The sequence below is a fragment of the Heloderma suspectum genome, chromosome 5, assembly GCF_057233095.1.
Source record: "Heloderma suspectum isolate Gila_16-S chromosome 5, 16-S_ref, whole genome shotgun sequence".
Lineage (NCBI taxonomy): Eukaryota > Metazoa > Chordata > Lepidosauria > Squamata > Helodermatidae > Heloderma > Heloderma suspectum.
This window is the reverse complement of record NC_139462.1, coordinates 187397657-187686014: the sequence shown is the minus strand read 5'-3', so window position 1 is coordinate 187686014 and position 288358 is coordinate 187397657. Positions and strand designations below refer to the sequence as shown.

At 43.1% G+C, this 288358-nt stretch overlaps 4 protein-coding genes and 2 long non-coding RNA genes across 23 annotated transcripts; 3 read left to right on the top strand and 3 right to left on the bottom strand.

The window, feature by feature from the left end:
- Positions 1 to 12493: 12493 nt before the first annotated feature.
- LOC146344961 (uncharacterized) lies at positions 12494 to 19143 on the bottom strand. Its single transcript, XR_014792368.1, has 3 exons — positions 18717 to 19143; positions 17004 to 17170; positions 12494 to 14128 (listed from the first exon to the last, which is right to left on the bottom strand). It is a non-coding gene; the product is annotated as an uncharacterized LOC146344961 (long non-coding RNA).
- An 18497-nt stretch (positions 19144 to 37640) lies between these two features.
- On the top strand, positions 37641 to 67974 carry TMEM106B (transmembrane protein 106B). 14 transcript variants are annotated; one of them, XM_084858680.1, is made up of 11 exons: positions 37641 to 37759; positions 42360 to 42452; positions 44696 to 44763; positions 47911 to 48018; positions 48797 to 49006; positions 55682 to 55745; positions 56593 to 56752; positions 56867 to 57007; positions 57102 to 57151; positions 58416 to 58469; positions 62374 to 67190. In XM_084858680.1, the coding sequence occupies exons 5-11, from the start codon at positions 48799 to 48801 to the stop codon at positions 62510 to 62512; spliced, it is 816 nt and encodes a 271-aa protein (XP_084714806.1). In that variant the 5' UTR covers positions 37641 to 37759; positions 42360 to 42452; positions 44696 to 44763; positions 47911 to 48018; positions 48797 to 48798; the 3' UTR covers positions 62513 to 67190. The 14 variants fall into 14 exon arrangements, 13 of the variants coding, with proteins under 13 accessions (XP_084714806.1, XP_084714799.1, XP_084714800.1 ...); XR_014792367.1 differs by lacking the exons at positions 42360 to 42452; positions 47911 to 48018 and having other exon boundaries at positions 48794 to 49006; positions 62374 to 66040; positions 66251 to 67193; XM_084858673.1 differs by lacking the exon at positions 42360 to 42452 and having other exon boundaries at positions 48794 to 49006; positions 62374 to 67196.
- A 30641-nt stretch (positions 67975 to 98615) lies between these two features.
- On the top strand, positions 98616 to 135934 carry LOC146344959 (uncharacterized). The gene is made up of 6 exons (XM_084859828.1): positions 98616 to 98981; positions 115215 to 115485; positions 127573 to 127668; positions 130176 to 130280; positions 132545 to 132640; positions 135543 to 135934. Exons 1-6 carry the CDS (start codon positions 98616 to 98618, stop codon positions 135650 to 135652), a joined length of 1044 nt encoding a protein of 347 aa, XP_084715954.1. The 3' UTR covers positions 135653 to 135934.
- An 11156-nt stretch (positions 135935 to 147090) lies between these two features.
- On the bottom strand, positions 147091 to 212631 carry VWDE (von Willebrand factor D and EGF domains). Of its 5 annotated transcripts, none has more exons than XM_084858665.1 (31): positions 212215 to 212631; positions 205009 to 205187; positions 201696 to 201927; positions 195016 to 195081; positions 194191 to 194450; positions 191493 to 191582; positions 190528 to 190672; positions 188037 to 188251; positions 187500 to 187573; positions 184651 to 184924; positions 181570 to 181778; positions 178965 to 179956; positions 174810 to 174946; positions 170557 to 170712; positions 169256 to 169360; positions 167005 to 167119; positions 164882 to 165132; positions 164654 to 164762; positions 163883 to 164020; positions 162109 to 162228; positions 159856 to 160515; positions 159204 to 159299; positions 159025 to 159120; positions 157600 to 157695; positions 156357 to 156452; positions 154767 to 154862; positions 152966 to 153061; positions 152772 to 152867; positions 150808 to 150903; positions 148391 to 148494; positions 147091 to 148290 (listed from the first exon to the last, which is right to left on the bottom strand). In XM_084858665.1, the coding sequence occupies exons 1-31, from the start codon at positions 212285 to 212287 to the stop codon at positions 148285 to 148287; spliced, it is 5478 nt and encodes a 1825-aa protein (XP_084714791.1). In that variant the 5' UTR covers positions 212288 to 212631; the 3' UTR covers positions 147091 to 148284. The 5 variants fall into 5 exon arrangements, with proteins under 5 accessions (XP_084714791.1, XP_084714792.1, XP_084714793.1 ...); XM_084858666.1 differs by having other exon boundaries at positions 164543 to 164762; positions 212215 to 212591; XM_084858667.1 differs by having other exon boundaries at positions 194017 to 194450; positions 212215 to 212533.
- Positions 212632 to 255030: 42399 nt separating this feature from the next.
- Positions 255031 to 280148, top strand: C5H7orf78 (chromosome 5 C7orf78 homolog). Its single transcript, XM_084858663.1, has 8 exons — positions 255031 to 255372; positions 255943 to 256021; positions 264493 to 264553; positions 266408 to 266869; positions 273075 to 273159; positions 277715 to 277860; positions 278910 to 278990; positions 279669 to 280148. Exons 4-8 carry the CDS (start codon positions 266429 to 266431, stop codon positions 279945 to 279947), a joined length of 1032 nt encoding a protein of 343 aa, XP_084714789.1. The 5' UTR covers positions 255031 to 255372; positions 255943 to 256021; positions 264493 to 264553; positions 266408 to 266428; the 3' UTR covers positions 279948 to 280148.
- Positions 266470 to 273444, bottom strand: LOC146344957 (uncharacterized). Its single transcript, XR_014792365.1, has 3 exons — positions 273285 to 273444; positions 272243 to 272361; positions 266470 to 268333 (listed from the first exon to the last, which is right to left on the bottom strand). It is a non-coding gene; the product is annotated as an uncharacterized LOC146344957 (long non-coding RNA).
- Positions 280149 to 288358: the final 8210 nt, after the last annotated feature.

Genomic DNA, 288358 nt, shown 5'->3' with positions numbered 1-288358 from the left:
CTCACCATGAACAGAGGGGTGACCAAACGACAAGAAGAACAAAATGTTGGAACAGCAATGACAGGAGATCACACTAACAGAAAATTTCACCAAAGGGTTAATTCCCCCTTAGAGTGGCCCGGTTCACACATAACGAGAAGCCACTATGGATGAATTTCCCCATGGTGCTTTTTGTTTTGCGGCAGCCGCCATTTTGAATATTCAAGCTGTGGCCGGTATGCATTGTAGCTTGTCATTACGTGCGAACTCGGTGAGGGTGGGTTGTTGGGATGGTTGATAAGCCACCCAGAACCCATGGGATGTTTTAGGGCTGCAGGTGGCTTGTTAACCACCCCAACAATCCACCTTCACCAGGTTCACACGTAATGACAAGCTACAGCGCACCTCTGCCACAGCTCAAATATTCAAAATGGTGGCCACCATGATGGGAATTCACCCACGGTGGTTTCTCATTATGTTTGAACCAGGTCAAAGTTAGAGAAATAGCAGGTGTCACACAGGGTGCAGAGCTAATCAGCTCCCCTGGATACATGCAGAGAATACTCCATACTAGCAAGGCGGAGCCAAAGAAGTTTTTGCTACTTTAACCAGGGCTTCCTGTACAGAAAAAGTTCAGTTCTTGTATCAGTGTTTGTGTGTGCCAAGTAAAAGTTTGCTTTTGCCAAGCTGTCATGTTGTGGACAGTTTATTCAGCTACTCTTGCTACCACAAAGAAGGAACAAGAATAGTGGACCCAGGATCAGTGTCAGAGATAGGCATTCTGAGGCCCACCTCTCTGTAGGGGGGTCATGGTCAACCCCCAGACCCTCCTGGCCCTGCTGATCCTCCTCCTTGCTTGTTTACCTGCCCTTTCCAAGCATGCAAGCAATGACCAGAGTGAGGAGATAGCGCAGCACATGAATGGGCAGTGGGAACAGCAGTGAGAAGTAATTGTACCTACTCAAGTAGGGGTCCACTGAGGGCACATTGCCCAAGCCCCACACCCCCCAGTGCCCAGAGCCGGCACTGAGTGGACTTATCTGGATATGAACGTTTCAGTCTCTATGTTTGGTAAACAACAACTGGTAATATAGTTTTAGAACTATATGTTGATTAAATGCAATAAACTTTTTGTTCCTCCACTACTTAGCATTTCTACAATTGTAAAGCTTGAATACCTTGGAAATCTTTCTTAAGGCAGTCTCAAGGCATCTGGCTCTGTTCAATTAGTCCTTCACAAAGCACAGTGTTGCTTCAACTCGAATTAAAACTTTTCAGTAACTAGATCCCTTATCTCATTATTATGGATTTACATTCCAGCTAAGAACGTAAGCACGAAGCATCTGCTATGTTGACATTTTTAAAAAATGTATACGCTATACAAATCTGCTGATAGAAATGTAAGTTCCTTCAAAGTACCATTACAATGAAACAGGTAAGAAGTATACAGATGCTCCATTAATTAGTGAGAGGCAGACCGAGTGCTTCCCACAACTTCAGGCACTAATGATGTCTCTCTCTGGTTTTATGAATATAATGCACTCTCATTTGAGATCGATGCTAATCTTATTTTTTTCCCAAGCAGATGGTGAAATAAGTCTATTTTCTACAGTACTACTGAATTGCTTTAGTGAATGTATCTTTCTCATATTACTAGATCTGCATTGCAATAGAATCACAGAACAGTAGGGTTGGAAGGGGCCTACAAGGCCATCAAGTCCAACCCCCTGCTCAATGCAGGAATCCAAGTCAGAGCATCCCTGACAGATGGCTGTCCAGCCTCGTCTTGAATGCCTCCAGTGTGGGAGAGCCCACCACCTCCCTAGGGAATTGGTTCCATTGTCATATTGCTCTAACAGGCAGGATGTTTTCCCTGACGTTCAGCCAGAATCTGGCTTCCTGTAACTTGAGCCCATTATTCCGTGTTCGGCACTCTGGGATGATCGAGAAGAGATCCTGGCCTTCCTCTGTGACAACCTTTCAAGTACTTGAAGAGCGCTATCATATCTCCCCTCAGTCTTCTCTTCTCAAGGCTAAACATTCCCAGTTCTTTCAGTCTCTCTTTATAGGGCTTTGTTTCCAGTCCCCTGATCATCTTTGTTGCCCTCCTCTGAACCCTCTCCAGCTTGTCTGCATCCTTCCTAAAGTGCGGTGCCCAGAACTGGACACAGTACCCAGATGAGGCCTAACCAGTGCTGAGTAGAGGGGAACTAGTACTTCCCGGGATTTGGAAGCTATGCTTGTATTAACGCAGCCCAAAAGAGCATTTGCCTTTTTTGCAGCCACATCACATTGTTGGCTCATATTCAGCTTGTGATCGACAACAATTCCAAGATGCTTGTAGTGTTGTTGACCCAAGTATCCCCCATCTTGTAACTGCGCATTTGGTTTCTTTTTCCTAGGTGTAGAACTTGGCATTTATCCCTATTAAATTTCATTCTGTTGTTTTCTGCCTAGCGCTCCAGTCTTATCAAGATCACTTTGAATTTTGTTTCTGTCTTCCAAAGTATTAGCTATCCCACCTGCACCTCCTTCTCTAAGTCATTAATAAAAATGTTGAAGAGCACTGGGCCCAGGACTGAGCCCTGTGGTACCCCACTCATTACCTTCTCCCCAGTTTGAGAAGGTCCCACTGATAAGCACTCTTTGAGTCCGATTCTGTAGCCAATTGTGGATCCACCTGATAGTTGTTTCATCTAGCCCACTTTGAGCTAGTTTGCTCATCAGGAGATCATGGGGCACTTTGTCGAAAGTTTTGCTGAAGTCGAGGTATATTATGTCCACAGCATTCCCACAGTCCACAAGGGAGGTTACCTGATCAAAAAATGAGATCAGATTCATCTGGCAGGATTTGTTCTTGACAAATCCATGTTGTCTTCAAGTAAGCGCTGCATTGCTTTCAAGGTGCTTACAGATTGATTGCTTTATAATCTCCTCGAGACTTTTCCCAGGGATTAATGTCAGACTGACTGGTCTGTAGTTCCCAGGTTCCTCCTTGTTACCCTTTTTGAAGATAGGGACAACATTAGCCCTCCTCCAATCATCTGGCACTTCAGCCATCCTTCATGATTTCTCAAAGATAATAGACAGTGGTTCTGAGAGCTCTTCTGCCAGTTCCTTTATTACTCTAGGATGCAGTTCATCTGGCCCTGGAAATCTGAAGTCATTCAAAGTAATTAGGTGTTCTTTGACCATATGCCTATCGATCTCAAGCTGCAATCCTGCCCCTTCAGCCTGTACTTCGCCTTTGCCAGGGGGGTCATAGACCCTCTTTTGGAAGAAGACTGAACCAAAGTAGGAATTGAGCACTTCTGCCTTTTCTTTGTCATCTGTTATCATTTTACTATCCTTATTTAGTAGGTGAACCACCATTTCTTTCTGTATTCTCAATAGAGAATACATTTTTGACAAAGAGACAGGGAATGTCTTTTCTGTGATGAATGGAGTTATAATCTTCTATAATAATCCACATATTTGCTAACATCTGAACAAAATCTGTCTGTCCACTTTCCTTTCCTGAACTGTTTGAATGGCAGAGGGTCTTTTTGGGTGGGTGGGAATAAGCTGCATTTGAGAGATTTGAGAGCTTTCACCAGGAAGGAGTACCTGAAATTTCCCTTGCCCCTAGGAACTGCATAAGGAAAAGGGACTCTTACATGTCTTTGTAACATCACCAGCAAATACACTAATCCATTCCTCTTCTCATAGCTATGTGTAACTTTCCGTCCAACAATGGTGTCAGTTATTATGACTGTGGCTCTGAGAATCCCTTATGCAAAATATTGGAAGATACCAAATATACCCAGTTTAAAAGAATATACTATAAAATTGTGGGATTATGCCATAATGGCTAAGCTCTACCTCTCGTTCAAATCTTCACCAAGGTTGGCCATAGAATCCCTGTCCAAATGTCTGGAGATGGTGAGTGGCTGGATGGGGAGGAATAAGCTGAAGCTGAACCCTGACAAGACTGAGGTACTTTTGGTGGGAGACAAGAGGAGGCTGGGGAATGTTGACTTGGTGTTGAATGGGGTACGGCTACCCTTGAAAGACCAGATCCGCAGCCTGGGGGTCATTTTGGACTCCCAGCTGTCCATGGAGGCTCAGGTGTCAGCTGTGAGCCAAACAGCGCTGTATCAACTCCATCTGATACGGCAGCTGCGCCCCTTCCTTCCCGACCATCTGCTCCCATCAGTAGTACATGCCCTGGTCTCCTCTCGTTTAGGCTACTGTAATGCGCTCTACATGGGGTTACCCTTGAAGGCAGTTGGGAAGCTGCAGCTGGTACAGAACGCAGTGGCTCACCTGATTAAAGGCAGCTACCAGCGAGATCACATCACTCCAGTGCTGAAGGAGTTGCACTGGTTACCAGTTGTTTTCCGGGCCAAATTCAAGGTGTTGGTTTTGACCTTTAAAACCCTATATGGTTCCGGCCCAGCCTATCTTAAGGAGCGCCTCCAGCAACACCAGACAGGCCACTTAACAAGATCAGCCTCGGATGGCCTTCTCTCTGTCCCATCAGCCAGGACAGCTAGACTGGTGAGGACGAGGGAGAGGGCCTTTTCTGTGGTGGCCCCCACTCTGTGGAACTCCCTCCCTAGGGAACTCCGCCATGCCCCCTCTTTAATGAGCTTCCGCCGTGCATTAAAAATGTGGTTGTTCAGGCAGGCATTTGGGGTGGGTTAGGGTATTTTAGAAAACTTTTTTATTGTATAATTTTATTGTTTTAAACTGTTTTATTATATGTTGTACATCGCCCAGAGTGGCTGGGTGACCAGCCAGATGGGCGATTAATAAATTTAATAATAAAAATAAATAATAATAAGGGCACAATCCCATGATCCCTGGAAGGATGTCTCAGGGGCCATAGGATTTGGCAGATCTCCCTCTCTGCAGCAGAAAAGGAGGTCCACCCTCATAATGGTGACAGAAAGGCCCACACTGATGCTCCAACATCAGAGAGGGCAAAAGGGGGGCATGTCAGGCAGAGCCAGCTAACACATTTTGCTGCCTGAGGCTGCCCCCCACCCCATTCAACATACAGGATTGGCGGTTGAATCTTAGTTCAACACCAGCAATGGGACAACAGTCTCCACTGCACCAAAGCCAGCTGGCTAGTTTAGGCGGTGCAGGGCAGGCTGTATAGCACACACAGTTCTGTCTTGCATCACCTTGGTGCAGCTCCCAATGCTACCAGAATCTGCTGCCTGAGGTGGCTACCTCACTTTGCCTAATGGTAGGGCAGGCCCTGATGTCAAGGGCAGACTAGGGAAGGCTTCAGATCCATTGTATTCAAAGTCTTCCCATTCTCTGGACATGCCCGCAAAATGCAGGGGGTGGGGGGAGCACAAAAGTCACTGGCGCTGGGCCTGGCATACTTATTTCCTCTCCAATGGGAATCAATGAGAGGGAAAATCTAAAAGAAAAAGTGTGGACAGAAAAGGGGGAGAGGGCAACAGTTACCCACATAATTTAGAACCATAATTTTCTAAGATTCTAAATCAGGGTGAGCAATGTGCACCCCCAGCCTTTAGTGCGGCCCCCACCACAGCAAAACAATCGACAGTTTGCTGCCAAATTTTGGTGACACAATGCGATGGAGAAAAGGACCGAATTGAGCTTTAAAACAAGCTACATTTGGTCCATTTCTGTTGTGTTGTGCTGCCAAAATTTGGCTGATTACTTTGCCACTGCCCTCCTGCCAAATTTGAGAGACACGACAGCAGCAGTGCAGCCCCTGGGTGGTTCTAGGGGATGGAAATTGGCCCCTGAACCCCAGGCACCTACCCCTGTTCTAAATCATGAGGGCAGCCCACATGGATAGAGCAGGGTCCCCTCTGCAGAAGTTCTCTCTGAATGCTTGGGAAGCAGAAGGGGATGAGTAACAACAGAAGCCAAGCTAAATGTGCAGCCCCTTTGCGTTTGTGTAGCCCCTTCTCAGGGTTGGATCTGAGCCCATAGAGTCCCAAAGCAGCTCTGATTCTGAGGAAGAGATACAATCCGTGGGAGAGGAACCCTCTCAGGTTTCAGAGGCACAGCTGGAGGGGGAGGCCCCCCCACTCACATTCCTGGGAGCAACAGTGACCCTGGCATGGAAAGGGAGGGACAACTTGAGCTTTTAGACGCCAGGCACAGGCACAGGCATAAGCAGAGGTTGCGAGAGCCAAGCTGAGGTGCTCCGCCCGGTTGGCTCGATGTCAACAGCTGCGCCCCGAGGCCCCACGGGAAAGGGGGAGAATTTCCCCTCCTACTCCTTAAGTTCAGAGAGTTGCCACGCTTTTCTCCAAATGGAGACCAACTGACGTCCTAACACTTAGAAACCCCTGGTAGGCTGTTCCTTTGTATTTCCTCTGAGTCTCAGGCAATTAACATCTGTAAGCCTCATTAGGTTGAATGGAAATAAAGCTTTGGAAAGCAGCCCTTTTGTCTGACTGTTGATTCTGGCTATTGGAGGGTTCAGAAGACAACAGGGGCATTCCTGACACCCCTTCATGCAACGTAGAACTGGCAGTGGAGGCTGGTGGCTCCAATGTCAGGGGGATGGTGAATCTGTTCCAGGTTTCAGTCTAAAGGACTGAAGGAGTTATCCAAGATGCGAAGCTATCCAAAGGGGATAACTTTGTTTTGAAATCGCAGGCAGTCTTTATTATTTTTTTTACCATCCCATATAAATTGTGTTGAATAGTGTGTTTAATATGAAGTTTGACAGATTGTATTCTTTCATTTCTTTTTATATGTGGTAGAAGTGTAATGATAGCTCCTCCTATTAACAAATTTGTTGTTGTTCAGTCGTTCAGTTGTGTCCGACTCTTCGTGACCCCATGGACCATAGCACGCCAGGCCTTCCTGTCCTGCGCTCTCTCCCGGAGCGTGCTCAAGTTCATATTCATTGCATCCGTGATGCTATCTAGCCATCTCATCCTCTGCCGTCCCCTTCTCCTTTGGCCTTCAGTCTTTCCCAGCATCAGGGTCTTTTCCAGAGAGTTTTCTCTTCACATTAGGTGGCCAAAATATTGGAGCTTCAGCTTCAGTATCTGTCCTTCCAATGAGCACTCAGGGTTGATTTCCTTTAGGATGGACTGATTTGACCTCCTTGCAGTCCAGGGGACTCGTAAGAGTCTTCTCCAGCACCACAGTTCGAAAGCATCAATTCTTCGGCGCTCAGCCTTCCTTATAGTCCAGCTCTCACAGCCATACATTACTACTGGGAAAACCATAGCTTTGATTAGACGGACCTTTGTCGGCAAGGTGATGTCTCTGCTTCTTACTATGCTGTCTAGGTTTGCCATAGCTTTCCTCCCAAGGAGCAAGCGTCTTTTAATTTCAGGGCTACAGTCACCATCTGCGGTGATCTTGGAGCCCAAGAAAGTAAAATCTGTCACTGCTTCCATTTCTTCCCCTTCTATATGCCAGGAAGTGATGGGGCCAGATGCCATGATCTTCGTTTTTTTAATGTTGAGTTTCAAACCAGCTTTTGCACTCTCCTCTTTCACCCTCAACAAGAGGCTCTTGAGATCCTCTTCGCTTTCTGCCATTAGGGTGGTATCGTCTGCATATCGGAGGTTGTTGATAATTCTCCCGGCAATCTTAATTCCGACCTCTGATTCATCCAACCCGGCATTTCTCATGATGTACTCTGCATATAAGTTAAATAAGCAGGGTGACAATATGCAGCCTTGTCGTACTCCTTTCCCAATTTTGAACCAATCGGTTGTTGCATGTCTGGTTCTTACTGTTGCTTCTTGACCCTCGTACAGGTTTCTCAGCAGACAGGTAAGGTGGTCTGGTACTCCCATCACTTTAAGAATTTGCCACAGTTTGTTGTGATCCACACAATCAAAGGCTTTAGCGTAGTCAATGAAGCAGAAATAGACATTTTTCTGGAATTCTCTTGCTTTCTCCATGATGCAGCGAATGTTGGCGATTTGATCTCTAGTTCCTCTGCCTCTTCGAAACCCAGCTTGTACTTCCGGTAGTTCTCGGTTTGCATACTGCTGAAGCCTAGCTTGTAGGATTTTGAGCATCACCTTGCTGGCATGTGAAATGAGCGCAATTGTGCGGTAGTTTGAACACTCTTTGGCGTTGCCCTTCTTTGGAATTGGAATGTAAACTGACCTTTTCCAGTCTTGTGGCCACTGTTGAGTGTTCCAGATTTGTTGGCATATTGAATGCAGCACTTTAACAGCATCATCTTTTAGGATTTTAAATAGCTCGGCTGGAATACTGTCATCTCCGCTAGCTTTGTTGTTACTAATGCTTCCTAAGGCCCACTTGACTTCACTCTCTAGGATGTCCGGCTCAAGTTCAGTGACCGCACTATCATGGCTATCAGGGACATTCAGATCTTTCCTGTATAGTTCTTCTGTGTATTCTTGCCACCTCTTCTTAATCTCATCTGCTTCTGTTAGGTCCCTGCCTTCTTTGTCCTTTATCATGCCCGTCTTTGCACAAAACGTTCCCTTGAGATCTCCAATTTTCTTGAAGAGATCTCTAGTCTTTCCCATTCTGTTGTTTTCCTCGATTTCTTTGCATTGTTCATTTAAGAAGGCCTTCTTGTCTCTCCTTGCTATTCTCTGGAACTCTGCATTCAGTTGGGTATATCTTCCCCTTTCTCCCTTGCTTTTCGCTTCCCTTCTTCCCTCAGCTACTTGTAAAGCCTCCTCAGACAGCCACTTGGCTTTCTTGCATTTCTTTTTCTTTGGGATGGATTTCGTTGCTGCCTCCTGAACAATGTTACGGACCTCCGTCCATAGTTCCTCAGGCACTCTGTCTATCAGGTCTAATCCCTGAAATCTATTCCTCACCTCCACTGTATATTCATCAGGGATATGATTTAGGTCATACCTGAACGGTTTAGTGGTTTTCCCGACGTTCTTCAATTTAAGCCGAAATTTTGCAAGAAGCAGCTCATGATCTGAGCCACAGTCAGCTCCAGGTCTTGTTTTTGCTGACTGTATGGAGCTTCTCCATCTTTGGCTGCAAAGGACATAATCAATCTGATTTCGATATTGACCATCTGGTGACGTCCATGTGTAGAGTCGCCTCTTATGCTGTTGGAAAAGAGTGTTTGCTATGATCAGCGTGTTCTCTTGGCAAAACTCTATTAGCTTTTGTCCTGCTTCATTTTGTACACCAAGGCCATGCCTGCCTGTTATCCCGGTGATTTCTTGACTTCCTACTTTAGCATTCCAATCCCCTATGATGAAGAGGACATCTTTTTTTGGTGTTAGTTCTAGAAGGTGTTGTAGGTCTTCATAGAACCGATCAACCTCAGCTTCTTCGGCATCAGTGGTTGGGGCATAGACTTGAATTACTGTGATGTTGAATGGTTTGCCTTGGATTCGTACTGAGATCATTCTATCATTTTTAAGATTGTACCCCAGTACTGCTTTTCCCACCCTTTTGTTGACTATGAGTGCTACTCCATTTCTTCTAAGGGATTCTTGCCCACAATAGTAGATATGATGGTCACCTGAATTAAATTCGCCCATGCCTGTCCATTTTAGTTCGCTGATTCCCAAGATGTCGATGTTCAATCTTGCCATCTCATGTTTGACCACCTCCAGCTTACCTTGATTCATTGATCTGACATTCCAGGTTCCTAAACAATATTGTTCTTTGCAGCATCGGATTTTCTTTTCACCACCAGACACATCCACAGCTGAGTGTCCTTTCGGGTTTGGCCCAGCCGCTTCACTCTTTCTGGCGCTACTTGGAAATACCCTCTGCTCTTCCCCAGTAGCATATTGGACACCTTCTGACCTGAGGGGCTCATCTTCCGGCGTCATCTCTTTTAGCCTTGTGATACGTTCCATGGGGTTTTCTTGGCAAGAATACTGGAGTGGGTTGCCATTTCCTTCTCCAGTGGACCACATTTTGTCAGAACTCTCTGCCATGACCTGTCCGTCTTGGGTGGCCCTGCACGGCATAGCTTATGGCTTCACTGAGTTACGCAAGCCCCTTCGCCACAACAAGGCAGTGATCCATGAATTAACAAATTACAGTGTTACATTACTTTTTGTTAGGCACGTATGTATGTTTTCTTAGTATTGCATTATATATGTATTCGACATTTAAAATACATTTTAAAGAATATACTTGTGCATGACCTTTATGATCACAGACCACTTCCTCATGACAAAGATGAGTTAGGAGTTTGTGGCATCAGCCCCAAATGGACAAATCCCTAAATCTGGAACATGAGGGCAACTTACGTCAACCTGATTTTGCCCTTCCTCAGCGGAGCTTTATTTCCTCTTTTCACAAGGGCAGGCCTTTCTCTTTTGTCCCCCTTTCTTTTCTGAGTTGGACAAGGCCACAATATGGACAGCATCTTTTACTGACTGGCGTGTCCTATTGATTTACTGCTGTCCAGCTATTGTAAAGATTATAGAACAGATGGTCACCACTCCTTTCTTATCTGTCCACTTCACCACAGTGGGCACCATTTATTCTAAAGTAATGTATTTGTTTTTCCCTGCACCTGTCATTAGTGTGATATACAATTAAGGTGAAAACGTATCAAGGCCGGCTGAGCCAGCGATGATTTATTCTTTAGACTTTGCTGAAGACCACTTAGCACTTTTCATGCTCCAGCTTATGTTAGGCCAGCCTTGCTGAAACATACAAAGACTTTGCCAGCCCACTAAACCAGCCTTTCTCAACCTAGGGCCCTCCAGAGATGTTGAGACTATGATTCCCATTATCCCCAGCCAGGAGTATTTCTTGAATGTTATGTAATCGGCTCCTGTCCAGCTGCACTCCTGCAACCTAGACATTTCATTAGATGTTAACAATCCGGCTCTTACATCCCCATTGTACTTCTTCCACACCTGCCCAGCTTCTAAACACATCATGCACCAACACCATTCCTGCCCACTCCACAAACTCAACTGCCTCGTAGTTGGCATTAAGCTCCAGCTTGATGTAACTGGTCCAAAAATAGTGAAATGCTCAGGTCTGCAGTCCTCCCTTTCAGCAATCCCAGTGGAGTTGAGAGCCATACTTGGGAAACCCTGAACCATACCTGTTTATATGGCATGCGACATTGTTTATGCCCCTCCCATGCCCCATCCGTATCCCACACCACAAAGGCTGAGAAACAAGGTGGTGTATTGTCCAACTAAGGCAGGGGTCCCCAACCCTTTTCAGCCAGTGGGCACATTTGGAATTTTGCAAGAGTAGTGTGGGCACTCTCATACAATGGCTGCCATGGGAACAGGCTTGCCCATTCATAAAATGGCTGCCATGGTGGGCATGGCTGGTCAAAAATGGTTATTTCCCAGGAGGCAAACTAGTGAGACTAAAAGAACAGTAACTTGCCCAAGAAGCTAAGTACAAGGCAGAGTTGGGGTTTGAACTCTAAAACACAAAACCAGTCTTTTGAACCCAAATAAAAATGGTTCTGGAAGGCAGCCCTGCTCTTTGAAACATGTCAGCCTCCCAGTTAAAAATAATTGATTTTTTTAAAAAAAATCTTAAGTAACAAAAGTAAGTAATCTTAAGTAACAGAGAGCTTCAGCTATAGGGTGGTATAGAAATATAATAAATGAAATGAAAATAAAGATCAGGAAAGGCAGGGAGCCTGGCAGGCACTAAGAGAGATGTCCATGGTGGAGATGCCAGAACTAAGAACCATTCCTTGTTTAACATGGGAGAAAATCTAGATATGTGAACAACTGTACACTAGACTGAAAGCTGAAGCTGATCTTGGCTCTTTGATGAGAGCACTCCTATGATACACATTTCTAAACACATTTGTCTCATTCATACATTGTGTTTTTAGTGTACACCTAAAAAAGGCATAATGTGTGAAGGGATCTGGCTAGTGAGACAGAATTCTAAATTAGACATAGCTCTTTCACAAGAATAAGTGAGGCAGAAGTCCTCTTCAGAAGTAATTCCTCCATGCATTCAAAGAACACATGGAGGCGGAGGGGGCTCACGTGTGCTGGCTGGCTCTGCCCCCCAGCCTCGCCATCCCTGGCAGCTTTATCCTGACATTCCCACACTGAGAGAAGTGTCTGAAGGGGGAATCTACCTGTACTTGGCTGAATGTGCTAAGAATCCTCCATGCGATCGGGAACCTTAGTCATGTAGAGTTCCCAACCATGTGCAGGATTTGAAGTATGTTCAGTTGAACGCAGGTAGATTCCCATTTCAGACCTCATGTTGGATGCACAAATGCATTTTCCCACCTAAATTTCCCCTGTATCTTTGTTCCCACAGGGGAAAAGGTTACAATTCCCATATCTTTTCTCCTTCGGAGTACAGAGAGCCTCCTTACGTTGAGTCAGACTATTGGTTCATCTAGTTCAGTTTGTGTACTCTGGCTGGTAGTGGCTCTCCAAAGTTTCAGATAGGAATCCTGCCCAGTCATGGCTGGAGAAGTGAAAGATTGGACCCAGGACCTTTTGCACAGAGATGCCCCAGGGCTCCATTCAAGATTGCTCCTGCTGCTATTTTTCATTAAGGAACACATCAAGAGAAAGTTGCATGCAAGCGTGCGTAACATCACGTTAGGCCCCGAGACTTAGGGCAATGGTCCAGTTTTATTCCATACACTCCACCACAAAAGAAGTATGAAACTGACATTTCTCATTAGTGTTCAGTTCTCAAACTGCAGTGCCACAGGAAGCATGAAATCCATTCAATACCTTGTTCAATATTGCACCATTATGCCTATGCATTCGTCTGTGCAGTCTTTTCTCTGTGATATATTATTAACACCACCTGGAGGCCTGGAAGAATACTGGACGGCAGAGACTGACTCCAATATGAATGATTCAGTATTATATTACAGTGAAATTCCTATGTTGTGTTGAGGAGATTGTAGACACAACCCTGAAACAGTCGTTGTTAGGCAGCCAATTCTCTTAAATACATTAGCCTAGAATGCAAGTCTTATGACCTTCAAGAACTCGTAATGGATTCACAATAGGTCTGGGATAGTTTACTGTATAGCATATAGTTCTTCTGTAAAGGACACGGGTACAGGAGATTCTGTAACCAGATTTTGGCTAGTTAGGTGGAGTAGGATGCACAGGAGTGTATGGCCCTGGCCGTGGGCATTGAACTCTTAGGTTAGATGTGCCAAAATAGTGATAAATCAGACTCAAAGGTTTACTTACAAGGAGTACTTTACTGGGTACTTACAGCGCACAGACATACCTAATGGTTGGATCAGACAGCTTCACTGAACCACGAGCCATGGGGTACAATGGGTCTTATACTCTACATGTCAGCAATGAGGCAGCACAACACTAGCAAGCACCCCTAGCCCTCATTCCCAGCATAGGCTAGAAGTGTTTGCTTCTCAAGCACAGCTACCTGTAAACAAACTTTGCTTCCCAGGCAGAGTGCTTGATAAGGCTTTCTCCTCATTAGAAAGGAATGCACTGAGAAGGCTGTTACCGGCCTTTTGACTCATCTGCACATGCTCAGAGGCTTACTAGCATGCGAATTGCACCAATAATGAACTTAAGCAAGCATTATGGATCTCTAGGCCCCTCTAACACTATAAATGACTTGGCTACGCTCCTGGGGCCAATACAAGGAACTTGACAGAGACTTGCGCTGACAGTCTCCCTAGTTCTGCCGCACAGCCTCATTTTGCTCTAGTGGAGGCTGCATGGCAGACTTCAGCCAGCCTTGCTGAACCGAAGGCTGCTTGTGCAGTCTATTTCCTTGGTGGATTGGGCTGTCTGTTGGAGGCCTCAGATCTCCTGACGCTTGGGCTCTGCAGATACTAACTCTTCTTGTACTGTTCAAATGAAGATTCTGAACAAGGTGTGGCAATATTTACCACCCAGTATTTATACTTAAACCAGTGATAAAAGCAGAGAAGCAGTCATTTCACTGTTGTTTCCGTGATCATAAAGTGGAGATGGGCAGGAAACCCAGAGAATGCAATCGTCGTATGGAAAGAAGTAGGCTGAAACACTGTTTGGTCATGCTGGCTGGAGATGACACAAGTTGGAGTTCAACACATCTGGAGGGCACCAGGTTGGGGAAGGCTGGAGTTTTTCTACATGAGGCATGTATTGTGCACTCGTCATTCCTTATTCATGGTTGTATAGGGATTCTTCAGACGATGTCATGATCCTCTAGTTTCGCTTCTTTTTAGAGTTGGGAAAATGGAGTATTATTTCTGAATGCAAAAGAAAACATATTTTCCCACTTATGTAATTGCATTATTCCGCTTTAGAACAGTGCCATCTAGAGATTATGTAGTGGAAAAGCAGGAAAGGAAAAGCTCTTTGTGCAGAGCTCAGAGCTCAACTGTGTGATGAAACTGGAAGTAGATACAGCGGATTAACAGCCTCGTGTAGAAAAGCTGGTGTAAGATATAACAGGCATGCCACCCTGTTTGTCACACAGGGAGGAATGTTTGTCTCCCTGTGTACAAACACTTATACTGTGATGTAGCTCAGTAGTGCCCCCTAGAGTGTGTGGTAAGTTGGCACTATGCTAGGCAATCTGAATAGGCTCATTTCATTTCTTTCTTTCCAAATACTCAATCATAAACTTAAGATTTTTTAAAATAATGGGCTTACTGGTTGAAACTGGCTGGGATCTTTTCATATGTAAGTTTGGAGTTGTTGGGAAGGCAGGCCCAGTCACTAAGTAATGTTCTTAATATATACATATAGTTGGATCAAGGATCGGCCTTCCATGAGAAGAAGGGGCCTTCCATGAGAGGGGTTCTGCTCACAGAAGGTCCCTCTGCCCAATTTTGGGGGATACCTCCCCCTCCCACAGACTCCAGACCATAGCTCACCCCATTCAGCAGGCTTTCCTGACTATCATTTCCATGGGCCTGGAGGGGCTGCCATGGGAAGGAGGAGTGAGGAAGTCCACTTCCATCAGCGCAGTTGATCCAGTGTAAATTTGGATCCAACCCATACCTTATCAATACATCCCAAACAGCTAATATCCCGTGTTGCCATTCTTAAAAGACAACTGGATTTTAAAATATCTATATGAGCATTTGTGAAGGAGTGCATATACTTCGTTCATTCCTTGTCCTCATGGATTCCTTTCCTCTTTTGCTTCAGTTTATCATGCTTGAAATGAAATTCTATCTCCATCATTATGGAAGTTGTAGTTCTCCTTATATAATGATTCTAAATGTGCAATCATAAAAGAATCTAATGAGCTTGGCAAGCTTTCACTTAACAGCCCCGCTCACACTCACACACACTTTTATTGATTGATTCATAACCACTGAATATTCGTTTTCATTAAACCGACACTGATTTCTGCTGTTGTGATTTTATCAGAGAGGGATCGGGGGGAAAGTAATCTTGTTTCACAAAAAAACAAAAATCCAGACCTAGCTGTGGTATACTGTGGCCAATGGGTGGGTGATTGCCTTACCGGGTGAGTGATTGTAGGCTTTTAATGAAAATGGATTTGAACGAAATGCGCACCATTTGATAACAGCCTTTATGGGGGTGGGGCAGGGGAGGAAACTGCATTCCTCATTTTATCTTGTCCTTTTAAAACAAACAAAAAACACAAAAAACTAAGCACGTACATCTTCATTATAAATAAAAATCCAACTACAGTAATAGAAATTTCCTTATTCCAGAAGGCAATCTTTCAAGATTTTCTAGAATTGATAACAATTTTGTTCCCAATTTATCCCAACTGAGGCATAAAAAAAATCTGTCTCAGCAAACCCAGGACAGTTCTGTCAAAAATTTAAACATCACTTTGTTGTGTAATAGGTGTTTCTAGATGCCAACAACTGTGGCATTGGCACCAAATTCTAGAAAATAAGGGTCAAAACACACATTATTTTAAAGATGTCTCTAGCAGCTCCTCTAAGCAAATGGCTCCCATTCCGGATTCAAACCTTAAGGGGCTTTAACCCTTTCCCCCCACTACGGTTCTGATCCAGATCGGGGGCCCTGTACCTCCAAGATATATTGTCAAATAGTGATCCATCAAGGAAAATGGATAACTGTTTGGCAATATATACTGCAGATGCAGGGGGCCTGATCTGGATCAGGAGTGCAGTGTGTGTGTGTGTGGGGGGGAGAGTTCAAGTTCCCCCTACCCCAGATCCTAGGGGCTTGATCTTCTTTTGAGAGCTGAAAAGAGGGGTGTAATTAATGTGTAATATAAATAAATAATAACATAAATAATATACATATAAATAAATACCTTGGACATTTTATTAGCATGCAGAGTAATGAATTGCTAGTTGTTAAGCAGCATTTTAAAACAAACAAACAAAATATAATTGATATAATGGTCCTTTGTGTGACAAGGGAATAGACTGGTTTCAGTAACATGTTAAGTGCTGAAAATCAATCTTGAAAAGCTCCAGATAATGGGTATTATTTCATCAATATACTAATAGCAAGCTCAATTATCAGAGTGCCTGTCTCCATTTGGCCAAACAGCACCATCCCCACCCAAGAGGGAACTAGCAGCAGACCGGGGGGGGGGGGGACTCTAGTGTCTGCAGAAGTACAAAAAGACTGTCGGGGAAAAATCACCTAAAATCAGGGTATGGAGAGAGACTCAAAATAGTCCAGTGAGGACTACACATTCTCTGGGGGCCCGAAATGCTAGCTGTTGAAATGGGGTGGGGGTGGGGGATGGAGGAGGGCATGGCTTACTGACTAGAACCCTGAATGTAGAGCTGTCAGAGAAATCCGCAACACAACCAAATCAGTTTGGATTTTCATGAATCTGGCCCGCAGATTTCTCAGTGAACCAGCTTTTCCCGAGTGGATTCTGTGGACTTGCGGACCGCTTTACTAACTTTCCCGAAATTTGTGTCATAGAAATATACATAATTTTTTAAAAAAAACATCAAAAAATGCACATTTTCCCCATAGGCTAAAGCATGAAAACGCACATTTGGGGGGGATTTGTGTATTTTCACATGTGCGAATTTGTGCAAATTCAGAAACAAAAAAATCCAGTTCCGTCAATGGGTGGAACAAAAGGAGCTTGACAATCCATGAAACACCGACAGAACAGATTTTTCACAATCCGTACATCCCTACCTGAACAGGAGCACTCCATACTGCATGATGTTGTTGCAGGCTCCACTCGTATAGCCCCATTCCACATTCCCTTTTCTTCTGTGATGCTTACTCTTTTCTCGCACTCCTCCTCCTCTTCTATTCTCTGTAATTCATCCACTTCTTCCTGTTCACCCCAGGTCATTAAGCTATCATGCAGAGGTAATCATATAGGCAGTGCCTGAATTATGATGACGGGGAGGGTGGAAGATAGGATGCAGAACAACCCAGGTTGAGCTTTGTTGCTGACACATCTACTTGCAACCGCCAGGCTGGGCTGGATACATTTAGAGACGTAATGGCACTACTGATATTACATTGGTCCTTTCTTGCCTTCACTGGCTTCCAATTCATTTCTGGCCCCAATTCAGAGTGTTGGATTTGAACTATAAGTGTCTACATGGCTTGGGATCTTGGAACCTGATAGAATGCCTCTTCCCATATGTACCCATGCCTTAATGGCCTTTTCGGAAGCCCTTCTTCAAGGGCCCTCTCAATACAAGGTTCAGAGGGTGGCTATGAGACAGGGGATTCTCACTGGTGTCCCCCTGGCTTTGGAAAGCTCTCTTTAGTGAATCTCACCTTGAACCCATCTTTCTGGAACCAGGCTGAGGCTTTTTTGTTCTCTCTCCTATAATGAGAGAACATCTATAATATCTATATTATAGATGTATAGAGAGAACATGTATAGAGAGATGTATAAAGGGAACATCTATAATAAAAGTGTGTGTGTGTGTTTTGTGTTTATCTGTCTGTCCATCCGTCTGCCCCATAGCTCCAAGACCATGATACCTAGACACCTGAAATGTGGCATGCATACCAAGGAGACCCTAGTGGTGTGCACCTTAAAGTTACTTTGTTTTGTTTTTGAAGTGCATTAAATAATTTAAATTAATTTAAATGTGTCCATGCGGTTGAAGCATGCAATAACATCTTCAGCCACAGGGGCAGACTTCCCTAACCAGCACATAGCTTTAGAGGCCATTCATTTGGAAGCCAGGGGAGAGTAGTAGGCCCAATGGACAGAGTTATATGCCTGCCTCCTGCTGTGCAGCAGCCCCCCCCCCCATGGAATGGAGTAGACAGACCCCCTCCCTTAAGGGGCTTTAGGGGTGCACCTGGCCGGTGCTGTGCCTAGAAATGCCCGCAAGTGTGGCTCCACTCAGACAAGCTGGGCACAATGTGTCCAACTCTGCCAGGTGTACATTGGCTTTCAGCCTTTGCTGTATCAATGTAACAGCTATCCCCACACATGTGAAGCGGGGTCCACTCGCTTGTTTTATATATTTTAAATATTTTAGATAGCGTTGCATTTTTTATTCTATTGTATAGTGCGGTATTATATACTTAGTGGGTTTTTCTGCATTTCAGTGATTCCATTGTGAGTCCTATTATTTTATTCTGTTTTGAACTGTTGTATAAAGCCTAGGGAACTAGTTCTATGAGCTTTTAAATAAATAATAATAATCCAAGCTGGGGGGCAGGCTGCATCTATATAGGACTTGAGCTGCCGTTGTCCTGGCTCTGGGATGAGAGGGGCGTAAGCCAGCCAAGTTGTGCACTATTCTTTTTCTTGTTACACTTTTAGGATCCCCTTGCTAGCCTATTATAGACCTTATCAAGCTCACTAGAATAAAAAATGAAATTTGGGAAGGCTGGATATAGCAGGAGCCCAGCTTTGCAAACCACACTAACCTTGCAAATGATCCCCTTTCACCTCCAGTTCCATTTTGTCTTATTTGGAATCCTGTACAGTTTCATTCTTACTCTGATCTTCAAGGACAGACCTCATTGTCCAGCTTTGCCTTTGTCTTGGGCTCTTCCTATGCGATTTGGCTACTCAGCACCTGTTTTTATGAAATCCGTCAGCACAACAGACAAGGAAATAAGGGAAACACCGCAGCTGGATGAATACATTTGCTTCAGTATTTTGGTTTAGTAAATTGCTTGTTATACCAGTTACTGCTCATTATTTCTGCAACTCCCTCCCAAATTTGTTGAATAAACAAATTTATCTAGGAGGCTGCCAACTACTGCATACTGAAATGGCTGCCATTTAAAAAGAACGAAGCTGCTCTGACAAGGCTGCCTTTGTTCTTACACATCTGCTACACTGTCATATGACCATCCGCCCAGAATCCATCACAGGCAATGCTTTGGAACTGGCAATCCATCAACAGTTAAATATTACACTGCCATATTGAGAATGGAATGGTGGGGGAGAAAATAATTATGTCCCTACACCTGAAATCTAAGGCCTCTTTTACAAGTAATTCTATGTCCAATGAAGCCAGAATATGATTACTCTCAATACTTATTAGCCAGGAAACAGGATGAAGGAAAAATGTCGATTTCTGTTTTAATGACCATTGGAGGAAATTGTGATCCTTCACCTGGCTGCATTTGAGAAATCAACTTCCAAGTCCACGAAGCAAAATTACATGCCAAAAGCACAATTGCTGTCCTATTGAAGGGACACAGTAGGTTGTATCCAGATTTAATAATACTTCAAGTAGACCCATTGAAAGCAATGGGACTTAAGTTATCATGACTCACTTGAAGTCCCATAGATTTCAATGTGTCTGCACTGTTGTTGTTGTTGTTCAGTCGTGTCCGACGCTTCATGACCCCATGGACCATAGCATGCCAGGCCTTCCTGTCCTCCGCTCTCTCCCGGAGCGTGCTCAAGTCCATATTCATTGCATCAGTGATGCTATCTAGCCATTTCATCCTCTGCCATCCCCTTCTCCTTTTGCCTTCAGTCTTTCCCAGCACCAGGGTCTTTTCCAGAGAGTTTTCTCTTCGCATTAGGTGGCCAAAATATTTCAGCTTCAGCTTCAGTATCTGTCCTTCCAATGAGCACTCCGGGTTGATTTCCTTTAGGATTGACTGATTTGACCTCCTTGCAGTCCAGGGGACTCGTAAGAGTCTTCTCCAGCACCACAGTTCGAAAGCATCAATTCTTCGGCGCTCAGCTTTCCTTATAGTCCAGCTCTCACAGCCATACATTACTATTGGGAAAACCATAGCTTTGATTATACGGACCTTTGTTGGCAAGGTGATGTCTCTGCTTCTTACTATGCTGTCTAGGTTTGCCATAGCTTTCCTCCCAAGGAGCAAGCATCTTTTAATTTCATGGCCACAGTCACCATCTGCAGTGATCTTGGAGCCCAAGAAAATAAAATCTGTCACTGCTTCCATTTCTTCCCCTTCTATATGCCAGGAAGTGATGGGGCCAGATGCCATGATTTTAGTTTTTTTGATGTTGAGTTTCAAACCAGCTTTTGCACTCTCCTCTTTCACCCTCAACAAGAGGCTCTTGAGATCCTCTTCGGTTTCTGCTGTTAGGGTGGTATCATCTGCGTATCTGAGGTTGTTGATAATTCTCCCAGCAATCTTAATTCCGACCTGTGATTCATCCAACCCAGCATTTCTCATGATGTACTCTGCATATAAGTTAAATAAGCAGGGCAACAATATGCAGCCTAGTTGTACTCCTTTCCCAATTTTGAACCACTCGGTTGTTGCATGTCTGGTTCTTACTGTTGCTTCCTGACCCTCGTACAGGTTTCTCAGGAGACAGGTAAGGTGGTCTGGTACTCCCATCTCTTTAAGAATTTGCCACTGTTTGTTGTGATCCACACAATCAAAGGCTTTCGCGTAGTCAATGAAGCAGAAATAGACGTTTTTCTGGAATTCTCTTGCTTTCTCCATGATGCAGCGAATGTTGGCGATTTGATCTCTAGTTCCTCTGCCTCTTCGAAACCCAGCTTGTACTTCCGGTAATTCTCGGTTCACATACTGCTGAAGCCTAGCTTGTAGGATTTTGAGCATAACCTTGCTGGCATGTGAAATGAGCGCAATTGTGCGGTAGTTTGAACACTCTTTGGCATTGCCCTTCTTTGGAATTGGAATGTAAACTGACCTTTTCCAGTCTTGTGGCCACTGCTGAGTGTTCCAAATGTGTTGGCATACTGAGTGCAGCACTTTAACAGCATCATCTTTTAGGATATTAAATAGCTCAGCTGGAATACTGTCATCTCCGCTAGCTTTGTTGTTAGTAATGCTTCCTAAGGCCTACTTGACTTCACTGTCTAGGATGTCTGGCTCAAGTTCAGTGACCGCACTGTCATGGCTATCAGGGACATTCAGATCTTTCCTGTATAGTTCTTCCGTGTATTCTTGCCACCTCTTCTTAATCTCATCTGCTTCTGTTAGGTCCCTGCCTTCTTTGTCCTTTATCATGCCCATCTTTGCACAAAACGTTCCCTTGAGATCTCCGATTTTCTTGAAGAGATCTCTAGTCTTTCCCATTCTGTTGTTTTCCTCGATTTCCTTCCATTGTTCATTTAAGAAGGCCTTCTTGTCTCTCCTTGCTATTCTCTGGAACTCTGCATTCAGTTGGATATATCTTCCCCTTTCTCCCTTGCTTTTTGCTTCCCTTCTTTCCTCAGCTACTTGTAAAGCCTCATCAGACAGCCACTTGGCTTTCTTGCATTTCTTTTTTCTTTGGGATGGATTCCGTTGCTGCCTCCTGAACAATGTTACGGACCTCCGTCCATAGTTCCTCAGGCACTCTGTCTATCAGGTCTAATCCCTTAAATCTATTTGTCACCTCCACTGTATATTCATAAGGGATATGATTTAGGTCATACCTGAATGGTTTAGTGGTTTTCCCCACGTTCTTCAATTTAAGCCGAAATTTTGCAACAAGAAGCTCATGATCTGAGCCACAGTCAGCTCCAGGTCTTGTTTTTACTGACTGTATAGAGCTTCTCCATCTTTGGCTGCAAAGGACATAATCAATCTGATTTCAGTATTGACCATCTGGTGATGTCCATGTGTAGAGTCGCCTCTTGTGCTGTTGGAAAAGCGTGTTTGCTATGATCAGCGTGTTCTCTGTACACCAAGGCCATGCTTGCCTGTTATCCCAGTTACTTCTTGACTTCCTACTTTAGCATTCCAATCCCCTATGATGAAGAGGACATCTTTTTTTGGTGTTAGTTCTAGAAGGTGTTGTAGGTCTTCATAGAACCGATCACCCTCAGCTTCTTTAGCCTCAGTGGTTGGGGCATAGACTTGAATTACTGTGATGTTGAATGGTTTGCCTTGGATTCGTACTGAGATCATTCTATCATTTTTGAGATTGTACCCCAGTACTGCTTTTCCCACCCTTTTGTTGACTATGAGTGCTACTCCATTTCTTCTAAGGGATTCTTGCCCACAGTAGTAGATATGATGGTCACCTGAATTAAATTTGCCCATGCTTGTCCATTTGAGTTCGCTGATTCCCAAGATGTCGATGTTCAATCTTGCCATCTCATGTTTGACCACCTCCAGCTTACCTTGATTCACTGATCTTACATTCCAGGTTCCTAAACAATATTGTTCTTTACAGCATCGGATTTTCTTTTCACCACCAGACACATCCACAGCTGAGTGTCCTTTCGGCTTTGGCCCAGCCGCTTCACTTTTTCTGGCGCTACTTGGAAATACCCTCTGCTCTTCCCCAGTAGTGTATTGGACACCTTCTGACCTGAGGGGCTCATCTTCCGGCGTCAATTTAGCCTTGTGATACGTCCCATGGGGTTTTCTTGGCAAGAATCCTGGAGTGGGTTGCCATTTCCTTCTTCAGTGGACCACATTTTGTCAGAACTCTCTGCCATGACCTGTCCACCTTGGGTGGCCCTGCACGGCATAGCTTATGGCTTCACTGAGTTACGCAAGCCCCTTCGCCACAACAAGGCAGTGATTCATGAAGGGAGCAGTGATCCATGAAGGGGGTGTCTGCACTAAGTATGACTAAATCTGGATCCAACCCAACATTTCTGTAAGTAATGTCTTGATCCTAAACACTTTTTCCTCCAGATATTTATGTGCACTCAGATGCACATAGGGACTGGGTTCACAGAACAAACTAACCCACACTTAGGGTTGAGTGTGGGTTGTTGTTGAACCATGAGTTGTTTGTTGAATTGTGGGTTAGCATGTTGTCTGAACCCAGGACATTTTCCACACGGTCGCTTGTTAACCATTGGGAACCCATGGTTTAGAATCATAGAATCATAGAATAGTAGGGTTGGAAGGGGCCTATCAGGCCATCGCGTCCAACCCCCCTGCTCAGTACAGGAATCAAAGTCAGAGCATCCCTGACAGATGTCTGTCCAGCTTCATCTTGAATCCCTCCAGTGGGGAAGAGCCCACCACCTCCCTAGGGAATTGGTTCCATTGTCGTATTGCTCTAACAGTCAGGAAGTTTTTCCTGATGCTCAGCTTTGTTGTAGGGTTGTTCAGGGTGGTTAACAAGGCACCCTGCATGGCTGTGTGAACAGCCCCTTTCTCTGCTCATTTCAGTGGAAAGTTGCAATGCATTCTATTATGTGTGAGCAAAATTGTGTGAAGTTTCCGAGCCTCTTGCAGTAGCTTCACACCTGCATTGAAACATCTGCTCCTATAAAGAGTCACTCGACAGGGGTAAGAATTTGATGCCTTGTCTTGTCTCTTTCCCTTTTGTCCCAATTAGTTAAGAAGGGAGTTGTGCACAACCCAGCAACCACCCTATCATGTTTCACTGAATTTCCACACAATAAATTTGCCCCAGGCACTTGTACTCCATGAAGTTATAGGAATTCATTTAATATTTGTCTATAGGTAACATAACTGACAGATGTATATAGAATATTAATTATTGTTGAAAACAGAGGGCCAAGTCCTCACCCTACTGAAGTTAAGGAGAAAACATAATGATTAAAGACTACTGCTAATAGTAGTAGTAATGGGAGCCTTAGTAATATAGCCATATTTCCAAGGTCTGCAGCTGCAGCTATTTAAGCTTTCTATATCTGGGGGCATGCTGGGAAGAAACTGCCTTAGTTAATTAGTTAACATTTAGTTAACATTTCTCAAAGTCATATCACTTAATATTAGTAAATAAATGAATACATGGTGTTGTAGTCTAAATTAAGCCCCATTCATTTCAGTGGTGTCTACTATAAGTAGGACTAACATTGGATACAACCCATTAGTAGCTGCAACCATTATCTTTCACTGTCTTTGGGAAACAAATATTTTGACTGGATACTAAAATGCAATTAGTAGCATTTTATAAAAACAAAGGTCAACTTCTGAACTAAATTAGATTTTCTTTCCTAGAGAAAGCCCATTTTAGTCATAGGATAATTTCATACAAAGTAGCTTAAACACAGTAAGGCTGCAATCTATGCCCATTTACCTGAGGGTAATCCCCACTTAACCTATGGGGCTGGATCTAGATTTTGTCATGCATAGAGTACACCCATAGAACTCAATGGAACTTAAGTTGTAATTTGTCCTGTTGATTTCAGTGGGTCTACTCTAAGACCTGGTTCACATGTAATGACAGCGCAGAGTATGGGTTGTTGACTTACCAAAAGTTTACCCATGATTTGTCTTTCAGACAATCACACATGAAGCTCACTGGGTGACTTTGGGCCAGGCACTGACTGTCAGCGTAACCTACCTCACAGGGTTGTTGTGAGATAAAATAGAGAGGAGGAGGAAGATAATGTAAGCCCCTTTGGGTTCCTTAAAGGAAAAAAGGCAGGATATAAGTGAAATAAAAAATAATTAAACATAAAATTTTAATTAAAATGGCACTAATAACAAACAACGGTTCTGGGATTTTTAAATGGCTCTGGGATTTCTTAAAGGAGCTTCTATTATGTGGGCTCCCTCTTGCCTGAATAATCTCTGCCTATGTGGGTCTTAGTTAGAATAAAACTTAGTTGGGACTTAGTTGGAATAAAATTTGTAAATATTTGAATTCAACAAAATGTCTTTAGCTAGAACCACAGTTATACAGAACAAGTGGTACAGTCTTTTCTACCACTCCAAGGTTCTACTGTCTCAGGACCAAACCAGATGTTACTTTAATGGCAAGAGTAGGAAATCACATCTGGGGTTTAAAAAAAACTAAAGAATAGATGCGTGCGGGAAGGGAGATTTTCATTGGGACCACAGCATTTCACCCGTCCCTGCCCAGCCACAATCGCGACAAAAATCCCCTGCCCATGTGGCAATTATTCTTAGGGGGGAAATCTGCCATTATGAAACAATGAAGAGTCTTATGGCACTGTAAAGACTAAGACATTTGTCATGGCATCAACCTTTGTGGACGCTGTTGTCCACTTCATCAGAAACCATAAGAAATGTGTTCATCTTGAAAGTGCCACAAAACTCTTCATTGTTTTTGCTGCAACAGAGTAACTCGGTTCCTCCTCTGGAACTGCTTACAGTAACGCTGTATGAGACTCTCTACATCTAATCCCCTTACATCTACGATATTGATGGAACTTCTTCTATATTTTTAAAGTCAGTTGAAGGTGTTATTATAATATTAGATAGGTAATCAAATACCGCAATAATCTCACAGTTGCCTGATTTCTGTGTGGAGGAGCTGTAAAGCATGAAATAGCTAAGTAGAGGAGAGATGAGAAATGTTAGTGCTCCACAACTGAAGCAACACACGTGGCTGTGTAAAGGTGGGCCCCCGTGAGACCGTTAAATTCAGCATGTAAAATTGCCTAGCTGTACACTGGAGCCAGGCTCTACGGCAGGGATGGGGAACATGTGGCCCTCCAGGTGTTGTTGGACTACAACTCCCACCATCCCACCCCATTGGCTCTGCTGGCTAGGGCTGATGGGAGTTGTATTCAAATACTATCTCAAGAGCCACACGTTCCCATATCCCTACTTTAGGTCCTTACCTCTCATGCCACCAATGCAGTGCTTATCTTACAAATCTTGCAGATTGGGTTTCTCAAAGATGCCACTTTGGCAGGAGTACATTACAAACTACACCACCTGACCAGGCAATCAGCAGATCCCATCCCAGGCTTTGGCCCTCCAGATCTTTGGATGGGAGGTTGTCGACCCTTGCCTGCCATGGATCATGCATCTCTCCTCTCATTGGACTGAGAGCCAGTTCCATCTAGACAAGGACACCTGACAGCTTGGGGCCTGACCCTTATGGACCCCAACATCTGACACATGACACTGATAACAACGCTAGTACAGATACTCAGAACACCGCAGCACCCCAAACAGAGTTAAGATGACACATTGATGGGGAAATGCTCTCCTGCTGTCCTTGCTCAATAGCAAATAGGGCTGTCCCAAGAGGCGAAGAACAAGGTAACCATCACCCCAACTCTCATTCCATGTGCAAAAGCCAGCTGGGCTAACAACTGAATCTTATTTCAACACGGGCAAAGGGATGCACCCGTGGATAGCAGGCCACCTTAAGTGAGGGAGGGCAAGCTGCATGGCACACACAGCTCTGTCCTCCAACACCTTGCCATTGCTCCCTCACTGCTCCAATTGGTTCTTGCTTGCAGCCCACTCAGACAAACATTTCACTGCAGCAGCGGTGGTGTCAGCATGCATCAGATGAGCTTGGAAGGGGCCTAGGAGACCATGGAGTCCAACCCCCTGCTCAATGCAGGAATCCAAGTCAAAGCATCCCAGACAAATGGCTGTCCAGCCTTGTCTTGAAGGCCTCCAGTGTGGGAGAGCCCACCACCTCCCCAGGTAATTGGTTCCATTGTTGTATTGCTCTAACAGTCAGGAAGTTTTTCCTGATGTTCAGCCGGAATCTGGCTTCCTGTAACTTGAGCCCATTATTCCGTGTCCTGCACTCTGGGATGATGGAGAAGAGATCCTGGCCTTCCTCTCTGTGACAGCCTTTCAAGTACTTGAAGACTGGGGAACTTTACCAAAAAGGAAGGGAAGATGGCACTATGGAAATGGTGGAGCAGGGGATTGGAAGGCTATCTGACCAGGAAGCTTCCTGTGAGCCCAATTCCATGCTTTATACCAAGAATTGGCAAGTCATACATCGGTCGCAGATCCCTGCCATGCAATGCCATGTCAGTGTAGTGCAATAAATGTGTGTGTGTGTGTGTGTGTGTGTGTGTGTGATATAAAAGATGGTGGGTTCCAGCAGGCTGTGAGCTAAGGAGGAGAAGTGTGCAACTTCCAAGGTCTTAGCAGAATTAACAACAACATGTCCTGGATGGTTTGTGAGCTTGTGATAAGAGACAGCAGGAAGAGCAAAGCCTGGGAAAGATCATGCTGACACAGCATCAAAGGAGGGTGCTTCTGGTTGCAAAGACATTTTCTGCTGAGCCGGATGTTCAGTAAAGAGGTGGGGGGCAGAGAAATAGCAAGGGAGTGGAAAGAGAGAGAAAGCAAAGGGAAAGGTCTATGTGGGTGGAAGAAGATCGGGTGGGGCCAGGAAGCAACTCTTTCCTTACCTTTGGCCTGCCTAACTCCTGATTATTGGCAGGTTCAAGAACAGGAAGGAGAACCTGGCACCCTAATGGTTTTCAAGGACTTTTAAATTTTAAAATATGTTTTTGAAGGGAGCAGGCAGCTTTGAAGGCATTGTATTGGGAGTTTTGGATTAGGAGGTGCTTCTGACTTAGAATGAAGCCCAAATGTTACCACACTACAATTTGGCCCTGCAGTTTACAGTAGGTTTCCTGGAATTTTCTATTCTCAATGTCTTTAATGTTCACAAGGAATTCAATATACTGTTTTGCATTTTATTATTCCATAGATAATTTTGAGACTTAAAAACAAATTAAAACCGATACAGAAATTATCTGAAATAAATAAATAAATGCAGACATGCTCTCGTGCCTTACAGTACATTGTGGAGAGTTTATGTACTCATGAGGCCTAGCTAATGAGATCTCCTGTTTACAAGCTGAAGCTTCAATCCATGTGAGTTCATTGTTGTTCAGTTATTCTATTATATTCTCTTCTTCTGCACAGGCATTCTATCTCCTTGTCAAAAGAACAAAATCCTGCAAGTCAAGTCAATACAATCATTGTATTTGCATAACCGTTCATTGTTAACCATGGGCTGCTGCATGCTGATAAAAGGTGAAATAAATGTTAGTGGCTAACCTCTGAATGAATGAATGAATGAATGAATAAATAAATAAATAAATAAATGCAAAGTGCATTGAAACTGGCAGACACACACATATCTAATTAATATATATATTGATTTCCAATTGGCGCTGGCCAGCAAAATCACATCCCAAGCTACAGCAACACAGGTAAACTAACAAACTACTCTCTTTAAGTTTGTCATAAAAGACAGTTTAGCAGCTAGAGCCTTTATGAACAAAGAACAAGGTTTACATGAGTGAGGCTATCATAACTGTCAGTCCTTTAAGGCCTAAAATGTTTATAGGAATAAATAATGTAGCAAACCTAAATGCAAGATATTCTAAGAGTAAGACCGGTGTGTGTGTGTGTGTGTGTGTGAAAGTACTATAAATGCACTTTGAGCTTATGTGTCTGTAGCAAAAGAGTCAGAGCGAGCCCTACTGGGAAAAGTAAAGTTCATTGTTAGCTCACCCTACAAGCTGGTGTGTGTGCCTTCTTTACCCTGATCAGCACAAGACATAACACCTACCATTAGACGGAGTGAGGTGTGTTCTGCCCCATTTGGCCGTTGTTATATCTGTCATATTGTCCCCTAAGGGGTGTCTCCACAAGCGATGTACTTCAAGTTGGCTGCATTTGGAGGTCATTTGGGGCACATGATGTCGTGGCCATCTCTCAGCCATCCCAGAGATTTTTGCAGAAAAAACAGTTTTTCTGAGACTACTTTAAGTCTGATTGTTTTCCTTAATTTGGCTTGTCTGTGCTTCTGTTGCAGTGTGTACCAACCCTTCTCATTTACACTGGCATGATAGCCCTGCCCAGGGGTGTGTCTTTCACCTGGTCATGACCTCACTGACCCCAGTCAAAGGGTGTTCCCCCAATGTTTCCCTGATGCTTCCACCATTTTGTAGGTGGCCCTTCAGGAGTTCTGAGCTACTTCATGGTATTTACTTCGCTTTGCTTACCACTAACCTCTGGCGGCCATCCCCCCGAAAGTATAGGTATGCTGTGCTCAGCAGCCTCTACCTTAAAAAAAAAAAATCCCCTTAAAAGCGCAACATCAGAATAGCGCATTGCTGCTCCATCGTAAAACTGAAGTAAGCACTCCAGTTTTACCCACCACTGCCGCCTGTGGGGGAGTTGAAGCTGGTTTCAATCTTTAACGTTACTCCCCTCCCCACGTCTTCTATCCATGTTTATTCAGAAGTCAGAAATAAATCTCACTCCCCTGCAGTGAAAGGGTTAAAGGCTAACTGTAGTGACTCACCCTAAAGTGCTCTTTTGCTTCTCCTTGCTCTCTTAAATCCAGATTAGAAGTTGTGCTTCTTTGATGTTCTGTAGGTCCTCTGTTATGTAAAATCACTTCTCCCCTTGACTGCTTCATCGTAGCAATCTTGCCTTGTCATTGCAGGGGGATGGAGAAAGGCAGAAAGAGAGGGGGGAAGCAGTAGGCAAAAGTGCACAGATGGGGAAAAATGAGGTGGGGAGCAGTAATTCCACAGCAGATTGCTGGGATACAGTGAAATTGGGGTGGGGTAGGGTGCGGTGGGGAGGTAGAAATGGGGAACACTGCAACCCTATGCATCTCTACTCAGAAGCAAGCCCCGTTGAGTTCAGTGGGGCTTCCTCCCCTCAAGTGGGTTTGAATTGCAGCCCACATCTCTCAGAGGAGTTCTGAGAAACAAAAAGAGGGACGACGACGACAATGATGATGATAAAAATAAGGAGAATCCCTTCCAAAATGGGCACGCTGAAATCTGAATTTGAAGACTGAATTTGAAGCAGTTTGCTGGGATGCAGTGAAATTGGGGGTGGGGGGAGCTCTGGAGGACTGGGTTCACAAAGAAGATTGAAAGAAGGCTACCTAAAGTGATTTGAGTGATTGAGTGTCCCCACTAATGTGGTAATATGAGGGGTCACATTTAGTCCTGTCACTATTGTGCTATTGCAGTTGTGGAGGGTACATAAATAAAAAAAGAATGGGTGGAGGAGGTCCAGACATAGGATGGGGAGGTTGGGAGTGCTAACACACACACTGGCCAGAGAAGGCAGAAGGGGTGGAACAAGGTGAGAGTGGGAGGGAGGGAACAGGCTCTCTAAATGATGACTTGGATGAGACGCCACCCAGTAACCACCCAAACAATTTGCAGTAAACTGCATCTGACCTGCCCAGAGCCCCAGGCTAATCCAGATTTTTTAATCCAAACTAAATCCATCGCCGTGGAGATTCTCCCCTAGTCTTTGTTTTAATTTTCCCTGTAGAGATCTGTCAGCAACTGATCAGGCCTTACTATCTGCTATCATGCATTGATTGGTTGTTCTTAGGAAGAACATCCAGTCTGGTTGGTACCAGCTCTTTCTCAGTGGGTAAACAACCCTTCTCTGGCTTGGGTCTTTGCTGGTTTCCTGAGCTGCAACCTGGAAGGCATAGCACTTGCATTGACCGGGGTTTGTGTGATCACAGAGGGGAAATAAGCCATAGTGGGTTATTTCTTCCTGCCCCCCACCGTGCCCTCCACACATGTCGGACACATGCCAGGGGGATCAGCATAATTACCTTCAGCAGTGTGGCTCCTGTGTTGTGCGAATCTGGCCAGGGTAGGTTGTTGCAGTGGGTAACAAGCCACCCAGAATCCATGGGCTGTTGTAGGCCCAGGAAGCATATGACAGCAAGAAAGATCAATGCCAGGAGAAGTCAGAACAGGCCCGGGACAAGGCAGAACTATATAAACTCATAAATTCTGCAGATGAAGTTGGCATACAACTGACTATGGCCTAGCTAAGCTCCGACTATCTCTCCTGTCTCTAGGAGGAAGAGAAAATATCTCTTCCCTCCTAACAAAACTAAGTACAGATTCAAGTTTGGGGAAATGAGCTGTTCAGAAGACCATCAGTCAGAACTGCGACAATTCCATAAGAAGAGATATTACAGAAGCAGAGAGCAGAGCCAGTTATTTGCGAAAAACAGGTTCACAGTGTTCCCACTCCTCCAGGCCCTCCACCAGGTTGACAAGGGTTGTATGTTCAGATTTATCTTGTCAGCATGACTGCTGACAACAAACAAAGGAGAATCGGCACCTCGAGATCGCGCTTTACTGCACTTAGGGAACTGGGCTTTAAACTGTGCCATGTCAATTGAGGGGGATCTCTGTAAGTTCTGTAGGCATTCAGAGGTCAAGCCTCATTCAGCGCAATGGGAGTTACTTTTGACTAGACACTAATTGGTTTGTGCAGGGAGGGGATACACACAGGAAACACACCTTGACCGGGGTCACGGTGAAAGGCACACCCCTGGGCAGGACTAGCATACCCGAGGTCCATGCAGGGGTTGGGGCGCACAGCATCTATACCGGGGAGCCCCCGACTTAAGGAAAAGAATCGGACTTTATACAGTTTTAGGAAATCCGTTTTTTTCCACGATAAGCTCCAGGGTGGCTGTTGGATGGTCACATCATATATCCCTAACGATCTCAACACGCAGCCAGTTCAGAGTAAATCACTCATGGAAACAGGCCCCAGATGTGTTGGACACCAGGTAGGGGAAGGCTGACCTAGCTTGATGAAGAGTTGAACTCAAAAGGGTGAATAATTTTGTGTGGCATTTTGGTTGGTCCTAATAAGGCAATGTCCAACTGTGGCTTACAAATTTCTCTGTCTCTCAAACTACAAGTCCCACTTTATTTGCATAGCACACTCTTTCTCTTCTCAAGAAGGGCCTAAGCCAACAGCAACTCCCTAATCTATAATGTTGTTTGTTCAGCTCTAGCACCGCTTCCAATTGGCTCCAACACATTCTGCAAGAACTATTTATTTATTGATTACCTTTCTATACTGCCCAATAGCCAAAGCTCTCATAACAATTGAAACCACAACATTCATCATAAGATACAATATTAAATTTAAAAGTTTAGAACTACAACATACAAGTACAAACCAAAATAAAACCTAGCAGCAATTGCAGAGATTTAAAATACAATAACAGATTTAAAACAACAGAGCTAAAAGACTAAAATGCTTGGGAAAATAAAAGAGTCTTCACCTGGTGCCAGAAAGAGCACAACAGAGAGGCCAGGTGAGCCTCTCTGGGAAGCTCATTCTACAACCAAGGGCCTTTACTGGCAGAAAAGCCTTCTTCCTGGTAGCCACCTGCCTCCCTTCCTTTGGCAGGGGCTCCCGGAGAAGGACCGGTGAAGATACATAGATACATGGAAAGAAGTTCCCATAAATATCTTCAAGCATGATCTACAATTCAGCCTCAATCCGCCCCCCCCTCACAATAATTGGGTTGCAACCTGGGCCAGGGGGCGGTGTCAGGATTGATTCTGAGCATATGGAGATAGTTAGCAGTTCAGATTCAGAAGGGAAACAGCCAGAACTGGGGGAGGCATCTTCCCAAGTGAGTTCAGATATGGATAGGCATGCTTCTCAGGATGCTAACACCCAGATGGCTGGGCCTGAAGCCCTCCCCCTTTCCCTCCTCCATGAGAACCCAGGAGGAAGAGGAGGAGGAGGAGAGTGCAAGGTGTGACCTGAGGGATGCTGGACTGTGGTGCAGAGCTAAGAGGGAAAAGTTAGAGGCGGAGCTCAGATGGTCGATCCGATCCAGTGGGTGATGCATGAGGGTCGATGTAGGGGAGCATCACTGGAAGGGAGGGGCATCCCTCCCTAAGTTATTCTAGCCAGCAAGGCTTGTTTCAAACTGCTGCAATATCGTAGCTCCCATTTGGATCCCCTGTTGTCATTCCTTTGTAGCCTGAGAGTCTTTGAGCATTTGCATCTGTAATGAACCTGTTGGTAGCAAATTAAAGGCGTGAGACTGAAGCCTCTCTTCTTGTGTGTGTGCATGAGGAAGGAGGGGGGCCAAGGGAACTTAACAGGCTGGAAGCTGGATCTCTGGGTCCAATAACATGTACCCTCCCCTGATAACTGGGACTGGCTCAAGGGAACTCATCATTCAATTTCTGAAACCATTTCATTTGGTGTAAGTCCATTTCCAATAATAATTTAAAGTGTACCTTGGTAGCAGAAGGCCCATCTTTTCCCACATATGCCTGCTCATGTGTTATGCTTGTAGATGCCCTCTCAGGGCACCCTCAGCCTCTGAATTAGGAAAGGACAACTGCAGAGAGGCCCTTTATGAATGTGGTGTCCCAGTTTTTATCCCGTTACTGTTTTTATTATTGTGTTTGCCTTTTATCAGATTGTTTGATTTTATCATTGAACTCCTTGAAATACAATTGTAACTGCCACCTTCGGAGTACTTTGGGCGAAGATATAAATATAATAAATTTGGCTTTGCATAGGAAAGATAGTAATATGGAGAAATATCAGATTTTCTTTTCATGATATATGTATAATGCTGCATAAGAGCCACAGTTTACATAGCAACTGGGATAAATTATTCCTTTCATCCTTGTCTTTCTCTCTCATGTTACAGAATTTAATCATCTCTCTAATTTGTCAGCCAGCCCACAGCTCCGGTTAAAAAAAGGGAAGATAAGCACTTTCCAAAGTACAGAATGACAGTTGTCAATAGCAGCACAATATATCAAATATATAGAATGATACAAAAGATGCTTATGCTTTATTCATGCAGAATAGTTTAATGCAAAGATATTATAATCACAGAGCACACAGAGACGAGACTATCTACCAAGAAATCTATATCTGTGTTCAAGTGGTGCATTTATCATGGACTGCAAAAATTCTAAAGGGGACTTGATAAAAAGGCTGTTATTTATGCCCCCTGTCAAGCCAACTTATGAAAATAGCAACCTAACCTGCATCACAACCCAACCCTATCCATGTTCACTCAGAAAGATGTCCCAAGTGTTTCAGTGAAACATAAGAGGAGCCCAGCTGGATCAGGCCAAAGGTCCATCTAGTCCAGCTTTCTCCAACCTTGGACTCACATCATGCCATGCCAATGAGAGTTGTAATCCAAACATCTGGAGGACTCCAGTTAGCAGCTCTCTACCACTGTTCCTCCCCAGCAAATACTATTGAGAGGCATACCACTCTTGCAGCTGGAGGTTCCATATAGGTGTCATCACTAATAGCCCTTGATTGCCTTTTCCTCCATGAAATTGTTTAATCCTCTTTTAAAGGGATCTAAGCTAGTGGCCATGCCTTAGCTCTTGTGGTGATTTCCATATGTTAATTATGCATTGTGTAATTAAGAAGCCTCTCTCAACCTGGCACCCTCCGGATGTATTGGATGACAAGCCCTAACATCCCCAGCCAGCCTGGCCAATGGAGACACTGCTTGGGGATGATGGGAGTTGTAGTCCAGCATATCTGGAAGGCACAGGCTGGAGAAACCTTTTGTACTTTTTAAAATCTGTCCGTCACCTCAAATGAGTACCGCTTTGCAACATTTGGCTTTCATTGGGAAGTGACTCAGGGCCAAACTATACATTACAAAATGTTCTGCTGATGCAGCCTCAGCTTTTTTTTTTTTTTTTAAATAAATCAAAAGCAGTCTGTCCAAGGTGGAAATCTGAGTGAAGGAAAGACATGGGAGAAAGGCAGTCTCACTGTCTTCTGGCTGCTTTTCAGCTCACAATACCCCCCCCCCTTTCTTTCTGACAGGGAAAAGCAGATACGAAGTCAAGTGCGCCAACTTACAGTAGTGGGAGCCCCATAGAGCTTAACACAATGTGAAATTTGTCTCATGGAAGTCACTTCTTTGGAGAGAAAATTGCATGAAACCCTCATGTTGTTGGAATTGTTGCTAGAGTGACTATATAGGATTCTGATACCTTTAATGGTGGACACCGCTGTTTTTACTTTCATATCAAAAGCTGTAGCTGTTGTTCACCCTGTTTGTCAGGATGTTGCAAAAAATAAAATAAAAATGTAGGCATCCGGTTTGCCCTGTGTGCATATACTGGGAACCACCACTAGCTCAGCTGAGACCGCCCACTATGCAAATGTGCAGTCAAGAAGATTCATCGTGGTTGCATTAACTACTTGTGTGGTAAAGAAGTGGATGGACTAAATGTATCTTGTGCGATGTGGCCCACAGTGGGAGTATGTAAACATAAGCCAGTTCAGCCCAGGAAAATGTTGCAGTACATTTAAGAGGTGTGTGTGTTAGTGTGTGTGTTTTGTGTAAATATGGATGTACTCCAGAAATACTTATCAGTACCTGACAGACAGCTTCTGCAGGCTCCCAGCTCACTATGCTCCTCCAAGGAGCTACTCTTTATGTATTTATATATTTATTACATTTATATCCCACCCTTCCTCCAAGGAGCTATTTGTCCCATCCCCCCCCCATTTTATTTTCACAACAACCCTGTGAGGTAGGTCAGACTGAGAGAGGGGGATTTGAGCTCTGGCTTTTCCTGGTTCCATCACATCTGGAGGGGGCACGCTGGGAGATGGGAAGGCTGTTATGGGGGGCCTTCTGCTTTTCACATAGATGCTACCTACTGCCCAGTGGAGCCAGCACTCTCAAGGAGCTATCCAAGGTCCTGGGCCCATTTTGAGGATAAGTGTAGCACTCTGGATAGCTCCTTTAGAGTTCTGGCTGATTCTGACTGAAACCCAGAATGGGTTCACAGTCCCACCAAAATGGAAGCCACCAGCCTCCACTGTTACTGCCATGTAGAATCATAGAATCATAGAATAGTAGGGTTGGAAGGGGCCTACAAGGCCATCGAGTCCAACCCCCTACTCAATGCAGGAATCCAAGTCAGAGCATCCCTGACAGATGGCTGTCCAGCCTCGTATTGAAGGCTTCCATTGTGGGAGAGCCCACAACCTCCCCAGGTAATTGATTCCATTGTCGTATTGCTCTTACAGTCAGGAAGTTTTTCCTGATGTTCAGCCAGAATCTGGCTTCCTGTCACTTGAGCCCATTATTCCGTGTCCTGCACTCTGGGATGATCAAGAAGAGATCCTGGCCTTCCTCTCTGTGACAGCCTTTAAGAGCGCTATCATATCTCCCCTCAGTCTTCTCTTCTCAAGGCTAAACATGCCCAGTTCTTTCAGTCTCACTTCATAGGGCTTTGTTTCCAGTCCCCTGATCATCTTTGTTGCCCTCCTCTGAACCCTATCCATCTTGTCTGCATCCTTCTTAAAGTATGGTGCCCTGAACTGGACACAGTACTCCAGATGAGGCCTAACCAGTGCTGAGTAGAGGGGAACTAGTACTTCCCGGGATTTGGAAGCGATGCTTCTATTAATGCAGCCCAAAATAGCATTTGCCTTTTTTGCAGCCATATCACATTGTTGGCTCATATTCAGCTTGTGATCGACAACAATTCCAAGATCCTTCTCACTTGTAGTGTGGTTGAGCCACGTATCCCCCATCTTGTAACTGTGCATTTGGTTTCTTTTTCCTAGGTGCAGAACTTGGCATTTGTCCCTATTAAATGTCATTCTGTTGTTTTCTGCCCAGCGCTCCAGTCTATCCAGATCACTTTGAATTTTGTTTGTCTTCCAAAGTATTAGCTATCCCGCCCAATTTTGTGTCATCTGCAAATTTGATCAGCATTCCCTGCACCTCCTCCTCCAAGTCATTAATAAAAATGTTGAAGAGCACTGGGCCCAGGATATTATCCATTCAGTCATGTCCGACTTTTGGCAATTCTATGGATCATCTCTCTCCACGCATCCCGATCTTGTACTATTTCTTTGAGCTGTTCCATGCTCTGGTTGGTATCAATTTTGATGGTATCTAGCCATTTTGTTCTTGGGTGGCCAGGTTTCCTTTTGCTGCTAACCAATCCGAGCATAATTGCTTTTTCTAGTGAGTTCCTCCACATAACATGGCCAAAATAAGTAAATTGCAGTTTCATAATTTTTCCATCCGTTTATATGTTCCAGTACTTGCTTATTTATGCTTGCATTAAACATAAAAGGGCCTGGGTGATGTAATCCAGGACAGGGACCTGTACCTAAGAGATGCTGCTCTGATCAGATGCCAAGAGGCTGAAATGAGTCTAATCTGAAAAGACTGTGAATAAACAGCATCCCTTTTTGTACAAGGCAGCAAGGACTCAGATCCCTGTGGCCTGCTTGGGCAAGAAGTTTGGAACATGCCTAAAAATAGACGAAAGATTGCCTGCAGAGTGATGACTGAAATTCAGCTTATTCACTTTCCACCTATGCTGTCGTGCCATAATAAGCACTTACGCGGCACCGCCCTGGCATCAGTGAAGGTTGGTGGCTCCAATGTCAGTGGGGCAACTTTTCCGCTCTGGGGTTCAGTCAGAACCAGTCAGATGTCTGAAGGAGCTATGCAAAGTGCTGAACCCTGTGCCCAAACTGGGATAGCTTGGGATAGCTCCTTTAGAGTTCTGACTGAAACCCAGAAACCCCATGAAAATAGAAACCCCCCGCCTCCACTGCTTGCGGCTGCCAAACTCCTGCCAGAATTTTGCAGCAAGCCGTTCTCATTGCCAGTCGAAGCACTGTGGCTACACGGGAACAGACTGAGCATGCTCCTTGCTTCGTTGCCTTGCCACAGCTGTGGCACACACCACTGACAACGTCGCTGTTTTCCCCTCCGCAAGCATTCGCCCTGTTTAGGTGCTGAAAACACCAGGCCGCACACCCCTGGACCGCCCCTCCCCTCTTACTTGGACTTCGCCTCCGCAGGTTTCCAATCGGATGTTGACATCCAAGTGAGGGCAAAGAAAGGGCGCAGGGCCTCGCTCCCTCTTACTGAGCATGCTCAGTAGTATTTGGCAGCAAAACCTGACGGGCAGCTGCTTGCGCTGCTGAACCGGGCAGCGAAAACAACCACCTGCTGGAAAGAGGCCGCGAGCGTTTGCTTCCTCGCCCCTCCGGTGAGTTCTGGGGGAGCGGGAGTGGACAGCCTGATGCGGGGAAGGGACGGGGGGCGGCCGGGGGCGTGTATGCGTGAGCGCAGATGCGCGCAGAATGGTCGGGGGAATGGAAAGAGCTGTGTCGCGGAGGGGGAAGGGACAGCGGCCTGGACTGAGCTGGTGTGTGGGGCGCCCGTGCGCGCAGAGAACTGCAAACGCGCGCGCGCGCGCCCAGGTGGCCTGGGAGATGGGATGGGAAGTCGAAAGAACCCCGAGCGGGATTTGGGCTGCCGTCCTATGAACGTCCGCCTAGGAATAATCCCCACTGAACACATTGGGACTTTGTTGTTGTTCAGTCGTTCAGTCGTGTCCGACTCTTCGTGACCCCATGGACCATAGCACGCCAGGCCTTCCTGTCCTGCGCTCTCTCCCGGAGCGTGCTCAAGTTCATATTCATTGCATCCGTGATGCTATCTAGCCATCTCATCCTCTGCCGTCCCCATCTCCTTTTGCCTTCAGTCTTTCCCAGCATCAGGGTCTTTTCCAGGGAGTTTTCTCTTCACATTAGGTGGCCAAAATATTGGAGCTTCAGCTTCATTATTTGTCCTTCCAATGAGCACTCAGGGTTGATTTCCTTTAGGATGGACTGATTTGACCTCCTTGCAGTCCAGGGGACTCGTAAGAGTCTTCTCCAGCACCACAGTTCGAAAGCATCAATTCTTCGGCGCTCAGCCTTCCTTATAGTCCAGCTCTCACAGCCATACATTACTACTGGGAAAACCATAGCTTTGATTAGACGGACCTTTGTTGGCAAGGTGATGTCTCTGCTTCTTACTATGCTGTCTAGGTTGGCCATAGCTTTCCTCCCAAGGAGCAAGCGTCTTTTAATTTCATGGCTACAGTCACCGTCTGCGGTGATCTTGGAGCCCAAGAAAGTAAAATCTGTCACTGCTTCCATTTCTTCCCCTTCTATATGCCAGGAAGTGATGGGGCCAGATGCCATGATCTTAGTTTTTTTAATGTTGAGTTTCAAACCAGCTTTTGCACTCTCCTCTTTCACCCTCAACAAGAGGCTCTTGAGATCCTCTTCGCTTTCTGCCATTAGGGTGGTATCATCTGCATATCGGAGGTTGTTGATAATTCTCCCAGCAATCTTAATTCCGACCTCTGATTCATCCAACCCGGCATTTCTCATGAACATTGGGACTTACTTCTGAGTAAACACGCGAAGGATCGCACTGTTGGTTGGCGAGGGAGGAGTGGAAGGAGTTGCTAACTGCCATTTTGTAGTGGCCGTCCGAAGGTTTGATTTGCCAGGCTCTGGCCTGGCTTTGGAAATGCCACCGCTTTCCCCTTTTCCCCCGCCGATGACATATGACTATGTTTATCGTTATTATGCCTCATCCCCCTTTCCTTCCTCTTTGTTTCTTGAGTTAAGTCTCCTGACACCCTGGTCTCTACTGTTTGCCTGCTTTTGTCCATTTCGCATATGCTTCAAGCAGGCTTGGGGCCTCAAAAGATCTTTTGTCATCTTGAGTTGTTGCTTTGTACATGGGGACTCCATGTCGGAAATCTAGGGCTTTTTAAAGACTAGCATTTGTATGGTATGATATTAATGACTAGGACTTTTTAAAGACTAGCATTTGTATGGTATGATATTAATAACTCCTGCCCATGTCTAGCTGATTATGGAATGCTAAATTATGACTTCATCACTATTTACTACTGGGGAAGATTCTGTAACCCTAGTAATTACTCCCTTGCTATTACAGAGTGCTGGGAAGAACAACAGTACAGGTGTGTTAAGTTGGGTGCTGCATGTTAATTTAAGTTGGGGAAACCGATCAGCTGTTACCTTGATAAAACTGGGAAGTGAGGAGGGGACCCAGGTGCCAAAAAGTCGAGCGCTTTATATTTTTTCCATCCCTGCATAGGACCTAAGGGTCTCTAAATATCAGATTCTGAAACCTGAGTATGGAAAATAGTCCTCTCTCCTACTCATAATATGATTCTCTAAGGCAGGGGTAGGCAATTTGAGGCCCTTGAAAATTTTTGTTGGACTACAACTCCCATCAGCCATACCCAGCATAACCAATGGTGAGGGGTGATGGAAGTTGCAGTCCAACAATATATTGAGGACCACAAGTTGCCCACCCCCACTCTGAGGGCTTTTCAACACTCTGCTTGTTGCTTTTTGCCATTGATATTTATTTTTTATGTCGTGTTAACTTTCTGTTGCTTTTATATACAAGCCACTTTAGAGATTATTTTAAATCAAAAGGTAGACTATATGTGTTATGTGAATACTACTAGTATGAGAAGTTGGCAGCTCATGAGGAATTTGGGGAGGGGAGGGGAGGGGAGGGGGGGAAGGAGAGAAAATAATTGGGAAACCTGCCCCTCTCCTGGCAACTGATGGGTGGAGAGAGAAGTAGAAAAGTGTGTGTGCATGGGTGAGAGAGAGGGGTGTGTGTGTCAGGGTGGGTAGGAAGGGTTTTGGCCCTGCTCACTGCTGCAATGCACGTGCATGCAAACACACACACAGATATTACCCCCAAATGAAGGCAGTCCTCCAGACAGAAAAAGGGGTTCCTCTACTACTGACTGCTGAGGTTCAGGACTAAGTGAGGAAGAAACTGCTCATCTAAGCCCTGAATCTGAATATTACAGTGTGGATAAAGGGGTATTTTTTCTTTCCGTTCCCACATGCTATAGGGGAGAACTAGGACTGCAGGATGCATGTCTCATGTGCACACCCCAACCCTGTTTTCACACATGCCAGTTCCTGGATATTTTAAGGGGTTTGGAACCCTGCCCCCTTACAGCTGAAAGAATCATGTGTGTGTGTGTGTGTGTGGGGGGTGATTAATTAGGAATGGAAGAACTGGAGGAAGTGATTTTCCTGTAATCCCAGTCCCTCCCAATTTCAATGGAATCAGAGGCCCTAAAAGATTTTTTGATGTTCAACTTTTCCCAATATTCGGTGGCTCATGAACAACCAGGATACTCGGTCCTTGTCATTGGAGGGGGGGGGGGGGAGAGAGACTTTTTTTAAAAAATCACTAATTTTTCTGCAGACCTGTGAATCTCCCCCACACCATCTTGTCTGTGAGTGTCCCTGTTTTATTGCCACATTTATTTATGGATAGACACAAGACCACCAAGTTTACTATTAGGATTAATAGACAGAGTATTGAAGAGATGTAGCCCAGTCCTTTACATATTAACGCTTAAGTAAGCTCCACAGGGTTCAGTGGGGTTCATTCCCTGACAAGGGTGCATAGGATTGCAATTGTTTTGTTTTGTAATAAATTAGTTAGAAATTGACATTGGTATAGTTTGACATATACAAAGTGAAAATAAAAAAGAGAATACTATGACCCAGACCAAACAGTTTTGGATACTGACTTGTGCTGTAGTCTGCTAACTATCACTATGCCTGCAATCCTGCACACCCAGGGAGGGCAACTTGTGGGCCTCCAGATGTTGTTGGACTGCAACTTTGATCAGCCCTAGCCAGCATAGCCAACAGTGAGGGCTGATGGGAGTTGCACTCCAACATCTTTAGGGCCACAAATTGTCTCCCCTGCTATACTCATGTAGGGGCAGGCAACCTGATGTACTCCAAAACTTCTGGAGTGCACAACTCCCAGAATCATTGGCATTAGTTACACTGGCTGGGGCTTATGGGAGTTGTTGTCCAAAACATCTGGAGGGCACCAAACATGGGGGATTTGCTTCTGAGTTAACCTGTGTAGAGATGTAAAATTTCCAGAAATTTTGAGGCCTTTCCCCCCATTTTTTTTCCAGAAAAAATGGATTTTTTGGAAAAATAGAAAAATAAGCAACACTTAATTTTTAGCGCTCTTTACAGATCTAACGTCACTTTGTTGCTTTAGGACAGCCTTCCCCAACCTGATGCCCTCCAAATATTTTGGACTACAGCTCCCATCAGCCTCAGGCAGCATGGCCAATGGTCAGGAATGCTGGGCACTGTAGTCCAAAATATCTGGAGGGCACCAAGTTGGGGAGGGCTGCTTTAGGAACATGAAGTAGCCTTTCTGTTCCTAAAGTTATTTTATGCATGACTTAGTTTGCTCATAAAATTATCGTATTTTAAAACTTTTAAAAGTAAACTCAGTTAGTAATTACTGTCTGAATAGATTAGAGCTACATTAAATGACTGCTACAGCATCAGAAACACAGGATGCTATAGAACAAAACCCAAGCTGTCAAAAATGTGCATTTGCTGTCAAGAACGCACAATGGTGACTCTATTCACATGCTGGGAAACAGCATAAATGTCTATCGATAAAATATACTTTAGATCAATACTTTTAATAAGGAATGAAAAAAGTAACTATGCTGGGAATCTTAGAGAGGATTAAAAAATATTTTTCCCCATGGCTTCATTATTTCCAGACATTTTATATTGCTAAAGGTGTTCTTATTACATAGTTTTTAGAAATCATGTTAGGGGGAGTAAAGGCTGGGTAACAATATATACTTTGTCTTAAATTCTAAAAGAAAATATTTCATAATCCAAAGCTGTCCAATTTTTCCAGTTTTTCAGGGGGAAACTTTTTCAGAAAAAAACTGGTTTTTTTCTGAATTTTTCCAGGTTTTTTTTCCAGGCCTTCACATCTCTAAACCTGATGCGTATGACTGTGCTGTTTCACAATTCATCTTTGGTAGCCGTAATCACTAAAAACAGGTTTGAAACCAGTTTAAAGTTGTAATGTAGATTGTCCCTTAAGTCTCACAGCAGTATCTGGATGAGATGTTTCTCTTTCAAGATAAGATAAACCACAGTATGTGTCTAAATACTCATACTGATACCAACGTGCTTATATCTAGAGTTCTCAAACTTTGACCCAACAGGCCGATAGCCAGGGACTTGGAGCTGGTGGTGTCTTTGAGTATACTACTGTGGCTTCCCTCACAGTTGACAGATCAACATGAAGTAGGTGTACTAGTAATGAATTAATGTACGCTGTGCATCCTCCTAACCTACAGGACCTGGGTGCTTTCACCATCCCACAGAGTTCCATGGGAAGCTTCTCTCTTTCTCAAAGAATTGCAGTTTCCCTCCACTTTGGGACACTGCCACTGTCCCTTTTTATTTAATCATATTATAAACGTAAAATGTAAAGAGCTGATGTTGAGTAGTGGCTAAGCACACAGAATGTGTGCCTGCTAAGAAGTTCAAATCCCATGAACTTATGCAAGTCACAGCACATCCCGCGTTTTCTCATTCTTTAATGAGAATTAAAGTTCAGAATGATTCTGGGTATGTACATCTTCCTGCCCACCATGGTAAGCACAGGCTGTCCTATTCAGTTGAAATTAGTGGGGTCAGCAAGGCTATCAAGGTGACAAGAGTTATTATCAAGGAACCTTGAGCCCTAGCACCTCTTGATAAATGTAAACTGGCCACTGTTCACTCCTTCTTCAGTTATAGTATAGGCCAGGACAAGAAACGAGTTTAAAACCCCTCATACAGGGGCACCACACACATGGAGTTCCTGCATTTCTCATCTAGTGGACTATGAAAGAAACAATTGTGGGCAAGCAATTCCTGGATTAATCCCCTTTTGAAGATCAGTCTGGGGTGGGGGTGGGGAATTCCAAGGGGCAGACAGACCTGCAGAATCAATAAAAATCAATTATTTAAAATACATAGATTTTTGATTTTTAAAAAATCAAACACTAAACTTCTTTCTCATTTAAAAAATGACACAGTTACAATTAAGTCACACTGTAAACATGATAAACATACACAGAGAGAGCAATTCAATCCAGTAGCCTATCTGGGGTGCCATAGGATGCTGTGGATCTCCTCTGTACCTGTAGACAGAGTTACAAGCATTGAGGAGGAGATCATGGGGCAAGACAGAATGAAGGAACAACACTGGAAAGAAGAAAACAAAATTTTCCAGTGTTCATTTGCCTGTATCACCATTTTTAGGCTGCAATTCCATAACCACTTACCTGGGAGTAAGCCCCATTGAACTCAATGAAACTTATTTCTGTGTAGACATGGATTACTCTGTTACCTTAAAACTGTCATGGGTGCTGGCCGTAAGAAAATCCTATATGGGAATCTTTTAAAGACATTTCCTCTATAGGTTAAAAAAAGAAAAGAAAAAGGAAAGCCTGTAAAATACATAGCGTGAGATGGAGATGGAAAATCTGCTTGTAAGAATGCAATTGTAAATGATACTCTACCCAATTGTAAATTAACATGGTTTAGTGGTCAGATTTGTTCAGGAAAGGTATAAAAACGTTTCCATGGGAAACTTGCTTTAAATCCACTTTACCAGGTAGATCTCTTTACCAAGAGAAGGTAGATTGTCTCACCCCTCAAGAGAACAGTGTGTGAAGGGGAGACTGACAGGAGGAGGGGGGAGTATAGAGCATTCTGGGAGTTGTAGTCTATAGTGCTAAGAATAGGAAGATCCCCTTTCCCCTCTACATTCGCTACTACAACTCCCATGAAGCCAGCCATTTTGCAAAAGGCATTTTTCCTCTCTCCCTCCCCACCCCTGTCTCGCAGCTGCTTGGGGGAGGGGGAACTGCATGAGTGGCTAGAGCCCCCTTTTTCGGGTATTGGTGGGTATGCAACTAGGGTTGGAAGAGCACCAGGCCGGGGTCTGTGTGGAGAGAGAAATGCGTGCAGAGACGACAACTCAGCGCTGTAGCCTCCCCCCACCCCATCGCTCCTCCAGCCTACGATGGCAGAGCGAGGCCTCTCCAGCCCTGGGGGTGGGGGGATACTCTAGCAAACATCCCACCTCCACGCACGTGTAGTGAGGTGGGCGAATCCCAGGCAGAGGGGGCGACCCACCGACCCAGGAATTTGGCTGCGGGGTTTCCTTTACGTGCTCCCCCCCCCAAGCTGGGCTTCGTCGTTTGCTTCGGCTTTGTGCGAAGTCTAGCGGCTCTTCTCTCTCTCAGCCCTCTTTGCAGGTGAAGCGGCCAGATCTACAAGAGGAGGCAGCCGCCTTGAAGAAGCGCGGACACAGGTGAGGGATTGCTGAGCGCACACCAAAAAAAGGCACCTGTCGCCTCTCTGGCTGCTTGTTGGGGCAGGGGGGGTGCTTGAATGTAGGGATGGAAGGGAAGGTGCCTGGTAGCGTACAGCCAAGGTGACTACTTTGTGGAGCGCAGAGCACCAGGGCCTACAAATGCGCCCAGGGAGATGGAAAGTGGTGGTGGTGGTACTGAGGAGTGGAAGGAGTTTTTAACTGCTCTTTTGTAGCAGCCATGAGAGGAATTAACTTGCCAAGCCAAGGCCTCGTGTTGGAAATGCCCCCCTGTTGAGTACATCTTCCTAAAAGAAACACACTAGAGTGTTGTAGCAATTTCCAGAAGGTAGCTGTGTTAGTCCAGTGCAGCAAAAAAATAAAAAGTCTTGTGGCACCCAACACATTTATTTTGGCATAGGCTTTCATCTGTTTTTTGCCCACTTCATCACATATCTTGTGACACCTTAAAAGCATAACATATTTATTACAGACTAGAGTCCTTTCTTATGCAATAAGGTATTTGTCAATATTTAAAGTGTCTCCACACGTTGTTTTTATTGCAACAGACCTCTTGAAGTTGTTATATATTATTAAGTCTACGCTTCCAAGGTCATATTCCTCTCCCTTCCATCCCTGAGTTGTTTTTGAAGTTGGTCTTGAAGCACTCTAGTGTCTATTGTTTACTTGTCCATTTCTCTTATGCCACAGACAGGTTTGGGGCCTCAAGGAGTTAGAGGCATGGTTTGTTCATGGGAGGTGTCTGAAACCTAGGGCTGCTTAAAACTTATATTGCACAATGTTAAACATGGCTGCCTGTGTCCAGCAGACTAATAGATGCTAAATAATAATTCATGGTGGACTTGCAAATTATGGTGTGCATCAAGCATGGTTAAGCAGTATATTTGCCCTGGGAATGACTCCATCTCTACCTTTTCTTCTGGGGAAGATTCTGTAGCCCTAATAATTACTCCATTGTATTAGAGAATGCAACAGGTTGGGGGGAGTTGTTTTTGTTTTTACATATTTCTCCCTTTTGGGGTGTGTGTGTGTGTGTGTGTGAGAGAGAGAGAGAGAGAGAGAGAGAGAGAACATTGAAAATTTTGTTTCTTGGGAAAACGGGGGAATTTTGGTGTCTATTACATTTTGTTACCTTCCTTTAGTTTAGACGCATAAGTGGGAAGCTTTCCAGTCAGGAATTATTTTCATAAGTAGATCTGGAAAAAATCTCAGGTATCTAAAAATGGAGTGTGCAGTACCCGTTTCTATCCCTGATTAGGACTTGTCTCTAAATACTTAATTCTGGAACCTGAGAATGAGAAATATAGTATGAACAGGACTTAAACTATTTACTCTAGTTGTAGCTCTGCACTAGGTTACTGCTCAGTTGTGCCCTACTTGTGTTTCATGACAGTTTGGATTGCTTCTTTGGACCAGAGAAGGCTATGTTACAGCTCTTTTAAAATAATGATGCAGCCCAATCTAATGTGTGTTTACATATGGTGCAATCTTGTGCATGTCTACTCAAAAGTAAACTCCATTGAGTTCAATGGGACTTACTCCCGGATAAGTGTATTGGATTGCAGCCTTAGTTGTTTTGTAAAATTTATAGTTCATTCTAGTTACCAAGAGTCTTATGGCATCTTGAAGACTAACAATTTATTATGGCAAAAACCCTAGCCAAGCAAGTGGGTTACTTCAACCTGTATTTTGAATACTGGCTTGTTCTGTAGTATGTTAATTCGTTTCACAATTCACCTGGTCTCACAGCAGTATCTGAATGAGTGTTTTGTTTTTCTGTGGCCATCACCGTAAGTGGGTTCGCACCTAACGATAAGTGGGTTCGCACCTAACGATAACCCATTGCCGTATCACTGTGTCTGAATGTGCAGTGTGATAATCATTCGCTTTATCTTAAAAATCAGCCATCTCCAAACTCTCACCCTGTGATCCTTCCTCAAGTCCAGAAACTTAGTTAAAATTTGCGAATAGAGCAAAGGCAAAATGGGGATGGCTCATTCAGTTGACAATGAAGGCATGCTTTCATCCTATGTCTTCAGGAATATGTGTTAATAGTGCTATTACCTTTTTTCCTGTTTCTCTAACATTAGAAATCCAGTAGCTGAAGCTTTTACTTGCATGGGGATGTGAGACAAGGTTCACCTACTGGATTTCTTCCCATTAAGTTGCTGTTAAAGGCACAGGACGTCCGTCCTTGAAAAGCTGGCAACCTTGCATATTAAAGGCATTTCCAGACAGGCGCTCTCTGTGGAGGCTGGTACTGCTGTTTCACTATTTCCAATCCAATATCTGTATAAATGGGTTACTTCAACCTGTATTTTGGCCCCTGGCTATCTGGATGATTTGTACGGGGTGGTGTATTTGTATGAGTGGTTTTGCAATAGTGAGTGTATAGTGTTTTTTCCCACCCCAGAACTTCAAAATAATAGGATCACTCATTGTAACACACAACAATACTGAAGGGAAACCAAGAGGAGGGTGCTATGAAGATCCTATTCTCCATAACTAAAGATTACATCATGGGTAAAATCAAAGGTGATTCCCAATCAGTGAATGAAGATAATTCTTGAAACAATATAACTTTTTCCCTATCATTAAACACCAAGGCATTGATACGAAACACCTATACCCTGTGCAGGTATGTTGAATTGGAATTCAGCATTCTGTCTGAATACTGAGACTGTGGTTAAGGATTGGTTTGCAGCTGGGATGTGAAGCCGTATGGTTTGTGGTTTCATCAACCGTGGTTTCCATCAACCTTGGTTAAGCATTATGTCTGAAATGAGCAAATCATGGTTATGGCAATTTCCCTCCTTTTCCATGCTCTCTGCTAATAAATTTCAAACAATTCGCATTGGTGCCTTCCTATATATGCCTTCTGGGCCATGCCTTAGCTCAGCAAGTTGAACCATGGTCTCAGTGGTATACATTTAGAATCTTAACTAGAGATAAAGCAAGAAACCATGATTTAACACTTATTTGGAAGCAAGTTGCATTGAAAACTCTTAACTTGCCTCCCCATACCTAGGGGTGATATATAACAGTTAGTACCTGTTTTGTCTGTACAGTCTTTATATTCCCAAATATGTCATTCACTTTCTCTCTTCTCCACTCCCATCTTCAAAGCCTTCTTGAACAGATCTCAAGGGCATTCTTGCCAACTAGCTACGCTGCAATCCTATGCATGCTTATTTGAATGTGAGTGCTACTGTATATTGTGGGCTTTACTCAGAGGTAAGTGTGCATATGATTACAGCCTTAGTCAGAAAGCATTTCTTACCCTTATGTACTCTCCAAAAGAAAAATACATGTCCATAGTTAGATGTTTATGGGCAATTGTTGGGTTAACTGTAGGTTATTTAACCTCTAAACAACTCAGAGTTCCAGGTTCAGACATCACAAAACACCCCAGGAGTTCCTGGGTTGTTAATTGAAAATGGAAATGACTCATGCATACTCCACTCATCACCATAATTCCTGGGTTCCCAGGAATTGGTGTGGGGATGTGCAAACTGGGTCCATGTTTATTTAACTTACATTAAGGAAACTGCATTTGCTGAGGGAGTTTCTGGATTTGGTAGTTGTAAATACTAAGAAGCAACTGTACTAACAAAGATGCATTCACTTTGATGTAATTACAGTTTGTAGTCAGAAGGTACAATGACACACTTTTCACTACAAAATCACAGGTCTGTATATTTTTGGTTATAATAGTGGTACAGTAACCAGATCAGAACACGTTCAGTGAGATATATACATAATCAACTGGATTTGATTCAATTCATGGCTGACAGCAAATTGCCAAATAGAGGCTCTGCGGTTACTTAAATTATGTTGGTCATTTGATGGCCATTTCACAGACAGCTGACAGACCCTTCCATTGTCTTATCTTAAAATTCAGTGAAAATTGGAAGGATTACAAAAACAGTCTATTAATAACTCCTCAAACAAAGCCTGCTATTGTAAATGCCTATATGGTCTAAAGACTACTTCTAACTTTTCCTACCAGCAGACATGGGGAAATCTCTTTCAATGCCTGTACATGGATCTAAAGAAGATGGGATTTCATCATCTGACAATGTGAGAAATGGATTAATTCACTCAGAATCTCACAATGAAGATGGAAGAAATGGAGATGTGTCACAGTTTCCATACGTTGAATTTACAGGCAGAGATAGCGTCACATGTCCCACTTGCCAGGGAACAGGGAGAATCCCACGTGGTATGTCTAAATACATGAATAACTTAAATGCTATCTAGACTTCTAAATATGTTTTACCTTACTCTTTAAGTCTCCATTAGTCATTAGAACAGCCTTCCCAAACCTGGTGCCCTCCAGATGTTTGGGATTACAGCTTCCTTCATTCGTGACCATTGGCCATGGTGGCTGTAGCTGAAGGGAGTTATAACCCTACTATTTTATGATTCTATAATCCAAAACTTCTAGAGGGTGCCAGGTTGTATAAGGCTGCATTTGACTAATGCATGTCTCTTATAGAAAGTTTGTGGTGAAGTTTACTGATTTCTTTACACTGATTTCTTTATGTTGTCTTGTTGTGTATCTGAGAATATTAGTGAAAGACTTGTATCATTTCTGGGATTCATGTTCTTCATTTTTCTCTTTATACTTTATTCACTATATATATATGTGTATGTACCTAGTTTGATAATACTAACATGAATAATCCAAAGGATTTCTCTACAGTATTTGTTCTAATTGTATCCAACTTGAGCAACCCCAAAACTTATCCATTAAGCTACTTCTAGAATGAATGGAATGTAAATTCATCAGTATTTATACTGCTAGAGGACACTTCATGGCTGCCTTTGGATGTAATACTAAACCATTATTTGTTTAGCTGAATTCTGGCTTACTTGTACATACAAAACTTCTCAGCCAGCTATCTGAGTTTTGTTTGGGGCCAACAAACCACAATCTGAAAACATGGTTTGAAGTTGTCATGTGAGGTTAACCATGGTTTGTTGTTGGATCTGAACTCAGTGTCTTGTTGAGTTGCTCCATCCCCAACACCCACCTGACTGTAGAGACATGAGGAAAGAGCAGCTAGAAAACAAAAGCACTCCCACAGCTAAGAGACTCACTGGTGCTTTCACAGGCTTTCCTGTCCATCCTTACTCTCCCTATCAGCAGACTCCTTTCTCTTCCCACCTCCTCACTGACAAGCTCTGCAACAGCCTTCTGAGGCAATTTTTTTAAAAAGACACTGCTATGGGCACTTTTACTCATACCTGTTAAGTGATTTATGTTTGAAGCATGTGTTTGCTCTTAGGAAGCCTTACTGATTGAATTGCTAAACTGAGCTAAAAGCCTCTCCCAACCACACACCTACTTAACTTGCTGCCAAACTGTTTCCACAACAATCCACCCCCCTTTTTATCCGAAGGCCCAAATTATTTCCAACACCTGTTCTTCTACTTCCTCACCAGTACAGATCTTGTACTAAACAAAAACACCTTGTCTGTATGATAGAAAGAGTGGCCACAGCAGGAAGGATTTTTTTAAGGAGGAAAGGGCTAACAAAGAGAAGCTGTGACTTACTTAGGGACTTACTGTGAGGAGTTGAAGTTCTGTGAAAAGGAATGCATTTGTGTTTTTCACCCCATTTCTGCAGCCAGCCAATGACAAGAGAAGTGGTGATGCCTTGCTGGCCCCCACCTGCTGCAAAGTATTTTGATACAGCAACTGGGTATTCACAGAGACGATAAGGGAACAAAAAAAAAGCTAGGGTAAAACCTGTCTGTGAGCAGGATTCTGGCTTCTTCAACAAACCATAGCTAAAGCCTTTGTGGCTTTAGTGTTTCCAAAAGTGGTCTATTGTCCCCTTACCATTTTTAAACTACAGTTATCTATTTTAATCTTTTTTAAAAAATGGATCATCGGATGTACTGTGCACAGTTCTGCTTTCTTAAAGAAAACATTTATTCTTCCGAAGATTGTATGGCTGGGAATCCCTTAACATTGTTCTAGTATACTATGTAATATAAGTGGCAGCTGAAGCAAATGGGACTTTATACTGGTATGTTTTCATGACTTTAAATTGCCTATTTATTAATATGTACAGTTTCTTAATGCCTATTGATATAAAAAGTTAAACTTAAAGCCTCCAGCAAAGCATGCTTTGAATTAAGTCTGAGAACAGCTTGTTGGGGTGAATGACATAAAATGTGAGGCAAAAATTGCTGTAGTATTTTTAACAAAATAATAAGTAAATATATATCTTTACATACTTTAAGTTTCATTGAAGGGTTTAGAACATTTAGTGTAATGGTTGAATCTCTCACATTACAGTAAAAAAAAACAACCAAAGGAAAGAAGTATACTAAACATAATCTCTGTCCCACCTGTTTCAAGTCTGCTTATTTATTTATTTATTTATTTCATTTCTATACCGCCCAATAGCCGAAGCTCTCTGGGCGGTTCACAAAAATTAAAACCAAACAACACACAATAAAACAATTTAAAATATATAGAACATTAAAACCACAATATAACAATACAACCACAATAAAACCTAGCAGCAGTACAGGAGTTTAAAATACAGATTTAAAACAACAAAGACAAAAATTTAGAAAGCTAAAATGCTAAAATGCCTGGGAAAATAAAAAGGTCTTCACCTGGCGCCGAAAGGAATACAGTGTAGGTGCCAGGCGAACCTCACTAGGGAGCTTATTCCAGAGCCGGGGTGCTACAACAGAAAAAGCCCTCCTCCTAGTAGCCACCCGCCTCACTTCCTTTGGCAGGGACTCACGAAGAAGGGCCGCTGATGATGACCTTAAGGTCCGGGCAGGCACATATGGGAGGAGGTGATCCTTCAGGTAACCTGGCCCCAAGCCGTTAAGGGCTTTGAATGTTAATACCAGCACTTTGAATCGGGCCCGGAAATGGACTGGCAGCCAGTGCAGCTGGAAAAGTACTGGCGTAATATGAGCTCGCAGGCCAGTCCCTGTTAACAATCTTGCTGCCCTATTTTGGACCAGCTGAAGTTTCCGGACCATTTTCAAAGGCAGCCCCACGTATAACGCATTGCAGTAATCCAGACGAGAAGTTATCAGAGCATGGATAACTGTAGCTAGGCTATCCAGATAAGGGCGTAGTTGGTATACCAGCCTAAGCTGATAAAAAGTGCTCTGTGCCACTGAGTTCACCTGTGCCTCAAGTGACAGTTCTGAATCCAAGAGCACCCCCAAACTACGAACCTGATCCTTTAGGCAGAGTGCAACCCCCTCCAGAACAGGTTGACTATCACCTAGCCGGGCAGACGAAGCACCCACTAACAGTACCTCCATCTTGTCTGGATTGAGTTTCAGTTTATTGGCCCTCATCCAGTCCATTACCGTGCCCAGGCACTGATTCAGAACAGCCACTGCCTCACCTGGTTTTGATGAGAAAGAGAGGTAGAGCTGGGTGTCATCTGCATATTGATGGCACCTCAGCCCACACCTCCGGATAACCTCCCCCAGCGGTTTCATGTAGATGTTAAACAGCATGGGGGATAAAATAGAGCCCTGTGGAACCCCATGGCACAATTGCCATGGCACAGAGCAATAATCCCCCAGCACCACCTTCTGGAATCGGCCATCCAAGTAGGAGCGGAACCACTGTAGTGCAGTGCCTCCAACTCCTAACCCAGACAACCTATCCAGAAGGATACCATGGTCGATGGTATCGAACGCATCGAAAGCTGGGTCTGCTTCCCAGCTGAGCCTTCATTTCTGCTTCCCATAACAGTACATGGCCCTTCCTGTGAGGGGATGAGGCTTAGAGGCAGAACAACCTTTTACAGTAAGGGTTTATCCAGATGATCAGTTCAATGGAAAATCTAGCTACATACTATTTTGTTTCAGTTCTAGTAAATCAGAATACAGGTATTCCAAGTAGCCAAATGAAAAGCAAGCAAACAGCATTTTATGTCTTTACTCACCTAAGGGTGCAATCCTATGGCTGCTGGACAGCGTCTAGATGACCATAGGATTTTTCAATTACTGGAAACCTGGCTCCCCGCCCCCACCACCTCATAGGCAGCGCAGTTCATCCCTGGCTCCACGCTTGTAAGAGCAGTGCAGAGCAGGCAAAAAGGGGGTGTTCCTGGGGGAGAGACTGAGACCATGGAAGCAGCATTACAATGCTTCTTATGCACTGTCTGGCCTCCCCCTCCCCCTCCCCCTCCCCCATTCTGACATGCCCAGCTAGACAGCCAAAATCGGCTGTCTAGCTGCAAATGCAGGGCAGCTGGAGTGTGGAGGAGCAGATCCGCCCCCCCCATGCTCCACCCGCCCTGCTTTGGATAGTCAAGTTTGGAGGCGGCTGACTGTCCCCATAGGATTGCGCCCTAAGCCTTCAAAGTCATGTTTTGCAAAGTTTATCATAAAAGAGCAATCTATTTCATATTTAATTTGCTCCAGTTGTGAGAAGCCCACTGTATTTTTTCTTTTTAACACTACTTCCTCTATTCTTCAGGGCCAAACTGCATTCAGCTGGATGTGGACGGGTGTTGATAATTATCAGGGACACTCCAGGGGTAGACAGGGAATTTTAACACTTTCCTCCCTTGCTGCACTCAAAGAGAATCCCTCCTTTAAAGCTGGGTATTTTTTTCTATTGCAAATGTAACCCCAATTGATAGGCTCTTAGTTTCATACCAAGATTGGGCCAGATTCAATTTACACTCCCATTTAACAAAGTTAAATATTTATAGATGAAAGAAACAAAGACAGCTCATATACAATTAATATACAGGAACACTCGAAGAGAAGGAACTGTCAGAAGTACCCCTAAGGGAAAAATACATCCATAAGTGATAAATCTACAAAAAAGATTCTACATGGTTATTGTAACCCCCCAGTTCTCTCCTCTAAGCTTTCCAGCCAGCATTCTTAGTCCCCTGTGCAGCCTCTCCTTTTTCCATCAGCCTCAACCTTCTTCACCATCTGATAGCCCCAGTTGCAACTTCAAGATGCCATGCTTACGTTCCTGCCTCCCACTCAGATGGAGTGTTCACAGACAGGCCTTACACAAATACCAGCTTCAGAGAGTGCCCTGTCTAGCTCTAGTGAGACAGAATCAAGTCTAATGAAGCCTGTTGACAAGGTCAGACCAGGCAGGATCTGTTAGTAACCTAAACAGCTCAATGTTGGCTGGAGCTCACTCTGGAAGAGCTATTGTTTCAGCAACATGCAGAGGCCTTCTGAGGCTTTATGAAGGCTGGCTGATTTCCTCTCTGTATCTGCTTTAATTCTAGTAATTATTATCCCCAGCCCCCCAGCTAACGCTACTTATGCAAAGATACATTTAATCTACTTTGGCTCTCAGTGGCTGCATTCACATGTAACTAAACCATGGTTTAACATTAATGTGCCACAGTGATCCTCAGGCTCATAAACTCCCCCCACCCTTTTCTCCTTCAGTGCAACCATGAGATCAGAAGCTTCCACTTCTGTTTTAGATTAACCACAATTTAGCATTACATTGGAACCTTAAACTATGGTTAATTCAATAAACCATAGTTAATAAGTCAACTACATAACTAATGGTTAGAAGCTGGCTTGCTTTAACAAATCATAGTGAAGATTAACCATGGTTTTGTCTGGATCTGGACTTTACGACAAGCTGCAGTTACTCTAAAATGGAAACAAACGCTTTCAAACTCCTTGGGGCTGCATCAGCGGGGTAGTGTGTGAACCCAAGGCTTGCTGCAGTTTGTTGTCATAATGGTAAACTATAGTTTAGTGCTAAGTGCAAATGAGGTCAGTGTGAAACTAGGGAGCCCCATCAAATAAAGATGGGGTAGTCTAGAGGAAGTACTGCCACTCATCTTTTACCTTTCATAGTTTAGGGCTGCTACTCACATCTTTGCCTAATCCAGAATCATCAGGTTTTTTAATTACAATTGCTAATGAAGTTGAAATTTGCACTGAAAGCAGTGAAGTGCTTTGACATGACTTTTCTTAACCTTTTTGTATGTGCTTTGAACTGTGTTAAGATGAGAAATCCAGCAAGTGTTGCTTCTCTTGTCATGGAGCTGGAATCAAGAAAAGTAGAACTAGTTGCTCATTGTCATGCAGTACTTCAAGGCACAAGAGACACTGTTAGGAAAAAAAGTAGAAACCGTGATTAAGGGTGAAGAGAGAATAGTTTTACTGTCCTTAATCATGCCTAGGACAGAGCAATTGAGGGTAGTTAAAGGGCATTGATTCCATATGTGTGCCTTGTAGCAGTACTCATAGAATAGTAGGTTTGGAAGGGGCCTACAAGGCCATCGAGTCCAACCTCTACTGTTGCAGGTACAATGTGGCTCTTCTCATTTTTGAGCATTACTTGAAATTTTACTGATTTAAAGTGCTTATTAGCTGCTCTTCAGCTGAGGCTCTCAAGAGTGGTTTACAAAATAAAACAATAAAATAGAACACAATAAAAGCAAGACAGTGCACAATCAAATACCAGCATAAAACACATAAGTCTAAAACAAAATACCCTACAGGCCATAGGAAATAAAAAGGATTTCACCTGGTGCCAAAAAGAAAAAAGGCTGGAGCTAAATGAACCTCTCTGGTGTGGGGATCTTGGATGTATGATATCACAACTGAAAAGGTAGAATGGACTACAGTGACATGTAAGCATCTGTTTCTCCTCAAACAATTTCTTACCTGTCATTTCAAAGAAGTTGCCTCTTGACAGTTTTATTGCACTTTAAAGCATGTTTCTCAAATTTAGTCTACCATAGACTTGTTTCTATAGCTAGAAGAAAGTCTGTGGAGAGTAATACTGTAGAAATGTCAGTTTTATCAGCATAGGAGGTTACATATTTTACTGGCTTTTCAGCAGCATTGCATATATATAGAAGTCTTAAGATACCAAACAGTTACCTTCTTATTCTAGGACAGGAAAATCAGCTTGTTGCCCTGATTCCATATAGTGATCAGAGACTGAGGCCAAGAAGAACGTAAGTCATAGTAACAATGTGAATGTCTCGTATCAGTGAATTCTTTTAAAGTTAGATTTTATCTAATCAGATCTAGTATTGAAAGGTATAATTCTGATGTAATGGTTTGCAGTTTCCTATATGGCCTTTGGAATTATTTCTGTGTACCCTTTCATCTCATATACGTAGCGTTTTGTTGAAATAACGTCCTATGATACAGGATGGGCTTCATTGCTAGGGATAGTCTTATTTACTATTGGCACAAAGTCGTACCTACCCTGGAGTATTATCATGTTTCATTGAATGGGTTTTAGGGGAGGGGGTTACTATGGCTGAGGTTGCTGTGGTGCCTTTGGATACCTGGTAGAAATACACTGAGGAAAGCTGACATTCAGGACATGCCCATTAATCCCACCCAGTCTTTTTTGTTCATACCCAGCTGGTTTTTGTTGCCATGATACCTAAGCTGCTTTGCCCAACTATTAAAAACCTAAGGCTGGATTAGGTAAGCCTAGGTTATCTGCCTTGATTGGGAAAGAGCAGCACCATATTAACAATAGTTGTGCCCACTTTTTTGTTCCTGGCCCTGGGAGTCTACACATCTGAAGATTTTGTTGCTTACTCTGCATAACTTTGCCCCCATACTTACATGGTTTAGGAAGCATGGAACCACATGGGTGTACGTGGACAGACACTTTTCAAAATGGCGACTTGCCTTAGAATAGATGAATTGTGGAGAAAGCAGTGGTTGGATGGAGGTTTTTGCAGAAGTTGATAAGTAAGCTAAAAATCCATGCAATGCAAACAAGGGTATCACATGGATTTTTAAAAGGAATATGTAGTGGTAACCTATCTCTTTCTTCTGCAGAAAGCTTTACGTGACTGCTTCTGTAATTGTATGCTTACTACTTTCTGGGCTGGCAGTATTTTTCTTATTTCCTCGATCTATTGATGTGGAATACATTGGAGTCAAGTCAGTATATGTCAGTTATGAAGCACAGAGGCGCATAATATATTTAAATATTACGGTAAGATAATTACTACATTTGCTTTCGTTTACTTTGATGTTTGGCACTTTATATGAATGTTTAAGATGATACTGACTTCATTTAATCTAGAATTCTAAATTATCTTTTCTGCAGAATACATTGAACATAACAAACAACAATTATTATTCTGTTGAAGTTGAAAACATTACAGCCCAGGTACAGTTTGCTAAGACTGTCATTGGGAAAGCCCGGCTGAGTAACAATACCCACATTGGCCCACTGGATATGAAACAGGTAATGTAGCTGCCTTTGTTAGATAAGATGTGGCTGTCTGTTGCAGCAGCGTTTTAGATTCTTATCCACAATTTTGTTGGGTTTTTCTTTTCAGATTGATTATATGGTGCCCACAGTTATACAAGATGAAATGAGTTACATGTTGTAAGTGTTTCACTCACTGGATTTCAATTTATAGTGATATCAGAGGGGAACCCCTAACAGAATATTGCAGTGTATCTCCAGGGCTCCAGCTATAGAGATATAGATATAGATATCTTTAAGCACGTGTGTGTGTGTATATATGTATAGTGTGTGTATGTATAGAAATATATATTTAATATATATTAAGATACACAAACATGGATATATATGTTCAAAAATATGTATTTTAAAACACTCAGAGTAAATTTTGTTGTGTATGTATATTGGGTGTTGGCTGTGGTGATACTGTACTTGAGAAGACCCTAGCTGTGGTTTAGAAAGGGGTTCAAACAGGCCAGTTCCTCTCTCCTTTTGGTTCTTTTTTGTTTTGTCTTTACCTGACAACTTCAACATTTCATGGACAAATTTCCCTCCAATATATACTTAATTGCTACACTGTTACAGGCTTCATTTGGTTGTAACACTAAACTATGGTTTAGCATACTGAATAACACTGGGTGAGGGTTGGGTTTGTGTGCTCTTTCTTCTACTGGCAGTGAGGAGGCAGTTAGAAGCATTTACTTCTGTTTTTAACTAAAACAGAAGTTAACTAGCATTATGTCTGAACCCAGAAAAACTGGTATTAATCTTAACTATGGTTTACTGAAATAAGCTAACTTCAAACCATGGTATATGAAGTTAGCTTGTTTCAGTAAACCATCATGGAGATTAACCATAGTTTAGGGTTTGGATGTTGGCCTAAGCTGTGGCTAATTGAAATAAGTGGAAGCTCCTAATCTCCTCGCGGTTGTGCCAGAGGAGAGAGGATTACTTGAGCCTGAGGTTTTCCCAAACTTGTTCATATAATGCTAATCCATATTTTAATATTACAAGCAAACCAGCCACAAATCTACCAAACTTCTGGTTCTTTTAGATCCTGCTTTCTTTTTTTCTTTCTTCCCCTGGGGCATATGTGAGAGCTGACCAGAGAATAAAATGGAGAATCCAGAATTTTAGCCTAACTGTGATTGCTTTCCTGTCACTGCTGCTGCAGCCTAAGTTTTATTGATGAGGAAGACATTGAGGGAAGGCATTTGGGCTTGGGCTGTATCTCATTCCCGATATCCAATATATGTTAAATACCTCGTTTTAGCCAAGCCCACATGAAATTGAGCCAAGGGGAATTCGCCCATTGCTAATTAGAAATAAAAACTGGGCATGTTTATATTAGTTTGCTAGCTTTTAATTATATGGAGTGTGCTAATGCTACTTTATTTCTTAACAGTGATTTTTGTACCTTGCCCTCTATCAAAGTGCATAACATAGTAGTCATGATGCAGTAAGTATGTATTGTATTTTCATTTATACAGAAAAGTAACTTTGCAAACAACACTTTACTATAGAGGATTTTTTTCTTTTAGCCTCAGTGTATGACTTTATTAATCTCCTACTTTCTTGCCCTGTTTACATAGCTTTTATTGACCTTGGTTTATTAGTACTGAAGGTAGGTATGTGTGGAAAGGAATTAAAGGAATATAAGCAAGTGTTTGCATAACTTTGGTGAACTAGTAATTAAAAAAATGCAGTCAAACCATGGTAACCTTGTAAAATCGTATAATTGTATAAGAAAATTTAGAGCTTCGGCTATTGGGCGGTATAGAAATTAAATAAATAAACAAACAAACAAACAAATTTGCCCATCTTGTTGACTTGTGCCAATGCTGGAATGAATGTAATGGAAGTTCTAGCCAAATACATTGTGTATTTTTATGTATTTTTCCTTTAGAGAAAATAGTGGCAACTTAGTGCCAGGAAAAGTGAGCTTGCGTACATGTGGCTTATTTTGGCTAAGGAGCCATTCAAATGGGAGAGGTGCTACTGGTGTGTTAACTCCCATTCACTGAGACTCCATACCATAACTTTGGCTGTGGGCACACTCTGGACATAGATAAGACTGGGAGCCCCTGTGCTCTAGAAAGTGCACTTACCATGTCATTGTCACGCATACCATCTTTTCTTGAGGACTGAGCTCAGGGAAACTAGTTCTGTCAGTTTGAAGCACAACAGGCTGTACAGGGCATTGGTTTACTGGTTGACTTATTGGGGTTTTGACTTCGTGAATCACTCCATCCCACCACCACCCTTCCCACAGTAATTTTTCAGCTTAGAAACAGAACAATTGGACCTTTAAGAAATGCAAGTAAGTGTAAAGTTATGTATGTTGGGGCAAAAATCCCAACTTTATGTATATTCTGATGGGATCTGAGCTAGCTGTGACTGACCAAGAAACAGCTTGGACAGCTTTCATGAAAATGTTGACCCAGTCTGCGGCTGCTGTGAAAAAGGCAAATTCCATGTTGGACATAATTAGGAAAGAAATTGAAAATAAAATTGCCAGTAACGTACTGCCCTTGTACAAAGCTGTGGTTGTGACCACTCTTGGAATGCTGTGTACAGTTCTGGTCACTGTACCTCAAAGAATATTGTAGACTTGGAAAAGGTGTAGAAAAGGGCAACTAAAGTGATTAAGGGGCTGGAGCAGCTCCCCTACAAGGAAAGGTTACAACAGCTGGGACCGGTTAGCTTAGAAAAAAGGTGAGTAATGGGAGACATGATAGAGGTGTACAAAATTATGCATGGTGCAGAGAAAGTGAATAGGGAGACATTTTTCTCCCTCTCATAATACTAGAATGCAGGGTCATCCCACGAAGCTAATTGATGGAAGATTCAGGACAAATAAAAGGGGGTAATTCTTCACACAGTGTATAGTTAAACTAGTGACAACTACCAATCTGGATGGCTTTAACAGGGGATTAGACAAATTCCTGGGTAAAGCTATCAATGGGCTACTAGTCATGATGGCTATATACTACCTCCAGTATCAGAGGCAGTATGTCTGTGTACACCAGTTGCTGGGGAACACAGGCAAGATAGTGCTGTTGCACTCATGTCCTGCCTGTGATCTTCCCATGGACAGCTGTTTGGCCACTGTGTGAACTGAATGCTGGACTAGATGGACCCTTGGTTTGATTCAGCATGGCTCTTCTTATGTGGGTCATTTGAAGAGGGAAGGCAGAGGGAATCCAGGCTCACTCCATGCAGCAAAACATCACGCTGGCTGCTGCTTTTTTATGCCTCTGTACATAACTTGAAAGGCACTCTTCTCTACTTATATAATGGGAGGGGAAAACAAGAATGACATGCCCCTTTCAACCTCCTAACCTCAATATACACTGGAGAAGATGAGGTCAGGGTGGAATACAGGGAGAATGTTTCTCTGGTTTTGCTTCTAATCTGAGATTCAAGGAGGGAGAATAGTAGAAATATGCATCCTACTCATCATCCTAGAGCTCAGGCAGAACTTCCTTCTAGAAGTTTGTGAAAGATGGTGAAGGGCAGTTGTCCATTTTCTTTCCAATGCTCCCTCATGAATAGGGATGTATGAAAATTCCATTGGGGGTGTGTGTGAAAACTCAACAGATATTTCTGGTTTGGCTCTATGGAATAGCAGCAATTTGTGCAAGTTGTGGGGAGAATCTTGAAACTTGCACAAATGGTGCTGTAATTTAAAAAAAAAAAAATTGGTCATCTTGCGCAAGAGCGCAACACTGCAAGTCTGCCTGTCTGCTGTGTAGCCCTGCAGAGGCATATGCCCCTGTTGTAAATATCCTTCACTCCTGAAATACCAAGGAAGAGAATGAAATTGACAAATCCTTTGTCAAATATGGAATACCGATCTGCAGGGCTAAACAAAATAGTGCATGGAGAGGATGAAATCGACAAGGATAAAGAGGGGAGTATGCCTCTGCAGGGCTACATAGAAGACAGGAGGACTTGCGATCGTGCACACTTGCATAAGATCACTTAGCATTGCACATCCCTACGCATGAAAAAGATTGTTATTGTCTTATTTAATAAATAAATACATACATTGAATAATTTATATCCTCCAAGGAGTTCAAGGCAGTGTACATTCTCTCTCTCTCACACACACGCACACACTCTCTTTATCATGAGAACAACCCTGTGAGTTACGTAGGCTGAGAGAATACTGACTGGCCCATGGTCACCTAGTGAACTTTATGAATGAGTAAACATTTAAGTCTGTATCTTCCTAGACCTAGTCTGGCACTAACAAGTACACCCCTTTGGCTCTCAGGAGGGAGAAAGCTTATTCTTTCCTTTTGCATCGGTACCCACTGCTTCCTTCCTTGTTCTGTCCCCTGCACCAACATCCTCATGAATTGGGTGTTGCTCGTGTCTTCTGGAGGCTTGTGAAAGATGAAGAGGAAGTGCTTCTCCATGCTTCTCTTCCCATTCTGAAAGCTGCTGCAGCATGCAGTGCAACTGGAGCTTCAGAGAACATGGCAGTAAATCCTGCCTGTCCTTGCCCACAATGCTGCCTGATCTAGAAATGCGTAGAATTCTATTTTGATCAGTTTTGCTCTTCCTTGTAAAACAGTTATAAAAATACCTTGTTCTATATAATGACCTCGTTCACTTGATCGCTACAGGCCACCATGATTTATTTAAGCCGCTAGAAGCTGTGGCGCCCATGAGTGCCAGGTTATCTATTCAAGCTCCAGCTGCAGCTTGACGTGTCATCCAAAACCGGCAGCAGGGGTTGTTTGAGGGTTGTTTAACTGTCAAGCAACCCCTGCTCACCAGGTTTGGATGACATAACAAGCCATGGCAACTGCTGCTGGGGCTGGATATTCAGAATGACCACTCACCCACACTGCAACTCAGCATGGTTTAAATAAGCCACAGGGGGTTGCGGTGATTGCGCAAACTGGCCCAATATGTCATGTCTAATGCTCAGCTTTTATCTGGTAGCAAGGTGATTCCTTTATATATGGGAGCCAGTGTGGTGTAGTGGTGAGAGTGTTGGACTGGGAGCCGGGAGATCCGGGTTCTAGTCCCCACTCAGCCATGGAAGCTCACTGGGTGACTTTGGGCCAGTCACAGACTCTCAGTCCAACCTACCTCACAGGGTGGTTGTGAGGATAAAACGGAGAGGAGGAGGAGGATAATATAAGCCACCTTGGGTTCCTTACAAGAGGAAAAAAGGTGGGATATAAATGCAATAAATAAATAAATAAAATATCTTTGTGAATCAAATGTTACAATTAGCATATTAAGAACACTACTTCAAAAGTGTAGAAGTTTTCTTCTAAATGTTTAGCATGTATATAACTTATAAACTAAATATCTTCTCTTCCGCCCCTTCTTTTCCTTTTAAGAGTGACCGTGACCACCTCTTACTTTGGCCACTCTGAGCAAATATCACAGGAGCGATACCAGTATGTAGACTGTGGTGGAAACACAACTTACCAGCTGGGACAGTCGGAGTACCTAAATGTACTTCAGCCTCCTCAGTAGAAGAAGCAAAGCTATGCCTGTATGAGGAAAGAAAATGACTGTTGGTTCTTTCACCGTTGATCTCAGTTGAACTTTTGATTATATCTGTTACTACTTAGAGGTGGATGTATATAACTGAGCAGTGCTGAACGCGCCTGTACTTTGAGGCATAAGCAGAAAAGGGGCAAATTGTACATATTCACAGTTGATAACTTCTTTTTCACTCTAAATGTGTAAGTATTCTGTCAAACTGTTACATTGGGGACGGGGTATCTTAAATCAATAAACTTGTTTTTCCCTAAGTGGAAACTTGGGTACCTGATTTATAAAAGTCAGTGTGCAACCATATAATTGTATACATGACACTGCTACTAACAAATAGGTATTAGAGAGTAAGCTGATGACACAGTACTTTCAGTTCTGTTGACTTTGTTTAGATGAAGGACTAAATAAGTCTGGCCATGTTATAGCAATAGAGGGTACATGTTAATAACCTTGTGTCAGTTCAATTTTCACTGTGTTGGGAATTTTGTTCTTAAAAAATTCCATGATAGGTTAAGTGCTTGTTACTGCTGCCTTTCCACAAAACACATAAATTTGCTTGAAAAAGTTGGGTAGATTGATGATGTGAATACCACTTGATTGATGCATCCTTGCAGACTGCTGGTTCCAGATGAGGAGTAAAATGTAATGCATAAAAAATAGTTTTAAAAAACAAGCAAAACGATACATGCAATTTAGAACTTCACTTTATGGAAAACTGAGATGTGGTTTTTCTGTAGTCCATAACTTCTGTATTAGTTGATCAGTAGAAAATAGTCACCTGCTTCTTCTCCCAGGTATGCTTTGTATTTCAGGTTTAAGTTCACTTCATTGTAACTTGAATAATATCTAAATGTAGACTTTTGAAAATTTGAAGCGAAAGTAAAATACACCAGTCATAACAGAGAACATCTTACTAAAATAACCATGTCTTCATTTACCAGGTTTAACAGTTGCTGTAGATCAGGGGTGGGCAACCTCCAGGAGTTGGGGGGCTGCATTCCCCCACAAACCTACTGGGGGTTGCACCCCACTGCTGCCTAATTTGTTGCCACCACTGTTGAAATTGCTGCAGTAGCAGCAAAAAAATGCAGGAATTATGCCAGGAAACAAGGCATTCAGTGAGCACATACCTTGCTTGCAAGCAGAATTGCACTTCTGCTTGCAAACAAGTTGCGTGTTCCCCATATGCCTTCTTTCCTTGCAAAAGCGACATGTTTTTTGCTGCCTCTGCAGCAAATTGGTCAGGATGGCAGGAGGCTGCCGTAACTACCGTGGGGGGCCGTAAGCAGCCCACACGTTGTCCACCCCAGCTGTAGATCAAAGTCATTATTTTCTCTTAACAGCTTGTGTGCCTATGTGCCCATGTATAACTGTGCTTGACCTTTTCTTGAGAAATCACTGAATGAACAATGTGATGCTAGTATTGTTTGGCTTGCTGTTCTGGTAACTCTGGAGGGGAAGCAATTGCAATGGCTAACTGGCTGACATGGTTGTGTCCTATGCCGACAATGCTGGCATGGTAAGTAACGTCACTGGTCACCTGTCTGATTGTTTCCCTTCTAAGAGAACCAGGGTGGTATGGCAAGCAGCTACACTATAGCTGCTCCCTTGCCATTATGGTTCTATATAGTTAGGGCCAGTTTCATCTAGCTTGGGTAGTAGGTAAAAGGTACTACATTATGTTATTTTAATTCCAGAACAGCTAACGTTTTGAACTCATATCTTCATTTGGATGGGATCTGATTTTCCAACTGAGAAACATTAACGCATCTGCTATGTCATAGTAATAGGCCCTCTCTTAATAGAATATAAAGTGGTTACTAATAATTTGAAAGCACTGACAATTTGAAAACACTGGACTTAATCTAACCAAGTTCAGCATTTTAACGTCCCATTGGTTTCTGTGGGAAAGATTTAAGCATGTTCCCATGGTGATCACTGGGACTTGAAAATGTCTAATTTGGGGCTGGATCCTGCCTATTTTTGCCTACACCGTGCACGTTTCTCATTTACAATGTAAATAGCCCTTGATACTGCAGAGTTCTGGGCAGCCAAACTTGTATATTCTTACAGATTTCTTTCTTTGTAACAATAATGCTGACAACATGCTTTGCATAGGAACAAGAATTGGTTGTTGTAAAGAAACCTGAAAGGACTTAAATCTGATTGTTGGGATGTCTGCGGTATGGTGGAGTATATTGTTACTAATTGGCATGCTGCCTGTGTATTGATATGTTAGTATTTGCTGTGTAATATTTTTGGAATACATTTAGCAAGCCGTATTGGGAAAATCTCTCACTATAACAACATTCTTGCTGCTCTCAACAGAGTATCCATGAATAGCCTTATTGAAATAATGAGACCACTCATGGATTAGTATGAAATAAATGGGCTGTAATTGACATCCTGAGTGAGGCCTTAAACACCAAGTTTTTTATATGCAACCAGAGGCTGGCACATATAACTTTTCTATACCATCTACATATCATTAGGTTAACTTTTATATGTTTTGTTGAACCTTTTTTAGGGCAATCTTGGATTAAAATAAAATAATTTTAAAGCTCATAAATGAATTGCTAAGGGGTTGACAGTACAAAAAAAATGTAGGAGGACGTTTTTATGGCACTGCAAATGGCAATGGATATGAAATAGATGAACTCTATTGACAAGATGAGTCCCTGGAATAAAGTTAATGGGGCAAGTCCTTAAAAATGTATGTAAAGGCCCACTGTAAATTCGCCTGACTAAAAGTGATCTGTGCAGAAATTCTTTTGTAAATATCTCTTTGGTTAATTCTTAGTTCAATCTGAATTTTCTGTAAAATCACCTGAAAGTAGCATATTGCAGTCCTGTTGTTGGTACTATGAAAAATGATCTGCTTGAGAGATTCACTTGTTTCCTAACTGTCTAAGGATATGTATTATTTGTTCACAAAATACATATTTTTATGTTGAACAGCTGCTGTTGTGGTATTGAAAAGACCTTCCATTATCAACGTTATTCCTTTCCTTATATCTCGCATTCTGTAGTAGCAGCATTGCACTTTAAATGGAAGTTAGTTGGATAAAATATGGCAGTCTAAGGACTGTACTGTGGTGACACTTAAGCTGTATTGGAGCGAGGGGGACGGGGACGGAAAATGAATTGTCTGAGTAGTATAAGTTAAGTGTCAAGATAATACCTTCCAGTTAGGAAATAATCCAACTTAATTTTTAATTCAGTTGGATGTGATCAAAATAAAACTTGTTAAAGACACTCAATCCTTACAGACATACACCAGTATCCAAGCACTTATTATTTGATAAAGTGTGATTTTCAGCATGCTGTAGGGTTCCATCTCTCTTGTAATATAAAATACCATTGTTTTCTTTAACATATTTGAGAGTTGTAGTGCATTTTGTGTGTGTGGCATACACACTGCTGTACTACTAGAGGCATGAGAGAGCCATGGTGAGAACCTGGTTTGTTGGAACTAAACACAATTCAAATAATCCTTAGGAAACTGTGGGTGGTATCCAATAGGGGCCATGTATGCACGGCCTGCCCTGACAGGCCATTGTCTGCACATGCTCAGCCCTGCCAAGCCAGGTCCACAAAATAGCAGTTCCAGGGGCAAGCTCCGACATGAACAAGAATGTTCATTTCTGGAAGGGGCATGATCTGCCCCTTTCAGAAACCAGCATTTTCATTCAGGCGCTGGCCATGCGTGCACAGCCCCTGTTGGATACTCCCTTGTTTGGATGTGATGGGAAACTGCAGTTTATTCAGAACTGAGAGTGGAAGCTTTTAATCTCTTCTTCTTATGTACAGGGGAGTGGTGAGCCTGAGGCTCACCGCAGCTTGTTTTCATAATGCCAAACCGTGATTTAGCCTTGTACCTGGACCAGGACAATGTTGGACTCTACAGCCATGAATCTTCGGGTGAAGTGGGATTGGTGAGCAACTAGAACAGTGTATTTAGGGTAAAACAGCAGAGGTTTTTATGAAAATGCTTATAAAATTACCTAGCATATGAAATGCTTTTGTGCAGAAAAGAATCAGAGTAGCATTATTCATTGCCATCTTAACTTGTGTCTTGAATGCCTTGTTTCTGGGAATTGTGATCTCTAGATAGATAAAACATTGATGCCACAAATGGAAAAAGCCCTAATTTTTCTTGAGTGTGGAATTCAGTTGTACTTAGAGAATGCAAGTGCTGGCATATAAATTGCCGACTTTAATTTGAGATGAAACGTGCATTGAGCAAGACTTGAAGGCTTGGTACTATGTTAATATCCTTGAATGTTGTGCTTGTCATTTTATCCCAGTGTAGAGTAGACTGCGGCACATCCAAAACTGTACTGCCAAGTCCTTAGCCGGCAAAGGTAGGGCAGGCCCTACAATTTTATTGTATCATACAAATTTCTACATAAAAACACAAAGCAACTTAATGACCTACTTACTGTTCTGTTTTTTAATCCATTAATTAACCACTATTAGTGCTCATTGTATAAAAATGCATATAATTTATGTATAGAAATGCTAAAAAGTGATAACTATTTTTGTAATTTCAGAATTGTAATTGTTCCTGTAATTGTGTGTGGCAAACTGTACGCAGTGTTTTGAAGCATGATAAATAAAACTTCTCTATGCTGTTGTCTAATTCGGACATGCCTTTAGGGATCTTGTGATGGCTGAAGTTCTTTTTCATTTAGTAATTCATACCTTTTTCCTAGCAAAATATTCCAGAGGGGAATTATTTAATATTGAGAACTAATCTGAATTTCTAAAAAAAAAGGACTGTTGAATCACATGAGAAGCATGTTAGCTAGGACTCTTATCGCTCTGTTTTTGCTAAGGCCTGACAAGACGTATAAACATAAAGAGATGTAACTTTCCTGACTTAATAAATGATGAAAATATTGAGTATACACCAAGACAAGTCTTTACCTGGGTTTAACAGAAATTAAACTTTAGATTTAACCCAGTTTTATTTCAGTCATGTAGTAAAGCAAGATCTTCACTGATTCTGCTTTGACATAACAGTTATGGTCCCCCAGTATTACTTTTATTGTTAAGGTACTACAGGTTTCTACACATACGGTAACAATATGCTCACCATTTTAAGCACAGCAATATGCATTGTTGAGTTCTCTCAACAGATGGTGTCATATACTTTGCATTCATATCAGTGATGTGCATTTTATTATACTGTGAGCCTACAGGCAGGGACTGTTCTGGATTTTTACTTGCTAAGTACTATAGAAATAATGTATTAATTTTTGCAGCATTAAGGAAAAATGAAGGAGTGAAATAACTTATATAATAAAGTTTCTGGCATTTGTCAACTAAAAATGAGGCATACCTTGAAACGATAGAATGCATAATATGTAATAGAAGATAACATTATTCAATATGGTGTATATATGCAAGTTTTTAAATATATGCATTGCTTACCCAATTCAGTATAATGGCCTCTTGGAATGATGCGACCTTATATATTTTATTGTTTGAAAATATACTGCTAACAGTATAGCAGCTGCCTGCTACACTATAACTTAACCTTTTCAAATATGGATTCTGACCCACTAAGTGTACTCAAAAATGTATTTTACCTTACCAAAAAAAGGTATGCTGTAATCAGTGTTTCCAAGTGATTCTGTTGGAAGTTACTCTAGAAGTGTTCCACTAGCGCATGCACACACACTTTGTGTATTAAACATACACTACTGTTAACTATTTAACCTGCCAGTGTAAGAAAAGTGGATATATTAAATCTAGCACCATCAGAAAAACTGACTTGTGTGGAGGCGTATTTCAGGGATAAGTTCAGATTTATGGTGCTACCTTAGGACTTATTCATTCTACCTGAACCTCCTTTTCGGCATAGCACGTTCCCTTTAGGGAGGTTTAGGGAGTGGACTCCTAAATGTGTAATGTTATACCTGCATACCCATGCTCTTGGGGGCCTGGGGAATGCTGGGAGTTGTAGGACTTCTTTCTGTCTTAAGGATTATGTCCTCAGACACTTTTGAATGTTTGTCTGGATACATCCTTATATATGACCTCCAGTTCACATATGCAACAGACTGCAGTAGTTATGCTCTGTACCACAAATTCAGACTCAAGAGTGGAAGTTTGTGCAACAGAAGAACAGCAAGAGTCCTCCGCAAAAAACTTCAAATGCAGTTGCTGTACAGATTTTTGGTGGAGTCTCAGTATAATAGTGGATATGTCAAGTTATTATTTATTTATAACATTTTTTCTCTGCTCATCAGCCGAAAGGGTTCCTAGAGTGGCTTATAAAGATCAATAATAGGACAGCTCTTACCCGTAGGCTTACAATCTAAAAGATGTAATAGAAAAGGGATTGGGTGGGAGGGAAAGGGAAAAAAGCAAATGGAGGCATTAGATGTTGAAGTGACAAGGTCCTTATAACGGAACTGGAAACAGTTTCAAAAACGGGAGCTAGTCTCTCAACCAAGTTGATGGAGTGGTCCTGCTTCCAATCTTTACCTCTGCTGCAGTCTGATGGAAAGCTGTTGATGGATGACAGCTTTTTTTTTTTAATTGAGTTTTTATGCCCTCCCCACTAATCAAAGTTCTTGAGAAAGAACTATATTATATATTTGGTGGATCTTACTGAAAACCACATCTTCCATAAGATTTCAGAAATTGGTGTCTATTTTACTGTAGCCAAGGCAGTCTGAATTCTAAGAGCCCCCCGCCCAAACTCTAGTGCTGTACTGACCCCCACCACACCACCATCTTACATGACAGAATGGCTGTGAAGAAACAAAGCAGTGTTGAAAGAGGATGTAAATGCCCATTTGGTACTGCAGCTTAGTGGTGGAGCCCTGGTCTCCTGGGGAGGGGCCATATCCTAATGCTGAGCATGTCTGCATGCCACATCCTAATCTCAAGTAGTAGGTGATAGGAAAGACATGGCCTAAGTCCTTGGAGAGCCGTTGTCATTCAGATTAGACAGTTCTGGGTTAGATGGAGCAGTCCTCTGACTCAATATAAGCCATCTTATTTTGCCACATCCAGAGAGAGCTCTCTTTTTACTGTCTACTTGAAATCATCAGATGAAACCCAAAAGGCATATTGACTTTAGAAATGCTATATATCCTAAAATACTTTTTTGTGATGATGTGCTAACAAGGCTGTAGGTTTGTGCCTTCCTAAGTATGTAAAGCTGGCAGGAAACTTCACATCTAAATTGCAGCATGTGCAGAAAAGGAGCCAACGGTCATATTCATATTACTGAGATCTAATTGCTCTATCCAACATTTGGGGTGGAAGTTCTCAAAAGTAAGCATCGGACTTGGATTACAACTCATCAGGCAAAAAAACCAAGCAAGTAACTCCATTTGCATGTACTGGTCATGCACAAGTGTCAGAAAAATTAACTTTATATGTTAAATAGGATTTTAAATGTGGGTATTTTGTCTAAGGATTTTGTTTTTCTAGGTGAAACCATATGTAGAGGAGGGTGAAGTGTACTTGATGTAGCAAATAGCAGCAGAATTGTGTAAGGCAAACGGTGTATGAATTCTTATTTTTATCTAAGTTTCATTTCTGTATGCATTCTCCTGTAAAGGTTTACAGGATTACAATAATTATTTAAAAACAAGAAGGAAAAGCTATAAGAATAAATAATATAATACACATAGAGTGTGATATATATCAAACAATGATCATAATAAACCAAGATCATATGACTAAGCAGTTAAGGCTGGAATCACAGACATAAAATCATAGGGTTGGAAGGGGCCTAAGAGTCCAATCCCCTGCTCAATGCAGGAAGCCTGCTTAGCTTCCGAGATCAGGCACATCCAGCCCTTTGCTCGCTCCTATGCACACTTGTAGTAACAGCCTTTGAATACTGGGGACTTACTTCTGAGAAAACAGGCATAGGCTTGTAAAAAAAAACCTGGGAAGATAAAATAGTCTTCAAATGGTGCCAGACAGTCATAAAATTTGGCACCAGATAAGTCACCTTGTAAAGAGCATTTCACTGTTGAGGTGCTGCACCAGAAGGCCCTTTCTCTGCTCACCACCTGTGTAACCTCTGAAGCACATGTGGTTAAGAGTGCTGAACTAAGACTAGGGAAACCCAAGTTCAAATCCCTGCTCAGCCCCAAAGCTCACTTGGCCCAATCTCTTTGTCTCAGCATAATTTACATCACAGACTTGTAAGGCTAAAATAATGGGGGAGACCATGTATGCCACTGAGCTCTTTGGAGGAAGCATGGGCTGATAATACAATAAAACATAAGGTGGGTGGTCCTGCAGATGCACCTCAGAAGATGGCCTTGGCATTTGGACAGGTTCATAGAATCATAGAATAGTGATCCATATGAGAGTAGGTAGCCCTTTCTATCCTATGGCCCATGGTGTGCTTTCAAGTGGTTGAGCAAAAATAATGTACTGAATGTTCTTTTTAGTACAAAGTATAACAAAGGGGCCGTGGTGGCTTAGTGGTTAAGACGCTGAACTGCAGACTGGAAGGTCGGCAGGTCAGCAGTTCGAGACCCAAGTGCTGCGTGACGGAGTGAGCTCCCGTCTTCAGTCCCAGCTTCTGCCAACCTAGCAGTTCGAAAGCAAGAAATTGCAAGTAGATAAATAGGTACCGCCTTGGCGGGAAAGGTAACAGCGTTCCGTGCACCTCGGTGTTCAGTCATGCCGGCCACATGACCATGGAAGCATCTTCGGACAGCGCTGGCTCTTCGGCTTAGAAACGGGGATGAGCACCGCACCCTAAAGTCGGACACGACTGGTTGGGGACACCTTCACCTTCATAACAAATTTAGAGCTAAAATTATTTTCTGAGCAAAAATCAACAGAAAATGCTCCCAATTGTTTGGTATTTAGAAAATATTTAAACATTTCTAACCAGGCATTGGGCTAGATCCGGATTAAGTTAGTTATGGTTTAGTCCCATTAAGAACATAGGAGGAGCCATGCTCAGGTTGATCTTGAAATAGAGAATGAAATCAGGGAGGCATACAAATGAGGAAACGTTGTAGTAATGGGTGACTTCAAGGACCCTCATGCTGACTGGATAAATGTGTGTTCCAGTCACAACAAAGAGGTTAAATTTCTTGATACCCTAAATAAGTGTGTCCTTGAACAGTTGGTCATAGACCTGACCAGAGGGGAGGTGATCCAGGACCTAATCCTAAGTGGCGCCATCCAGGACCTAATCCTTAGTGGTGCCATCCAGGACCTAGTGTGAGATATGAGTGTTGGTGGACTAAATAGAAACAGTGACCATGGTCTATTGAATTTATTTTATATGTAAGCGAGAGCCAGTGTGGTGTAGTGGTTAGTGTTGGACTGGCCTTGGGAGATCCTAGTTTTAGTCTCCACTTGGCCATGAAGCTCATTAGGTGACTTGGGCCAGTCAGTGACTCTCAGCCTAACCTATTTCACAGGGTTGTGAGGATAAAACAGAGAGAAGGAGGATCATGTTTTTGTTTTTAATGGCCAAGGAAGTCCAACAAAGCAGTATTTGACTTCAAAAAAGGAAACTTTTCTAAAATGAGGGGAGTACTAAAAAAGAAGTTGAATGCTTCAAAATGCTTGGAGGTTACTCAAAACCACAATAGTAAAAACTCAGAATGCATACCACAGGTCAGGAAAGGTAGCTCCATGTCCAAGAGGTACTGGCATGGTTAATTAGCAGTGGCAAGGAAGCTATTAGAGAAAAGAAGGGTTCCTTCAGAAAACAGAAGTCTTGGCCAAATGAAGATCACAAAAGGGAGCACAAACTTGGCACAAAGGAAATGCAAGCAGACAATAAGAGATGCAAAAAAGCATTTGAGGAGCATATCGCTAACAACAGCAAGACCAACACAGAATTCTTTAAATATATTGGAAGCAGGAAACTAGCTAGGTAGGCTGTTGTACCATTGGATGGCTTCTGAGTTAAAGGAATTTGTTGTTGTTCAGTCATTAAGTCGTGTCCGACTCTTTGTGACCCCATGGACCACAGCACGCCAGGCCTTCCTGTCCTCCGCTCTCTCCCAGCATGTGCTCAGGTTCATATTCATTGCATCGGTGATGCTATCTAGCCATCTCATCCTCTGCCATCCCCTTCTCCTTTTGCCTTCAATCTTTCCCAGCATCAGGGTCTTTTCCAGGGAGTTTTCTCTTCGCATTACGTGGCCAAAATATTTGAGCTTCAGCTTCAGTATCTGTCCTTCCAATGAACACTCAGAGTTGATTTCCTTTAGGATGGACTGATTTGACCTCCTTGCAGTCCAGGGGACTCGTAAGAGTCTTCTCCAGCACCACAGTTCAAAAGCATAAATTCTTCGGCGCTCAGCCTTCCCTATAGTCCAGCTCTCACAGCCATACATTACTATTGGGAAAACCATAGCTTTGATTATACGGACCTTTGTTGGCAAGGTGATGTCTCTGCTTCTTACTATGCTGTCTAGGTTTGCCGTAGCTTTCCTCCCAAGGAGCAAGCATCTTTTAATTTCATGGCTACAGTCACCGTCTGCGGTGATCTTGGAGCCCAAGAAAATAAAATCTGTCACTGCTTCCATTTCTTCCCCTTCTATATGCCAGGAAGTGATGGGGAATACTAAAGGCCTATCTAGTCCAACATTCTGTTCATACATTGTCCAACCAGATGCTTGTGGGAAGCCCACAAGGAAGACATGAGTGCAACAGCACCCTCCCACTTGTGTTCACCAGCACTAACTTGATTTGAATGGGACTAGAGCATGACTAACTTAATCTGGATTAAACTCGTCGTTTTTTGGTGTGTGTTTTTTCAAGTAATAAGAAACCAATGAAATCAGCCCCAGGTTTTCAGTATATATTCCCTATACAATTATGATATTGTTATAAAGACAATGGCAGTGATTCCCTGCATCTGCATCTTCTTATATATTGTAGCCTATAAGCACATGTGCCAGACCTAAAAAAAAATACAACCGTAATGGACTTCCATTTTTCATTCATAGATTTTTTTTTTGCCTATTTGTTAAAAAAAAAGTTCCACATGCGATAAAAAGTCATGTGCTAGTTTAATTTTTTTTTTGCTTATAAAAACTCGATGTTTCTTCTTTGTCAATTTAATTGTTTAATTAAACAACTACAAAACAATTCAATGTAAGTCATTTTTGCAAAACTGGAGACCTTGATAATGAAATCTAAAATGTACTTTGCATAATGTGTGCAATCACTGAAATATAACAGGTAGGATTTAATTACGATAATTTTAATAGAATTTTGAGTAATTGGACATAAAGATAAACAACTTTTATCACTCTGAAAAGGGCAATTTATACTGATGAGAGCTGGCATCCTTAATTCCATTGTAAAGGGGAGGAAATTGGTTTTCTAAAGTGCATCTGAGAAGGACCGTCTGCTTCCCCCGCCCCCACTTTTGTTTAAAAACTAGTGAAAAGCTACAGTTTCTGGATATACTAAAATGAATCGATAACATTTACAATTGTTTTACCTTACAAATGATACCAATAGACTGTATATAAAATGTGCTAGGGAAGAAAATAAGGTATAGGTGAATGCTAATGAGTATGTGATTCAGAAGGAAGGGGAGAAGAAACAAAAGTGATGCCAACCCAACCAAGATCTTTCTGCAATAATGTCTAAATGGTGCCTTTTTTCTAGGGCAGCAGTTGTCAAGCTCTGTGTGTGTGTGTGTGTGTGTGTGTGTGTACCACTTGAAAATTGCAGACTAATTAATAAATGTTTTTGTCCTACAAATCAAAGCACATATATAGCTTATATTGTAATAACCACATTCTTACCTTTTTAATTTGATGGGTGTGTTTCTGGATTTAATATGAAGATAAATGAAACATTTTCTTTCTTTAGCACTAGCATCTTTCTCAAAACCAGTGCTGTATTATGAAAATAATGACCTGATATTGATCATACACCATCCAAAAACAACAAAATACCATCTTCTAAAATAAAACAAAAAGATTCACTCCAGAGGAAGTACTATTAACACCGGGGGGGGGGGGGGTCCCACCGGCAATTTACTCCAGCATGGCTGCGTGTTGAGGTTGCACAGTTGACATGACATCATGGCCATCCAGCAGGCGTCCCGGAGTTTATCATGGAAAACCCAAGTTCTTCTGAGACTGGTAATAGTCTGACTTTTCCTCTTCACTTTGGCTCAGTTTCAGTCCTGTTGGGGTGTGTTCCATTGCGCACACTTGCATCAATATAGTCCTGCCCATGGAGGCATGTAGCCCTGCTCATGGGGGTGTGTCATCCACCTGCCTGTAACCTCACTGACCCAACCCTTTCTCTCCCTGTTTTCCGGAAGTTTCAACGCTGTTTTGGAGCAGGATGCTGAAGGACCAACTTAAAAAAACACACATTGAAAATAAGCACGAGATCACTAGTGCATATAAGCGTGCTATCGTGGGCAAGCAAGTGCTTCCACTACACCCTGAAAATACGTTTTATCTCAGGTTGCTTCCGCAGAACTACATGTGGGGCAGATCCATGGCTAATATTCCTTTGTGTCCTTCGGTCCCTTTTCGCAAGCTTCATAGTTCAGCTTTCGTATATTACGTGCTAAGGCGCTATCTCATTAGAACACCATTGCACAGATCTTCCGTCAGTATACATACCCTCCATGTCAGTATCTGGCTACCATTCTATCGATGTATCACAAAATGGCACTAACATACATTTGCCCTTTCACGTGATAACACATTAGTTCAGGGGCACCTGCTGACTCCTGTTGTAGTCAATTAGGCTTGTCCCCGAAAATGCGCTATCATGGATTTGTGCTATCGCACGATAGCGCATTTATTCAGGGGTGCCTGCTAATGCAGTGGCCTGGTACTTAAAGGGAAAGGGGGAAAAATGGGCATAATGGGGCATTGGTCTGGGAAGCCTACTCAGAAGTAAATCCTGTTGTGGTCAATGAGGCTTATTCCTGAGATTGCCATTAAGGGGAGTAGAGCCTGGAGGGGGGAGCTTCTCCTACTGGTTGAGCAGCCCCTGCCAGTCTGGTGAGGTTCACTTCCAATCCCCCCACCCCACCCGGAAGTATGTTTCCATCAGTGATTTATAATGGTGTGGTGCAGTCCTTCGTGGAGCCATGCCGAGTTCATGAAAACTTCGGTATTCCTTTGTTTGCTTCGCCCTTCCATTTTCATGGAAACACAGCCTGGCTTGGATCTTCATGTTGACTTGAATGAGAGTAGAACTCTGTGCCATCAGGGACTCCAATAAAGCAGGGTTCCCAATCACACTAAGAGTTCTATTTGCATGAAAGCAAATGCGAGTAGCAATCCGCGACAGACCTTGCTGCTCAACATGGCAAGGTTGGGGATCTGAGGGATGGCGTCAGCGTGGGCTGGCCTGCAGGGCCCTGTCCCCAGTTTTAGCCTGATGCGCCCTTGGGCTGATCCAGCATGGATCTTCTTACGTTGTTATGATGTTGTGCTGGCAGAATTTATGGTCTGCCCAGCAGTGGTATAGTGGTGGCAGGTCACGCCGGGGCTTCGCTCTGGCACTTTTTTTGAAGCCAGCCCCCAGTCAGGTCGCAGTCTGCTAGGGAAGGAGGAGGGAGCAGAGGGAGTGCGGGCAGCTGCCTCTTGGCTGCCTCTCGTCTATTATGCAGAGCTGGGAGCGAGCGAGAAAGGGAGTCTGAGGGAGCTCTGCAGCCTTCTCTCGCCCCCTCCCCCCTATTCTCCTCCTCAGCTCTGGGCTTCTCCACGCATCCCTGCTCCGTGCCTGTGTGCCCAGCGCTGCCCTCGTCTCCTGCAACACCGGCCACCTGTTCAGGGCTGCTGCTGCTGGCCACAGCAGCAGCAGGAGCGGGGGGGGAGCGGGCACTGCCACCATTATTTACTTATGGGGCGGGGCAGGTGGCTGGTTTGTGCCAATGTTTAGGATTTATCACACAATTCTATGCATGTTTACTCAGAAGTCAGTCCCACTATGTTCAGTTGCCAATTGGGCTTTCTCCCAGGTAAATGTGCATAGGACTGCAGCCTTAGCTGCCTTCCCAAGATCTCTGTAAATTTAATTCGAAATAAACACCCATTGGATTGCACTGTTAATTCTTGAACTTTAATTTCTACAGTAAGCAGAATTGCCAAATGCAACCTGCTCTGTCAGCTACACTTTTTGGTACAAGGTTGGCATGTATCTGGGCAAACAAACCCTGGTGGAGGGAAGGGAAACAGAAAAAAATCAGTTGTGGGGAGAGGAGAAAGAAGGTAGGGGTGTGTCTGTGTGTTGTTCAGTCCAGCTGGGTGTGTGGACGTTTCTGTTGCGGGATGGGAGAAATATAATGAAGGAGCTTAGGGAAGGCTAATGGGTAATGTTGGGGCTCTAAGGGAGTGTGAAAGAGGGCTGTTTAAATGAGAAGCGATCTGTCCATGAGGACTGAGTTGAGAGGGTGAAGCTTCCATAGAGTACCATATTTTGAAAACCTAAAATGTTTGTGCGTGAGTGAGTGAGTGAGTGAGTGAAAAAGATTAACACCCCTACATTTTTTCTCAGACATCGAACTGAAATGCCACCGCCTTACTCTCAGCTGCACTGTTTTTGGATCCCAGTAGAGGCTGTATATCTTACAAGGTTGTATCATCTTAGAAGGGGGTGTGGCTGTGGGGGGGCGTGGCTGTGACTGTCACGAAGGGACCCTGCCGGTCTGGATTTGCCACTACACTACTGCTGCCCAGTGCTCAATACTTACATGCTGGTGTAGCCAGTTCTTTGGACTGAGCTCTTAGAAAGTTTCCCAGATGTTTGAGTTAAATGTCTGATAAACCCATTTAGAGCCTGTGAGAAGGAAATGACCTTTGAAAAATAATATATTCTCCTAATGCTTGTTTCCTCTTGGAACATCTCGTTGCTATATACAGTTCTCCAAAAAAGCAGTCCCAGGATTATACAGTACTGTTTTTGTAGCTTTTCATCTCAAATGTGTGCCAGTTCTTTCACTACTACTTCCTGCTGCCAGAAAAAAAAATCATGTTATGCTCCGTAACTCCTACATAACTCAGGATTTTCATCTCAGGGTTATAGGGATGTACAACAACTAGTGTTATTGTCTGTAACAGACTATCTTTTACAGCATGTTACTGGACTGTAGTTGGTGACAGATACATGTGTAACCATATTTGATCAAATAATAGGGAATGTGATCTACAACCTTTTTCAGATAGTACTTGGATGATCAGGGGGCTGAGCAACTCCCCCATGAGGAAAGGTTATGTGTGTGTGTGTGGGGGGGGTAGTATAGAAAAAAAGATGATTAAGGGGGATATGATAGCGGGGGTTTTAAGTATGCATGGTATGGAGAAAGTGGACGGTGAGAAGATTTTCTCCGCATAATACTAGAACATGGGATTGTCCAATGAAGCTGAATGGTGGAAGGCTCAGAACAGACAAAAGGAAGTACTTCTTCACACATTGCATAGTTAAACTATGGCACTTCCTACTGCAGGATGATGGCTGCCAACTTGGACGGCTTTAAAAGGGGATTAGAGAAATTCATGGGAGATAAAGCTATCAAGGGCTCCAAGTCATGCTAGCTATATCAGAGGCTCTCTGAAGGATCACAGGCTGCATTCCTCCAAATACCAGCCACTGAGGTACAACAGCAGGGGAGGGCTATTGTCCTTGTCCTGCTAGTGGGCTTTTCATAGACATACGGCTGGCCACTGTGGGAAACAGGATGCTGGTTTAGACAGACCTTTGGTCTGATCCAGCAGGGCTCTTCCTTTGTTCATACAGTCCATTGAGTCCCTCTGCAAGCAAGTCATATGCCAGTTAAATCAATGCAATTGCATTTTACACCAAATGATGTATTAGTCCAGTCTGCAAACCATTTCTTCTGAATCCAACTCAACATAAGCACAAAGTCAATGGGGTTGGCAGCCAATCAACCTACTACATAAACTGAACTACGGGTGCAATCCTATACATGTTTGGACAGAAAAAGTCATACAGTTCCCAGCATTCCCCAGCCATTTTAAACATGCATAGGAGCATGCCTTAAGAGAATTTTAGCCGATTTTGTTTAATCCAGTTAGAGTTTGGAGAACATACTTTTGACAAAGGCCCTTGATGTTCCCATCTGCCTCCAACTCCGCAATAATTTTCCCATGTGATCTGGAAAAATTAGTCAGTTAAGGATGTGAGAAAGCAATGCACTCTTTGGTGTGAAAGCAGCACAGAGCTTTCTCATCTTGCCCAATTTTTGAGATGTTCTTTGGAGGTCCTGCTCTGGGTGCCCCTGCTGCCAAAGGTTAGGAGATGCTGACCATGGTCTTTTTGTGCTGATGCCACGCGAGAGAGTATTGTCTACTTTGTTTTAGGAGGCATGAAGATATTTTTTTTTACTCTCCTAACAATTTGATAGCTAATCTAAGGTTTGAGGCCTATAGAGGCAAAGGGAAAAAAGGTCTGGCCCAGAGGCCTGGAATTTTTTGTTGGGTGGGGGTACCCCTGAGAGGAGTAGTTTCATTTCCTCAGTTAAGTTTTGGTTTCATTTCCCCAGTTAAGTTTCATTTCTTCAGGTTTGAAATGGTACTTTTGGTTTGGGGGTAGGAGGTATAAAAAGAGAGAGTCAGAAAGACCAGAGCAGTAAGAGCAGAGTCAAGAAGAGCAGAGTACAAAGAGTGAGCAGGAAGAAGCAGCCTGAAGAAGTCTAAGTGCAGCTAGGGTAAAGGTATTTGTGTTTTGCAACTTTATTTTCTCTTAATGCCTTTTGTATCACTCAGCTCTATTATGTAAATACCTTTAGTTGTGATTCGCTTGCTTTAATTTACCAGTAAACTGTTGTGGTTAAACCCTGTGTCTAGAGTGTCAATCACCCCAGGCCTACAGCCTAAACTGTATGTTATTGGAAAGGGGAAGGTAAATGAAAGAAGTTGGGGCTCTTAAGGAGGCAAGAGATCCTTAAGGAGTTGCTCAGGGGGTCCAGGTCATAAGACAAACCCTGACACTGTTGTTTTACAGCTTTGAATCATTTCAGTTTTAATTCTTGTTTTTATGGTTTATGTGACTCTTCAAAAGTTTATATTTTTATTTTATGTAGTTTGCAAAAAATTAAAACTATAAAACAAAATAAATAATGAAATAATGAAATGAATAATAATGAAAATGTATTGTTGTATTGTATCACAAAGCCTTGGGAAGGCTTTTATCTGAAAAGGCAATGTAGACATTTTTAAATAATTCTGTACAACAAAACTTTTCAGTGAGTCTGAACTGGACTAAGAGCTACCCATTGTCTTCCAGTCACTGCAACTCTTGTGTTGTAGTTGGAAGAAAGCAACTGAGGTTACTGCATATATTTGAAATTCTCTTTGCTTCCGTTGAGTCTTGTTATTGGCCCAAATGGCTTTGATTCCTTCGTCTTGAATTAATCTGGCACTGAGGGTCGAACTAGATATCTTGGCAAATTAGTCTCAACCCAATGTTTCTTGATACAGCAGGGAATACATGGATGGCAGTTCATTCACAAGAAAGGATGGGAAGGAGAGAGGGATGCTTACCCCTCCTGCACTCACCATCTCTCTCATGAAAATGCCTCCACAAAGCCATTCCCATCCCTCAACAAGACTCACTTCCAGTTTCAGAGCCTAGCCTGGAGGTAACCCCCCTTAAAAAGGAGGGGGATTTGATGGATGTGTTGGTGGTGGGCAGGTGAAGTGTTAAGGATCCCCTCTTGCCCACTGCCTCCATCCTGTAAATGCCCCTCCTGCATTAGGAGGGAAACAAAATGGCATTCCATCAGACAGCCATAGATTCATGATCAGGCCTTGGTCAAATCTCTTTCTCTAAGCCTTAGCTTTCAATCTGTATAAAAGAATTCATGAACTGATCATGGTCAAGGATTCTTTGCCACAGTCTTATTATGTAGCCTTGGATAAGTCATTTTCTCTGAGTCTCTGCTAAGGTGGAAGGATTGCAGGGAGGGGAGGGGTGGTTGTGGGTCAGGTGGCAAGAGATTGTGGGTGGGAGATAGGGAAGAGACTGGGCTTCCCAGGCAGGAACCAGGGTGTTGGTTAAGCCTATTTTGGCAAAACAGACTGAGTGGGCCATCAGGATGGCTTGCCTACTGTCTTTTAGTACGTCATGTGGACAGGGGTATGTTCCAGTTGGAGAAGAAAATTAGGGTTAAAACTCAAGTTAGGGTTAGGTTTGGGGAGACTGGGCTTCTCAGACAGGAAGCCAGGCGTCAGGGAAGCCTAGCTTGAAGAAACAGACTTAGTGCACTATCAGGATGTCTTGCCTAGTGCTTCTGGTTTGTCTCTAGGCCCAATTTAAAAGTTCTCATTTTGAATAGTTAAAGCCATAAAGGGGGGTTGGATGGAGGGCAGACATGTTATTTCTCCTGAGGGCCATATTTACTTCACAGATAACCTGTCAGGCTGCATTCTGCTGGTGGACAAGGCGAAAGTCAATGGTGTGCAGACCAGAGCTTTTTTCTCTCCTTTTGTCACTCCCTTTTCTCTGACGTCCTGTTCTCTCTTTCTGACACCTTTCTCTCTCTCCCACACAGTAGGCTGCCAGGGATGGCACAGATGACTCTTAACTGTGCTTTGAACTGATTGGTTGCAGAGGTCTTTTGAAAGTAGGCCAAGGGCTGCATGCAGGTCTGTGGTTGTTGGTTGCCCACTGCTTCCCTAACTGGTCTGGGTCCAAGATACCTTATGGATTGTGTTCTCGCAGAAGAACCTGAAGATATTCCTCAGAGCTAAGGTGGCCAGGTGGCCAGGTGTCCTACTTTACAGAGCACTGTCCTCTATTTAAAGGGCTACTTACTTCAAGTCCAGCTTAAGGGTAAAGCACCATAAAAATGGTAAGCAAGGGCCTTGAAGTTGCCCATGAAAAGACCACCCGGACAGCAGGATGAACAAGCACACTGCTCTCCTAGTCAGTCTTCCCCACTTTAGTGTGACATATTGTACTTCTATTTAAATATAGTCATTATTTCTAAATTTGCATCTATCTATATAAATCAGCCCCCTTCATGGATCACTGCCTTGTTGTGGCGAAGGGGCTTGCGTAACTCAGTGAAGCCATAAGCTATGCCGTGCAGGGCCACCCAAGACGGACAGGTCATGGCGGAGAGTTCTGACAAAATGTGGTCCACTGCAGAAGGAAATGGCAACCCACTCCAGGATTCTTGCCAAGAAAACCCCATGAAACGTATCACAAGGCTAAAAGAGATGACGCCAGAAGATGAGCCCCTCAGGTCGGAAGGTGTCCAATATACTACTGGGGAAGAGCAGAGGGAATTTCCAAGTAGCGCCAGAAAGAGTGAAGTGGCTGGGCCAAAGCCGAAAGGACACTCAGCTGTGGATGTGTCTGGTGGTGAAAAGAAAGTCCGATGCTGTAAAGAACAATACTGTTTAGGAACCTGGAATGTAAGATCAATGAACCAAGGTAAGCTGGAGGTGGTCAAACATGAGATGGCAAGATTGAACATTGACATCTTGGGAATCAGCGAACTAAAATGGACAAGCATGGGCGAATTTAATTCAGGTGACCATCATATCTACTACTGTGGGCAAGAATCCCTTAGAAGAAATGGAGTAGCACTCATAGTCAACAAAAGAGTGGGAAAAGTAGTACTGGGGTACAATCTCAAAAACGATAGAATGATCTCAGTACAAATCCAAGGCAAACCATTCAATATCACAGTAATTCAAGTCTATGCCCCAACCACTGAGGCTAAAGAAGCTGAGGGTGATCGGTTCTATGAAGACCTACAACACCTTCTAGAACTAACACCAAAAAAAGATGTCCTCTTCATCATAGGGGATTGGAATGCTAAAGTAGGAAGTCAAGAAATCACCGGGATAACAGGCAGGCATGGCCTTGGTGTACAAAATGAAGCAGGACAAAGGCTAATAGAGTTTTGCCAAGAGAACATGCTGATCAGAGCAAACACTCTTTTCCAACAGCACAGGAGGCGACTCTACACATGGACATCACCAGATGGTCAATATTGAAATCAGATTGATTATGTCCTTTGCAGCCAAAGATGGAGAAGCTCTATACAGTCAGTAAAAACAAGACCTGGAGCTGACTGTGGCTCAGATCATGAGCTTCTTGTTGCAAAATTTTGGCTTAAATTGAAGAACGTAGGGAAAACCACTAAACCATTCAGGTATGACCTAAATCATATCCTTTATGAATATACAGTGGAGGTGAGGAATAGATTTAAGGCACAAAGACAGACTTTGATAGACAGCGTGCCTGAGGAACTATGGACGGAGGTCCGTAACACTGTTCAGGAGGCAGCAACTCAATCCATCCCAAAGAAAAAGAAATGCAAGAAAGCCAAGTGGCTGTCTGATGAGGCTTTACAAGTAGCTGAGGAAAGAAGGGAAGCGAAAAGCAAGGGAGAAAGGGGAAGATATACCCAACTGAATGCAGAGTTCCAGAGAATAGCAAGGAGAGACAAGAAGGCCTTCTTAAATGAACAATGCAAAGAAATCAAGGAAAACAACAGAATGGGAAAGACTAGAGATCTCTTCAAGAAAATCGGAGATATCAAGGGAACGTTTTGTGCAAAGACGGGCATGATAAAGGACAAAGAAGGCAGGGACCTAACAGAAGCAGATGAGGTTAAGAAGAGGTGGCAAGAATACACAGAAGAACTATACAGGAAAGATCTGAATGTCCCTGATAGCCATGATAGTGCGGTCACTGAACTGGAGCCGGACATCCTAGAGAGTGAAGTCAAGTGGGCTTTAGGAAGCATTGGTAACAACAAAGCTAGCGGAAATGACAGTATTCCAGCCGAGCTATTTAAGATCCTAAAAGATGATGCTGTTAAAGTGCTGCACTCAATATGCCAACACATTTGGAACACTAAACAGTGGCCACAAGACTGGAAAAGGTCAGTTTACATTCCAATTCCAAAGAAGGGCAATGCCAAAGAGTGTTCAAACTACTGTACAATTGCACTCATTTCACATGCCAGTGAGGTTATGCTCAACATCCTACAAGCTAGGCTTCAGCAGTATGTGAACTGAGAACTACCGGAAGTACAAGCTGGGTTTAGAAGAGGCAGAGGAACTAGAGATCAAATCGCCAACATTCGCTGCATCATGGAGAAAGCAAGAGAATTCCAGAAAAACGTCTATTTCTGATTCATTGACTACGCTAAAGCCTTTGATTGTGTGGATCACAACAAACTGTGGCAAATTCTTAAGGAGATGGGAGTACCAGACTACTTTACCTGTCTCCTGAGAAACCTGTACGAGGTTCAAGAAGCAACAGTAAGAACCAGACATGGAACAACCGATTGGTTCAAAATTGGGAAAGGAGTAAGACAAGGCTGTATATTGTTACCCTGCTTATTTAATTTATATGCAGAGTACATCATGAGAAACGCTGGGTCGGAATTAAGATTGCCAGGAGAATTATCAACAACCTCAGATACGCAGACGATACCACCCTAATGGCAGAAAGCGAAGAGGATCTAAAGAGACTCTTGTTGAGGGTGAAAGTGGGGAGTGCAAAAGCTGGTTTGAAACTCAACATTAAAAAAACTAAGATCATGGCATCTGGCTCCATCACTTCCTGGCATATAGAAGGGGAAGAAATGGAACAGTGACAGATTTTATTTTCTTGGGCTCCAAAATCACCGCAGACGGTGACTGTAGCCATGAAATTAAAAGACGCTTGCTCCTTGGGAGGAAAGCTATGGCAAACCTAGACAGCATAGTAAGAAGCAGAGACATCACCTTGCCAACAAAGGTCCACATTATCAAAGCTACGGTTTTCCCAGTAGCAACATATGGCTGTGAGAGTTGGACTATACAGAAGGCTAAGCGCCGAAGAATTGATGCTTTCGAACTGTGGTGCTGGAGAAGACTCTTATGTGTCCCTTGTACTGCAAGGAGGTGAAATCAGTCAGTCCTAAAGGAAATCAACCCTGAGTGCTCATTGGAAAGACAGATACTGAAGCTGAAGCTCAAATATTTTGGCCACCAAATGCGAAGAGAAAACTCACTGGAAAAGACCCTGATGCTGGGAAGCATTGAAGGCAAAAGGAGAAGGGGACAGCAGAAGATGAGATGGCTGGATAGCATCACCGATGCAATGAATATGGACTTGAGCACACTCCGGGAGAGAGTGGAGGACAGGAAGGCCTGGCGTGCTATGGTCCATGGGGTCACCAAGAGTCGGACATGACTGAAGAACTGAACAACAACAAAATACAAATCAGCATATGCAAATGTTATGAACATTGGTGCCATCATTTGTTCTCTTTGGGGGGCAATGCTTAACTGGCTACCCTCTCAGAGGCCCTGGTCTAGGTTCTTCCACCATCTGGGGTGTGATGACACGTTACTTGTTTCAGGGCATCTCTAAACCAGCCTAAAATCCTGCATTTAAAACAGGGCTTTCTGCTTCCGTTTTAAATGCAGGATCACAATGACTCCCTTTTTCACATGCTTCCTTTCCCTCCCACCCCCTTCCCCCGCTTCTCCCTGTATTCGAGGCTTCCATGATCTTTCATTGATTTTGCTCCTCTTCTTGTCGCTTTTACTCTTTTCATGAGGAAACTGAAGCGGAACACAACAGGGTTATTTGATCACTCATTATCTGCGATCTATTTAAAAACAGAACAAAGGGCATTTAGTGCAGGAGACGAATGATCATGGTGTCATGTAAAGAGCCTGCAAACTTCCGTGAAGGTGCAATCTCAATCGCAGGATAAAAGCGCTGTGTGAAGGAGCCCATAGGACCTTTTTACAAGTGACACCAAGGTTGTGGAACTCTTTCAGACGTGCTTATTCACTCTGCCTCTTCTCTGTTGGCCTTTTAGATACTGGAAGAAGGCCCTTCCTTCTATGGGGCCTTTGGGACTTCCATTGCTCCTGCTGGTTTCCCTACTGCTCAGTTAATTGATTATTTTCTCCTGCTTTGTTTCTGCTATTTTGATTCCTGTTTTGTATAATGAGCTGCTTTTTAGATTATATAGCAGGATGTAAATATTTTTAAAATAATAAATGCTAAGATAAGATAAAATTTAGACTAGTATGATGGATATCTGAGCAGTTTTGCCACAATGAATTGCTCTTCATCAGCAACTTTCATCCTTGGAAATTGCATGCACATGCGTTTAAAAAATACGTTTCTGAACCCAAACTCTTAAGCACCAAACTAGGCAATAACTTTGAGTGATTGCATGTAACATGTTTTGTTATTCTCTTTCAAATAACAGCTGCCAGGGACCTGATCAGAATCATAGTACATACACAGGAAGAGGGGAAGATTTAACCATTTCCCCCTGCCATGGTCATGACATAAAACATCCTTGCAGAAATGCTATTTGAAAGAGAGCCATAATGGCAGCTTTCCTCCCAGAGTGATGAATAGCTTTGTGGTGTTTTTTTCCCATTGGGACTGGGAGGGGGGGCTTTAACCCTTCCCCCGCATGCCACAGTTCTGATTCCCCCCCCCCATGTTATTTAAAAGAAATAACTAGACACATTACGGGCACAATCCTATGCTTATTTAGACAGAAAAAGTCCTACAACTCAAGAGTATTCCCCAGCCAGCTTAGCTAGGAATAGAACTTTTTTCTGCATAGGATTACACTCTAAAACCACACATCCAGGTCGCAGTCCTATACACACTTACCTGGAAACAAGCCCCATTGAACTCAATGGGGCTTAGTTCTGAGTAGACATACACAGGATTCCACTGTTAATGTATTGTCTAGGCTGGCTTGAAGAGGCTACATTTACTGTTCAGCATCACCTTGGAATAAATTCCCTTCTCTGCAGCTCTGCAAAGATCATTCCAGGCTTAGAGCTAATATTCTAAAAAGAAGCTGAAATAGCTTCCACCTGTTGCCAGGATGAACTTAATACATATTCCATACTTTCATTGAGAGAAGCATATGTGTGAGGAGCATATTGCTGAATTCAGCAAAGGTTTCTTTAGGAATGCAGTGCCTATTTAAATAATACCTGAACACAGCAGCCATGATTTATTAGTCTTTGAAACAAGAATTAAATGTTCTCCTTTTATTTCAGGATGGCTGCTGAAGTTTAATTGAGAATTTTAACAGCTTTTCAATTTATCTGCCTCTTTTGTCCTATATTGGTCATCCATTGGCTCTCTATAAAGCTCCGTAAGGGATCACAGTCTTAATGGATAGTCCCTTTATGCTGAAGGGTAAGAGAGAAGGGATGACATGAATTACTTATAAAGTTCACAGAGATACTGCGGCTGACAAAAAGACTAATGACTGGCTTCTAGCCTTAACTACTCCACACACACACACACACACACACCCCACACACACACACCTCACCTACAGACTGCCATTAACAAAGCACAAAGGTGTAAATGGGTTGGGAATGTTTCTGATGTCTTGGTGTCCACAAAGTGATGGAAAAGCTGTGAAATAATACAGGACATGTACATTTTTCATGGCATCGTATTTTAGTTTTAAATTCACAGATATCATCTTCTGAAAGGACGTGCAGAGCTGAATGGCTTTATGCCTTCTTTCCCCTTCACAGTTAATGGGCAGGAATTCTGCTGACTCCAGAGTGCAAATATTAACCAGACCAAGTCTGCATATTTTGGTTTGTCACTAGAAACAAATGTGATTCTGCACTAGCTGGAGTTCAGCATTCTTTTGTTGGCCTCCTGCAAACTGCAGCCGCTTCAGCAATAGTATAAGAAAGAATTCCTTTTTAATGTAGGAATGTGTTGTGGGAAATGCTACCCCAACTGCTCCTACTGATGGTACCAGCACCCTGATCCTCTTTTCCTACATCTCCAGTGCACAACGGAAAAGGATCGAAATGGGGTTATTTATTTATTTATTTCATTTCTATACTGCCCAATAGCTGAAGCTCTCTGGGCAGTTCACAAAAATTAAAACCAAGGAACACACAATACAACAACATAAAATATATAAAACATTAAAACCACAGTATAGCAATACAATGGGGCCACAGTGGCTTAGTGGTTAAAGACGCTGAATTGCAGACTGGAAGATCGGCAGGACAGCAGTTCGAGACCCAAGTGCCGCATGACGGAGTGAGCTTCAGTCCCAGCTTCTGCCAACCTAGCAGTTCGAAAGCAAGAAATTGCAAGTAGATAAATAGGTACCGCCTTGGCGGGAAAGGTAACAGCGTTCCGTGCACCTCGGTGTTCAGTCATGCCGGCCACATGACCACGGAAGCGTCTTCGGACAGTGCTGGCTCTTCAGCTTAGAAATGGAGATGAGCACCACACCCTAGAGTCGGACACGACTGGTTGGGGACACCTTTACCTTTACCTTTTTATAACAATACAACCAGAATAAAACCAGAATAAAACTGAGCAGCAGTGCAGTAATTTAAAATACAGATTTAAAACAGCAAAGCTAAAAGTCTAGAAAGCTAAAATGCCTGGGAAAATAAAAAGGTCTTCACCTGGCGCCGAAAATAATACAATGTACTGTAGGTGCCAGGCGAACCTCACTAGGGAGCTCATTCCACAGCCGGGGTGCCACAGCAGAAAAAGCCCTCCTCCTAGTAGCCACCCGCCTCACTTCCTTTGGCAGGGGCTCACGGAGAAGGGCCACTGAGGATGATCTTAAGGTCTGGGCAGGCACATATGGGAGGAGGCGATCCTTCAGATAACCTGGGCTTTGAATGTTAATACCAGCACTTTGAATCGGGCCTGGAAATGGACTGGCAGCCAGTGCATTTGATGCAGGTATGATGCAGCCTGTGAGGATCAAGCATACGTTCGCGTGGCCATTTGATGCAGAATGCAACTTTCAGAAACAGAAAGTGTGGACTTGTAAGGTTTTGTATTCTGGGGCTAATAGAAATATATTTGATGCAATTATTCTGTTGCAGATTTAAACAATGTGATTCCAGCAAAACACACCTCTGAAAATATGTAGCAATTGTAATATGTGTGTCTACCTCTGAAAAACACCAGTGAACGGCAAAACAATACGAAAAACTACTCCAGCTCTTTGTAATCCTTCTGACATAAAGGGATGTATGTGTTTTGCAATGTTTCCATTACTACTTCATGTATGAATTTCCAAAGCATAGCCATGTTTTTGCAGCAAAAATAACAGAGTCTTGTGGCACCTTACAGACTAACAAATTTATTTTGGCATAAGCTTTTGTGGACTTGCCAGAATAAATCTGATTGGGTTGGATCCAGATTTATGCTGAATCAGCTGCACTGATGGAAGTGGACTTCCTTGCCTCTTCCTTCCCAGGGAAGCCCCTCCAGCCCCGGAAAACACTACACCGAGAGTCCAGAGACCCTGCTGAATGGAGTGAGCTGTGGTGTGAGGGGGAGGGGCAATCCCCCGAAATTAGGTGGGCAGACCTTCCGCAACCAGAAAACAGATCCTGGATCCAACCCTTTGTCTTTAAGGTACTACAAGACTCTTTGTTATTTTTACTTTATGTATCTTAAGGCATTGATGCAATTGGAGCTGTGCTAAAATAAGGACAGTGTTGAGAGCTGACATTTCATTCAGTTTCAGGACTCAAAGCTAGAACTAGTGGAGGCCGGTGGCTCCAATGTCAATGGGGCAGTGAATCCACTCCCGGTTTCAGTCAGAACTCTAAAGGAGCTATCACTTTGGATAGCTCCTTTAGAGTAGGGATGTACGGACTGTGTAAAATCTGTTCCGTCTGTGTTTCGCGGATTGTCAGGTGCCTTTTGTTCTATCGTCCACCCACAGACGGATGCGAATATATACTTTTTCGTTATGTGGAAAAATACGCAAATAATTACATAAGTATTTACATAATTCACCTTAGTATGTAACATTTAGCATATTGTCCCCCATTCCATTCAACGTTTCCTCAGTAGAAACTTACATATTTTCCTACAAATTTATATGTGTAAATTTTGGGAAAGTAAAAAAATCATCCAAAAGTCAATGGACTCCACGTGGCCTGAGGGGGTTGCTCCACAGAGGATTCCGCAGGTCGGATTCTTAGAAATCTGAGCTCATTTTAGTCTGTCTTGAATTTCTCCAGCATCCCTACCTTAGAGTTCTGACTGAAACCTGGAGCGGATGAACTGCCCCACTGACATCAGAGCCACCAGCCTTCACTGGCTAGAACGTGTGGAGACATAAAGGCCAGGTTGCCTTTAACCATGTGAAGAGCACCCTTCCCACAACATTAACTGTTGTCAGCTCACACCATCTGGCCTTAGCAAAAGGGGCGTTCATTAAAGAGACTTGTGACTTGTGGCACCTCTCAGTTTAAGGAATGTTTGAAACTAGAACTCCTAGTTCTAACCATGGTGTGCAACAATAGTGAAATCCTATCTAACCACGTTCAGCAATAGTTTTTGATATAAAGCTCCCTGTGAGTCTTCTGCCTCACATATTGTATTTATTAAATGGCTGCGAGAGCTGGACCATAAGGAAGGCTGAGTGAAGGAAGATAGATGCTTTTGAACTGTGGTGCTGGAGGAAAATTCTGAGAGTGCCTTGGACTGCAAGAAGATCAAACCAGTCCATACTCCAGGAAATAAAGCCAGACTGCTCACTTGAGGGAATGATATGAAAGGCAAAACTGAAGTACTTTGGCCACATAATGAGAAGACAGGACACCCTGGAGAAGATGCTGATGCTAGGGAAAGTGGAAGGCAAAAGGAAGAGGGGCCGACCAAGGGCAAGATGGATGGATGATATTCTGGAGGTGACGGACTCGACCTTGGGGGAGCTGGGGGTGGCGACGGCTGACAGGAAGCTCTGGCATGGGCTGGTCCATGAAGTCACGAAGAGTCGGAAGCGACTGACCGAATAAACAACAACAACAAACAAAAGGGTGCCTTTGCAAGCCTTCACCCTCTAGACTATTTGGTGCACTTGGTTCATGGGTTTACGCACGGGATATTTTATATGTAAGAAGGTTTCCATATAAGGCAGGAGAATTCAAGTCTGTAAGGGACATGCCGTGTATGTGAGCTAGAGGGCTTTTAGCAAAAGCAACACTTTCCCATAGATGGTTTTGGAGATGGGAGAAGGTGACAGAGAACTGGCTGGGATGTCCCTCTGCTCCTCCAGAACACTAGAAGATTGCTTGAGTCATTGATACCATCCCACAAGGCAGCACGCCTTAAGTTGTTTCTGAGAGGTAGCTGTACCAGGTGAGTTGTATATAGAATTCAGGCTCCGAATTAACAATTAGTTCTGAGGCACTATAGCACCGCTGCTGCCTGTTGTGGTACTAGCCCTGATCTAGCTTTGGTTATTTAATAAACATATGCAATGGAGGAGATGTGAACCTTGGTGGTTGCAGGGAGAGAAGTCTCTTTTCCTTATTTGTAATTGCCAGCACTTTTACAGCTCCATACCTGTAAATGCCATCATGAAATTGTCTAGACTGCATTGCATGTAGTTTAGTTCTCTCAAAATGTTATTGAGTGGCTTGATTATTGAGAGGAAGCTCTTAAAAAGGACTCTGCTAGTTTAGCAACTGTGGGATCTGTTCTTCTGGAACTCAGCATAGTTAGGTTAAGGGAGCAATCCTATGGCCACTAGACAGTGGCTAGACAGCCATAGGATATGGTGTTTTCTGGGAACCGACCTTGGAGCCAGCGCTCCGTGGTCAGTTTCCGGAGAACCGACCTCCCCCCACTTCCGCACTGCCTCAGAGGCAGCGCAGAACAGCCCCATCCTCCGTGCTCACAAGAGGAGTGCGGAGTGGCTGAAAGGGGGCGTAGCTGGGGGCGATCCAGGGTGGGGAGAGCGTAACTGTCTGTACAACACATCCTATGTGTCGTACAGTGACTTCCTTCCCCACTCTGTCTTCCTGTGGCTAGACAGCAGCAATCGGCTGTCTAGCCAAAAAAGCAAGGCAGGAGAAGCGCGGTGGGAACAATCCCCTCCGTGCTTCTCCTGCCCTGCTTTGGATAGGTGGTCGTCTCTGAGTTTGGCGGCCGCCTATCTAGTTAGGTTTGCACCCTAAATGAGCAATAATAGAAATGCACACATTTTTAGACATATATGCTTTTCATATTCAGTGCACTGCTGTCTCACCTATGGCCTATTATGTTCTCATTAGAAAGTGGTTTTTCCTTTCATTTTTTTCTGTGGCGTATATTGTTTGGAAATGCAGGTTTCCTTAATTATTATTTCTTGATGGCTAACTCACAGTTAGAAGTGGAACAGCTGATTAAGGTGTTACCCTGCTAAACACATTGCAATTCTTCTGTAGAACATACATTTGATTTTAGAGACACACCTGAGTGTTCTGTGTGTGTGCGCGCGCACGTGTGCACGCACACACATGCATTTTGGGAATTGAAGAGAAGGATATGTACAGTTCAGCAAGGCTATCGAGTTGGCTTTTATTATTAGATTCATTGCTCAGACAATAAAACTAAGATCTTGTGGCTGGCAAGTGCACTTTCTCCCCTTCCCAAATGATGTCAAATCACAAGGTGCTTTTCAAACTTGTCATGGTAATAAAGAAAAATGTGCTTTGAACATGCTTCATTGTAACTGTTCTCCTGTGTATTGTCTTGAAGTGAAACACTTCAAGCCAAGAAATAAAATTTTTGAAGAGAAAATATAACCCACTTCAACAATTTGAAAGGAAAATGTACGAGTATATATAAATGATAAACTTGCTGGAATTAATGGTGAGAACAGAGGTTTGATAAATGACCTTATTTGTGCTAACTCAGGAATACACTTTTGGACTACAACTTTGCCCCTGACCTATCTACTAAACCAAAAATTGGCTATTTTATAAAACCGTGCTATACCAAGGTATTTACAATGTACTCATCACAATGGTGTTGAAGTATCACAATCCACTGATGGTTCTATCAACAAAAAACTGGCATTATGGGACATTTTGCTGCCTTTATATATGTACAACCTGACATATTGAAAAGAAATTCTCATCCACTATCAAACACTAAACCCTATCCAAAGCTTCATGAGTGCTTGATGTCCACAGACTCCCCTTTCAGGTCAAGAACAATTCCCTATGTCCATCCTTTTGATGTGTGCTGTCCAGTGGAGGATGGTGGCTCCAATGTCAGTGGGGTGGTGAATCTGCTCTGGGTTTCAGTCAGAATCCTAAAGGAGCTATGGCTGAAACCCAGAGCGGATTCACCGCCCCACTGAAGTTGGAGCCACCAGCCTCCACTGGTGCTGTCACAGATCTTTCCCTGATGCTACAGCGACTGGGGAAGCCCTTGTACATATGGGAGTCCCATGTGACATCAAAATATCTGTCACAAGTGTGCACATGGGATTAGCTGCCTTGCTTACCCACCCCCCAAGCTAGCAAGGTGAAATTCCAAACTATGTGGCTTGGCTGCTGGATGGAGGAATTTCCATTCAGGTAGTTTAATATGTGAGATATAGTTTGCCTCTCAGAACCTGCTGCACCCCTTCTTGCCCCACCTCCAGATATTTCCTAGCGCTATCACTGCACAGGAGGCGCTATGGATCATAAAGCTGTTTCTCTGGTGGTTGGAGTAATGGTTTTATTTGTATGTATGTATGCATGTATGTATTTACTAACTTATTTATGGTGCAATCCAATACATGTTTAGGTACAACTCGCAGCATTCCCCAGCCAGCCATGGGGTTGTAGGAGGTTTTTCTGTCTAAACATGCATTATTGCGCCTTTACTTGCTTATAAATGTGTGTGTCCCCTTTTGGCCCAAATAGGGCCCCAAGGTGATTTACAATTAAAACTTAAAACTTTTTAGAAATTTAAAATATGGTTATGATATAGCAGAGTAGGGCATATTCTATAGGTATCTATGATAAATTAAAAATCAAGAATAGTGTAGTCCAAGTCACTCTCAAATTGATGTCAACCGTTGTCCCACATTTCTCTGACAGAACCTCAGAACTATAAATGTGATTCATTTAAAAATATGCATATATCCTGCTATGGACAGATAACCCATAAAATCCATCTGTTTCTCATTTGCTGGGTTTGGATGATCATGGGGGAAAAGACACCACTGTGGCTTCTTTTCTCTGCCCTGCGCATGCCACTAGTGCAACTGCCATTTCCCTAATTACCCACGACGCAGGTTATCATGTCATCCAAACCCGGTGAGGTGTGCAGTGGGGGTAGCTTCTAAACCACCATGCAACCCATGGCTTGTTGTAGGGGTTATGGGGTGGTTTAGGAGCCACCCCCGCTGCACACCTTGCTGGGTTCAGACGACATGATCCCCTGCGCCACATCGCAGGTAATTAGGGGAATGGTGGTCGTGCAAGCGGCATGTGCAGGGCAGGGAAAAGACGCCACAGTGGCTTCTTTTCCCCCTGTGATCATCTGAACCCGCTCATTCTATCCGAATCTGTTTTTCTATCTCTCTCTACCATGCCAAGGTTTTGCCCTCAACCTCAATCTGTTATGGAGCTCAAGTTAAATTAAACAGCAGAATTAATTTTAGAAATATATCAAATCATTTGTTAGCAAGTATATTGCAGGAAGTCATAATATATGTCAAACTAGACTAAATGTAATCACACACACAATGCTAATAGATCTGCAGACATTTGGGGGCGGGGGATGATTCAAGAGACACAGGGCATGGTTTTAAGGGTGCCATAAAATATAATACTGTTTACTGCAGGATAGAAAATGTCAAAAAGCCGAAGTCAGCATCATATTAGAAGCAGAAAGCAGATGGGAGAGGCAGGAAGAGTTAAGGTTGCAGACAATGGATCACATTATTTTAACAAATCTGTAAAATAAATACATTTTTATTTTTAATTTTATTTATTAAAACATTTCTATCCCGCCCTATATCATTAAGATCTCAGGGCAATGTACAGATAAAATCAATTTAAACAGTACAAAACAATAATTTAAACACCTAAAACATATTATACTATTAAACAAGCTAATACCAGTTAACATCTAAAACAATAAAACAGTTAAAACAATGTGCTAGGGAATACATTTAGCCCTCAAAGGCTTTGGTAAAAATCCATGTTTTTACTTGGTGCCAAAACAAGACCAATGTCTGCGCCAAATGGGCCTGGGAGGGGGGGGCATACATATATTGCATGATCTTTTAAAGTATATTTTAGAGGTGACATGCCTCTAAAAGTGTGTGTGCAGGGATTATGTACAATGATTCCAAGCAATAGCATATGGTGATTTGCGCATGATGGTAATTCACCTTATCTATCAGTTCTCAACCAAAAACATAAAGCCAGCTTTTAAGATGGACATCCAAACAGTTTCTGAATCAAGTGAGCATCTGTTAGTTTTATTGCTAGGTGCCCAAATCCATTTATGGAGATCCATGTGCCTACCACTTGCTGGAACCGGAAGTACCACCATGAATCTGATCCACATCTAAGTGTGCATCAGTGTTGCATGTCATTGTTCCACACTGCATTGTTCTTAATGGAATGCACATCAGGACTCCAGTGCTGAATAAACATGTGTGATCTACTTTTGCCTTTGTCTGTAATAATTGTTACTGAGTTGAAAGCTATATACAATGCTTATTTCAACATGAACAGAGAAATTGTAATAACAACAAAGCAAAAATGGTCCTTAACAATATGTACAGTTAAGAAAACATTGCTACAATATTTTAGCATTATAGCATTTAGATTTTATATACTCAAGTTTTTATTTGTATATTGTGACACATGTCTTTGTTACAATGTTTTTAGCATTTGCACTTTTTAATATTAAACAATTTTAATTGTGTATATTCATGTCCCTTACGTCAGGATTTTGTTAAACATAAACAGCAAAACCATGACCTTTAGAAAGCTAATTTTGCTATTATGCATAAGGTACACAACCACAATAACAGCATCATTTGCTTCAGTGGACAGACACACATGGAATAAAAAGTTGCTTCTTTGCTTGTACGCATTCCAGTGTATTACAGCAATTCAGTTATAAGACTGCTTTGTATGGATGTAACACCTTACATCGGTACCCATCGTTTTACTAATATTAATTAACTCCTACTGTGTAATGAGTTCCATCCTGTGCTGCTTCAGAAAGCCTCGCCAACTGCATGCTAATGAGAGCACAAATGTAAGTAACACTCATACTGTCAGCTGTGCAGCCTGATCCTATGCAACCATGCATGTAAGTACCACTGAGTTCAATAATGCCTAAAATACGTATAGGATTGCAGACATTCTCATGTCTGAAGTGAGGTGAAAATGGAGCTTTTCTGTACTGGAGCTTTTTAATTTTATTCTGTATTGGAGCTTCTTAATTTTATTTTAAAGATGCATACACAGATGGAGATTGGTTCCTAGCATTATTCTTTGAAAAAAGTGAGGAAGCATGCCAAGTAACATATTAACAGGAAGAAGTTTCCAAGCACAGGAGGAAAAATGGAAAGGGTGGATAAGAGTAGCAAGGCAACAAATCAAGAGATCTAACAAGACAACAACTTTGGGAAGAGTAAGAGTGCAATGAGAAGCATGGAAGGGCCTGAACATTCAAGGATGGATACTTCAAAAGGAAGCACCAAACGTCTGAAATTGTATTCTAAAGTATGTACATGATTGAAACTCAAAGTCATTGCTACAAGCACTATCCGCCCCCCACCCCCAATAAAATGCAGTCTGTATATATTCAACATTGCCCATTTTTTTTGTTGGAGAGTCTTCTTCCCCCCTCTGTTATTCATATAACCCAAGACACACAGACCTTATAACAGAATGTGTCCCTACATGTCCAATAGTGATTGTATCAGATCCACATATGCAGGTTTCAGGAATTTGTAAAGATTGTATATGCTACCACAGAAGGGCCACTTGAAATCTGTCCAGCTGGCTGTGGTATCAGCTCCTTTCTTTTGATCGTGCACAGCATTATATTTCAGAATCCCTTATTCAGAGATTGTTCAGGTGTTCTTCGACTGAGAGTTGCAAGTAACGACATCGTTACTGCAATATTAATCTCATTTATCATAGTCCTGCCGTTGCATTATAGTTTCCTAGAGCTCCGTTCTGTGCATTTGCAGCTGCAACTTCCTGTGCAGGCACATTCGTTTTAAGAGGGTTTGCAAACAGGAGATGTTCCAACTAGCTTGTGTGCTCTAGAAGAAATACTTTGGGGAATGCAGGCTGTGTATATTCAAACACAATTGTGATTTACACAACCAAGTTTAGAAGTTTTTAAAGATTGTGTGGCTTTTTTTCACAAAGAAGTCACAAAATCCATTTACCACAAAGAATGTTATAAAGGTGAAATAATTTCTGGACACTAAAAGTCTGGTTTCATAAAACACAATGTTCTTAGCATTGTGTATGAATTCTAGGATTGTTAATTATTGTCTTCCATATCTAAATGTAATTGAATACAGTATTCTCTTTCATTCCTCCCCTAAACTGATTTAGGGTGCAATCCTATTCATGTTTAGACAGAAAAAAGTTGTACAACTCCCAGCATTCTCCACCTAGTACAGCTAGTTGGGGAATGCTGGGAATTGTAGGATTTTTTTTCTGTCTAAACATGCATAGGATTGCACCCTTAAAGTGCTAAACAGTATTTACAACCCTACACTAGGAATTGCAGCACTGCCAACCAAATGCAAAAATGTCCTCCACCTAATGGCACTTAGTTTTAGATGTCCAAAAGCTATTCTAAAAGGTCTTGATTTTGCAAGTTGTTGTTGTTCAGTCGTTCAGTCGTGTCCGACTCTTCGTGACCCCATGGACCATAGCACGCCAGGCCTTCCTGTCCTGCGCTCTCTCCCAGAGTGTGCTCAAGTTCATATTCATAGCAAAGGGATCTTCAGAAGCTGGTGTGGTTTTTTTTAAAGGAAAGATACTTAGCTGTTTTGATTTTATGTCTCTAATTGTTACTTGTCCTAAGCCTCTATACCATTTTACAAATCCTTACTGGAGGCCCTACTCCAGGTACCCTTGTCTTCAGATGCTAGGGTTGCTAGGGTTGTCTTCAGATGCTAGGGGTTGGGCAACCAGAAACAGGGCTTTCTCTGTGATGGCCCCCTAGTTAAGGAATATCTTCCCCAGGGATGCCTCCTTTAGGGAGCAATCCTATGGCAGCTAGTCTGAGAGTTTTTCAAAAGAAAAAAAACATGAACACGAAGAACAGAAGCAATTATTGAAGGCCACCACTTCATCAAATGTGTCTGCAGTGAGAGCATCATTCTTAGTGGCTAACTGCATTGCTAAAGCTAAGAAGCCCTTTGAAGAGTTGATCCTGCCTGCTGCTAAGGACATTTGCCGTGAACTTTTACGAGAGGCTGCAGTTCGCAAGGTGGCACGTATTCCTCTTTCGGCTAGCACCATAACTAGATGAATTGATGAAATAGCAGAGGATATTGAGGCATAATTGTTAGAGAGGATTAATGAGTCACCGTGGTGCATGATCCAGGTTGACGAGTCTACTGATGTTGACAACAAGGCTTGTTTTTGTGCGATATATTATTCAGCAGGATGTGCATGAGGATATGTTACATGCATTTTTGGTGCCAACCAACACCACAGCTGCAAAACTATTCAAGTCTTTGAATGATTACATATCAGGAAAACTGAACTGGTCATTTTGTGTCGGTATATGCATGGACGGAGTGGCTGCCATGACTGGATGGCTTTCTGGTTTCCCTACTCGAGTCAAGGAGGTTGCTTCTGAATGTGAGTCTACGCACTGTGTCATCCATAGAGAAATGCTGGCTAGCCGAAAAATGTCACCTGAACTTAACAACGTTTTGCAGGATGTGATTAAAATTATCAACCACATTAAAGCACATGCACTTAACTCACGTCTGTTCGCGCAGCTCTGTGAGGAGATGGACGCAGAGCACACATGTCTTCTCTTATACACAGAAGTGAGATGGCTTTCTAAAGGTAGATCACTGGCCAGCGTTTTTGAGTAACAATAGCCACTCCAGAGATTTCTTTTAGAAAAACAGTCACCACTGGCAGCACATTTCAGTGACACAGAATGGGTCGCAAAACTTGCTTACTTGTGTGACATATAGAACCTGCTCAATGAACTCAATCTGTCACTTCAGGGGAGAACGACAACTGTGTTCAAGTCGGCAGATAAAGTGGCTGCATTCAAAGCCAAACTGGAAGTATGGGGGTGACAAGTGAACATTGGGACTTTTGACATGTTTCAAACATTAGCAGAGATTTTGAAAGAGACTGAGCCAGGGCCTTCTTTCCCCCAGCTGGTGCATGATCACATATCTCAGCTTTCAAAAGAGTTTGAGCATTACTTCCCAACCACAAAAGACCCCCGAACTGGGAAGGTATGGATCCGCAACCCATTTGTGAATAAACCAGGTAAATCGACTTTGTCCGTGCTAGAAGAGGATCAACTGCTTGAGATCACAAATGATGGTGGCCTTAAAAGTATGTTTCAGACAACTTCAAATCTTCATACGTTCTGGATTAAAGTCAAGGCGGAATATCCTGAGATTGCCACAAAAGCACTGAAAAGTCTGCTTCCATTTCCAACATCCTATCTTTGTGAAGTAGGGTTTTCTGCAGTGACAGCAACCAAAATGAGATTATGGAGTAGACTGGAGATAAGCAACACACTTCAGGTGTCACTGTCTCCCATCACCCCCAGATGGGACCATCTAGTTGCAGGAAAGCAAGCTCAGGGCTCCCACTGATTCTGCATTATGGTGAGTTGTATAATTATTTCATTATATATTACAATGTAATAATAATAGAAATAAGGTGCACAATGAATGTAATGCGCTTGAATCATCCTGAAACCATCCCCCCAAGTCCGTGGAAAAATTGTCTTCCACGAAACCGGTCCCTGGTGCCAAAAAGGTTGGGGACCGCTGGTCTAGAGGGCCATAGGATATGCTCCTTTCCGGGAACCGACCTTGGAGCCTGTGCTCCGTGGTTGGTTCCCGGAAATCTGACCCCCTCCCCCGGTCGGCCTTGCAGCACGGAGAAGTCCTGTCCTCCGTGCTTGGAAGACAAGTGTGGAGCAACTGAAAAGGGGCAGGGCTGGGGGGCATTCCAGGGCGGGGATAGTGGAGCTGCGTGTACGACACATCTTATGTGTCATACGGCAGCTTCCTCTCCCGGTCGGGCTCCCCAACACTAGACAGCCGAAAACGGCTAACGAAAAAGAGCAAGGCAGGAGAGGTGCAGAGGGAATGATCCCCCCCATGCCTCTCCTGCCTTGCTTAGGATAGGTGATCACCTCTGAGTTTGGAGGCAGCCCTAGTTAGGATTGCGCCCCATGAGGTCTTATGAGATTAGATTCTTTGGTGTTTGCTTCTGGAGCTCAATAGAGTGCATAGTGCAGAAAGAAATTTGTGCACTATGGTAGAAGAGACAAAGTGGTAGAAGAGACAAAGGAGACAGAGGCTAAGAGGTAAGTGGGCTGCAGGAAGCCCAGGGGGCTGCCCTTTATCCTTCTGAGTGGCTGTGAGCTCACCAGGTGCTTCTGAGAGCTCCAACTGAATTGGGTGTGTGTGGCCTGAGTACTCCCAGCAGCTGAGTGGGCAGGAAGCTTCAGTCTGTTTCCCGCCTCCCAGCTGAGCAGAGCAGAGCAGAGCAGAGCAGAGCAGAGCAGAGCAGAGCAAGCTGCTCCAGCTGGTCCAGGGACTACAGAAGCAAGCAAGCTCCCAGAGAGCTAGTGACCAGAGCGAGCGATCAGGGGGAGCAAACAGGAGTTGGACAGGGGAGTTCGGCAGGGGAGGTCAAGGGGGAGGCCCCTAACATTTTTTTTCATTTTATTTTTTAACTAACTTTTTTCATTTATTTGTCTTATAACACACACTTCCACACCAGTGAGACTCTGTTTTTAACCTCTACTGAGTAGAGGAGCAGGCACAGGCTAGTCTAGAACAATCACAAAGCTAGACACAAAAAGGGAAAAGAGGCAATGGAAGGACAGGACTCTCCAGTGGTGGTGACCTGAAAGGTGTGTGCAATGTTTGTTTTCTTGCCTGAGAACAACATGGCCTACACCTGCAACAAGTGCAAGTTGATCACACTGCTGGAAGAAAAAGTAAGTGGACTGGAGTGGCGACTGTCGACCGTCCGGGGAATAAGAGAACACAAAGTGTACTTGGGCAGGATGGGGGAACTACAGCAGCAAAGGGAAGACCAGAAGCTTGAAGAGCAACAGCAAGATGAGGCAGTGGGAAATGCTGAGGTGAAGAAAAATGGAGTAGAGTTCCACTCCTTGGAAAAGGGTGACAGTTAGGAGAAGAAGAACTAGACGCCATTCTGCACCAGTGGAAGCAGTGGAGCTGTGGAACCGATTCCAGGTACTTGCGGATGAGACTGGAGGACAGCCTGCAGAGGAAGAATCACAGGGGAACCTGCATGAGAGTGAGCAAGAGGCTGAAGGTCAGTCAAACAGAGGCGATGAAACCCAGGCCTACAACAAGAAGAAGAGTGGTAGTAGTGGGAGACTCCTTGCTGTGTGGGATCAAGACCCAAGTATGTCGCGAAGACCCGTGGACTCGCCAGGTATGTTGTCGCCCAGGAGGACGGATTAGACACATGACTGAAAGGTTGCCTGCACTCATAAAGCCCACTGACAGGTATCCCTTTCTTCTCATCCATGTGGGAACAAATGATACCGCCAAGCAGAGCTACAAAGAAATCATGTCAGACTTTGAAGCTTTGGGAAGGAAACTCAAGAACTTTGGGGTCCAGATAGTTTTCTCATCCATCCTTCCAGTAGTTAGAAGAGGGATAGAAAGGGAACGAAAAATACTCCGGGTGAATGACTGGCTATGAAGGTGGTGCCAACGAGAGAGATTTGGATTCTGGGACCACGGGCTATACTTCCTAGAAGATGGGCTGTTGGAAAGGGACGGGTTGCACCTCACAAAGGCTGGGAAGAATGTGTTTCACCACAGCATGAAGAACTTCATCAGGAGGGCTTTAAACTGAATCCTACAGGGAAGGGAGATGTAATGTTGGGGGTAACAATGGACGTAGGCGCATGCACTGCAATGGAGAGAACAGCTCTGATAGCGCCCAATAATAGTCTTCAGACACATGTAGGAAGAAAGCCAGACAATGAAGTACATGGTCTTCGATGTCTATATACTAATGCCCAGAGTATGGGAAACAAACAGAACGAACTTGAACTCTTAATACAGGAGGGAAATTATGACTTGATAGGTATAACTGAGACTTGGTGGGATGACTCTCATGACTGGAATACAGCAATTGAAGGATATAACTTGTTCAAAAAGAAATCCCAGAGTGCAGGACACAGAATAATGGGCTCAAGTTACAGGAAGCCAGATTCCGGCTGAACATCAGGAAAAACTTCCTGAGTGTTAGAGCAATACGACAATGGAACCAATTACCTAGGGAGGTGGTGGGCTCTCCCACACCGGAGGTGTTCAAGACGAGGCTGGACAGCCATCTGTCAGGGATGCTCTGACTTGGATTCCTGCATTGAGCAGGGGGTTGGACTCGATGGCCTTGTAGACCCCTTCCAACCCTACTATTCTATGATTCCATGAAATGATACACAATTGTGAAAAGGCCATCTTTCTTATAGATCCTGCTTCTATAAAATGCTGACATTCTCTAGGGAGGTCAGCTCAGCTCACTTATACACATCAATGACAGTTAAAGACAAATGCAACATCTTTCTAGATTAACTGGATCACATTACTGGATTGCATTAACTACAGGCTTTGTGCAGTTTAATTAACTACTCTGTCTTCCAGCCTCCTGCAGCCCTGCAGGCATTTCACAACAATTTCATTTAAAATAGGTGGTATTGCTGGGCACTGACCCTTATTGGATGCCAATCTCTGAGAATCTTTATTTCAGTTCCAAAATGGAACCTGTTTCAAAGGAGGTACACCATGTCCTTTCCAACATAGTGGGAAAGTTAATATCCCTTTAATGAGCCCCCATCTTTTTTTTGGGGGGGGAGGAAGGAAACAAGAAGTGGAGATGTAATGAGGGACATAGCCTAGAATATAGTGCAGACTGTGGCATATCTTTGTGGTATATTCTGCTCTGATGCAAATGTTTTGTAAAGGGCTAGAATCTCAATCAAGGTTATGACCCTGGAATCTGAAAATATAGTCTGATTTATATTGAAAAATGTACCATTCACCTCAGTGGCCTTCATGTGGTACTTCTGTGTATGTGCATGTGATTTTCTTTCTTTTTTTTACTTTTAGCAATCAGTGACCATCCCTTGTGCATTCAGTAATGGAAGGATTTAGTTCAGCCTTCCCTTTGTTAATAGGGAGGACATTTTTCCCCAGAGTAAATCCAGATGAGCGGCTATTGGCTAGACTGCAAGGTTCTTAGTTTGGTTGTTACCAAATGTTTCTGAAAGATAAGAGCCTAATAAAGTTTACTGCATGATGGTTGAATTGCTTATTGTCTTCGATTTACTGCAGTTAATGTCTGCACTAATCTTTTTACAATCAAGTAAATGGATGGATCAAAGCAATAGCAGGCTTGGGGTGGGGGTTGCATCTGCATTTGCAGCTTGCAAAAGAACTCCAACAGTCATGATCTTTTTTTCTTAAAAGGCAAAACAGGATGACAAGACACCAAACTGGGTATTTTTCCCTCTGCAGTTTCTTAAAATATTTTATTTGTGTATGTTTTAATTACTAATCTGGATTCTGGCAATGTTGCGTCTATTTTTCTTGGACAAAGAAAACTGGTGTATTCTGCAGTTGTGCCATTAGACCCAGCTGGGAACCTCCACATTCCTAGCGCTGCACAAAAGGATAACACTGGCACCAAGCTTTGCAATCTTCCCTGTATCACAGATGTTTAAGACTGTGACCTGGGTTAAGCAAGATGGTGGAATTTGTATATAAGCTGTTGTCAAGATGCTATAGATAGGCTAATGGAAGTCAGGAATTACCGCACCTTCCAGATTTTAATAAGACAAACGCTGACATTCATTTAGCCAATATAGTTTTAGCTTCCAGCCGTCCTCACCATTGGCCACGTTGGCTGGGGCCGAAATCCAGGGTACCAGAATGGGGAAGTCTGGTCTAGACTATCCAAAAGAACATGATGGAGCTCTATTGCTGAAGCTCTTGTAAGCTACCTGAACATGGCCTGGGAAACCTATGTAAGGTGCTGCTTTAAGGAGGAAGAGTGGGATATAAGTGCGGCAAATAAATGGCTGGGGAAAGCAGCAGGGACTTTGTTAGCAGTGACAGTAAGCAGCAGGAATTCATAGCTAGGTAGGTGATGAGGGTGGAAATTCAACTGCCATTCTTCACTTCACTGAAGACTGCAAGTGGCAAATTCTACCTTTGTTGCAATATATAGTTTCTTATCCTATTTTCAGTGAGCAATTTTTTCCCTCTCTTTGTAAATCCTTTTTGGTATTTGGACATTGTGCAAATGCCCCTGCTCTGCTTTCTTTTTTCTGTACTAAGCATATTCTGTTCCTTCAGCTTTTCTTCAAATGATTTGCCTTGCAGGCTGCTTTTATTTTTGGCATTTACCCTATGGCGTGGTTCGCATGTAACGAGAAGCCACCGTAGGTAAATTTCCCTGTGGAGGTTCTCATCGCAGTGGTGGCTGCCATTTTTAATATTCGGGGTGTGGCGGGGCACAGCATAGCTTCTTGTGCAAACTTGGTGAGGGTGGGTGGTTGACAAGCCACACCCACAACTCTAAAACAGGCCATGGGTTCTGGGTGGCTTGCCAGCCACCCCAACAACCCACCTTCGCTGGGCTTGTACATAACCAGACATGGCAGGGGCTTGAATTAGCAATTTGGCTCCTGCAGGCCCCGCAATCTGCTGCAGTGATCATGGGAACCAGGTCCATGGATGCCATTTTCTGTGTTGCTAGTCAGGCTCCCCCTACTGTTTGCATCAGTCATTCTCTAAATGATTCCGATGACTCTGAGCATCTCTACACCAGCCAAAAATCCTGTATTGAAAAGGGGTTTTCTGCTTCTGTTTAATGCAGGATCATGATGGACTTCCTTTAAATGGACTTACTCCCCTGCCCCCGTTTTCCCCCTTATCTGACTTCCATATGTTTCACTATACAGCTGCAAGATGGGGCTGTGGTCTAGCGCCTCTTATTGTGACTTTCCCTTTTTTACAAGGGAACTCAAGTGGGGTAATTTGATATCTCGTTATCTCCGATCTTTTGAAAAATGGAATAAAGGTAATCTAGTCCGGGAGACGCCCTGGAGGGTGATGACCCATAGAGGGCTTTTTCACACAGAGCTTTTACCCTGCTATTGAGATTGGTTACTCATGGAAGTTTGCGGGTCCTTTAGATGACGACATCAACCTCCAGGGCATCTCCCGCACTACATGACCTTTATTCCATTTTTAAGATAGGAGATAATGAACTATCAAATTACCGTGCTTGAGTTCTGTTTGAGTTCCCTCATGAAAAGGAAAAGCCACAGTAAGAGGCGCTAGACCACAGCGCCATCTAGCAGCTGTATAATGAAACAGATCGAAGACTCAAATAAGGGGGGGGAAAGGGGGGAAGGAAGCATGTGTAAAGGGAGTCCATTGTGATCCTGCATTTAAAACAGAAGCAGAAAGCCCCATTTTAAATGCTGGATTTTAGGCTGGTGTAGAGATGCTCCCAGATATCCAAAAGTGGATACAATACGCCAAAGGATATCTAACTAGCCCTGCATATATAATAATATTATTTCTTCCTGAGTCAAAGTGATACGGAGTGCTTCAACATTTTTATTTTCTTTATGCACACTGGATGAAGTAATAAGCAATGTAGAAGAGGTGATTCACTGATGACTCAATATAAATGGTTACTGAATTAACCCTAAAGGTTACAGCAAAATGGGTGACACAAGTTTAGACTTGTATAAATTAGCTGTGATAGTGCAAAGCAACTCTCCCGTACGTGACACCAGACAGTTGTCAATATGTGTGTTTAAAAGAAACCTGAATTGTGTACTGAGTTCACAATGGGCTATTGTCTAATTTTCTTACATGAAGGAATTACAGTAGCATTTTCTCAATATATTTCAACCCACCCTGTTCAGAGGGATTAAAAGACAGATCAGTTGTCCTGACTGAATTAAAGACTGTTGCTGCCCTAAACTGTCATTATCTGAAAGCTATGATGTATTTTTTGGCTAGGAAAAAATGGCTCGATCAATGCTGCTAATCTATGATGTCATTTTTTATTGACTAATGTAATAAATCATAGATAGAATGACGATCATGGTATATTGCTAATCATTCAAATAGATCTGATGTTCTACTGTGCAGTTAAAAACAGAGTCTTAATGCTTTCAAGGTCTGTCAATAAAATGCTCTCTTTATAGTACTAGAATTGCATGTGGGGTTTTTTTTGCTTTTCTGAACAGTCCACTGTCCATTTTTGTGACATGGATCTAGCACATCTCTGAAATGTAATACAACATAAATTCTTATGTTTTAGAGAAGGGATGGGGAACTCCCATCACCCCTGACCATTGGCCATGCTGGCTGGGACTGATGGGGGTTGTAATCCTAAACCACACAGAAAAGCCACCAAACAATATAGGTTATAGGAAACTGCCAATTCTAATAAACAATTAAAAACAAGGTTCAGAAAATCTACAGACAGTCCTCAGGTATTCCCTACTTACATATTATAATAATTGATATCTGTATCTGGGCTATACAAATTTTACAATACCCCTGTCCCAATACCAAGATCTTTTTAACCTTGTTTGTAATATTTTATTAAAACCTTGTTTTTAGTTGTGTATTAGAATTGCCATTTCCCTATAACCTATATTGTTTGGGGGGTTGTAATCCAACAAACATCTGGAGTGCTGGATACTCCCCATCCCTGTTTTAGAGTATACGCTGAAATGATTTGGGCGAAAATGACTGAAAATCACTCTCACTCCTCTTCTGCTTATTTCTGCCTCCAGGGACAACAAATTGCCTGCCCTGTAATACAAAACTTAAAGGGTCTGCCCATAGCCTTCCCCAGTGTCACCACCAGGGTTTTGCGGGCACTTGGGCAAGAATGGGCCCCCTCCTTCTCACTGCCAATGTCCCCAGCTGCTATTGCTCCTCCTCCTCTTTCTCATCATTGCTACCACTTAGTTGCTTGTCATCCAGACAGCCAGTGAGCAAGGAGGCAGAGGCATCTTGTGCTCCGCCTCCTCACCACCACTGTAGTCTGGGCAAGAGTGAGAAGCCGCTGAACAAGCAGGTTGCCATGGTGAAGAGGAGGAGCAAGTCCAGCGGGCTCTTGTCAGTGGGCCCTTGCCAAGCGCCCGACCATGCCTACCCGTGATGGCAGACCTGGCCTTCCCATCTCAAATTAAAGCCCTTAAGTGAGACCGCTGCATTGTACAGAGGAAGACTGACAGTATTAGGCCTGGGGTTAGACAACTGCAGCAATGCAAGGAGACAAGCTGCCTCTTAGTACTGGCACTGCAGCCTCTGTTACCCAGCCCTATGAGAAAGCTGAGTTTTAAAGAACCATTTGACAACTGGTAAACATTGTTTAATTTAAGCATTTGTAAATAAATAGTTCCTGGATATGTATATTTTTATTTGGATGTCTAGTTCCAGAGCCCTAAACCCACATGCCCAGCATCTGTCCTTTTTATTATTTTATTTTTCTTAAGTGATAACATTATTCAGAAAGAATTAAAAAAAGCCTATTGAGGCTACAAACACCCCTATTTTAAATGAGTCACAAACTGCATGACTCAAGCTCCTTAAAAATGCAGATTACCAGACTGATAAACCCTCCGATGAATTTACGTGCACAAAGACAGTGACTAAACCTAATCCTTCATATTGGAGATAATGTTTAAACAAATGTATTTAATCCAATGAGACACCTGGACAAGCTTATTTAATTCATCCTTGCATCTAATTAGCTCTGTTGAAGGGACAGTTGCTATATTTCATGCTGAGGGTTTTTTTTTCTTTCATATGAATCCTTTTAAGACTCTCAAAGAAAGCACAGAAGAAAATGGAGCGAGGGAGAGCTTGTTAGTTAACCCGGACCTCTGGATATCCTCTTCTGGGGTGTTACAGAATACTGTCAATACTCCATCCTTGGTAATATCTGGGCTGTGTACATGAATAATAAATATGTAAGTGTCTTCTGTTCCAAGAAAAAATATCATGCAAATGTTAAGTTCTCCAACAGTTACACCTAATCATACAAAACAAAGAAAAGCTGTAATGCCGTAGTATTTTAGAAGATTTCACAGGAAGATGGAAACAAAGAGCCCAGTCCAAAGATCTGCAAATATTGCAGAAGGCTATGCTCAGGGTTCCAAAATAACAACTATGCCTGCTGAGCTGAAGCCTTCTCAGCTCCAAGTATTACTCAGGTGGGGCAGAAGCAGAAGGAAGGAGGTATTTGTCTTCAGTTGGGTATCAGATTAGCTCTTTATGGGGCTTATGAGTGAAGTCTCCCACTGTGCTGCTTGACTGTCAGGGAGAGGGTAATACTGAAAGAGGAAGCTCCCAATAGATTAAGATCCAAAGGTAATTGGTAACAGATGCACAAAGCCTTTATGCCGGAGCTAAGCAGCTATTCTTTTGGAATAGAAGCTTTCTTTGAACTAAATAGTGTATTTTCGCTCAAAACATGTTGGGTTTTGTTAATAAGCTATTTTTTGCACCTATTTTAAAAAATATTGTTAGGTAGTGGGGAAAAGGATACCTATGCTTAATTGAAGCAATCTGTTTTCACTCTGCCTAACAGGTGCTGTGTGACACTGTACTTAAAATCTTCTCTGCTGATCTGATATGGGGGCACTGATACTGTGGCTGTACCAGAGACACAGGCAACATGGTCGGATGCAGCAGTTTTCTCCCCCATGAATGCAGCAGCCCATTGTGCTCCCCAAAAGCGCAGATCCATGTGCAGACATCCATTTCTGTACACAGATCATGCTCCCTAGATCAGGGGACTATCTTATCACTCACTCTAATAGCAAATTCAGGTGGTAAGTGATGACAGAAATGGAACCAGAACAAGGGCCACTGAGAAATAGGAAGAAGGTACAACATGCTGAAGCTTGCAGAACTACAAAAAAAAAAATTTCTAACACTTCTCGCACAAAACCCAAGGGGAACCCCTACCCCCAAGCCCAATGAAGACTAAGAATCCTTAAGTCAGTTGGAGCCAAACTGGGTTGGGAGGGAGCACGGAATGCTTGAGCCTCTTACTGGTTATAGTAGTATCCTGGAAAAGGCCACATTGAGCTGGCTGAAAACCTGAAGAGAAACTCTCCTGTTAGGAAGTGAGAAGGATATACTGCAAGATTTTGTTGCAGGTTCCAGCCCAGTGGAGGCTGGTGGCTCCAATGTCAGTGGGCATTGTCAGTCACAAGCAGTCAGAATTCTAAAGGAACTATCCTTAGATAGCTACTTTAAAGTTCTGACTGAAACCTGGAGTGGATTCACTGCTGTACTGAAACTGACAATCTGGTGGCAGCCAGATCGCTAACAGGGACCAGAAGGTCCGAACATATAAGACCGACTCTGGCCCACTTGCACTGGCTGCCTGTATGTTTCTGAGCCTGATTCAAGGTGCTGGTTGTAAAGGCTTGGGACCACAATACCTGATGGAGCGCCTCTCCCGACACGAACCTGCCTGTATACTACACTCAACATCTAAGGCCCTCCTTTGGCTGCCTATGCTGAGGGAAGCTCAGAAGACGGAGACAAGGGAGAGATCCTTTTCGGTGGTGGCCCCCAAATTATGGAATGATCTCCCCGGCAAGGCCTGCCTGGCGCCAACATTGTTACCTTTTCAGCGCCAGGTTAAGACCTTTCTCTTTCCCCAGGCATTCGACAGTATATGATAGGTGTTTAATCGATCCTGTAATGTCTTATGGTTATGGTTGTTTGTTTTTGAGATTGTTTGAAGTTATTTTAGATATATGTTTCTTTTGTGTATATTGTCTGTTCATGTGTTTTTTATGTAAATGGTTTTAATCTCTGTATATTGTATTTTTAATGTTTTTAATCTTTGTAAACCACCCAGAGCGCTCCATCTATTGGGTGGTATAGAAATGTTGATGATGATGATGATGATGATAATACTAATAATAATAGAAGCCACCAGCCTCCAGTGGGTCCCACTTGTAATAAATATGAAACATATTGACTAGGATAATTTTTTATGAATGTTTTCATTCTTGAATGACACAGATGTTTAACTCCTTTAGAAAAAGTGTTCAAGTTAATCTCTTCAATTCACATGTCAGCATTCAGATTAGTGAAACAGATGTTTTCCCCTCCAAAGGAACCAATTTGGCCCCACACATTTTCTTGACTTCCACCACATTCTAGAATTAGGGTGCTGGGTTCTACTCATAGCACAAAAGAAATGTAACACTGAAAAAGGGTTTATAGATGTAGCACCTCAATCCTTCAAAAACATGTACCTGCAATGGTACAGTGCCAATGTAACTCTGGTTACCTCAGGGTATAAGGCATGCCCATCCTGTTCCTATGTCCATCCCACCAACATAACATATTACTACTACAAAGCCAGTGCACAGAACTGCCCAGCAGGGCTGAAATGCCTCTAAGATGATACATAGGTAAGCTGTCCCTCATCCTACTCCTATCAACTATTTGTGTGATGCTTTAGCTAGTAACAGTGCTAGTTGCTAGCTTAATAGCACCGACTCACCCTGATGGATCCTGAATCATCTTCCAAAGCTAGGTACAGTCCATGATGGGCCGTATCCAGACTGCTTCTTTTCTGATGATGTAGCTGATAAATCAGAAAAGAAGCAGTCTGGATACGGCCCATCATGGACTGTACCTAGCTTTGGAAGATGATTCAGGATCCATCAGGGTGAGTCGGTGCTATTAAGCTAGCAACTAGCACTGTTACTAGCTAAAGCATCACACAAATAGTTGATAGGAGTAGGATGAGGGACAGCTTACCTGTGTATCATCTTAGAGGCATTTCAGCCCTGCTGGGCAGTTCTGTGCACTGGCTTTGTAGTAGTAATATGTTATGTTGGTGGGATGGACATAGGAACAGGATGGGCATGCCTTATACCCTTTCTTTTCTGATGATGTAGCTGATAAATCCCCTTCATGGATCACTGCCTTGTTGTGGCGAAGGGGCTTGCGTAACTCAGTGAAGCCATAAGCTATGCCGTGCAGGGCCACCCAAGACGGACAGGTCATGGCAGAGAGTTCTGACAAAATGTGGTCCACTGGAGAAGGAAATGGCAACCCACTCCAGTATTCTTGCCAAGGAAACCCCATGGAACGTATCACAAGGCTAAAAGATATGACGCCGGAAGATGAGCCCCTCAGGTCGGAAGGTGTCCAATATGCTACTGGGGAAGAGCAGAGGGTATTTCCAAGTAGCGCCAGAAAGAGTGAAGCGGCTGGGCCAAACCCGAAAGGACACTCAGCTGTGGATGTGTCTGGTGGTGAAAAGAAAATCCGATGCTGTAAAGAACAATATTGTTTAGGAACCTGGAATGTCAGATCAATGAATCAAGGTAAGCTGGAGGTGGTCAAACATGAGATGGCAAGATTGAACATCGACATCTTGGGAATCAGCGAACTAAAATGGACAGGCATCGGCGAATTTAATTCAGGTGACCATCATATCTACTATTGTGGGCAAGAATCCCTTAGAAGAAATGGAGTAGCACTCATAGTCAACAAAAGGGTGGGAAAAGCAGTACTGGGGTACAATCTTAAAAATGATAGAATGATCTCAGTACGAATTCAAGGCAAACCATTCAACATCACAGTAATTCAAGTCTATGCCCCAACCACTGAGGCCGAAGAAGCTGAGGTTGATCGGTTCTATGAAGACCTACAACACCTTCTAGAACTAACACCAAAAAAAGATGTCCTCTTCATCATAGGGGATTGGAATGCTAAAGTAGGAAGTCAAGAAATCACCGGGATAACAGGCAGGCATGGCCTTGGTGTACAAAATGAAGCAGGACAAAAGCTAATAGAGTTTTGCCAAGAGAACACGCTGATCATAGCAAACACTCTTTTCCAACAGCACAAGAGGCGACTCTACACATGGACCTCACCAGATGGTCAGTATCGAAATCAGATTATGTCCTTTGCAGCCAAAGATGGAGAAGCTCCATACAGTCAGTAAAAACAAGACCTGGAGCTGACTGTGGCTCAGATCATGAGCTGCTTCTTGCAAAATTTCGGCTTAAATTGAAGAACGTCGGGAAAACCACTAAACCGTTCAGGTATGACCTAAATCATATCCCTGATGAATATACAGTGGAGGTGAGGAATAGATTTCAGGGATTAGACCTGATAGACAGAGTGCCTGAGGAACTATGGACGGAGGTCCGTAACATTGTTCAGGAGGCAGCAACGAAATCCGTCCCAAAGAAAAAGAAATGCAAGAAAGCCAAGTGGCTGTCTGATGAGGCTTTACAAGTAGCTGAGGAAAGAAGGGAAGCGAAAAGCAAGGGAGAAAGGGGAAGATATACCCAACTGAATGCAGAGTTCCAGAGAATAGCAAGGAGAGACAAGAAGGCCTTCTTAAATGAACAATGCAAAGAAATCGAGGAAAACAACAGAATGGGAAAGACTAGAGTTCTCTTCAAGAAAATTGGAGATCTCAAGGGAAGGTTTTGTGCAAAGATGGGCATGATAAAGGACAAAGAAGGCAGGGACCTAACAGAAGCAGATGAGATTAAGAAGAGGTGGCAAGAATACACAGAAGAACTATACAGGAAAGATCTGAATGTCCCTGATAGCCATGATAGTGCGGTCACTGAACTTGAGCCGGACATCCTAGAGAGTGAAGTCAAGTGGGCCTTAGGAAGCATTAGTAACAACAAAGCTAGTGGAGATGACAGTATTCCAGCTGAGCTATTTAAAATCCTAAAAGATGATGCTGTTAAAGTGCTGCATTCAATATGCCAACAAATCTGGAACACTCAACAGTGGCCACAAGACTGGAAAAGGTCAGTTTACATTCCAATTCCAAAGAAGGGCAACGCCAAAGAGTGTTCAAACTACCGCACAATTGCGCTCATTTCACATGCCAGCAAGGTGATGCTCAAAATCCTACAAGCTAGGCTTCAGCAGTATGCGAACCAAGAACTACCAGAAGTACAAGCTGGGTTTAGAAGAGGCAGAGGAACTAGAGATCAAATCGCCAACATTCGCTGCATCATGGAGAAAGCAAGAGAATTCCAGAAAAACGTCTATTTCTGCTTCATTGACTACGCTAAAGCCTTTGATTGTGTGGATCACAACAAACTGTGGCAAATTCTTAAAGAGATGGGAGTACCAGACCACCTTACCTGTCTCCTGAGAAACCTGTACGAGGATCAAGAAGCAACAGTAAGAACCAGAGATGGAACAACCGATTGGTTCAAAATTGGGAAAGGAGTACGACAAGGCTGCATATTGTCACCCTGCTTATTTAACTTATATGCAGAGTACATCATGAGAAATGCCGGGTTGGATGAATCACAGGTCGGAATTAAGATTGCCGGGAGAATTATCAACAACCTCCGATATGCAGACGATACCACCCTAATGGCAGAAAGCGAAGAGGATCTAAAGAGCCTCTTGTTGAGGGTGAAAGAGGAGAGTGCAAAAGCTGGTTTGAAACTCAACATTAAAAAAACGAAGATCATGTCATCTGGCCCTATCACCTCCTGGCATATAGAAGGGGAAGAAATGGAAGCAGTGACAGATTTTACTTTCTTGGGCTCCAAGATCACCGCAGACGGTGACTGTAGCCATGAAATTAAAAGACGCTTGCTCCTTGGGAGGAAAGCTATGGCCAACCTAGACAGCATAGTAAGAAGCAGAGACATCACCTTGCCGACAAAGGTCCGTCTAATCAAAGCTATGGTTTTCCCAGTAGTAATGTATGGCTGTGAGAGCTGGACTATAAGGAAGGCTGAGCGCCGAAGAATTGATGCTTTCGAACTGTGGTGCTGGAGAAGACTCTTACGAGTCCCCTGGACTGCAAGGAGGTCAAATCAGTCCATCCTAAAGGAAATCAACCCTGAGTGCTCATTGGAAGGACAGATAATGAAGCTGAAGCTTCAATATTTTGGCCACCTAATGCGAAGAGAAAACTCCCTGGAAAAGACCTTGATGCTGGGAAAGACTGAAGGCAAAAGGAGAAGGGGACGGCAGAGGATGAGATGGCTAGATAGCATCACGGATGCAATGAATATGAACTTGAGCACGCTCCGGGAGAGAGCGCAGGACAGGGGGGCCTGGCGTGCTGTGGTCCATGGGGTCACGAAGAGTCGGACACGACTGAACGACTGAACAACAAGCTGATAAATCTTGGTCTCAAGATGGATAGAACAAGAGAAGGGAACATGAGGCTTGATAAAAAGGTGGGGACAATCAATATGTTAGCACTCCAGATGGCATGGTAACTTAGGCCAAATATTTTTAAATATTTTACAAAATATTTGGGCACAATATAAATTGGCCATACCTTACAATCCATAAAGGTCTTCTGACTACTGTGGCATCCTCCTCAAGTATTAAAATTTGGGATTAAATGCCCTAGTAAATGAGAATTATGTCATTTAATGCCACTTTAGATTGCATTAGATTTCATTTCTCAGGACAACTGGAAAGATTTTGTTGAAGGATCGCAGTAACTTGCCTTATTTCAAGTCAGAGCACGGGTTCATCTAGCTTCGTATAGTTTCTATGCTGACTGGTAGCAGCTGTCCAGTTTCAGTCCGGAATCTTTCCCAGCCCTACCTGGAAATGCCATGAATTGGAACTTCCAGCCTCACAGAGCTGCTAAGACAAAGGGGGTGATGAGATGGGACCATGTACTGTGCCTTGTTTCTTGGAAGAAAGGAGTGGGGCCATTCCACCAGCCCCAATGAAACTCCTCCCCCACAAAGGTTCCTCCTCTCTCAACTGTCACCACCAGCAGCCTTTCCAGCAGGCTGTACAGAGAGAAATGAGAAGGGAACCAGGGCCATTCCACCAGCCCTGCTAAAAGCCTACTAAGGGCGCTTTGCTGGCTGGAGAATGCTGGGAGTTGTAGGCCTTTCCTCTGTCTAAACATGCATAAGATTGCACCCTTTTTTCCCTCTTCCTTTCCCATCCCTTTTCCCTTGTGTGTTGAGGCTTTTTGGATTGTAAGCCTGCAGGTAGGGGCTATCTTGTTTTACTGATTGCATGTAAGCCACAGCTCCAGGCGGCTTTTTATTTTTTATTTAATAGATTTATATACCACTGTCCACATTTAAAAATATCTCTAATATTTTGAGATATCTCAAAATACCTCTAATATTTTGAGATATCTCAAAGTATCTCTAATATTTTGAGATATCTCAAAGTATCTCTAATATTTTGAGATATCTCAAAATATCTCTGAGGCCAGAGATAAAAATACTTTAAAATATAATGGCAGGGTGATGATGACGAATCGTAAATCCTTTCTCCACATGCTTGGAGTTTGCTTTGGAATACAAGAAGCACTTGTACAAGAACTTCGTTTTGCTGGTCCCAGTCAGTCACACAAGGAAATAACTTGGAAACAAATATTTTTGTAATGGCCATTGTCATCATCATCGTCGTCTAAAGGCGGATAAAAAAGAAAGGGGCCAAAAGAAACAGAAGAAAACAAAGAAAATAAGTGATGGGGGGGAAAGGGAGAGCAAAAGAGAGAGACGGGGGAAGCAGCAGAAGAGGAGTGTGTGGGTGTGCAGGAGGAAGAAGTAGAGCGCCGAGGGAGAAGGAGACAGAACTCGAGGCAGACGGCCGAGGGGAAGCGGCCGCTGCTGCTGCTGGTAGCGGCTGCAGCCCGGCACCAGAGCGCTGTCGCCGCGCCGCGGGCGCCGGGGAGCCGTGGAGCGGCGCGCGTGGCTGCTCTTCTTCCGGGCCTCGGCGGGGGCCCCGCTCCTGGCGCGCGCGCTGCCCTCCAAGGCGTCCCGCGGCGTCGCCGTCCCCTTTGTCTTCGACCCGCGCGCCGTCTGCAGCCCGCCTTGCCAGCACGGGGGCCTCTGCATCCGGAACGGCACCTGCTTCTGCCTCAAGGGCTACGAGGGCGAGCGCCGCCAGTACGGTTGGTACCGCGCACCGAGAGGCACGAGGCACGCCTCCCCGCGCCGGGGGTGCGGCGTCGGCGTCGGCGGCAGCCATTCATGCCCCGACGGCGCGCCGCGGGGGCTTCTCGTGCTGCTCTTGGGCGCCGCCGCTCAGCCGCCTCTGTGCGTCGGCCCCTCTCCGCGGGCTCCCTCGGTGGGCCGCCCTACTGGTGGCGGGGGATCGGGCCCTCCCGCTGGCGGCAGCCCGGGGCGAGGTGGAAAACTAATCAATACGTTGCTTTTAATTCGCGCCCCCCCCCCCGAAGTGCCCCTGGGAGCTTCACTTCCAAGTGAAGCTGCAATCCTGCGCGCGCTTACTATGCACTCTTCAGAACTTTTGAGAGCTTCACTTCCAAGTGAAGCTGCAATCCTGCGCGCGCTTACTATGCACACTTCAGAACTTTTGAGAGCTTCACTTCCAAGTGAAGCTGCAATCCTGCGCGCGCTTACTATGCACACTTCAGAACTTTTGAGAGCTTCACTTCCAAGTGAAGCTGCAATCCTGCGCGCGCTTACTATGCACTCTTCAGAACTTTTGAGAGCTTCACTTCCAAGTGAAGCTGCAATCCTGCGCGCGCTTACTATGCACACTTCAGAACTTTTGAGAGCTTCACTTCCAAGTGAAGCTGCAATCCTGCGCGCGCTTACTATGCACACTTCAGAACTTTTGAGAGCTTCACTTCCAAGTGAAGCTGCAATTCTGCGCGCGCTTACTATGCACTCTTCAGAACTTTTGAGAGCTTCACTTCCAAGTGAAGCTGCAATCCTGCACGCGCTTACTATGCACTCTTCAGAACTTTTGAGAGCTTCACTTCCAAGTGAAGCTGCAATCCTGCGCGTGCTTACTATGCACACTTCAGAACTTTTGAGAGCTTCACTTCCAAGTAAAGCTGCAATCCTGCGCGCGCTTACTATGCACACTTCAGAACTTTTGAGAGCTTTACTTCCAAGTAAAGCTACGAGCCTACGCACAACTTACATGCTTCTGGGAGCTTTACTTCCATGTAAAGCTGTAATATGCACACATAGGTGGTGGAAAGAGTGGAGCTTATTCCCAACTAAAAGTGAGCAGGAAAGGGGTTTGTGCATGTTTAGGATCGCAGATTTACTGCCCAGTCCTAATGATTACTCAGGTCAGGCATCACACTGATTTCTCTCACAAGCGAGTCTTCAACAGATGTTTAAATTGCCATCCTAAATGTACCAAGGGGGCAATCCTATACATGTTTAGACAGCAGAGAAGTCCTGCAACTCCCACCATTCCCCTCTGGCTAAGGAATGCTGGGAGTTGTGGGACTTTTTCTGTTTAAACATATATAGGATTGTGCCCTAAGGAGCCACGTCCGCCGTTGAACACTGTGAGGCTTCTTTACAAGAAACCGTTCGCAGGATTGTGTTGAATTCCTGCCATAAAATGTCTGTTTTGTGTTTGCTGTGGGACAAGCTAACACTCTGAAACTTAAAATCTGGGGGGAGGGGGGAATCCAAAATCTACAGCTAGGCAATACCTTTATTAGGAGCAACCAAAAGATTGTGCAAGGTTTGTGGCATTTTGCTTGGTTCTAATAAAGCTATAGCCTAACTGGATTTTGGATTCCCCTCCCTGGATTTGGGATTGTTTTTACTTGTGGACCAGTGTGGCCGTCTTTGTTCTTTATGTTCTCTGGAATTTGTCAACACTGCTTTCAAGTGGTGGCACTTAATCTCAAGTAAGTGTCTGCAGGATTACAATCTTGAGAACAAAGAGTTCGTTAGCCTCAAGGAAGCACCCCTTTTTTTTCTTTTCTCATTGAAATCAAGATCTTGCTTGGCTGACAGCAAGTTTCTCCTCACTTATTATACTGACATCAATAATGCTTTTGTGACCTGACTGTGTGGGATGGTGCAAGTCAGGCATTCATCTGTTGGGGACAAGGGGTCATATCCGATGGTGGCACAGTGCTAGCGCTAATGACGTCGCACTAGCGTAAACCAACACTACTGCAATGTCACCAACGCCCTATTCTGATGTGGTGCTTGCTGTCTGTCTGTTCTGTGGCAGCAGCGCTAGGAAAAATATTTAAACGGGTATAAAGAAAAAATCAATGTTTTTCTCCCTCTCTCACAATACTAGAACCCAGGGTCATCCTACGAAGCTGATTGGTGGGAGCTTCAGGACAGATGAAAGGAAGTCCTTCACACAGCACATAAACTGTGCAATTTGCTACCACAAAATGTAGTGATGGATGCCAATTTGGATGGCTTTAAAAGGGGGTTGGACAAATTCCTGGAGGAAAAGGCTGTCAGTGGCTACGAGGCCTGATGGCTATATGCTATCTCCTGTATCAGAGGGAGCATGCCTGCGTACACCAGTTGCTGGGGAACGTGGTGGGAGGGTGCTGTTGCACTCATGTCCTGCTTGTGGCCAAACGCAGGCAGCTGTTTGTCCACTGTGTGAACAGAATGCTGGACTAGGTGGACCCTTGGTCTAATCCAGAATGGCTGTTCTGTGCTTTATACAACCTTTTTGTCCTGTTTGAAAGTCTCCCTGGATTGGGATGAGGGAGGTGACAAACTCTGTTTTTGCATGCCTGAATTGTTAAAAAGTGTTACTCTGAGGGAAGGAAGAGAGAGAATAAAGGAAGGGGGGGCAGATAGATGAGGAGAAGCTAAGGTGACCCTAGGATGGCACTTTCAGAGAGCGCTGTTTTTTGGCTGCAGCAAGCAGAGGGAAATGATGTTTACTTCCAAGCACCATAGCACACATACTTCTTTCAGTCAGGAAGTAGGGACAAAGGAAACAGAGGCTTGATGGCAAGTTCTCAGGATGCAAGTCAAAGAAAGGCTACTGACAAAAGACTTTGGCTGCAATAAGAGAGAGTGTGAATGAGAAGACCAGTCAGGACTGTAGCCACAGGGGGGCTGCCCCTTTCTGGAAATTTTCAGCTTTTTTTTTTTTAAGTAAGACTCTAATCCAGGCGTAGGCAACCTTTTTTGGCCCATGGGCACATTTGACAATTTGAGAACCTGTCCTGGTCGCCACCACAAAATGGCTGTCACCTGCCATCTTCATTTCCTTTGAATGAAGACAGATAAAAGGAAGTACTTCTTCACATAGCACATAGTTAAACTATGGAATTCACTACCACAGGATGTAGTAATTGCCACCAATTTGGATGGCTTTAAAAGGGGGTTGGACAAATTCATGGAGGAGAAGGCTATTGATGGCTACTAGTCCTGATGGCTATGTGCTACCTCCAGTACCAGAGGCAGTGAGTGTTGGGAGCGCCACTGCTGCCTTCTGAAATCCTGAAGTAGCCAGAATCAACACGCAGACAAAAGGGCTGTTTTCCAAGGCTTTATTTCCATTCAACCTAATGACGCTTACAGATGCTAATTGCCTGAGACTAACTGGAAAACTCTAAGGAGCAGCCTACCAGGGGATTCAAAGCGTTAGGATGTCAGTTGGTCTCCGTTCGGAGAAAAGTGCGGCAACTCTCTGAACTTAAGGAGTAGGAGGGGAGAGTCCCCCCTCCCTTCCCGTGGGGCATTGGGGCACAGCTGTTGTTGTCGCGCCAATCAGGCTGAGCACCTCCTCTCGGCGCCCGTAACCTCTCGCTTGTCTCTGCACCTCCCATCTAGAAGCTCAAGTTGTCCCTCCCTCTCTATGCCAGGGTCACTGTCGCTCCCAGGAATGGGAGCAGGGGGAGCTCTCCCTCCCGCTGCACCTATGAAAAATGAGTGGGTTCCTCTCTCACAGATTGTGTGTCTTCCTCAGAATCAGAGCTGCTTTGGGACTCTATGGGGTCAGATCCAACCCTGACATCGAGCCTATGTACACCAGTTGCTGGGGAACATGGGTGGGAGGGTGCTGTTGTGCTCATGCCCTGCTTGTGGGTTCCCAGCCGACAGATGGTTGGCCACTGTGTGAACAGGATGCTGGACTAGATGGACCCTGAGCCAGCATGGCTCTTCTTATGTTCTTATGTCTCTGAGCTCCACTGTGTAGCTCAGAGGCATTTATGGGAAATGGAGATAGTAGTGGCTAGAGGCCCTTGCTTTGCTTTGAACCAATCCCAGATGCCAGTAAGAAAATGTGTTTAAAAAAGTGGGAGGAGTAGCACACCTTGGTGGGCACCAAGAAAGTTGCCCAGGGGTGCATTGGTGCTCTCAGGCACCATGTTGCTACTCCCCCGCTTCCCTTTAACTTGTGGAGAAATAAGGAAAAGCTTACAGGCAGCATTGTCTCCAATAGTTCCTGAAACAAGAAAGTTGCTCCAGCCATCCAGTGTTCTGTCCAGTGAATGTAAAGGCACTGGGATAACGGACCACCACTAGGCCTGTATTTTTAATTATTTTTTAAAAATATTTCTTTTATATATGCTAATATAACTTTAAATATATTAGGCTATTTCTGTGTATCTTCTGGGCTTTCTACAATGATTCCCATCCCTTTAGGGCTTCTTACCACAAACTCTTGATTCTGAAGGTAGGTGAGTTGAAGAATAGCCAGCTAGGAGATGGGCCCCATTGTAAAGCACTTAAGAAGAGATGCTCCTACAGGCCACGCCATACCTTAATGTCTGTGTTGGCTTGTTTTGACATTTATACTCCAACATTCTATGATTCGAATCAAACTCAAGATAGCGTACACATTGAAATTACAAATCACAACAAAATGGGGAAGATCCCAATGTAAACAAAATAAACAGAAGGAACAATAGCATCATAAAAACTGTCAGCAACTGCAAACTAAAAGCACCCACAGAGGTGCTACCTAAAAATGCCTGCAGGAATAAAACGGTCTTAAGAACCCTTCAGAAGTGTATATCTTTAGGACCCTTCAGAAGCGCACAACTTTATTGCCGTCTTCCAATTAACGTGTGTCCTACTGGTTTGGGATGCTGCTGCTGCAGACAGTATAAAACAAGGAAATTAACTGGTTAATCAGGCACAGTTGAGGCTGAGGTGGAAAGGTACTTAAGGATGATCACAAGAGGGGGTCCAGTATGAAGGATCAATATTTGCATAACTGAATTAGGAATAGTTCTCTGTAGACTCATATTTATATCACTCTCACTCTATTACTAACATGGGTTGTTGTCATGCAGATGCACCAAATACCAAAATTGGGGGAGCGGATTGGGGGCACCCCTCAAAGTATGTGGGAAAACCTTGCATTTAAAAAAGAAAGCCCCATGTCTTCCCTAAACTAGAGAAAACCTTGGGCTGTGCTTGCACGCTTTGAAGATTCTGAGGGATGAGCGATGCAGTTGACAGTCGTGTGCAGGCACAAGGTGAGGGAAATGCTGAGAAGGGAGGGGGGCTGAGTGAAAAGTGAGTGGAGTGAGATTTCCACTCAAGTAGCCCTCAGACCTGTACAGGATTGGTCCAAGATACTTCACTGCCTGAGCTGCAAAAGGCACCCATCCAAGCCAAGGTGCATAGTACCCAAGGCCAGTCAAGTTATTTTGACTCCTGAGGTAGAAAACCCCACAAGCGCTTCTCCCCCTCCCTGGCACTGAAAATAAATAATATTAACTAACTAACAATTTGCTGTTCAGTCAGCTGCCTGAGATAGCCACCTCACACTGCCTAGTGGTAGGGCTAACCCTACGTGTATTTAAGTCAGGGTCTTTAAAAAACAAAACCCAGACGGGTAACCATGTTAGTCTGTTGCAGCAAAAACAACGAGGAGTCTTGTGGCACCCTAAAGAGAGACACATTTATTCTGGCATAAGTTTTCATGGACGCTGTCCACTTCATCAGATGTATGAAGTGTTGACCGCGAATTGGCAGATTTATATACACATGCTGCGGGGGCAGGCAGGGTGGGGGTGGAGAGTTGTAAACTTTGTTGTCAGAAGGAACTGAAATGGAAAAAGTACAGATGGTGATCATTACAGTAACAGTCGCCATTCACAAAATGTTGTTGGGTAAAAGCACAGACATTATTGCACTGGTGAGCTGATTGCAAAAATATAAATGTTGTATTTTATTTTAACTTAAAAGAGGTGGGAGAAATCTACAAACATGCACAAAACCATAAAAAAAGTGTTCACAGACTGAAAAAGAATCAGGAATATAGACCAAAGGCAGTCATGGTGAGGGGGGCGGCGGAAGTGTTCACTTACCAGAAATAATATCGGCCAAAACCAGTATAACATACAGGTGTGTGGAAAAAGGAATGTTTAAGTATGTACCAGGGAGGACAGATACTGGTTTGATGATGCAAGATACAAACAGCAAATATGGCATAACACGTACTTTGAAACAGATGTAAAAGGAGAACTGATGTCCTCAAAAAGATCAATAGCCCCATGAAAAGAATATTTAGGTTATTTTGAGGCACAGAACCAATATAATGTAAATAATGTGAGGGCAATGTAGAAAGAAACATTAAAATTATGTGATATGTAATAGTTTTGGATGGTTTGGATTTTTTTTATAGATTGAAGAGACACTTTTAACTAAAATGTAACTCAAAACAAGATGAAATGCAAAAAAAGAACAAAAGAATTAAAGGGTGAGGGAACAAGTGGGACCTGCAACAAAATGCCTCGTATGGTTTGAAAAGTAGGGAGTGTATGGACATTAGCACCCCTGAAGAGAGATGGAAGTTTCCTTACCTTAAGAACATAAGACGAGCCATGCTGGATCAGACAAAGGGTCCATTTGGTCCAGCGTTCTGTTCGCACAGTGGCCAACCAGCTGTCGACCAGGGACCCACTAGCAGGGCATGAGCGCAACAGCATCCTCCTACCCATGTTCCCCAGCAACCGGCGTACATAGGGTCAGTGCCTCTGGCTCTGGAGGTAGCACACAGCCATCAGGACTAGTAGCCATTGATAGCCCTTTCCTCCAGGAATTTGTCTAACCCCCTTTTAAAGCCATCCGAACTGGTGGCCATCACTACTTCTTGTGGTAGCAAATTCCATAGTTTAACTATGCGCTGTGTGAAGAAGTACTTTTATCCGTCCTGAGTCTCCCACCAATCAGCTTCATAGGATGGCCCCGGGTTCTAGTATTTTGAGCAAGGGAGACAAATGTCTCTCTATCCACATTCTTCACACCATGCATAATTTTGTAGACCTCTATCATGTCTCCCCTTACCCTCCTTTTTTTCTAAGCTAAACAATACCATAAGCCTCAGACTTCCAGTCAGGATACTTCCCAGGCTGCTTATATGACCGTACTGCCATCTAAGCCTTAGCTTGTGCTGTGACTTAGTTGGGACAATTAAAAATCCTGTTGAAAAACTAACCTGGGCCAGACTCTTTATGGAACCCATGGACTGGGTTGGTGGGAGTTGATGTGCTGCTTCTCGATGACCTGTGCACGTGATAATAAAGCAGGATGAAAAAAAGAGAGAATAAGGGCACAATCCTATGCATGTTTAGACAGGAAAAAGTCCTACAACTACCAGCATGCCCCAGCCAACTGTCTTTCTATCTAAACGTGCGTAGGATTGCAACCTAAACTTAATAGAATATCACATTTTGTTGAACATTTGAACAAAGTTAAGAGAAATGTTAATAAAAGTTATATAGCAATCTTTAAAAATAGTTTTTAGCATTTCATAATTTTAAAAACACAAAAAAGAGGTAGCGTGGGGAAAATGGAGAATGGTAGGTGTGAGCTATTCCGCAATATTTCTGGGTAACACGCATTACAATAAACTGACAGTTTCATGAGATCCCAATTTGTTCTTTACTCTTTGTCATTCATGAACATTGATTCAAATAAATCTTGTTCACATATGAGTTTTTGAGGAATGGGTTCTTCAGGTGATAAGCTATTAGTGTTTGCCATTCATTATTTTTTGTGTGGTGTTCATCTGTCTAATTTGAGGGAGGGGGCATTTCAAACATTTCATTTGCGTGTTCAGAGAGCAGAACCATTGCTACACATTATAGAGGGCTGCCAGTAAAGCCCTGGTGATCCCCCAAATCTCAATGTAATCCATAACTAACGTCCAGAGGAAAATCCACAAAAGTCCTATTGAAATTGTGTGCAGCAAATACATAGAAATCAGGTTTGGCTCATGAATCATTTATGAGCTGAGAACCAGCTAAACTTGTCAGATAATTTGTTTGCATGAAATCATCAGAGCAGCTGTACTCCAAAATGTGCAATTTTCCAGCTATTTATTTGTCTGTTATGCAGGCACATCTTTTAGTTGTCAATCTCAAAGACTCCCTTGGAATCCACGAGGAATACTGTCTTCTCAGCAAGTTTTCACTGTGAGCCTGTATTTAGCCTGGATGAAAACTAAGAAAATGCTGTTTGCTGTAGGAAAACCATTTATGAAGAAAACTGAGAAAGGAGGTTGAAGCTGATTTATCTCTAGGAGATGCCAGTGAAGGGGAAAATGAGAGAAAGATACAGTTTGAGGAAACAATCAGTTTTAAATGTGGAAAGATTTTCAGTTGGGTTGTGTGCTTGTATATGGCTTCCAGACATAAATTAAAAAAAAAAATCCCAAGAGCTCAGAGGTTTGATGTGGGCTCATAGCTGCAGCTAGTACTGTTCTTCATAATCTGGCTATCGGGAGACCTGGAGGTATTCCCAAGGGCCTAATTTCCCCAACTTGGTTCCCTCCAGAAGTTGTGGACTTCAGTTTGTATCAGCCCCAGCCAAGATGGGCGATAGTCAGGAATGGTGGGAGCTGTAGTCCACAATATTTGGAGGGTACATGAGCTGCTTCTTGCAAAATTTCAGCTTAAATTGAAGAACGTCGGGAAAACCACTAAACCGTTCAGGTATGACCTAAATCATATCCCTGATGAATATACAGTGGAGGTGAGGAATAGATTTCAGGGATTAGACCTGATAGACAGAGTGCCTGAGGAACTATGGACGGAGGTCCGTAACATTGTTCAGGAGGCAGCAACTCAATCCATCCCAAAGAAAAAGAAATGCAAGAAAGCCAAGTGGCTGTCTGATGAGGCTTTACAAGTAGCTGAGGAAAGAAGGGAAGCGAAAAGCAAGGGAGAAAGGGGAAGATATACCCAACTGAATGCAGAGTTCCAGAGAATAGCAAGGAGAGACAAGAAGGCCATCTTAAATGAACAATGCAAAGAAATCGAGGAAAACAACAGAATGGGAAAGACTAGAGATCTCTTCAAGAAAATCGGAGATCTCAAGGGAACGTTTTGTGCAAAGACGGGCATGATAAAGGACAAAGAAGGCAGGGACCTAACAGAAGCAGATGAGGTTAAGAAGAGGTGGCAAGAATACACAGAAGAACTATACAGGAAAGATCTGAATGTCCCTGATAGCCATGATAGTGCGGTCACTGAACTTGAGCCGGACATCCTAGAGAGTGAAGTCAAGTGGGCCTTAGGAAGCATTAGTAACAACAAAGCTAGCGGAGATGACAGTATTCCAGCCGAGCTATTTAAAATCCTAAAAGATAATGCTGTTAAAGTGCTGCACTCAATATGCCAACACATTTGGAACACTCAACAGCGGCCACAAGACTGGAAAAGGTCAGTTTACATTCCAATTCCAAAGAAGGGCAACGCCAAAGAGTGTTCAAACTACCGCACAATTGCGCTCATTTCACATGCCAGCAAGGTGATGCTCAAAATCCTACAAGCTAGGCTTCAGCAGTATGCGAACCGAGAACTACCGGAAGTACAAGCTGGGTTTCGAAGAGGCAGAGGAACTAGAGATCAAATCGCCAACATTCGCTGCATCATGGAGAAAGCAAGAGAATTCCAGAAAAACGTCTATTTCTGCTTCATTGACTACGCTAAAGCCTTTGATTGTGTGGATCACAACAAACTGTGGCAAATTCTTAAAGTGATGGGAGTACCAGACCACCTTACCTGTCTCCTGAGAAACCTGTACGAGGGTCAAGAAGCAACAGTAAGAACCAGACATGGAACAACCGATTGGTTCAAAATTGGGAAAGGAGTACGACAAGGCTGCATATTGTCACCCTGCTTATTTAACTTATATGCAGAGTACATCATGAGAAATGCCGGGTTGGATGAATCACAGGTCGGAATTAAGATTGCTGGGAGAATTATCAACAACCTCCGATATGCAGACGATACCACCCTAATGGCAGAAAGCGAAGAGGATCTCAAGAGCCTCTTGTTGAGGGTGAAAGAGGAGAGTGCAAAAGCTGGTTTGAAACTCAACATTAAAAAAACGAAGATCATGGCATCTGGCCCCATCACTTCCTGGCATATAGAAGGGGAAGAAATGGAAGCAGTGACAGATTTTACTTTCTTGGGCTCCAAGATCACCGCAGACGGTGACTGTAGCCATGAAATTAAAAGACGCTTGCTCCTTGGGAGGAAAGCTATGGCCAACCTAGACAGCATAGTAAGAAGCAGAGACATCACCTTGCCGACAAAGGTCTGTCTAATCAAAGCTATGGTTTTCCCTGTAGTAATGTATGGCTGTGAGAGCTGGACTATAAGGAAGGCTGAGCGCCGAAGAATTGATGCTTTCGAACTGTGGTGCTGGAGAAGACTCTTACGAGTCCCCTGGACTGCAAGGAGGTCATATCAGTCCATCCTAAAGGAAATCAACCCTGAGTGCTCATTGGAAGGACAGATAATGAAGCTGAAGCTCCAATATTTTGGCCACCTAATGCGAAGAGAAAACTCCCTGGAAAAGACCCTGATGCTGGGAAAGACTGAAGGCAAAAGGAGAAGGGGACGGCAGAGGATGAGATGGCTAGATAGCATCACGGATGCAATTAATATGAACTTGAGCACGCTCCGGGAGAGAGCGGAGGACAGGAAGGCCTGGCGTGCTATGGTCCATGGGGTCACGAAGAGTCGGACACGACTGAACGACTGAACAACAACAACAACAACCAGGATGGGAAAGCTTGGCCTAATAGCATCCTGAAGGTTTTAGGACAGGGGTGGGGAACTTGTATTCCTCCAAATTTTATTGGACACCAAATCCCATCAGCCCCAACCAGCATGGCCAATGTTAGGAATGATGGGAGTTGTAGTCCAACAACATCTGGAGGGCCACAGGTACTTCACCACTGTTTTAGGGCCTCCCTGTCCCTATCAGATTCTATTTTGGTCTCTTATCTTGTGTTACCCAGAACCGTACAAGGGGTAATAATGAATAAAATACTCTTCTTGCAAGATGATTTTGCATCTTAAGTAAGATGTTTGTTACAAACGATGTGCAGTAATTGGAAACATTCCAAAAAGTAAATAAAATTATTGGTGTTATCCAAAGGATAAAATCACTGATTCAGGCAGAATCAAAGTACTTGAGGATCAAGAAAAAGAAAGCTTAGGTCTGTTCTCTCTTTTGTCAAATCTACCAGTGTATCTTTTGAGTTCAAATGGCCTCTGTCAAACTGAAGAGTTAACCCCCACCATCCTTATTGAGGTAGGAACGATTTCTTCATTAAAGCCGTATTGTAGTATCACATTTGCACCCGTGCAAGCTAGGGCTAGCACCCTTACTCCAAGTTGTAAACCAGAGCAAGGTTCATTGCTGCAGCTGCCACTCCTTCCACACTCATGTTTTGCTTCTGAAGTTGTCAGTTGAAGGATCGAGCGTTACCCCCTAGGTGCTGGAATTTTGCTCCATGACCTTCCTGTTGATTCCCTTCATAAAGCATTTGAAAGCTTATTTCACTTTTTAATTTGAGAGTCATAGCTAGTTAATGCGATCAGTTGTGGTAGTTATTGAATGATAAGCCTTTCTTCTCCCACTTGATGGCCCCGTGTTTACGCAATAAGAAAATTCTATCTTCATTATAGCCATTTCGCAAACCAAATTACCTGATTACATCTGCCATTATTGAGCGTACATCATGAATCATATGAATAGCAACCCAGTCTACTGTGTACAGGAAAATGTATGAATTAACTGGTAGGCTTTTTGAAACAAGCTGGGTCCTTTAGAGCACCCTTCCCCAACCTACTGCCCCCCAGATGTGTAGTACTGCAACTCCCAGCATTCCCCCGCCGCACTGAGTTGTAGTCCAACACACCTGGGGGGTGCCAGGTTGGCGAAGACCCCTTTAGAGCCTACTCTTTTTCCCCCTGCAGGTCCATCTCAGCCTGTTTTCTTTGTCTCTTTCTGTTTCATAGCAACTTGTTATCCAAAATGTAAAAATGGTGGGAAGTGTCTCAGACCTGGAAAATGCAGGTGCCAGTCTGGCTACGGAGGAAGATACTGTCATAAAGGTAAGTTAATTTTGCACAACTTGCAAATTGGTGAGGGAGAAAAAATAGTATAAGGCAGACCTGAACACAAACTGAAGAGCTAGTTACTGTTTGCTCAAGTCACCTAAAGCGATTTTGGTTTCCCAAGTGCCTCTTCTGTGCTTGGGACACACTGTGGTTGGTTGGTTTTTACCCTGCTCTTCAACACAAAAGGCTCCTAGAGCCACTTACCTACGATCAACAGTGGTGGAATGGTACATTTTGAAGTGCAGGTGCTCGTCATGACAGCCCCCATAGCCACGCCCCAAAGGAGAGTCCAAAAATCTCGGCAGATCCATTTCAACAAACCAGTTCTATCAGTTGCCATCACCAGGAACACATCTTTTTTTAAAAAAAGCTAATGGGTCTTAATTGACCATTCAAGACCAAGCCACACCGAAATGTGGGAAAGTCAGAGTGGATATATTTACCTGAGGGGAGGAAAGCATCGGGCTTCACTTCCTGGTTGTGCACAGTTTCTTAGAAATTCACAGAGGGCACAGGTTGCTTCCAGGTCTACAGTGTTCTGGTTACAAACTGGAATTTGCAGTGGAAGGCCACGAAGCAGTTCCTCTCCTAGGTCCATGATAAACATGAGGAAAATTAACAAACACTGGTAGAAGCAAGGGAACCGAGGGAGGGAGGAAAGCCAGTCAAAGGTTGAAGGCACCTGGCTTGAGACCCCACAAAGTTTCGGCACAGGGCCTGCTGCTCTTAGCTTGGCCACATTGGAATTAAACCACTGAGCCTGGAGTCTGCAGTCCTTAACAGCCATGCTGCTTTCTTCCGCTGTGAGACATGGGCTTCTGGGGGCTCACAAAACATCAGTGGCCCCAAGTGTAAAGTCTCCTGTGGAATTGGGCCATCCACTGACATGGGTGTGGGCTAAAGGCAGCAATGTATTTATTATTTATTTATTTACAACATTTATATACTGCTCCATATTCCGGAGCAGTGAACAATAAGAGAAAATAGTACAAAGATGAAAAGAAAAAAACACCATATTAAAATTATTTTAAAACAAAATAGCTTGCTAACAAAAACCATGGCAGGTTAGTTAAGGAAGGCTTCCTGGAATAGTGCTGTTTTCAGGAGGCACCAGAAGCAACATAGTGTCAGCATCTGCCTGACTTCCAGAGGCAGGGAGTTCCAAAGAAAGGGGGCCACCACACTGAAGGCTGTTCTCTGAGTGGACTCCAGTCAAGACATAGGTCCATCTGGAACCACCAGGAACATGCCCTCTGATTACCTTGGTGACCGGGCAGGTTGGTAAGGGAGAAGGCGCTCTCTCGGGTACCCTGGTGCCAAGTTGTTTAGGGCTTTGTACGCTAGTACCAAAACCTTAAACTTGGCCTGGTAGCAAATAGGCACCCCGTGCAGTTCCTTCAGCAAAGGAGTTGCATGCTGGAGAAGGGCAGCTCCCAACAACAGCCAAGCTGTTGCATTCTGCACTAGTGCCAGCTTGTGGAGCAGCCTTAGGGACAGCCCCACACAGAGCTCGTTACGCTGCTCCAGGCTTGAGGTTACTAGCTCCTGTACCACTGTGGCCAAGCTATCCCTGTCCAGGAGAGGCTGTAGCTGGCGAACCAGCTGAAGCTGGCACTCCGAGCCACCGTGGCTACTTGGGCCTCCAGTGAGAGTGATGAATCTAGGAGTACCCCCAGACTGTGAACCTGATTTTCACAGTGCATGAAGCTCTATCTGGGTATACAAGGCAGCGGATATAGCTAGTCATACAAGGCAGCAGGGTGGTGTAAGCAAAGAGGAAGGCTTTGACCCTGGAAATGTGGGTTCGTCCCCAGAATGTGGGAGCAAGTTCAGATTAGATCCAGAAGTGCAGGTAGTGTGGCAGGTAACCCCCCCCCCCCCCCGGGAGAATCACAGGCCAGCACAACAGAGCATGTCTATGGGCCAGGTACTGTAATCACACTGAGAGGGCATACTCAAAGGGAATTCGAGGGTGCAAGCAAGAGCATAAAGGAGATAACAACTTTGAAACAGCTCAGGACTGCAGTACCTGATGGAATGCCTCTCCTGACCTGAACCTGCCCAGACACCATAATCAACATCTGGGGCCTTCCTTCCTGGGGCCTTCCTTCTCTGTGGTCCCCCCCCTCCCCCAACTAGGCCTACCTGGTGCCAACACTGTCATCTTTTTGGTGCCAGGTTAAGACTTGTCTTCTATTCCCAAGCATTTAATGGCTTATCATGGGGCATTTACGCTGGTCGTCTAAAGAAGTGTAGTATTGTACCAAAAGTGTTTTTTGCTGCCTAAATTGTTTTGAGTTTTGTATACATAAATGTTTAAGCTGTATTTTATGCTGTACTTTTATGCTGTATTTTATTGTCTTATGAATTGTTGTAAACCGCCCAGAGAGCCTCGGCTATTGGGCGATATAGAAATGAAATGAGTGAGTGAGTGAGTGAATGATAAAATGCCTTGCTAGAGTGGTGCTCTTGGCATGCTTCTGCATGTGATTTCCTTCCAGTAAGCTGCGAGGGAGGATGTCAAAACAGCGGGGAATGCATCTCCGTCAGTGGGGTGGTAAAGTGCCTTTGTGCTTCCGGCTGGACAGGATCAAGATGCCAAGAAGGTAAGGACTCTTCGGTTAGTTCGTTACTGCATTAGGATCACCCTCTTCTTCTAAGGCAGGGGTGTTGAACCTCAAGCCCATGGGCTGAATCTGGGCCACCTAGGGGCCAAATGTGGCCCTCTGGGATAACCCCATCCCTTTCCCCCAACTGACCATAATTTGCTGATTTCTGGGATTTTGCACATATCCCCCCATTCTAAAAGGTTGAAATGCCTCTCGTAAGGCTTAGTGACTGGCAGTAAGGGTTTCAAGCTAAAATATGCTGATATTTTTGGTATTTTGGCTCTGCCCCTTTTGCCTGTGTCCCTGCCCCTTTTTCCTTTTGGCCACTGGAATCCGGCCCCCAGGGAACTTCTCCAAAATTGAATTTGGCCCTCGGGCTGAAAGAAGTGCAACATACCTGTTCTAAGGAGTTCAGGGTGGCAAACATGTTTTTTCCCCCATTTTATTGCTGCAACAATCATCATAGGTAGGAAGAGAGTTATTTGTCCGAGAGTACCCAGTAAACTTCATGGCTGAATGAGGATTCAAACGCAGGCTTCCTGGTCTAAGTACGGATGTACATCGCTGGAAAATCAAGTTCTTTTTTGGCTCAACGGAATTCTGCTACGTGTACAGCTTGATTTCTGTCTGCAAGCCAAGCTGCGGGCTGTTTCCCAAACTGCGGGAACATTTTCTGCACGTTTGAAGGGAGGTTGCACAAGTTATGGCTGAATTTGCACAAATTATGTAAATTCGCCCTTAACTTGCATAATTTGAGCAAATTTGACCACAGTGTGCACAAATGCTCAGGAAAATGCGTAAAATTCCCAGAAAATCCGCGAACTGGCCCAACTCAGATCAAGTCGGGTACTGCAGCAGGAAGTGAAACAAAGTCAGGGGGATACCTAGTTCCAAGTCCAATACTATCCACTATAGAACACTGGCTCTCATACACCTAGCAAGCAAGGGAGAGGAGAGGATCTCAACTGGTGCTAGGAAACAGTTCATTAAAATACATCCAATGTGTTCCGGGCATGAACCCTTCTTTAGGGGCATCTTGAACTCTCTTTATATCAGGGGTGCAAAACCTCAGGCCCAGAGTCCCAGTCCAGCCCTTCTGAGATCCCAGATCTTCAAGGTTCCCCAAATGGGCCTTGAAAAAGACACCCTTTCCCCTAACTCCACCCCCTTTCCCCTGAGCACTGTTCATTTGGTGGTTTTCCTGGCTTTTGTGTAGTTTTTTTCTCTATTCTGAAAGGCTGAAATGCTTCTCCTATTAGTTACTGGCAGTAAAAGGTTTAAACTAAAATATGCTGATAGTTTTAGCTCCACCCTATTGCCTTTGACCCTACCCCTTTGATATTTGGCCCCGCCCACCATTAGAAGGAGGCTCCAAAATGAAATTTGGCCCTTGAGCAGAAAGAGGTTCCGCACTCCCGCGTTATATGATCTTGTGCAGAGTGGTAGTTCTTGAGTGTACTTCCTATAGGTACTTCCTATTCTCTCCCAAGAGATCATTACTGTCCGAGGTCACGCTGATTATCATCTGCTCAGGGGTAAGGGAGTCCTCAAGAACAGCAGTGCACTTGCAGCCTTCTGTTGCAAATTGAAGTCTTTGGATTACGGCAGTGGACACCATTCTTCTGTCTATTTGGAAGAAAATGTGTACATGCTACTGTTATACACAACTGATGGTTCCCAGTAGACCTCTGGATTTCAGAGTTTATTTATAAAACCTATGTACTGCTCTACCAAATGCCACCCCACCTCCCAAAAAACTAGTCTGGCTTACAGAATAGAAGGGCAGTGAGCAAAGCAGAAAAAGAAGAGAATCCATGGATTTTGTGGCGTGGTTGGTGAGTTAATGACTTAGGGCTGGATCTATTACTCATAGTTAGTAGACTCAATGAAATCAATGGGACTTAAGTTAGTTATTTGTCTCATTTATTTCAGTGGGTCTACTCTAAGCACGATCAAACCCTTACCCAGCTAATTCATAGGATGCAGTATGTGTTCTGTAGTATAAGGGCTGGACAACCTATTGTCCTTGATGTTCGTGGTCAAAACCTCAGCCAGCGGTGATCAGAAGTAACTGCATTTGAGACTGATTGCTAAAGCTGCAACTCTCACTCTGTCTGTTTTATGCAAAGATAGCGGTGTTTTATAATGCTCTGAGGCAGAAAATTATTATTTTTTATTTAGAGTTTTTAAAAATGTTTTACAGAATCAGTATAATATAGAGAGAACCAGAGAGATGACCTTGTTCTGTTCTTTTGTTGCAGCGGTTTGTCCTCAGGGGTGTCGGAATGGAGCAGCTTGCGTGGCTCCTGGAATCTGCAGCTGTGCAACCGGATGGGTTGGTGGGGCATGTCATTTAGGTGAGTTATATTTTGTACCCGCTCCAGCTTTTGAGGGCCCTTTGGCAAGACACCCTCAATGGGCTCTCTCCTCCAGTGAGTCAACCTTCTCACTGCCATTGTCACCAGCTGCTATTGCTCCTCATCCTCTTTCTCATCATTGCTACCATTTGCTTGCTTGAAAGGCGGAGAGCCAGCGAGCAAGTAGGCAGTGGCATCTCCTGCTCCCCTTCTCACCACCACCATTGTCTGGGCCAGAGTGAGAGGCAAGCGAACAAGCAGGTTACAATGGTGAAAAGGAGGAACAAGGGGCTTTTCTCAGTGGGCCTCTGCTGGGGTGTGGGCCCTTGGCAGGTCCCCGACCAAGCCTACACTTGATGGTGGCCCTGGTTACATTTCTTTTGTAGGAATTTCAGAGCCTTTTGATTGACATATCAAAAGCTGACATGGAGTGCTTCCAGGTGGGACTTTTATCATGCAATTGTCCTTCCTCACACACACACACACACACACACACACACTCAAGAAGAAAAGACGGAATAGCTGCACAAAGTCTTTCCATTGGTAGCGCTAGGAGCCCTCCACCTGGAAGCAGCCATGATCTTCAACACCTACAGTGGAAAGTCTTTGTACGTATGCTAACTGCATCTACAACACCCCCCTCATAACTGGATGTACACCTTCTTATGTAAATATGAAGATATTTATGCAGGTAAGGAATATTACATTTTAAAAACAGGGATATAGTCAACCGAAATTGTTACTGGGATGCAGTTGGCAATTCAGTAACTGTACCTGCTGTGCCGCCTACCTTCATTCGGTGGCCGCCTTACACAATATCCTCCAAAACGAATGAAGACAGTGGAACAGCATCCCTGAACAAGCCCTACTCAAATGGAGGTCGAAACAGCCTACTGAAACAAATGGCAGTAGTGTGGCAAATTTATTGTTATTGTCGTTGACATTTTATTGTTTATTTATTTATTTATTTACAGCAAACAACAGTAAAAAGATTGTGACCTGCATCTAAGGCAGTCTGTTCTATATGAACCCTGCATCTGATTTAACTTTAGATTTTAATGGACATTTAATTTCTCCATCGGAGAAAATCAGGATAAAGCGGAAGTTATGCTACAGACAGGAATTTCACAGTATACCAATCTGCACGAGTTCTCTTTTCAGTTCAGCAGGGCTTTAAAAAAAGGAAAACTTTTTTCCCCTGGAGGCAGACAAAAGTAGTCACTTCCATAACCACTGTAAGCCAGAGTAAGAGACATGCAAGCTGCTTAATGCAGTGGTTTGGAAATGGTGGGTCAAAGCCCTCAAGGAAATGACAGGTGTCAAGTGGGTAGGTCACCAGACTGAGTAGTGAGTGCCAAGTATGAAGAAACATAAGTGGGTTAGCGAATATCTAACAGCGGCTCTGGCTCCTTCCGTTAAACAGCCTAAGTGACCATCAAGGGTGTCTCTGCCTGGAACTACATTTGTCTAGGTCACGGGTTGGAATCCAGAGGCAGGTTTTGAATTACGACACAATTTGATAGCTTCCATACAAAGGTTTGGAAATCCATTGTTGATCGATGTATGTCCCCAAATACTTCAGACTATTGTATCTTGTACAAACTGTGTTTGCAGAGTTATAAGCAAGCTTCCAAATAGCATAGGACCTTTCTTCAGGCAGAAATTCATCTGAATTGAGTGTGGTTGCCATCTGTCCTTCCTTGATACCAACATGATAAGTACTCTTATAGCAACTGATTCAAGTTGCTAGCTATATGTGAGGAAAATGAGCTTAAGAACTGTGATTTTCTCACGTTCACTTTACCTCCAGCTCCCAAATAGGCCTGGAAGTTCTACTGAGACATTCTCTTTCGATGTACGGCAACTTGCATGACAGTGTGTGCTTTAGAACCATCATAAATCTCTTCCCCTGCTCCTAAGTAGGGTGATGCTTGCTTTCTAGATTCCCCTTGAAATGTGGCCCCTGTGCAGCAGTACTTAGCTGCTTCCCTCTTGAGTCTCTGGGATTAATTTTATGGATTAATCCTTTTGAAAAGTATAAATCGGTGGAAAAACGACGATTTTGAAGTGCCAGTCATGTAGGCTTAGAACACCACAAAAATGCTCAAGCAGCCGATATTGCCAGAGAGACTCTACAAATAATTGCTCTAATCTAGTTGCTTTTAGTAGGGGCCCACACAAATTGCATCCCTGGCCAGATTAGTTCAACTTTTGCTTCTCTAGTCTGCGAAGATGGAGACCAAGAGTTTGTGCCATAGTTCAAGGGCACAGATGGAGTGAATTTGTTTATTTTGTCATTTTTTGGCAAGATGTTTCAGTCCAAAGCAATTTGCAGTATTTTAAAAAAACAGCAAGCATTTTTGCTAGACAGGCTTTTTTTAAAAGTCTAGTGACAGCACTTCAGACGGGGAGGAAAGGAGCCTGGAGAGGCCTCAGGGTAGCTCTTATCCTGGCCTGTCCAGCCTCTTCCCCACCCTGCCCACCAAACACCCTCTTTTCCTCTTTTCCAAAGTCAGCAGCTTTGGAGGGCAGTGGGCAGTTCTCTCTGCACTGGCTGCAAGGGGTTGGGGGAGAGGGGCTGGATCGCTGACTCCCCCTTCGAAGGTCAGAGCACTGTCTCGGACCTGGAAATCTGAACTATCCGAAGGCCGCTCAGATGCTGTCTAGGGGCCATAGGATTGTTCCCTTAATTGGTTTTAAAATCTTGATAATCATTTCTCACAGTATGGGACTTAAACAATGTAGACTCTGTATACATCGAACATGGGTGCTGTGGTATATTTTACTGATATTTTCAACATACTCTTGTTTGGGAATAATTGTGATCTTTAATAATACTTTGTATAATACTAGTTTAATATGATGGAAACAGCACTATGTAACTGATGTACTTTACCCCCAGCATTGTGTAGGCTGCCTTGTCACCACGGAGGCAAATGTATCGCTCCAGATGTGTGCAGATGCCGTTCACCATACTCTGGTATACAGTGTACTAAGAAAATAAAACAATGAAACAGCCTTTCTGAAGATCACCTGTGTTATCTTAATGAATAAACGTTGGGAGAAAGGAGAATGTTTGCTTTATGCTAATTTCTTTTTAGGTTTTAAAAAAAATCTGATTAATGTTAAATGACAGCTCTCCTATACTAAAGGGCATTTAAAAAAAATCTTGACAGTATCAAAGCAGTTGAATGTGTTTCAAACTATGTGTGAATGTGGAGAATTTGGATGCATGAGGATACTTTATGTCTCATTTTAAACACATTTAATTGAATAAAGCATTTCCCCCCAAATACCTGCTCTTTCTCTCTTTATTATTTCCATGAACAGAATTTACTATGTTATGTAATTAATAGAATAAGTATCTTGGTTTTCAGGCTCCCTGATGCATGAGCATCTCTGGGCATGAGCATAGTTCCCTGTGTGGGTTTTTTTTTTCTCTGGATCATGCAACCAGGTGCTCTGTGCTTCGACTCCTGTGTCCAGCATTTGGGGCCACACACATAGTAGCTGATGCTACCTTTGTGCACAGCATGTGTCAGAGACTGAGTGTCCATCCATTCAGGCAGTCTCCAGCAGCACCACAGTTTGGTGAATTCACCTGCTTCATCAGTCTTGTGATCCAGACAGCAATACGCATCTTCATCCTCTTTCTGGAGGTGCTACACATGATTATTTCCTTGCGTGTAACTAGACAACATGCAGCACTTCCTTATATGTGACTGTTGCTGGGTTGAGGCTAATACTTCTTATCCTAAGTAGCTGTGGTGAGTGATATGTTTCCTGTTTCCGAACATAAGAAGAGCCCTGCTGGAGCAGACCAACAGCCTAACTAGTCCTAGTCTGGTCTCCTGCTTCCAATCAGATGCCTATGGGAAGCCCAGGGCAACTATGCTCTCCTGCTGTTGTCCCCCAGCAACTATTCAAAGGCAGCTGCCTCTGAACCTGGAGGCAGCATGTAGTACAAAACAAAGGGCTGGATGTGCCGGATCTCTGAAGCTAAGCAGGGTCAGCCCTGGTTAGTATTTGGATGGGAGACTGCCTGGGAATTGTCAGGGTGGAAACTGAGCCCATAGAGCCCCAGAGTAGTTCTGATTCTGAGGAGGACCAACCACCCATGGGAGAGGAGCTCGCCCATCTCTCACAGACACAGTGGCAAGGAGAGATTCCTCCTGCCTGCATTCCTGAGAGAGTGACCCTAGCAGTGAGAGCAGGGGATGGGATCTTGCTGGATGCTCGGCGGAGACGGCGGGAGCAGCGCCTGATGGAGGGCGCCGAGAGGTGGCACTCTGCCCGCTTGGCGCTAAAACAACGGTCGCGTCCCGAGGATCCCCGGGTAAGAGGGAGGACCTCTCCATAGCCCATAAGTTCAGAGTTTTCCCGCTCTTCCCCTTCAAATGGGAACCAACTGCCTTACCCGGAGCTTAGACTACTCTGCTAACTACCCCAGTGTGTTTCCTTGCTTAGTTGCTGGTGATTAGCATCTGAAAGAGTCATTAAGTTGTAAAGGAATAAAGCCTTGGAAAGAATCTATTTCGTGGTGAGTTGGCTATTGGAGGGGACTTAAAGAGGCACCTAGGGCGCTCCTGACAGGAATCGGGCTTCCTGCATTGAGCAGGGGGTTGGACTCGATGGTCCTGTTGGCCCCTTCCAACCCTATAATTCTAGTCATAACTAGAAGCCTCTGAGTGGTTCCCTTTGTGAGTGTGTGTGTGTGTGTGTGTGAGTGAGTGAGAGAGAGAGAAAGAGTGTATATAGGTGACATCTAGGTAGGTAAACAAACCTAGATGTCACGAGAGGATTTTTTAAAAGTTGTAATGATGCAGCAAGTGTGCAAACTTTCAGACATTTAATTCTAAAGTTGCCATGGCGCTAAACAAACTTTAATGTCTAGTTTCTCTAAATTTTTTCTTAAACAGTTGCTTAGCCAACTGTAGGTGAATGTCAGGCTCTTGCAGGGTTCTGTAAATTTCTGCTATTGTGTGTGTGTGTGTGTGTTTTTAATTGCTTGAATTCAGCACCATCTGCTGGCTGTTAAGGTTTTTGCCTCCCTCCACCTCCAGCTTCCTTCTGGGCCTTCAGTTTCATTTTTACTATTGAGCATTTGTTCTTTTATAATCAAAAACAAAGATGGCAAGGACCTAACAGAAGCAGAAGAGATCAAGAAAAGGTGGCAAGAATATACGGAAGATCTGTATAGGAAGGATAATAATATCGGGGATAGATTTGACAGTGTGGTCAGTGAGCTAGAGCCAGACATCCTAAAGAGTGAGGTTGAATGGGCCTTAAGAAGCATTGCTAATAACAAGGCAGCAGGAGATGACGGTATCCCAGCTGAACTGTTTAAAATCTGGCAAGATGATGCTGTCAAGGTGATGCATGCCATATGCCAGCAAATTTGGAAAACACAAGAATGGCCAACAGATTGGAAAAAATCAACTTATATCCCCACACCAAAAAAGGGAAGCACCAAAGAATGTTCCAACTATCGAACAGTGGCACTTATTTTACATGCCAGTAAGGTAATGCTCAAGATCTTGCAAGGTAGACTCCAGCAATTCATGGAACAAGAATTGCCAGATGTACAAGCTGGGTTTAGAAAAGGCAGAGGAACTAGAGACCAAATTGCCAATATCCACTGGATAATGGAGAAAGCCAGGGAGTTTCAGAAAAATATCAATTTCTGTTTTATTGACTATTCTAAAGCCTTTGACTGTGTGGATCGTAACAAATTGTGGCAAGTTCTTGGTGGGATGGGGATACCAAGTCATCTTGTCTGCCTCCTGAGGAATCTGTATAACGATCAAGTAGCAATGGTAAGAACAGACCACGGAACAACAGACTGGTTTAAGATTGGGAAAGGAGTATGGCAGGGTTGTATACTCTCACCCTACCTATTCAACCTGTATGCAGAACACATCATGCGACGTGCTGGGATTGATGAAGCAAAGGTTGGAGTTAAAATCGCTGGAAGAAACATTAACAATCTCAGATATGCAGATGGTACCACTTTGATGGCTGAAAGCGAGGAGGAGCTGAGGAACCTTATGACGAAGGTGAAAGAAGAAAGTGCAAAAGCTGGGTTGCAGTTAAACCTCAAAAAAACCAAGATTATGGCAACCAGCTTGATTGATAACTGGCAAATAGAGGGAGAAAACGTGGAGGCAGTGACAGACTTTGTCTTTCTAGGCACAAAGATTACTGCAGATGCTGACTGCAGCCAGGAAATCAGAAGACGTTTACTTCTTGGGAGGACAGCAATGACAGATCTTGATAAAATAGTTAAGAGCAGAGACATCACACTGACAACAAAGGTCCGCATAGTTAAAGCAATGGTATTCCCCATAGTTCAGGTATGACCTCAATCATATCCCTTATGAATATACAGTGGAGGTGAGGAATACATTTAAGGGATTAGACTTGATAGACAGAGTGCCTGAGGAACTATGGATGGAGGTCCGTAACATTGTTCAGGAGGCAGCAACTCAATCCATCCCAAAGAAAAAGAAATGCAAGAAAGCCAAGTGGCTGTCTGATGAGGCTTTACAAGTAGCTGAGGAAAGAAGAGAAGCAAAAAGCAAGGGAGAAAGGGGAAGATATATCCAACTGAATGCAGAGTTCCAGAGAATAGCAAGGAGAGACAAGAAGGCCTTCTTAAATGAACAATGCAAAGAAATCGAGGAAAACAACAGAATGGGAAAGACTAGAGATCTCTTCAAGAAAATCGGAGATCTCAAGGGAACGTTTTGTGCAAAGACGGGCATGATAAAGGACAAAGAAGGCAGGGACCTAACAGATGCAGATGAGATTAAGAAGAGGTGGCAAGAATACACAGAAGAACTATACAGGAATGATCTTAATGTCCCTGATAGCCATGATAGTGCGGTCACTGAACTTGAGCCGGACATCCTCGAGAGTGAAGTCAAGTGGGCCTTAGGAAGCATTACTAACAACAAAGCTAGTGGAGATGACAGTATTCCAGCTGAGCTATTTAAAATCCTAAAAGATGATGCTGTTAAAGTGCTGCATTCAATATGCCAACAAATTTGGAACACTCAACAATGGCCGCAAGACTGGAAAAGGTCAGTTTACATTCCAATTCCAAAGAAGGGCAATGCCAAAGAGTGTTCAAACTACCGCACAATTGCGCTCATTTCGCATGCCAGCAAGGTGATGCTCAAAATCCTACAAGCTAGGCTTCAGCAGTATGCGAACCGAGAACTACCGGAAGTACAAGCTGGGTTTTGAAGAGGCAGAGGAACTAGAGATCAAATCGCCAACATTCGCTGCATCATGGAGAAAGCAAGAGAATTCCAGAAAAACGTCTATTTCTGCTTCATTGACTACGCTAAAGCCTTTGATTGTGTGGATCACAACAAACTGTGGCAAATTCTTAAAGTGATGGGAGTACCAGACCACCTTACCTGTCTCCTGAGAAACCTGTACGAGGGTCAAGAAGCAACAGTAAGAACCAGACATGCAACAACCGAGTGGTTCAAAATTGGGAAAGGAGTACGACAAGGCTGCATATTGTCACCCTGCTTATTTAACTTATATGCAGAGTACATCATGAGAAATGCCGTGTTGGATGAATCACAGGTCGGAATTAAGATTGTTGGGAGAATTATCAATAACCTCCGATATGCAGACGATACCACCCTAATGGCAGAAAGCGAAGAGGATCTAAAGAGCCTCTTGTTGAGCGTGAAAGAGGAGAGTGCAAAAGCTGGTTTGAAACTCAACATTAAAAAAATGAAGATCATGGCATCTGGCCCTATCACTTCCTGGCATATAGAAGGGGAAGAAATGGAAGCAGTGACAGATTTTACTTTCTTGGGCTCCAAGATCACCGCAGACGGTGACTGTAGCCATGAAATTAAAAGACGCTTGCTCCTTGGGAGGAAAGCTATGGCAAACATAGACAGCATAGTAAGAAGCAGAGACATCACCTTGCCGACAAAGGTCCGTCTAATCAAAGCTATGGTTTTCCCAGTAGTAATGTATGGCTGTGAGAGCTGGACTATAAGGAAGGCTGAGCGCCGAAGAATTGATGCTTTCGAACTGTGGTGCTGGAGAAGACTCTTACGAGTCCCCTGGACTGCAAGGAGGTCATATCAGTCAATCCTAAAGGAAATCAACCCTGAGTGCTCATTGGAAGGACAGATACTGAAGCTGAAGCTCCAATATTTTGGCCACCTAATGCGAAGAGAAAACTCTCTGGAAAAGACCCTGATGCTGGGAAAGACTGAAGGCAAAAGGAGAAGGGGATGGCAGAGGATGAGATGGCTAGATAGCATCACCGATGCAATGAATATGAACTTGAGCACGCTCCGGGAGAGAACGCAGGACAGGAAGGCCTGGCGTGCTATGGTCCATGGGGTCACGAAGAGTCGGACACGACTGAACGACTGAACAACAACAACAATTCCCCGTAGTAACCTATGGCTGCGAGAGCTGGACCATAAGGAAGGCTGAGTGAAGGAAAATAGATGCTTTTGAACTGTGGTGCTGGAGGAAAATTCTGAGAGTGCCTTGGACTGCAAGATCAAACCAGTGCATACTCCAGGAAATAAAGCCAGACTGCTCACTTGAGGGAATGAAATTGAAGTGACTGACCTAATAAAGAACAACAACATTTGTTCTAAGTCTGATCTTACCTGCTGCTGTGCCAAACCAATGTCTGATAGGATTATGTTACAAAGGCTGTGTGGTTCACACTAATGTTGTGCCAGATTTAACACCTAACCTATGTCATAGTAGCATTCATATTTGAAAAGGGCAACCGCAGTAGGTCTCTTTCTCCTCCTCTCTTTTTAAAAATACACGCAGAATTCCACAAACTCAAAAAAGGTTTTACAGCTACTATCAGCATAAAGAGGGGGGCAGGGGGGGGAGTATTTGCATATTAACATTGCTGCATTTAAGATTTTGTCTTGGTAGATGAATCATGGCTAGAAACTGCTGGTTGCAGCCTGGAAATCTAAATGCGTGTGTGTGTTGCAGATTGTGGTATAATTATATTGATTTAAAGTGGTAGATAAGAAGGAAGCCTAATTATAGGAATTGGCTTCAGCTGCTGTGGTGCAAATAGTAGTTTGCTTTGTTGCCAGAGCTATCCTCTGCTTCATTTGCCATAAAATCTACCAAGCTGTTCCTACAATGAAAAACCATCAGCACATAATTAAGCTATTGTTCCTTACCCAAAGGACCTAGGTAGGTATTGTTGGGCACCTGCTGAGACCCTCTCCCTAGGCAGGGGCCCACTGCTGACCCTTGCAGCCTCCTGGTTCTGTTACGCGTTGCCATTTTGCCCTGGTCACTTGCCTTCATTGAATGTGCAAGCAGTGATAAGGGTGAGGACATGGAGTAACATCTTCCCCTCCCCTCGCACTGGCTGTCTGGGTGGTTGTGCACAGGGCCGGCCCTACCATTAGGAAGATGAGGCAGTAGCTTCAGGCAGCAGCAAGGTATTGAAAGAAAAATGTGTGTGCCTTGCAACCTGCCCTACACTAGCCTGATACCTTCAGGTACGGTAAAGGACACTGTCCCATTGCCAGTGTTGAAGAAAGATTGAACGGCCAGGCTAGTCAGCTTTTGTACATAGAATGGGAGAGGTTAGAATCATAGGGTTGGAAGGGGCCTACGAGAACATTGAGTCCAACCGCCTGTTCAATCTGCCTTCTTGTTCTTTGTTACAAGCAGCAAAATATCTTGGGCCGGCCCTGGATATGGACACTGGGGGGAAAGCATGCAAATGGGCAGCAATAACCACAGCAAGGTGGGCCCATGCAGGATGAGGGATCCACTGAGGACATCTTGCCCAAGCCCCCCCCTCAACTCTTGGAGCTGCCACTCATCTATAAGCCCTTTGTGCAGCACAGGGAAAGGGTTGTTGTGCAGCAGTGCTGATCAGAGCTGCTAAGACAACGCTGCTATTTGTGTGTTCCTTTGTCAGGTCTAAGTGTAGCACTGTTGCTAGAATCGTCATGTCTAAACCTATGACTTGCAATCTGAAAGTAGCAGCTCATGGGATTTGCTTTTAAGAGTTGACAAGAAATTCAACATCACCCCATACTTTTGTAGCGAACCTGGGATGGGCGGGGGGGAATTAAACTCAAGTTTGCCTCTATTTTTGACATCCCCTTAGGCATGCCTTTGCTGCACATTTGTAGTGCCTTTATATTCAGATGATAGCAACATAGCCTCCAGCCCTGCACTTTGGAGCCTGCAGAATGTCGAACTTGAATCAAGTCTGCCGTAGCGAGATTTTCAAGTTGAAGTCACCTCCTCTCTGTCTATCTGCGTGAAGACGATGTCAAGTCACTTACAGTGGAACGATAAAAACAAGTTATAAATGTAAATCAGGTCAACCATTTGCGTCTAAAAATCAAAATGTGTCTGGGAAGCCAGACATTTTGTGCAGGAATATTTTAAATGAAGGATAATTTATCGAGGGCAGGAAGGACCTTTTCAGCATGGTAACATGCTGGAGATAAAAGCATCCACCAGCTATCATAAACTTTTAATGCATGTAATTTACAGAGGAATAGATTTTTTAAAAATAAAAACACTATAAATGTGTATTCTTGTAGGGAAGGGCCATAGCTCCGTGGCAGCGCACACGCTTTGCATGCAGAAGCTCCCAGGTTTGATCCCTGGGATCTCCAGGTAGGGCTGGGAAAATTCCCACTTGATTCGCTGGAGACCTGCTGCCGGTCACTGTCAACAATACAGGGTTAGATGGACAGAGGGTCTCACTCAGTGTAAGGCAGCTTCAAATGGTGGCCAGAGGGTAGACTTCACTTCTGGGATAATGCCCCCTAGGTGGAAGACAGGATTGAACTCACCAGGGGAACTTCACCAGGGGAGTGCTAACCTTTCCCTCCTAGGCTGAGACTGGCAGAGAAATCCCTCGACTCCTAGCAGAGATGGGGAACCTGTTTTCTGTTGAAGGACGCATTCCATCGTGGATAATCTGTTGGCTACATGCTGGCAGTGGGCAGGACCAAAGCAGACAATGGCTGGAGCCAGAGCCAAAAGTGGGCAGGGCCTCTCCATGTCTTGTTCTTCTCTCTCTCTCTCTTCCTCCCTGCCGAGTGGGCTGCTGAGGGAGGGGCAGATTGCTCTCGTCAGAGGTCTGAACTTCTAGCTTGCAGAGGGCTTTTGAAATTAGGATGAGGGCAGGCCAGCCCTAGGACTGGGCAAAGCAAGGCAGGCGCCTCAGGCAGCAGATGCTGAGGGAGCAGCAGTGAGGTGCTGGAGGACAGAGCTGTAGATACTATGCAGCTACCTTGCTGTCCTCAGGTGTGGTGGACAAGTGTCCTATTGCTTGTGTTGAAGTAAGATTCAAGGATCACTGTGGCTGACTTCTGTATGTAGAGGGGTGGGGCTGCCATTTTGTCCTTTGCCTCAGTCACCAAAAAGTCTTGGGCTGGCCCTGGCTGAGCGTTGCTTTTCTCCTCCCTCCCCTCTTTTTCCTTATGTGTCATATCTTTTAGATTATAAGCCTGAGGACACGCCCTGTCATACAACAACTGAACTTTGTAAGCTGCTCTGGAAGTCTGGCTAATGAACAGGGTAAAAATGCTGTCTGTCAGTCTGTCTGTGGCATTAGAGCCACTGGTTGTCCATCCCGGCCCTAGCACCATTTAACAACAATAATGAATCTCTAACCTAACACTGAAACACTTCAAATGATAGTGAGTGAAGGGAGCCATAGGCCTGTACAGCCCTTCTTCCCTAGTGTATGCAACTAGCAGTGCAGCAATGACCGTCTGGCCATCTTCAAGAATAGATGTTTCTGGCGAGTTAACGTTTCACTTTTTCTCAAGGTGGCCAAAGGGCAGCTTATTGATCTCTGGAATACCTAAAAGCAGCATTATCCCTTGGGTGGGCTTTTTTTGCTTATGGCTGCACCTCAGGGTAGCAACATTCTCCAAAGTACCCTTCTCCTAAATGCCGCCTCTAGATGCAAGGCAAACCCTGTACTGCTTCAGGGCTCCAATGTCCATGTGGCTGCTCTACCGGTCTCTGCCACAGAAAAATGTAGCCATTCCCGACATGAACGAGCAGTAATATTGTGGGAGTTTGCCAAATGACTTGTTCACCGTCATAACGCTGTCTTTAAGAGAGTTCTGTGCCTAGACTTGGGAGTTGTGGTGTGGTTTCTACTTGCAGCGATGCCTACCCTCCTCCAGAGATGACCTTCTCTCTCCTCTCGCTATCAGGGATAGCCAGGACATTATAGCAGCCAATTCTGCTGAAACAGAGCTCTGAACCTCTTGAGCAACTAAGTGCTTCAGCCAGCCCAGGAATTAAGACTTGGCATATTGTCACCAAACTAAATCAGGAAAATTGTGTATGTGTCCATGGATTCAACCGCACTCTATCCCTTAGTATTAGTCGGTGGTGGTGCCTTCACTTGGACAGGTCAGTCCTGGGAAATGCCGGGTGTGCTGTCACCCTCTCTACTCCTCCATTTGAGGATAGACTGCCTTGTGGCCACCTTGAAGCTAATGTCAAATAACCATACACTTTTATGAAATATCACATTATGCTTAATACATAGTGCACAGCTACATCTTGTTTTTAATTAAACAAATGCAAAATGGGGGAATTGTTATCTGGATCACAGCATGCAGCAGTGATTAAGATGGAACAATTGCCACCCACCCAGCACCTCTAATTAATTAAATAAAAAAAATGGAGATGCATTAAGTGTAATGTGTAGATTGGCCCTTGATTGCAATTTAAAAAGAGAGTGCAATGTGCTTTTAGAGTGCACGTGTCTCTCCATTTTGGAAGTTATCCGATCTCCTATTGTGCTTCCTGTTTGATTAAAAGAGCTATGTGCAGGGTCTGTCAATGCAGGGCCAGGGAGAAATGCATGAAAATGGAATGATTACCACTGTATATAGAATATACCCCATTCTTTAAATATGTTTAGCTCCTCCCTGCGACTCCACTCTAGTTATGTTTGTACACTGGACTCTGCAGTTCCTGCTTTGACAAAGACCGCGAGACAAGGCAGAAACTTCCATTGATGTCTTATAACAGGGGTGGCAAAATGTGTGGCCCTCCAGATGTTGTGAGACTGCAACTCCCATTATCCCTCATCACTGGCGATGCTGGCTAGGGATGAGTCACAATCCAACGTCTGTCTGACCACATGTCCTCCATTTTTGCCTTAAAGGGCTACTTCAGTACCTTTTGCAGATTTTCCGAAGAGCAAGTCCCTTGAGGAACCGGCCAGGTCTATTTGCATGGCTGGCTTCAGGTTTGAGGGGCCTTGGGCAAAATGGCTTCAGTGACTCCCTCCACCACTGAGCCCTGGCAGGCTTGCCTGTCTGCAGCACAAGAATGCAGAGCCTCTTTCAGCCCGAGGGCCAAATGCCATTTCAGAGACGCTCTTGGGGACCACATTCCAGTGGTGGGGGCAGGGTCAAAGGCAAAAGGGGCGGGACAAAAATACAAGCCTATTGTCACTTTAACTCTCACTGCCAGTAACAAAGCCTTCGGAGGCATTTCTTCCTTTTTAGGATGCGGAAAAAGCTGCACAGAAGCTGAAAAACCACTAAACTATCGGTGGCCAGGGGAAACAAGATGGGGCTAGGGAAAATGGCATAGCCAACTAGGGAACCCCAGAATGGCAGACTGGGAGCCCAGGCAGGCCAGATTCGGCCATCCAGCCTGAGGTTCTGCACTCCCGCTGTAGTGGCAACGGTCCAAGCAGTGCTGGGCTACTGAGTCTAGTCCAGTGAAGGCTGGTGGCTCCAAGATCAGTGGGGTGCTAAAGCCGCTCTAGGTTTCAGTCAGAACTCTAAAGGGGCTACCAAAGGTGAATTAATAGCTTCATACTTTGGATAACTCCAAGTTCTGACTGATACCCAGTGCGGATGCACTGCCCACTGACCTTGGAGCCACCAGCCTCCACAGGACTAATCTAGCTATTCTTTTAATTTCCCACAATGACCTAGAGTGATGGTAGCCTGGGGCACCATGGAAAATTAAAAGGGTGGCTAGATCCTGCCACCTGATGCTGCTTAGAGTGCCAGGTTGTAAAAAACAGGGGTGGTGGTTCTGGGCAGACATCAGCAGTGGGCCTTTAGGCAGTTGCCCAAGTCTGTTAGCCTGCTCATTTGTTTGCCAATGTGAGTTTGCAACGACCTCCACAGCCCCCATGGCAGCCTCATCCAGCCTGGTGCCCTCCAGAGGAGTTCAACTGCTGCTCCCATAATTCCCAGCCAGCATGGCCATGACAGGAGCGGCAGTCCTAAGCAACTGGAAGGTACCAGGTTGGGGAAGGTTGCTCTATGGTGCACAGAGACCCGCAGGACGTGGAGCATCCCCGCTAGGTTGAGCTGATCCTTTTCAGTGTGTTTTAATCTATAATTCCCATTCTCAGGGAGGGGGGATCATAGCTTCCAGCTTGCAAAGTATGAAGCAAATTTATGATCCTAGTGTGTTACATATAAGTATTTATTTATCTGTTACATTCATATCCTGCCTTTTCTTCCAAGGAACCCAAGGGGGTGTACATGATTCTCCTCTTCCATTTAATCCTCACAACAACCCTGTGAGTTAGGTTGGGCTGAGAGTCAGTGGCTGGCCCGAAGTCACCCAGAGAACTTCATGGTAGAGAGGGAAGTAGAACCCAGATCTCCTGAGCCACAGTCCAACACTCTAACCACTACACCACACTGGCTCTCACATGTAAATGCACAGGCATTCCAGAGTTTCAAATTCAGGTGATTTCTGAATGCCCAGTTGGTTAAAGTAAGCAGATGGCTTAAGCAGTGAGAACGTATCCTACACAATCCATATGCTAGTATCATATTCCATGCCTAAACTATCGGAGGCACTTTGCAACTTACAAGACAGGATCCCAAGCAATCTCATGTAAGGGTTACATTTTTAAAGTGTGCTTCTCTAGCCACCCTCTGAATATGGATTGGGAATCTGAATCCTCTGCCTTATCATCAGATGTATTACAAAATTTAAAATCTGTGCTTTCTAGTTCTGAGGTGGCAAGGAAAACAAAGATGCACACTGGTGCAAAAATAAGTCTCCGTGGTTTTCAAATCATACTGAAATTTATCATCAGACTTTTTGTTTCAGAGAACATTGGCCACCCCAGCCCCTTCTGAAGACAAGGAGCAGGGTGTGGAAGGATGTGGTGTAGCATCTAAACATTGCTGCTATGTGGAGGATAGTGCAACCGACTAGCCACTCATGGTAAACTAAGGCCTGCCCTGACCTCACCTAGAAGCATCTAGCAGCCCAGGCCTCCATGTGTGGTGATATCACAATGTATCTGCTGCAATGAGTTTATGGGTCTGGGAAGGAGCAGGTCTCTGGATGCCTATAGGTCAGCTGCAGGAAGGGTTCTACTTGACATGAGTGGCTGGGCAGTTTGCCGTATGCCTGGCATAGCATTGTGCCTTACACGGAGCTAGTATGGTAGGGAAAAGAAGAACTACAGTGTGGAGCAGTTCTTCACTCTATTTCCTGCATGTGGAATGGGCTGGATTGTGCCCTTTATGTAAATGGTGCCTCAGGAGACCCTCTCTACATCCAAAGAACCCTGTAGTCCATGCAGCATGATTATACAATCCAGAGTTATTTATTCTTCAAGCATGATGTCCTCATACCTTGAAACAAAAGGGAAAAGGTCAGGCTAATTAGAATGCAGTTTACTTTCTCCCCCTCCTCTCCCATATTTTGGAAACAGAGTATTTCTACTGTAATTACCTGAATTTTTTTCCCACAGGTAACTCCACTGTAGCCAGGGCGGCAAGAGCAAACATTAGGCTGTATACACGTACCTCCGTATAGACATTTCCAGTTGCATACGGCTGAAACATACATATGTGCATATGTTTTATCTTGCAAACAAAACAAACTCTCTCTAAAGAAAAGAGGCCCTGATTAGTCTGCACTAACTCCAAGTGCACAAGCAGATGTTTAGATGCCACAAGCCAGCAGGTCATATATGCAGTAGTACTAGGGTCTCCAATGTTCCCGCAGACACCTTTCATGCCTGCCCGACTCCCTGCCCCTCCTGATTTTAATCTTATTTCTTAAGATTTTTTAAATTATTATTTTTTTAACTGGGAGGTTGGCATGCTGCAGAACACAGTGCTGCTCTCCAACACCATCTTTATTTGGGTGCAAAAGCGTGGTTTTGCATTTTAGAGTTCAGTCCCCACCTCTGCCTTGTACTTAGGTTCTTGGACAAGTTACTTTTCTTTTAGTCTTCTCAGTTGCCATATAGGAAATGCGTGTTTTGTGACAGGACAGGACCATCATGGCAGCCACTTTATGAAAGGGCAAGCCTCCCCCATTATGGTAGCCATTTTGTGAAAGTACCCATGATACACTCTCAAAATTCCACGTGTGCCCACTGACTGAAAAAGGTTGGAGACCTCTGGAAGTAGTGCAAGTAACAATCTGGTGGTTTGATGTCAGAAGGAACCTCAAACTTTCAACTTCTAAATGGCCCACAATTTTACAGCAACAAAGCAAAGGTGATATGGCTGTGATTTGGCTGTTCCAAGGTGATATGGCTGTGATTTGGGCCCAGTCATTTGATGGATGTTACTGCCAAATAATTTTTTAAATAAGATCTTGTACTTATGGTATTACGCTCCTCAAAGGCTTTACACGTGCATCAACGTCCTGTGGCATTCCACTAGAAATGCAAGGAGGACCAAGTCAATTTTAGACACATTTGGAGAGGAAATAAAAAGTACCAGACAGATATAGTTAAAAATATAAAAGAGATAGCAGGTTGTAAACTACCATCAAAACCTACTGTTTTGCTTTTAGGTAAACTTGATAGTGTTATTCCAAGTAAGAGCTGTAAAATGATATGTATGTAACATGTTGACTGCAGCCAATTTGCTAGTGACCCAATTATTGGAAGAAACAGCAATGACCAAAAATGAAGGAGTGAAAAAGGAGGAAATGGCATAGGATTTTAATGCATAAGATAATTTACTATAACAGACTTTGAGAGGGATTTAAAATAGGACTATCTGGAATGTTGATATAGCTCTACACAGTACTGGAAGAGAAATACTAATGATTAAAATGTTAAGAGCGAGGTGTTAAATGTAATATAAACACTATATAAAAGTCAATGTTTTGTTGTTTCAGTTTGAGATTTGAAGATTTTTTAATGTTAGATTCAGGATTTTAGATTTTTTATTTGAGTATATATATTGAATGAATGGTTACATTTTATTTAAATAAGATAACTGGTTATTCTAACAAGTACTGAAGTCATAAGAATATTGTTACAAGTATTTAAGATTATATATTGTTACTTTTTATTATAATCCTACTAATTATAAGGTTTTTCTTTATTAATTATACTCTAACTAGTTAAAAAAATTAAGTGGCTGTCCAGAAAACAACACACGGGCCACTCCAGGTATTTCAGTACTTGTTCAAACCCCATATGAAGCCAAGTTTAACCATCACAGTTCAAACTTTGAGAGGCTATTATTTACTTTTAGATAGCCCTTGGCTAGATCTCAAGGTCTGCCACTTGGTATGGGCAGGAGTGTCTGGGATGGTCATAGCTTGCCACTTGCTAGCGTAGAATGTCTCACTTTGCAAGAATGTATAAACATGCTCAAAGTTATTGGAGTATGGTCAGAACTTAGGTGTGATTAATGTGAGCATAATAATATATAAGTCTCTGAGACACTCTAAAGGTGGAATCTCAACACAGGCCGACCCAGGAAAGGTGCTGCATACCAGGCTGTTAGTGGAGTTCATCTGTTGCCATTCTGAGGGGATCCCGGCAACTGTAGGGACGTAAGCATTATAATCTTGCTTTGTAGTTTCTTGCTGTAATCAGTGCCCTGTAGTGTTTTGCTTTCTTGCTTTGTTAGTTTGTTCTCGCTTAATGAAATCTTTACCCTTCACCCACTGGTGTGTTCACTTTTTCTGAATCCTAAAAAGAACTGTTGCCTCCTGGTAACACTATCTCACAGGGAAAGCTGACTCTCTTTCAGCTTGCTTTAGTAAGTGTTCTTTCAACTGTACCACTAAAGACCAGTTCATAGTGTGTCTCTAGATGTAACATGATCCAGCAATGGAAGCTCTAACAGAAACACATGGTTTTCCCCACTGTAATCCAGACACTATAGCTGACTCACGTGTTTGACACTGAACTCCTCCCCACCCTGCAGGGCAATGGCAAGTACTTGGTCCAAAACATTCACCCCCATTCTTGCACTTCTGAAGACATATAGCTGCATAAAACAGACAGACATACTTTAAGGGAACTATGAATACCTGTGATGGCTCAAAATTTATGCAAGCAATTAACAAAAAGTGCAGGGAAGAATATGATCAAATGATGTCTACCATTTAAAAAATTCATCTGAAAAGGTGTATTGTTGTTTAAGCTGTACCTCACATAGATGTGGCTGTTCTTAACCAAAGCAGGAGTGGGGTTAGCCAGGTGCTTACCATGGAAATGTATTTTATAAAATTCAAGTTAAAAATAGAGGCAACAAAAAAATACACATAGTGATACAACAAGACCACTAAATAACTCACTGATTATAATTAGTATATCATGGATATGCTTGTGGGCCAGCTAGACTAAAACAGCCTAAGGATAACCTCGCTAACTAATGAAAGTTTGGAAAAAAGTTCTATAGCATATAAAAGTGTGTGTGTGTGTGTGTGTGTGTGTGTGTGAGAGAGAGAGAGGGGGGGGGAGGGAGGGAGGGGCAGGCATCTGTTGTTGTTCAGTTGTTCAGTCGTGTCCGACTCTTCATGACCCCATGGACCATAGCACGCCAGGCCTTCCTGTCCTGCGGAATTTGATCAGAAGTTTGAAGGGGTTCCACACAGGAAATAGATGGAAATCATGGTGCCATCATCTTTCAAAGTAGGATTCCTTGCTTGCTGCTCTTGCACAGTGAGTTTGTACATACTATAGTCTCCCAAATGCTATCAACCCACTGTTGTTTAGTTGGCTATTTGGAGGCTTCCAAATACATGCTATACATGACACTGCCACTATATAAATTACTTAAGACAGTGGTCAGGGGAAAAGGGGTGGGGCCAGGGGAAGGGGCATGGCCATCTGGGGAAATCTGGAGGACTGGATTTGGCAGCCAGGCTTGAGATCGTATACTCCTGCATTAGGTGAGCCCAGGTGTTTACAAGAATGATGGCCAAGGTGAGACTGAAGGAGGGTCACCTCCTATCAAGCAGGGAACAATGAGCTGGAAAAAGTATTGAACATGACAATGAAAAAAAATGGTCAAGGGGGTTTGAGCATCTTCCCTAGGAGGAGAGGTTAAGAGGCTGGGCCTTTAGAAAAAGAGGCTAAGGGAAGAGAGGGGCATAAGAGAGATTTAGGAAGGAAGGAATTAATACAATGGGGGCACTCCTACTTGTTGCCAAAGGATTCTACTTTGGACTCCAAGGATCCATACCACAGGGCCTGCATCCTCTAAGCACCTTGCCCCCTCCGCTGCAAGGCTGAAGAGAAGCAGGCTCTTGCTTCCTTAAGCCTCTCCAACTCTCAGCCCTGGCAAGTTGAGGGCACACCTTGTCACCAGCAATATTCCACCCCCCGGTTCTGGGAGCGGGTTGGAACACCCTCTCCCCAATACTTTTCTGCAAGATTCTATAACCATCTTCTACTTTGCCCTCTGCCCTCACTCACGGATGTTTACTGGCCTTTATATATGAATCGAACGCAACCTGATTTTGATCTCATTTGTATTAGTTTAACAAAGATACTGTCTGGCATCCTCTGTATGAGAGATGGGAATTTGTCTCGGAACCGTGGCAGCCTTTCAAAAAGGCTCTTAGGGAGATATGTTGTGCCAGAAAGATATTGAGTTGTGCATGAAGTTGCTTGCTTAAGGACTTGAGATAAACAAGGAAATCTACACATGCTATTTGGGAACAGAAGGTAAGTCCTGCGTCCATCATTTAGACAGGAAAACCCTGAAGGTCACATCAAGCAACGGTGAAAAGATGCCCTCCACTTAGAATTGAATATAAATTAAATGCTACTTATTGCTATAGCTTGGACAAAGTGTATTTATGCACCCAATTTAACAAGCTTCTTTTTTATGCTGAAAGAAGTACGTACGTGTATTGCATCTTTTGCCTCTCCATCCTGATGGGCAAGAGCAAATATTTGGGCCCACACATCTTCCTCTGTTCATGCACACTGGGTCACAGATACCTGAGACCAAAGAGCATATAGACATTACTCAGTGCATGTGATTAAGCTGGCAGCATTTCCCCAAGTTGAAACTTGCAAGCGTTTTGAAGCAGCCTTACTTTTTTCACACCTTCTGCCAATGTAGCCCTCAGGACATGTGCAAACATTATTTCTCATACAGTGGCCACCATTCTTACAGGGAGGGTTGCAGACGGCTAAAGATAAAGAGACATAGAAGTGAGGTAGAGGTTTAACCGCTGCAGAGCACAGGAGCATATCAGCTTTGCTTCCCTCTCATAGGATCTGAACCTTAAGCAATGTTGGGTTCAGCGTGGGGGGCTAACCAGTTCTGTCCAGCTTCTTACTAAGAAAGGCCACTGCTCTCTAGCACCCACCTACTGGCTGTCAACAGTTAGGCATTCTGCTTCCCCAATGGCAAAGTAAGGAGGAACGATATAAAGAGAAATATCAGCACAGCTTCTCTTTTGACTCACGACTATAAATGGACTACAAATGATGTGCCCCATCCTATTATCCCACATTCAAATGTCCAGGAAGACATGATTTCCGCATTCATATGTACATGAACACACTTGCCATATGCATACACACATTTACATCAGCACACTCCACTTTGCAGACTACCAACACTTCTGGCAAGCCTTACCATAAATACATAAAGGTATAGGCCCAGCCTAGAGTAAAAGGGATCAAAGCTAGTAGACATATCACACAATGGTGTGAACATATATGAGCAGCATTCATACAAGCAATGTCCAGGTATAGCCCTGCTCTAAGAATCCACCCTGCAGTTGCAATCTTTGTCCAAGCTGCAGTGACCAGCCTTGAACAGGGGATATACTAGGAGATTCTATGTCCTTCAGCGCTTGGGCATTCACTAGCAATCTTGTTGATTTTGACAACCTTGCACGGTTAGTGGAGAAACAGCGAAATGATTATTATAGCCTGGTGCTGAAGAACATCCTTGTATAACCTGAACCTCTGGCAAAAACATGCTGGAGGACGCAAGCATGGCTGACTCCTCCCCTTCCATGAGCCTTGATCCTCATCCTCAATATTTATCATTCAAGGGGTGTTGGCCTTCTAACCTGCATAGGCTCTTGCCAGTAACACTGAGGCAGTTCTGTAGAGACGTTGGGGAGGGGAGGGGGCTGTTACAGCACAACATGTGAAACCCTTATTCTCAGACCATTACAAGGATCAGGCCAAAGTCTGGTTTGGAGGTTTACGTGTCCACTTCAGAGGATAAAAAGCAGTCACTAGCCTTCAATGTCATAGGTGGTAGTGAAGGCATGTCTCTGCCCCCACGCCACCCTGTCTGGACCAAGCTGTAGCTCCTGGCAAAGACAAATTTATGAAGACCAGGAACCAGGCTTAAGGCCTGTATCAGACAAGGTGCTTCTGAGGGCTCTCCCCATATGCTGCTCCTTTTCAGGGTCATCTCCTAGCAACTTGGAATGTCACTGACAATGGGCCAGGTGAGAGGCAGGTGGGAGATGGAACAGTGTGCATTCAGTGGTTCAGGTTCTTCCCCTTTAAGAAGTCTTACAGTCTTCAAAGTCTTGCTGGAGTTGAGGCTCCCTCCCCGCTCCCCACAACACACACACACTGACCCCAGCCACAAGTAGGCCAGAATGGGAAAGGGTGGAGCCTAGGAGTATTTAAACCTTCAGCCTGGAGCCTGTGGAAATCATGCAACAAATCACATTACATCAGCTTCTACAAACTCTTAGCAAAGCCCTTAACCACAGCCTCTGCTGTGCCCACTACAAGACCCAAAATGTGTTCTATTCCATCAATGTTATTTCCTTGAAAATGGATATGGGGCGGGGGATGACGACAACAGGGGAGCAAGACCCAGTTTAATTATCATTTTCTTCTTTCTAAAAACAACATTACCATTCTGACAATAGGCACCAAAAAATCCATTTGGGCAAAGGCATACATTTGGTTTAATACAGGATCCACCATTCAGGCACACTGGGTCACACACCGCTACAGAAGACAAAGAAGGGACAGGGAAATATATTCTTGTTAATGTTAAGTGGAAACATATAAATAAATGCAATGAAGTTAATTCATTTCATTTTTAACTCACTTAACTATGCTGTAACAGGAGAAATAACTGAAGTGCAATTTACTTGAAACTATTATTTGAAAGTAGGCATGCCACTTCTCCCAGGCCAAAAGGAAAAATTACTTATGCTTATTTGCATAGGTTGCTTGTTTAAATGTAAACACAGATAGAAAATGCCTTTTGACTAGCTAGCATTGAGACTGTGATTAACTAACAAACATCCTTCTTCTCCAGGAAAACAAAACACAGAACGACCAGGCTTGCACGATCACGGAGGGGGAAATAAGCCAGGGTGGCTTATTTCCCCACCGTCACACACACACACACACACACGCGCGCGCGCTGGTCGTGTGCTGGGGAGATTTGCATAATTACCCTCAGCAGTGCAGCTTATTGTACCGTGTGAACCCAACCCGGCTGGGGTGGCTTGTTGCCATGGGTAATGAGCCACACAGAAACCTACAGGCCCATGGGTTCTGGGTGGCTTGTTACCACGGAAAGAAGCCACCCCGGCTGTGTTTGCACAACAAGCTGTGCTGCCGAGAGTAATGATGCAAATCTCCCCAGCAAGCGACTGGCATGAATGGTATTGGGTGGAGAGAGGAAATAAGCCACCATGGCTTATTTCCCTTCCGTGGTCATGCAAACTGGGACAGAGAGAGAGAGAGAGAACAAATAAGCAAAACCCTGGTTGGATGGCTTAAAACAGGCCTGGTGGCAGTCCTGTGCACTGTTAAAAACAGGGTGAGAGGTTAAAGAAACGAAGTCGACTTTGTATGCATAAGAGGACTTTTTCCTCACAAAGATATAGCAGGCTCTGCCTTCCTGGGATCCAGTATCAACCTGCACCATGATTATAAAGGTGTAAGATCATTTGACCTTGAAATCAATAGTTCCAATGGCTGTGACTTCAAAGAGCAATGCTGAGCAGAGCTCTACCACGAGGTTTCTATGGAAGATCACCCCCAAAGAAGAAGTTCCTGTGGGAGTCAATCCTCCCTCATCCCCATCCTAACCCTGGTCAATACTGTGGTATAGTGGCTAGAGTGCTGGACTGGGAGATCTGGGTTCTAGTCCCCACTCAGCCATGGAAGCTCACTAGATGTCTTTGGGCCAGTCGCAGACTCTCAGCCCAACCTACTTCACAGAGTTGTTGTTGTTGTGAGGATAAAACGGAGAGGAGGAGGATTATATACGCCGCCTCGGGTTCCTTAAGGAGGAAAACAGGAGGGATATAATAAAGAAATAAATACGGGTGGTAGCAATATGCATCAGAACTCTGGTACATCAAAGTCTACCACTTACAATATCACCATTTGTGATTTCAGAATTTTTGAGCTATGCTTGCTTCTTTTAGTGGCCAAGTATGTAGGATTCTACTGCACAGAAATTTCCGAGGTTGCGCTTTTTACCTGTACTACATGTGGGTCCATACCAGCCAACTCTGCATTGGCAGACATCTGGAGTAAGACATTCACCTCCATTTTCACAGTGCCTGTTGCAAACCACTGTATCAAGCAAAATTAACATAAATAAACAAACAAATCAATAAAAGCTAGTATAGAACAGAGGTTTTATAGCTGTAAGGTATCTGAATAACCAAGCTTGTGTCTAAATATGCCTTTGCCGCTTAATTTTTAGTAGCAAGAACAACACAAGATACTGATATAGGAAATTATCTAACATTAACCCTGTTTTGGTGCTTTGAAAAAAGTTTATAAACAGACTAGAATAACTTTTTAAAAAACAATGTTTTTCATAACTTTCCTAGAGTGTTTGAAGGACAACCATTCAAAGGTGAAGTTTTTTTTAAAAAAGGCCAGATGAAATGGACCACAAAGTGTTAAAGGATGATCACATGCTAACAATATTCCCTTCTAGACTGAAATTCTCTTCTTTTCACTCTTGCTGAAAGCAGAAGTGAACAGGGTCGGCCCACCCATGAAGCAGGGTGAAGGACCTGCACGAGCCAGCGGAGCTGGAAGACTGGAAAACTGCACCACTCCCTCTCCCAAGACCCTGCCCCCAGCCCAGCCCCATTTATGACACCTTTCTTCTCCACTAATTTCAGAGTAAAATTAAGAGTCACAAGCATTGAAGTGTGGCTAGAAAGCCAAAAAGAGCCTTAGGTTGCAATTTTATACATGCTTACCTGAGAGTAAGTCCCACTAAATTCAATGGGGCTTACTTTTGAGTAGATATGTACTAGCAATTATTCTAAAAGCAATGAGGAGAGGCAAAGACTTCGAGAAATCACTAACTTCAGTCCCATTGATTTTAGTAGGTCTACTCTAAGAATAACTAATTCTGGATCCAGCTCAATATTTCAACCAAACAGTTAAACCTATGCAATCGCCGGAGTTCTTGGATATATCTGAAGCATCCACAACTGATTAAACTGCCCAGCTAGATTTCATTTTGTCTGATTGAGAAGGGAGTCCACAGAAGCAAGGATAAAGCTAATTATCTTACTGCTGATGTGGCATTTAGTTGAAGTCAATTCATCAAGAGGTTTAGCCTTTTAGCAAACTGTCCAAGATAACTTTTGTGACAGCTGGCACAGCACATTAGAAATGTATAGTACCGTCTTATTTGGGTGCATCTCACTACACCAGGATCCTTTGTTCATCTGACTCTCATATTTTAATTACTCACTTGTTTCACACCGTGGACCTACAAACCCATAAGGACAAGTGCAAAGGTTTCTAGTCAGACATGTCCCTCCATGTTGGCAAGGTGGATCACAATGTGCTGCAAATATAAAAGTAGTTTGTTCAAGAAATCAGCTCCAAAAGGCCCATTAAAATCAGAGACTTTGGTTGGGTTCACACAACAGGACAACCCACACTCAACGTTGAGTATGGACTGAATGTGGGTTGTTGTTGAAACATGGGTTGTCTTGTTGTGTGAACCCAGACGTGCTAACAAACCATGGTTTGTTAACATGGAACAACCACAGTTCAGAAACCAACAACGTACTATGGATTCTTTTTGTGGGTTGCTTGTGGTTAACAACTCATGGTTTGTTAGCACAGTTGGCTTCACACAACACAACAACCTACATTTTAGCAACAACCCATGGTTCAACAACAACCCATACCCACTGGGGTTTGGGTTGACGTGTTGTGTGAACCCAGTCATTGAAACAAAAGATTAAAAAAGGCTTCTGTGCAAACAATTTGAACTAGCTGTCTTTTTAAAGAAAAAATTGAAGATGCTTCTTGGAATATAAAAAACAGTAAAAGAACAAATTCCACTGCATATTATATCCAAACAGAAAAATGATGAAATTAACAGAGACACTATGTTGTTATTTTTTTTACTTCTATACCCAAGAACAAAATTGATTTCAAAGGCACTGGTTGTATCTAAGCAGTTTGATGACAACAAAATATTTGGGAGTGAGGGGTATGTTTCACCAAATATTGCGCATTCGGATAATATACCAAAATGTCAACCATCAACATTCATCAACAGAGTCTCTGGTACAGCCTTTCCCAAGGCTGGCTGGGGGATAATGGGAATTGTAGTCCAATACTTCTGAAAGGCACCAGGTTGGGGAAGGCTGTTCTAGAAGTTGCATATATATGTACAAAAATGTATATATGAAGTAATGTTCATACGATGGGATGAAGAGGTCTTTTGGGCAATACATTTTACATGCAAAAGATGCTGCACAGAGCTGTAATACAGCACAGAAGATGGGATAAGACACAAATAGAATAGAGGAGTACCTGGGGATAACTGATGTATGTATTTCAACCACCAATTACATCAGAGCAAATCTTTGTGCCAGATACACAGTGGTAAAATGTTAGAATGAGACTGCAACAGTTACCTCACAAAGAATGCTGTTCTGCTACTCTGTGTGGCATTACAGTTCTTCTGAATGTCTTTAGGAAAAGGAGCTTACTTCTATAAGCTCCTGATCTTATGGGAACTTTGTAACAAAAGTGAAATACGACATTTCAGATTGTATTAGGTGTTTTCTGGAAAGTGTGAAATAAATGATACTGACACCTTCTGAGGATTAATATTTACAGCACAATTCAGTACACGTTTTGGGGACAGTCCATTTACCTTCAGCACAGATGGAACCACTGAATCCTGGGAGACATTCACATATGTTAGGCTTGGTGCATTTCCCATGGTTTTTGCACTCTGGTCGACACAGAGCTGTAGAAACCCAACATTAAATTCTCAGATGTATGATTTAGGATTATCAATTGCAGAGGGCAAATACAACATATACTACTCACCGGCCTGACAACTACGGCCAGAATAACCGGTCTTACACCTGCATGTATTGGGTGCCACACACTCCATGTTTTTGCCACATGTATGCCTGCATATTGCTATAAGAGAGTAGGGGAACATAAAATCAGTAGCCTACCCTAACGTGTTCACTGTCAATACATAACAGACATAGTCATCAAAAAGCCTTGATCTTGAAAATATGTTTTCAATTACTTTGTGCAATTAAAATTCACATGGTTTCACAAGGATGTTAAGATGACTAGGGAAACAACGCAAAACCAAAACCATTTCATTTCTAGCTACTCCACTAGGTGTGAGCAACACTCGATAGGTTTCATAAACAGGAGGGCAGGCAGAAGACAAAGGCCAGTGGATAGACTGCCTTTTTGTGGGGCCATCTGTATAATTTATTTATTGTGTTTTTAATCCACCCAATAACAAATGTTTTCTGGGTGGATTACAAATGGTGAAAAGAATAAAATACAGCTTTCCCCAACCTGGTGCTCTCCAGATGGAAGCCACATGCAGTTTGTGAGCTGCAAGCTGTCCCCCTCTGAACTGGCATTGTAAAACTTAGGCACAAACATTTGCTAAAAACCTTACTGTGCTGCAACAACATAGCAAAATGGAGGTTCTTATTATAGGCATTCATACCTCTGCAAATGATACCGTCTCCATAATAACCGAAGGGACAACGACCACATCTGAAGCTTCCCCCACTCGGTTCACAAGGAACCCCAGGGAAACAGGGTGAGTCGGCACAGGTTAATAACTGTGGGACAGCTGCTGCAACTGATTTTTGATCTGTGCCAGGCCCTTTGGGTGGCATAGCAAATCTCTCAAAGGTGGACTGTACAGCATTATCTTGATGCGTGCCAAATGGCCTTGCTCCAAGTTCCTTCTTTGTCAGTAGCGTCCCATTGATCACGTTAGCTCTGCTGTTCAATGTTACGCCAGCTTCTAGGAGAAAATAGGCCTGTTTTTGCACCTCTGTTGCCTTCCCAGGAGAGACGGTGTTATTTCTCAGTGATGTGTCAGATGCAAAGTTTACTGCTAAGCCTTTCCCTGCATTGCCAGAATGGATGTTTTTTGTAGTGACACCTAATGCATATTCAGGGTTTCCACTACTAACAGGCTTTCTAAAAGCTTTTCTCTGTGAAATGAACACATTTGAAGATCTGGTCAACTGGGGTGCAGATGTCAATAGAGTGCTGTTGGCTATATCTGTGGGAATGAAACTTTTGGGAACATCTGTAGGATTAGAGAGGACGTTTGGGGAATCTGGAACTTTAGCAGTTGACAGTTGCAGGAAACCTGCCAAAGAAACAGAGAGGACGGAAACAACAGCATTATGATGAGGTTTACATTTCAAGGGAAATATTCTTAATGAGTCAAAATAGTTACCTTCTGTATTTATCAGAACTCTTCCTTTCAGACTTGCTAGGGCATACATAGCATTATCAAGATACTACAAAAATATGCATAAGGTTAAATCCTAACAACTCCCAGAACTATTTAAATAACTGAGTTGTCAGGGATCATAAATCATAAAATCTGCTGTTAATACTCTTTAGCATGTATTTATCATCAATAATGTGCACAAAAGTGAAATGCTGCAGAAGCCCTGTCCCCATCATTTTTTTTATTTTTCTGTCCATTTTGAATCACAGAAACAATATTGGAAGGGACCTCAAAAGGTACTCCCTGCCAATATAGGAGATCTGCTGACAGACCTTCCCCTGAGAGGTGGCAATCCAGCCTCTACTTAAAAACCTCTAATGAAGCAGAGTATTACCATCTTCCACAGCAGCTCATACTATCAGGAAGTCTCTCCGAATATTTGGTTGAAGTCCCCTTTCTTGTAATTTAAACCCACTGCCTTTTTTTGGGGGGGGGGCATTTATATACATATTTATGCAGATACAGGGCACAATCTTATGCATATTTCGACAGAAAAAAAGTCTTACAATTCCTAGCATGCCCCAGCTGCCATGCTGGCTGGGGCATTCTGGGAGTTGTAGGACTTTTTTCTGACTAAACCTGCATAAGATTGCACCTTTAATCAATTAATTAACTAAAATGCACAGGATCAACTAGTGACAGACCTAAATTTTCCAGAATGTCTGAACTGGTGGCCAGGGAAAGCTATACATAAGAAGAAATTGATGCGTTTAAAGAGGTTTAAGAGGAAAGGGTGGTGGCTTGATGGAAAGTGAAAGGAAAGCCAACCTAGTTACATAGAAACAGCATGGGAAAAGACACAAAAGCAGAAGGTGCCATGGCTCACTGGTAGAGCATATGGTTTGCAAGCAGAAAGATCCAGGTTCAACCTCTGTCATTTCCAGGTGCAGCTGGGAATGACCTCCATCTGAAACTCCGGATAGCCTCTGCCAGTCAGTGTAGACATTACTAAGCTAGGTGGACCAATGGTCTGATTTGATATAAGGCAGCTTCATATGGTCTAGAAATGGAATATCTGCATGAACACATTGCTATTAGTTTTCAGAAGGAACAGATTATTATTTAATGTATTCTTGAATCGTCTCTCCATTCAATGAATGCTTGAGATGATTTACGTAAAAACAATACCACAATTTTTAAAACAACAGCACCTAAAACAAAACTGAGAAAATACATACATTACAATAAAACAGGAGACCCCTCTAAAATCAAAGAGCAGCACTAATCACTAAAAGTTTGGCAGAAAAGTATAGTTTTTCTCAGCCATCTAAAGGCCAGTGATGAGGGAGGCTACCTAACCACCCTGGGGAGTTCCACAACCAGGGTGCTGCTATACAGAAGACCCTGTCTTGAGTTCCCACCAACAACAACTCTCTAGGAGTCGATTTTCTCCATCTTCCATTAAAAAAAAAATATGAACAGTATAAACCTGAGATCTTTACTTGCCAGAGACATTTTCACCAGTATGGGCACCAGCAATTCTGTATCCTTGTTCAATACTAAGACTTTTGCCCACTTTCACTCCAGTTCTTTCATGGTGGACTACTTTTTGGCTGTATGCATTTTCTGGAGACAAAGGATGAGACAGAGCTTTGTTTGTTGATTGTATTTCAACTATAACTTAAATAAAAGAACTTCCAGTCAAACAAAGGATAACTTATTGAAAGGCCAGCTGTAGAGTTACCAAAAAGTTGTTAGGACCTTTTGAAAAAGTTGGGCAGTCACCATGTGTTTCCAACTGTTGGCCACAAAGATCCTACATCTTCCACAGATTTATAGATTAGACAAACAAATACATAATTGGCAGTTGCGTCTAATAGAAAACCATCACAGACACACAACCATTTCTCAATGTTATTCTATTTCCTTCTTTTGGAAAGCATCAATTCCCTCCCCCACCTCCCAGTAAAACTACTGGTGTGAGTCAGCTCCATGGTTTTGAGGGAGGGGGAGAGGACAGCGGGTCTTCAGACATCCAATTGCCCAGCAGCAACTTCACATTTTCTTTTCAGGGCCTCATGTTGCTGCGGAGGCCCTGCTCTACTGCGACCAACCAGAAATGGAATTAAAACAGTGGCCCCATACGGCGCTTTCCAAGGTGTAATCCTGGAAGTGTAGCCCCTACTGGATTTCCAGAGAACCATCCTTTTTGTTCCTAACTAGCTGCCCTCATTCATAGATGTCTTCTACCTCATTCTGGTGAAAATGAATGAAATGTCTATAGAGATCTGTTACAGGAATTGTACTATGCCCTTTCTGGATGGCTCTTCAGTTAACCTTCCAGAAGATTCAGTCTCTTCCTCCCTCTTTTCAATCTCCAAATTCACTCAAGAGTTTTTCCTCAGAATCTGCTCAGACGCCTCCCTTCTCCAATATGGTAGCTGTTTGGGCACAAAAAGGATCACAATCCAGGAATCCAAGGGAGGATAAACTTATACAGTTATACCTTGAAAAGCACAGGACAGTATCCATCACAAAATTTCATATTTAGTAGTGTTTTTAGAAGTATAATTTTGTCATTTCATACAGTGTACTGCAAAACTGACAACCACTTGTTGAAGATACTGTGTAATCAGACTGAAGTACCTTTGTTTCAGATTTATTTCACTATCTTACTGCAGCATCCCCCAACGTAGTGCCCTCCAGATGTTTTGGACTATAACTCCCAGCATTCCTGACCATTCGCCAAACTGGCTGGGTCTGATGGGAGTTAAAGTCAAAAATATCTGGCAGGCACCGGGTTGGGGAAGGCTGTCTTACTGCATAACTTCTAAAGGTTCATGCTTTGAAAATGTTAACATTGGTTTTGTTACACCCACAAACCTGTAATTTCAAATAAATTTTGTGAATATAGTTGCCATGATTCATGATAGGTGCTGTGGGAGGATGACTGGATGCCATTTTGGAAATGGGATCTGCAAATTTAGGCCTATTTGCTTATGATATTTACCAAAGTTTCTCTTATTCCAAACCATGTCTTCTGTCTCGTACTGATGGAACTTGCTATCAGGAATGAAATTCCTATCAAGGTCTATTATGGGGACAGTATTACTAGGGAGGTTACTGCCTGGACACAACCATACTATGTCATTTATTGGCATCCAAAGGGCTACATTAGGAACATCAGACTGGGCGGGCCTAGTGCAACAAACAAAACATCAGTACTTTGAGTAAAATCCAAATGAATTGCACTCTTATAAGAAAAAAGTATAACTTTTACCATAGCATATTTTGCCATCTCCATACAGGCCTTCTGGACATGGGCCACAATGATAGGAATCAACAGTATTAAAGCAAAGTACTCCAGGAAAGCATGGCCTGGACTTGCATTCATCAGTATCTTCTTGGCAATGTCTACCTAAAGAGAAATAAAGACATTCATGCACACCAAAAGCCTTTCAAGGCTTTCCCCCACTTTCATACAAGCAAGTCATTAAAAGAAAATGCCACAAATATCTTTAAACTGAAAATAATGTAGGTGCATTGTCTAACCTTCAACAGATAGCAATCCTGGGTTTGCTGGGTTTTCTATGACATTTGACATATACATTTAAGGCTGCAATCCTATACACATAGCAGGGAGCAAGCCCCATTAAATTCAATGGGACTCACTTTTGAGTAGACATGGATAGGATTGCAGTGTGTTTTTACTTCTTATGCTAATTTCCTCTGTAATCTAGACATCCCACAAGCTTAAAGCCGAATGCTGCCCTCTTGGTCACTGGTTTTAACAGACTTGGGTAGCAGTATGTGAAGATATAACTCCGTAAGCAATGCTTAGAAAATATTTGTTCTACTTAAATATCACAGTAACTGAATCCTGAAATCATGCATGTAATTGAATTATTGCTATGTAAATTCAGAGTAAGTGACAATTCACCCTGCAGCCCAGGTGTACATTCACAGTGGAAGCGATACATTCCATTGAAACATCTGCCAAGATTACAGGGGCTGGATGCACAGTCATTGGTGTTCACTTGACAAAAGTCACCTTCAAATCCTGGAAGGCAGACGCACAGATATTTCCCACTTCCAGGGGAGAAATTAGTATTTGTCACACAAGTTCCACCATTTAAACAGTCACATGTTTTCACGTTGACCTACAAAAAATACCCAATACACAGCAGGTTATTGCTCATGAACAAGAGCAATTTGTTATTGGGCTTTATTGCTGAATTGAAGCAATTAGTGTTGGGTATTTGACCACAATAGTTATTACCTCTATTACTACTTTGGTTTCAGCGCTGCACTCATCTGTCACAGAAAAGGCAAATTTCTGAGCATTTTCTGACACAGCCTTCCATATCAGGAGTCCAGCAGGAGAAAGACTGCCACCTGGGGGGCCAGAATTCAATGAGAAAGCGACAGCAGAGCCTTCTGGGTCCATCGCTGTGAACTGATACACAAAATTCTCTCCATAAAATGCCTGCAGCCTTTCTTGGATGTTTTGAAACACAGGGGGCTGGTTGTCTGAAAAAAAGATTTGCAGTGTGCAAAGTCTGAAAAATGGCTGCAATCAAGAAAATTGTTCAGCTGCTCCCTCCCCACACCCCTGAACTTCCCCAGACACTTGGATAGCTACTGTTAGGGGCCCCTTCCAACTGTGTACAGTACCTTGCTTTATCCCATCTAGCTGCTTTTCACCAGACAGGGCACTAGGGAATACTAGCTGAGCAAGATGCAAAACCAGACCCACTGTGCTGGCCCTAAGCAGCCCAACCTCTGCTGAAAGGGACTCCACTGGGTTTGTGGAGTTCCTACACTAAGTGATCTCCCGCTTTCCACTTGCCCCCCACTCATCATGGGGACAGGCATTTCTCTAGCAAAGGGATAAAACCCATTAAGCTAGAATTCCACTGCTGTAATCAACAACATCAGTAGGTAGAAATGTGTCTTAAAAAAAAGAAAAGGAAGATGCATGTTTCATGATAGGCTGAAAGTTAAAAGAATTTTAAGGTGATCCCCCCTCCCCACCCTTATCATGTTAAAACAGTTTGTATAGAATTGTTCCCAATTATTTCTGTATCAGTTACGGATTTTTTCTTGTTTTTGCTTTAAGGATGCCAGATGTAAATCGTAATGCAGCATGTATGTGAAGCTGGGCCTCAAAGCTTGGCACAGCATCCACAGAACACCCAGGCTGATGCACAACTTGTGACCAAGCCGAACACAGCTATAGCACTATCTATGTGTAGTGGCCTGCCAAGGGTTTGAAAACTCCCGTTTTTGCCATCCTAAGCGAGCTGCAAAACAAGGAGATTTATTGAAGCCTTACTGAGCATGATCAAATCACATAGGCCGGGAGTGCACAACCTGTAGTTGCTAAACTACAATTCCCCTAATTGGCTATGCTGGCTGGGGCTGTTGGGAGTTAAAGTCAAAACATCTGGAGGGCACTGAGTTAGGGAAGGCTGCCATAAATGTCCTACACAGCGCTGTAAATGTACACAACACAATGAAATAGGTAAAGTGCGCTAGCCATTCAATAAATATTCCCATCCTAGGTGCATACACCGCAGAGGAAAAAGGCACAAGTCCATCAGGAAATCATGAACCCAAGATGACCTCTCATCATCCTTGTGCAGACAGTTAGGAACAAAATGCTCCAATGCAAGAAAATCAACTGCTAGATGGTGGATTTCACCTGAAGTTTTTCTTCACTTCTCATGAGCGCATTAACAATCCATAAATAAATAAATAAATAAATAAATTTCTATACCGCCCAATAGCTGAAGCTTTCTGGGCGGTTCACAAAAATTAAAACCAAACAACACACAATAAAACAATTTAAAATATAGAGAACATTAAAACCACAATATAACAATACAACCACAATAAAACCTAGCAGCAGTGCAGGAGTTTAAAATATAGATTTAAAACAGCAAAGCTAAAAATTTAGAAAGTTAAAATGCTAAAATGCCTGGGAAAATAAAAAGGTCTTCACCTGGCACCGAAAGGTAGGTGCCAGATGAACCTCACTAGGGAGCTCATTCCACAGCCGGGGTGCCACAGCAGAAAAAGCCCTCCTAAAGGATAAAGTGTAAAAAGGAGATGTGCTGCTCCAAACACTCAGCAATCTAATCAGTGGAGCAACTAAGCAAGCAGAAAACAAGGAGATCTACTAAGACCAGGGGTGGGGAACCAGTGGCTCTCAACCACATGCTCTCTACATGTCCCCAATTCTCTGGACATCTTTTGCCCCTTCACAGTTTATGGTATTTGCATTGCAAACATCGGTGTACACATGGGAAATATGCTTGATGTGTATGTTCCGAAAAAAACTAGTAATTTTTTAGGTTTGAGAATTAGAGCAAGTGACTTTCATAACTAATTAAAACTTACTTTCAGCAACTGACCAAGTTAACTTAGATATTTCAGGTCTGCAGAGTAAGCAGGGACTGGTAGGATTTGTGTCACCTTCACCATAACAAAGTCCATCTATGTTGCACGACTTCTCCTTCGCAGAAACAACAACATTGGTCGTTAAGATTATGGGCAATCTTTTTCTGCATGTTCCACGACGTACTTCTGTGTCATAAACTGTCAAAAACAGTGTCCTGCTAGCTACTCTTGTGTTTTGCATGCTTCAGAGAGAATTCACAACAGGCAATGGGCACAATCTCAGGAAGTATCTCGCACATCTATCACTAAAATGAACAAAAGCAGCAGTAAACCAGAGTATGATTCTTGTACAAATGACTCTCATTCTAATGGGGATTCAGGAAATCCTTTATACACTATATGCAAAGTGCCCTGTTGAAACTTCTGTGTTTGTCATTCCAGTTTTTGCACATGCAAAACATCCACTATGACCATCTGAATTTCTAGGAGGATTTTGAACCATATCACTGAAATGTATGATGTACACTGCTCTGTTACAGGTTGTGAATTTATGCTGGAATCTTACATTCATTTACCTGGGAGTAATCCCATTTGAGCACAGTGGGGTTACTTCTGAGTAAATAGGCATAGGATTACACTGCTGTTATTAATTTTACTGCTTCTCCTGTGGAGTGGTTGGCTGAGTGTGCTAAAATTATTGTTATTATTTATAGCAGCTGCATGCTAATACAATACTATTTTGCAGTCAAGGAGAAGCTGCTTACTTCACTTAGAAAAATATCTTCTTTTTAAAGAATTACTGTATACCTAAGACACCTTACTGATGTTGGGCAGTGTGTAGCTTCTCAGTTAAGTTTACTGACTTCCATTAATCCCTGTGTTGGTACTGCCCCCAATGCTGCTCTGAAGATGAGTAACTCAGGGTGCAATCCTATGGCCGCTAGTCAGCGGCTAGATGGCCACAAGATAGGTCATTCCTGGGAACCGACCTCCACCCCTTCCCGCACTGCCTTGTAGGCAGCACGGAACGGCCCCGCACTCGGAAGAGGAGTGCGGAGCAGCAAAAACGGGGTGTTCCTGGGGGCGTCTCAGGGCAGAGAAGTCGGAAATGCTGGTACGACACATCCTACATGTTGTCTGGCTGCTGCTTCCCACGCTCCAAGGTCCCATGGCTAGACAGCCGCATCGGCTGTCTAGCCGTAAATGCAGGGCGGCTGAGGCGCAGAGGGGACGATCCCCTCTGTGCTTCTCCTCCCCTGTATTGGATAGGCAGTCGCCTCCGAGTTCAGAGGCGGCCACCTATCCCAATAGGATTGCGCCCTCAGAAGTGTAAACAAGGAAGTGACCTCACTTCTAAGTCTGAAAAAGTCTGAGTGCCAAGACTGTACTAACCCAGACTGAAAGGAGTTTGGGTTATCCTGGGAGACAGGAGGAGAGGGGCTGAAGGAGTTTTTCTTGGGAAAAACCAAAACAGGAGTTATTTCTAGCACAAACTCAGCCAACTTCTCCACAGGAGAAGCAGCAAAATTAGCAATAAGGCATGATGGGTAAGAGATATACTGCCTGCTTTCTCCCTGTGAGCCCTGAAGGTTCAAGTTCCCAAACCTTCTTGGGTCACTGGTATGTCCAGGATTCCTATGGTAGAGAAGGAAGAATTATGTTTGGATGCCCAGCGCTTGGGAGAAAATGCAGTAAATATTCTACTTGTAGACTACGTTTTTTGATAAATGTTGTTTGATAAAGTAGGAAGTAGGATCAGAATCCACTATGTTAGAGCTATATTGGATGGCTGATTCATCAGCTAGATGAACTGATTAAAAAACTTTTGATCAAATAAAAAGATGCCCCTAATGAATTGGGCAAGATGTTTTTAAAAAATGTACTTGCATTAAAAATAATTAATTTCTACAAAAACTGCAGACAGCCATCTTAGAAGAAGCATTTGTCACATGCAAATTTATTGTTTTAGTCATATCCATCCGATGAAGTTGACTTTAGTCCACAAAAACATGTGCCCTAATACAGTTGTTAGCCTTTAAGGTGTCACAAGACTCTTTGCTGTAACAGATTACTACAGATACCCCTCTGGAAGTTGTTATACAAAGTATTGCAGATTTAATTGACCAATTAATTGATCTTTAAAATTTATATGATTAACAGACTAAGATTTATTTAGCAGAACTACTAGAATTATTTTCTAGCACCAATGAGTTTGTAAATAGATAAAGAAAAGTAAGAAGGAAATACTTGCCTTTAACATGCATAATCCATGTGATTGTGGGTCACATATCTGACAAGCTCCGTCAAATAAAGTCACTGTTTCAGGGTTGCTATAAGTGAACCCATCATTAGAAATCTGTTTAGACATATAGCAATAGTTCCAAGAGTTATAAAAGCATACAAAACAGGATTATGGAACATTATTATTTTTTTATTTCAAAATTTAGAAAAAAGATAAAATACACAAATAAAACATAACATGTTAAAAAAAGAGTGAAATATATTAAATACACTAAAAAGCCTGGGGGAATAAAGATGTCTTTGGTTGGCATTGAAAGGATAACAATGTTGCTGCCAGCTGGGCTTTCTGGGGAGGGAATTCCCCACGCCAGGTGCCACCAGTGTGAAGGCTCTCTCTCTCTGATTGCTACCCATATTACCACAGATGGCAGGGGCACCTGGAGGAGAGGTGCCTCCAGATGTAAATGCACGTCTATCCAGCCCAGTACTATCTACTTGACAGTAGCTCTCCAGGATCCTAACTGAAGCATACAGGAAGCGAATCTGGGACCTCTGGCATGTGAACTATGTGTTCTACCACTAAGCTTTAGCACTTCCCTTCACATGAACCTGCTCACCAGTTAAGTTCTTCAAATAAAGCCCTGCTCCATGTACCACCAGTTAACCCCTTTGCAATGAGTAGTAGAATAGTAATTGCAGTTGAGCACAGAGCAGGGTCTTTATTGTGCTGGCCCCTAGTCTGTAGATTCTCTCTCAAAAGGGGCCTACAGTTCAGAAGGGGCTGCAGAGTCCTTTCAGTATAGATTTTAAATATCTATTACAAACACAGCAAAAATTGTTAATTTTATGGTGTGCATTTTTACACTTTAAAATGGTTTTGTAACCCATTGTACTTTTTTCTGGTGCACCTCTTTAGTTCAGTTCTGGGAAAGGTGGGGTAAGCCACCGTGGTGTAGTAGTTAGAATGTCGGACTGGGAATCGGAAGATCTGGGTTCTAGTCCCCACTCGGCCATGAAACTCACTGGGTGACTTTGGGTCAGTCAATGACTCTCAGCCTAACCTACCTCACAGGGTTGTAGTGAGGATAAAATGGAGAGGAGCAGGATTATGTAAGCCACCTTGGGTTCCTTGCAAGAGGAAAAAATGTAGGATATTAATGCAATAAAATAAATAAATAATAAATTATGAGTACTCTGCCTTGGGCTCCTTGGAGGAAAAGCAGGATATAAATGCAATAAATAATAACAATTTGTTCAATTAAACAATAAGTAACTTTTTGATTACTATATAAAGTAGTTTTTAGGGTTTACCTTGATTTGCCATCTTGCAATGGATTGGTCATCCAGCAGATCCATAGCATTAGATTGGTGCCCTTGAGTTGGAAGTTGGCAATCAACAGCCTTGGTATTGTGGAAGGCTGCATCAATGAATACAGATTCCCCAAGCACCCATTTGTTATCACTGTACTGAATTAAAGGACCAAAAAGCCTAATTAAGTTAGATCATAAACAAAAAGACAAAAAAGTAGGGGTAATAACAGTAGTAGTTTATTTGTGTTTAGCTATGGCCATCACAATGAAATCACAAGTGGAAAATAAAATAAGCGAATCAGGTTACACTAAACATGTAATCTTCACAAAACAGCTGCATAATTTCCTTACAGTCATAGCAAAGAGAGCTACCCTGTAAGTGACAAAGAGTTGATCATCATATAAAAGTTTCACTATAATACCCTGAGGCAACCTCCTAAGACATTGGGTAATGATATATGACAGGAATTTCCTCCTTGGACAAAACAATATGTAATGTGTGAAGCCTTCAACCTGGCTGTAGCCTAAGACACAAGTCCATTCCAGCCATGGTTTACCCAAATAGCTCGCCTCCAAGCAGACAGAAGGCGTTACCTCAGACCTCAGTTCAGTGAAACCTATACAAGTCTAAGCATAAGCCACTGCTTGAAAATCATCTGCCCTAGCATGATTCCTTTTAATCTTAACAAACCAAAGTGAGAAGCAAGAATAGTTGGTAGTTCCTCTGCCTTAACCAGCATCCTGATCGAAAACCCAGTTCCTCGGGGCAGAATGACTTCTGGTAGACAGCAAGGTACAATCATTAAGAGTGCAATCCTATGCCTGTTTAGACAGCAAAAAGGCCTACAACTCCCCGCATGCTGGCTGGGGGAATGCTGGGAATTGTAGGACATTTTTCTATCTAAGCACACATAGGACTGTGCCTTAAATAGATCGATGAGCTCCTTCATCCAGATTTATCAGTTCTGGAGTACAAAAGGGGAAAGCCTTTTGCAGTACCAGTGCCTTAAGAAGTCAGGCCCAATAGCTGAGAGGGCAAAAGATCCATGACTCGACGACCTCCTGTGGCTTTTTAAAAAAAAGAGTAAGTACAGCCATGGCAACCTGTTTTGGATGTGGGCTACAAGACTGTGGGAGGGAGGTTCACTCTTTTCCCATGTGCTAATTTCCCAATCTAATTTGCCCCCATCCCAACCCAGGTCTACTATTTTCCTTGCAGGGCAAAAGGTGTAGGCGTGTGTCCATCTTTGGGTGGGTGATGTTTGTGTGGGACAGTTTGCATAGGGAAATCAGCTTAGGGAAGGAAAAGCTTATACCAATCCAGGACATCACATCTAGTCACAGAGAAGGAGGGCTGTCTTACATTTGTTTCGTTGCCTACTGGTTAAAGACTGTCTCCTGAAATGACTTCTGTGTGCCATGTCTGAGCAGCAGATTACATCCCAAACCACCAACAGCGGAGTTCTCATGTACCACTTCTATACTCTCTCAATTACCTATTTACAGCCGGGTGGGTGAAACATTCATGGGCTACTTAAAGTAACACAAATGAGGAACTTCTACTCCCTTTTTCAGGAGGGTCCCTGATCAACTAAACAGGATCAACTAAGACATAGTAACTTCATTAGAGCCATCTAAAACGTCAGAAAGTAGTGAGAAAGCTTTCAAGTTTTCTGGAACTCTTAAGATATTGTTGGGTTGCACAGCAAAAAAAAGCCCAGTTTGCACTTGTAAGATGGAGTTGAGGAGGTGTTATGCAGTTGTGCAGCACAATTCTATGCCTATTTACTCAGAAATAGGTCCTGCTGTGTTCAATGGGGCTTACTCCCAGAAAAATGTGCAAAGGATAGCAGCCTTAATTAGGTTAGACTGTGCTGTAAGTAAACGATGTCAGGTTGTGCCAGAGGAGCAATGGCTTTTCTCCGTTTGACAACATGAAACCAAAAGGGAAAGGCACTAAATAAAACCAATGAGCAAGAACAAAGAAACTGTTCTCAGACATGCCAAAATGTATTCAGGCCCATTGTGTTTCAGAAACAAAATGTCCTTCTTCAGGGATAATCGTCAACCTGCAAAGATGAGCTCCTTGGTTTTCTCATTTACTGAATCAAACTTGGTTTGCAGTTGATGATTGCCTCTAAAAAAGAGAATTTTGTTTTCAAAATATGTAGGCGTGAATAAATTTTGAGATCAGTTTCTCTTCTGCTCTTTTGTTCTCCCTTTGAAACGATATACAAACTTGTAGTTATTCAGAGCAAATGGATGCACAGGGCTACCTGTAATTGTTGTCTGCTCAACAAAAAGCTTGGAAGGTAGGGATCGAGAGTGCTGCTTTGGTAACAAAATAAAACAAAAACCCTTGCAGTGAGTGAGGAGTGAGGCAGTTCAAACTGTGATAAGTGAACTCCGAATAATTGTCTCACTAGGAGTTTGATCGGGTGGGCTTTTAACTTAATGGAGTGTAAATGTGCTGTTGACTTTCTCATTTCAAACTGACTTGCAGATGGGGGGATCCATGTTGTGCTCAAGGAAAATCCATAGCCTGCACTGTAATATAACCTGCCAAAATAACCTCAGCTCAGCATCTGCAAAAACTAGCCAAGAAAAAAGGATTCACTGGAAAAAGAAAATGTCTTCTGCTGAATAGATGTGGAAAAGGAATTCCTTAAGGGATAAAAAAATATGTCACACTATATTGCTTGTTCAAATTCAGAGGCCACGCACTAGTGTCAGCTTGTTTAGTTCAGGATTTGCAGTACTGGGCAATTAATGCAGTGTCTTGGCTAAACTCCAGTTTAAACAATTGCTTTCTCCCTAACAAAAACCCTCCTGTAATTTTTACTTGCAGTATTGATATTGAATGGCTAACAATGAATATAGCATGAAACGTGTCCTTGCATATTATGTATCCCACCAGAGGCACAAACTTGTGGGCCAGCTTAACATCAGTTACATGGAGATATCCACCCTATCCATACAACTGACACTGTGTTAAGGAGCCGTTAAAATGAGCTGCACAACAAACGACAACTGAGCTCTGGTGTTTGCACTCCTGCGGTTGCAGTCTGAGCATGGTCTGGAGTGAGGTGATACCACATAGGGTCTAGAGTGGTGCTATGCTACACTGTTCGTGATTCGGAGGAACAAATTTACACCTTACAGCCCTTCTTCCTATATTGGAGTTGTGTTAGGAAGATGCAGCTGCAACTCTAGTTATAATTGGAATCCACAGAGAATCAGAGCTGGGACATACCAGAATCTATCAGTGGGTCTGATGAGTTCCAAAATATCACCAGGCTGCGACAGGCTTCATCGTACACGTTCAGATGCCTCAGATGTATCATATGGGTTGCACTGGATTAAGTAACTGAGGCCTTTTGGTGGCCACCTTATGGCCTAGACACAGACATGAGAGGGCTCACTACATATGCATGGAGGCCTCCGTCACACTGCATGGCAATGTTGATCACTGGCACACATTAGTGACATCATCCACCCATTCAACATAATGTAAGCCTCCACCTCTGCAAGGCAAGTTTAGTGTCCAGCCTGGATTCAGCTTCAGAGCCTAGAAATTCCTAGGGATTCTAGCTTTGATCCTGGAAGTGTGGTGGGATCTGGATCAGAAGATCAGCTTAGGGTAACTTTTCCTGGGCAGAACCAAAGAGTTGCACCCAGGGCAAGCCCAAAACATTTTGCTGCCCGAGGAAAAAGCTAAAATGCCCTCCACTCGCCATTCCATATACAGAAGTTGACCAGAGCGATAGCTGAATCTTATTTCAACAGTGGTGATGGAACAGCATCCTCCAGCACACCTGAGATCAGAGCACTAGCTGAGAGGGTGCAGGGCAGGCTGTGTTGAACCCACAGCTCTGTCCTGCAACAGTTCACTGCTGCCCCTACCATATCTGCAGCCTGAGGCGGCCACTTCACTCTGCCTAATAGTAGGGCCAGCCCTGGTTTCACCCACCTTTAATCTACGTAGTTCCAGTTTGCTACCTTTGCACAGGGCCAAAGGTACAAAGTACAAACAGAGAAGGCACCATACTGAACAGGTTTTTTCGCATCCTTCCATCTTGCATGCTGTAACCACCTTATACTGACCCTACAATTTCCTTTGTCTGCTAAGAGGACAATGGAGGGAACAGCATGGGGACAATATGGATACAGTGTGGCTTAGGGGGACTTCATATTTTGAAAGCCTTAAAACTGGCAAAGATTCAATGTTAGTTTTACTATGTAAAATAAACCACCTTCAACTTGTTAACTTCACATCTGAGGCTTGATGACTCCTTAAATCCATGGCCAAAAGCTCTTACAGTTGTGCAGTCATACTGCCGGACATCACATAATCCTCCATTATCCAGCTGTACAATTTCTGGAACCCGATCTTTGAAATAAAAAACAGAACACGAAACGTCAAATCAACAAATGATCCCTTCATGCAAACTGTATAAAAAGGCTTTGTAGATAGCATCAGAGCTTGCATATCTGAAAAAAAGGAAAAATAGGGCACTGCAGACAGAAAATCTGGGCAAACGAACAAATTAATGTCAATATATTTTAAGTTGAAAGCTTCTTGGAAGAATTTCCTTCAGATAATTTGACATACTATATTCCATTAAAGTCTAGCTTTCAGCAACAGTGGATGAAGAGCTAAACCTGTTTCTAGACTTCTGGGTGCAGGTGGGGGCTAACATGACTGAACGGTATTTCATACGAAAATATTCCCTGAACAAAGAAACCTGGATATCAGAGAGAAGCTTTGTACCCTAGAACACTTGCATGCACTTTTGTTTATTCAGGGAATTCTTTTGTATGGAGAAGGATGCAATAATGTGAGGCCCTATTATCTCCTTCTCCTCATATGTTGTTTGTTAGAACTAACCTAAGAAGTATATGTATAATACTCATTTACATGGAGATTCTTTCTTTCTCGTGGTTCACACTCTTAAGACTTCAGATAATCATGTTATGCTACCACTGTAACCTGGTTTTTTGAAACAGATCTGGGACATATCCAAACCTGTCAGCAGATCTGGTGAGTTCCAGAATATCACCAAGCTAGGCTAGGCTTTTTCACATATGTATAGTTTACTCTAGTGCATCATATGAGTTGCTTTATTATGTGATGATTCATTACTTTTTCACATAGTAAAGTCAGCATTAGCAGATTCTATATGTTAATCTGAGTAATGAATATGAGGTGCAGAAAACACCATAGCTCAGTGGTAGAGTATTTGCTTTGGTTCCCAGGTTCCGTCCCTGGCATCTCCTGGCAGAGATGTACGGATTTTGTTAAATCTGTCTGATCTGTGTTTCCCGAATTGTCAGACATCTTTCATCCCATCATCCACTCACTGATAAAATTGGATTTTTAACCAGAATTTTGTTCTACTTACGCTGAGTCGCATTAGCACTAATTCGCATTAACTAATGCCCATTTGTGCAAGTGTGCATTAGCGCTAATGCGAATTATCACAAGTCGAACGAAATTCTGATGTGGACTAACTAATGTGCATTAACGCTAATGCATACTTGCACTAATGTGCATTAGTACTAATGCGAATTAGTGCAAATCCCCGCACAAGAGAAAAACCAGTCCGCAAGTCCACATGACTTGGGAAAAGCTGGTCCTCTGCAGAATCCACAGGTTGGATTCACAGAAATATGAACTCATTTGGATCCGTTGCAGATTTCTCCAACATCCCTATCTTCAGGTTGGGCTGGCAAAGATCCTGTTTGAAACCCTGGAGAGCTGCTGCCACTCAGTGACATTTTCTTATGTCTCTGAGTTTTGAAGGTGTCACTATGTGCCAAGAGGTGAAATCTTGGGATATGCCCTGCCATACTAAACACCAGCTCTTACCACAGGAGGGCACAGTCAGAAACAGATCCCATGCAAAGTTGATCTGCCAACACATGAAGAATCAATCAATATCCAGACATTTCAATCAGAGATAAATGTTCAGGTTTAATCAATCATATCTGTACAGTTTTAATAATTATATTTTACTGCCAGATTTAGGTTCCTTTGGTAAACAATAAACACAGCTCTAGTTAAGATAGGTACCCACTATCATAGAATCATAGAATAGTACGGTTGGAAGGGGCCTACAAGGCCATCGAGTCCAACCCCCTGCTCAATGCAGGAATCCAAGTCAGAGCATCCCTGACAGATGGCTGTCCAAGCTCGTCTTGAATGCCTCCAGTGTGGGAGAGCCCACCAACTCCCTGTGTAATTGGTTCCATTGTCGTATTGCTCTAACAGTCAGGAAGTTTTTCCTGATGTTCAGCCGGAATCTGGCTTCCTGTAACTTGAGCTCATTATTCTGTGTCCTGCACTCTGGGATGATCGAGAAGAGGTCCTGGCCTTCCGGTTAGTGGCAACTGTTCAAGTACTTGAAGAGCGCTATCATATCTCCCCTCAGTCTTCTCTTCTCAAGGCTAAACATGCCCAGTTCTTTCAGTCTCTCTTCATAGGACTTTGTTTCCAGTTCCCTGATCATCTTTGTTGTCCTCCTCTGAACCCTCTCCAGCTTGTCTGCATCCTTCTTAAAGTGTGGTGCCCAGAACTGGACACGGTACTCCAGATGAGGCCTAACCAGTGCTGAGTAGAGGGGAACTAGTATTTCCTGGGATTTGGAAGCTATGCTTCTATTAATGCAGCCCCAAATGGCATTTGCCTTTTTTGAAGCCACATCACATTGCTGGCTCATATTCAGCTTGTGATCGACAACAATTCCAAGATCCTTCTCGCTTGTAGTGTTGTTGAGCCACATATCCCCCATCTTGTAATGCAACTCATCATCATATCAGACTCATCATTCTTGTGCCGCTGTGCTGCTTTTGGGGTGGGTTGGGGCATTGCTGTGCACATGCAGTTTTAGGATAGGGTACACCAACTATACCAGTGCAATGTTATAAAACATGATGGTACAGAGTGCCAGCTCCAGGTTTTGGGGGGCCCTTGGGCAAGACAACTTCAGTGGGCCCCCTTCCTCAGTGAGTCTTACCTTCTCACCAGCATTGCCACGAGCCTTTATTGCTCTTCATCCACTTTCTCATCATTGCAGCCAAATGCTTGCTCGACAGGCAGAGAGCTAGTGAGCAAGTAGGAACTGGCAGTGGCGTCTACTGCTCCTCCTCATAATCACTATTGTCTGGGCTAGAATGAGGCAAGTGAACAAGCAAGTTGCAACGGTGAAGAGGAGGAGCAAGTCCAGAGGCTCTTGCCAGGGTGTGAGCCCTTGGCAGGTGCCCAACCATGCCGACCCTTGATGCCGGCCGGATGGTATATGCAAGCACTGCCAAAGCCCTACACAGGTGCCTACAACACGCATAGGGCTAAATTGGGGGTGAGGTGTGTACAAGGGTTCCTGATTGTGGGAGCTGTGCATGCGAATTCAGCTGAGCACACTTACAAGCCCCTATACAGACTGTTGCACTCAACGCACAGAAGTCTGTGATGTGGCCAGGGTGCTAGGATGTTTTAGGGGTGGGCGATGCATGCTCAGACACATGCCATCCCCAGTTCAGCCCTATGCATGTTGCAGGCAAATGCCTGCATAGGGCTCATGATGATACACCAGTGTCACACACCAGCCAGGTATTTAGGATCAGGGGGTCAAAAATGAAATGTTCCTTGTGTCAAAAGTAAAAAAAAAAAAAAAAGGGGGGGGGGAGGAAACTATCCTGTTTTTGTTTAAGAGCTGAGAGTTCTCTAAGGATCAAGCTACACGTCACATTATTGACACAGCGTGTAGCAGAGGATGTTTTTATTCTAGAGTAAGTGTGCACAATGCTGACTCAATTTGGGACCACCATACACTGGGAGAGGAGGAATACACCTTTCCCCAACACCACCATTTTTTCCCACCCACACCCACTCTGCAATGCAGGGGTTGAAAAGAGATTAAAAGTCTCCACTGACATCAATGGAGGCTCTTTTTCACCCCCAGGTGGGTACTGGTAGGGGGGAGATTTAATCCCCCCTCCTAGTGCGTAGTAGTCCCAGTCCAAATCAGGGCTGTGCACACTTACTCTAGAGGAAAAAACATTATTCTCAGTTACATGCTATGCAATTAATGTAATGTGTAGTTGGACCTTAACATGGAATGGAGGCATCAGTCTGCATTCCATCTGGAGGCCAGCATGTGAAATTGTATTCTTTTTCTGGGCTAGTAGTTGAGGCTAGAGATAAGGTGAGCAGTGGTTAAATCTAGCATGATGGGAATTGAGCATACATGACTTACCTTGAGAAAGCAGGACAGATGCCAAAAGGAGAGCAAAACAGACTGCTTTAGATTGAAACGTCGAAGTTGGATACTGAGAAGGCCCCACTGTGGGTCACCTTTGCCGAAAGCAGCAGAGAGAGAGAACACGAAGAACCGTACAGCTCAACTCACCGGATGACATACTGCAGTCGTAAGAGCTGAAGCCCTGAAAACAAGCACAGCCCCATTCGACACAATGACCTCTCCCGCTGCAGAGGTTGGGGCACTTCAGTGCTAAGAGCAAGCCCGCAATTAATTCCTCCTTTCCTTTGGTGCTGTAATAAACTTCTTCCAAAAGTCTCTTTTCACATTCATTTTCCAGCAGAGGTAAACCTGCCTTTGCCCAGCTGAGATCGTCCTTTAGCTGTAGATCCTGGACACATATGTGCAGGGCATCCTCTACCTGTTGGCCAAGGAGAGCCTCACAAGCTCTACCTATGCTGGAATTAGCTACTGTCTCTTGACAAAAATCCAACGCATCTGACTCAGTGAGGCCAGAAGGTGTTGGCCATGAGGACATGGGCTCTTGGTGCATGTCAGCTGTATGATCTTCTGGGAAGAAATAGCTAAATCCATCCAGATCTGTTTGGCTTAGACTCTGGGCTGGAAATACAGAAAGGTATTCATAATGATGTTGGCGCTTTCTGACAGAAAGTCTTCTATGGCGCTGCCGACTGCTGTACATGTCAGTGTAGCTGTAGGCTCCCAAGCTCCCAAGCGCTTCTTTATCTCTTGTATTGCCTGCCTTTGAGTTTGGAAAGATAGCTAGGCGTCCTGGGGATGCTGTCTGAAGAGCTGTTTGATTAAAAGAGTGTCCCTCTCTGGGGGGGGGAGCAGAGGAAGCCTCTTTGAATAGAGCGGCACGCTTCCTCAAGCCCCTGATATGATCAACTGGGCCAATATACTCAGCGGTAACATCCAGCCCTGGGATGAAAGAAGGAAGCCAAGCATTCTGTTCGGTTCTTTTGCAAGATAAAGCAAATCCTGCCTCAGAAACAGAGTTCAGTTGATTTGTCAGCTGATCCGCTCCCATGTCACCAGGACTGCAACTACAGAAAAGTGTTTTCTTGGCTGAATGTGAAGGAGCTGATGTTCTGTCAAAGAGGCTCTCTCCTGGCAAAATCCTGTCAAAGTAAAACAACAGGAAACCTCAAGATAGCTGTTACCCAAGAAAGCAATATCCACACACAGAGAGGAAGGGGAGAACTGCTCAGGCAGCTGGAGTTTTGTGATGCTGTTGCAGCAGCCATTTCCCACTTCCACACACCTTTTAAAACCAAAGGGTGATTTGTATCTTTGACAACAGGAACTGTTGTGGGTAAAAAAAAACCCCAATTATGACATTTCTATCATGCTCATCCTCCAGATAGCTTAGGGTGGTATACATGGGCTCAGCCCATTTCATCTTGTTACGTAGGTAGGGCTGAGATCATTACTGGCCAAAGGAGCTTTGTCTAAATAGAGTTCTGTACCCAACACTTTGCCCATGCTGACCCAGTTCAGATATCACAACCCCAGTTTTTTGAAACCCTGGGTTGTTGTGATACAACCGGGAGCGAGCGAGCATGCTGTTTCTTGCTGCCCAACTGCTCTCGCTGCACCCAGGAAGAGCTAAACAATCCAGGGATACCCCATCCCTGGGTTGTTAAGCATGATGTCTGAATGCAGAACTCTGGGATGTTGGGAGAGAGACAACCCAGATTTGAAACCCAAGTACAAATGATGGGTTACATTTCTGGGTTGTCTTCTCTCCCAATAACTCAGAGTTCCATGTTCAGACATCACACTAAACAAGGGACAGTTCACTTAGCTCAGTGGGAGCAACTGGGCGATCGGGAGCAAGAACACTCACTTGCTCCTACTCATTCATGACTAGCCAGGTTTTATAAAAACCCACCCAGGATGGTCGTGACGTCCAAACCGGGTCTATGGCTTTGTCCACACTGGCTTTCTTTCATACGAACTGGCGCTCATATACCACTTCTTTGAATCGTAGTCTTTCTTTTCAAGTGTTATATTACAGAGATGAGTTTTGCTTTTTGCACATAAATCATAGCAACATACACAACTGTGGACCATAAAAAGCCTACATTGTCTTATTTTGGCGATAAAGTAAAAAGGTCAGCGATCTTAAGCTTCAAAACAACATACATTCGCTATGACAACTGAAAATTTATAGATGTGCTAGCTTGTGCAGTATATTTTTAGTAGCTTTTGATTTTATTGAGGGATTGGATATTGTATCTCCTGTAATTATTATTCTCATAATTCACTTTCAATGAAAGGAAGTGGGGGATTTTTTACAATATTTCAAAATCTGAAACAGGACAAACTGAACTCTGTTTTCTGAAGCAGAATTCATTTTAATACTAAACAGAAAATGCATGATTATGATTAATAGTGTCTACACTGTTTTACGATTATTTCATTTTTTCCTCAGAAGATGCCTTTGTGTTCAGAAAGTTAGGTTGAGAGTCAAGACTTGTGACCAAAGTCATCTGAACTTTATTGATTAAACCTGCAATCCTATACACACTTATCTTTGAGTCAGTCTCACTGAACTCAATGGGACTTACTTTTGAGTAAAACTGAGTAGACACAGAAGATTGTGCTGAAAACGGGAGAATTGATATCCAAATCCAACACTCTGCCCATAGCATTCAACTGGTCCTTTTCAGTCACTAATAATATTTGATTTCTAAAAAGATCTTGCTGGGACTGATAAGGTTATTATTACCTCCATTTACTAATAAAAGTCAAATAAGCATCAGTTCCTCTAGTGATTTCAGTTCCATCCACATCATGGTAATCATTCTCTGCAATGCCATCAAACGTTCCACAAAGTCCCAGTGTGTGTTTATAATCTGAACTGGGGGCTCTGAGAGTTAGACTCATTCCCCATTCACTCACGTCAGCTCGAACAAAAGCTCCAGAAGAAAACGAGATCTAAAAACAAAATGGCATCACAAAGACAACAGGAAAGCTTTTTATGAATGCAGTCTCTATTTCTGGACAGTTTTGGAGATGGGGAGAAGTAATGCTTGGTCCCCCTACCATTTTATCCTCCCTCCCTTTTTCTGTCTTTAATTATAGTATTGTGTGTCTTAGGAAATCTACCTTCTTTAAAAACTTGCTACTGACTGCTACCTTCTCGAGATATAAGGGACTGGGAGCTTTTCTACATAAGGCTGTTAACCGGTTGTATCTACCTTTGGTTTTGTTGCAGAATTGAGTTCCAAGCATTCCACAAAGAACCTTTCCTTTTCTGCTTTTCCACTACATATCCTCTATGTGGCACTGTGGTATAGCAGAATAGTGCAAATACACAAGTGAAAAAGCAGTTTCTTTCACTTTCATAATTAAATGCTGCATTTTCCTTGTTCTAAAAAACCTTGTCAAAAGTGGTCTTTACATACAGAAGTGAACCTGGAGGGTCACAATGTCATCTAAAGATCCAATAAACAATGGTGAATGGGGAATAATGAGCTTATGCTAAATGCCTTGCATAGAAAAATCCTGGGACGCTGGGGTCAACCAGGCACAAAAGTTATCTGTAAATACCGGTGATAATTGTTGATTTCATGGGGACATGAAAAAATGTTTATTAACACAGAAACCATTATGATGTTTATTTTCCATCCCTGGATCACTTCTAAATCCCTGTCAATGCCAACATTGGCCTACAACAGGGGTGGGGAACCTGTGGCCCTCCAGATGTTGTTGGACTCCAACCCTGACTATCAGCCCAAGCCACTATGGCCAATGATAATGGGAATTGTGGTCTGTTAACCTCTGGAGGGCCATGGGTTCACATACCCTGGTCTACAAGATCACATAGGTGAGAGTAGGTGACAGACCCACAGATCTGTGACCCAGCTTCTTCAGACAAGATGCCTGAAAGCATCAGAGGGTCCAAGGTTTGCTCCACCCTTGTAAGCTTCTGCTTTAAAATGTCCAGGTGGGTTCTTAAACTGTATGAAGGATCAGTAAGCAGTAGCCGTCAGCCATGTGGCAAGGCAGGATTTCCAGATAGCTGCAGGAATGTGGTAATGCTTGGCTTAGTGGATGGCTACCAGATACAACAACAGACTCTCCGTACAGTAAAAGCAACTGTGTGGGAAGTTTTAAAGTGGACACCCCATGATCTGGTCTTGTGATCCCATGCCTAAGAATACCCATGCAAAAGCATATTAATAATAATACTGAATATGTGCAGTTATACCTGTGCACCACTATGCACATCAATAACTTTGGTGTGATGTGAAAAAAGAAAAGAAGGGGGAGGGGGAAGGTTGGAATATGTCCATGAGACTATTGGCCAAACTAGGCATGGCACACCATCATCTGTCTCCTTCTCTTCCTTTTAAAATAGAAGCTATGAGGGAAGGGTCTACATAAAAACCATGACGTAGGGAGAGGCGCTAGCTAATCCTTTGCACTGAGCTATTTTTATGAAGTGGCTATTTGCCTCCCAAAGTGAAATTTGCTGTAATGGCAAGTGGGGGGAACAAGGGACATAGCTCAGTGGTAAAGCACCTGCTTTGCATGCAGAAGGTTCCAGGTTCAATCCCCAGCTTCTCTCCAGGTAGGGCTAGAAAAATTCGTACCTGAAACCTTGGACAGCTGCTGCCAGTCAGTGTTGGCAATACTGGGCTTGATGGACCCATGGCCTGACTCAGTATAAGGCAGCTTCCTATGTTTCCTAACAGGGCGGGGTGGTCGAGGTCGGCAGAATAACCGTGTGGGGAAAAGGTTTAAACTCTATTGTGGCCTCAATCCAGACCTGTACTGTAGTCCCAGTCCAGATCTCTCCCTCTCTCCCCCATGACTATTTTAAAGAGTTAAAAACCACATGAAAGGCAATGATGTGTTCAATGTAACATCTAATTTGGCTCTGTGAGTTGTCAAGAAAAGCCCTTCCAAAAGAATAGCAAAGTGTCTATTGAGAATGGGCGATATGTACACTATGAGTTTTTACAAAAAGGCTCTGGTAATGAAAGAACTGTAGCAGGATAATGGCTGCCAACAGGAAAACTATGTTTAAACTAACTGGAGGTGGTTCGTGCCCTTTAATGGGGTCCTAAGCTGCAGAACAAATAAAAGGAAGTGGAACACTGAGGAGGAAAATCAGTGATAGGAAATGTAATGAAGTATGGACTGCACAAGCCCTCCTTCTATGATTAGTTAAAATGAGCTGGTGCAGAGTGGCATTACCTTGACCTGAGTTCCTGTTGTTTAAACTATGCAAACTGAAGAATCTTTTATGTTGTAAAATGGTAAAGGGGGGAGCCTTTTTTGTGACAGAAAGCAACAAAGACGAGATCATGGCTGTATTCAGATGCAACTATGATTTATTGTTATGGGAACAAGCCTTGGGCTTGTGTTCTCCCCCCTTCTCCTCTTCCTTCATAGCCACAAGATCAGAAGCTTCCATTTTTAATTAACTGCAGTTTAGTGTTATATCTGCAAATCCTAAACTGTGTTTTTTTCTTAACTAGATTTTATTGAAACAAGCTAGCTTCATAAACTACAGTTGCCTTGTTTCAGTAAACCATAGTTAAGACTAAGTGCAGTTTGTGCACGTTCAGATATAATGCTAAACTGTGATTAGTTAAAATGGAAATGAAGGCTTTGTCTTTCAACCTTGCAGCTGCACTGGAGGGAGAGTGTAAGTCCTAGGCTTGTCTAGGCTTATTCACATAATGATAAACCATAGTTTATTCTTCTGTCTGAATATAGCCTGTGCACATGCAAAAGCTAACAAAAAGCTCCTCCTGAGCCAAATAGCTTTGCAGCAGATATAAAACTGGTAACATACCGTGACTTTTCTTCCCAAGTATGATTCAGTTATCCTGACATTGCTGTCTGCCGGGTCTCTGCTCTTTACAGATAAGTGTGGCTGTGAGTCACGCAGCTGACCGCTGCACATGTCAAACGCTATTATATCAGCCTCTTCTCTGGCAACAAAACCACAGTTACATGATGCTGGGTAATAAAGGCTTCCACAATCCCACTGGCGCACGTGGACTTCAAAATTGCGGGAAGTACTTCTATACAGCACAAATGTTCCTGTTTTAAAATTGTCATACATCCTAGAAACAAAAAAAAGAGCATGAACAATTACTTTTACTTTAAAAATAATGCAATGTTTCTGAAAAGGTTTATTTTAATGCTGTGCTAATTTGTCAAATATTGTCATTTTTATTTGATCACTTCCGTACTGGATCCTTGCCCCTCTTGGCTGATAAAAACTGGCAGGGAAGGAACAGCTGGTTGAGCCAGGGAGGTGATTAATGCCTCCTTGTGAGAGGGAGTGGTGCTGGGCGGCCTCAAAGAGACGGTAGTGAGACCACTCCTAAAGAAACCCTCCCTGGACCCAGAAAATTTTAGTATTTGTAGGCCAGCGGCAAATGTTCCTTTCCTGGGCAAGGTTCTTGAGTGGGTGGTTACCAACCAGCTCCAGACACTCTTGGATGAGACTGATTATCTAGATCCATTTCCGTTGGGGTTCAGGCCAGGTTTTGGCACGGAAACAGCCTTCGTCGCCCTGTATGATGACCTATGTCAGCAGAGAGACCGGGGGAGTGTGGACTTGTTGATTCTCCTTGATCTCTCGGCACCTTTCGATACCATCGACCATGGTATCCTTCCGGGACAATTGTCTGAGATGGGAGTGGGAGGCAATGCATTGCAGTGATTTCACTCCTACTTGGATGGTCAGCTCCAGAAGGTGGTGCCTGGGGAATACTGCTCAGCCCCGTGGTCTCCAGTACAGGGTTCCACAGGGGTCAGTTCTGTCCCCCATGCTATTTAACATCTACATGAAACCGCTGAGTGCAGTCATCCGGAGTTTGGGGGTGCGTTGTCATCAATATGCTGATGACACGCAGCTCTATTTCCTCTTTTCCTCTTCTTCAGATGAGGGTGTGGATGTGCTAAATCGCTGCCTGGCTGCGACAATGGACTTGATGAGGGCTAATAAACTGAAACTCAGTCCAGACAAGACAGATGCTGTTGGTGGGCAGTTCTTCTGACCGGATGGTGCTCGACCTATTCTGGATGGAGTTGCAGGTTCATAGTTTGGGGGTTCTCCTTGAGCCATCTTTGTCACTTGAGGCTCAGGTGGCCTCAGTGGCATGGAGTGCCTTCTACCAACTTTGGTTGGTGGCCCAGCTACGCCCCTATCTGGACAGGGATAACCTGGCTTCAGTTGTCTATGCTCTGGTAACCTCCAAATTAGATTACTGCAATGCACTCTACATGGGGCTGCTTTTGAAGATGGTTCAGAAGGTGCTGCTCATGCAAAATGTGGCAGCCAGATTGATAACGGGGACCAGAAGGTTCAAACATGTAAGACTGATTCTGGCCTGCTTGCACTGGCTGCCTGTATGTTTCCGAGCCCGATTCAAGGTGCTGGGTTTAACTTATAAAGCCTTACAGGGCTTGGGGCCACAATACTTGATGGAGCACCTCTCCCGACATGAACCTACCTGTATACTACGCTCAACATCTAATGCCCTCCTCCGGCTGCCTACACCAAGGGAAGCTCAAAAGACAGCAACAAGGGAGATGGCCTTTTCGGTAGTGGCCCCCAAATTATGAAATGATGTCCCCGAGGAGACCCGCCTGGCGCCAACATTGTTATCTTTTTGGGCTCAGGCTAAGACCTTTCTCTCCTCCCAGGCATTCAGCAGCATTTGACAAGTTTGAATCGATCCTGGAATGTCTCATGGTTATGTTTGTTTGCTTTTGAGATTGTTTGTTTGAAGTTTTTTGAGATATATGTTTCTTTTGTGTATATTGTCTGTTCATGTTTTTTTTTTTAATGTAAATGGTGTTTAATCTCTGTATATTGTATTTTGTAAACTGCCCAGAGAGTTTCGGCTATTGGGCGGCATAGAGATGTAACCACCACCACAACAACTCCTAGCTAGGCTGGCCACTGGTGAGGGATGATGCAAGTTGTAGTTCATTAACCTCTCGAGAGCCACAGGTTCCCCAGCTCTGCTCTAGGAAGTTCTTTAGCATTCCCCTGACCCCTTGGTGTGCGGATGTTCCCCCTAACTCCCTAAATAAGCGGCAAGCAGGAGAAAGCTGCAAAACATGCCACTTAGCTACATGGAATATTTTCTTGTCTTTCTTTCTTTCTTTTAATGGGAAGGCTCCATGACCGTGTGGGAAAGGCACAGAAAAGAGCTGTCACAAATACCATTAAGTCAGGCCGCACTTAGCTGCATGTATTTCAGGTAGTTGCTAGGAGACTGGGCTGAATAAAATCTATCACTGTCTCTTTGCCTAGTCAATGCTTGCAACAATATGGGGTTTAATAAGCACACGCTGTCCCTAGCTATGCATTGTGGGCATGGAGTGTTCCATGTAACCATTACTCTTCTCTAGGGGCACATTTTAGAGAACTGTTCGAAAGATATAATCTTCACTAGCTGTGTTTCATTGCTACACAGTGAAGGAGAACAGCTTTCCTTTAGAAATATAACAACCAGCGCTATTACGTTGAAACATGTACTAAAGGAAAAGCTTATTTCTCCTGTTTGGGGATTCAATTAAGAGTAACAGATGAAAACAAACAACAGTGCATTCTCAATAGTGTTGGCACATGGCTATAAATCCTCTTTTTAAAAAGTCAAACACAGGAAATCTGTTAATTACCTGCCATCAAATGTAACGATATGTGGATCTGTAAAAGAGTAGCAATAGGCAGAAGGGAGATCGTTCACAGTAACCTTTGGGGAAAAATGAGGACATTCACAGTAAGTTACTATGCTAAATCTGCTGATGAAGAATCCTTCAAATAATCACAGGCTGATTATGGATTTTGAATTCTAAGTAACTTATAAGGCTGCAATCCTATACTCACTTACTCGGAACTAATCCTATACTCACTCGGAAGTAAACCCCACTGAACATAATGGGCTATAGTGAAGGCAAGCACAATACAGTAAAGCATCTAATTTGTGAAGTGCATTGTTATAAATGTTATTATACGTGTTTAAAAAAATATTATTAAATGTATTAAAAGTATTTCTGAACCACCTGTTAGCTGCTAAGGGCCTCAAGAGAGTATTTAAAAAACAATAATACATATCATGTGCAACATAAATCTGGCAAAATTAGTTTGCATCAGCTGATTTCTGGGGTTGTTCTCTTTTTTTCTGTTTATCAAGACTGAATGGGATGGGTTTCCACCTGAATGCTTTCGGGTGTGTAACTGTTCCACAGAAAATTGTCACTAATGATGGGTTCCACCACAATCCTGGTTCGTCTGTCTCCATCTCGAATGAAATCAGTCACAGCAGTATAATGGACACTGGCCTGGCTACACGTTCCATTGAGGCAGGAATGCCGAAGAAGATCCACGTGACAAGAAGAAAGAGCCAAGTTTAAACTCTGTGGATCATTACCTGTTCCAATGCAGATAAGCCATTAGTAAGATTTCTTGTTGAGATATAAACAAGGCGCAAGCCTATGGAAATAATTGTCACCCTCCAAATTCGGAGACTGACAACTGTCCAATGCGAGGCGGCCGGAGCATGGCGGCGATTCTCGCCTCTATGCTCCAGCCACCCTGCATTTTTGGCTAGACAGGCGATTTCCCCTGTCTAGCCATGGAGCTTCAGGGAAGGAGTGGGGAGGCCATGCGGTGCATAGGACGCTCCGTAATGCAGCTTTCATGGCCTCCTCCCCTGGGACCGCCCGCTTTTCACCATCTCTGTGCTCCAGTTCTGAGAGAACCGTGCCAGCTACAAGGGGGTGGGGAGTGCAATTTCTGGGAGCCCTGGCTCCAACCTTTGTTCCCAGAAACCGAAAAATCCTATGGCCCTCTAGACAGTGTCTAGTGGCCATAGAATTGCTCCCTCAAGTTTTTAATATTACTAAAAGGCCAAATCAAAGGCAGCTAGTGGGGGGGGGGAGATGAAAACCTAGCATCGGAAGGTTGCAGGTGTCCAGAGAGGCTATTAGTTCTACCTCCTGCAGGATCTTTCATATATTTCTCTCTCTCTGCTTCACCCCTCTCCTGCAAGATTATCCCACATTATCCAGATTATAATCTACACACAAGCAATAAGCAGGAACAAAAACGTTGCTACCAAATTACTGTTGCTTGTACCCAAGGAGCAGTAAAAACAATGCCAGGAGCAAAATTCGGTGAGCCCAGCAACATGCTGCAAGGGAAGACTAAAGACGTTCAATATTGCTAACCTGCCTGACCTGCTGGAGAATTTGTAACACATCAATTCAATACGATGATTTGAGTATGACGCAAAGCAAAGCTCTCTTCAACGTGTCCGCTTCACCTAGAATCCTACAGCGAAATGAGATGGCAGAACTGACTATACCACTTCAAGCAATAGGTTGGGATCATCTACTTCATGTTTATGTATAAAAAACAGAACACCCTCCCTGCAAGTAAAAAATCTAGCACTGCAGGTGGAAAGTTTCGAACTCAGCCCACTTTCTGCTGTGCTAGTTTATTTCAGATGTGTCCCTTCCTCTCAGGCAGGAGACTCCCCAGGGCTGGGTAGCGACCTGCCTGAAGAGAATTTTGCAAGTGAGGGTTGGGCCACTTTCAAAGCCATCCTGTGGGTCAGATGGAATTTATTTATTATTATTACGTTTACATCCTCCAAGTAGTACATGGCGGTGTTCACGATTCTCCTCTCCATTTTATCCTCATGTCAACTATGAAGTAGGTTAAGCTAAGAGTCAGTGATTGGCTCAAAGCCACCCAGTGAGGTCCTTGGCCGAATGAGGATTTGAACATGGGTCCCCCGAGTCCTAGTCCAACACTAACCACTACACCACAATGAATCTTGAGGAGTATTCTACTTGAATAACTTTTTTAAATGAAGGGGACATTCAAAAATGTGATTCCTGCAGCTGGAGTCTGATGTTATACAGTTAATTCTACTACCTCAGAATTCTACCACTTCATTCTACGGTATGTGTAGACGAGATGCCTGTTATCTTAACAGAAGAAGAAAGAATCTCAAGTTCTTAGAAGCAGGAAGCAAACAGTTGCCTGATCCCAATGCTTCCAACCAGGACACCAGATAAGAATCATCAACTAAAATTCTGCATTAAAAAATCCCCCTTTTTTTTTTCTAAAGCAGCCCATTTTGGATATTTTAGTAGTTGTAGAACAACCTGGATCCACATTTTACTAGTCATAAAACAACATAGATCAGGGGAAAGCAACACATGACCTGCACGTGACCCCCTCTTTTGTGGCCCCTGCTGAATTTGATGGCGGCAAGAAAAAAAATAGGTGGATTGCCGCCAAAATTTGGTGGAAAACCACAACGGAGCCTTAGAAAGGCCAAATTTAGCTTGTTTCACAAGCTGCCCATCCCCGACCTACATGCACTGAATAACCATTCTGGAATGTATTTCTAGTTGCAATTTTGCTGATGTTGTACAAATACTCCAGATCAATATTTTCCTATGCAAGACCCTTAGTTCTGTTTTCTTCTACGCACGCTGGATTAGTTCGTTGATTCACCAGGATCTCAACAGCACACGTATTGTGCACTAAATCCTAGAGTTTGTCACATAAATATATAAAGCTCAGCACACCACCATGAGAATGTTAAGTCAAAATGATGTTAAATCAAAGTTATGATTGGAAGTACAAATTCAAGGCACAGACCAATTTTTTTTAAATCGAAGCAGAAATTACCTTCTTCTATCGTATTTAATTTTAATGATATTTTGCAGTCATTTTCCAGCTGACTAGCTTGAGGACAAGGAATGGGAATTTTGCTCTCTATTGTCAGCCTGTATTCTTTTCCATCTTCTGATATGGTAAATGCCTCAGGAATCAGCTGGGTATATATATAAAAAGAACATGCTAAGAATGAAAGATATCTCATGGAATTATCTCACTGTGTGCAAAACAGTCTCAGAACAGTATTTAAAGGAACTGAAAGAAAAATGTCTTTATAGATGTAAAAAATAACAATCAGTAAGATAACATCCTACTGAAAACCTTGCCTTGATGGGGACAAAAATTCCCTTATGATTACTTTCTGTAATCTTGCAAAAACAGATTTCCAAATACAAGAGGAATACAAAGCATTTCTGTTGTGCGTATTTTTTTTAAAAAAAGAACTCCCCAAAGAGTTTCTAAAACCAGTGCAGGATTTTTTTTAAATTTCATGCTAAATCATTCAGAATTTGTTTTAATACACAGTCAAACACAGTTTACAGATTAGTTGTACTTAGTTCCCATTAAAATCAGTGGGACTTGCTGTTTTGCCAGGCTTTTCAGCCAGGTGGATCTTTTTATTTTAAATCCTACCCCACAGCCCATTGAAGCAATGGGAGGAGTGAAATCAGCTATGTCAGCTCCAGGCTGGCACAGCTGAACTTGAATCCAGCAAAACCACAGCCAACATTGCCCCAACCCCACACAACACTGTGTTTTGGGGCCTTATTCTTACTACCATTGGTGGTAGCTTTTTGTAGCTTTCCAAGAATTATAGGTATTGCTACCTTAAATGATATCACTGGACTTTTTTTATTATCTACCAAGGAAAATTCTGTCAGTTGGGGAAAAACGGCAATATTGCTTTTTGAATACTTACGCTACTGCAACAAATGAAGTGACTTCTTGTAATTGTAGTAGTTTTCTTTTTAACATACCTTAATTCCCACAAAAAATTCCATGCTTTCAATGAGCAAGCTCTGCATTTCTGGCTTCTCTAAAAGAAAGGTAGAACTGCTACAGTAAATCTATGAAAGGAATAAGATAATACTATGTTTTTATTAATGTTTTATATAAATATTTTAGCAATTTTATGTATTTTAATTGTATTTTAATATATATTAAATATTTTGTGAACTGTTTAGAGACATTTTTAAATATGTTCAGTGGTACAGAAATAATAATAATAATAATAATAATAATAATAATAATAATAATGGTCACAAAGCAATTGGCTGTGAATCAATACAATAATATATATCACTTCTTGCAACAGGTTGTAATCTAGTTTTTCCCCAAGTGCTGCTTTTCTCTGCACCAAGAGCCAGCTGGTTACTCTGCCATAAACTCACGTCTTAATACCCATCTTAGTCTTAAAAGAGCAAACGGGACGAGACAAGACAAAATGTTTCATTTAACCATCTAGTCTTTCAACTGTAAGTTGTAAAATTCTGAGTCACACATGGCCCATCCTCAAGCTGGCATCGAGGGGGAACATAAAAGGAAAAGACATGAAGCCAGGTTATGATTTTTGTCTGACTCTCTCATGTCTGCAATATAGAGAAAGCTTCACTTATAGAAGGCCTGCACAATTTGTGCAAACTCAGCACAGCCTGTAGGCTATGTATAGCGGACTGCAAGGTGTTTCTCAGCCCTCCTGTTTATGTAGTGTAGGATGTTGGCCAAGCTCCTGGTGCAGCTTTCCCCAAACTGACGTGTGTTGCACTACAACTCCCACCTCCCCAGCCAGCATGACATGCTAGTTGGGGATGATGGGAGTTGTAGTCCAAATCACTTGAAGAGCGCCAGGTTGTGGAAAGCTGCCCTAGTCATGCACAATACATGACTGGTGGGCTGCACTTAGCTTGATGGATCCCAAGTTGTATATGTCTAACTTAGGCTGCAATTTTATCGATTGTGCCCTCACTGCTCGGAAACCTCCGAACTGGGAGGCTTCCGAAATTCGTATGCCCTGCCGGGCTGAAGCTGGCAGGGCAGAAGAAGTGGCAGAGGCAATCTTCACCTACCTGTCCTCCTCCTTTGGTGATTTTAGTTAGACAGGCTTTTCTAGCAAGGGCACTTTGTAGGGGAGAGGAAAGGGGGGTGAAGGAGGTTCAGGATCTCTCATATCCTGGCCTCTCCAGTCTCCTTCCCTCCCTGCACACTGGGATGCCCCCTTTCCTCCTCCTCCAAGGTTGCTTTTCTGAACTCAGAGGCAGGCATGTAGCCAGGGCTGGGCTTGGGGGCCTACTCCCTCTAAATTTCCTGTGCTCCTTCTAATTTTTTTTAAACAAATAATTAAAAAACAGTTTACAACCCTGCTAACCAGATGAACTGCCCCCGCTCCCCAGAACCTTTAAGCTGGCTACGTACTTGCTTGGGGGGCAGCTGGCATCATTCTCTCCACACTGGCTGCAAGGGGTCAGATCTCCAACCCCTCCTTTCGAGGCCGGAGCACTGTCTCCGACCTCGGAAGGGATTTTCCAAGCAATCCTATGGTCCTTGGAACGCTCTCCCAGCAACTAGGATTGCTCTATCCAGGTATGATGCAGTTGAGTCCAAGCAAAGGGGAGAACAACCGCATTTTATCATTGCCCAGAAGCCAAGAGGTGCTGAACATAAGTCCATTCATATTCAACATAAAGAGAAGGGTTAAAAATAATAAAGGTAAGTTACATTGCATTTATCCTCAGGAGCGCCCCTTACATCTCTACCCAATGTCTGCAGTCATCAGAGGGAGCACTTCTGAGGGTGCCACATGCAGCATCCACCCACTGGAACACTTTACCAATTGTCATTAGACAGGCCCCACAATTCTGATGTTTAGACATCTTCTGAAAACTCATCTCTTACACAAGCTTTCCCTGAAGTGTGACCCACCCAGTTATGGTTTATAGCACACGGTAGAGCGTGCGGTTTTACTGCCGATTAATTTTGTATTGTATTGCTTTATTATTGTATCTACTGTAATTCTGATGGCATTGTATTTTATGTTCACCACTTCGATACTTATGTGGAAAGTGGTATATAAATTAGAATAATAAATAAATAAATCCTCCCCTTCCTCCAAGGAGCTCAGGACAGCGGTTTACCCAGTAAACTTTGCAGCTAAGTAGCTACGATTTGAAGCCAAGATGCCTTGGTCAAAGTCCAACACTCTAGCCACTACACCATACTGGCCCTCAAGTTGCAGACAATGCTGTATTGCCACCCTAGATCCTCGACAGCAAAAAACAGGAAGTTACTCTGGTTCGCCTTCTATGGAATTACACCGAGATCCATGTTCTGACTTTCCTCTGGACTTGATAATTGGCAGAAGCAACATTTTACAAGATAGAGGCAATAACCTGAACAAATCAAGAATTTAGACAGATACTGATATAACCATCTTGATCCCAACGCTATAATAACAACAGATGCATTTGTTCAATTACTGGAATTATAGATACAAACAACAAGAACCTCGGAGACAATGGTGGTGCTTCTTCTAAGAGAATTAGGTGTGTGCAGTCAGCTTTTTATCATTTGGTGCAGACTCTCTGCTGAATACAGATTACGTTTTGGACTTGTAATTAGAGCATCATTCAGGAACATATCTGTGGGAACATAAAACAGTAATATGGCACTTAAATATACCCTGTCTCCAAGTCTGAGGTTTATACCATCCAGTTCTAAAAGTGAGAATGTCTGAACTGTTGTCTCTTTTTTCAGTTCTTCTTTGATGCCTTCAGGAGACAATCTGGACCAAGCCACAATAAAGCCTACTGTGGTGTTAGCAGTAGGAACATCAAAGGCGCATCTTAAGAAAACGCTGCCTTCAAGTAACTCTGCCACAATTTCAGGTGTGCTTGGAGGGGCTGGTGAAGGAAGTGGCAATTGTGAAGGAGGCAATTTACCTAACAACAAAAACAAGAGAATAGACAGGTTAATGCCATTTAAGAAATGTAAAACAAGACAAAATAAGACAAAACATTAACAAACAAAAAAGGAAAATCGCAAAAGTAGAATCCCAGAAACAAGAAAAATAGTGTGATTTTCTGCACACCATTTTAAACTTGCAAATTAGACTCAAGAGTTATATAGATAAGACAAAACAGAATGTAGTCCGCGTGGGGCAGGTTGGGGGACTGTTGGGAACAAACAAATTTGAAATCAACTGCCCCTGGTACTGGAGGCACAGCGCCTTGTTTTAATGCACATTTGCTCTCCCCCAGGGCTTCTGGGAGTGTGATTATGCATTAAAACAAGGCACACACTTCCTGTGCACCTCATTTTAAATAGAAAATGTGGCTTTTTTATCACCACCAAATTTCAGTGACAATTTGGTGGTGGTGCTTTTGACAGTGGCAGCAGGGTGCAGCCTGCAGTGGTTTACGGATGTCGGAAACTGGCCCCCAGAACCTCTGAATCTGCCTACCCCTGCTGTAAAGAATATATTGACCATCAGTACAGAACACTTACTGCTACAGATGGTTTCAGTTTCTGTTTCCCCTGGTTGGCAGACATGCAGTTTTGCACCTGAAATAACTAGAGAAACATGTCTTACATTAATATATGTATATCAGGTGACCATTCAACCGGGATGCCTAACGTTTTGCTTTATGTTTAATTAATGGTCATAAATTAGAGAACGAACATCCTAGACTTATGAGCCGCGACTAACAGCTGTGGCAAATTGCAGAGAGGTAGTTATGTCAGTAAGTTGTAACAAAATCAACAGTCCTGTGTGGCATCTTAAAGATGATGATAAAATCTAACACATTTATTGTATTGTAAAGTTTCTTTAAGATGCTACATTTGGTTTTGCTCTGGCAAACAAGCATTTTGAATATGGTGCAATGATCAGTATAGTGTCACAAACCTTTGGCAGTAGATGGCTCCTATCCAACAGCATCACTCGAAATTGTTATATGATATAGAATTCTACAGAAAATAAGTATGAGGTGGCAGGACTAGACTTGACACCCATGTATCATCCTGACAGAGCAATTCTATGCATGTCTACTCAGAGGTATGTAGACTTCAATGGGACTTACTCACACTTCCTCCCCGAGAGAATATGGCCCTCAACTTAAAAACTAATCAGCGTGCAAATGATAGATTGTGAAACAATTAACGTAGGTACTAATAATAAAATGAATCTTGTTGTAATTTTCTTTTTACTGTTGAAATTCTTGTTGTGTGGGTTTTGTCCCTAAATGTCATTGCTGATAACTGTAATGTTGAACAATGAAAAACAATAGGGAAAGACTTGTACAATACAAAACTCACCCACCCCAGTGTATGGGGTTGCAATCTATGTGTCCTTCAGATACCCTGTTGCAATTCTGCATGTCTAATATAATTGTCATGGAACTATAATATAGCATCTTTCATGTATAACTAGGGCTGCAATCCTATGCACATTTACTTGGGCTTCTCACTCATCACAAGAGAATTTACTTCTGTGAAAACATGCATAGGATTGGGTTGCATATGCTTCCCTGGAAATAAATGCTATTCAATTGTGGAACTGTGATCCTGTATAGAATAAGGTTGCGTGTTAAAGAGTTTTATTGAACTGCTATATTTTGTTTTCCTATACGCCTGAATTTATGCTCTGTTCTGTTAATAAACCTTCTTTTGGTTATGCGTACTCGAGAATTTTCTCCTGGGATTATTCTAGACTGCTCTGACTTGTTACCATGCCTTGCACCATTTCAGTTCTTGGTCTTTATTATGATAGTCTTTAGAAGTGGACTGGAAAACTGGAAAGGTCAAATAAACCAAACAAGAACAGCCTTAATGTTAGTTCCAGATATCCAGGTATTTTACCGGTCTGATTATAAATGCAAGTGAGACCTGCAACAATATGTGGCAGTATGGAGTGATCCTGCTCAGAGTTCTAACCAGCTAGACATGGCCTCTTCCAGGATACTTCATTCTATTCTTGCCTCCCCTACTTTTCCATCCCTGCCCGCCAACAATGTCCTCATTGGCCTGTTTTAGGAGATTTCTCTGACCTCTTTGTGTGTTTTCTATTAGTTTTGTGAATGTATATATATTAGCATATAGGATATCGTGAAAGAATAGCAGTAAACCTGGATTAAGCACAAATTGAGAGCCCATACACCCAGGCAACAGTTTTGCTACATGTTTTTCTACACACCTGCACTTGAAACAAGTGTGGTAAATTATTCCTTACAATTTTTATTATTTATTATTAAATTTATTAATCGCCCATCTGGCTGGTCACCCAGCCACTCTGGGCGATGTACAACATACAATAAAAACAGTTTAAAACAATAAAATTCTACAATAAAAACATTTTCTAAAATACCCTAACCCACCCCAAATGCCTGCCTGAACAACAACGTTTTTAATGCATGACGGAAGCTCATTAAAGAGGGGGCATGACGGAGTTCCCTAGGGAGGGAGTTCCACACCACAGAAAAGGCCCTCTCCCTCGTCCCCACCAGTCTAGCTGTTCTGGCTGATGGAACAGAGAAAAAGCCATCCGAGGCTGATCTTGTTAAGCGGCCTGTCTGGTGCTGCTGGAGGCGCTCCTTAAGATAGGCGGAATACAATTTAGCGGAATACAGATGACCAAGCTATCCAAGGGAGAAAGCAGGGGTAATTTGTTGTCTGTATGGGCTCTGAAACTTGGGAATGCCTGCAGAAGCACATAATTTCAGAGGTGAGCCCGCTTTAGAGGCACACTTATTGCAGTTTTGACACCCTGACTAAACTCAGTGGATACATGTTCTGCTTTGGAGCAGAAGCCGTATCTGCACAGCACTGACTGGCTGGCCCCTTGTGTCAATCATGAAGCACCTCCCACCCCTTTTCAGAAGCCAGTGAGTGCAGAGCCCTGATAGGCTGGCCCTTAAGTAAATCACAAGGCCCACTCACCTCCTAAAAGCAGTTATTAAAATATTTTTAAACCGATAAAATACAGCACTAAATTTTTTTTCAAGCACATTATTTCAGCCCACCTAAACTGAGAGGGAGGGGAAGAGTGTCATGTTAGTTCCAGAGGCGGTACAGTGTCACTGCAGGATTGAAGGCAGGAAGAAGCAGAACTCAGCTGAAAAACCTGAACCCACTCTTGTCTGAAGGCACATCCTTATGCAGCTTTGGTCTGTTTATTCCTTTCTCAAATATTAAAGTCCGCCTGGGGCTGAGTTATGGAGCGAGAAGAGCAATCGCCCACATCAGCCAGTCCCTGGGGTTGTTAGATTTGGAAATCTGAATTCACCCTGAGTAGGTGCCTGAGAAAGCTAATAATTAAAAGTCCAGCTTTTATTATAAACTATTCAAGCTGCATGAACTGTTTAAACTTTTCAGTATACTACAGTTTTTCTAAACAGCATTAAGCTTTTTTAAAACCAAATGTATTTCTCTTTTAAGACAGCTCGTTACTTTCAGCTTAAGAAAGCAAGTTGGCTCTCAGTTTAATGTAGCAATGAAAATGTTTTCAATATTTAAATTGCTCTTCACCATAAAAATAAATGGTGTATTATACTATACACATTTAGCACTTCAGTAAATAAGTTGTATGGGATGATGAAGAGTGTTTATGACTTTCACTGTCTACTTTTCTCTGGTATAATAAAAATATCCATTAAATTATAATAATTTCTTTCAGAATGTAAGAGTAATAAAAAAGCATTATTATTCTTGACTAGTCAGGGTAACAAATACCTCTTCATGATAATAAAAAATGTATTTCAAGTCTTTTAATTAAAACACCAGACAGCACTAATTTAAAACCTTATTTTACTGCAAGTAAAGCAGCTTTGCTAAGAGATCCTTTCTTTTCAAGTCTAGTTGCTGGACACAAATGGAATTTTGCTTAATCTGCTCATCAGGTTTTGTTTTTTTAAAAACACACACAACTTAGCATATCAATAGCTCATTTCTTCAGGATATTTGCAATAATTTATATAAAAACTTCCAGAGGGGTATCTATAATAGTCTCTTACAGCAGGGAGTTTTATGACACCCTAAAGACTAACAAATGCATTGAGAGGGCAGTCCTGTGGCTGATAGACAGCCATAGGATTGGTTGATTTCTGTGAACTGACCTCAGAGCCTGTGCTCCAAGGTCAGTTCCTGGAGAACTGCCTCCCCACCGCCTTGTAGGCGGTGCGGATCATCCCTGGGTTCCAGGCTCATGAAAGGAGCACGGAGCAGGGCAAAAGGGGGTGTTCCTAGGGGTGGGAAGGGGCATGCAGAAGTGCCGGTACAACGCTTCCTATGCATCATCCGGCCTCCCCATCCCGCTGTCTGATGTCCAATGGCTAGACAGCTGAAATCGGCTGTCTAGACGCAAATGCAGGGTGGCTGGAGCACAGAGGAGAAGATTCCCCTCCACGTTCCTCCCGCCCTACATTGGATAGGCGGTCTCCTCCGAGTTCGGAGGCGGCCACTTCTCCACATAGGATTGCTCCCTAAGGCACTTTTTTTGTGTGGATTAGAATCAACTTCATCCTATGGATATGATTAAAACAATAGTTTTGGTAAAAAGAAAAAGAAAAAAGAGCATACTTTTTGTGTGTAAACGTGCATAGGATTGCACCCACATTGATTAACTCTTGAGGAAGGGACAGAAGTTTAGTCTTAACATAGGAAATATGTTCAGCTATTCTGATTTGCTATTAAGAGCTGTTTTTTTTTTTTTTAAATCTCATGAGAGTAAGCACACTGATTGTGAATCCTTTGGATCATGATCAGAGGAATATAGTAGGCAGGTGTGTTTTTTTAAGAAGAAACATTATGAAATTCTTCACAGGCAGTCTGTGTCCACTCTACCACCTTGGAATTCTTCCACCCCAATTTATTACACCCCATTCTACTTCCACATCATCCTGTTGCCATCATAAGGATGCCTATGCAGCTCACGCAGGTGCCTAAGTCACACACACTCACTCACATCAGTGATGGTGAGGAAGGCATGCAAGGAGAGACATCCTCCCCATGTAGTTTGTGTTCCACTAGGTCCATCAAGCAGCTGGTTGGGGGATTGGGGGACAGTAATTGAGATGGGAACGGAGGAACATAGGGGGAGTCAGCCCTGTGCAGCTTCCTGCCCGTGTAGATCAATTTCATTCCTCTCCCTGAAGATCATGCCCCTCTTAGACCACCAAACATTTTTTGTGGGCTGAGGAGCACAAGGCACTCTTGAATGAAATTAATTATTCAAACTCCTGTCAAGTGGGCTTCAGGCCTGGTTTTGGAATGCAAACTGCCTTGGCTGCCCTATAGGATGCCCTTTGCTGAGAGAGGGAAAGGGGGAGCGAGACCCTGTTGATTCTCTTGGACCTCTGGGCAGCTTTCAATACCATTGACCACAATATCCTTCTGGATAGCCTGTCTGGGCTGGGAGTTGGAGAAACTGCACTGCAGTGGTTTCAATCCTGCTTGGATTGGCGATTCCAGAAGGTGGTACTGGGGAATTATTGCTCTGTGCCTAGACAGTTATGTCATGGGGTGCCACAGGGCTCAATTTTATCTCCCATGCTGTTCAACATCTACATGAAACCACTGAGGGAGGTTATCCGGAGATATGGACTGAGATGTTACCAATATGCAGATGACACCCAGCTCTCTCCCTTCTTTTTATCAAATTCCAGTGAGGCAGTAGCTGTTCTCAATCACTGCCTGAGCATGCTAATGGACTGGATGAGGCCCAATAAACTGAGACTCAATCCAGACAAGATGGAGGTACTCTTAGTGGGTGGTTTGTCTGCCCGGCTAAGTGACGTTCAACCTGCTAGAGGAGATTGCCCTCCCTGTAAAGACCAGGTTCACAGTTTGGAGGTGCCCTTGGATCCAGCATTGTCACTAGAGGCACTCAGTGGCACGGAGCACCTTTTACCAGCTTAGGCTGATATACAAACAATGCCCTCGTCTGGACAGAGATAGCACAGGTAGAGTTATCTGTTCTCTGGTAACCTCTTGTCTGGATTACTGCAATGTGTTTGGGGCTGCCTTTGAAAATGGTCCAGACTCTTCAGCTGGTCCAAAATAGGGTAGCGAGATTGTTAACGGGGACTAGACAACATGATCATATTATGCCAGTCCATTTCCAACTGCAATGGCTGCCAGTCCAGTTCCAAGCCAGATTCAACGTGCTAGTATTAACATTCAAAGCCCTAAATGACTTGGGGCCAGGTTACCTAAAAGATACTCTCCTCCCATATATACCTGCCCGGACCATAAAATAATCTTCAGCAGTCCTTCTCCAGGAGCTCCCAACAAATGAAGTGAGGTGGGTGGCTACTAAGAAGAGGGCCTTTTCTGTTGCGGCACCCCAGCTGTAGAATGAGCTTCCAAGAGAGGCTCGCCTGGCACCTACATTGTGCTCTTTCCAGTGCCAGGTGAAGACCTTTTTACTTTCCCAGTCTTCTTGTTTCTGTTGTTTTAAATGTTACTGTATTTTAAATCCTTAGCACTGCTGCTAGATTTTATTTTGGTTTGTATTTTTATTTTATACTGTAGTTTTAAGCTTTTATATTATTATTTTATCATGTTGTGCTTTATAGTTTTAATTGTTGTGAACCACCCAGAGAGCTTCAGCAATTGGGCAGTACAGAAATGTAATTAATAAATAAATTAATAAATAAATAAGACTGCAATTCTATGGCTGCTAGACAGCGGTTAGACAGCCATAGGATCGATCAGTTCCTGGGAATCCACCTATCTGCATGTTTTCTCCATAAATACAGTCTCTCCCTGCTGGGGTGGACAGCTGTGTGCGTAGGGGGCATAAGATCATTACGTCTGGGCCCTAAAATAGGGGTGCAAAACCTCAGACCTGGAGTCCCCATCTGGTGCACTGGGATTCTCCAGATGGCCATGCCCCCTACCCCATGCCCTACCCTCTTTCCCCCGTTTTGGTAGCTTCCTGGCTTATGTGTAGTTTCCCTATTCTAAAAGGGTGAAATGAATGTCTCTCCTGACACTTCATTACTGGCAGTAAGAGCTTTAAGCTAAAATATGCTGGTACTTTTTATCCTTTGGTCCCACCCCTTTTGCCTTCAACTCCACCCATCACTGGAATGGACCCCCAACAGCTTCCCCCAAATGGAATTTGGCCCTCGGGCTGAAAGAGGTTCCACAGCCCTGGTCTAAAATTACCTAACTGCACCTCTCCTCACCTTCTGCGCAATATCCCATGCACCCTTGAGTAGGCTGAAGCAAGTATATAAAGAAATCTCCGCAGTTCCTCACACTAACAGGAATTCGGAAAAGGCAGCAATCCTTTGTGGTACTGAAGAAAAACTGCCATGTCGCACAGGCTGTTAAGTGTTTGATCTCGCCGGCTCGAGGCATGGATTCTGACTCTCTCAGAGATAACCAGACAGGGGCCTGCGTTCCACAGTGATTCATCTTTTAGCATCAAAAACAAAAGAGAAGAAAATAATCAACTGACACAATTTATTGCCTCCACCCAAGGCAGGTAAAAAATGGAATGAGAAATGAAGAATACAGACTTGCACAAATTAAATGCAACCTGTCAACTCCCTGTTAGGCCACGTGGCGAGCAAAATGCAGGGGCTTGACAAGCACTTGGCAGGTCACACAATACATGCTGGTGGGAAGGCTTTGTTCTATGGGGTTCATAAGCCGGGTGTCAGGAGCTGCTGGAATATATGTGTGGCCACTGAATTACAAGCGATAGCCTTCCTAGAGCCAAACTGCATGGTATGCTAATTGCATCATGTTTCAGCATTTATTTACTCCACTGTAAGCTTATAGAGCCCCAATTAGAATCAGGACCACCTTGCACCAGGAGGCCAGGATTAAATCTTCCTCCCCACCACCACCATTTCCCCCCAAAATTCCATCCTGATGGAGAGAATTGCATCCATTGATGCCAATGGAGACCTTTAAAACAAGACAAAACAAAAAAAAACCCTGCCCCCAAGGAGATGGAAGGATTGGGGGGGGGGGGGATGGTATGTGTGTGTGGAGAGTTAATCCTTCCCTCCCAGTGGTCCTACTCCAAACTGGGGGCCCACAAAGTTACACTACAGTAAACAAAAAGCTATCCTTCAGCTATATGCTCTGTGATTAGCATAACGTGTAGTTTGACTCTCAACGAAGAACCTTCTGGACTGTCTCTGCCCACCCAGGCTGATCTTTCTGGGCTGAAAGGAGCATGAAGGCCTTCCTTTTTCAGTTGAGCCTTAGGGCCAAACTAAACATTTTCTCTAGCTACACTGTGGAGCTATGCCTGCTAGAGCTCTTTGGCTGCATGTAAGCATCCGTAGCCCCAATTCGGATTGGGACTGTGGTGCCTCAGGAGAAGAGGCTTTAAGCTTTCCTCAATGGAATCCAATGAAGCCATTTTTTTCTTTTTTTGCTCCTGCCTCATGGTTTGCCATTCAGTCATGACGTCTGGCTTGTTGGTTGTATTGTCTATTGTCCTCTGGCCCTGACTTGCTCTTCAGTCCTTTTTTTAAACTCCCCTCAGACGTGGGCATGTGGAATTTTGGAATGAAAATGGGGGGGGGGAGAGACTTAAACCCTTCTCTCCTAAAGCGCCATGGTCCTGATCCGAATTTGGCCCACATGCGCTTATATGGAGGTAAAGAGATCTAACATGCATAGCTCCACAATACATGCTGGAGAGAATGTTTATTGGCCCTCACCAATAAAGGTCTTCTTGAGCTCCGGTTCCTGTATCTTTGGTCCTTACTTCTGGCTTGCTCCTGCCTCATGGTTTGCCATTCAGTCGTGGCATCTCGCTTGGTGATTGTATTGTTCTCTGGTCCTGACTTGCTCTTTAGTCCTGACTACTTGCTTGTCCCATGGCTCCTGGCTCACCTAAGACTCTTGCCTGTGGCCCAGCCTGGACACTGAGTAGCCCCTGAGTAGCAGCTACCTCTTAATAGCTTCCAACAACAGGTAATTGTAAATCACCAGCTTACCACACAGAAAAGGTGGGGAAGTTGGCCAGATTCTTAAATGTAGGATAAAGTATTGTAATGCAGACAACTATGTTTGGTTTTATTTATTTTAAGAATTTATGACCTGGCCTTAAGCATAAGCTTCCAGTTTTGTAGTATTCCACAGCTGCTCTCGCTCTACCTTACCAACTGAACAAGGGTGCTTCCAGATGGGTGGTCCTAACACTACCAATCAAAAGACACTTCCATCTCTCCCTCCTTAATGGATTTTTTGTGCAAAGAAAAAAGATGGAAGAAGCAATGGGTAAACATGGGCAGGTTGCAAATTGAAGACAATGACATTTGGACCCGCTGTAAGATTCTGTGAATGAGGCAGGGCAATTGCATAATAAAAGCTTCATATGGAAGCACTATCATTCTGTTGCTATGAAGATGTTAGTTCTACTTATGCACTCCTGTGGGGTTTTGTCCTTACATTCTGGATCTTTGTTTACGGAAGTGATGTTTATTTTGTTCTTGCTGCCTTAAAAAGTTTACATATATTGATAATGGTGCTGTTTGCGTTGATTTCCAAATATATATAGATCCGGTGGATTTCATTTTTTCCTAGTGGCACCTGTGTTGTGCACATGGGTACACTATGCACTAATCCCATGAAAACTGGGGAAAATTGGGGGAACCTCACATTCACTTTACACGTTAATATTAAAATCAATTATATATATACACACAGCATGCTCATCACACAACACCAACATGATTTCATTTCATCATAGGGCAGTTTCTTCAGAAAAACAAAACCTTAGACTCAACAAAAAAAATAATAAACACTAGAAAAATAATACTTTCTAAGTACATAAGTAACACCTAGTATTGTGAAATCTGAAAGCCATGAGGGAAATGCAGGGAAGATAAGCTGTTCCTTCCTCTAAGTTGGAAGCATACCTTTGCCATTCAATATCACCAGCCACAAATTACTAATACAGACAACTATTCTCCAACCATATAGGAAATGTGGGGAAGCTTGGTAAAACTCCCACTTGGTAAAATTCCCAGGCTTTACTACATATAAGAATACGTGGCAGTAAAAACACCATACCACATCTGTAAAAACAATAACAACATACAACCACATAAGAGAAAACACAACCACATGGTAAGCTGTTCATCTGTATTCACCCAATGTCAGCAATGAAGGGAAAGAAAATTTATAGTGTGTCTGAGAGAGAGAGAACGCACATGCATGCATGCCAAAGAACACAGATCTGTACTTTTTGATGTGGTATACTACCCACTAATATGTGGTATTACTCTTGCATACCCCTGATCAAAGATAATTCTTTCTTTCTTTTCTAGACCAGGATTATTCAAACAGAATTTGGGATGCAGCAATAGTTTTCATAGCCTTGTCGGTGGATTAGCAGGATACTTGTAGTATAATGCCAGGTATAATGGCTAGGATTTGCATGTATGGAAGATGTCTAATTCATAATTTTAAAAAAGGTGTCTGTCCCATTATAAAAGTATTTATTATAGGTTTAATGGAATACACTAATACCTCCACACACTTGGTTGGCATTTCAGCCTGTTTATTGAAAATTAGGAAGCGGTACCATCCAGACACCAGGGAATGGTCACATATTAAGTCCTGAATAGCCGATTGCTGAAGATGTGATGAATCAAAATCAACGCTTCGGTATGGACTATGAAGGATCTGATGACCACCAGGATGGCATTCTAAAGGTGCAGAAATATTAGAGACGTTAACATCCTTATTTATCCATCAACAGTATCACATTGGTTTCAAAAACATTTAGTTTCAAATACACTTAACTAGAATGCGTGAAAATATACCATCAGTCAAAACAAAAACACGGCTTGCTAGAAAGATTTCCATTACATTCAGTATGGTCAATTGGGATCTAAAGCTCTCTAGTCACTCTGGTTAAAAGCGGTATGGGTGAAATCCAGTTCCCCTTGTGCTCATGGGAAAACACTTCCACTCGTATATCAGTGAGGCTCAACTTCTACTGGCAGCCTCTTGTGCCTCATGGGATACTGCTCCAGAGGGCTTCTTCTTGACTTGGGACGGAGCTTTGCAGTGAAAAAAAATGTCTTCTGATAGAGTTTATTTCAAGGCAGCTAATATACAGGAACACAGGAAGCTGCCTTATACTGTGTCAGACCATTGGTCCATCTAGCCCAGTACTGTCGGCACGGGCTAGCAGCAGCTCTCCAGGGTTTCAAGCAGGATTCTTTCCTAGCCCTACCTGCTGGGGATTAAACGTGAGACCTTCTGCATGCAAGGTATGTTCTCCACCACTTAGCTACGGCCTTTCCCAAAGAATATATAATCAAAAGTTTTCAAAGGATGATCTTGTAGGCAGACAAGATGACAACATTTAATTTTTACTATGCAATTAATAATGGTTTCTTTTTCCTTTTAAAATATATTTTCAATCTTTGTTTTATGTAACAGTTAGTAATTTGTTATGACCTATGTGTATACAATAAACTATATCTCTACAACGACTGTGTTTCAAACTATCTAATGTCATTCATGTGTTTCAAACTATCTAATGTCATTCATGTGTGCTAACGGCACACTCACTAAACATCCTTGCAGAAAAGCAGTTATTTATTTATTTATTTCTAGAATACCTATATAAAATAGCTGCTGTATGCAAAGTAAAAAACATAGGCTTGGATCCAGACTTAGACATAGTTACAATGGACCCAATGAAGTAAGTGGGACTCAAGTTAGTCATGACTAAGTTAAGTTTACAATCCAAGTAAGGAGACACACAAGGGGAGAGGAGTGGCAGGAGATTTCTCCCATTCTTTCCTAAATTATTTAGTTCCTTTGCGCAACTGGTTTTCTCTATGAATCTTCAGTGTTCTGCATGATATACATTAGTGTACAGAGATTATAAGTTACACCAATGCACTTTGAATCCAGTAAACAGGAGGAGACATAATGTAGATCTGAGAGACCTGAGTTCAAATCTGAACACAGAGAGATCCACAGGGTGGGACTAGTAGATAAAAACATAGGAAGTTGCCTTATACCAAATCAGACCATTGGTTCATCCAGCTCATTATAGTCTACAATGATTGGTAGCAGCTCCCTGGAGTTTCACACAAGCGTGTTTCCCAGTCCTACCTGGAGATGCCAAGGACTGAAGCTATGATCTTTTACATGTAAAACATGCATTCAACCACTGAGCTACTGCTCTTCCCCATACAAAATTCAAAGAGATCTTGATAGACTGGAGTGCTGGGCAGAAAACAATAGAATGAAATTTAATAGGGATAAATGCCAAGTTCTGCACCTAGGAAAAAGAAACCAAATGCACAGTTACAAGATGGGGGATACGTGGCTCAACAACACTACAAGCGAGAAGGATCTTGGAATTGTTGTAGATCACAAGCTGAATAGTACTTGAAAGGTTGTCACAGAGGAAGGCCAGGATCTCTTCTTGATCATCCCAGAATGCAGGACACGGAATAATGGGCTCAAATTACAGGAAGCCAGGTTCCTGCTGATCATCAGGAAAAACTTCCTGACTGTTGAACAATATGACAATAGAACCAATTACCTAGGGAGGTAGTGGGCTCTCGCATGCTGGAGGCATTCAAGATGAGGCTGGACAGCCATCTGTCAGGGATGCTCTGACTTGGGATTCCTACATTGAGCAGGGGGTTGGACTCGATGGCCTTGCAGGCCCCTTCCAACCCTACTATTCTATGATTCATTCAGCAGCAGTGTCCTATTCTGTATAATAGTAAAAATGCCGTATCTCAAAGAACAGTTGGGAGGTAATCAACAAGCACTGTAAAAAACCATGAACAGTAAAACAAAATATATACATTAATCCTGAAAGGAGGTTGAATAATATAAACTGAATTTAAACTTGAAAATATATGTGTCATATTGACAAATGTTGAAAACGTTCACTTTATTGCATAGTTGTGTGTCTGACACTAAATCCAGGAAACTAACAAATTGTCCATTTGTAACGTTATGCCAATCAACTTTTCGACACTGATATTAAATATAGAGCATCCATTTCAGGGCTGGGCAACCTGTGGCCAGAGGCATCCCTCAGCCTAATTTCAAAAGTCCTCTGCAAGCAACGTCCAGCAAGAGTGATTTGTATCTCTACCGGCAGCCCACTGGGTGGGAGGAACAGGGACAGAGAGAGAGAAAAAGGGGTGGCTAAAAGAAAGAGAAACCATGCACCCGCCACCAGCATGCACCACCAAACAGATTACCCCCAAGCGAATGAGGCCCTCAACAGAAGAGATTCCCCACCTCTGATCTAAACCACAGACTTTGGTTGCAGATGGTAGCTATAATGAACAAAACTTGGAATCCAATTATAAGAACTAGTAATACTGTACTATATTCATGATGTAAATCTCATCAAGTTGGCCAGTTAATATATCATTGACTGATTTCTCTGAAACGATGCATAAGCACATAGTATACTACAGGTTATTCCAATGAATGAATCGTGGTATACTGTAGAACAACCATCCTAGGTCGAGAACTTGAAATATAGCATTAAAAAAGGAGATGAACTGCTTGGAGTAATCAATATACAAGGAAGCTCAAGGTAGCAATTAGTCTTGGTTTGTGTAACTTATGGCAAATTGTCAAATAGCATTTATATCATTGTTTCTCACTAAAGCTCATAAGATCATAAAGAACATACTTTCACTTTGGATAAACAGTTTTATCAACAATAAAATCAAGTCATAGTTGCCAAGATAATTTGATAAAAAATACTATTAAGGCCTTATTCACGTGGGATGTTTGGCCTGGATTTTCATTTCCCACTGGTTATCCTGATCACAAGTGGTTCCCCATGCTAATCAGAGGAGGGCTGACAGGTACAGCAGTGCTGACAGGTAGCCTACAGAGGCCTCCCGTTAATGCACTGGATTATACACATTCCATCCTGCTATCAGTGAATCGCCCGGTGGATTCCTCATGCTCAGAAGTGCATTTCTAACTTCCTATTCATGTGAATTGGCTGATCCAGGATGGCCTGTAAGAGCTTCAAGACCTGCCAAGGAGCACAAATGGAGCCATTTTGAGTCGCACAGTTTGGATAGTCTCGGCATCAGGCTCTGCCCCTATCTATGTGCATTGAGTAGAACATCTGAAGAAAGCCCCTTCACATATGATCAGGGTGCAGCCTGCTGCCAAGATCCTCCCTACTACATGTTCATTTTCCCCAGATGGATCTCACCTTAAAAGGGCTCTCTGCTTCACCCCATGCCTGGCATTTAAAGCATGCATAGCTGATCATTTACTCTTTGAGCTAGAAAGAGTATGGAAGATATATGCTCCAGAACCAGGAGAAATCATGAAGTTGCCACCTGGTGGTTTGTTCAAGGGTTTCCATTTTGTTCTGTAAGAGGGAAGTATCAATGCACACAGAAAGATTTTCCCTCTCGTGATGCAGGGCTTCAAATCATAGTAATGATTAGCCTACCAAGAAATGTTCATGCTATGTAGGTAGTGTAATGTGATGGCTAAGAGACTAAACTGTGAACAAGGAAGTCATGCGAACAAAGGGAGATGCCTTATACCTGGTAAGACTATTTGTTCATCTAGATCACTATTGTCTATTCTGACTGGCAGAAGTTCTCCATTGCTTCTGGCAAAGAGAAGACTTTGCCTACCTGAATTTTTTACTGGAGATACCAGGCTCAAACTGGAGATTGAACCCGGGACCTCCTGCATACATAGCATGTGTTGAGCTATAGTCCATCCTTGGCTCAAATATCTTCACAGCCAAGATTTCACTAGGGGACTTACACAGGCCCCTATTTATTTACATATATTTATACCAGGCTTTTCAACCCAGAAGGGTTCTCACAGCGGATAACCATTAAAACCATCAAAAGAACAAACATCAAGACCGAAAATATAAAACAACTGAACATTAACAAACACAGATAGATGTTAAAAACTACATAAAACCAAAGCCAGTAAAAACATATAACAGTAACATCTGGTGATTTTATAATTTGTAATATGTTCTTATAGATAGTTTTAATATGCTGTGAACTACCTTGAGAGGGGTAAGCCTGAAAGCCTCTAATTTAATACAGAATTTAAAATAATGGTAATAGGCCTAGGAAGTAGAAAAGTCTTCATCTGGTACTAGAAAGATAACAAAGATGGTGTCAGGAAAACCTCACTAAGGAAAGCATTCCAGAGACAAGGTGCTGCCTCCAGAGAAAACCTATCCTGGGTAATGTCCCGCCTCACCTCAGACAGTGGGGAGACCCAAAGAATACCTCTGAAGAAGATCCACATGTTCAGATAGGTTAATGAGGGAGCAAGCGGTCCTTGAGATATGTTGATCCCAGACCAAGTAGGGCAGGGGTGTTAAGAACATAACAACCTGAGAAGAGCTGTGCTGGATCAGACCAAGGGTCCGCCTAGTCCAGCATTCTGCTCACACAGTGGCCAACCAGCTGTTGACAGGAAACCCACAAGCGGGCACGAGTGCAACAGCACCCTCTGAACCTTTTTCAGCTCAAGGGCTGAATTCAGTTTCAGAGAAGCCATTGGGGACTGCATTCCAGTGGCGGGGATGGCCTAAGGCAAAAGGTGCGGGCATATTTTAGCTTAAGGGTGCAACCCTATAGCTGCTAGATGGCGACAGGATTGGCTGGTTCCTGGAGAACCGCCTTCCCACTCCCTCCCCCTCATAGGCCGCGTGGATCGTCCCTGCGCTCCATGCTTGGAAGAGTAGCATGGAGCAGGGGAAACGAGGCGTTCCTGGGAGCGGGGACTTTGGAAGTGCCGGTACGACACTCCTTATGTGTCGTCCGGCCTCCCCACCCCGCGCTCCAAGGTCCCGTGGCTAAACAGCCAAAATTGGCCATCTAGCTGTGAATGCAGGGTGGCTGGAGCACGGAGGAGATGCACCCCTCCTGCCCTGCATTGGATAGGTGGTCACTCCAAGTTCAGAGGCAGCCATCTATCCCCATAGGATTCCTCCCTCCGGCTCTTAAGCCTTCAGAGAGGCATTTCACCCTTTAAGAACGGAGAAAAACTGCAGAGAAGCCAGGAAACCATCAAATGATTGACAATCAGGGAGAGAAAGGGGCTATGGTCATCTGGGAACCACAGAGGGATGGATTGGGACCCCAGGCCTGAGGTTCGTACTCCTGAATTAGGGGACTGAAAGTAAAAAATCAGCACTTTGAATTGTGTCTAGAAGTGGGCCAGAAGGCAGTGCAGATGTTTCAAAACTTGGCAAAGGGTTAGCTGCAGTACTTTGTATCAGGTGAGGCTTTGGAGCAGTTTTTGAAGGCAGCCCCTCAAAACTGAGCATTCCAATAATCCAAATGAGATGTTCTTAATGTGTGGTAACTAGGGGCAGATTGTTCTCCACCCAGAAGGAGTCACAGTTGGCGGACCAGCCTAACTTGGCAAAAGACTACTTTGTGCCATGAAAACTTGGGCCTCCAAAAATAAAGCTGGATCTGACAGCACCACAAAACTGCAAACCTGATCCTTTAGGGAGAGTGCAATCCCATCTGTAACAGGCTGAAACTCACCTCCCTGGTCAAATTACCCACCCACAGACCTCACTTTTGTCTGGACTGAGTTTCTGTTAGCCTTAGCTAGATGCACTATATGCTAGATGCAGCAGCACTCACTGACCCAACTCCACCTAAAATTAGTCAAGTTTACGTCCTATTGAAAGCAATGGGATTTAAGTTAATAATGACTTACCTGTTCTCTTGTGGTAGTATCCCATGTTAGCCCAACATTGAGTAGATCCATTGACAGGAATAAGACTTAAGTTAGTTGTGACTAACACAACTAACTTAAGGCCCATTCATTTCAATGGGTCTAGGCTACATAGGATTAACAGTGGATACTACCCTTGGTTTTCATGGAACTTAACCACGACTAACTTTATTTAAGCAGGGTCTCTTGTCTTTTTGCAGCACATAACTACTTTTCTGGAATCCAACAGCGCAACAAGATGGCTTTTTCACATTCTCACACCCCCCCAACACTTTTGCCACAACTTTTTCTTTGTACCTCAGTTCATACCTCTATATTCGTCTAGAGCCTCTCCTCAAAAACATACAGCGCAAGGAGCAATCTACCTTTGAGCTATGTTGAATGCAATACGGCAATTCAAGCATGTTAAGAGGTAACGTCATTATTATTACTAATAATAATTAGTAGTAATAATTAGTAGTAGTAATAAAAATTGTGGCGGTTATAATACTATCTTATTATTGAAATGTGTGAGTCCTGTCTTCCCTTCAGAGCACAAAACAAAATCAAGCCAACGGCTACAAAACAATGGGTTGTGCCCAATGATAGTCTAACTTAAGTCCCATTCATCTCAACGGGTCTACTCTACGTGGGCCTAACACCGGATTGGTGGGCTTTAAAAATTAGAATAGAAAACAGGGGGGAAATATATATATGATAATTTGCCATGGGCTAAACTCCGACGGAAGTCCTACTTAGAGTAGGTGCATTGAGATGAATGGGACTGAAGTTAGCCATGACTAACGTAAGCCCCGTTCATTCCAATACGTCTACTCTAAGTAGGGCGTGTCTTGGATTCCACCCCGTATTACGCTTCATCCGACAACCCTACAAGAAGACTGCGGTCTTGACCGCGCACCTTCTGCATCCCTCGCCAGCCCCAACCTCAAAGATGCTCCCAGCCCGTCTTCCTTCCCGGCGAGCCCCCGCTGCCCCGCTTACCTTGCTGGCAGCGCGTCCCCGCGAGGCACAGCAGTGCCACCCAAAGGGAGAGGACGCTCCCCGGCGGGCGCATCGCTGCCCTTCCCCTGAAGGCCGAGCTGGACGCGGGGAGCCGGCTCCCTCCGCTCCGCTCCGCCCCGCCCCGGGCGCAAGCCCTCCGGGGGCAGCAGCTAGGCTCGGCGCCGCTCCGCGCGGACCTCTCTGCCGGGGCGGCTGGGCTGGGGCGAAGTCGCGCTCCGCCTGCTTCTCCGCTCGGCCGCCCAGTTCTTGCTGGAGCTGCTGCGCTTTCCTCGAGCCCCGGGACCGTCTCGCGCGCCCCCTCCCTGCAGGCCGCGTTGCCCGGAAAGCAGCCGCCGCCGGAGCGAGCGGAGCTGGGAGGGAGGGAGCAGCCAGCCAGCCAGCCACGTGAGCAGCCGGCCCCTGGCCCCATCCAGGTCGGCTGGTCCCAGTGGAAGATTCTAGAGCAGACACGCGGCTGGGACTCGAACTCCCTTCTTTGCGGTGCTCTCCTCGGCCGTCCTCGCTCAGACAAGCTCCTCGGCTGCCGCGGCTCGGCCCTCCAGCCTGGCGTTCGCTTGCCACGGGCGGCGGGCATCCCCACGCGGGAGATGCCTCGAACGCTTGCAAGGAGCCACGGGGAAGGGCGCAGCCACCGACTCGCGTCGTTTCATTCCCACGGGTTTGTCTAGGCAGGATTCTCTCTGGGTGCAAGGTAGCCTCGCCATTGCAGCCATTGCTGGTCGAGGCCGCCATAAGGGAGGAGCAGAAGGGAGCAAAATAAAATAAGAATACCCTCACAGGGTAAGATAAATACCCAACGCTTTCCCCGCGCCCCCCAGGAGCAGAAGGGAGCAAAATAAAATAAGAATACCCTCACAGGGTAAGATAAATACCCAACACTTCCCCCCCCCCCCACGGGAGCATGAAGCAGGCAACGCCAGCCCACAACCGAATGATGAGAAGAAGAGCCCTGCTGGATCAGACCAGGGGTCCATCTAGTCCAGCATTCTGTTCACACAGTGGCCAACCAGCTGTCGACAGGAGACCCACAAGCAAGACATGAGTGCAACAGCACCCTCTTGCCCATGCTCCCCATCAACTAGCGAACATAGGCAAACTGCCTCTGACACTGAAGGTGGCATAGAGCCATCAGGACTTAGTAGCCATTGATAGCCTTCTCCAGGAATTTGTCTAAATCATTTTTAAAGCTATCCAAACTGGTGGCCATTATTACATCTTGTGGCAGTGGATTCCATAGTTTAACTATGTGCTGAGTGAAGTACTTCCTTTTATCTGGCCTGAATCTCAGACCAGGCAGCTTCATGGGATGATCTCAAGTTCTAGTATTATGAGAAAGGGAGAAAAATGTCCCCCTATCCACTTTCTCCACACCATGCATAATTTTGTACACCTCTATCATGTCTCTCCTTACTTGCCTTTTCTCCAAGCTAAACAATCCTAGCTGTTGTAACCTTCCCTAATCATTTTAGTTGCCCTTTTCTCAAGTCTCTGTTGTCCTTTTTTAGTTGCAGTGACCACAAATGTGCACAGTATTCTAAGTGCAGTCACGCCATAGATTTGTAAAATTATGGGGAAAACCAACAAATTCCTAGGGCTGCATTCCCCAATCTGGTGCAGTCCAGATGTTTTGGACTTCAACTCCCATCAGCCCCAACCAGCATGGTCAATGGTCATGTATTCCAAAACATCTGGAGGGCACCAGGTTGGGGAAGGTTGCACGATGGTGAGGTCACCTCATAGGATTTGGCTGTTCATGCTTAATGTCCCGATCCCAAACACGCTGGGACATAAGCCAGCAAAAAAATAAAGACTAAAATTGCCCGGAGTATGCCCATTATACAGAAATGACTTCTGAAATCACTGGTTGAAGTAGTAGCAAAATTTTACAATAATTCTGCAGACGTCAAAGAGTATACCTTATATATTTTTAAAACTCGAACAATGTTTATTTATATAAAACAACTTTCAAAAATAGACTGTTGAACTTCTGTATCAGTGCTGGGATAGCAAATTCTGCAACAGTTCTCCACACATTTTCTTGGAAGTAAGCTCACTGAATAAAATAGGATGTATTTCTGAGTAGACATGGGTTGGGGGAGCCAAAGAATTGTGGAATTACATGCGCCAAGGCAGCTTGGAGCTAGTGTTTGTTGAAGAAGAGCCCACCACCACATGGCAAACTGCTTTTGAAATCCTGGGGACTTTCAAAGCAAGCATTTTATGATATGGGATTGGGGAAAAGACATAGATTCCCAATATAGCTCTTTGAACCCTGACCATGTATAGAAGCCATCTGCACACAACACATTTAACAGTGCATTCCTATTGATGTTTACGCAACAGCACTTACTCTAAGGTAAATACGTGGATAGAATTGCAACCTCAGTGTGCAAAATCAAACTAATAATCTGAACCAGGGATTAGTTAGTCTGCAGAATTTTACTCATTCTCTGGTTAATATTGCCTGGGCCCTGGAGCCATCGTAAAAGATTGCAAGAGCAAAAATGAGTGTGCGTTTAAAATTAAAGTGTTGGAGCTGGGATCTGCTTTCCGTGAGAGGATGTGCTCTGCTTGCAGAACGTCTCTCTCCCTGATTTTTGGGGTTCTCTCACATACCACAGCTTGCCCCATTCAGCAGGGTCTCCTGACTCTAGTAGCATTTTCAGGGGGCTGGAGGGGCCAGGGAAGCATCAGTGCAATGAGCAAATACTTAGTATCTGACTCCATACCATGACAGTTTACTGTTGTTTTTACAATGAATGCTACTTGTGGCTCTAGAGATAGCTAGCCTGATCCACAAAAAACATTCTACTAACACAAGACTCTTTGAAACGTTAGCAGTTTATACCGAAGTGCACACAGGAAGCTTTGAGAAGAAATGCTTATATTTGTATTTATTTCTTGGTCAAGCTTTACTGAGATCAGTTTGAGTTTTGAATGGCATTTGTTTTGCAGAAGGCTTCTAATGTTTTTGCTGTATTTGTTAACACAGTCTTTTACATATACCCCTTGTTGACAGCCTGTTTAACTTGTATAAATAATTATCTTTTAAAATGCACTTTTAAGCTCCTAATTCTTTTTCATGTTTGAATTGTTGTAACTAGTGATTTGGGTGATGAACTAAGCGCTCCAAAACTGGAATCTGGTGTAACTTGATTTAAAAAGCAAAGCAAAAATTTTAATACAAATGAAGAAACACAATATTTAGCTCTGAATCCAAATTCAGAGCCAAATTTTACTTCTCCATACACATGTCTGTAGAACATATCATGTCCTTAGAACAGGGGTACAGAACTTCTTTCAGCCGGAGAGCCAAATTCCATTTTGGAGAAGCTCTTGTGAGACGCATTCCAGTAGTGGACAAGGCCGGAGGCAAAGGGGGCAGGACCAGAGGCAAAAGGGGTTTGGCCGTTTAGCACTGCCACCGGGTAGGTGGCCAGGTAGGTAGACCTGTTAGTGACTTTGACAGGCACATCAGGCCTGCAGTGCTGGACTCACCAGAACACCTCCTCCTCCTCTCCATATTACCTTCACAACAACCCTGTGAGATAGGCTAGGCTGAGAGTCAGTGACTGGCCCAAAACCACTCAGTGATTTTTATGGCATGTGCATGTACAGCCCAAGCACTGCACTGTGAGAAAATTAAAACGGTGGCTGTTCTGGTGAGGAGGAGGATCATGTAAGCAGCTTTAGGTTCCTTGGAGTATCAAAGGCAGAATATAAGTGCCCAATCCACGCTCGCAATGGCTGCCCACTGTCTCCTGCCTGAGAGAGACACATTTGAAAGCATAGATTGGGTCAGCTGTCACCCAGCCTGATCTAGCCCCCAATGGATTTTTTTCTCCGTGAATCAATGGCCCTAATAGTAAAAAAGTTTTCTATCTATAGTAAGAACAAAAGGGGTGGGGTGGGGGATCAATTAAGAAAAAGTACTTTCTGGTGGTTGCCAAGGAAAACACAAGTTCTTCTATGACTTTTTAAAAGGGATGGGAAAATGTAGAACCATCCGCAAAACACAGGACCAATCCACTGATCAGCATTGTGGGATAAAAAAGCAAGAAAGACCACTATTTCCTCAGAGTCATGTACAATCCCAGTTGTAATTGTTCTTTCAGCTGTTTGAGGGAAAGTATTGCTTTAGCTCCTGTGAGCTTCGGCTATTGGGCACTATAGAAATAAGTAACAGTGTGGATGGCCCCTTACTCCTCACCAAACTCTCAAATTTCTAGGAAGTATCAATGCAAACTTAATATTTAGAAAACCTAATATTTATGTATGTATTTAATTTCTGTTTACATAGTGGCATCTCAGTTTAAGTGATGATACTGAAACCTTAAGGGTTTGGAAAGCAAAGGAGAAATTAGTAAGCAGGAAATCAAAGAAATGCTTGGTTGGGTAGGTGAAATAAATATACTAATACAATTGCATTTCTGTTGTGAAGTCTGACTTCAACCATAATGGTAATGCAATCGTATTAGTATATTTACTTCACCTATCCAACCAACCATTTACACATAAAGCAATGCAACAGGTGGATCTTGACTCTGAGGAAATCGTACTCTTTCTTGCACCATTAGGGTTCTGCATACCAGACGAGCCTATGCACATTGGTCAGACCCCCCCTCTATAGATTTGGCCTCCAATGCATAGATGGCAGGGGAAATGGGTTTGGCCCTGCTGTCCCACTCCACGTGACTGTTAATCCCATGATTTGAACGCTCGAATAGGGGTTGTCTCACCTCTCTTTCTGAGGCAGCTACGTTGAATGGCTACGGCTGGAATTCACCCCTGTGCATTATAAGTGATCCACGTGCTACCCAGCGCTGTAGTAGTGGGGTCATTCCTTGATGGGGTGAAATGTCTTTCATCAGCTGATTAAAGAGAGAAGCAGCTTTGTCCTGTGCTTCACTGACTGTGGTCTGCTGCTCCTGTCCTCCGTTAAAAAGACACTTTTGATTGCAAGGCAACTTTAGTACTTATGTATATAACAGCTAGTATATAACAGCTAGAATCTGCATATCTGTACCCTTGGGAATATATGTCTGGACTGCTCTAGTGACCTTTCCACCATAAGGGAAGAGTTGGCCAGATCCTCACATAATGGAAATCTCTTAACATTTAGCTGTTGAAGATTCTACCTGCTCAAAAGTTCCAAAAGTATAGTGGAAAAATTGAACAGATAGATTGCTTTAATAAAGTTAAATGTAAACATTTTAGTGCAAAACAGAAACTGGAGAACAAAAGGTGAGTGTACATACATGTGTGTAGCAGAGAAGAGGGGAGGAAATGGGAAATGTTTTCCAGGTGTTTTTTAAATGACATTTTTAGTAAGTCTTCCAGGAGTGTAGATACCTTTGCACAACGATGCGAAGGGAAATCTCCTGTTTGTACTAAAGACAATACAATTATTTATTGTTCTTGGATTGAGCTGAACTTGAACTAAATCTTCTGAGTACAGACAACAGTACTCTTGGCTAAGTGAAATATCCATTGCTGTTTTGGAGTAAATCATCAGTAAGCAGAGAAGAATACTCTGCCTTTCTCCTTTAGCTAACCTTTCTTGGCATTCACTTACATATTCAGAATCCCTAATGATCAGGATCCCTAATGATTTTTTCTTTTTAAAAAATGAGGGCAGAAAGTATTCTCTTAGAATCAATGCAGCTCTGTTTACATAAGAATGTAACATTTATCACATTTTGGGTATTCTGTGTTTACCCTCATAAAATATTCCACAGTTGTGCTACATTCTGTTTTGTGGGAAAAGTATAATTAACATGTACACAGTCAGATTCTCTGGATATTTACTCAAAAGTAAGCCCAACAATGTTCGGTGAAACTTATCCCAGGTAAGTGTGCATAGAATCGCAGTCTTAGATTTCCTTAACAGGCTTGGAGTGCTCTAGAAAAGTAGGAAAGACTACATCTCCCCTCCTCTTGCTTTATATCCCACTATTCCTCTTGGCACTTTGTACAGCAATAATTCCGACACCACCCCTGGGTTCAGGGAGTGCTTTGAGCAATTCACTGTCAAACATGTCAGCTGAAATTGGTATAAGAGATGCTGGGCAGACCGCATGAAGCAGCAAAGCACTGAAGGGCACAAAAAGAGGGTTTAAAATGGAGATGCTGGATAACAGAAACAGATGATGGTGAGGGAGAAAAAAAGTATATTGTATACTGACAAGACCCAAGTTCTGTTGTTTGCATTGTGTGGTGTAAGGAATAAAAGGAAGGTTCAAATTATTTGTATCGCCCATTATTGCAATGTTCAGTTTTTCCACTAAACTTGGAAATTTTGAGCAGGGAGGGTCTTACAAATCTCAGGGTAGCATGGTTCCCTCCTCCACCCTCCTTATGCTTATATCAACCTTTTAAGGTAGGTTGGGCTGAGGGAGACTGACTGGGTGAAAGTCATCCAGCAAGCGTCATTGCTAAATGGGCAATTTATGTTGAGCAGACAACATAACCTTGTATAGCTCCTTAAGACTTCTGACTGAAACCTGGAGCAGATTTACTGCCCCACTGACATTGGAACCACCAGCCTCCACTGATGTGCACCCGTTTTTCCCCTTGGAGATGATGATTCCCACAGTGAGGAAGGGCCTACATTGACATTAGTAGTTTATTATTATTACATTTATATCCCACCTTTTTCCTCTTGCAGGGAACCCAAGGCAGCTTACATGATCCTCTTTCCATTTTATCCTCACAACAGCCCTGTGAGGTAGGTAAGACTGAGAGGCAGCGACCCAGTTTGCATGATCACAGTGACTGAAACAAGCCACTGTGGCTTTTTGCAGCCGCTGCCACGTGTGCCAGATACGTGCAGTGTGTGTGCTGGCTGGATTTCCCTAATTACCCCTGCTGGCACAGCTTGCTATATCATCCAAACCCAGGTGGCATGGCTTGTTTGGGGCGGGCACCAACCCTCAAATAACCCAACAGCCCAAATAACCGAAACAAGCCATGGTGCCTGGGTTCGGACGACACAGTAAGTGTGCTGGTGTGGTAAATCTGTCTAGCACACGCAGAATCTGCAACAAGCCATGGTGGCTTGTTTCAGCTGCCATGATGGTATGAACTAGGCAGTGACTAGCTCAAAGTCACCCAATGAGCTTCATGGCTGATTGGGAACTAGAACATTGATCTCCCGAGTCCTGGTTGAACACTCTAACCACAACACCACCCTGGCTGTTATATCAGGATAGACTATTGGTCCATCTAGTCCAGTATTTATTTATTTATTTATTTATTTATTTACTTCATTTATATCCCACTTTTCCTCCATAGTGGAACGCAGAGTGGCTACATACATCTTCTTTGATATATGTTGCTCTGAAATGGCATGACACCTGCTCCCCACCTCCCATCCCCGGCTTCCACCTCTGTAAGTGTGATGACATTACGGTAGTCCCGTTTTGCAGGAGCTCACATATTATATGTTTTGATGACAACCCAGCTCCCTGGGATGAGTTTTATTCAACCTCAGTCCAATTGACATTTCTTTCCCTTTCCACTCTGTCTCTGTTTTCCCCTCCAGATCACCCCATTGCCTTTCTTGCTTACTTTGATCTGCATATGCTTTTGCATTATGTGCTAAATAAAACAATTCCGAAACCTGAGTTACTGAATTTGAGGTGTTTGTTTTATTTCAAATCAAAACTAGTAAAAGACTGCTTTAAAGAGAGAACCAGACTTTGTTTCAAAGTTGGAATGCTCTTTCTGAGAAATCTTGACATGTTGATTACAGGACCAGGCACCTGTGAGTAACATTAATCACTAGACAACATCTCCAGTTCCAAAGGTATAATCTCAACAGCAGGCTTTAGGGAAGTTGATTCATGCATATTAGCCTCCTGGACAATGTATGGTAATTATTCTGTCAATCTAGCAAACAGGGAAATTTTCCGGTTCTCATTAACTCCCTCATGCTTTATCTAAGAAGGTTTGCAAACAGTAGTCGTAAGCTGTCCAGTTACTTAGCCACTTCGTAGGTATCAGGAATTCATCATTATAACATCTAGACATGTTCCTGTTCTTTTCCCCCCCCCTTGACTTATTTTTTCTCTTAATTTAAAACAAAACATTCAAACAGCACAACAAAATAACAACAATAAAATGGATACAGAAATAATGATCTGGTACAGCAATCCTGCATTAGAACCGTAGATTGAGGTACTGAAAGCTGCAATAGTATGCACACTTTTGGGGAGTAAGTTTCAGTTCAGTGGGGCATCTTTTTGAGTAACAATGCATAGGATCATGCTCTATGAGTATCTTTTGAGTTGAGTACAGTACAATCCTATACATGTATACTCAGAAGTAGGTCACAAGTTCAGTAGGGCTTACTTCCAGGATTGCAGCTATAATTTCTTAGTAATACTACTAAAGAAATATAAATATCAAAATGAATAATGATGTGTCTGAGAGGCATGCAGAATTAAGGAGAATGTGTAAGGTTATGACTGAGCCCCAGTCATTTATTTATTTTTAATTAGGTGTTCACTAATAACTTGTAAATGGCAGTTTTAGGTTTTTAAAGAATCAATACTGAAGAAAATATGTGTTTCTTACTAGTTTGGCCTTCATCTTTTGTGAGTAGTCTGGCAAGAAAGTACACCGCCAGTCTTAGCTTGGTATGGTGCCTACATTTTGTAGTTTTACCATTTGTTGCTATGAGCACTGTGAAGGATTTCCATACTGTTAATCTGTCTCTGCAGGATCTCCCTGTTTATAAATGGGTGCCAAGATCTCACTATAAACTTTAAAGCCTATAAAAAACAACTTTCAGAAATGGCTGAAACCAGCTGAGGCCAGTTAGTAAAACTTAGATGAATGTTTTTTTCTGGGCCTTCACATCTCTAGTCACTTTCCCATTTGGGTTCCTGGGTCGTGAAGGAAATGGGGCAAGGAAGCTCTGCCTAGGAGCTGCAGGTACCTTGCGTCCCTTGGGAGGGCATAGGTGGTAGTGGGCACTGGAATACCTGCAAGTGTTTTGCACTCACTATTGATCCTTTGTTTGCATGAGCTTGGAGTGCTCACAAATGACTGAGCCCATTTCAGGGTGAACACACAGAAGTTCAGAAGTATGTTTTGACGCCAATCCAAAAACACTCAAAATCACACCGTATCTTTTATTCAGAGTAGGAAATACTGACATCTGAGGGAGGGCAAGTTGTAAATCTTTATTTATACAAGTCCCAGGGTCCCTTTGCAGGACACCAAACAGTATGGGGTTGACTTCATACCAGGGCCTTGAAGGAGGCGGATTTCACTCTTGATGTGTTGACTTCAACAAATGTCGCAATCCAATGCAGAGTTAGCTACCAATATTGATCTGGGCTGCATGAGTGAAAGAACGTCCAGACCAAGGAACGTCCGACCCCAAGATCTTCCATCAGTTCTCTTGGATGCCAGGCACAGATATTTTAGCTGGGATTGGAGCTCTGGGAAGGCGCGTTCTCTACCACGGAGCTGCATGATTTTGCAAAATATACGAAAAGGCGTCAAACAGGTTGTGTGTGTGTGTGTGTGTGTGTGTGTGTGTGTGTAAAGTTACAAAGCAAGGAACATACTTTGACAAATATAGTATAGCACTTTTATTTATTTAATTTGTAGCCCGTTTTTCTACCAAAAAATGGCACTCAGGGTGGCTTAGAGCACAATCCTATGCCGCTGCTCATAAGCCTCAAAACTCGGAGGCTTTGGGGCATCCAATGCAGAGTGGGAGGAGTGGTAAAGGCGATCATTATCTCCACGCTCCTCCCACTCTGCATTTTGGCTAGATGGGCTTTTTCGCCCATCTAGCTGGGGTATGTCAGACTGGGAGGGAAGGAGGCTGGGGAAGCCTCAGGATACTTTCTATCTGGCATCTCCAGCCCCCTGGCTGGAGCTCCCCCTGGCTCCAGCCCCCTGGCACACCCCCTTTTCCCCTTCTCCGAGGTTGCCTTTGCGACCTCGGAGAGGCTCCTGCTGTGAGGGGGCAGGGGCAGGGAGTGCAGATTCCTGGCTGTAAGGTCAGAGCAATGTCTCTGACCTTGGATCCAGGAATCCAAAAAAATCTCATGCCCCTCCCCAGATGCTGTCTAGGGGCCATAGGATTGCTCCCTTCTAGAACTAATTAAAATTGAACCAATTAAAATCCTAGGAAACAAAATAATAAAAATAACAATACCTAGCATTTATATAGTGTTTTTAAAATTTTCAAAGTATTTTGATACATTTTATTATTTCTTATTATCTTTACAGCAACCTTTTACGGTATGTCTATTGTTATCTCCATATTACAATGGAAAGCTCAAGTTGAGAAAGAGTTGCTTGCTTGAGGCCAGCCAGTGGGTGCCTGGTTTCAAATCACTGCCTGTAAGACTGGGGCTGTGATCAAAGATCACAACAGCAAAAACCCTATAGGTTTCTAGTTTTTAAAGGGATGCCAACATTTATATGAAACTCTGTCTTGATTGGGAAATTAGCCCTGGAAGAGGATATTTTTACCCCTACTTTATCTTCAGTCCACACAATTTTCTTCTGTGGCAACTTTTTGAATGCAGTTGGAAAATGTTTCTAAGTCCTACCAAGGAGTTACACAGAAGGTGTAAAGCTTGTAGCATGCTTTCCTAAGAGCATGTGGCTTCTTGTAGGGGATGCTATTTAGATCAACAATAATGATGGCTTTCAGTGTATAATTAGGGCTTTGAAACTACTGTGTTCTTCGGACTAAGACAAAGGCAGAATTTAGCTTCAGGGCATCTGCTTTCTTTGGTCATCTTGTTCTGTCACAGAGAGAGGTTTGCTGAGTGGCAGCTTCTGTTCCCCGCAGTAATGAAAAACAAGTTGATGAAGGATTGCAGTAAGAGAGCTTTGCAGATGGCAATCTGCTGATATGAAGTAAACAGTAAGAATCGAAACAGAATTTCCTTGCATTGATTAAACTTTTATTAATCAGAATGAAATGTGTTCATTCTGCTTGCAGTTTTGATTTAGTTTGTCTTTGTCCTTGATGAAATACACAGAATATTATGTCTTGCCTAGTCCATCCCACCTCTCCATAATCTTCATGAAATCCATCCCTTCCACAGAAAGTATTCCCATATTCAAACAAGCACTATCCCCAAACCCATTTCCTCCTCCCATCCCAACCTCCATCAAACTTACCCAAGTGCATTCAGCCTGCTTTCTCACCCATTATTCTCATCTTGCTATTGTTCTTTAATGTGTTGTGTGCATTAACACAGATGAAGTAAGGATATTTATTGGTTAGATTGGTATTCCATACTTCAAGGATACGGGGCAACAGCTCGCCAATAACTCAGTGTGGTGAGGTTATGTTCAGAGATACTGGTTTACCCAGGGGTTTGAATCTGGGTCTGCCAGAATGATACAGACCAGGGCCAGCCCTATCGTTAGGCAGAGTGAGGCCAACAGTGAAGATTCAAGTGCCAATTCAGCTTCTGTATGTTGTGGGAGGCGGGCGGGGGATGTCTTGTCCTTTGTCTCAAGCAGCAAAATGTCTTGGGCCAGATCTGATACAGACAAATTGGAAATTGTTCAAGAAAGGAAAAGAAAATGATCAGCAGTATGGAAAACAAGTCCTATGAAGAAAGGTTGAAGGAAACTGGGCATATTTAGCCTGGAGAAGGGAAGACTGAGCAGAGACATGATAGTACTCAGACAGCTGAAGGTCACAGGGCAAAGACTTATTCTCTGCTACCACCAGATGGTGGGATGAGATCTAATGAGCTTAAGTTACAAGGAGTATAGATTTTGGTTGAATGTAAGGAGAAACTTCTTGATTGTAACAGCAGTGCAGCTATTGGATGAATTAACTGAGGGGAGGGGGCTCTCCGTCACTGGAGATCTTCAAGCAGAGTCAGGTCAGCCATCTGTTGGGGATGCTTTAGCTCTGGAATTCCTTGATGGACCAGGAGGTTGGACTACATGGCCTACTTTCAAGGTCCCCTCCAAATCTAGGTGTCTATGTATAATCTCAGCACTTTCGCTATTCAGCACATTGGTCAATAACATCTCCAGTTCCTTCTGATTTCCCAGTCAATGGAGCTGTGGACTTACCACTCAAAGTGGATAGATCTGCACAGGCCATTTATGCAAAATCTCATGTGATGCAATGTTCCACTATGATGCCACCATGATCCAGACTGTAATAATATGCGAGCAACATAAGGAGAGCTCTGTTGACTTGACATCAAAGTTCCAAATAGTCCAGCATCCTGTTTATCACAGTAGCCAGCCAGTTTCCTCCAGGAAGGCCACAAATGTCTCACTAAGTACCTGGTAGTGACTATCAGATGGGTATTACAAGAAATATCTTTCTTGTTATTTTCCCAGAGACATATGTTCTGCTTGCAAGCTTTCAAGAGGTGTCTTGCTAGCCACTGATGAATTTTAATCTAGGGCGTTAGCTAAGATGGACATTTTCTCTGATCCTGCAAAACTATGATCCTTCTGTTTCTCTCAGTAGAAACAGTGGTAGAAACACAAGTGAAGGAGCAACTAACAATAAATTCAAATTGCCGAATCAGTCAGCTTCTTCGTAGTAGCTATGCTTTAGGAAGGATTGCATGTCAAACAAGTTAACCTTCTTTTGGAAACCCCAAATCAGACACCGCTCTGGTGAATCTCAAAACATGTACTTTCCGTTTCTATTTCATGCACAATAGATTTTGTGGTTGCAGACATACTATTGTACAATAAACCTTTTAATTTACACAATTATCTTGTTTATAAATGGAAAACATTAGCAAAGCTGTAAGCCTTTTATATTTGAAACATCCATTAATAATAGTGTTCCTGGAAATTCCGAGAAAGGAAATAAAAAGCAGCTCCATACATTTTATCCTAAAAAACAGCCATAATAAACCTAATTGTTTAAAAATGAAGCACCAATTAAACAAAACAAAACCCTTCTTTATCAGATTTTTAGAGGAATCCTTAAAGAAGCCTCTTTATTCTTGTACAAGTGCAACAAAGTTATTTATATGAGTCAGCGTCTCAGGACCTAGATGTTACTACCTAATTCTTGTTAATTCCACTTCTAATGGCAGCAAAGAGATATATTGTCCAGAAGAACGTAAGAACAGCCATGCTGGATCAGACCAAGGGTTCATGTAGTCCAGCATTCTGTTCACACAGTGGCCAACCACCTGCTCACAGAAAATTCGCAAGCAGGAATGCAACAGCACCCTCCGCCCATGTTCCCCAGCAACAGGTGTACATAGGCATATCGCTCTGATACTGGAGGTAGCACATAGCCATCATGACTAGAAGCCAGTGGGTTGTGCCCTTGTTCGATGGAAGCCTCCGATCTCAGCTTCCAAGTATCCAGTGCCCTGCTGGGTTCTGCCAACAAAGTGGGAGGAGCGACAAAGGTGATTTTCACCTCTCTGTCCTCCGTCCTCCTGAGCCCGTCTAGAGTAGTCACACTGCCAGCGGTGGGACAGGGGCTGGAGAGGCCATAGGATTTCTCGTATCCTGGCCTCTCCTCTCCCCTTCCCTCCCATTGCAATGCCCCCTTTCAGACCTCTCAGTTCCTCCAAGGCCACTTTTGCAATCTCAGAAAGCAGCCGGCAAGGTCCTTTTTGCTGCAGCTGCAACAGGTGGGGGCAGGGGGAGGGACTGGATTCCGGTGTTCTCCTTCCAAGGTATAGCAATGTCTACGACCTTGGAAGGGGGTAGACTCCAAAGATTCCTATGGTCCCTGGGACCCTCTCCAGGGACCATGGGATTGCTCTCTTATCCTCCATGTATTTGTCAAATGCCCTTTTAAAGCCATCCAAATTGGCCATCTTGTGGTAGTGAATTCCATAGTTTAACTATGTGCTGTGTGAAGAAGTACTTCCTTTTACCTGTCCTGAATTAGCTTTATAGGATGACCCTGGTTTCTAGTATTATGGGAGAGTACTATCCACTTCCTCCACACCATGCATGATTTTGTACACCTCTGTCATGTTCCTCCTTACTTGTTAGCTTTTTTCTAAACTAAACAGTCCCAGACATTGTCACCTTTCCTCATCGGGGAGCTCAATAACAGTGAAAGAACTGTAGTCTCTCCATCAATTTGCTGCTGTCCATAGGACAAGCCAATAAAATGTAAGCAAATGGAGAATGGAGTCTATCTAAAACACAGTGCTATAAAAATTCTATTTGTGCTAGCCTAACTTTAATAATTCTCCCAGTTTTAGACCTCGTAACAAGCCACTCTGGCAGTGCCTGAACAAATTTGACACAGCTAGGTAAATTTATGTATGTTAAATTCTTCTCAGCTTGAAAACAAATCATGTCTTCTAATACCTTAGTGTTTAATGATGAGAACAGCAGGCAGTATTTTGGAAAACCTAAAACCTCCATGAAGTACATTCTAAACGCAATTTTATAAATGCTCAGTAAAGCTCAGCCCTGCCATTCCTTTCCTCTCCCTTTACCAGAGAAATGCTGTAGTAAAGGCACTTATGCAAATATATATATTTCTAAGCCAGGATCCCTTAAATGCCTCCTTATTTGCATCACAGGGCTTTTTAAAGTGGATCACATTAGAAGTGATTTAGTCTGTAATTCAAATGTGAATATCATGCATGGGTGGAATCATGGAGAGCTTCTCATGTTCTTTTGTCAGTTCCACCCTAAAATGGAAGTGCAAGATACAGCCCTTCCATGCCCTGTCATGGCAACAGTGCTTATATTTCTAGAGAAAAAAAAGAAGGCAGGGCTCAGGTCTGTTTGGAAAGATCATCGTCTGTTCTGCAATCATGTCGCCCTAATTCCTTGTGTGTGAGTGCTCTGTAGTACTCAGAGGAGACAGAAATGCACATGCTCAGAGGCCCTTTTCCTGCTTTCCATGTTCTTTGTTCCAGGGTTGAGCTTTGGGGTTGAAAACAAATGCCAGGACTGAGCCTTGGCATGAGTCACATCCTGTGTAGTGAGCAACAGCAGCTGGCTCAACATGAAGTACTACACTGTGGGCAGCTTACAGCTATCGCTGCTCTTTTGGCATGATGCTAGCTTCCATGCTGATCCTGCAAGTCCATGACCACCTGCAAACTAAGATGTTCAGTGGGGTAATCTCCACTTTAGTCATCACTAGCCTGTCTTCATAAAACATTACTAATAGAATATCAGAAAGAAAGCTTCTAATTGAAAGTGCAAAGAAGGTTTCCTATAAAATCTTTTAGTTTTAAAAATAACTTTACGATTGATTTTAACGTATTTGAAACCTAGGCTTACCCATGCAAATGGCATTTTTTAACTGGAGACTGGAAATTTAGGTGCTTCTGCTACAACAAGTTAATATGGATGTTGGAACACTATCAGCAAATACAGAGCATGGTTGAATCAAATCTGCGGGCCAAAAAGGGACATATCAGTTGGGTGGTCAGACAGAAGTCTTGCTAACATCAGGGTTCTCTTCTACGTGTGTGAACGATCTGGTGCATGAATTACAATTAAAGTTGTGTAAGAGGAGCTTCAAACATTATGTGCAAGCATGACAAAGAAAGCATGAGCAACTTCATGCTTCAAGTTTAAATAGCATGATAAGAATGTGCACATCTGCACTATTTGCATATCTGAAGCTCATGCATCTTAATGCAGAGGATATATGCAAATTCCCATATTGCACAGGAGGGACAAGTCACTGATGCATCTTCTGTCGCTACATGTTTCTAGCATCCAAAGCCACCAAACTTAATTTCATAGTTTATTTATTGCTGCATTAATGTTGTATGGTGAAGACTATAGTTATCAATTATGCTGCTTTATTTGTTCCCTTTAGATCACTGCACACATATCACTTCCATGTAGGGGGAAAACTCTGTCAACTACACATACACTATCACATGAGATTAACACACACAAGCATCTCTCTTTCATCATATATACACCCATACTTGCGGCACCAGCACCAAATATGATGTTACATTATGTGACAAACCCCTATTCTGACGTAGCAATTCTGTTCTGATGTAATACCTGCGCCCACTAGAGCAGGAGCAGAACATTTTTGGCCTGAGGGCCACATTCCCATTTTGGGGGCCACCTGCCAGAGGTGGGCAGCATCCCTTGCAAAATGTGGGTGGGGTTAAAGTGGGCAAGGCCATCTCATGCCCTCTCTCTTATACACATACATTTACATTCACATACATTCTCACAAATAAACACACACACACATTTCCCCACATAAGTCACACAATACACCCACTCATACACATACACACACACACATCCACCCACTCACATCATACACACAGCATACACACACCTTGCAAAAATGCCCTCTGTGTGGCAATTAGGCTTTTTAAAAGCTTCCATTGTTGCAGAGAGAGGCTTTTAAAAGACTAATTGCAGTGCAGGGGAGTAGAGGGGAGACCCTGTGGGCCACATCCAGCCCATAGGCTGGAGGTTCTAGAGTGCCTACATTTAATTACACCCTGTGGAGTTCATCAGTAGGTAAAAACTCACCTTCTTCTCCCCATCCCCATATACACCCAGAAGGTAAGCTCTTTTTCACAGTACTGCAAGTAGTTGGAGCCAGTCAACTCTTTTGACATGTAAGTTTAGAGTCATTAGAGAGGTGGATCTAGCTTCTAAATAATTTTCTGACCAGCTGGCTAGACCACCAAAATGGAGCTTATCTCACCAATGGACAAAAGAATAGAACATCTCCACGAAGGGAGTGGCTTTTACTGGACTCAGATTCCCATAAACATGTGAGACTCCACCCTCAGTCTCTGTTTTGCCGGAAACATCTAATCAGGAGTCCAACGATGCTCTCTCTCAGACCATCCTCTCTGCAAGTAACACTGCCCATCCTTTGCAATATAAAATTCTACTCAAGAAAGTAAAATGTACTAGCTAAATTAGACTGACGTTAAATATTTTTATTTGGAATGCTGTGTGTGTGCTTTGATGCCTTCCTTTACCCTTTTCTTCATGTTTTTTCCTTCACCGAAATAAACTTTTTATATCTTGACATTTGGCTGCATTGTTTTAAAAAGCAATTTCTCACGAAAGCCTTACCCATGTGCAAGACTGCACTGTTGCTAAGTTACCTCCTTCTGTTCTTTGGAAATTTCACAATGTTTTGTTATGGTCTGTCTTCAGGGCTTTGGGGAGGAAAATCCAAAGCACCTTTTTATTTCTCCACCCACACCCCTAGAGTTAGGCTGAAGGGAGGGGTCCTTCGCAGAAGGGCTCAGAAACTCAGTGACAGCCCATCATAATTCTTTTTGGGGGGAACCCTTGTAAAGAAGGGGATCTGCCACTACGGAAAGTTTAGTCATAATAGCACCTAGGCTACAGTCCTAGACTCGCTTACCTGGGAGTAAGTTCCATTGAACTCAGTGGGGTTACTTCTGATAGACGTTTATAGGATTGTACTGTAAGATCTGCATGTATTGAGGGAGATTAATTTTTACTGGATTTATAACAGCATCATGATATGTATATGCAAAGGAGGGTGCTGCAGAAATAGTGTTGTGACTTGGCAAAAACATAAAGATGGCCAGCTGACTATAATCAAAATAAAAAGATGGTTGATGGAAATTTCCATGCAAATCAGAATATTTAACATAGCTGTATGGCAGTAGACCAACATATTTTTGTAATCCTAAGTGAATTTCTGAGATACAATAATACCTCTCCTTTTTGTGGCTTTCCCCTATTTAAATCTGGTAAAATTACACTTCCTTCCACTCTACCTCCTATAGTGATGGGATTTCAGAGGCTTCACTTTTCAGTCATAATTCTCAGACATTTTAACACTGCAAGTACAACAAATTCATTGTTCATAATTAAACACTAGGAACTTTTTGAAATACCCACATTTCTCTGGTTCACAGAAAGCTGGACAAAAACAGTTCCAAAGCCATTTGGTTACAAAAATAAAACTTCTTGTGGTTGGCTCAAGTGTTTTTAATGACAATAAACAGTTCATGATTGGAAGCTTTACAAATGTTAGCTTAAGTAATGCACCAATTGATTAAGAGCAGGAGCAAGCAATTGGCATATGGAATAAAATGCATCACATAAATAGATAACGTGAGTATCATTCAGCATTGTAAAATTCAGATTTTTTCCCAGTTATCATGCACAAGTGAATCATACTTACTTGTGCCTTTTAATTCGGCAGGTAATCTGAGCATCCATTTTATAGGTAACTAAACCTTAATATTTTCTTGGTTGTGATTGTTTTCTAGTTATCCACAGAAGAAGCTAAAAAGTATGTATCTTCTTAGTGAGGCAGTAGCAGCCTGCTTATTAAAGAAACTTATGAATACATACATTTTCTTTAAAAAGTAAAAATCTTGGAGAACTGGAAAATTTCCCGATCTATTAAAGAGTCAGTCTTTTCTCAATTTCCTATTCCTCAGTGTTGAGGGCTATTAACTAAATAATATGCTGGCACTAGGTAGCAGTTCATAAGAACTGAACTTTGATTTTGTTTCCTGTTCATGGAAATGTTGAGCTTTAAGATTCATTAACAGGATTTTTGTCCCTTTGTATTTTATTAAAGGACACCATTGAGAAATGCTGTTAAATGTTTGCATTTGAATTGTGAGATCTAAAGGAAATACTTCTGTTCAAATCTAAACACTGGGAAATTATAAATCAGAAATAGCAAAAAAGCCCCCTTGTTTTTGCTATAATAAGATATGGAATCTGAGTGTTGTCTTTCCTATTGACAGCAAAGTGGTCACACAATGTATACATACCAGTGTCCAACCACCAGCCATATAGCTGAATGCTGAATAGTCTTTGCACAGGATCCATAGCAGAGAGCTGGCAACAGCGGAGCAATTTAGTGACCCTTCTAATGGATCTTGATCGGTGCAAGTGGCTATTCAATCATATCTAAAGCTCTTAGAATCACAAAGCAATAATCCATCGCTTGTGCTTCTTTCCATTTGCTAGTATCATGCATCTGACTGCTTCTGTGAAAACTACATTAGACATTTCCTAAGGCACCTATATATTTAAACATCTGTTGGGTTGGCTGCTTGGACATACAAGAATCCCACAGAAGAGTAAAATACTTTAAAAACAGAAATAGAAGTAAGGAGTTTAGTATGGTTAATATGTCTATGAATGAAAAAGAATGACTTTTCCCATGTGCTTCCGCAGGAATTGAACTGGTAATTAAAGAACGATCATCCTTGGATATCCTGATCTGCATGTGAGCTGGATTCTGGTGTCCTTCGAGGTGCAGAAGGGCTTGTCTTCACATCTCTTAGACTCTTGAGCAAGAAAAGTAAAACTAAATCCAAAAATGTTATTTCACTTGCACAACTTCTTGTACAAGCAGATCATGAACACGGTTACAGAACCCTATGTATTATAGCACTGCAGCAACTATTATTCAAACTCTTGCACAAGTGTTTGCAGAACAGGGCTAGCACCTATTTCCCTTCTGCCCACTGTTCTTCCAATCTAACTTTGTATTTATGGAATTCCACCTCCTGTCTCAAGCCATATAAACAAGGGGAGGGAAAATCAATATCCAGGAAAATGTTCTGAAATCCTATATATACTGTTGTTTCTGTGTCCACCAGTGTTAATTTCAGCCAAGGCATACCTGGACTCAATTTCAGAGGCTGATTTCAGTGCCAGAGCTCGTTATTTAAAGATGTGAAGAGAGAATGCCTCCGGGGATGTGCAGAATGTATTTTTTAGTCACTATTGAGCTGTTATTGTTGTTCAGTCATTAAGTTGTGTCCGACTCTTCGTGACCCCATGGGACCATAGCACGCCAGCCCTTCCTGTCCTCCACTCTCTCCTGGAGCGTGCTCAAGTTCATATTCATTGCATCGGTGATGCTATCTAGCCATCTCATCCTCTGCCGTCCCCTTCTCCTTTTGCCTTCAATCTTTCCTAGCATCAGGGTCTTTTCCAGTGACTTTTCTCTTCGCATTAGGTGGCCAAAATATTTCAGCTTCAATTTCAGTATCTGTCCTTCCAATGAGCAGTCAGGGTTGATTTCCTTTAGGATTGACTGATTTGACCTCCTTGCAGTCCAGGGGACTCATAAGAGTCTTCTCCAGCACCACAGTTCAAAAACATCAATTCTTTGGCGCTCAGCCTTCCTTATAGTCCAGCTCTCACAGCCATACATTACTACTGGGAAAACCATAGCTTTGATTATATGAACCGTTGTTGGCAAGGTGATGTCTCTGCTTCTTACTATGCTGTCTAGGTTTGCCATAGCTTTCCTCCCAAGGAGCAAGCATCTTTTGATTTCATGGCTACAGTCACCATCTGCAGTGATCTTGGAGCCCAAGAAAGTAAAATCTGTCACTGCTTCCATTTCTTCCCCTTCTATATGCCAGGAAGTGATGGGGCCAGATGCCATGATCTTCGTTTTTTTAATGTTGAGTTTCAAACCAGCTTTTGCACTCTCCTCTTTCACCCTCAACAAGAGTCTCTTTAGATCCTCTTCACTTTCTGCCATTAGGGTGGTATCGTCTGCATATCGGAGGTTGTTGATAATTCTCCCAGCAATCTTAATTCCGACCTGTGATTCATCCAACCCGGCATTTCTCATGATGTACTCTGCATATAAGTTAAATAAGCAGGGCGACAATATGTAGCCTTGTCGTACTCCTTTCCCAATTTTGAACCAATCGGTTGTTCCATGTCTGGTTCTTACTGTTGCTTCTTGACCCTCGTACAGGTTTCTCAGGAGACAGGTAAGGTGGTCTGGTACTCCCATCTCTTTAAGAATTTGCCACAGTTTGTTGTGATCCATACAATCAAAAGCTTTAGCATAGTCAATGAAGCAGAAATAGACGTTTTTCTGGAATTCTCTTGCTTTCTCCATGATCCAGCGAATGTTGGCGATTTGATCTCTAGTTCCTCTGCCTCTTCGAAACCCAGCTTGTACTTCCAGTAGTTCTCGGTTCACATACTGCTGAAGCCTAGCTTATAAGTTGAGCATAACCTTGCTGGCATGTGAAATGAGTGCAATTGTACGGTAGTTTGAACACCCTTTGGCATTGCCCTTCTTTGGAATTGGAATGTAAACTGACCTTTTCCAGTCTTGTGGCCACTGTTGAGTGTTCCAAATTTATTGGCATATTGAGTGCAGCACTTTAACAGCACCATCTTTTAGGATTTTAAATAGCTCAGCTGGAATACTGTCATCTCCACTAGCTTTGTTGTTAGTAATGCTTCCTAAGTCCCACTTGACTTCACTCTCTAGGATGTCCGGCTCAAGTTCAGTAGTGACCGCACTATCATGGCTATCAGGGACATTCAGATCTTTCCTGTATAGTTCTTCTGTGTATTCTTGCCACCTCTTCTTAATCTCATCTGCTTCTGTTAGGTCCCTGCCTTCTTTGTCCTTTATCATGCCCGTCTTTGCACAAAACGTTCCCTTGATATCTCTGATTTTCTTAAAAAGATCTCTAGTCTTTCCCATTCTATTGTTTTCCTCGATTTCTTTGCATTGTTCATTTAAGAAGGCCTTCTTGTCTCTCCTTGCTGTTCTCTGGAAATCTGCATTCAGTTGGATATCTCTTCCCCTTTCTCCCTTGCTTTTCGCTTCCGTTCTTTCCTCAGCTACTTGTAAAGCCTCATCAGACAGCCACTTTGTTTTCTTGCATTTCTTTTTCTTTGGGATGGATTGAGTTGCTGCCTCCTGAACAATGTTACGTCCATAGTTCCTCAGGCACTCTGTCTATCAGGTCTAATCCCTGAAATCTATTCCTCACCTCCACTGTATATTCATCAGGGATAAGATTTAGGTCATACCTGAATGCTTTAGTGGTTTTCCCTACGTTCTTCAATTTAAGCCGAAATTTTGCAACAAGAAGCTCATGATCTGAGCCACAGTCAGCTCCAGGTCTTGTTTTTACTGACTGTATAGAGCTTCTTCATCTTTGGCTGCAAAGTACATAATCAATCTGATTTCGATATTTACCATCTGGTGATGTCTATGTGTAGAGTCGCCTCTTGTGCTGTTGGAAAAGAGTGTTTGCTCTGATCAGCGTGTTCTCTTGGCAAAACTCTATTAGCCTTTGTCCTGCTTCATTTCGTACACGAAGGCCATGCTTGCCTGTTATCCCGGTGATTTCTTGACTTCCTACTTTGGCATTCCAATCCCCTATGATGAAAAGGACATCTTTTCTTGGTGTTAGTTCTAGAAGGTGTTGTAGGTCTTCATAGAACCGATCAACCTCAGCTTCTTCGGTCTCAGTGGTTGGGGCGTAGACTTGAATTACTGTGATGTTGAATGGTTTGCCCTGGATTCGTACTGAGATCATTCTATCGTTTTTGAGATTGTACCCCAGTACTGCTTTTCCCACCCTTTTGTTGACTATGAGTGCTACTCCATTTTCTTCTAAGGGATTCTTGCCCACAGTAGTAGATATGATGGTCACCTGAATTAAATTCGCCCATGCTTGTCCATTTGAGTTTGCTGATTCCCAAGATGTCGATGTTCAATCTTGCCATCTCATGTTTGACCACCTCCAGCTTACCTTGATTCATTGATCTTACATTCCAGGTTCCTAAACAATATTGTTCTTTACAGCATCAGATTTTCTTTTCACCACCAGACACATCCACAGCTGAGTGTCCTTTCGGGTTTGGCCCAGCCGCTTCACTCTTTCTGGCGCTACTTGGAAATACCCTCTGCTCTTCCCCAGTAGTATATTGGACACCTTCCAACCTGATGGGCTCATCTTCCAGCATCATATCTTTTAGCTTTGTGATACGTTTCATGGGGTTTTCTTGGCAAGAACACTGCAGCGGGTTGCCATTTCCTTCTCCAGTGGACTACATTTTGTCAGAACTCTCCGCCATGACCTGTCCGTCTTGGGTGGCCCTGCATGGCATAGCTTATGGCTTCACTGAGTTATGCAAGTCCCTTCACCACAACAAGGCAGTGATCCATGAAGGGGACTGAGCTGTTATAATAACCCACTGTTATACCTATAGAATTACAGGGAAGGATTTAGGATCAGAGAGGGTGATTTCTAGCTTGGGTTGAACCCTAGCAGCTCCATTTTAGAAATGTAGCATTGTTGTCAGCTGCAAATAGCATTTCACATCCTTGATCAATATTGGTAAGGTTTAAATCTCTTCCACAGGAAAATGAAAGCTGCAACTGATGTGCTTCAATCCCAACTGAAGTGCATCAGATGGATCACATCTGGAGGGCACCACTCTGGGGAAGTCTGAGTTAATGCATTTTAAGAGATGCTGATTTACAATGGCTTACATCAGAGGCTAGGCTACCCCCTCGTCCCCAGATTGCAACTCATCTTCCTGGGGGCCCTTTTCAAAACTCTGGCCCCAAATGCTCTCATTTGGGAAAACAGAAGGAAAAAAGTTTTTACTAGGAGTTTGTGTTGTATATATTAGCCAACATTTTAGCTCTTATTGTAGCATCAGAACCCATTGTTGTCCATTTATTTTTAAATGCTTTGAAGTTTGTGGTCATACAGTACATACTTTATTATATGCATTAATTAAAAGTCTTGAACACAAAAAAACTGCAACCTGTGTGATTCTTAAGGGTGAAGCATATAATGTTTTTAGTCAGAAGGATTAAGCACCTGTTGATTATCACTAATTTAAAAAGGATCTGTATGGATTAGAAAATGATGGATATTATATCACTCCATTGAAAAGTTATCTCAAGATATACATGAACACTAGAATTCTTTGTTCATCCTCCTCAGTTACTTTCAAGATGCCATTTATTCTTATCCCCCTTAGATATTGCTTTATCAAAGTATGTTCAAATCTATTCAACTAGCTTTCATCAGGTATATTCATTGGAACCTTGTCACTGGAGGTTCTTATCTTCCAATCCAGTTTTTTGCCATTATTATTCCTCTGTAATGTTTGAATTGCCCCATTCCAGAAGGAAGATATCAGTAATGTAGAATAGAATAGAATAGAATAGAATAGAACAGAACTTTTTTACGGTCAAAGACCAGCTCAAAAAAGGAACTACATTAAAATTATCTGCCATATATCCCCAATCAAATTAATAGACACTTCAACACAGTGTAGTACTAATGTAATGCATATCAGCCATATTGGATGAATGGCATTACTCTCCAGACTTTGTCTTTCATCCAACTAGGTAAGTCCGAGCTCCCTCAGCATCCTTCTTCGAACACCTATCGCGGCTGCAAAAAATTTGGCGACACTATACGTAAATGTCGAATTAGTGTCAGACAACAATATGTAGACATATTGTTGTCCTGTATGTCCCGGAAAGCGATTTATCAGTGGGGAGATGAGTATGGCACGAATATCTCTATAAAATATACACCACAGAAAAACGTTCTCTGTTGTTTCTATCTGTTCCATGCCACAGGGGCAGAGGTGGTCTGACCAGGGGATCTTTTTGTACCGTCCCTCCAAAACTGCCGAGGGGAGTCCATTTAGACGGGCCAAGGTAAATGCCCTTCTATGTTTATGCAGTTCCAGTTGTTCAAGATAGGGTGCAGCTGTTACAATGTATCTATAGTCCTCCCTGAGATAGAATTCTGGGGCACTATTGAGGTCACTTTGTCTCTCAATATCTGCAATGCGCTGCTTGATAGTCTCCATTGCCTAATCAAAACCCATATTTAATAAAGTCCGCAAGGGAAGCCCCAAGAAAGCTATTTTCTGTTCAGCTGACTGAATCCAACTGGATTTAAAATCGTCTTGCAAAATTAGTGGGGCAAGGCCAGTAGGAAAATATGACAGTCTTAAGTCGGTACACAAGAATAGCCACCCAGACCCTAGCTTCAATTTTGATCTGGCCAGTCTCTAATCTTATCTTTGCATTGGAGACATCCCTAGGAGCACCCAATATTGCCCTCAAAAATTTTGATTGTACACGTTCTAATGTTTGGATATTCGGGAAAGGCCCCAATTGAGAGCCGTACAATAATTGCGCTAGTACTTTTGCTTGGTATAATTGGAGGGCTAAAGGGATATAGTGGTTGCCTTTCATTCTCATAAATTGTGCTATTGCGGATGAGCTTCTCTGTGCGTTTAATGCCACATATTCGCCGTGAGCCTTCCTGGAACCATTTGCTTGGAAGACTACCCCTAAATATGTGAATTGAGAAACCTGCTCAATCTTATGTTGGTTTATCATCCATGATCTGATTTTTGGTCTTTTTGCAAAAGTCATGATTTTTGTTTTTTGATAATTGATCATCAGATCTTCTTCCTCGCAGTATTCAGTCAACTTCCGCAATGCTCTTGTAAGCCCAATTGGAGTCCTTGAGATAATAGCAGCAGCATCTGCATATAGTAAAGTGGTTATATGCCTCCCCGCAATTTTGGGAGGATGAAAATCGGTATGGTTTAGCTGGTCTACCATTGAATTGATGTAGAAGCTGAACAAAAGTGGGGCGGGAATGCAGCCTTGCTTGACCCCTTTTTTTGTTGGAACAGCCTTTGTAAGGTGGCCGTGAGCACTACATCTGACCTTAAGGGAGGTGTCCCTATATAGAGTCTGAATGAGTAGGAGCAGGCGCCTATCAATGTTGGAGGCCTCTAATTTCTTCCATAGTTTGACCCTCGAGATAGAGTCAAAAACTGCCTTAAGGTCTATAAAGGCTACATAAAGTGAGGTGACCTTGTTTGGGATGTATTTCTCGATGAGATGCTGTAGTACCAAGCATTGATCTATGGTAGAGCGACCCTCCCTGAAGCCTGCCTGCTCCTCCGCCAATATCATATCCTGTTCCAGCCAGTCTTGAAGCTTCCTATATAAGTGCCTGGCGTATAATTTACCAATAGTATTTAATAAACTGATGGGTCTGTAATTTGCGGGGTCGTCTCTCTTTCCTTTCTTGAATATAGGAACAATAATGGCAGAGCCCCAATCTTCTGGTGTCTGCCCAGTCATGTCAATGTAGGAGAATAGCGATGCTAGAGCCGGGCCCCACCATTCTAAGTTATTTTTGACCACCTCTGGAGGGATCAGATCTTCGCCTGGTGCTTTGCCCGTTTTCATCTGGGCAACTAGATCATAAATTTCTGAAGCCAGGACCGGGGGCCAAGGCGGAGCATCTTCAAGTGCAATATTCCAGGCCACATGGGCAGCATCAGAATCCTTGTATAATTGATGGAAATGCTTCTCCCAAGCCTTTGGATGAATATAGCAGTCTGGCAATGTTGGTCCACAAATTGGTGAGATCTTTACCAACCGCCAGAATATGGTCGGATCCTTTGATTTGGCTGCTTGAATCAGTTTCTCAGAGTTCTCCTTCCAAGCCTTTTTTTTCTTTTGTATCAGTAGCTGTTTGTAGGATTTTTTCTGTTCAAGAAGATCTTGAGCCGCCTTCAGATCAGAACTGAATTTATACTTTTGATAGGCCTTCTGTAAGGCTTTTTTTGCTTGAACACATTCGCTATCGAACCAGGGCTTCGAGGGTGGATGGTGCCATTGTTGAGGCACCCTTACTTTCTGAGTAAAGGCTTGTTTCAATTCTCGGGCTAACTCCTGATGTAATTCCACCGGGCTCATTATTTGTGTGTTAAGTATTAGAGATGTCCTTATGTTTTGCATGTTGTCTGATGCAAGAATGGCCTGTAATTCCATGTCCATCCTTGGGGTCCATTTGACACGACAGTAAGCTTCCCCCTCAGGGATTATCATAGGCATATAGCGATTGGCACTTCGAAGATAGGGGTGCGGGGCTTTCCAAGTCAATAAGACCGGGAGATGATCACTGTGAAATTTTGGGACGACCTCCATGTCCTTCAAAAAGGGAATCAAGCTTGTTGATACAATGAGATAGTCTATTTGACTCATTCTGGTTCCCGCCAGACAGGTAAATTCCGCTGGATGGTCTTTCCCGAACGCACCATTAAGAGTGTGCAGGTTGAGCCTTGTAGTCAATTGATGTAGTAAGAGCCCAGAATATTTGGATTTTATATCTTTAGATTGTCGAGTAAATGGAAGGCCATTTATAGTAGGTGTAGGGGGATAAGCTTTTTGTTGGGAATATAGGGCATGATCACTTGGACCCATCCTGGCATTAAAGTCTCCTCCCAAAATCGCATATGTATTGGGACAGGATTGGAGCAGATCTGCTACATATGTTTCAAATTCTGCCCAAATTTCCCCAGTCTGTAATTTCTTCTTTTGAGGGGGAAGATAAGCATTTATTATCAACAGATCCCATCACTCAAAATAAGCAAGGACAGCCATTGCATGTTGTTTATAGGATGGCAGCATCCTTGTGCTTACGCACAAAGACGTAGCAATTAAGATTCGTATACCTCCTTTACATCTTCTGTGTCCCTCCCCAGGGACTGCTCCAATAGAATATGATTGAAAACCATTAAACAGCAAATTCCCCTGGACCCATGTTTCTTGTAGCAGTACAATATCTTGGAAGAGAGATAGTCTTTTGATTCAGGGTCCTGCAGGATTCCAGTCCAGCCATTTATATTCCATGTTGTAAGGCCAAGTTTATTTATATGCTGGTTGTTTGCGTGTCATTGGGACTCAGGAGTGATACTTTCCAACTCCTGGGCACTCTTTTTTTCTTCCCTCAGCTCAATTGTTAGTTCTGAGGCCAGTCCAATTGAGGGGACAGGTGAGTTCATCCAATTCTCTCCCAATGGGGAATCAACTTGGGGATATAACACACCTGATTTTAAATGGTGTCCAGTCATCCCTTGAGGGCTGGAGGCACTGACTTGGAATATCGGAGGGGCCTGGCAGTCTGCTTCTGCAGCATCATCTGGCTCTGTACTAAGCTGAATACTTGTTGAATTTTGTAATCCTTCTATACATTTCTCAGTAGACGTCTGAGGCCTCTGGGTCTGGATCTCATCCAGCGTCGTTTCTACATCTATTGAAGATATTTCACACATAACATAGGAGTTGTAGTTCTTCCTTTCCAGTGCAGGGAGTGGCCTTATTGGGGTCAACTCCCTTGTCCCCATCAGTGCTTCCATCTCTAATTCCACTTCCCTGTCATCCATTATGACAGTCTGTGGCATGCATAGCTCAGGTGAGTTTCCAGTGTCAGGTTTAGCCATTCTGCTATACAATTGTAGGTTTGAAATTGGTGTTATTTCTGGGGTCATTGTTACCATAGGCTTTTCCTTGGTCAATAAAGAGTGGAGCAGTCTATTATCCAGTCCCACATTATCAGTTGGTTTCATATCGGAGTCTAAGTTATCAGGGGTGCCCAAATTTAGGTCCAGGGAGCTTATAAGGGCTAGACTTGTGTGGGTAGAAGAGTCAAGATCTAAATTATCACTATCTCTCTCCAAGGCCAGATCTTGTTCATGTAATCTGATTCTCGTTGGTATTAGTAGCTCATCCAGTTTGTTCCTTAATTTTAAGAGTCCATCCTGCTCGACTGGGTGGTTTGCAGCCAGCTCACGGTAATTATTCTTTAGCAGTTTATCTTTCTTATCATGGCTAGACTCCTCCACAGCTGTCCGAATAGTTGATGATAAAGTGGTGCCATAGTTAACCCTTCTGACTCTGGCAAGGGCTCTAACTCCAAGCTCTTTAAAAACTCTCTGAGGGGTTATACCATATCCTCTTAGGTACTGTGCTGAGTGGAAAAGTTGCAAAGGCACAGATGTTGACTTAAAGTCTAGGAATAATCTTTTGCAGTCCATCTGCGATGGCAGAAAGTGGAAGTGTTTTAAATCCAATGGGGGTATAACACAATTCAGTAATTCTGCCAGAGAGGTAAGGATTCTTTTCTTATTTGACCAAAGCTGTGCATCTTTCTTTGGGAAGCATATGAGGACCTGATTTGTTTGGAGTATTCTTTGTACTTTCCCTTTTGTCTTGTGTTGTACATATTGCGTTCACTCAGGGTTAAAAGAGGGAGGGCGTGTAACAATGGCGTTGTCCTCGTTCTCACCTCTTTGCTCTAACTTAGATACTGAGTGAGCATACGTTTGGATTAAGGCTCCTAGTTGCCCTTCAATTCTATTTAAATGCTCTAGAATTAAAATTAGAGTTTCTGCAGATATAAAGCAGATTTCACCCAGCTGAAGAGGGCAATTTGGCTGTGTAGGGAAAGCATACTCTGCCTTCTGACTGTTTACTTTCCGTCCTAGCGATTTATACTTTCCTGCATTCTCCTTCACAGGGGTTTTAATTAATAGGTTGCTTTCTATCTCTTGGCAGACTGAGGTGCTTATAGGGGTTGTGGCCAATGCCGCCAGTCCATTCTTATTACTGTTTTTGATACTCATGGCATACGTAGCCCCATTTGAGGGAAGGAAGCTTTCGATTCTAAGCTGTTTCTTATTCTCTCCTTTTCCAACTTTTCTTCTTTGGGACTTATAGTTTGCTGTCTCTTTCTTAATCTCCTCCTCCCTTTGGCTGTGAATAAATCCTTATTATTTTTCATGTTTGCGGCTTCACTTGTCCCAGTGTAGGTGGGAGCTGCGTCTAGTCAATGTTACTCCGTCGCCATCTTCCTGCACCCCAGTAATGTATAGTTTATTTATTTTTAAAATCCTCTTGATACATAGTGCCATCTTACCTTGCTGAGTATCCTCTTTGCCAGGTTTTCTAATCAATGTGCATACTCAGCGATATCTAATCAGACTTTCTCCCTTTACTGGATTCTCTAAACCCCACATGTGTGAAAATCTCACTTTCTAATTTCATTGAACATAATAATTTCCTCAGTTTAATAATGAAAGTTGGTTGGTAGGTCAGAAAGTCTCACTAATATCCTTGATAACAGGACGTGAGTTCCTCTGACAGCCAGTCCAAAAAAATCTGTGTTTTAGACATTCACATGTACACTTGCAACTGTTCTAGAAATAAAAAGAATAAATAAAATAGCCAGGCCAGCGTGTTCCTGCACTGTTGGCAATCTTAAGTAAAGTGTTCAGAATACTGTTCCAGCATGAATTCACCTCTACTTGTGGTGTAATGCAAAACTCAAAACATGTTCGGTCACCAGGTACACCAAATGTATATTCCCCCCACCCCTTTCTCTGCAAAGCAGACAGGGCAGCTTACAATATAAATAAAAATTGCATGATTATAACAACAAAACACAATACAAGAGCAAATAATGGCAACAAAATAGAATGGGCAGAAACAATCAAGAACAAATCCTGAAAGGCCTTAATGAAAAATATGCCAGCTGAAACAAACTGTCTTAAATATCCACTTAATACCTGGCAACGAGGGGTTCAAACACACCTCTCTGGGGCATGTTTGTCACCTGGATTGGTGAATACATAGTTTGATTACAGGATGCAAAACAGCAATTAGGGCTAAGTCAGTACCGGGCTGGTAAGACAGAGAATTCCTCAGAGGCTTATCAACGTGTCTTCCTCTTACCAGGGCGGGATCATAGCCCACTAGCAGAAAAGGAGAAAACAAGAAAGGAATCTGCTGAGGGTCAAACATCAATTGCATAGTATGTGCCTGAGGATTGTTATTATTATTCTAGAGTAAGTGCATGTGGCCTTGATCCAGGTTGGGATCACGGCACACTTAGAGGGGAGGATTAAAGCTACCCCCTCTTTCCCCTTCAAACCCCCTCCCCCCATGCAGAAGTTAAAAAAAAGAAAAAAAAATTCCAGGGAAGGTTTAATCCTCCACTTTTGGTGCACAGTTTATTCTAGATGAAAACACACACACCTCAGCTATATGCTATGCAGTTTATTCAAGAGTAAAAAAATATGCAGTTTATTCAAGAGTAAAAAAAAAAAATCCTCAGCTACACGCTATGCAGTTTATGCTACAGTAAAATAAATAAATAAATAAATCCTCAAAAACATGCTACGCAGTTTATTCCAGAGTTTTTTAAAAAAATCCTCAGCTACATGCTACGCAGTTTATCCTAACGTAATTTTTTTTCTCAGCTACATGCTACGCAATTAACGTAACATGTAGTTGTTTAACCCTCACTTGCTGTCTGTCAGATGATTAGCCACCCTTGTAATTTTCCACAGTGACCCTGGCCTAGTGTCACTCTGCTTGACGCAGCTGCCCAGTGCTGCTGGGGGCACTTCTGCCACAGCCAGGTAAGCCTGGTAGGGCCCCATAACAGAGAAGCGGGACCACCACAGGACACTTTGTCCAAGGCCTCCCAAATCTAGAGCTGGCCCTGGGTAGGCCAGGGAATACACAGGGAGCTTTCCTGAGGGGAGAGTGTTGACAGCCTAACAGGCAAGCCCTGAACTGTTTGGAACTGGTTAGTGTAAAGATGTATATTCAAGCGTGGGTGAGGTTTGTGTGTAAATGATATAATGTTCTGCCATAGTGTATGTGTGACAGGACGTTATTTACTAAAAAGATCCAGAGACATAGGCGTCTCGACTGCTCATCACTGCTTCCAAGGAAATAAGGCCTCACTGCAGGCAAGCACTGAGAAACAAGCTCCACAGAAAGATTGAGCTAAAGAAAACTAAAAATGTACGAATGGTGTCATGTAAGTGCTGAGGGGCTTGGGTTATGTCTGGTCTGTGGACGTTTTGTTATAAATAAATGTAGTAAAGAACACACCGACTACACTGTTGGTGAGTTGGGAGTTAATATTGGGAGGAGGAATTAAGTTAATTTTGGGGGTGTCAGAATAAGGAGGCTCTTGTGCTTGTTAAGACAACTGTTGGAGTTACTGTACACATGGTTCGCATGATCGCTGCAGCCCACCGTGGTTTATTGAAGCCACAGTGGGTTGTGGCACATGCTGGTAGCCATTTTGAATATTTAAGCCGCAGTGGACAGTGGCCGAGGCATATTGTTTTGTATGAACCCGGTGAGGGTGGCTTATGGGAGGGTTAAACAACCCTCGCATAATCCATGGGCTGTTTTATGGTAAACCACCCTCCCTAGGTTTGGGTATGATAAGTCACAGCGACTGGCCGACTGCCTACTGCAGCTTGAATATTCAAAAGAGTGGCTGGCACGCACCACAACCCAGCTGATCAGAAGCTCCAGGCCTCAGTTGTCTTACATCCAAAAATCAACTTTTGGGGTTTCCTTCATAATAAGCTTGTATCTATCTTTTGATGGAAACAAGAGAATACCTTTGAAATTCTATTACAACAATTAATAAGGCTTGCTTTTCTTATATATATACTTGTGTGGAGTTGGCCTCTAAATATGATCTCTGGTAGAACTGATGCTTGTAAAATCCATCTCCAGGCACTTAATATACGCTTTAGCACACAGCTCCTGGGGTGGGATAGAAGTAGGGGTAGCTACCCATGGAAACATCTAGGCTGCTAAAAGGAGAACTACTTGGGAGGTTTCCTCTGTATCACATTGTTCTCCCTTCTGTCAGTGTGTGGCTTGGCCTGGAGCCCCTAAACACAGTCCACACTCACGTAGTTCAAAAGTCTTGTCCCCCCGACCCTTGACTGGCTGTCAAGTTTCCACCAATGACCTGGAGCCCCTGATCAACTTCTTAAGGACCTCTTGCCTCCTTAAGAGTCCTACCTTCTGATTTTTACCATCCTTTCCCAATAATGTGGAGTTTAGGCTGTAGATGTGGGATGATTGGCACTTCAGACACTTGGGTTTTAACCACAGCAGTTTACTGGTAAATTAAAGCAAGCAAATTACAACTAAAGGTATTTACAGAATAGAGCTGAGTCATACAAACAACATTAAGAGAAAATAAAGATTGCTAAAACACAAGTTGCTTTATCCTAGCTGCACTTAAGACTTCTCTAGGCTGCTTCTTTTCTGCTCTCTCTTCTTGCTCTGGTCTTCCTGACTCTCTGGTCTTCCTCTGACTCTCTCCCTCTTTTTATCCCCTCCTCCCCCCAAACCGAAAGTAGTGTTTCAATCCTGGAGAAATGAAACCTAACTCAGGAAAATGAAACTTAACCGGGGAAATGAAACTACTCCTCTCAATAAAAAACCTGCCCAGGCTTCTAGGCCTAACCTTTTTACCTTGCCTCTGTAGGCCTCAAATCTTCACATTGACGTAGCACAACTTGCAATTGTGTTGTTGTACAATTTTTTTGCTGCCAGGGAAGGGGGGCACACAGCCCTTAGGACTCTTTAAGTATGCTTTTAAGCTCAAACGGCAAAAAGGTAATTATTTTTCATCTTGCTTGCAGTCGAACAGCGCACTTTAGCCCACAAAAGCTTATGCCACAATTAACACAGTATTAGTATTTTTAGATGTCACTGGATGTTATGTTTTCATTGTTGCAACACATTTAACATGGCTGGTATTTTTCCAACTGTGAATTGTGAAGACAGAGATTCAGTTACCACTTCTGCCTATCTTCAGTTTGCCTGCCCAGCTTTCCATGACCTGTCTATAGGGAAAACTGCTACCCTTCCTAGAATTAAAAAGCAACAGCAGTGTCAGTCAGGTTATCTGACATAGAACTGTAGTCATATGAGACAGACCTCAGCCAGGTGTTTAGGACAGCATATAAAGAGAGCATTGAAGAACTGGAGTACTGAGATGATAAAATATGGTATTTCTAATTGGTATCATCTGGATGTCATTCTGGGAGTTGAACTGATCACAAGGATTGTGGGGAATGGATTTCTTGTCACCACTGCTTGTATAGACTGGATTAAGAATAGAAAAATAATGTTACCTCATTCTGTACAACCTGGCCATGTTATTTATTTACGATTATAATTTATATCACACAGTTTCAAGGTGGCTTACAAAATCAATTAAAATGAAACAATAAAGCCATATAAAAAGGCCACATTTTCCTGCATTATTCATCAGCCAACTGTTAATAGTTATTTGAAGCAGTTTAAATACCTCCAGTGACTAGTTTACTACCTGTCTCTGGATTTTCTAATTAGTTAAAATCGCTAATTGTACACAACCTCTCCTTTTGTGGGTAACATTCACAATAGATGACTCATTTTTAAAGTTTCTTTCTTCCCTAGTTTCCTTTGCCAACATGTGCCCAGCTGTCTGCTATGTTTCCACAGTAAACTGGAATTCCAGTTTCATGGCAATATGACGGGGTGGGGTGGGGCAGAGGAATAAATACTTTCTCCTTTGGAGCAATGTCATATAATCCTAAATAGTGATTCTCTTTATCACATTTATAAGGGGTCTATTTGCACATAACGACAGCCCATGGGTTAAATAAACTATGGGCTGTTGGGGATGAGCAGGAGAGCAGGCACGCTGCCTGCAGCACACGCACCTCTTCCGCTTTTACTCCACAACCCACGATCAGCTCCTTGATAGGTTGTGAAGCATGATGTCTGAACCCAGATCACTGCATTGTTTAGGGGCTAAAGAACCCAATGGTTAACCCAACAACAAATCATGGGTTAACTGTTGGGTACTTTAGCCCCTAAACAACTCAGTATTTGTTTGTTTGATTTGTACCCCTCTTTTCTACCCCAAAATGGCACTCAAGATGGCTTTCAGGCATAATTAAAATGGATTAAAACAATACAATAAAAACATAACAATTACAGAATAAAAAACAAAAAACAGCACCCAATCCAACAGACACATTTAGCAGGAAGGTGCTCTGAGTTTCACACTCCATGCTGCACAACCTACGAAGGAGCCAATAGTGGGTTGTAGGGTAAAAGTGGAAGTGGCAGATGCGCAGGAGGCAGCGTGCTCTTCCACTTGGGCATGACAACCCATGGGTTGATTCATTGATGGGTTGTCATTACGGGCGAACTAGGTCAATGTGTGCAGTGCTCTTAGACGTACACATTTGTGTAGACATACCAGGTACATAAAGCTTCTGGAATCCATGTACAGAATCTAATATAAATGCTATTTAAGCAATGCTTTTTTGTTTTTCATCTTCTCTGATTTTTTATTTTGTGGAATTTCTAGTTGATGTTTCTAACATGGCTCCATACAAAATCTTCTGGGTTTATGGTACAGTATTGTGATGGCAGCTTATCCATCCAGTCACTCAATTATCAAAGCAACTCAAAACTGTATTTTATAAAGTTTTTGTGAGAAGGAACATTGCAATCCTTTACAGAGAACTTGGAAGAGGGTTAAAGTCACATATTACTGGTCTTATTATCCAAACTTTTCCCAAGATAGTGTTTAGCACGTATACCATTGGAGGTGTATTTTTTGGAATTCAAAAGGCAGAATCTGTGTCTTTCTCATTAGATGAACATAAATGTATTTACAGTTTTCAGAGAAGCAAGGAAAATACTGCCTTAAACTAAAGACATTAAATGGAACTGTACAGATCCATTTATTTTGGTTCCAAAGCTTTAGATTGGGTTTGAGACATTATCTTCTCAATGTGTTGTAATGTGTTCATAAAGGAAAGCAAACAGGAAAAGCAAAGAAAACTAACAACCTTACATGTGGTTAAAATGCAGCTATAAGATTCAGAGCAAACTATGGTCTGGAGGCACATAATGATGCAAACATGCTGAATCTATGCAGATCTGGCTACAGTCACTGTTAGAATTCTGAGGAGGTCTCACATCCAATATATGTAGCCTTGAGATCTATGGAAGAAAGGTAGCATATAGATATGATATATAAATAGTGTCAGATGCTGATTAGAGTGCTTTTAAAGTTATGCATGTTTGATTTGTTTAGACAGATATAAGAAGGTGAATGCTCCTTCCTTGTTCTCTTCGACCTCTCAGCAGCTTTTGATAACGTTGACCGTGGTATCCTCCTGGACCACTTGGAGGGGTTGGGCATTGGAGACACCGTATTACGGTGGTTCCGGTCCTTCCTCTCCGGCAGGTACCAGAGGGTAGCACTGGGAGAGGAGGTCTCGGACCCGTGGCCGCTCACTTGTGGGGTGCCACAGGGTTCCATCCTCTCCCCGATGCTATTTAACATCTATGTGAAGCTGCAGGGGGCTATCATCAGGAGGTTTGGGGTGAAGTGTCATCAATATACGGATGACACGCAGCTCTACCTCTTGTTTAAATCTTCACCAAGGTTGGCCATAGAATCCCTATCCAAATGTCTGGAGACGGTGAGTGGCTGGATGGGGAGGAATAAGCTGAAGCTGAACCCTGACAAGACTGAGGTACTTTTGGTGGGAGACAAGAGGAGATTGGGATGTTGACTTGGTGCTGAATGGGGTACAGCTACCCTTGAAAGACCAGGTCTGCAGCCTGGGGGTCATTTTAGACTCCCAGCTGTCCATGGAGGCTCAGGTGTCAGCTGTGAGCCGGACAGCGCTGTACCAACTCCATCTGATATGGTGGCTGCGCCCCTACCTCCCTGACCATCTGCTCCCATTGGTAGTACATGCCCTGGTCTCCTCTCGTTTAGACTACTGTAATTCGCTCTACGTGGGGTTACCCTTGAAGACGGTTCGGAAGCTGCAGCTGGTACAGAACGCGGCGGCTTGCCTGATTAGAGGCAGCCGCTGGCGTGATCACATCACTCCAGTGCTGAAGGAGTTGCACTGGTTACCAGTTGTTTTCCGGGCCAAATTCAAGGTGTTAGTTTTGACCTTTAAAACCCTATATGGTTCCGGCCCAGCCTATCTCAAGGAGCGCCTCCAGCAACACCAGACAGGCCGCTCAACAAGATCAGCCTCAGATGGCCTTCTCTCTGTCCCATTAGCCATTACAGCTAGGCTGGTGAGGACGAGGGAGAGGGCCTTCTCTGTGGTGGCCCCCACTCTGTGGAACTCCCTCCCTAGGGAACTCCGCCATGCCCCCTCTTTAATGAGCTTCTGCCACGTGTTGAAAACTTGGTTGTTCAGGCAGGCATTGGGGTGGGCTAGGGAAATTTTTAGAAAATGATGCTTTAATGTGTAATTTTATTGTTTTTAAACTGTTTGTATTATTGTATATTGCCCAGAGTGGCCGGGTGACTGGCCAGATGGGCGATTAAGAAATTTAATAAATAAAATAAACAGATATAAGTAGACTTCAGTGATTTGGAAGTAAAGTATATTTATCTTTTTATTGTTTGTATCCCCAAATTTCCATAAGTGTCTACTTTATAATGTCTGATGTTTCTTGACGCTATTCTTACCTAGAGTATAATGGCATTGCAGTTGTTTAAGAGAACCCTGATCATTTCTCTTCATCTATCAAAGAAATAAAACAGAGTCTAGGAAATTAATTTTCCAGCATCCTATGTTGATGACCTAGAGAAAGGTACCACTATATAACGGGAAAATCCTCCTTAAAGATGATTGAACTTGAGGAATCTTTAAGTAGTGTATGAGGACATGGCAGGTTTCTTATTAGGAAAAATAAATTTTGCAACTTGTTATTCTTTTCTGTAGTTGATGAGCCCAGAATATCCTAAAAATTTTCCAAAATAAAGGAAGAAGGAAAACTTACTGTCTCAATAGACTTGTTTCATCTGGAGTTTTCTTCCCTGTTTTTTGTTCCCTCCAGAAGCTGTTCTCATTGAATTGTTGACTGCTTATTGGTTTGTTTGAATGTATTGTGAATGATCCATTTTCAAGGCCTAGCCCATCAAATGACGATAGCTTAAGCATGATTACTCCCTTTCACGCAATGCAACTGTATACATGTCTACTCAGAGGTATGCCCAGAGGTATTGGGTTCAGTGGGACTGACTCCCAGGTAAATGAGTATAGGATTGCAGCCCTAAGCATTCTCCATCATTCTGCTTCTGGTCAGGGGCTAGGAGGAGCCACCAGTGGAATGGTTGTTTAGCTTGAAAGTGGCTCATTTCCAACTAACCTTTACTGTTGCAACAGCTATTGCTGCTGTTCCCTTTCTCCCAGTCTGCCTTGGATTTATCATTAAATATTGACCCTGCTTTTGCATTTGAGTCTGTGATGTCTCTTGAATCTGTTTCCTAAACTTCAAACTCTGAGCTTCCCCAGCTTTTGATGATGAACCCTCCCACCTCCTTGGTTGTGTTTCCCCTTGAAATATTGGACTTGAGTTACCTAAAATAAGCACAACACATTCAGTGAGTCCTATAGCTTTGTGCAGAGTTTGGGTGGGAAACTACCTTGCAACAGCACTTAACAGTGAACTCGCAATCAGGACTGACATCAAGGGTCGACATTGTCGGGTACCTGCTGAGGCCCACACCAGTATAGGGAGACCACTGCCAATCCCTGGAGCGCACTGGCCTTGATGTTCCTGCTCCCTGCTGTAGCCTCTGTTCACCTGTCCTCTCTGAGCGAGTTGTGAGAAGAGCTAGGAGAAGGAGCAGTAACTTCTGCATGTTTTGCCATTTCTCTCTATGACGGGATGCTGATTTGGCCCAGAGGGAAACAAAAGGAAGTTGGCAGCAGCAACTGTGGTTAGGGGGACGGCCCACTCCAGGAGATGGGCTGATGGAAAGCATCTTGCCCAAGAGCCCCATAAAATATGGAACTGGCCACTGCCAGCAACATCCCCTGATAGAACATGTGTTGAAGCAATTCTGAATATTTATTTATTTATATTTAAAACATTTCTATTCTGCCATGTATCATTAAGATCTCAGGGTGGCATACAGATAAAATCAATTTAAACAGTATAAAACAATAATTTAAACACCTAAAAACATATTAAACTATTAAACAAACTAATACTATTTAAAATTTAGAACAACAAAAAAAGTTAAAACAATGTGCTAGGGAAGGCATTTAGCTCTCAAAGGCTTTGGTAAAAAGCCATGTTTTTACTTGGTGCCGAAACGAGACCAATGTCTGTGCCAATCAGGCCTCCAAGGGGAAGGCATTCCACAACAGGGGTGCCACAGCAGAGAAGGCCCTCTCCCACGTCCCACCATAATGTCTGTCTAGTACTGGTGGGACGCAGAGGAGGGCCCCTCCAACAGATCTCAGTTCTCGGGTAGGCATATATCGTGGGAGGCGCTCCCTCAAATATCGAGGTTCCAAGCCGCTTAGGGCTTTAAATGTCATCACCAGAACCTTGTATTCTGACCAGAAGTGTATTGGCAACCAGTGCAATTCCTTTAAAGCTGGTGTTATATGATTTTTATGAGGGATTCTGGTCAGCAGTCTAGCTGCTGCATTTTACACTATCTGAATATCTGAAATAAGGCTTCTGTGTGAAGCTGTCTATACAACAGTAAACCCAATAGCCACACAGCATACCCCAGCATAAAGCTGTCATTCCTTGGTTCCACAAGTCTCCCTTAGAATGGCTGCCTTAACTTGGAGTTTGTATTACAATCACCTTGTATTCCTCTGCAATAGCTGACACTGCCCTGGGGCTGCTAGAACAGCCGGGAATAATTTAAGTGTTAGTGCCCAAAATAATAGCTTAAACGAGGCGAGGGTCAGGAACAAGAAGCAAGCCGTGTCCCCAAAAAGGCAAAAGCAGTTTCCCTTCTTTTCTGCTAGGAGGCAAATAGTGTGTTTCTGAGTGTGTAGGGATGAACACCTTTGTATCTTTACCACAGCAAATGCCAGTGTAATATTAGTGCAGCTCTTGCAAACCCAGTCACCACCTTGAAAGTGAAGTAGCTGCACTTCCGGTCAGAGCCAATGTCACCCTGGCGGCGTTCTGCAGAGTCTCCACAGGACACTATCTCAAACAGCTTTTAAAAGGTTGAAAAACCTTTTTATCTTCCCCTGGAATGAAAAGGGGAGGCAAGAGCAGCATCTGGATGAAGTCTTGAAGAGTAGCCCTTTTTGCAAAGCAGCAGAGGGGCTGGGCTCTGAGGCTAGTCTGCCAGAGCTTAATCACCACTCAAAGTTGTTTTGAAACTCCTATCTAATTAGGAGGAAACAGGGCTGGCATGCTCCAGTGTAGTTTTTAGTGTTTATGGACTAGGGAATACCAGCAATATTTGAGGACCTACAAGATTTGTTTAAAAAGAAGGATGGCAACACCAAGGAGGAGAAAAGGAATAGGAGTGCCGCTGACCCCCCCCCCCCACACACACACACACACCTCCCTTGGCAAAGGCTTCGAGAAGCAATGAAAACACAGAGGAGTTACATGCTCTGATAAAAACTTTGTCTTTGCAATTTGCTGAACAGGCTAAGAGACTGGATACAATTCAAAATTCCATCACCACCCTGCAACGGGCTATGGACTTAATTAACAACTCTTGGCAAAAAATGGAGGTGAAGGTTAACAAGCTGCAAGATGGAGTGGCAGCGCAGGAGACTGTCTCACAAGCTTTTCACAACAATTTTTCTGCAAGAATCTCCCAATTGGAGGCTTTCACACACAGAGCAAATGTGCATATTATTGGTATCAAAGATCTATCTACTGATAGAAATTTGCTTACTTTTGTAGATAAGCTCCTGCATGAGATACTTCCTTTGTCATCTGATTATGTACTTGACATTGAGCATACATTCTGTGTGCCAAATGCTAAAGGGACTGACTATATGATTATAGTTCAACTTGCAAGAATCTCCAAAAAAAATCATATCCTGCATTTGGCAAGACAGTGGGGAAATCTTTTTTGGGGATCAAAACGAGATAGAGTTATGTTATTTCCGGATTACACCAAAGAAGTTGTTGATAAAAGAAGGCTATTTACCAAGGCGAGAAACCTGGCAAAACAAATGAATTTACAATATCATTTAAAATATCCTGCTACGTTTTGCATTTTTTCTGAAGGTCAGATGAAGAAGTTTCTAAATCACGAAATGGCGGAGGCGTGGCTAATTGGAAAAACATGTGAGATTTCTTCTCCAGCCCCATGAACTGGAATTTACAAACATGTTTTGTCAATTGCCTATGTTTAGTCTATAAGATCCCAGCTAGGCCAGAGATAGCTGATTATATATATACACGTTCTTTTTCTTTCATCCTCTTCCTTTTTTTTCTTCTTCTCTAAAAATGGATATGATAGACTGAATTTAAATCTTCTGTGTGAGGGTGTACAGAAATGTGCACACTCATTTAGATATTTAGAAATGATACTATCTAAAATATAGATAGTATAAAATATATACTATCAATATTATGATACTAGGATTAGTAAATATTTATGGCCAGTTGTTCTTAAGCTTTATCATTATATAGTAGCTAAAAGGCATGATGTGGCCAATGGAAATTAATTGTAAGCTTGCTTCTTTGTTATAAGCATGAAGATATAATATGGAAATTGATTACTTATGCTGTATTGACCTGTAAGATTGGTAAAATTTTTAAGTTGAGTTATATTTGAAATTTATGTGTAATTTAGTTCAAATTTAAGTTTGTTATGTAAACTTCTGTTTATATTTTGCTTTGTTTTCCTCTGTTTTTGTGTTTCTTCTTTTTTCCTGTTTCCTTCCCCTTTGCCCTTCTCTCTCCTTTTTATATTATCTCCTTTCTTTCTCTCTTTTTTTCTCTATTTCATTATTGATGGGTCCTCTTAAGAATCCTTTAATGTTGGAAACTGTAGAAGATGATTATGTTGTTGCTGTTCTTTGGTTTGTTTATGAAGATAAAAGTAGAATAAAAAGTATTAGAAAGTGAGGTAGCTCAGACTTTAGTACTGTACTGCCTGGATGTAATGTGGCATTGCTAGAACCAAGATACATCCACAGATTTTCTGATTTTATGTCAGTTCTACCAACTTCCAAACTGGAGATTTAGAGGAGATTACTCTTCAGTAAGCAATTTGAGAACCGCAGTAATAACCCACCCAAGTTGGGTCCAGGGTATTTTAAAGACTTCCTCCTCCTGTATGAGCCTGCCTGAAATTTGCATTCTTCAGCTGAGGCCTTGTTGTGTGTCCCACCTCCTAAAGAGGTGAGGTTGCTGGTCATTCATAGCAGGGCCTTTTGTGTATCAGCACCCGAGTTGTGGAATTCCCTCCCCAGAGAGGTTAGGCTAGCCTCTTCCTTAGTATCCTTTGGATAAAGAAGATATTGTTCTGCTGAGGTTTTTAAAATATGTTTTAGGTTTAAATGTTTAAAAATGTATTTTAACCTTTGTATTTTTATTGTACATCACCTCGAGTACTCATTGAATAGAGGGGTGATCCAAAAATATTCTAAATAAAACTATAATAAAAGAGGATGTGTGTTTGTCTCTCTGTCTGCCTGTCCAGTTGTCAGTGCCATAGTGCCAAGACTATGAAACTTAGACACCAGAAATTTGGCATGCATACTAAGGGGACCCTAAAGGTGCACTGGTTTGAAACTCAACATTAAAAAAACGAAGATCATGGCAACTGGCCCCATCACTTCCTGGCATATGGAAGGGGAAGAAATGGAAGCAGTGACAGATTTTATTTTCTTGGGCTCCAAGATCACCGCAGACGGTGACTGTAGCCATGAAATTAAAAGACGCTTGCTCCTTGGGAGGAAAGCTATGGCAAACCTAGACAGCATAGTAAGAAGCAGAGACATCACCTTGCTGACAAAGGTCCGCATAATCAAAGCTACGGTTTTCCCAGTAGCAACGTATGGCTGTGAGAGCTGGACTATAAGGAAGGCTGAGCGCCGAAGAATTGATGCTTTCGAACTGTGGTGCTGGAGAAGACTCTTACGAGTCCCCTGGACTGCAAGGAGGTGAAATCAGTCCATCCTAAAGGAAATCAACCCTGAGTGCTCATTGGAAGGACAGATACTGAAGCTGAAGCTCAAATATTTTGGCCACCTAATGCGAAGAGAAAACTCCCTGGAAAAGACCCTGATGCTGGGAAAGACTGAGGGCAAAAGGAGAAGGGGACGGCAGAGGATGAGATGGCTAGATAGCATCACTGATGCAACTTGAGCACGCTCCGGGGGAGAGCACAGGACAGGAAGGCCTGGCGTGCTATGATCCATGGGGTCACAAAGAGTCGGACACGACTGAATGACTGAACAACAACAAAAGGTGCACAACTTGGGGTTATTTTGTTCTTAAAACTAATTCATTTAAATTAATTTTAAGTGTGTCCATGTGGTTGAAGCCTGCACTAATATCTTCAGCCACTAGGGTCAGATTTCCCTAACCTGCACATAGCTTTGCAGGCCATGCAGTTTGAAGTCAGGGGAGAGTAGTAGGCCAAAGGACAGAGTTATACACCTGCCTGATGTTGCTTTCATATAACTGGCTATCATGAGGTCACTGCTGCTCCACATGGATATTCCTTAGAACTGCTTGTCATGAACAAGCCTTTGTGAGATCACTGGCTCACCTCCTGGTGGAAGGTATCCAACATCATCGAGTAGCACCATCATCTGAGCATCATCTGAGTATTGGATGACTCTCTCCATCTCATCCAATGGGAATTGTTACAGTTGCTGTAAACTGGACCCACTGTAAGGAAGATAATGTTTGTATGCTAGGTGCTTAGATCGGGAGGAGGAGGAAAGCGGGAGAAGGTATGAAATGACCTTAGTTGTGTTTTTCATTTCCAAGCTTTCTTAATCTTTTCTGAATTCCAATATGGGATTGTAACTAATATTCCAGATGAGTTTAGGCCAGATCAGGAGGCACTGCCAAATACAGATAGCTTGTCCAAAATGCTAATTCATAATACAGTCTGCGTGCCTGTAGCAAGATTGAAATTACTGTAAATAAATGTATAAATATCTCAGCAGTATCCCCAATGAGCAGTGCAATGTTCCCTGAATAGCAAGACCATAAACGTAACAGACCAACAAAATGTTCCATGTGTTTGTTTTCCCCCTCCAGTTGCACAAAGAGAGATTTTGCAGGCAATCGTTTGATTACATACTTCAGTTACAGATATTTCCCTTAACCTCCTCCATGCATTTTCTTACTATATGGATGGTTTCTTTTATTATGTCACTTTACAAACTCAGACAAGATTCCTACAGTTTTCCCTTTCATGACCCAGTATTAATAAATGTGTTGATTTTTGAGGGTTTATGCAAAAGTGTAAACTGTAAACCAGTTGTAAACTGATTTGGTCATATTGTTGTTTTTAGGTTTGACAAAAGAGGGGCTTGGACCGTTGCTGCAGGGAATCGCGATGTGACAAAGGTTCCCCAGTGCAGCTGGGAAGAGGTATGCCAGTCTGTGTCATTAACAAAATGTGTGTCTTGTACTGCTGCCTTCACACGTGGGGTGGGTGGCAACTGGAAATAGGGCCTTTTTGGTGGTGGTGCCCTGGTTGTTAAATAGTTTCCCTGGGGATGTTTGGCTGGTGCCAACTCTATTAGTTTTTGAGCACCACGTGAGGACAATTTTATTCCTCAAGCTTTTAATGAATGGTGGATTTTACTCCTGCTTTTGCTGTTTTACTGTTTTTAGTAGTATTTTATTTAATTTCAGATGGGCTTGGGGAAAAAATAGCTCATATTAGCTGAGCCTAATACTGAATCAAACCCAGGAGAGTTTGACTATCCCTAGAAAGTTAAGGGCAAGAATGGCTCTGTTCTGCATGTCTTTTGGTTGCTTAAAGTTCCTAATGGATAGATTTTGCCACTGAATATAACACTAGTAGCATCTATAGAATAAGCTAACATAAAAGAAGGAGCGACCCACACTTGGATGCAACATGATGAGAAATTAGGGCAGAATTTGTAGCGTTAAAATGACAAAAACATCCTGTTTAATTATCTGTAACAAAATCTCCTAATCTCATAGCCTCAGGAGATGAGCAGTCATCAAGTAACTGTTAAATATATGGCTGTAGAAACTGGAGGAAGTCTGTGTATTCAAGCATTTTGTGTACATGAAATCAAATATAAAAGGTGATATAAATCAGTAGGGGAAAATATCAGGAAAAATAAGTATTAGGCCTACAGGAAATGGGTTGAATTATTTACACATAGGAGATGGTGATGCTGTAAATATATCCGGAAAGTTGTGGTCTGCCCTTTCTGCACTGCGGGTTCCAGTTAACCTACAGTCTGTGAACATTCAAATCCATTATATTCAAAGCTTACGAAAGAAAATGTAATTGATTTAATGGTAAGTAATGGCACATAATTTTATACAGTATTAACAAGAGTTAGAAGTTGTTACCAGTCATGGTATGGTGATAGTTGAATAGTACACCACTGTGTGGGTGTGCATGTGTTTTAAAATTCTGTCAGAGAACTGTATTCTGTAATGACTTTTTCTGCAAGGATTTGTACAACTGAGTTCTACAATCTACACTTTAGAATACCAATACCATCTTATATTGTGTACAAAACCGTCGTATTTTGCTTGGTACATTTACTGTTGACTCAACATAGTAATAATAACTCTCCTCCTGCTCTACATGGACAACTCACTGCCTGTTTAATTCAGACTATGGCTCTTGCGTGTCCTCTTTTGTTGTTGTTACTGTTGTTGCATTGGTTGCCTTGTTCCTGGGGTCTCCAACGTGGACACCTCTCTTTATGCTTGCCAGGCTCGCTGCCTCCCCTGATGTTTATTTTATGTTTAAAGATTTGTATTTATTTATTAAAATGGAAGTCTGGCTGTAAAACAAAGGGATGCCCTCCCACACCATCCATATTTGGGTTCAAAGGAGTAGTGTTTTGGAGCTCAGACCATACTTCTGCCTTGTACATAGGCTCTTAGGCAAGTTATTTTTCTTTTAGTCTCACCAGTTTGCCTTCTGGGAAATGAGGGTTTTGTGACTATCTACGCCCACCATGGAAGGCGATTTATGAATGGGCAACCTCCCCATGGCAGCCATTTTGTGAGAGTGCCCACGATACCCTCTCAACATTCCAAATGTGTCCACTGACTCAAAAAGGCTGCAGTACACCTGTGCAGTAACCCAACGCCACACACATAATGACTGCTCTTGGGATAATGTGACACTGTTGAGAGTGTCTCTTGAGCAAGTCCTTCAGCTATTTGGTGCAAACAAGTAATATAGCAACAGTAGTAGCCCCCATGGAAACCCAAAGTCTTTTGAAAATGTAGCAATAGGTGTGGCTGCCTGCATTTACAAACACAATACACAGGAAGGGTCTGCCTAAAACCAAAACGATATCATTTAGGAAGGTTAAGGACAACAGTTCTTCTTTATACAAGGAATGTGACTGTATCTGGGATTATAAACAGCATGTCTTCTATCACTACCATTTCTGGAATGCAAAGCCGATGCAGTGATGCAATTATGTAACAATGCTGAACAGGCTCATGGGTGCAATGACGCGCATGCACTTTGAATTTGATTACAGCACAATCCTTGTCAGTTTCATCAGTGTCTTGCCAGATCTTTTAAAATTAAAGTGTTAGGGTGCTTACTGGCACTGGTCCACATACATTGCTCTTTTGAAGGGCGGAACCCTCCCCCCCCATCTCTTCCTTGGAGCTGCAGCAGCAATGTGGCAGGAGAAAGAAGCAGAGGATAACATTGCCCCAGCAATAGTGTTAATGACAAGGCTCCCCCCACCCCCACTCGACAGTTTCACCAGAGAGCCTGCTGTGTGTAATGGAGGAAATCTGCATCAGCCGTATACTGATAAGCTCCTCCCGGCCGGCCGCCCGCTGCTTGCACAAACATGACTATATCCAGGAAGGAAGGTGTAAAGTGTGAACAAAATCCATTCCCAAATGTGTTCAACTCTGTGGCAAAAAAAAAAAAAAGTGGGTGGGGAACTGAAAATGCAATTCAGACAGAATGTGTCTTTTTCACTGGTAACACAGAAATGTAGGAAGTTTGAAATGTCATTGTAAATCCTTTTCCTGCCTGGCTGTCAATACGATTTTAAAAATTGATACCAGTTAATTTCAAATTGATTTATGTTTTTCACATATGTATACCAAGTGCAGGAGAGGGGCTCAAAATCTCTTTGAGGATGCACTCCTATTCGTGTTTAGGCAGAAATGAGTCCTACAACTCCTAGCATTCCCCAGGTAGCTGTAGGACATTTTCCTGTCTAAACATGCATAGAATTGTGCACTAAGACTGCAATCCTTGTGGAGAGGCCATAGCTCTGTGGAAGAGCACCTGCTTTGCATGCAGAAGGTCCCAGGTTCAATCCCCGGCTTCTCCAGGTTGGGCTAGGAAAGAACCCCAGAGAGTCCCCGCCAGTCAGTGTTGACAATACTGGGCTAGAAGGACCAATGGTCTGACTTAGAGTAAGGTAGCTTCCTATGTTCCTAACCCTATACAAGCCCCATTGAGTCCAGTGGGGCGTACTTCTGAGTAGACGCCTATAGTATTGTACTGTAAGTGGCACATATGAAATCAGTCTGAGCCATGACGGTCTTCCACGTGTGCCCCTGAAACTCAAACCCTTGGGGCTACCTGTGCTCAGATACCACCTAGTGTTTGAGGTCCTGCCATTGCACCCCGTGTCAGCTGTCTTCTGACTTTGCTGTGATGGGTGCTCAGTATGATACTTGTTTCCATCAGATCTTCATCTTTGTTCCTATCTTCGGAACTTTAAAACATCTTGGTGCTTTTCAGATATCCTCTTCTGGTTCCCTTCTTAGCATATCTTTCCTTCTTTCATCTTTTCCCCAAACTGGAGGCCATTCCCTCTTGATTTTATTCCCCCACCCCCAAAAAGTTTTCTGTTCTCATTTAGATGTAAATAAATAATGCCTTAGATTAGAAAAAATAACAATTTGTATTGCAGAACTGTGCTCTTTTCTGCTTTTCTATTTTTTTAATTATTGCTATAGCAAGTAATACTCTGCCATCTAGTGGCCAAAAAACAACAACCCAGTTCTTCCTCAGGATTTGCATTTCATAGTGAAAGGTGACATGTTGGGAGTGCAACATTTTCTCTGGAAGAGCAGTGTTTCATATAACATCATTATCTTTTGCTGTGAATTTGGGATCTCTTCTCCTCTCTTGGCAAAGCACTTCCCAAGGGAAAGGGAGGGATTCTGCTGGACTCTGCAGATCACCTCTCTTGCAGTGACTGCTGCAGCTACTTTAAGAGACCTCACTCACACATGCACATTGATGAGCATGAGTCACATCTGCACAGGACATGGGACCAAAAAGGTACCCTTGCCAGAGGTGTGGTACACACACAACAGATTTCTGCATGATGCTTTTATTCAGATGGGGCAATAGTTACTTCTGAGTTGGGGAACTTAGCTCAAGCACATCTTAGAACTTCATTCAAGTTGGGGGAATTCGCTCCCACGCTCTTATTAGATCCAAAACAAAACAGGATGTATTCTTGCACAAAAATTGTTCTCAAAAACAGACATGCGTAAATGTTACAGTGGAGAAAAACAGCTTGGTTAGCACACTCACTCTCTAGCACTCTATCTACTTTTAACAGACCTAACTAGTGAATAGAGAAAACAAAGCTTGGGAACATTAGCATTTGCTGAATATGGAGGGGGGAGGTGGCACTAGGGAAATGGCAAAGAGGATGACTGGGAACCTGTATGCCCAAGGGAAGCTCAGGTGCTGGATAAATGGGGGTCTGCAGGGGCAGAAACAGGTAGATTTAGAAGGAAAGGAAAGGAAATAAAGCCAAGGACAGTTATGGTTATCTGACTCAGAAGAAAGAGAATCTCAAGAACTTCATTTCTAGATTGGTTTGCCAAAAGTTGTAAAAAATACTGTGGGCACAGACCACCCTTGGTTGTCTGTTTTAGTTCCAGTTAACAAAAATGGGACCCTGAAGCCACAACAATTTGGTTAAAAAGAGATTTGAGTGGAAAGATTTGCCAATGTGGCTTCTCCTGAATGGTCCAATTAGATTAAAGATTTAGCGCTTACGCAAGACTGTTTGGTAACCATTTCCCACACCTTAAGCTCCCTTCTTGACCAGCCAAAACAATACCATTGGACTCAAGGGCAGCAATTCATACTGTGGACACAAGCCCCCACAAGGCATCAGGATGAATGCAAGGATTTGGTGGGCACATTTGTGTTGTGTATGAAATTTGGGCTTGGACTTAAAGGGCACTTTATCAAGGAGTGTGTGCAAGAAAAATGGATCTGTCTTGGTAAATGAGGCAGTTCAATACGAAAGCTAAAAGGGACTCCTGGCCTGGTAGCCTTGGGCCTGGCATCAGGGTAGTAGTCAGATGCATGTGGGTCAGGGTTGGGGACACAGGTGGGGCTCTTCCCCTTGACCTGCAATGATAGCCTGTCCCTGAGAACAATATACCTTTTTTTTTAGCAAGAGGGGGAGGTTCAGGCTTTGCATATCATAGTATGGTGTGGCTTGCCTCCATTAAAGGAAGGAGATTCTGCAACATGATCTATTTCCTCTTTTGCTAAGAGAGGAGACGGACTGCACCTTGCATATCACTGGAGATCACCTCCCTTAAAATGGCTGGTGATCCTCAGAGGAGAAGTTGATCCCCAGAGATATGTGGAGTGTGATCATCCATGCCTCTAGGCAAGAGCCGTGGACAAGCAACGCCTCTCAGTGCAACAGGACAGCAGAAGCATGGAGAGCCTCTCCAAGCCACAGAGCCCTGGACAAGCAAGCAATGCCTCTCAATGCCACAGGACAGCACAAGCTACACTTCTGAAAGCCCTGTGGCCAGACTTCTGGTTGAAGGAATAGTGCGCCTAACTGGAGGACTATAAGGGGTGGTGGAGGTGATGGGAGTCCACAGCACAAAACCAAGTGTGCTGCTCCAAACACTTTTTTTCAGAGCTGCAAGCAAGCAAAGCCTCTCAAAGCCACCGAGCCCTGGACAAGTGGCCCAAGCCTCTCCAAAGCTGCAGGAAAAGCTTCCCAAGCTACTCATATCACTTCTTGGTATTCAGAAGTGACCTTCCACAACAGCACATGCAACTCATGGACCTCACCTTTGACAGATGTGGCAAAATGTGCATGGTTAATGACAGCATAGATGTAGTTTGCTTGCTCAGCTCGAGGTCTCTGTGTTAGATGGATATCTGTCTAGGCCTATTTGTCTCCTTGGCACTGGGATCTTCCGCATGCGCCTCTCTTTGGCCACTGGCAGAGTTGCAATCAGATGGTGCAGCCTCCCCATGTGAGCCAGCAGCGTCCAATTATCCTTCAGTCTCATATGGCGAGTTGCTTGTAATCTCCCCTCCTAGCTCATTTTTCCCTATGGAAGCCTGTCTCTGAGAGGGCCCTTCAGCCATTGCACCAGTTTATCCATGCTCAGCCACTAGCTGGCTTACTCTTTGTGAATCATCTCACTGCCTGGGCATCTTCCTTATCAGTTACCCCAGATACCACATCTGCTTTCTCCATCCTCAAAGAATCTGCTGTGACTGGCACAGCTTCCGGAAGCACAGTGAAGGAGATTGTGAGGAGAAAGCCACACAGAGGATATGGAGAAAGCCACACAGAGGATATGGAGAAAGCCACACAGAGGATAAACCAGCAACTTTAACCAACAACCCTAATAACGAATGCATACTGGGAACAGGCCCTGCTGTAGGCAGCTGTAGGCAAAGCAGAACAGAAAACTGTAAGCCCACTACCTCGCAGCTGACTCAGACACTTCCTGGCATGGCAAGCCAGGAGAGCCAATATTTACTTATTATGTTTTTATCCCACTTTTCAGACAATGATTGTCTCCCAAAGTGGCTCACATCATAAAAAAAAAGAGAGAGAAAGGCCCTGCCCTCAGGCTTACAACCTACAAAGACAGGATGTACAAGGAAGGGGAGGCAAAAGGAAGAGGAGGGAGATCAGTTTTTCAAGACCAGAATGAGGTGGTGAGCAATAACAACAACAACAACAACAACAACAACAACAACAACAATTTACTACATTTCTATACTGCCACATACCTGAGGCTCTCTGGGCAGTTTAAATGCACTTTGGGCCAGCCTGATCTCTCCTTGATGGAAGCTTTTGTTCCTTAGGCCAATAGATGGGACCAGAGCAGTCTTTTCCCTTCCTTCTGTGGTCCCAGGGCAACTGTCTGTTGGCGCCGAGAGTTCTTTCTGGCAGGGAGGGGGAAGCAAACTCTTGCAACTCCTCCTTCTCTGGCCAATGGGTGCGCCAGGTTGGGCTCCCCCTTGGCTTGACTTTATTCTTGGGAAGCTTGGCATGCTGCCTCCCAGTGGCCCTAGGTCCCCTGGCTAATGGCCAGAGTGTGCTTCCCTCTGTTCTCCAGTCCCAGGGCAACCATCAGTGGGAGCCAATACCCTACACATAGAGTATTTGAACCCAGACCAAGTCCAGCTTGATTTGAGAACCCTTGTTCAAATAGCTCCTACTCTCTAGATTCATGGAGTATTTATTTCAAGCAAACATTACCACATGAGCAGGCTGAAGGGCCAGTTGGAGGGAGAGGCTCCGTGCTTATAGTCTCATCTAGAGACCTAAGAAGCTGTGTGGATTTACAAGATGCTAAAACACATAAACTTCCTGTGTATTTAGTCCAAATACTATGGAATTTGGAGAGGTCTCCAAATCATCTACCAAACCATCTGAAAAGAGTTTATCTTCAGCTTCAGGGGAGGATCTAGTGGGAGAGTCTAGCTTTGCACCATAAGAATGGTGTCATCCATGCTGCTGTCATCACAGTGTCCACTGGTGGTCAGTGAACAGACTAGGGAAACTTCTATTCCATTGATTGAGGGAGGAAAAAATGAAGATAGCGGGGAGGATGAGCTGCAACATTTCAGATAGCAACTCTTCACATCCTCTTCAAACTCTCTCAGCCGTCTCTTGCTCCTGGAAACTTATGCTCCCCAGACTTCCAAAAACTCTGTGGCCAAACTCCTTGTTCAAGGACTGGTGGGATGCTTCACTGGAGGATCAAGGTGGTGGGGGCCACACTGCTTTTCTCCCAGCACAGAACCATGTTTAATAGCACCTAACCCTTCTGAACCAAAGTAAGAATATATTATTCTTCATTTAGTTAAATGCTGGGTAATTGTAATGCATTCCTTAAGTGTAGTTAAGGTATTTGCAAGGAAGGGGGATGTTCTGGACCACAACACTTTAGCCTGCAGGCGGGGAAATTGGATGTCTGAATGTTCAGTGATACAAAAATGCCTTACAAATGGAAAAGGCCAGCAATGCACTGGTGACTGTAAACAGGTCAAAAGTACTTGCCATACCCGTGCCATTCTTGGAAGTAATAACATTTATTGTCCATTCCAATACGCTATTTTTGGAGACGGGACTGGTAGAAATCGGTAAAGTGGCCTTAAAGTTAGGAGTTTTACTGAGGTTCAACTACAAAAGAACTAAATAAACAAAACAGTCTGAGATAGATTATGATGATGATGATAAAATAATAATAATAATAATAATAATATAATATTTGCTGCGAGTCTCTTTTTTAATGGCCCATTTTATTTTGTTCCTTTCCCCGCAAACGTATTTCCTTTCTTATATCTTTCTGATTCCTAGCATTTGAGATAATAGCCTTGAACTTGTGGCCCTGTTGCTGGGTTTCAAGCTATTCTTATTCCTTCCAACAGAGGCACTATTTTCAGGATTTTTTGAATTTTGAATGGAGTCCTGAGGTGAAATTGTCTTGTTTCTTAGCAACCCAGATGGGATGAATGCTATTATGCATTCAAGCTTCTTTGTACAACAAAAAGTATAAACATCCCTCTGAACAAACATTGCTGTGGGTTCTTCTCTTTGCTTGGTTTCCTGTAGCACTGTGAAGAAAAGACTGTGATGCAGCAGGAGTTTGGAAAAGGACTTGGCATAAGAGAGGGTGAGTAGAATCTTTTTGCATTTTCGGCTGTATTTCTCTTTACAGAGTTACATTTTTTCCTGTTATGAATAACTATCACTATACTTTAAAAAATGTGCTGATATTGGGGAGAACCATGTGTGGAACTGTTGGTTTCTTTAAAGTTTCCACCACAACAACTAGAGGCAAGTTAGCCTGGGCATACAGGCTAGCTATTTATTCCATATTTGCTTTTTTGCAACTTTTTATTTTGCATTGTTATCTCAACTGATATAAACTGTTATCTCAACTTGAAAAAACAGAGCAAAATGAAATGCTTGCATAACCTGATGAATTCAAAACCTGTTTGTAGCTTACTAACCAGGAGCTGCACAGGCTATTTTGTCCACATGCCTACTTTTCCTCACACACTATAGGAGTGTCCGAGGGGGGAAAAACCCTTGCTTTTTGCTAGAATATGTCTAGTGTTCCTGGGACTGTGCTGTTGTGCAATCTGAAGAGCATGGGAAGCCACTGTCTGGGCACGACTCTGCTTGTGGCTCAATATTTAATTGCAATAATCATTTGGTAATCTGACCATAAGCTATCGATAATAGTTAAATTGCTGGTGGGTGACTCTATGTTGTGCCACCACAGGTCATTGCCTCTTACCATCTCAGGCAGTGTTTCGGACATATGTACCTACTACACCATAATAGTTGAGTTTTGGTATGAGAGGAGCTCTTCACCATCTATATAGCCTCAAGAATGAAACATTTATTTCTGGTAATACACTTAAAATAACAAATCCCCATGTGGAGTACAAGGCATACCAAAATCGCAGGTGTTTGCATGTCTCAAAGCTGATCTCAGTCAAATATCTAAAGTTGTAGGTGCTAAAAAGCAGTGATCTGTAGTGAATGATATTTGATACACACATCACTCAATATGCATCATCAGATGTTTCATTTAGGCTCCAACTGCTTCCACTGAAAAGTTTTGTGTCTGAGCAGAAGTGGAAACTCAGTGTGTGGCCTTTTTAGCTGTGCTGGCAATTCTACAAATGCAAGAGAGAGAGAGAGAGCATGGTGGAATATCTCCCCAACCTGGTGCCTTCCAAAAGTCCTTAATTACAACTCCCAGCACCCCCAGCCACCATGGCCAGTGCCTGGGGATGATGAGAGTTGTAGGTTGACCTAGAGTGTTGGTCTTAGACTGAGAACATCCCCTTTCAAATCTCCACTCAGCTCCAAAGTATACTGAGTGATCTGGGGGCAGGCATCATCCCTCAGCCTAAAGTGTGAGCTTCTCCACACCAGGCATTTTATTCTGCAACTTTACTGGGGCTTCTGCTTCCAGATTCTTTGCAGGATTAAGATCGGCTTCTTCACACATGCTTCCTCTTTTTTTCAGGGGTTGTCTTTATCTGCAAGTTCTATATGTTTCATTATACAGCTACTAGATGGTGCTGCTGTTATAGTGCAACTCCCTCTTTACACGGACAAATTCAATTGGCATTTTTTATTACCTCATTATCTCAGTTTCAAATAAAGCTGCAGAAATGGTCGGAAAGCATGGGAGAGGCTCTGTAGGTTGATGGCATCATGTAAAAGACCCTCAAACTTCCGTGAGTAACCAATCTCAGTAGCAGGATAAAAGCCCTGTGTGGAGAAGCCCTGCCTCACAGGGTTGTTGTGAGGAAAATGAGTTCAATCCAGACATAGTCATAGAGTAGATCTGCTGACATCAAAGGGACTTAACTCAGTCATGACTAACATATTTTCCATTGATTTCGGTAGATTTGCTTTAAGTATGACTAAGTCTGGATCCAACCCAGTAAAGACATACATATAAGAATAGTCAGTAATAATAAAATGTATTTTTTTTCTTGCTTAGGCACAGAGAGCCAAATGCAGCATGTTTCCCAGTATCCATAGCAGCAACCAATCCAAGTGTACTTTTGATTCAAAGGGAAAGTTTATTACAAATCTGGAGTTAGCCATAGCACGAAATCAAGTCCAAGTATTACAGCAACCCCAAGTCTCCACCGACAGGGAATGCTGGATAAAGCAACCTCCTGATTTTAGTTATAAGCTGTATATTAGTCCTTCCCATTTTGGTAAGCCACATGGAAAGTCAAAGGAGCTGACAAAAAAGAAGAAAATGAACACACTGTATGAAGAATTGCACAGAATAAAGTCCAGATTGTTTGTCCCAGTCCTGGAACAAGAGGAGCAACCAGAGATCATTACAAGGTTTCCTCACGTGGGCCCCTATGAAGCCCAGTTAATGTTTGTGAAGATGGGAAAGTTTAAGAGCAGCAAATACCAAGATCCCAAACCATATGACTATAGACAGGTAAAGATAAGGGTGTCTTGAGATGGAAACAATGGAAAAGAGGAGCCTTTGGGTGGATTCAGTGCAATGCTACATCATACAGAGCCAATATGGTCCCTATTTGATGTGTTTATAAACTAAAGAATGTCCAACAGAATTCACTGTTTCCACAAGATGGCACTCTTGCAACAAAGCTTTGCCCAGATTAATTCAGTGCTGTGGGTCACATGATTTAAGTTAACTTTCCCTTATAGTTGGGTTATGTGGCTCATATTAGCTTTGAAAAATGTCTTTGAAACCTCAGGGGTTCCTAGTAAGTTCTTGGCTATTGGAATATTAAACTTCAATCACTGATGCTCTGTTGGTGACTGGAGAGCTTTGACTCCCCCGCCCCCACAAGACTCAGGTTCTTTTAAACAGACTAGGCCATGTCTAATTCATTCATTTTTCATTCCTCCTACATTACATTGCTTTCCTACATTCAATCACAGCATGAATGTCCAGTGTAACGCAGACTAATATGCTGATTAGTCTTCCCCGTGGTGTTTTTTTAATTAATAATATTACTATTACTTGCACGGACGTTTGAGGTCACAGTTGGAACAATAGGCTCTTCTAATATAATGTTTTCCTCCATGGGAGCATGTTTGAAATGACTCCCACAGAGGGATACATATGGAAAACATTACACTGGACTTTTCTGAACTCCATAACATTTTTCTTGTGTGTTTCTTCTGACTAAACCTTTCCCTCTTCTTCCCCTCTTCACTCACACTTTTTCCTGCTGCTTTCAATAACTGCTTGTACCCCAGAAATAAGGGTGGCAAAGTTTGCACTGGCAGCAAATAGAATTTGAGCTTAGTACATCAATGTTAATGGAGTGCCCTACACACTTGACCATCTTATTTGATATTAAATATTTTAATGGTACTGTTACATTTTTTAAAATTATGGTATAATTTTTGCAAGTCTGTATAGGGGTTCCAAAAATCTATACAGTGCTTTGTTGATCACTTACTATTATTTTTATTGTAATTGGTGATCTGTTTTTATTCTTATTCTAATTTAAAATTTTGTATTGTACTGGCCTTTGGCTATAAGCACCAACGTTGTTCATGTGTGTACCCTCAAAATAGGAAAAAGAGGCTTTTATAACCAGTTTCTTTCCAGACATTCCAGATGCTTGCCATCTCCATCTAACGCTTACGCATAGGGATGCTTCCTAGTTTCTCCTTTTCAGCATCCATGGAGAAATAGGGATGTTCCATTTTAAGTGGTTGTGTTTCCAAAGTGGAAATGATCCATTAGAAATTTTCCATTACATTGTTTAAACTTCAGCATTCTGTACAGAGCCCTGTGCATAAGCAGCTTGCTGCAGCTTTAGTTCCTTCAGTTCCAAGGCATGGTCTGAAGGCACACGAATCAGCCACCTTGCTGAAGGAAAGCAGGTTTGGATCTCCTGGATGGAGGAGCGCCTTGGCATCCCTTGATGGAAGAAAGATGGGATATAAATGGAATAAATAAATAAATGCCTTTTTACCCCTCTGCACATGTCTGGATTGCTTAAAACACTGCAAAAATCAATCCTGATATGTTTGTATTGCGGTTCTTTTTGTGTGGCATTTAAAATAAGAACACAAAAACAACAAATAAAAAACAACTAGTGTCAGAACAGAATAATAAAAACAACAAACACTACAATAAGTAATAAGATGCAAGATCCCAGTCTGGATCAGGCCCTTGTGCCTTCTCTAGAGTAAAAATGAAAAAGGATGTAGCTGCTCACTATGACTTTAAAAGTAATGTCTGTTTTGGCCTTGAGGGCCGCACGTTTTAAGTCCAAACCTAGGCAGGAAGCCAGACTGAAATGGGCCTAGATCCAGAGTAAGGAACTGTGGCCCTCCAGATATTGTTACACTCTAACTTCCATCAGCCCCAGCCAACATTGTCAATGGGAGCTGTCGTCCAACAGCCTCGAGATTCCTCACTCCTTCTCTAGATAATCAGTGTCTAGAAGATGCATTCCTCCTTAACTCAGAGGAGAGAATGCTTCTTCGAGGGCAGGAGAGGACCACATGCAACCCAGGCACCACATGCAGCTCTCGCCACCCCCCACTATTACCCCCCTGCTCCACAAAAAATTCTAAAAATATATATATTTAAATGTATGTATTTATTTATTTCATTTCTATACCACCCAATAGCTGAAGCTCTCTGGGCAGTTCACAAAAATTAAAACCAAAGAGCACACAATAAAACAATATAAAATGTATAAAACATTAAAACCACAGTATAACAATACAACCAGAATAAAACCGAGCAGCAGTTCAGTAATTTAAAATACAGATTTAAAACAGCAAAGCTAAAAGTCTAGAAACCTAAAATGCCTGGGAGAATAAAAAGGTCTTCACCTGGCACCGGAAGGAATAGGTCCAATCCTAGGCAGAAAGCCAGACTGAAATGGGCCTAGATCCAGAGTAAGGAACTGTGGCCCTCCAGATATTGTAGGTGCCAGGCAAACCTCTCTAGGGAGCTCATTCCACAGCCAGGGTGCCACAGCAGAAAAGGCCTTCCTCCTAGTAGCCACCCACCTCACTTCCTTTGTGCCCATAGTGGCTAAATTTAACCACTGTAGTGCTCTATAGATCGGAGTTATCAAGGGAACGTTTTGTGTGAAGACGGGCATGATAAAGGACAAAGAAGGCAGGGACCTAACAGAAGCAGATGAGATTAAGAAGAGGTGGAAAGAATACACAGAAGAACTATACAGGAAAGATCTGAATGTCCCTGATAGCCATGATAGTGCGGTCACTGAACTGGAGCCGGACATCCTAGAGTGTAGTCAAGCGGGCCTTAGGAAACATTACTAGCAACAAAGCTAGCAGAGATGACAGTATTCCAGCTGAGCTATTTAAAATCCTAAAAAATGATGCTGTTAAAGTGCTGCACTCAATATGCCAACAAATTTGGAACACTCAACAGTGGCCACAAGACTGGAAAAGGTCAGTTTACATTCCAATTCCAAAGAAGGGCAATGCTAAAGAGTGTTCAAACTACCATACAATTGCGCTCATTTCACATGCCAGCAAGGTTATGCTCAACATCCTACAAGCTAGGCTTCAGCAGTATGTGAACCGAGAACTACCGGAGGTACAAGCTGGGTTTCAAAGAGGCAGAGGAACTAGAGATCAAATCGCCAACATTCGCTGGATCATGGAGAAAGCAAGAGAATTCCAGAAAAATGTCTATTTCTGCTTCATTGACTACGCTAAAGCCTTTGATTGTGTGGATCACAACAAACTCTGGCAAATTCTTAAAGTGATGGGAGTACCAGACCACCTTACCTGTCTCCTGAGAAACCTGTATGAGGGTCAGGAAGCAACAGTAAGAACCAGACATGGAACAACCGATTGGTTCAAAATTGGGAAAGGAGTACGACAAGGCTGTATATTGTCACCCTGCTTATTTAACTTATATGCAGAGTACATCATGAGAAACGTTGGGTTGGATGAATCACATGTCGGAATTAAGATTGCCGGGAGAATTATCAACAACCTCAGATACGCAGACGATGCCACCCTAATGGCAGAAAGCAAAGAGGATCTAAAGAGCCTCTTGTTGAGGGTGAAAGTGGAGAGTGCAAAAGCTGGTTTGAAACTCAACATTAAAAAAGCTAAGATCATGGTATCTGGCCCCATCACTTCCTGGCATATAGAAGGGGAAGAAATGGAAGCAGTGACAAATTTTATTTTCTTGGGGTCCAAGATCGCCGCAGACGGTGAATGTAGCCATGAAATTAAAAAACGCTTGCTCCTTGGGAGGAAAGCTATGGCAAACCTAGACAGCATAGTAAGAAGCAGAGACATCACCTTGCCGACAAAGATTCGTATAATCAAAGCTACGGTTTTCCCAGTAGCAACGTATGGCTGTGAGAGCTGGACTATAAGGAAGGCTGAGTGCTGAAGAATTGACGCTTTCGAACTGTGGTGCTGGAGAAGATTCTTACGAGTCCCCTAGACTGCAAGGAGGTCAAATCAGTCCATCCTAAAGGAAATCAACCCTGAGTGCTCATTGGAAGGACAGATACTGAAATTGAAGCTCAAATATTTTGGCCACCTAATACGAAGCGAAAACTCACTGAAAAAGACCCTGATGCTGGGAAAGATTGAAGGCAAAAGGAAAAGGGGACAGCAGAGGATGAGATGGCTAGATAGCATCACGGATGCAATGAATATGAACTTGAGCACACTCCGGGAGAGAGTGGAGGACAGGAAGGCCTGGCGTGCTATGGTCCATGGGGTCACGAAGAGTCGGACACGACTTAACGACTGAACAACAACCGTGCTGTATAGCACTATGGAGCAGTTTGCTTCTGGATTTTGGTGGCAAGCTGGCAATTCCGGCACTGTGTGTGTGTAAGCCCCGTGGACTGTGCAGTCCCCACAGATTTTGGCCTGTGTCACGGGCTCAGGGAGCAAAAATGGCACCCGGACCTCCAGAAGTTGCCTAGAACATCCCCGTTCTAGGATGTTAAGACAAACATATGCATGATGTAAAATGTAACTGTGTTTTTTTTCTTCAGAAATACTGTTGTGATTCATAGGTGCATTAAATTAATTAATTGATTAATCCATGCAAAATCATGCAATTTATCACCAAGAGCGCAATCCTAACGGGATAGTCAGTCGCCTCCAAACTCAGAGGCGACTGACTATCCAGTGCAGAGTGGGTGGAGCGCAGTGGGGATCTTCTCTTCCATGCTCTGGCTGCCCTACATTTGTGGCTAGACGGCTGATTTTGGCTCTCTAGCCAGGGCAGTTCAGAGTGGGGGTGTGTGTGGAGAAGCCTGTGGGCTCATAGGAAGCATCGTAACAGCGTTTCCACTGTCCCTGCCCCCTTTCCCCCGCTCCGTGCTGCTCTTCCTAGCAGGGAGCTGGGGACAAACCATGCTTCGTACAAGGTAGTGAAGAAGGGGGCAGGGAGGCGGTTTTCTGAGAACCAACCTCGGAGCACTGGCTCTGAGGTCAGTTCCCGAAAACCAAAAAATCTTTTGGCCATCTAGTGGCAATACGATTGTGTCCTAAGTTTACTTTCATTGAGTGACCATCCTACTTACCTAGTGATGCATGAACCTTATAATAAGAACCACATTGTTTTCTTTACTAGCACTTAAACTGGGTCAATTAAGAAATGTATTGTATCTATGACTTCTAGAGATGATTAACTGAGGCTGAGATCAGCAGTTCCTTACAGAGATACTAGACTTACTGGATAACTTATTTCTGCCTTGAACCATGTCCTATACATTATTTACTGTCAGTTTTATGTCTTCTGTAACTTTTGAAGCTGCAGAAGCTTATTTATCTGTTTTATGTTGTTATCCGAGCAATTTACCAAAAACAGCTTGTAGGGATGGATGAATCAGTCTGTTTTCAATCGTTTTGCTTGTATTCAGTCATAAGTCCTTTCTGTCCAGGTTCTGCATCAGTCTGCATTATTTTTAATGTATTTCCCTACAAAACAGATATTTTCTTTTGCATTTTATCAGAATATACATTTTAATCCATTTTTTATATGCATTATGTTTTTTGAGCAGAGAACTATCACAAAATATGGAGGAATGTGGTAACCCAAGGATAACTGTGTTCTGATGTCCATTTAGTCTGGAAAGTGAGAATCAGATCCATTCATTTAAAAAGGCAAATCTAACAAAATCCTCAAGCATCCCTAACCACTGGGTACAGCAAGAAAGAAAATGCATCCAGTTCTAGGGTTGCTTTATTTGTTTTAGAATACGGATGGGGAATGTGTGGTCCTCCAGAAGTTGTCGGAGGAATTATCGTTTTAATTATGCTTTTCTTTAAAAAAGGAAAAAAAGAAAAGGATGCTGGCTTTTATTGTTGTTAGCTGCCTTGAGTGCCGCTAACAACAATAAAAGCCTTCCTACTAGAACTGTGGGGTCTAAATTAAATAAATAAATACAACACATCAATTAAGACAGTAGCATGAGAGGAACATAAAATGCCTGGGCGAGTTTATAAATTACAATGCCACAGCAGAAGGTTAAAAACTCATGACAAATTTAAATCATGGCATTTTTTTTAAAGTATTTGTATAGGTCACTAGTAGCCTATTGTGAATGTGCAGTAAGAGGGACAGACAGGTGCCAAGCCATCACTCCAAAGCTAATCAATATGTTCCCTCTCCAATTTCCCCTCCTCTGCAGTATGAACAAGGTATACCAGATTTTGTGACAAGCTATGCCAGAGACCCTTTGAATCTAAAGTTCAAATCACAGTGTTTAAGCAAAGGTAAGTCTTTGCTGAAAAGCAAAAATATAGAACTTGCCATAGGAATATTATAGTTTGTCCATCACATTCTCAAAGTAATAAATATTAGAACAAAGGCTGTGTTTCCACCAGCGATTTACTCCAACCTGGCTGTGCAGTGAGGTCTGTGTGTTCCCATGATGTCGTGGCCATTCAGCACCAGCCCTGCATTTCATCGCAGAAAGAACGTTTCTTCCGAGTCTGGTTATAGTCTGACTTTTCCTGCTTACTTCGGCTTCATTGCTGAGCTGTTTCCACAACCGCACTGGGTTCGGTATCATAGTTCTGCCCCGGGGGCATGTAGCCCAGCCCTTGTGGGTGTGTTGCTCACCTGCCCCTGTCCTCACCGGAAGCAGCTGCGTGTGAAGGAGAGGGGGAGATGATACTGGAGGGAGTGGTCAGGCAGAGATGAAGAGATGCACACATAAGCATGCCTGGCATGCAAGTGCAGTGTTCGCCCACCCTGGGTATCCCTATGAAATTCCCAGTCGAGGTGGTAGCAGGGAAATCAGGAGAGCTGCAAAGACGCTTCAGGGAGAGTCCTTAAGTCACATCCCCGCTTTAGGGGAAGAAAGGGTTTAAAAGGGGAGGAGATGCTGCACACAGCTTTTTCCGCTCCTTCCTTAAAGTGAAAGTGTGCTTTAAAACTCACTTTAAAGGAAACAAAACAAAAGGGCTTGAGCGGAGAAGAAGGGGGTGAAGGAGGCAGAGATGAAGAGATGCACAACTAGTATATCATCCACTGGCTCTTTTCCCCATTTCCTCCCTGTGTATTTCCCCTTTAGTGCTTTGTCCCACTTTGTGTGGGCATGTGCTAGGGGGTGTTACTTCTGAGTAAACTCATTGGCTGTAAAGCTTTCCTTTCCCGGGAGTAAGTGCCATTGAAATCTGTGTGGCTTGCTTCTGAGTAGGCATGGATAGGCGTGCATCCCCTTCAATTCATTTACTTGGGGTCTCCCTTCTCAGCCACGCAGGAGAAAGGCTTGACAGTTAGGATTTCAATGGGTATTAAAAGTGCCTCCGACTGGGAAGCCAGCCAGCTACTTCTTCTTCTTCTAGCCCACCTTGCAGGGTCGTTGGGAAGCCAGAATAAGGGGGAAGAACAACGACAGCACTGGCGGGGGGCGGGGGGAGAAAGCCAGCCACTATCTCTTCTCCTAGCCCACCTTGCAGGGCCATTGGAAAGCCAGAATAAGGGGGTAGAGCAACAACAGTGCCGGGATGGGCGGGGCAGAGGCAGCCACTAACTAGGGCGGAGCAGAAGGGGGTGAGGGGGGGGGAATCAGCAAGAGGAGGAGGCGGGAACACTGATGAGATAATCAGACCCAACCCAGACTCCACCAAGACACCACTCTGCCACCAAGAAAATAATTCGATTAGAGCTCAGTGTAAACAACACAGACCCTCAGGCTACAGCGATGATAAGCCGGCTCTTTAAGGACTGTGCAAACAGGAAAAGGAGAAGATGCAACTGGGAAAACATTGCAACAAAGTTGCAAATGAAGTGAAGCAGATAGCGTGTAAACACACCCAAAGTGACTTCAAGAAGCTAAAGAGGATTGTAAGACATTAATGTTCTTGAGAAAAGACATAGTCATTGACTGGTCTCTACAGTAGCCATTCATTGCTTTTGGGAACAATCAAAATAAAGGTTAGCTCTTGATACATTTATAACAGAAAATATTATTGTTAAGATTCCCATTTGGCAGTTTTTATGCAGGACTGATTGTTAGTGCTGATTTATTGTAGATCCTCAAGATTCAACTAATCTTTACACGGAGATGATTGCAAAGGTGACCCAAATGTTTCATTTTTAGGACATAGCACTTGAATTTCAGGTTCCAAGTTTGACTATCCTGCAGCTATTAAGTGTGCTAGGTTTTCAGAACACGGATGTGGCACTGAAAGATTGCTTAGACGTTAAGTACTGAACTCAGCTGGTTGTGATTTGGGGAGTGATAAGCTCAGCAGAAGACTGAATATCTGCTACACTGTTCATAAAATGTCACACAAAGATGTGATCACCTGTTAGGCAAATTGGATGCAGCAAGGGGTGCAGGTGTGTGGTTGGACTGTAGCTGCTGCCACTTCTCCCTCCCTGTGTTTAACAGGTGGTATTGTTGGAGCTGACACTGCTATATGACACATTTTAGATGGTGAATGCTCAGCATAATAGCAGTATGAAGCACTTGCTCCAGGCATCAGGTTCCAAGTGGGGTTGCAATTTTCCTGCCTCCAGTCTCCATAACTAAGATCTCAAATCCAGTCCTGCAGCTCCCCCAGTAATATAGGAGGGAGATATCAGGTGACACAAGTGGACTTCTGGACCCATTCAAAAGCTCTGTGTAGGCTTGCCCTGACCTTATCCATGCAAACAGAAAAGCAGTAAGAAGAAGCCAAGGATGTGCATCCAGAAATCCTTTAGGCAGAGTCAATGGACAACTTTACACTTCACAGCGGAGACATTCAGGGGCATAGGAAACTGCCATATACCAGGTTAGATGTTTTGTCCATCCATCCCGGTGTTGTCTGCTCAGGCTGGCAGCGGCCCTCCAGCAGAGTCTTTCATATCATCTGCTGATTATTCCCTGAAACTGGAGAGCCAAGGATTGAACCTAGGCCCTCAAGCATGTACTCTGCTACTGAGCTACGTATGTGGATATTTCTTTGTGGAAGCTTTTTACACTCCTGCCATTTATGCTCTAACTGAAAACTCCCTATGGGAGTATGTTGGCTCTTTACATAATGCAGTAGGGTGTTTGCTTAGGAAGGATTTCTGCCAAAAGTATTACAGCAATAGGTGATTCCATTCGCTGGGAAACAGCAGCCCATTTCTGTAGCCACTGGCTCCTATGGCATGGGGACAGCAAGGACTGCACTGGAGGGGTGCCTCTGAGTCTGAGGAGTCTGGTAAAACTATGTCCTCTGACCTGGAAGGTCCTGGAGTAGCAGATGATGGGTTACTGGATGAAGTCTCCCTGCCCCCCACCCCCTCTGAGTCCTTATGTTCTCAGTGCTCCATCTGTACCTGTGAAATGATTGTCTGAGCATATTTGAACTAATACAGCATGCTCATCAATGAAGAGACTCTGCCTAGCATATTGTGTTGCAGTCCAAAAGTAGGCAGGTGTTGATCCCGAAGGATTCCATGGCAACATTGTTCTTACAGTTGTAAAATCCAGCTACTGTAATCATACTATATTAACCAGTAACTGCATAATTGCTGTATGCCCATGATATTTAGATTACTAATTACTTTTAATTACTGGGTGGCCACCAGGAAGAGGGCATTTTCAGTAGTGGCACCCTGATTATAGAACAGCCTTCCCAAAGAGATTCGTCTTGTGGTCTTTTCAACGCCAGGTGAAGAAGATCTTTTTGTTCACTCAGGCCTTTTGATAACTTATGGCACAATCCTGTGATATTTAGACAGATTATAGTCCTACAACTCCCAGCATTCCCAAGCCAGCATGTGGTATGCTGGGAATTGTAGGACCTTTTTCTGTCTAAACATGCATAGGATTGTACCTTTATGTAAACAGGGCCTTCCCAGTTTTACTTTCCTGCTTCCATCTCTTAAACTTCTCTCTGCTTCACAGTACAGTCCTAAGCATGTGTTCACTTAGAAGCAAGTCTTACTGAGTTAAACAGGTCTTACTTTCTAGTATGCTTTTGGTTGCAGTCTTAGACTAAAGCTGCAATCCTAAACATACTTACTAGGGAGAAAGCCCCACCGAACATGGTATGACTTATTTCTAAGTAAACATGCATCAGGTTGTGCCACATGTCTTTCAAAAGAACATAAGCAGAACCTTGCTGGATCAGACCAAAGGCCTATCTAGTCCAGTATTGTGTTACCACCATGCCCAATGAAATGCTCCAAAAGGAAGCACACAAGCAGGTCATGAACACAATAGCACCTTCCTACTTGTGTTCCGTAGCAACTGTTTTTCAGAGACATACTTACCTGGTTAATTTACCATGTGGGTTGTTGAATTCTGCATTGCTGTGATGTGCAAACCCAGTTTGTGCAAACCATGGTTTGTTAACTATGAACAACCCAGAAAGAGAACCCATGGTTTGTTGTTGGGTTGTGAACTCTTGGTCATTTAAACAATGGATTGTCATTACGTGTGAATACAGAACTGTGGGTTGTTTCACCAGGCACTAGAGGCAGCGGGCAGGAATGATTTAAAAAACCCAGCTGCTCTAGATGCCAGTGCTACAGTGTTGCAAAGCCATTTGGGATACAGGGAGGGAGAGGGTTAAGGAGGAGGGAAACAAACAACCCAGGGATTGAGAAAACAAACCACGGTTTGTTCAATCATCTGCCAGACAAACCCTGAGTAGAGCAACGAACCATGGGTTAAATAAACCTTGGGTTAGCATTATGTGCAAATCAGGTTATTGCAACTGATGCTGGAGGTAATATGTATCCATTATGACTAGTAGCTCTCAATTCCTTCTCCTATTGATAATAATGTAGAATATATATAGTACATTATATATACATGTGTTTTATTTGCTCAACCTATAGTCCATGGACTGCATCCTTTCACAGAAGAAAAACGAGGATCCAGTTCGAAGGAAAAATTCATTACCTTCAAGCCTCAAGAACTCAAGTGGGATTCAAAGTTGCTTCTCCCAAAGGAGCCTTGGCCTGCTAAATCTGGTTCATTTACGGTTAGGACAACCTACAATCTCTTGCCTTCTTTTTATCTTCTTCCACTGAGTTTGTCTGAGGCCCTTTTGAGTACCTTGAATGAAGGTATCAGCATGCCAGAGTGCTTGGGAGTCTCAGCAAAACGGATGGTTTGCTGGATTTTAATCGAAGAAGATATAATGAGGAGAGCGTGTGTTTTTACTTTGCTTTGTTTGAAAGCAGATTCTCAGGAACAGAAAATTTGTAGGGATGATACTACTCATGGTGTGCTTTGAAAAATGTAACTGTTTCTCTTGCATAATGCAATGAACAATTGTGTGTTGCTTGACCTCAGGGCTGGGGAACACTTCTGAGGCCAGATGACATCAAGGGCATGGACACACCCCTCGACATCAAACAGTCCTCAGACAAAGTGTTGGCTGAAGCTCCAGCTGGTGTTGTGGCTGTGGACCAGCTTTGCTGTACGCAGGCTTTCTCTGGCTGGAGAAAGCGTGCATATAGCAAAGCTGCACAGACACACAGACAGACAGATACTCACACACACCTAGATTAACACCCTTAGTTAAGGAGGGGAGGTATGCCCCCATCTCCCTTCTCTGATGGATTTCTCCTATCCAGAACATTCCAGAGTGGTCCTGCATCCAGAAGCAATCTTCTAACCATTAGCTCCCATGAAGATACATCTCCTTTGTCAAGTCCAAGACTCTGGTCAGGTATTTTCTTAAGCCAAACCCACAGTGATAGTCCTATTCACAGAAAATCTGATATCAGAACCTATAACAATAATACAACAACACTTGCATCTTTCTAACTTTACAAAACAGGTATTTATTATATCTGCTCATTTGTAAATCGGTGTCAGTATGGCAGCTGATATGGCTAGTCCTCAGTCCCCGCAGTGCAAGCTTTTCAGCCAGTAAATATTATTCATCTCCCCTTATAAAACTTAGGTCCAGAGCAAGGCTCTTTATCTGTATATATCTGTGGATCCCCATTTAGTTACAATAGTGCCTGTCTGGCAGCAGGAGTTTTCAGTAGTACTCTCATATTTTAATGATTTCATCTTCAGAGGCACAGAAGCCAAAGAGGTGCTCACAGTGCCTTTATGGATCGTGTGGAGGAAACGCTAAGCAAGCTGTGGCTGAAAGAGGTATGTTGTAATGCAGTAATACCCTCTTTTGAGTACATTTAACAACCTAGTTTTAAATTGGTTTAATGTCTTCCAAGGGATCCCTTACTGGTTGAACCTGAACTGTTGAACTTCAGGCCCATGGGCCAAATCCAGCCCAACTGGGATCCCAATCTGGCCCTCCGGGGTTCCACAGAGAAAGCATTGCTTCAACTACTTTCATGTAAGGACCAGATGGCATAAAGCAGCTTTCCCCATCCTGTGTTGAATTGTAATGCCCATCATTTCCAGCCAGCATGATGGGAGTTGCAGTCCAACGTATATGGAGGGCACAAGGTTGGATAAGGTTGGATTAGACAGGAAGAGACAGCTGGGGTGAGGAGAAGCGTCATGGAAAGGCAAGGTATGAAGGCAAACAAGTGAAGTCAAGGAGATGAGGACCGAGCAGAGACCATTGAATTTGGCAGCGAGAAGGTCATACAAGTCCAGTTTCAATGGAGTGCAGACGGCAGAAGTTAAATTGTAGGAGGTCAAGGGTGGAATTGAAGGAGAGAAAGTCGGGATAGCAGAAGCAAGCAGCATGTGCAAAGAGCATGCACAGAGTGCACATAGATAATGTGAATGAGCCTCATTTCTTGGGACTGGATAGACTTTCCATTCACTCAGAATATTGAGGTTTGTACCATTTTTCCTCTCCAGGCAAGCCAGAAGCAAGCAGGGAGCATAAGAAAAGTAGCAGATAGTACAAGACAGAAAACACCTGCTGCTGTTTCCACTGAGATGGAGCAGCAGGCCAGGAGGCAGCAAGAAAAAAGCTTTCCAAAAGGACGGCTCTCTCAGTTACCATCTACAGGACCACCTGGGTGGGGAATGGCAGATCTCTCCCGACTTTCATTTCATATAAAACCACAACCGCTGGGCTTCTTGCTGCCAAATGGCATCGCCCAGAGTGTCGAGGAGCTGAAGTGCAAGTCATGAAGGCAAATAATGAAGCATTCTGCAAACACTTGAGAGGCATTATGATGATTGCTACCATTCTTTAACATTCCATCTGTAACCCACCTTCTCCCAATAGGTCAATTAATGTAACGATGGTGTGTGTGCGCGCGCACACACATTTGCGCATATATTTATATCTATATCTCATACAAGTATAATAAATTATCATTTTATGTATATAACACACTCTTACACCCAATGGCACTCAGAGTGATTTACCTGAAATAATAAAGTAAACATCTGCAGTCAAAGGGGGAAATATTTACCAAAAAATATGGTACTTTGAACACTGGAAGAATGGAATTTCCTTACAAAGAAAGTGAAATCTTAGGAGCTGAGATCTGGATCCTCTACAGAAACAATGACTGCACAATTACAGTATGAAAAAATATATATCTGGAATGGTCCCGAATGAAGTGTTGAACAACACTTGAACTATTGGGGTAGAGAAGCAGGCTTTGAATAAAAACAAAACAAGCAAACCAACAAAAGCATACATTTTGCTGAATCAGAATAATGGACTGGAAACAGCTGAAAGTAGATTTGCAAGCTAATCTCACAAAATAGTCTCACTGTGGGCTTCTGAACAATATGATCACAGTGATAGTTAACAGCTTTTGGAATAAAATGGGAATTATCCATCCAAGCTAGGTATGCGCTCCTAAAAGACTCCCACATATATGAAAAGCTCTATCAGCAATTGTTGATGTCTCTATCAGCAATTGCTTAGAGACATCTAAGCCCTAGAATTCCCTGAGTCCATTCACAACACAATGCTTACTGTGGATCAACCATGAAGATATTCACCACATGGAATTTTTAATGAGCTTAAAAAAATTACAGGCCCCCCTCCCCATAATTTTCCTTCTCTGATGCTTCCTAGTGTTCTTTTATGTTGACAGTTCTTGGTACTGGATCTCATAACACTTTTAATGTTTGAATGCTTACTTTGGAAATGAACCTAACTAAAAGTTATGCTGCTAAATAATATTGCTGACTTAATCCATATATGCATGTGACAGTTAAGATAATTTGGGAGAAACTGTCATGATACATTTGTGAACATTTAACTGGTCTGTTCCAGCTTGTGACACGTATATAGCTATCTGTGATTATCTGCTTGCACAGTGGTCTTTGTGTCCAATGCAGTGTATTTTTGTGTTGGTACAGTGACCCACAGGGCTTCTCTGCTTGGGGCTTTTATCCTGTGATTGAGATTGGTTACTCACGAGGTTTGCGGGTCCTTTACACGATGTCATCAACCTCCAGTGCCTCTCCCATTCTTTCCGACATTTTCCGTGGCTTTGAAATGGGGTAATAAAAATAAGTGGTTTGAATTTGTTCATGTAAAGAGGAAGTGGCACTATAACAACAGCCCCATCTACTGGCTGTATAATGAAACAGAATTTGCAAATAAAGCCACCACCACCTGCCCAGAAAAAGCCGAGGCAGTGTGTGTGAAGCTTAATCCCATAAAGAATCTGGAAGAAGAAGCCCCGGTAAAATTGTGGGCTTAAAAAAAAACTGAGATGGAGAAGCCCATAGAAGCAGGCCTTAAATCAGTTTCCCCATGTATTTAAAGGTAGATACAAGGCTTTTAATGGCAAGTTAATCTGAAGTGGCTATTTGTATCAATAATCCACATTTTTTACTGGACACCTTGGGCAGAATCCAACCCTGCCCTTGTATGTGAGGCCACCCCACCACTTCTGGTCTGCAAGTAGCCCCTGCCGCCTGCAGAACAGCGATTTAGCATTTCTGGAGGCAAACCAAAATGAGCAGAAACACTCTTTTGTGGAAGGGGGCAGGGCAGCGGAGCTTGAATAAGAGGATGGCCACCATCGGATTCTGCCCCTTGTTTGCTCTTTAGTTTTTTAAAATACATACTAACAGGACTTTATTGACAGCATTTGTTTTCCTAACATCAAGCCAACTTTTGCTTAATCCCTGGAGTCAACAACAATTAGAAAAGAAATAGGACTGTTTTGTATTGTCCAGTAAATTTAATTATTAATATCTGTAAACAGGAACCATCTAAACCTTTGATGCAAAATTGATCTTCCTCAACACTGGAAATCTTTCAAGCAATGTTGCTTTGGCCACTTCCTATCCTACAACGGTTGCTTCTGAAGCTGCTCTCAACATTTTAAGATTATTTGGGGTAGGAAGGAAATCCTCTATTCCTCCCTATTCCTAGGAGGGCAGAGGCAGGTCTCCTGTAAATGTCACTTGAGCCAATATGGAAATAGAAATGTTCCTCTCACGTCTAATTTCATTTGCTTGATTATGTGAGGCCCTAGTTTCTTTGAAATCAGTGGAAAGACCTACCATTGTTTTAACGGAATTTGAATCTGTCCTTTCATTTGCAGGAATGAGCTGTATAACTGCTCATTTCCTGCCTCACTTCAGTGGAAGCAAAATAATCCAAAGTTTGTGTGCTGCTTTCATACCAAGAGGGTTTCTGTTAGGACTATTAAGCATCAAGCATTTTGTGCATGTCTGTCTAAGCTGGCTGTTAACATTAATTTTACAAAATATCCTTTGGGGAAAGCCATTGCAAAATAAGAACTGGAATACATTTGATGGAATACATTAGCACAATTGCAGTTTATTTAGTTCTTCTAGCCTCTCTAGTGTTTCCTGGTAGAATATTAAACCTTTTTTTCTGGCCACATACCAAATAAAATTATTACAACAAATTATGGGATTTGATCACAAACTAATGGAAGTGTTCTGAAGCAAGTGCCTTAGGATTGTCTCAGCTGCTGGCAATGTTCTGCTAACAAATGTACCTAAACATTCTTTTCTCGGGCTTTACTACAATCATGGAGAGTTGTACTGAGAATTCGGTTCGCAATATGTTTATACAGACTGGATGCTTCTCACAGTTACTACCATGAGTAACTACATGATTCTGTGGTTTTCTTCAGCTAATAGTGACAAGGATGGTAAAAAGTAAACTGAAGTATTTATTTATTGTTGGTAAAGATCACACCTTTTACACATATTTGTTCAGTGAAAAGCAAACTGTGGTGCAAACAAAATATTTGTAAGATAAAGGCAAGAAAGCTCTGCAGTGTATTTCTGGAGTGTGAATAAGCTATGGGGGATATATGGGAGAGCAGGCATCACCCAATAAAGCAGACAGATCTTGGGATCCTAGAATTGTATGCAGCTTCCATTCACTTTACGAAGGGCTGTCCAGGAGAAGCTCCTGGTGGATTATATCTCAATAAGAATACTCAGGATTCTGGAGGGATGAACTTGATGTATGACAGTGCAATTCAACTTTTTGTTGCCACGCATTCTGTGAATATGGAAAACTGAACCCAGTTACCTCAATGCCGGGGGTCACTCAGGGCCATTTCACATGTTTCATAATCCCTCCACAAGAGAGGAACTTCTGTGTAGGTAATCAGGTTTCCAGCATTGCGCAGGGGGTTGGACTCGATGGTCTTGTAGGCCCCTTCCAACCCTATGATTCTATGTACTATATATATATATATATATATATATATATATATATAATTAATGTGTAAATTGACTAGAGACTTCAATATGTAGAACACATGGGGTTTTGTTCTATGTGAATATGGTCGACATGGGCTAGAAGGCCATGGCCTGGCTAGGGAATGCTGGGAGTTGTAGGATTTTTTCCTGTCTAAACAAGGATAGGACTGCAGCCAAAAGCACTTAGAAAAATACACAGAGAAGATAAAACCGATGAAACTGAGGGCTCCTTCACACTGAGCTTTTATCCTATGATTGAGATTGTTCCTTCACAGACGTTTGCGGGCTCTTACATGACGCAGTGACCCTCCAGGGCATCTCCTCCACTAAATGCCCTTTGTTCCATTTTTAAATAGATCGCAGATAATGAGATCTATTGCATTGTTTTCCATGATGACAAAAGTCCGGCATTTTCCCTCCTCCCACCATGGAGTTGATTTAAATGATGGTGTACTGTTTAAAGTTGCTTTTATTGTAAATGAAACAACAGCGCTATCTTGTGGCTTTGTAATGAAATACATAGAAGTTTAGTTTTTTTAAAAAGCCATGTAGAAAGGACCCGATCTAATCCCACAAAGATTCTGGAAGCAGAAGCCCCAGTAAATTGCAGGATTTGTAGCCTTGTGTGATGAAGCCCCAAGTTTACTTCACCCTCTCCTTTACGCTCCCAATCCTGCTGGAGTCCGGTGAGGAAGGAATAGCAACTTCAGTCAGAGGCAGCAGTTCCTGCGTGACTGAGGGGAGAAGACGCTCTCTGTACATGGCAGTGACTCTCGATTTCATTCTCTCTCTCTCAGATTTCACCCTAGCAGCAGGGGCTGCAGGGCTGGTTGGGACTGGACGGCAGCATCTCAGTACCAGAAGAGGCCCCAATCCGCCTCCCCTTGTGATTCCCTGCTCCAAGCAGACTGACCTGGCTCTGAGAGGGAAGGAACTTGACAATGAGTGGCCCAGGAGGAGCATTAGCAGTGCCACAGGACCAAATGCTGTTACAAAGTGAAAAACAGCATTCGAGAGGATGGAGGTGGTGGCCTCAATCCGCCGCTCCTTGCAGGGATTGCTGCTTGATGCTGGAGCCTCACTCTGTGTAATGAATGGGCCAGTGCTGAGTAGAGCGGAAGGCCAAGTGCTATTCTTTATTTATTTATTACATTTATGTCCCGCCTTTGTTCCTCCTGAGGAGCCCACGGCGGCATACATAATCTTGCTCCTCTCCATTTTATCCTCACAACAACAACACTGTGGGCTGAGAGTCTGTGACTGGCCCAAAGTCATCCAGTGAGCTTCGTGGCTGAGTGAGGACTAGAACCTGAATCTCCCAACTCCCAGTCCAACACTCTAGCCACTACACCACACTGTAGATATGACCCTAATGGTGTTGTGAGCATGTGGGTTAAACGGATCTATGCTGAGTTTGCCACAGTTACATGATGGCTGTTTCGCTATGCAACCAACTTGCAATGCAGCCCTCATTTCCTGAGCAACCTCCAATCCACTGTCATTATATTTGTGGTGAATATGCTGTCGGTTGATCTGCAAGTTCTGTGTGTGGTGAATCAATGACATAATTGATTTCACCAAATGCTAAACACAGCCTAGAGAAGCCTTCTCCAAGTCAGCAGCTTCCAGATGTTGGGCAACTCACATCATCCCGAGCCTTGCTGACTGGGGGTGATGGGGGTTATAGTCCAATACATATAACTGGTGCCAGGTTAGAGAAGGCTGGCCTAGAGCTACTCAACTTAGAAAGACACTAGCCAGATCAATGCACAAATCTGTGTGGAACAGAAGATTAAAAAAAAAAAAGTTGCCATGTTACCTACTGTACATATCTCTGTGGGACGGTTATGGCAAGGGCTGTCAGAATTTCAGACACAGCCCTGTCCTTTCCCACTGTATGTGTAGTAATGCCATTCTTGTAATGACTTGTTAGGAGGATGCTGTGGAAAAGCAGGGAGTTTACAGATGTAGCAATTGGCAATGGAGAGACTGATTAAAGCATCACTTCCCTTTCCCCAGAACTTAATGACATCTCTTGAGCACTGGCAGCTTGAGTCACTGTCACGTGAGAACTTCAGTTTACTGAAGAAACAAATGTTTGTGAAAGTTCTGCCTCCCCCTAGTCCATTAAAAAACAAAAAAACAAAAAAAGATTGTTGGGTTGGGGAATGGTTTATCTATTCATCTATTTCAGCCTTCCCCAACCTGGTGACCTCCAAATGTTTTGGACCACAACTCCCATCAACCTCAGCCAACATTGCGAGTGGACAGGATGATGGGGCTGTAGTCCAAACATCTGGAGGCACCAATTGGGGAAGGCTGATCTATTTATTTGAATCATTTATATCCCACCTTTCCTTGAAAAGGCTGTAGGCAATTAAACAAATAAAGCCCAAATGACTAAAAACAGCAGAATACAAAAAGATACAAGGCAGCCATTGAAATCAATTTGACTAGGGCAGGCAGACTTCAGGCTTGTGGGATATTTTTTTTCTTTTTTAACCAGAACCCCAATATCCACCAACTGGAACCAGATGCAAAATAGTGGTGGAATGCAGGGGAACATATTCTTACAATTAAGGAACAAGGGTACCTTTGAGCATATGCTCAGCCCAGGAATTTGTTTTCAGGACCCGAACTGAGTTCACAGTCCTGTCACACAAAAATCCATTCTTGGTTTTCACTCCAAGATTTCTTCCATCTCAGCTCAGCAGCTTAATTTAGAAGAGTGGGGAAAAGCTTTTTTGTTACTGCTGCTGTTAAACAATCAAGATTCCTTTGGTGATCTACTGCAAATCATTCAGAGATCATCCCATAAATCCTGATCTACCTTTTGCCCACCCCTGAATTAGCCATCATACAGCAATGAAAGTGCACCTGGTTAAAACACAGTGACCCAGTTGGCATGTTACGGCCAACCATTGGTCAGAGTTGCATGGGAGTGAGCAAATGAGCTCCCTCCTACCTGCTTGCTGCTTCTGCTTTTTTTCCAGCGTACAAAACAACCCAGGAACTGTGCTGTGTTGTGCTCCATGGCATGTGAACCCGGAACTCTGGGTTGTTAACAAACCAACACACCACGGGTTAAAACTCTGGGCTATTTCTCCCCGAACAACCCAGATTTCTGGGTTCGCAATTGTTTTGTAAGATAGAAAGAAAACAATTTGTGGGTTGTTATGTGCAAACCGGGTCACTGTAGTGCAGGTGCTTAAAAACCATTCATGTCCTAAAAAGCCTTGCTAAACAGGAAGGCTTTAGCCATCCTGTAGAAAATCATGAAAGTGTGGGAGCAAGACAGACCAACCTTAGAAGGGAGTTAGATTTAAGACTCTTCTTTCAGTTACTTTCCCCCCACATCTTTCATGATGTATGAAACCTCTGACAAAAGAAAAAAAAAAGCTGTATAGGAAGTATCTCAGAAAGAAGCTATTTTGGACAGATTCTTTTTGCTGTTAGGTAACCCTCAGGCCACATGTGTTCCAGGAAAGAGATTTCTCAACGGTCCCGAGACAGTAGGGACTCCAGAAAAGAGTTGCAATGTGTGTTCACGGAACATTGGTAGACATCCTTAAAAAAAATAAAAAAGCAGTGCTCCCCCAGCAAAAGACAATGCTATTAATAACTCTATGCAGATAAGAGGTTGCTCATATGATCAAACCAGAAGTGCTGGTTACATAGACAAACAGAAAAAGCTTGATTAATAGAGCACCAGACCACCTCCTTCCTCATTTATCTCTTCTTGATCAGAATATGTTTTAATTGTGCATTGTGCTGGAGGTAGTTTGTAAAACAAAGTAATTCTAACAAATGCTGAGATAGCTCAAGTAAGTGAGTCTGGGCTCATGCTAAATTAAAACATACACATTTCCTAGAGTCACTACTAGCCCATTAAAAGTGTGTGTGGGTGTGGTAAGGTGAGATTCATTCTTTACTCCAAATACAACAAAAAAGGAAATCCTTCTCATCAAAAGTACATTTTCTCAGCTGTATAGCACAAAGTTTCCCCTTAAGTTACATGGATCTCTGTTAGGGCTAGGAAGTAAATGGGCTCATGAATCCCAAAAAAAACTTTCCTTTTTTTCTGAAGTGTTGGGGAAAAAAATGGGTGAAAGCATGTGCACAATAGTACCCCCTGGAATCATACAGCATTTCTATACAAGGCTTTTATTGTGCACTTGTGATTGGCCACTCACAGTTTCTTGCGGGCCCTTTACACAATGTCATCAACCTCCAGGGCCCCTCCTGTCCCTTCTGGCAATTATAGCGCCATAATTATCTGTGGAGAAAACGCCATAAAGGGTTTTCAAGCACAATAGATTTCTGGTTAAATTCTGGAGTTGTACTACTGACTGCTCATTGGAAGGACAGATACTGAAGCTGAAGCTCAAATATTTTGGCCACCTAATGCGAAGAGAAAACTCCCTGGAAAAGACCCTGATGCTGGGAAAGATTGAAGGCAAAAGGAGAAGGGGACGGCAGAGGATGAGATGGCTAGATAGCATCACCGATGTGATGAATATGAACTTGAGCACACTCCGGGACAGAGCGGAGGATAGGAAGGCCTGGTGTGCTATGGTCCATGGGGTCACGAAGAGTCGGACACGACTTAACAACTGAACAACAACAACAACTAAATTGCAGTGCCGTCTAGTGGCTGTATAATGAAACATATAGAACTTCCCCAGAAAGGGGGAAAAAATAAAGTGGATGAAACCAGGTGAAAAGGAGCCAAGCTTAATCCTGCAAGGCATCTGGAAGCAGAAGCCCTGGTAAGGGTGTGGGATTTTAGCCTGGTGTAGAAATGCTGATAGTCTCATCCATTACTGTGTACATTAGAATCATTCTACACATGCATTGAAAGGGGGGGGGGTCGATTTCCA

What these genes read in the sequence shown, in the direction of transcription:
- VWDE (XM_084858666.1), bottom strand. Translation starts at nt 212,287, where the DNA reads ATGCGCCCGCCGGGGAGCGTCCTCTCCCTTTGGGTGGCACTGCTGTGC. An exon ending in TGGCAGAAGGTGTGAAAAAA is followed by an intron (nt 152,868 to 152,965) that starts GTAAGGCTGCTT and finishes CTTTGGTCTCAG; the next exon opens with GTATCTGTGACCCAGTGTGC. An exon ending in AGGCAAAAGATGCAATACAC is followed by an intron (nt 150,904 to 152,771) that starts GTACGTACTTCT and finishes TGTTTTATGCAG; the next exon opens with CTATATGTCTTCAGAAGTGC.
- TMEM106B (XM_084858671.1), top strand. Translation starts at nt 48,799, where the DNA reads ATGGGGAAATCTCTTTCAATGCCTGTACATGGATCTAAAGAAGATGGG. An exon ending in GATGAAATGAGTTACATGTT is followed by an intron (nt 57,152 to 58,415) that starts GTAAGTGTTTCA and finishes ATTTCTTAACAG; the next exon opens with TGATTTTTGTACCTTGCCCT. An exon ending in AACATAGTAGTCATGATGCA is followed by an intron (nt 58,470 to 62,373) that starts GTAAGTATGTAT and finishes TTTCCTTTTAAG; the next exon opens with AGTGACCGTGACCACCTCTT.
- LOC146344959 (XM_084859828.1), top strand. Translation starts at nt 98,616, where the DNA reads ATGTTTCAAACATTAGCAGAGATTTTGAAAGAGACTGAGCCAGGGCCT. An exon ending in AGGATCAAGATGCCAAGAAG is followed by an intron (nt 130,281 to 132,544) that starts GTAAGGACTCTT and finishes CTTTTGTTGCAG; the next exon opens with CGGTTTGTCCTCAGGGGTGT. An exon ending in TGGTGGGGCATGTCATTTAG is followed by an intron (nt 132,641 to 135,542) that starts GTGAGTTATATT and finishes CTTTACCCCCAG; the next exon opens with CATTGTGTAGGCTGCCTTGT.
- C5H7orf78 (XM_084858663.1), top strand. Translation starts at nt 266,429, where the DNA reads ATGTTTCCCAGTATCCATAGCAGCAACCAATCCAAGTGTACTTTTGAT. An exon ending in AACCATATGACTATAGACAG is followed by an intron (nt 266,870 to 273,074) that starts GTAAAGATAAGG and finishes CCTCCTCTGCAG; the next exon opens with TATGAACAAGGTATACCAGA. An exon ending in ATCACAGTGTTTAAGCAAAG is followed by an intron (nt 273,160 to 277,714) that starts GTAAGTCTTTGC and finishes CTCAACCTATAG; the next exon opens with TCCATGGACTGCATCCTTTC.